Genomic DNA, 268,032 nt, shown 5'->3' on the forward strand with positions numbered 1-268,032 from the left:
TTTATTATTTCCACATAAGCGGCGTGATGTGGTCCCACAGGTACCAGCTGATGTGGTCCCACAGGTACCAGCTGTTTTTTTTTATTATTATTATTCCACATAAGCGGCGTGATGTGGTCCCACAGGTACCAGCTGTTTTTTTGTTTGTTTGTTTTGTTGTTTTATTCCACATAAGCAGCGTGATGTGGTCCCACAGGTACCAGCTGTTTTTTTGTTTGTTTGTTTTGTTGTTGTTGTTGTTTTATTCCACATAAGCGGCGTGATGTGGTCCCACAGGTACCAGCTGGGTTTTTTTTTTATTATTATTATTCCACATAAGCGGCGTGATGTGGTCCCACAGGTACCAGCTGTTTTTTTTTTTTATTATTATTATTCCACATAAGCGGCGTGATGTGGTCCCACAGGTACCAGCTGTTTTTTTGTTTGTTTGTTTTGTTGTTGTTTTATTCCACATAAGCAGCGTGATGTGGTCCCACAGGTACCAGCTGTTTTTTTGTTTGTTTGTTTTGTTGTTGTTGTTTTATTCCACATAAGTAGCGTGATGTGGTCCCACAGGTACCAGCTGTTTTTTTTTTATTGTTATTCCACATAAGTAGCGTGATGTGGTCCCACAGGTACCAGCTGTTTTTTTGTTGTTTTTTATTATTATTCCACATAAGTAGCGTGATGTGGTCCCACAGGTACCAGCTGTTTTTTTATTATTATTATTCCACATAAGTAGCGTGATGTGGTCCCACAGGTACTAGCTGTTTTTTTGTTGTTTTTTATTATTATTCCACCTAAACAGCGTGATGTGGTCCCACAGGTACCAGCTGTTTTTTTTATTATTATTCCACATAAGTAGCGTGATGTCCCACAGGTACTAGCTGTTTTTTGTTGTTGTTGTTGTTGTTTTATTCCACATAAGCGGCATGATGTGGTCCCACAGGTACCAGCTGTTTTTTTGTTGTTGTTGTTGTTTAATTCCACATAAGCGGCGTGATGTGGTCCCACAGGTACTAGCTGTTTTTTGTTGTTGTTTTTTTTTATTCCACATAAGCGGCGTGATGTGGTCCCACAGGTACCAGCTGTTTTTTGTTTTTTTTTCATTCCAGATAAGCGGCGTGATGTGGTCTCACAGGTACCACATGGTTTTTATTTGATTTATCTTTTTATTCCACATAAGCGGCGTGATGTGGTCCCACAGGTACCACCTGGTTTTTATTTCATTTATTTTTTTATTCCACATAAGCGGCGTGATGTGGTCTCACAGGTACCACATGGTTTTTATTTTATTTATTTTTTTATTCCACATAAGCGGCATGATGTGGTCCCACAGGTACCAGCTGTTTTTTTTTTGTTGTTTTTTTATTCCACATAAGTGGCGTGATGTGGTCCCACAGGTACTAGCTGTTTTTTGTTGTTGTTTTTTTATTCCACATAAGCGGCGTGATGTGGTCCCACAGGTACTAGCTGTTTTTTGTTGTTGTTGTTTTATTCCACATAAGCAGCGTGATGTGGTCCCACAGGTACCAGCTGTTTTTTTTTTTTATTATTATTATTCCACATAAGCGGCGTGATGTGGTCCCACAGGTACCAGCTGTTTTTTTTTATTATTATTATTATTCCACATAAGCGGCGTGATGTGGTCCCACAGGTACCAGCTGTTTTTTTTTTTATTATTATTATTCCACATAAGCGGCGTGATGTGGTCCCACAGGTACCAGCTGTTTTTTTGTTTGTTTGTTTTGTTGTTGTTGTTGTTTTATTCCACATAAGCAGCGTGATGTGGTCCCACAGGTACCAGCTGTTTTTTTGTTTGTTTGTTTTGTTGTTGTTGTTTTATTCCACATAAGTAGCGTGATGTGGTCCCACAGGTACCAGCTGTTTTTTTGTTGTTTTTTATTATTATTCCACATAAGTAGCGTGATGTGGTCCCACAGGTACCAGCTGTTTTTTTTTTTATTATTATTATTCCACATAAGTAGCGTGATGTGGTCCCACAGGTACCAGCTGTTTTTTTTATTATTATTATTCCACATAAGTAGCGTGATGTGGTCCCACAGGTACTAGCTGTTTTTTTGTTGTTGTTTTTTATTATTATTCCACATAAACAGCGTGATGTGGTCCCACAGGTACCAGCTGTTTTTTTATTATTATTATTATTCCACATAAGTAGCGTGATGTGGTCCCACAGGTACCAGCTGTTTTTTTTTATTATTATTATTCCACATAAGTAGCGTGATGTGGTCCCACAGGTACTAGCTGTTTTTTTGTTGTTGTTTTTTATTATTATTCCACATAAACCGTGATGTGGTCCCACAGGTACCAGCTGTTTTTTTTTATTATTATTCCACGTAAGTAGCGTGATGTGGTCCCACAGGTACTAGCTGTTTTTTGTTGTTGTTTTTTTATTCCACATAAGCGGCATGATGTGGTCCCACAGGTACCAGCTGTTTTTTTTTTTTTTTTTTTTTATTCCACATAAGCGGCGTGATGTGGTCCCACAGGTACTAGCTGTTTTTTGTTGTTGTTTTTGTTTTTTTTCATTCCACATAAGCGGCGTGATGTGGTCTCACAGGTACCACATGGTTTTTATTTATTTTTTTTTTTATTCCACATAAGCGGCGTGATGTGGTCTCACAGGTACCACATGGTTTTTATTTTATTTATTTTTTTATTCCACATAAGCGGCGTGATGTGGTCTCACAGGTACCAGCTGTTTTTTATTTATTTTTTTTTTTATTCCACATAAGTGGCGTGATGTGGTCTCACAGGCACCACATGGTTTTTATTTTATTTATTTTTTTATTCCACATAAGCGGCGTGATGTGGTCTCACAGGTACCCCCTTCCGTCCATTTTCTTCCACTTTATCCAGAGTCGGAGCTCCTCCCGAGTGACCGAGCTCCTCACCCTATCTCTAAGGGAGCACCCCGCCACCCTGCGGAGGAAACTTATCTCGGCCGCTTGTACTCGCGATCTCGTTCTTTCGGTCATGAGCCAAATCTCATGACCATAGGTGAGGATCGGAACGTAGATCAATGGGAAAATCGAGAGCTTTGAGGTACCACCTGGTTTTTTGTTTGTTTGTTTTTTTATTCCACATAAGCGGCGTGATGTGGTCTCACAGGTACCAGCTGTTTTTTATTTTTTATTTTTTTATTCCACATAAGCGGCGTGATGTGGTCTCACAGGTACCAGCTGTTTTTTATTTTTTTATTCCACATAAGTGGCGTGATGTGGTCTCACAGGCACCACATGGTTTTTATTTTATTTATTTTTTTATTCCACATAAACGGCGTGATGTGGTCTCACAGGTACCCCCTTCCATCCATTTTCTTCCACTTTATCCAGAGTCGGAGCTCCTCCCGAGTGACCGAGCTCCTCACCCTATCTCTAAGGGAGCACCCCGCCACCCTGCGGAGGAAACTTATCTCGGCCGCTTGTACTCGCGATCTCGTTCTTTCGGTCATGAGCCAAATCTCATGACCATAGGTGAGGATCGGAACGTAGATCGATGGGTAAATCGAGAGCTTTGAGGTACCACCTGGTTTTTTGTTTGTTTGTTTTTTTATTCCACATAAGCAGCGTGATGTGGTCCCACAGGTACTAGCTGTTTTTTATTTATTTATTTTTTTATTCCACATAAGCAGCGTGATGTGGTCCCACAGGTACTAGCTGTTTTTTATTTATTTATTTTTTTATTCCACATAAGCAGCGTGATGTGGTCCCACAGGTACTAGCTGGTTTTTATTTCTTCCACATAAGCAGTGCCATGTGCTGCACCTAGCACTGTTCCTGCTCGACAGACGCATGCACGAACTCTCGCACCGGGTTCGTGCATACCTGCCCGTCTGTTCAATGTTTTGTGGTGCGCTAATTTCGAACGTTTTTGCGCTGTTTCGCCGTAATCCACCAGACGTCGACCAAACTTTGCACTATGTGTAAAGGGGCCATTAATATCTGCTAATTCTTTCATTTAAGGCCTGCAACATATAACAGAAAACATTGGAAATTTATTCTCAATATAAATGTTAAATTATCACTTTTACAGCCACTTATCACTTAAAAAAAATGAGGTGGGCTTCATAGATAATTGGCAAAGCTTCTGTGGAAAACCTGGTCTTGTTAGGAGAGACGGCATCCATCCCACTTTGGATGGAGCAGCTCTCATTTCTAGAAATCTGGCTAATTTTCTTAAATCCTCCAAACCGTGACTATCCAGGGTTGGGACCAGGAAGCAGAGTTGTAGTCTTACACACCTCTCTGCAGCTTCTCTCCCCCTGCCATCCCCTCATTACCCCATCCCCGTAGAGACGGTGCCTGCTCCCAGACTACCAATAACCAGCAAAAATCTATTTAAGCATAAAAATTCAAAAAGAAAAAATAATATAGCACCTTCTACTGCACCACAGACTAAAACAGTTAAATGTGGTCTATTAAACATTAGGTCTCTCTCTTCTAAGTCCCTGTTGGTAAATGATATAATAATTGATCAACATATTGATTTATTCTGCCTAACAGAAACCTGGTTACAGCAGGATGAATATGTTAGTTTAAATGAGTCAACACCCCCGAGTCACACTAACTGTCAGAATGCTCGTAGCACGGGCCGGGGCGGTGGATTAGCAGCAATCTTCCATTCCAGCTTATTAATTAATCAAAAACCCAGACAGAGCTTTAATTCATTTGAAAGCTTGTCTCTTAGTCTTGTCCATCCAAATTGGAAGTCCCAAAAACCAGTTTTATTTGTTATTATCTATCGTCCACCTGGTCGTTACTGTGAGTTTCTCTGTGAATTTTCAGACCTTTTGTCTGACTTAGTGCTTAGCTCAGATAAGATAATTATAGTGGGCGATTTTAACATCCACACAGATGCTGAGAATGACAGCCTCAACACTGCATTTAATCTATTATTAGACTCTATTGGCTTTGCTCAAAAGTAAATGAGTCCACCCACCACTTTAATCATATCTTAGATCTTGTTCTGACTTATGGTATGGAAATAGAAGACTTAACAGTATTCCCTGAAAACTCCCTTCTGTCTGATCATTTTTTAATAACATTTACATTTACTCTGATGGACTACCCAGCAGTAGGGAATAAGTTTCATTACACTAGAAGTCTTTCAGAAAGCGCTGTAACTAGGTTTAAGGATATGATTCCTTCTTTATGTTCTCTAATGCCATATAACAACACAGTGCAGAGTAGCTACCTAAACTCTGTAAGGGAGATAGAGTATCTCGTCAATAGTTTTACATCCTCATTGAAGACAACTTTGGATGCTGTAGCTCCTCTGAAAAAGAGAGCTTTAAATCAGAAGTGTCTGACTCCATGGTATAACTCTCAAACTCGTAGCTTAAAGCAGATAACCCGTAAGTTGGAGAGGAAATGGCGTCTCACTAATTTAGAAGATCTTCACTTAGCCTGGAAAAAGAGTCTGTTGCTCTATAAAAAAGCCCTCCGTAAAGCTAGGACATCTTTCTACTCATCACTAATTGAAGAAAATAAGAACAACCCCAGGTTTCTTTTCAGCACTGTAGCCAGGCTGACAAAGAGTCAGAGCTCTATTGAGCTGAGTATTCCATTATCTTTAACTAGTAATGAGTTCATGACTTTCTTTGCTAACAAAATTTTAACTATTAGAGAAAAAATTACTCATAACCATCCCAAAGACGTATCGTTATCTTTGGCTGCTTCAGTGATGCCGGTATTTGGTTAGACTCTTTCTCTCCGATTGTTCTGTCTGAGTTATTTTCATTAGTTACTTCATCCAAACCATCAACATGTTTATTAGACCCCATTCCTACCAGGCTGCTCAAGGAAGCCCTACCATTATTTAATGCTTCGATCTTAAATATGATCAATCTATCTTTGTTAGTTGGCTATGTACCACAGGCTTTTAAGGTGGCAGTAATTAAACCATTACTTAAAAAGCCATCACTTGACCCAGCTATCTTAGCTAATTATAGGCCAATCTCCAACCTTCCTTTTCTCTCAAAAATTCTTGAAAGGGTAGTTGTAAAACAGCTAACTGATCATCTGCAGAGGAATGGTCTATTTGAAGAGTTTCAGTCAGGTTTTAGAATTCATCATAGTACAGAAACAGCATTAGTGAAGGTTACAAATGATCTTCTTATGGCCTCGGACAGTGGACTCATCTCTGTGCTTGTTCTGTTAGACCTCAGTGCTGCTTTTGATACTGTTGACCATAAAATTTTATTACAGAGATTAGAGCATGCCATAGGTATTAAAGGCACTGCGCTGCGGTGGTTTGAATCATATTTGTCTAATAGATTACAATTTGTTCATGTAAATGGGGAATCTTCTTCACAGACTAAAGTTAATTATGGAGTTCCACAAGGTTCTGTGCTAGGACCAATTTTATTCACTTTATATATGCTTCCCTTAGGCAGTATTATTAGACGGTATTGCTTAAATTTTCATTGTTACGCAGATGATACCCAGCTTTATCTATCCATGAAGCCAGAGGACACACACCAATTAGCTAAACTGCAGGATTGTCTTACAGACATAAAGACATGGATGACCTCTAATTTCCTGCTTTTAAACTCAGATAAAACTGAAGTTATTGTTCTTGGCCCCACAAATCTTAGAAACATGGTGTCTAACCAGATCCTTACTCTGGATGGCATTACCCTGACCTCTAGTAATACTGTGAGAATCTTGGAGTCATTTTTGATCAGGATATGTCATTCAAAGCGCATATTAAACAAATATGTAGGACTGCTTTTTTGCATTTACGCAATATCTCTAAAATCAGAAAGGTCTTGTCTCAGAGTGATGCTGAAAAACTAATTCATGCATTTATTTCCTCTAGGCTGGACTATTGTAATTCATTATTATCAGGTTGTCCTAAAAGTTCCCTAAAAAGCCTTCAGTTAATTCAAAATGCTGCAGCTAGAGTGCTGACGGGGACTAGAAGGAGAGAGCATATCTCACCCATATTGGCCTCTCTTCATTGGCTTCCTGTTAATTCTAGAATAGAATTTAAAATTCTTCTTCTTACTTATAAGGTTTTGAATAATCAGGTCCCATCTTATCTTAGGGACCTCGTAGTACCATATCACCCCAATAGAGCGCTTCGCTCTCAGACTGCAGGCTTACTTGTAGTTCCTAGGGTTTGTAAGAGTAGAATGGGAGGCAGAGCCTTCAGCTTTCAGGCTCCTCTCCTGTGGAACCAGCTCCCAATTCAGATCAGGGAGACAGACACCCTCTCTACTTTTAAGATTAGGCTTAAAACTTTCCTTTTTGCTAAAGCTTATAGTTAGGGCTGGATCAGGTGACCCTGAACCATCCCTTAGTTATGCTGCTATAGACGTAGACTGCTGGGGGGTTCCCATGATGCACTGTTTCTTTCTCTTTTTGCTCTGTATGCACCACTCTGCATTTAATCATTAGTGATCGATCTCTGCTCCCCTCCACAGCATGTCTTTTTCCTGGTTCTCTCCCTCAGCCCCAACCAGTCCCAGCAGAAGACTGCCCCTCCCTGAGCCTGGTTCTGCTGGAGGTTTCTTCCTGTTAAAAGGGAGTTTTTCCTTCCCACTGTAGCCAACTGCTTGCTCACAGGGGGTCGTTTTGACCGTTGGGGTTTTACATCATTATTGTATGGCCTTGCCTTACAATATAAAGCGCCTTGGGGCAACTGTTTGTTGTGATTTGGCGCTATATAAAAAAAAAATTGATTGATTGATTGACTTATCTTAAGACAAGTCAGCGGATGAACACATGAACATTTCCAAGTCACTGAATATGTCTTGGAATTCATTTACATCAGTCATTAATAAATGTAAACAGTGTGGTACTGGATGGAAAGTTTGTGTCAAGGAGTAAGTCAGAGTGACCGTGCTGATGAGACTCATGAGGGGAGCCACCAAGACACATTTATGACAGCTGTGGCATAATTATAGGCTTCTGTGGATGTGAGTGGAGAAACATTTGCCTGTTGAAGGTTTGTAAAACAGGCAAACATCAAGTCTAAACTCTGGTTTCCCATGTGCCTTCTGGCAAACTGGAGCTGGAATTTTGTATTTTGTTTTCATCATGGAGCAGTATAAAAAAAGTTGCACTCTACACAGTTTCTCCATTATCTTGGTGGTTTCCCTCACTAGTCATTCTTTTATTTTTTTCCCATCTTTTTTCTGATTTGGCCTTGCAGATTTTCAACCTTTGATGTCTGACTTGGATAAGTTTGGTCAGAAAAGCTTGTTTGTGCAGCAGCAGTTTTGATAAATGTCATGCTGACTGCATGTCTGTGGACACTGATGCCATTTTCTTCTGCAGACTTTAAAACCAGGATGAGTGTAGTTGTCAGCGTCCATGTGTACAGTGTGCAGAAAGCCTTGCTGAAAGACAGCGGCCCCCTCTACAGCGTGGACTATGACGCTGTCAAAGACAACCTGACAGACTGCAGCAGGTTCGTCCGTCTCTTTGTCCTCCCTCTTGTAAAATATGCAGACTGAGAGATTTAGTTTGTTGAACAAAAGAAAACATTTAAAGACGTCAGCGTGAACTTTGTGAACCTGTAATAGATGTCTTTGACTGTGTCACACCACAGTGCACTGAAGCTGGCCCTTAAATTAAAAAGTGCAGGGTGTTTGTAAAGGATGAAGACTTTCTTCTGTTTGTCTCGCTTCTGCAGGTTCAGTGCGATCCGCTGTGCCGGCGCCGTGCCCATGACCTCCATGGAGCTGCAGCAGGCCACACAAACACCACGAGCTGCCACCCCAGAGCCGCAAAATAAAAAACACTGCGTGAACGGAGATGCCAGTCTGACTTCCAAACCTCCCAACAAGCCGCCCAAAGGCATTATGGGAATGTTTGCAAATAAGACCGTAGCTAAGGTCCAGGACACGGACAAAGACAAAAACAGGGAGCAGAAGGAAGACACGGCCGTGGTGGGATTTGTTGTGCCTGCAGGAGTTTTTTTTTTTTTTTAATGGTGTTAGATTTGTTTCTTTCTCTCTGTAGGCAGAACCTCCAAAAAGCAACACATCTGGAAAGTCCAGTCCAGTGATCAACTTCTTTGGATTTCAAACAGCAAGTGAGTAACATTAAGACAGTAACTGACAGTGACATGTGCCTGCGCTTTGAGCCTACTGTTTCTAAACCATCATTGTGAGCACATTTTGGCAGTTTGAGCGTTAAGACTTGGTTTTTGGGTTTGGGACTTTGGAATGCATTATGTCCATGAGTTGTCTTCACGTGGGGATGGGTGGGGTCACTTCCCATAGACCCCCATGTTAAAATGTCTAACATTATAGGAGAAATTAACATGTTTACAGCCTGGTACAAAAACAGTGTTGGTCTCTGTAGATAGCTTAGCCATTCATGACAGCTGTGTGGGGTGAAACTTTATTTATTTTTTAATAACTCAGTTTAAGATATTTTAAGCCATAAAGTTAGGAATAATTAGGGGTGGGGTTGCTTTGAGTGACAGGTAGTCCAAGTATAGGCCACTAGCAATGCTGCTGGCTGTCCTTTGTGCCATTTTATTTCACATACCTAAGATAATTTGGCTTATGGTGCGAATAACTTTGCTAACAGACTAAGATGTCTGTGCTCCAGTATTTCTGTCAAGTGAAATTGTGGTGTTATTTAATGTGTATGTTAGCACAGTTAGCAGGGATTAGCATCTTGGTGGCATTAGCTCCACTTTTATCCCACGGTTACTGAAACAGTAAGCTGGGTATGATTTTTTTTTTTTTTTTTTTATCCCCACATCCATGCCACTCGTCATGAAAGTTAGCCTGTTAGCTTTTGCTTTTTTGGTCACTCTGAGATGAGGATGTGTTCTGGTTTCTTTCATCCAACTCAGGTCACACGTGATCTTGGTTACACTGAACCTCTTTATGCATCTATGAGTTGGCCGGTCCTAGGCGGTGTTAACACTGCCAAGATGGCGACCTTTAGAGCTACACTATTTCAGCTTCAAAGCCACTCTCTAGAAAACGTGCAGGTGACATCACAGAGGGTTTGTCCAGGAGGATACAGTCTGGGGTTCTGGTGGTCTGATAGATATTTTAAAAGGATTTGAGGAATCCGATGGCCTGTGGGAAGACGCTCCTGCAGACTGGGGCACTATATCGCGGTTATGGACTCTGGACCGCTGACACGACTGAATACAGATCTATACAGATGAATACAGAATAGATGGCTTGCCTCTACTGGTGGTTGGCTCTCACTGCGGTATTGTATCACTTCCTGTTCCGGAGCACAGCGGTGTTTTTCTGTATCTGTTAGCTGTTTAATCTGCGCAGTTAGATTGATCTAGTTATCTAGATTACGATTTGTTTCCCAGTGTAATCTTTACGTGCCTTAACTAAAGCACTCCTTCTGCTGAATCACCTCTAAATTATTTACACATTATTCACTTTGCGTGTTTTTAGGAATCCGCTAGCTTAGCGTAGCTACTAGCTCTTAGCCGATTTAGCATGGCGGCTTCTCCTGTCTCTCCCGCACTTTTCTGCTCTGGGTGTGAAATGTTTAGTTATTCCTCGGCCTCCTTTAGCAGTAACGGTACTTGTAATAAGTGTAGCTTATTCGTAGCTTTGGAGGCCAGGCTGGGCGAATTGGAGACTCGGCTCCGCACTGTGGAAAATTCTACAGCTAGCCAAGCCCCTGTAGTCGGTGCGGACCAAGGTAGCTTAGCCGCCGTTAGTTCCCCCCTGGCAGATCCCGAGCAGCCGGGAAAGCAGGCTGACTGGGTGACTGTGAGGAGGAAGCGTAGCCCTAAACAGAAGCCCCGTGTACACCGCCAACCCATTCACATCTCTAACCGTTTTTCCCCACTCGACGACACACCCGCCGAAGATCAAACTCTGGTTATTGGCGACTCTGTTTTGCGAAATGTGAAGTTAGCGACACCAGCAACCATAGTCAATTGTCTTCCGGGGGCCAGAGCAGGCGACATTGAAGGAAATTTGAAACTGCTGGCTAAGGCTAAGCGTAAATTTGGTAAGATTGTAATTCACGTCGGCAGTAATGACACCCGGTTACGCCAATCGGAGGTCACTAAAATTAACATTAAATCGTGTGTAACTTTGCAAAAACAATGTCGGACTCTGTAGTTTTCTCTGGGCCCCTCCCCAATCGGACCGGGAGTGACATGTTTAGCCGCATGTTCTCCTTGAATTGCTGGCTGTCTGAGTGGTGTCCAAAAAATGAGGTGGGCTTCATAGATAATTGGCAAAGCTTCTGGGGAAAACCTGGTCTTGTTAGGAGAGACGGCATCCATCCCACTTTGGATGGAGCAGCTCGCATTTCTAGAAATCTGGCCAATTTTCTTAAATCCTCCAAACCGTGACTATCCAGGGTTGGGACCAGGAAGCAGAGTTGTAGTCTTACACACCTCTCTGCAGCTTCTCTCCCCCTGCCATCCCCTCATTACCCCATCCCCGTAGAGACGGTGCCTGCTCCCAGACTACCAATAACCAGCAAAAATCTATTTAAGCATAAAAATTCAAAAAGAAAAAATAATATAGCACCTTCAACTGCACCACAGACTAAAACAGTTAAATGTGGTCTATTAAACATTAGGTCTCTCTCTTCTAAGTCCCTGTTGGTAAATGATATAATAATTGATCAACATATTGATTTATTCTGCCTTACAGAAACCTGGTTACAGCAGGATGAATATGTTAGTTTAAATGAGTCAACACCCCCGAGTCACACTAACTGTCAGAATGCTCGTAGCACGGGCCGGGGCGGAGGATTAGCAGTAATCTTCCATTCCAGCTTATTAATTAATCAAAAACCCAGACAGAGCTTTAATTCATTTGAAAGCTTGACTCTTAGTCTTGTCCATCCAAATTGGAAGTCCCAAAAAACAGTTTTATTTGTTATTATCTATCGTCCACCTGGTCGTTACTGTGAGTTTCTCTGTGAATTTTCAGACCTTTTGTCTGACTTAGTGCTTAGCTCAGATAAGATAATTATAGTGGGCGATTTTAACATCCACACAGATGCTGAGAATGACAGCCTCAACACTGCATTTAATCTATTATTAGACTCTATTGGCTTTGCTCAAAAAGTAAATGAGTCCACCCACCACTTTAATCATATCTTAGATCTTGTTCTGACTTATGGTATGGAAATAGAAGACTTAACAGTATTCCCTGAAAACTCTCTTCTGTCTGATCATTTCTTAATAACATTTACATTTACTCTGATGGACTACCCAGCAGTGGGGAATAAGTTTCATTACACTAGAAGTCTTTCAGAAAGCGCTGTAACTAGGTTTAAGGATATGATTCCTTCTTTATGTTCTCTAATGCCATATACCAACACAGTGCAGAGTAGCTACCTAAACTCTGTAAGTGAGATAGAGTATCTCGTCAATAGTTTTACATCCTCATTGAAGACAACTTTGGATGCTGTAGCTCCTCTAAAAAAGAGAGCTTTAAATCAGAAGTGCCTGACTCCGTGGTATAACTCACAAACTCGTAGCTTAAAGCAGATAACCCATAAGTTGGAGAGGAAATGGCGTCTCACTAATTTAGAAGATCTTCACTTAGCCTGGAAAAGAGTCTGTTGCTCTATAAAAAAGCCCTCCGTAAAGCTAGGACATCTTTCTACTCATCACTAATTGAATAAAATAAGAACAACCCCAGGTTTCTTTTCAGCACTGTAGCCAGGCTGACAAAGAGTCAGAGCTCTATTGAGCTGAGTATTCCATTAACTTTAACTAGTAATGACGTCATGACTTTCTTTGCTAACAAAATTTTAACTATTAGAGAAAAAATTACTCATAACCATCCCAAAGTCGTATCGTTATCTTTGGCTGCTTTCAGTGATGCCGGTATTTGGTTAGACTCTTTCTCTCCGATTGTTCTGTCTGAGTTATTTTCATTAGTTACTTCATCCAAACCGTCAACATGTTTATTAGACCCCATTCCTACCAGGCTGCTCAAGGAAGCCCTACCATTATTTAATGCTTCGATCTTAAATATGATCAATCTATCTTTGTTAGTTGGCTATGTACCACAGGCTTTTAAGGTGGCAGTAATTAAACCATTACTTAAAAAGCCATCACTTGACCCAGCTATCTTAGCTAATTATAGGCCAATCTCCAACCTTCCTTTTCTCTCAAAAATTCTTGAAAGGGTAGTTGTAAAACAGCTAACTGATCATCTGCAGAGGAATGGTCTATTTGAAGAGTTTCAGTCAGGTTTTAGAATTCATCATAGTACAGAAACAGCATTAGTGAAGGTTACAAATGATCTTCTTATGGCTTCGGACAGTGGACTCATCTCTGTGCTTGTTCTGTTAGACCTCAGTGCTGCTTTTGATACTGTTGACCATAAAATTTTATTACAGAGATTAGAGCATGCCATAGGTATTAAAGGCACTGCACTGCGGTGGTTTGAATCATATTTGTCTAATAGATTACAATTTGTTCATGTAAATGGGGAATCTTCTTCACAGACTAAAGTTAATTATGGAGTTCCACAAGGTTCTGTGCTAGGACCAATTTTATTCACTTTATACATGCTTCCCTTAGGCAGTATTATTAGACGGTATTGCTTATATTTTCATTGTTACGCAGATGATACCCAGCTTTATCTATCCATGAAGCCAGAGGACACACACCAATTAGCTAAACTGCAGGATTGTCTTACAGACATAAAGACATGGATGACCTCTAATTTCCTGCTTTTAAACTCAGATAAAACTGAAGTTATTGTACTTGGCCCCACAAATCTTAGAAACATGGTGTCTAACCAGATCCTTACTCTGGATGGCATTACCCTGACCTCTAGTAATACTGTGAGAAATCTTGGAGTCATTTTTGATCAGGATATGTCATTCAAAGCGCATATTAAACAAATATGTAGGACTGCTTTTTTGCATTTACGCAATATCTCTAAAATCAGAAAGGTCTTGTCTCAGAGTGATGCTGAAAAACTAATTCATGCATTTATTTCCTCTAGGCTGGACTATTGTAATTCATTATTATCAGGTTGTCCTAAAAGTTCCCTAAAAAGCCTTCAGTTAATTCAAAATGCTGCAGCTAGAGTACTGACGGGGACTAGAAGGAGAGAGCATATCTCACCCATATTGGCCTCTCTTCATTGGCTTCCTGTTAATTCTAGAATAGAATTTAAAATTCTTCTTCTTACTTATAAGGTTTTGAATAATCAGGTTCCATCTTATCTTAGGGACCTCGTAGTACCATATCACCCCAATAGAGCGCTTCGCTCTCAGACTGCAGGCTTACTTGTAGTTCCTAGGGTTTGTAAGAGTAGAATGGGAGGCAGAGCCTTCAGCTTTCAGGCTCCTCTCCTGTGGAACCAGCTCCCAATTCAGATCAGGGAGACAGACACCCTCTCTACTTTTAAGATTAGGCTTAAAACTTTCCTTTTTGCTAAAGCTTATAGTTAGGGCTGGATCAGGTGACCCTGAACCATCCCTTAGTTATGCTGCTATAGACGTAGACTGCTGGGGGGTTCCCATGATGCACTGTTTCTTTCTCTTTTTGCTCTGTATGCACCACTCTGCATTTAATCATTAGTGATCGATCTCTGCTCCCCTCCACAGCATGTCTTTTTCCTGGTTCTCTCCCTCAGCCCCAACCAGTCCCAGCAGAAGACTGCCCCTCCCTGAGCCTGGTTCTGCTGGAGGTTTCTTCCTGTTAAAAGGGAGTTTTTCCTTCCCACTGTAGCCAAGTGCTTGCTCACAGGGGGTCGTTTTGACCGTTGGGGTTTTTCTGTAATTATTGTATGGCCTTGCCTTACAATATAAAGCGCCTTGGGGCAACTGTTTGTTGTGATTTGGCGCTATATAAAAAAATTGATTGATTGATTGATTGATCTTAGGAGCGTGACTGCAGACTGAATTTGCTCACAGATTTTCCAGCTTAAGTTCTTCCTCCTTTCTTCAGAGAAACATGAGAAAGCTGTGAAGGTTGAGGAACAAGCCCAGTCATCACCAAACACAACAGAGCAGCAGCTGCAGCCAAGTCCAGAACCTGAAGACGTACAGGAAGTCGCTGCAGAGTTGCCGCCAGAAGACATGAAGAAAGATTGCCAAAGGTGTGTCTTCACGTAAGAGAGATGCTGTCCTCCACTCTTAACTCGGTGGCAGTTAAGTTTCCCCTTGGGGATTAATTATGTTTTTCTAATCTAATATAACTGGAGCCTGACCGATATATCAGTTGGCCGATAATATTGGTCGATAATGAGCCTTCCACAAATATTGGTATCACCATTATTTTTGCAGATGTAAAAACTTTCATTGTGAAGTAAACAGTGTAAAACAGTTTGGCTGTTGGAAATGGTGTCATTAAATAGCTTGTCAGGCAGAGGGCACTTCACTGACATTGTTTACAATGCCATCGTGCATGGCTGGGACCCCCATCACCCCTTGAACACATTAGCAGTGAGACAGAGTCAAAGCAACCAGCTGTCACTCATTTTAAATCAGAGTTGTACAGCCACAAGAGACAAGTGGTCGCTATTCTGCCAATGAGGTGGGGCTAAAACAGACAAGAAGTCTGTTTTATGTCAGTGCTAAGTGATGTGACATAACAACTGCCCATCACAGTGGAGGCAGTGTGATGTTCCTTGGTTGTTGGTAATATTTATAGTTAGCAGCGTGGTGGCTTAAACCCCTGTTACACAGGGACTGGGTCCATTCGGAGGTCCTGGTGTGGTCATGAAATTGTGTTGGAACGCCCCGTGATGCCAAAGATGTGCTCAGCTGCCGGCAGGATCTTACAAGGTCCGCCCAGAATCCTCTCACAAACCGGAATGGTCGGCTTGAAGTATGAAGCTGCACCTGATTTCTGCAAGTCCAGAAGATGCACAAATACCACACAGAGCACTCCATGACCACAGCATAGTGGCCGCAGCAACAGCAGATCATTCACTGATTCAGCAGAGTGACAGGAGTTTGGATGTGAGTTCAGAAAAAAGGGGGGAGCAATATCATTTCGATATCGCAGCCAACAGGCACAGCGATCGAGGCTGTGTGTGATTTATTTATTTATTTTAATATGAATAAATTTTTTATGAAGCGTAAAATAAGTTCCTTGTCAGTTGATGTCGGCGGAGTTCATCAGAACATTTCGTGCATGTTCAAATCTGAGATCAGGTGGAGAGATTTGTCTTATACTTTTCCTGCTGATGATGATGATAATGAGGTGATTGGAGTTGCTGCTGTGTGTGTGTATATATATATATATATTCTGTATAGATCAACAGATATGATTGGTATCATAGATTTTTATTTATTTATTTATTTATTTTGGGGTATTTTCCAGTGTCTGTATTGTATTGGTCTCCAAAAATATTTGTCATTTGAGCGCTACTCATAGCCACTTCCCAAGTTAACATAACAGATGATGCTAACTGTTGAATAAGGAAAAAACAGACATGGTTTGAAGAATGTTTGAATTACTTATTTTTTTCCTTCCTCCTGAAGCAAAACCAAGCGAGCGGAACCTTCTGACAGCGAGGAGGAGAAAATGGAGAAGAAAAAGCGGAGGCGGATTAAGAAACCTGAGCCGGACAGCAGTGATGATGACGATGGTGGGATGATTATTTTATGAGTGGAAAATTAAATTGAACATGTAATTTAAGACTTGAAAGTAGAAAAATTTGAAAGACGTTCTTAAATATGGAAAATTTATATTTGTTAAACTCCTTGCAGTTATTCCAGATTCTCCACGACCGCCGCACACGAGAGAACCGACGCTGTGTCTTAGAAAGGAGGCGGAGTCTGTTTCACATGTAAGCAAACAGCGTGATTAGATATTCAGAAGTATTTGATGGATCAGGTCATGAGACACATCATTTCCTGTTATGAGATGGATTTGAGACTTTAATTGAACCTTCTTTAAAAGTGTCCAGAAAGCGATTGAGTGTTCTGACAGCCCGGAGTTCGTTTTGTGTTTTAGTAACTCTCTTGTTATGGTGTTTAATTTGACAGCAGAGACCTTCTGATGTAAACGTGAGGAAGAGGAGACGCGTGCTGAAGACTCGGACCTTTGTGGATGAAGAAGGATGCATTGGTACGACTGAAACTTTCTGCTGGTGCTAAATTCACAATGAGGAAAGAGAATTTGACAAAATGTGTCTGAAACTTCAAATATGGCCAGACTGCGGTCAGCATTAATCTAACCTGTGGTTGATGCCAACAGCTGCCACACAATGCCAGCTGCTGGCGACACATTTCACAGATGAGATCAAAACGAGAGCCGATGTCATCATTTAGTGAACCAGGCAGTAAGGAGGCGCTTGGTCGGCCTTCTTGTTAAAGGACTTGAATGAAGTTCCACAAAGTAAACAAAGTGATGTGCTCACTGCTTACACCACAAAGTTTAGGGAGGAGGACGTCTGGTCATCATCATCCAGTCCGCTGGCTAATTACCGAACGCTTCAGAATCACAGTAACGAAGGCTGCTGACAGTCTGAAGTGATCACAGTGAGAAGTGTTCAGTCTGAGCACACAAGAATACAGTTATGAAAAATCACTGACCGAGTGTGGAGAGAATTTACAGTCAGTACATTTTCTACTCAGTTCCTTACACAAGATGGTGGATGAAATGTCGCTGCAGTCACACACATACACACTCCCCAATCTCTGAGGTAGACACTGGCTACGCCCTCAACGGGTAGCATCAAGCACAGTCAGCGTGATTGCGTATGCTAACGCTAACTGTTAATGTGTGACTGCATGTGCTAATGCTACTTGTAGTTTGCGGTTTGTTTTGAGAGACAGACTTTCATTTTCAGCTTTAGTCAGAGTAAAGCCTCATAATCTGTCGGGCCTCTGGGGGTTTGATGCACCTTTTCCATTTTTGTCACAGAAGAAAAAGTCCATTTTCCGAAAGCAGCTGTGCTCACAGGGTGCTTAAATAACGCTAATTACAGTAGTGTTCAGAATAATAGTAGTGCTATGTGACTAAAAGATTAATCCAGGTTTTGAGTATATTTCTTATTGTTACATGGGAAACAAGGTACCAGTAGATTCAGTAGATTCTCACAAATCCAACAAGACCAAGCATTCATGATATGCACACTCTTAAGGCTATGAAATTGGGCTATTAGTAAAAAAAAAAAAAAAAAAAAAGTAGAAAAGGGGGTGTTCACAATAATAGTAGCATCTGCTGTTGATGCTACAAACTCAAAACTATTATGTTCAAACTGCTTTTTTTATCAATCCTGTGAGTCACTAAACTAGTATTTAGTTGTATAACCACAGTTTTTCATGATTTCTTCACATCTGCGAGGCATTAATTTTGTTGGTTTGGAACCAAGATTTTGCTGGTTTACTAGTGTGCTTGGGGTCATTGTCTTGTTGAAACACCCATTTCAAGGACATGTCCTCTTCAGCATAAGGCAACATGACCTCTTCAAGTATTTTGACATATCCAAACTGATCCATGATACCTGGTATGTGATATATAGGCCCAACACCATAGTAGGAGAAACATGCCCATATCATGATGCTTGCACCACCATGCTTCACTGTCTTCACTGTGACTTGTGGCTTGAATTCAGAGTTTGGGGGTCATCTCACATATTTGCGGCCCTTGGACCCAAAAAGAACAATTTTACTGTCATCAGTCCACAAAATATTCCTCCATTTCTCTTTAGGCCAGTTGATGTGTTCTTTGGCAAATTGTAACCTCTTCTGCACGTCTTTTATTTAACAGAGGGACTTTGCGGGGGATTCTTGTAAATAAATTAGCTTCACACAGGCGTCTTCTAACTGTCACAGCACTTACAGGTAACTCCAGACTGTCTTTGATCATCCTGGAGCTGATCAGTGGGTGAGCCTTTGCCATTCTGGTTATTCTTCTATCCATTTTGATGGTTGTTTTCCATTTTCTTCCACGCGTCTCTGGTTTTTTTGTCCATTTTAAAGCATTGGAGATCATTGTAGATGAACAGCCTATAATTTTTTGCACCTGTGTATAAGTTTTCCCCTCTCCAATCAACTTTTTAATCAAACTACACTGTTCTTCTGAACAGTGTCCTGAACGTCCCATTTTCCTCAGGCTTTCAAAGAGAAAAGCATGTTCAACAGGTGCTGGCTTCATCCTTAAATAGGGGACACCTGATTCACACCTGTTTGTTCCACAAAATTGACAAACTCACTGACTGAATGCCACACTACTATTATTGTTAACACCCCCTTTTCTACTTTTTTTTTACTAATAGTCCAATTTCATAGCCTTAAGAGTGTGCATATCATGAATGCTTGGTCTTGTTGGATTTGTGAGAATCTACTGAATCTACTGGTACCTTGTTTCCCATGTAACAATAAGAAATATACTCAAAACCTGGATTAATCTTTTTACTCACATAGCACTACTATTACTCTGAACACTACTGTACATCATCTGATTTCCCCAAATTTTAATTGTGTCACTAATAACAGACCTGTGCACTTTATGATTAACTTCCAAACATGTTTTTTGTGGTCACATTAAATTAAAATACAGGAAGTTTACCATCTGCTGCATTCACACAAAGCAAACGGGCTGGAAGAGACGTTAAACGGCATCACAGGCATCCTGTCATCCAGCAGATTATTAAAAATCCACGTTGAACGGGCTGTAATTCTTCAAGGTTTTTTCCAGAGTTCTGGTGATTTAGGTCGTAGGTTGGTGTTATTTCGTTGCTGTTTTGAGCACACGGTGGGTTTTTGTAACTCTCAGTGAGGCTGGCCTGTTGACCCGTGGAATAACAAGAAACCAGCGTAAAGGTTTCCGAGCAAACAGCATTTGTCAAAGGTGAGCAGAAACACCTCTGAGGTTCAACTGGCCACAACGTTTTAATGAGTCCCTAAAAAGTGAATTTATCCTTTAATCTTCTTTGTTGCATCTTGTCAGTCTCACGGTGTCCAGAACAAACAGGATCCATAAATCCTGCAGCTTCTGGACTGTTAAATATTCCATCGTGACTGCTGGTTACGGTGCTTATTTTTTAACTGTAGCTTCTCTTTTGTTTTTATTAGTGACAGAAAAAGGCTACGAGAGCGAATCGTACTCAGAAACAGAAGATGATGTTCCGGTGACCAAACATGCTCCCAAAGACCCTGTTCCAGCGAAAAAACTACAAGCAAGCAGCAAAGAAGACGAGAAGAAAACTCAGAAAAAAACAGCTGCCAACAAAGGAACCAAACAAGCTTCTATTATGGGCTTTTTCCAGAAGAAATAACTGAGGGCAAAAAGCCCAGAAGAGTCGGTGAGGAAGAACAAGCCGACTGATGTTTCTGAAGCTTTTTAACGTGGGGACACGCCCAGTTCAGGCTGATATTTTATTTCACACGGTCATTACCACTGTGGCTCGTGAATCTTTGAAATACTTAATAAATACTGTTGAAATTAAAACATGCTGCCCTGGAGTGCATAAAAAGGAAGTTAAAGTGGAAACAGTCCAGAATCACAAACAGGTGTAAAAAGGAGAAAAGGAAGCCCCGCCCTCTTTATGTCCGAAGCCATAGCCAAGTCAGACATCTTTCCCACAGTCATGTGACTGAGCGTCGCATGTATTGTTTGTGTCAGCCGTCGTGAGGATGTCTTAAACATTGCTGTGTTGCTTGTTGTCCAGATATTTGGAACCATTGACTGAACTCTGTGCGGAACAACGGGATGGGGAAAACCGTTTTCAGTTCCTCTGAGTCTTTTAACTTCTAGTAGTTGAGTAAAATATCTGACACAACGGTACAGCTGGTCGAATCCTCAGTTTCTGTGCTGTGATGGAACCTGAAGCAAATGTGTGAAAATGGGGCGACATATGTATTAGCTATCTGATTTGTGCTAGCTTTACTCAAAGCCACCTACAGGGTCTGCGGGTCCACTGGAGCTGCAGCTGTACCATGTGGTGAAGGCCTCCAGACTTTACCTTCTGTTTGTAACGGGTTTTAAGAGACGCTGACGCTGGACAGAGATTGACTTCACGTAGCAGTGGCAGTCATGAGTCTGAGTCTTCAGTCTTTGACACTGGGGCAGAGCTTCGGGAGGCTCCTGAGGTCCCTGGGCCTTTGCTGAATCAAGGTACACGTTTTTGGTGCTGCTCCTTCCTGTCTTACTGTGGGGTGGTGAGACTTTGATGCTGAACACTGACCAAAGGTGAAAACTGGATGTCCTCGTACAGGTCTCTCCTTTGGTACATCTGGAATGATTTTGTGTGAAACAAGCAGCTACTTTGGGAAATTCAAGTGTGTTTCACCTGCATGTGAGTCAACATCATGTTGTCCATGTGGTGTCTTTCTCTGGACACGGTCCAACACGCAGGTCCCTCAGTGTATCCCAGCGACTGGAGGTCCAGGACATGTCCACGTTTCACCTGTGGCAGAACGAAGGTTAACTTTGTGAGGTGGAAGTGCACCAGCTGTCAGCCCGGGTGGTTGACGTCCAGGACCCAATGCGGTTCCACTGCTGCTCCCAGACGCCACCATAAACATCACATGTATTATGTCACTAAAAAGACGCTGACTCCATCTGAAAACGAGTCCACAGGAAAAGTTTAACCGTGAATATTTCACCATTTTTAATGTGTCGTACGACTTGTACCCCAAACCTTCGTTTAGATTCGTGCAGTAAGTTGATGTGTGTCTGGTGCTGCCAGTGTTCTTCACCAGCCCGGCTAGTTCATGTTACTGAACAGCTCCATTGTCCACATACTTTTATTCTCCTGGTTCTAAAAGTTCCAGCAGACAATGTGGTCTTTGGACTCGCTGTGACAGCCAGACCGCCGGCAGCACCGCGCCCCGCCACAGCCTCCCTCAAAAGACAAGTGGGCCAGTCGAACTGGTATTGGGATTAGCCGAGCACTCCGCCATGAAAAACGATATCCTCCAGTGTTCCAGGGAGTGGTCCGAACACGTGTTCTCCCACGGCTCGGCTGGGTGAGGTCGGACCTCCAGACGCTCACAGCTACACCTCCCTGAGTCACAGTCCGGTTTGGGGACCGTAATGTCTACTTCTTACTAATATTCCACTTCAGTTTCACCCACACTGCTCGACATTAAAACAGCACTGAAGCCATAAAAGTACTTTTTTTTTATCTCCACAAATCCAGTATATACATTTAGATCTAATGCACAGAGTGAACCCCCCCCCCCCGCCAAAAAAAACCCTCATAAAAACTAATAAATACTACAAACTTAAAGTTCAGTCACTGTATGAACATTCCCCAAAGTTTATCTTGGTCACTTTGTGTCATGTTCTTTCCAAATGGTTGGATTTGTTGGTGAAACAGGCCTCCAGCCAAAATGTCTTTCCCTTGTTTGGGGAAGACGATTGTTCCAAACGTCTGAAGGATTTATTATCATTTTTATGGGTTCTGGGTTTTTTTGGGGGGGGGGTCACCCTGTATTTAGTGGCAGTCACCCTGTATTTAGTGGCAGTCTGGTATGATGTGGCTGACGTCACTAACGATGTGTCCTGCCGGTGTTAACCATCGACTGTTGGGTGTTGACACAGAGTGTTGCCATGTGGAGTATCAGAGGCCTGGAAATGGTGATGGTGCAGGTTGACTTCTATCACATTATTTGTCGAGATGACGCAGATCAGATTCTGGTCAGATCTGGTCCTGGCTTGTGGTGGGAGTTCATCCTAATGCAGGTGTGACATCACGATGCCGCTGTTGCAGTCTTGTTTGTACCTGATAATGGCTGACACCCATCTGGCAGCCAAAGCAAAGTTTTCGGATGTGTAGACACTAGACAGCTATATTCTTGAAATTGGACATCCAGGTCAGTGGTCATGTGACCTGGACACCAACACAGCTGCCATATTTGACAAGGTGTATGTGGAGTGAAATATGTATATATGAGTCTAATGTACATATGTGGGGACTTGATGATTGTAAACATCTGAGTATTCCATAGGAGGCCGCTGTGTAGGACTTCACCCACATGTTTGAAGCCCAGCAACACTGATTTTTCTGTTATGTTGTGCAAATTCCTCACTACCTAACTGATCTTGATACTGGTGTTTTATTTTACAATTTACAGTTGCCTTAGAAACCTGCTAACAAATACAAACTCTCCTACGAGGTGAAACCCCATTGTCATACCGTTTCTGTCCGTACAGTTCCAGTTGGGAAACACGGCGGCCAGGACGCACACACGCATCCTCCTGAGCTCCTTGAGGTTTTGTGACTTTTATTAAAGTTTGGTTGCTTGGGGGCTAAAGTCTGAGGATTGAAATCACTTTGTCCATATTATGTATTTTTATTATTATTATGATGATGAAATTTGATGTTTAAGGTTCAGGGCAGTGTCACGGACTGGTGAAGTCTCGGTCCCACCAAATAATAAACCATGAATAATGAGCCACACATCCGCCCTTTTCAGGTTTCAAATCCCGCAAAACCTCGGAGAGGTCGCCGCGCTGCGAGATCTCAGTAACATTGAGAACTGCACTGAGACGCTCTGATCACGCTGCACTTTAACCGCTGCACACGGACACCATTAACATCGCAACATAAAACTATTTTTATATTGTGCCTAAAACTCTTGTGAATATATTCTCTGGGTTTATAGATGTTATTGTGTTTATTTTATGTAAACGTGAGAATCACAGTCTGTCTCTCTGTTATTTTCAATGGGAGCTGCTGTGAGCTACAATCGCTTCCTGATCATGTCGTTCTGGGGGAAAGTGAAGTTTAATGTCTTGATTATTGTTCTTTACAACACTGTTTGTCCTCTTTGTTCCAGACTAATATATATAATATGTCTGAAATTCATTCATTCATTCATCCTCTACCGCTGAAATTCGGTTTGCGTTTATTAAATTCCACGCAGATTAAACGTACCAGACACGGATTATTTGTTATAATTGTTTCAGCAAGTTTTCAGGGTATCATGCAGCAGTCTCTTATTAATGTGATGAAAAGCATAAAAAATACATTTTTGTAGTATAATATTAATTTACAACTGTGGATTCTCTATATGTTGTTTGACTGCAGCGACTCTCTGGCACGTAAGGGATTATGGGATACATGAAAACCCTGGATAGGTGTGTCAGCGATTATTTGAAGAGTGACCCACGTTTTAAGCCATCATGTATCCGCTACTAAGGCGCCTCTATGTGCCTCTCATGTCCCAGGTATCAGCCTCTAGTGAGCCACGACCGACCTTTCATTTGGATTATTTCATGTTGCCTGCTTAGTCCAGCTGGAGATTGTTCCTTAAGTAAGATACAAATCCTATGATTTCTTCAGTCTATATGTTCCGGTGCTCAGAATCTCAGGAGATTGTTTCTCTTTGTCCCTTGAGATACACTTTAAGTTTGTTCTTGAGGCTCAGGCTTGTTCCTATCTTCAAGTTTAGACAAGGTGCACCCCCCAATTTTTTGTCTCTTAAATGATAGATTTTAAGTTTAACTTGATAAAAATTGTTTCTCTCAACATTAGGGGGATTCTGTAACAGCATTAAAAGGAAAACTTTATTTCTCTTTATTAGAAAAATTGATGCCAACATCATATTCCTACAAGAAACACATCCTTGTGATACAGACACCAAATTTTGGAAAAGTCCATGGGGGAGGGGGGGGATCAAATATATTTCTCACATGTTTCTCATCACTCTGCAGGTGTCACAATTCTCTTCAATAAGTTCACAGGAAATACCATTGAACATTTCTGTTCGGCTAACAGCTGATGGATTACTCATGTTTTAAAATTGGACAGCTCTTATTTCATTATTAGTCGTGTGTGGTTCCATTGGGGCAACAGTCTGAAGTAAAACAAATGTTTAGTCAGAGTTATACCGATGTGATCAATATCAATAAATTTTATTTATATAGCGCCAAATCACAACAAACAGTTGCCCCAAGGCGCTTTATATTGTAAGGCAAGGCCATACAATAATTATGTAAAACCCCAACGGTCAAAACGACCCCCTGTGAGCAAGCACTTGGCTACAGTGGGAAGGAAAAACTCCCTTTTAACAGGAAGAAACCTCCAGCAGAACCAGGCTCAGGGAGGGGCAGTCTTCTGCTGGGACTGGTTGGGGCTGAGGGAGAGAACCAGGAAAAAGACATGCTGTGGAGGGGAGCAGAGATCAATAACTAATGATTAAATGCAGAGTGGTGCATACAGAGCAAAAAGAGAAAGAAACACTCAGTGCATCATGGGAACCCCCCAGCAGTCTAAGTCTATAGCAGCATAACTAAGGGATGGTTCAGGGTCACCTGATCCAGCCCTAACTATAAGCTTTAGCAAAAAGGAAAGTTTTAAGCCTAATCTTAAAAGTAGAGAAGGTGTCTGTCTCCCTGATCTGAATTGGGAGCTGGTTCCACAGGAGAGCTTGAAAGCTGAAGGCTCTGCCTCCCATTCTACTCTTACAAACCCTAGGAACTACAAGTAAGCCTGCAGCCTGAGAGCGAAGCGCTCTATTGGGGTGATATGGTACTATGAGGTCCCTAAAATAAGATGGGACCTGATTATTCAAAACCTTAAAAGTAAGAAGAAGAATTTTAAATTCTATTCTAGAATTAACAGGAAGCCAATGAAGAGAGGCCAATATGGGTGAGATATGCTCTCTCCTTCTAGTCCCTGTCAGTACTCTAGCTGCAGCATTTTGAATTAACTGAAGGCTTTTTAGGGAACTTTTAGGACAACCTGATAATAATGAATTACAATAGTCCAGCCTAGAGGAAATAAATGCATGAATTAGTTTTTCAGCATCACTCTGAGACAAGACCTTTCTAATTTTAGAGATATTGCATAAATGCAAAAAAAAAAAAAGCAGTCCTACATATTTGTTTAATATGCGCTTTGAATGACATATCCTGATCAAAAAATGACTCCAAGATTTCTCACAGTATTACTAGAGATCAGGGTAATGCCATCCAGAGTAAGGATCTGGTTAGACACCATGTTTCTAAGATTTGTGGGGCCAAGTACAATAACTTCAGTTTTATCTGAGTTTAAAAGCAGGAAATTAGAGGTCATCCATGTCTTTATGTCTGTAAGACAATCCTGCAGTTTAGCTAATTGGTGTGTGTCCTCTGGCTTCATGGATAGATAAAGCTGGGTATCATCTGCGTAACAATGAAAATTTAAGCAATGCTGTCTAATAATACTGCCTAAGGGAAACATGTATAAAGTGAATAAAATTGGTCCTAGCACAGAACCTTGTGGAACTCCATAATTAACCTTAGTCTGTGAAGAAGATTCCCCATTTACATGAACAAATTGTAATCTATTAGATAAATATGATTCAAACCACCGCAGCGCAGTGCCTTTAATACCTATGGCATGCTCTAATCTCTGTAATAAAATTTTATGGTCAGCAGTATCAAAAGCAGCACTGAGGTCTAACAGGACAAGCACAGAGATGAGTCCACTGTCTGAGGCCATAAGAAGATCATTTGTAACCTTCACTAATGCTGTTTCTGTACTATGATGAATTCTAAAACCTGACTGAAACTCTTCAAATAGACCATTCCTCTGCAGATGATCAGTTAGCTGTTTTACAACTACCCTTTCAAGAATTTTTGAGAGAAAAGGAAGGTTGGAGATTGGCCTATAATTAGCTAAGATAGCTTGGTCAAGTGATGGCTTTTTAAGTAATGGTTTAATTACTGCCACCTTAAAAGCCTGTGGTACATAGCCAACTAATAAAGATAGAATGATCATATTTAAGATCGAAGCATTAAATAATGGTAGGGCTTCCTTGAGCAGCCTGGTAGGAATGGGGTCTAATAAACATGTTGATGGTTTGGATGAAGTAACTAATGAAAATAACTCAGACAGAACAATCGGAGATGGGATGGTTATGAGTAATTTTTTTCTCTAATAAAATTTTATTAGCAAAGAAAGTCATGAAGTCATTACTAGTTAAAGTTAAAGGAATACTCGGCTCAATAGAGCTCTGACTCTTTGTCAGCCTAGCTACAGTGCTGAAAAGAAACCTGGGGTTCTTATTTTCTTCAATTAGTGATGAGTAGTAAGATGTCCTAGCTTTACGGATGGCTTTTTTATAGAGCAACAGACTCTTTTTCCAGGCTAAGTGAAGATCTTATAAATTAGTGAGACGCCATTTCCTCTCCAACTTACGGGTTATCTGCTTTAAGCTGCGAGTTTGTGAGTTATACCACGGAGTCAGGCACTTCTGATTTAAAGCTCTCTTTTTCAGAGGAGCTACAGCATCCAAAGTTGTCTTCAATGAGGATGTAAAAATATTGACGAGATACTCTATCTCACTTACAGAGTTTAGGTAGCTACTCTGCACTGTGTTGGTATATGGCATTAGAGAACATAAAGAAGGAATCATATCCTTAAACCTAGTTACAGCTCTTTCTGAACGACTTCTAGTGTAATGAAACTTATTCCCCACTGCTGGGTAGTCCATCAGAGTAAATGTAAATGTTATTAAGAAATGATCAGACAGAAGGGAGTTTTCAGGGAATACTGTTAAGTCTTCTATTTCCATACCATAAGTCAGAACAAGATCTAAGATATGATTAAAGTGGTGGGTGGACTCATTTACTTTTTGAGCAAAGCCAATAGAGTCTAATAATAGATTAAATGCAGTGTTGAGGCTGTCATTCTCAGCATCTGTGTGGATGTTAAAATCGCCCACTATAATTATCTTATCTGAGCTAAGCACTAAGTCAGACAAAAGGTCTGAAAATTCACAGAGAAACTCACAGTAACGACCAGGAGGACGATAGATAACAACAAATAAAACTGTTTTTTGGGACTTCCAATTTGGATGGACAAGACTAAGAGTCAAGCTTTCAAATGAATTAAAGCTCTGTCTGGGTTTTTGATTAATTAATAAGCTGGAATGGAAGATTGCTGCTAATCCTCCGCCCCGGCCCGTGCTACGAGCATTCTGGCAGTTAGTGTGACTCGGGGGTGTTGACTCATTTAAACTAACATATTCATCCTGCTGTAACCAGGTTTCTGTAAGGCAGACCTAATGTTTAATAGACCACATTTAACTGTTTTAGTCTGTGGTGCAGTTGAAGGTGCTATATTATTTTTTCTTTTTGAATTTTTATGCTTAAATAGATTTTTACTGGTTATTGGTGGTCTGGGAGCAGGCACCGTCTCTACGGGGATGGGGTAATGAGGGGATGGCAGGGGGAGAGAAGCTGCAGAGAGGTGTGTAAGACTACAACTCTGCTTCCTGGTCCCAACCCTGGATAGTCACGGTTTGGAGGATTTAAGAAAATTGGCCAGATTTCTAGAAATGAGAGCTGCTCCATCCAAAGTGGGATGGATGCCGTCTCTCCTAACAAGACCAGGTTTTCCCCAGAAGCTTTGCCAATTATCTATGAAGCCCACCTCATTTTTTGGACACCACTCAGACAGCCAGCAATTCAAGGAGAACATGCGGCTAAACGTGTCACTCCCGGTCTGATTGGGGAGGGGCCCAGAGAAAACTACAGAGTCCGACATTGTTTTTGCAAAGTTACACACCGATTCAATGTTAATTTTAGGGACCTCTGATTGGCGTAACCGGGTGCCATTACTGCCGACGTGAATTACAATCTTACCAAATTTACGCTTAGCCTTAGCCAGCAGTTTCAAATTTCCTTCAATGTCGCCTGCTCTGGCCCCCGGAAGACAATTGACTATGGTTGCTGGTGTCGCTAACTTCACATTTCTCAAAACAGAGTCGCCAATAACCACAGTTTGTTCCTCGGCGGGTGTGTTGCCGAGTGGGGAAAAACGGTTAGAAATGTGAACGGGTTGGTGGTGTACACGGGGCTTCTGTTTAGAACTACGCTTCCTCCTCACAGTCACCCAGTCGGCCTGCTTTCCCGGCTGCTCGGGATCTGCTGGAGGGGAACTAATGGCGGCTAAGCTACCTTGGTCCACACCGACTACAGGGGCCTGGCTAGCTGTAGGATTTTCCAAGGTGTGGAGCCGAGTCTCCAATTCGCCCAGCCTGGCCTCCAAAGCTACGAATAAGCTACACTTATTACAAGTACCATTACTGCTAAAGGAGGCCGAGGAATAACTAAACATTTCACACCCACAGCGGAAAAGTGCGGGAGAGACAGAAGAAGCCGCCATGCTAAACCAGCTAAGAGCTAGTAGCTGCGCTAAGCTAGCGGATTCCTAAAAACACACAAAGTGAATAATGTGTAAATAATTTAGAGGTGATTCAGCAGAGGGAGTGCTTTAGTTAAGGCACGTGAAGATTACACTGTGAAACAAATCTTTATCTAGTTAACTAGATCAATCTAACTGCGCAGATTAAACAGCTAACAGATACAGAAAAACACCTCTGTGCTCCGGAACAGGAAGTGATACAATACCGCAGTGAGAGCCAACCACCAGTAGAGGCAGCCCATAAAGACTTTTTTAAACTCAGATAAAACTGAAGTTATTGTACTTGGCCCCACAAATCTTAGAAACATGGTGTCTAAGCAGATCCTTACTCTGGATGGCATTACCCTGACCTCTAGTAATACTGTGAGAAATCTTGGAGTCATTTTTGATCAGGATATGTCATTCAAAGCGCATATTAAGCAAATATGTAGGACTGCTTTTACATTTGCGCAATATCTCTAAAATTAGAAAGGTCTTGTCTCAGAGTGATGCTGAAAAACTAATTCATGCATTTATTTCCTCTAGGCTGGACTATTGTAATTCATTATTATCAGGTTGTCCTAAAAGTTCCCTGAAAAGCCTTCAGTTAATTCAAAATGCTGCAGCTAGAGTACTGACAGGGACTAGAAGGAGAGAGCATATCTCACCCATATTGACCTCTCTTCATTGTCTCCCTGTTAATTCCAGAATAGAATTTAAAATTCTTCTTCTTACTTATAAGGTTTTGAATAATCAGGTCCCATCTTATCTTAGGGACCTCATAGTACCATATCACCCCAATAGAGTGCTTTGCTCTCAGACTGCAGGCTTACTTGTAGTTCCTAGGGTTTGTAAGAGTAGAATGGGAGGCAGAGCCTTCAGCTTTCAGGCTCCTCTCCTGTCGAACCAGCTCCCAATTCAGATCAGGGAGACAGACACCCTCTCTACTTTTAAGATTAGGCTTAAAACTTTCCTTTTTGCTAAAGCTTATAGTTAGGGCTGGATCAGGTGACCCTGAACCATCCCTTAGTTATGCTGCTATAGACTTAGACTGCTGGGGGGTTCCCATGATGCACTGAGTGTTTCTTTCTCTTTTTGCTCTGTATGCACCACTCTGCATTTAATCATTAGTGATTGATCTCTGCTCCCCTCCACAGCATGTCTTTTTCCTGGTTCTCTCCCTCAGCCCCAACCAGTCCCAGCAGAAGACTGCCCCTCCCTGAGCCTGGTTCTGCTGGAGGTTTCTTCCTATTAAAAGGGAGTTTTTCCTTCCCACTGTCGCCAAGTGCTTGCTCACAGGGGGTCGTTTTGACCGTTGGGGTTTTTCCGTAATTATTGTTTGGCTTTTGCCTTACAATATAAAGCGCCTTGGGGCAGCTGTTTGTTGTGATTTGGCGCTATATAAATAAAATTGATTTGATTTTGATTTAATGGCATCTCCTCTGATTGTAGGGACATGAAGTTTGGGGTTCCTCAGGGATCCGTTTTAGGCCCCCTGCTTTTTTCCTTTTATGTAGCACCTTTTTTGGAATATCCTGCGGCGCTTTGGGATTTCCTTTCATTGCTGTGCTGATTACACTCAATTGTACATGCCAATAACTGCTGGTAATCTCACTCACATAAAATCTTTGGAAGATTGCCTTGCATCAGTAAGAAGTGGGATGTCTAGTAACTTCCTACTTTTAAATTCTGATAAGACTGAAGTTATGGTTCTTGGTCCAGTGAGGTATCGGAATAAATTTGATCAGCTAGCACTTAGCTTAGGTCCGTGTGTTATACATCATACGGATAAAGTGAGGAACCTTGGAGTAATTTTTGATCCTACGTTGTCCTTTGATCTCCACATTAGAGACATTACGAGGACTGCTTTCTTCCATTTGCGAAATATAGCGAAGATTTGTCCCATCCTGTCTATGGCTGATGCTGAGACTTTGATTCATGCATTTGTCTCTTCTAGATTGGACTATTGTAATGATCTATTTTCTGGCTTACCGCAGTCCAGGATTAGGGGTTTTCAACTGGTTCAAAACGCTGCTGCCAGACTCTTGACACAAAGCAGAAAGTTTGACCACATTAAACCCGTTTTGGCGTCCCTGCATTGGCTTCCTGTTCCTGCAAGATCAGATTTTAAAGTACTGTTATTAGTTTATAAAATTGTTCATGGACTTGCACCTCCCTATCTGGCTGACCTGGTAAGCCCCTATGTACCAGCTCGGGCCCTGCGTTCTCAGGGTGCAGGACTTCTGTGTGTTCCCAGGGTGAATAAAAAGTCTGCTGGTCACAGAGCTTTCTCCTACCGTGCCCCAGCTCTGTGGAACGATCTCCCGGCACACATTCGGCAGTCTTACTGTGGAGACTTTTAAGTCACGTTTAAAGACTCATTTGTTTTCTCTGTTTTATCATTAGTGTTATGATGTGTTTTTATTCTTGTATTCTTTTATGGCTGTCTTTCTTTTATGGTCGTTTTTTTTTTATTATTATTGTGTTTTAAATTTTTTAATAGTTTTTTGTGTGAAGCACCTTGAGACGATTTTATCGTGAATTGGCGCTATATAAATTAATAAATTTGAATTTGAATTTGGAGACAGCCTGTTGAAAGCGAATCCCAACATCACTTCCAGACCACTGGAGGATTTGATCGCCACCATGCACTCACTGGCAGTTATTCCAGTCGCCACGTGTCCTGCGCACAGAGCTGCTTCAGCTACGCCAGGAACATGATGAACTATTCCATGCTTTCATTGCCAGAGTGTGAGGAAAGACTGAGACATGTGCTTTCAGTGCAGTATGTGAATGTGGCAAGAATGTAGACTATACCGACCCCATTATCCGTGATGTTTTAATCAATGGCATTTATGACTCATACGTCGTGAGGCACTGGGGATAGCTGACATTCTGACAAAACCAGTGAATGATGTGGTTGCAGTTGTTGAAAACAAAGAAATGGCCCACAATGCTCTCCCATCGTCCACCCTGTCAGCCACAGTGATGCCAGTAACGTTACTTAGTAACGCGTTACTCTAATCTAACCCATTTTTTAGTAACGAGTAATCTAATGCGTTAATCTTTCCAAATCAGTAATCAGATTAATGTTATTTCTCTAAGTCACTGTGCGTTACTATTATTTTTGCATTGTGGGTCGATAACAGCATTAAACTTGGTCCGTGTGCAGGAGGTCGGGGTTCGACTGAACTGCCCACTTTAAGTGAGCAGCTCGTCCTCACCTCTTAAAGCGCGGTGACAATAGCACACCTGCACTGAACTTTACAAAGACATTTTATGCTTTTTTTTTTTCTCCTTTATTTAGAATTCTTAGCTGAGCTGCTCCGTATCTTCTTGTTAAAAACAGCTGATCCTCCGCGACGCGTCAACAACTAACACTATTTTCCACTCAAATGCACCTAAACTCTCTTTCTGAGGACCACATGATGTGAAAACGCAACAAAACTTTCTTACCTGTAAATCTGGTCATGTTTTCTGCATAAATAAATGTTATCCATTCTTTGTGCTCAAACGCCAAAGCAGGGGCGAATCCAGATGGAATGGGGGCGTGGGGGAGAGATGTGCCCCCCCCCCACAACACCCCTAGATTAAAGGCCCAGTTTTGAAGCCTTTTTTTACTACAACTACTAGTACTACTTATAATAATAACAATTTCGACAAGTAAAATGATTAGAGAGAATTTAAATGTTAGAAAAATGTTAGAAAGAATTTAATAGTTACATTTATAAACAATGTAGATTAGAAATTGCAAGTTTTACTGTTACAGTGCTGTCAACAGTTAAATATGAGGTCAAGAAAGAGGTCTTTATTTTACTTTTTCATTGAAGTCAAGAAAGGGTGACTATAAAGTGAGTTTTGGCAAAACAAGTATCATTGTCATGTTGAGGTGGCAGAGGGTTGCTGTTGGTAGCTGGGGAAAGTAACTAAAAAAGTAACTAGTAATCTAACTTAGTTACTTTTACAATTGAGTAATCAGTAAAGTAACTAAGTTACTTTTTCAAGGAGTAATCTAATTGGATTACTTTTTCAAAGTAACTGTGGCAGCACTGGTCAGCCATGTCGTCATTCCAGTGCCTGAAGAAAAGCTCACGGGTGAGCCCAGACCTGGCCCCAACCCCAGCAGACAGTGCTAAACAAGCCTCATGCCCAGACTGTAAAAATACCTTTAAGGTTTTCATGGAGGGATCTCGCGGATGGAACACCAAGCCTCACCATATTTGCATTGACTGCTATAGGGCCCACCAGCAGAAGAAATGTCAACAGCCATCATCTAACAGTCAGCAGGCTGCCATGGAGTGAGAGCTGATCTCCCAGATTTCATCAGTTCAATTTGAGATGAGATTTATACTGGACCATGCACTGACCAAGGTCATGGGCGCCTTTGTCGATGCCATGCTCCGACGATACACAGCAATATTAACAAACCCACGCCCATCAGGCTCGAACACCACATTTTCTCCAGGTGTGAATGGAGGTGAGCCAAGCTGAGAGATCACCCCCATGTGTTTATCACCATCTCGGTTAACAAGTCAGTCATGCCAAGAGACAGCATCATCAGCGGAAGCTTGGATAATGAGGCGAACATACAGTATCTGCCATTGCAGACACTGGCGCACAGTCTGACCTGTGGTCTCTGGAGGAATTCCTTGCCTGCGGATTCTCACGCAATGACCTGCACCTGTCAGTCTCAGCCTGTCGGCTGCCGACCACTCCCCCATAGCCATTGAAGGGGCATTCTTCACTAAGCTTTCAACAGCCCCCAGCGGCGGTGGAGCGATGTCCTGCAGCTCCATGGTGCACGTGAGTAGCTCAGTCCGGGCCATGTACCTCTCTTACGAGACGTTACTCAACCTCAGCCTCTTGTCTACAGACTTCCCTTCAAGTAACAGTGGAGGAGGACCCAGAGACGGGCACAGTCCTGGCACTCTCGACACTCCATACAAGCCCTGGTCTGTCAATGCTACAAGGTCCATCAATAGCGGCTGCAGAGACCCAAAGAATCTGTGTGACACTCAGTGCTCATGTCCCCAGTGCACAGCCCCTCCACCATGCCCTGCTGCATTACTGTTCTCTTGCACCCTGGGTAACAATGGCCGGATGAAAGATTGGCTGCTCGAGAGGTACACCTCATCTACATTCAACACTTGCCCTCACTGAGCCTTGCCTTGCATGGAAGGGCCACCCATTGGACCCAGCGGCCTCACCTAAAGCATGCCATACCGTGGCCACTGTGCCATTGCACTGGCAGCAAAGAGTCTATGATGACCTCCTCTGGGATGAGGCCCTTGGTGTCATTGAACATGTGCCATATGGCGAACCTGTGACATGGTGCCATCGGATGAGTGTCATTTGGAAGCATGATGGCTCAACCCACAGGACCGTGGACCTCTCACCTCTCAACAGGTTCTGCCAATGTAAAACTTTCACCACTGAGTTCCCATTCCACCTTGCACGTCGCATTCCAAAGGACACTTGGAAAAGCATCACAGACGCCTGGAATGGTTACCATCGTGTGCCCCTGCGAGAATCGGATCGCCATCTGACGACCTTTACAACGCCCTTTGACCAATGGCGCTACACCAGGGCACCACAAGATTTCCTATCGTCTGGGGACGGCTGTAACCACTGTTTTGACACTGTAATCTCAGACTATGAGCGCAAAGAATGTTGTGTGGATGACACCATCCACTATGACACAGACCTTGAGCACCACTGGTGGAGGACCATCATCTTCCTGACATGTGTCAGCCAATCAGGCATTGTGTTAAACCCAGACAAGTTTCAGTTTGCTGAAAACTATAGAGTTCCCTGAGATATCTATGGGCCCATCAGAAACTGCATTTTCAGTATTACAAATTAACGAGGATTGCGTTAAAAAAATAGTAAGTAATCTCAAACCATCTAAAGTAAAAGACTTAATTGGATTAGATTCTGATTTTGTCAGAAAGCATAAAGAATCTCTAGTTGGCCCTCTAACACATTTGATTAACCTATCCATTTCTAGAGCGAATGTTCCACAAAAATTAAAACAAGGTCTCATTAGTCCAATTTTTAAAGCTGGAGACCCAAACAAAATATGTAACTATAGACCAATTTCAGTCCTTCCAATTCTGTCAGTGGTGCTTGAAAAAACAGTGGCGAACCAACTTATTATCTGGAAAGTAGTAATATTTTACATCCAAAACAATTTGGGTTTAGGCCTAGATACTCAACAGAAATTGCTACATGCTACCTAACAGACATGATTAAAAAATCTGGATCAGGGAAATGTGGTTGGAGCAGTGTTTTTAGACCTCCGTAAGGCCTTCGACACTGTAAACCACCATGTTCTTCTGCACAAATTAAAGGAGTTAAATTTTTCTCAACAGTCTCTCAGCTGGTTTACATCTTATTTGGAGTCAAGAACACAGCGAGTAAAAATCAATGGCTCTGTATCGCCATCTCAGGAGTATAAAATGGGGATACCACAAGGTTCCATCTTGGGCCCTATTTTATTTTGTCTCTATATGAATGACCTTCCAACCATTTGCACTGAGGCTGAATGCCAGCTGTATGCTGATGACACAGTAATCTATGTCTCAGCAAAAACTCCAGAGAAGGCTGCAGAGCTTCTTAATAGACAAATGACCTGGGATTCTCAGTGGCTGGAGGATAAGTTCTTGTTTCTAAATTGTTCTAAAATGGTGTCTGTGTTTTTCAATAAGGCAAAAGCCCAAAGAAAACTTTAGGATACAAATAAATCAAAAGGAAATTCAAAGAGTAGATGAATTTAAATATTTGGGGGTCGTCTTGGACTCCTATCTTAAATTTGAGAGTCACATAAAGAAAATGACTAAGACAATTAGGACTAACTTGAATTGTTTTCATCTCATAAGATCTTGCTTGTCAATTAGTGCAACCGCATTATTTTTTCATGCAATGATCTTGTCTCATTTTTTATATTGCATCACTGTTTGGGGCCAGGCGAACCAATCCTCTCTAAAAGGTTTGAATTCTCTTTACAAACAAGCCTTAAAAGTGCTTGACCAAAAGCCAATTAGGTGGCACTATTGTAAAATCATAGAAAAGTATAAACTCTTAAGCTTTGAAAATCTTTTGAAGTGTTCGTTTTTGAATTTAGTTTTTAAATGTATTAATGGTCTTGTTCCTGATATTGTAAAAGGAATGAAAAGGCCTCTACTGGTGGTTGGCTCTCACTGCGGTATTGTATCACTTCCTGTTCCGGAGCACAGCGGTGTTTTGCTGTATCTGTTAGCTGTTTAATCTGCGCAGTTAGATTGATCTAGTTACCTAGATAACAATTTGTTTCCCAGTGTAATCTTCACATGCCTTAACTAAAGCACTCCCTCTGCTGAATCACCTCTAAATTATTTACACGTTATTCACTTTGGGTGTTTTTAGGAATCCGCTAGCTTAGCGCAGTTACTAGCTCTTAGCCGGTTTAGCATGGCGGCTTCTCCTGTCTCTCCCGCACTTTTCTGCTCTGGGTGTGAAATGTTTAGTTATTCCTCGGCCTCCTTTAGTAGTAATGGTACTTGTAATAAGTGTAGCTTATTCGTAGCTTTGGAGGCCAGACTGGGCGAATTGGAGACTCGGCTCCGCACCGTAGAAAATTCTACAGCTAGCCAGGCCCCTATAGTCGGTGCGGACCAAGGTAGCTTAGCCGCCGTTAGTTTCCCTCTGGCAGATCCCGAGCAGCCGGGAAAGCAGGCCGACTGGGTGACTGTGAGGAGGAAGCGTAGCCCTAAACAGAAGCCCCATGTACACCGCCAACCCGTTCACATTTCTAACCGTTTTTCCCCACTCGGCGACACACCCGCCGAGGAACAAACTCTGGTTATTGGTGACTCTGTTTTGAGAAATGTGAAGTTAGCGACACCAGCAACCATAGTCAATTGTCTTCCGGGGGCCAGAGCAGGCGACATTGAAGGTCATTTGAAACTGCTGGCTAAGGCTAAGCGTAAATTTGGTAAGATTGTAATTCACGTCGGCAGTAATGACACCCGGTTACGCCAATCGGAGGTCACTAAAATTAACATTGAATCGGTGTGTAACTTTGCAAAAACAATGTCGGACTCTGTAGTTTTCTCTGGGCCCCTCCCCAATCGGACCGGGAGTGACATGTTTAGCCGCATGTTCTCCTTGAATAGCTGGCTGTCTGAGTGGTGTCCAAAAAATGAGGTGGGCTTCATAGATAATTGGCAAAGCTTCTGGGGAAAACCTGGTCTTGTTAGGAGAGACGGCATCCATCCCACTTTGGATGGAGCAGCTCTCATTTCTAGAAATCTGGCCAATTTTCTTAAATCCTCCAAACTGTGACTATCCAGGGTTGGGACCAGGAAGCAGAGTTGTAGTCTTACACACCTCTCTGCAGCTTCTCTCCCCCTGCCATCCCCTCATTACCCCATCCCCATAGAGACGGTGCCTGCTCCCAGACCACCAATAACCAGCAAAAATCTATTTAAGCATAAAAGTTCAAAAAGAAAAAAAATAATATAGCACCTTCAACTGCACCACAGACTAAAACAGTTAAATGTGGTCTATTAAACATTAGGTCTCTCTCTTCTAAGTCCCTGTTAGTAAATGATATAATAATTGATCAACATATTGATTTATTCTGCCTTACAGAAACCTGGTTACAGCAGGATGAATATGTTAGTTTAAATGAGTCAACACCCCGAGTCACACTAACTGCCAGAACACTCGTAGCATGGGCCGAGGCGGAGGATTAGCAGCAATCTTCCATTCCAGCTTATTAATTAATCAAAAACCCAGACAGAGCTTTAATTCATTTGAAAGCTTGACTCTTAGTCTTGTCCATCCAAATTGGAAGTCCCAAAAACCAGTTTTATTTGTTGTTATCTATCGTCCTCCTGGTCGTTACTGTGAGTTTCTCTGTGAATTTTCAGAACTTTTGTCTGACTTAGTGCTTAGCTCAGATAAGATAATTATAGTGGGCAATTTTAACATCCACACAGATGCTGAGAATGACAGCCTCAACACTGCATTTAATCTATTATTAGACTCAATTGGCTTTGCTCAAAATGTAAATGAGTCCACCCACCACTTTAATCATATCTTTGATCTTGTTCTGACTTATGGTATGGAAATAGAAGACTTAACAGTATTCCCTGAAAACTCCCTTCTGTCTGATCATTTCTTAATAACATTTACATTTACTCTGATGGACTACCCAGCAGTGGGGAATAAGTTTCATTACACTAGAAGTCTTTCAGAAAGCGCTGTAACTAGGTTTAAGGATATGATTCCTTCTTTATGTTCTCTAATGCCATATACCAACACAATGCAGAGTAGCTACCTAAACTCTGTAAGTGAGATAGAGTATCTCGTCAATAGTTTTACATCCTCATTGAAGACAACTTTGGATGCTGTAGCTCCTCTGAAAAAGAGAGCTTTAAATCAGAAGTGCCTGACTCCGTGGTATAACTCACAAACTTGTTGTGTGGGCCGCCAGAAGAGGAGGTACTGCTGGCCTGGTGCGGGCTCCAGGCACCAGAGGGCGCAACCGCCTCACAGGAGCAGCCAGGGTGACAGCTGTCACGCATCACCTGCAACAGCTGTTACCAATCAGCAGGGATACATCAGCAGGACGACGTCTCCACCTCTTTGCCGAGATATCGTTCTACCTGGAAGGTAATATTCTCAGCTGACTGCTTGACAGTAACCTTTTGTGATTTTGTGAGTGATAACAGACCTTTTTTCCAACGAGAGGTGGAGGTAGCTTTCCTGCCGTGCGGATTACTGGGTGCAAACGCGCCCACCTTTAATTGTGTTTTTGTTCCTCGCCAGCAGTACCAGGTCCGACACGCGGAGGCAGTGGCCACCTGGGAATTTGGGACTTGGCGGCTCCAGTATTCCCGGGGTCTGGTGGCGGAGGAAATCGTGTGGTTCCGGTTCTGCTTTGGACAGGTGTCTCCTATCTTCGAGCCTGCCACACGACACCTTTGTGAATTGATTCTGATCTATTGTTGTAATCTGTTGTATTTGTTGTGCACATTCACAACAGTAAAGTGTTGTTATTTGACCTACTCCATTGTCCGTTCCTTTGCGCCCCCTGTTGTGGGTCCGTGTACCGACACTTTCCCAACAGGATATCTCGGCCAGCGTCATGGATCCCGAGGGGCGTCAACCGGCTGTTGAACGGCCAATGGAAGAACAGGGCGCACAGGCGTCCGCAGGAGGAATGATCGGTGAGTTGCAGCGGATCCTCACCGCTTTCACGGCTCTGTTGGATTTAATGACCGAGCAGAACGTCCTCCTTAACCGCAGGGTGGAGGCTCTCGCCGCGCAGGTGGAAGCGCGCCCTCAGGGCGCTGCTGCGGCTCTCCCTCCTGTCGACCCTGTGCGTAACAGTGACATTCCACAGGTCGTTCAACGACCCCTCCCACCTTCCCCGGAAGCATACATAAGCCCTCCAGAGCTGTACAGAGGTTGTGTGGAGACGTGCGCGGACTTTCTTATGCAGTGTTCGCTCGTCTTCGCACAACGTCCCGTCATGTACGCGACTGATGCTAGTAAGATAGCTTATGTCATTAATCTGCTTCGCGGCAAGGCACGCGCTTGGGCTACAGCGCTTTGGGAGCAAAATTCACGGCTCCTTCTGATATATGATGGGTTTGTGAGGGAGTTCAGAACAGTGTTCGATCACCCAAATAGAGGAGAGACCGCTTCAGCCGTGCTGCTGTCAGTGAGACAGGGGCGCCGGAGCGCAGCTGTTTATGCAGTCGACTTCCGCATCGCGGCTGCGAGGTCCGGCTGGAATAACTGCCCTCCGCGCCGCCTTCGTAAACGGACTGTCGTTGGTCCTGAAGGAGCTCCTGGTGGCCAAGGACGAACCGCGGGATTTAGACGGGCTTATTGATCTCGTTATACGATTAGACAATCGGTTAGAGGAACACCGTCGGGAGTGAGGCGAAGGACGTGACCGGATACGCGCCGCCCCTCTCCCTTCCGGGTTCGAAAAGGGGCCGCCCTCCCCACGCTCCACAGCCGCAGCGCTTTGTGGGGCAACAGCTCCCCCTGGTGACGTTGTTAGGGAAACGCACAGGGCCAAAATGGGGAGGCTGATCCGTGGAGAGTGTTTTCTCTGCAGCTCAACAGAGCACACACAGAGAGACTGCCCCAAACGGCTGATCCGGAACTCCACCTCCCCGATGGGGGCAGGTTTCTTTTTTGTGGGCAAGAAAGATGGCGGACTTCGTCCATGTATTGATTACAGGGGGCTGAATGAGATTACGGTTCGCAACCGATACCCGTTGCCATTATTAGATTCCGTGTTCACCCCCCTGCATGGAGCCAAAATCTTTACTAAGCTGGATCTTAGAAATGCGTATCACCTGGTTCGGATCCGGAAGGGAGACGAATGGAAGACGGCATTCAACACCCCATTAGGTCACTTTGAGTACCTGGTCATGCCGTTCGGCCTCACAAACGCCCCCCGCGACATTCCAAGCATTGGTTAATGATGTCTTGCGGGATTTCCTGCACCGATTCGTCTTCGTATATCTAGACGATATACTCATCTTTTCTCCGGATCCTGAGACTCATGTCCGGCATGTACGTCAGGTCCTGCAGCGGTTGTTGGAGAACCGGCTGTTTGTGAAGGGCGAGAAGTGTGAGTTTCACCGCACATCTTTGTCCTTCCTGGGGTTTATCATCTCCCCCAACTCCGTCGCTCCTGATCCGGCCAAGGTTGCGGCGGTGAGAGACTGGCCCCAACCCACTAGCCGTAGGAAGCTGCAACAGTTCCTCGGCTTTGCAAATTTCTACAGGAGGTTCATTAAGGGCTACAGTCAGGTAGTTAGCCCCCTGACAGCCCTGACCTCACCAAAAGTCCCCTTCACCTGGTCGGATCGTTGCGATGCCGCGTTCAAGGAGTTGAAACGGCGCTTCTCGTCTGCACCCGTTCTGGTGCAGCCCGATCCTAGTCGCCAGTTAGTGGTTGAAGTGGACGCCTCGGACTCAGGGATAGGAGCCGTGCTTTCCCAGAGCGGGAAGACCGATAAGGTCCTTCACCCGTGTGCCTATTTTTCCCGCAGGTTGACCCCGGCCGAACGGAACTATGACGTCGGCAGTCGAGAACTCCTTGCGGTGAAAGAGGCTCTTGAAGAGTGGAGACATCTGTTGGAGGGAACGTCCGTGCCATTCACGGTTTTCACTGACCACCGGAACCTGGAGTATATCAGGACCGCCAAGCGGCTGAACCCCAGGCAAGCCCGCTGGTCACTGTTCTTCGGCCGTTTTGACTTCCGGATCACCTACCGTCCCGGGACCAAGAACCAGAGATCGGATGCCTTGTCCCGGGTACATGAAGATGAAGTCAAAGCGGAGTTGTCGGATCCACCGGAACCCATCATCCCGGAGTCCACTATCGTGGCCACCCTCACCTGGGACGTAGAGAGAACCGTCCGGGAGGCCCTGGCACGAAGCCCGGACCCCGGAACTGGGCCGAAGAACAAACTATACGTCCCACCAGAAGCTAGGGCTGCAGTCCTGGACTTCTGTCATGGCTCCAAGCTCTCCTGTCATCCAGGGGTGCGAAGAACCGTGGCAGTTGTCCGGCAGAGCTTCTGGTGGGCGTCCCTAGAGGCCGACGTCCGGGATTATATCCAGGCCTGCACCACCTGCGCCAGGGGCAAGGCTGACCATCGCCGGGCATCAGGTTTACTCCAGCCGCTGCCCGTGCCTCATCGCCCCTGGTCCCACATCGGCCTGGATTTTGTCACGGGCCTCCCGCCGTCCCAGGGTAACACCACCATCCTCACGATAGTGGACCGATTCTCCAAGGCGGCCCACTTCGTGGCCCTCCCGAAGCTCCCAACAGCCCAGGAGACAGCGGACCTCCTGGTCCACCACGTCGTCCGGCTGCATGGGATTCCAACAGACATCGTCTCCGATCGCAGTCCCCAGTTCTCCTCGCAAGTCTGGAGGAGCTTCTGCCGGGAACTGGGGGCCACGGTGAGTCTCTCGTCCGGGTACCACCCTCAGACCAACGGGCAAGCAGAACGGGTAAACCAGGAGGTGGAGCAGGCCTTGCGCTGCGTGACTGCCACACACCCGGCGGCCTGGAGTACCCATTTGGCCTGGATCGAGTATGCCCATAACAGCCAGGTGTCTTCAGCCACCGGCCTCTCCCCTTTTGAGGTATGTCTGGGGTATCAGCCCCCGTTGTTTCCGGTGGTTGAGGGAGAGGTCGGTGTGCCCTCGGTCCAGGCCCACCTGCGGAAGTGCCGTCGGGTGTGGCGTGCCGCCCGTTCTGCTTTGCTAAAGGCCCGGACGAGGGCAAAAGCCCATGCAGACCGTCGGCGGACCCCGGCCCCTGCGTATCGGCCTGGGCAGGAGGTGTGGTTATCCACAAAGGACATCCCCCTCCAAGTGGACTCCCCCAAGTTACAGGACCGTTACATCGGCCCATTCAAGATCCTGTAGGTCATCAGTCCAGCCGCAGTGAGGCTTCGGCTGCCGGCCTCACTGCGGATCCATCCTGTGTTTCATGTGTCCCGGATTAAACCTCATCACTCCTCACCCCTCTGTACTCCGGGTCCGGCGCCGCCTCCTGCCCGGATCATCGATGGCGAGCCGGCTTGGACTGTACGCCGGCTTTTGGATGTCCGTAGGATGGGCCGGGGCTTCCAGTATTTGGTGGACTGGGAGGGGTACGGCCCCGAAGAACGCTCCTGGGTGAAGAGGAGCTTCATCCTGGACCCGGCCCTCCTGGCCGATTTCTACCGCCGCCACCCGGACAAGCCTGGTCGGGTGCCAGGAGGCGCCCGTTGAGGGGGGGGTCCTGTTGTGTGGGCCGCCAGAAGAGGAGGTACTGCTGGCCCACCACCAGAGGGCGCCCTGCCTGGAGTGCGGGCTCCAGGCACCAGAGGGCGCAGCCGCCTCACAGGAGCAGCCAGGGTGACAGCTGTCACGCATCACCTGCAACAGCTGTTACCAATCAGCAGGGATACATCAGCAGGACGACGTCTCCACCTCTTTGCCGAGATATCGTTCTACCTGGAAGGTAATATTCTCAGCTGACTGCTTGACAGTAACCTTTTGTGATTTTGTGAGTGATAACAGACCTTTTTTCCAACGAGAGGTGGAGGTAGCTTTCCTGCCGTGCGGATTACTGGGTGCAAACGCGCCCACCTTTAATTGTGTTTTTGTTCCTCGCCAGCAGTACCAGGTCCGACACGCGGAGGCAGTGGCCACCTGGGAATTCGGGACTTGGCGGCTCCAGTATTCCCGGGGTCTGGTGGCGGAGGAAATCGTGTGGTTCCGGTTCTGCTTTGGACAGGTGTCTCCTATCTTCGAGCCTGCCCACACGACACCTTTGTGAATTGATTCTGATCTATTGTTGTAATCTGTTGTATTTGTTGTTTGACCTACTCCATTGTCCGTTCCTTTGCGCCCCCTGTTGTGGGTCCGTGTACCGACACTTTCCCAACAAAACTCGCAGCTTAAAGCAGATAACCCGTAAGTTGGAGAGGAAATGGCGTCTCACTAATTTAGAAGATCTTCACTTAGCCTGGAAAAAGAGTCTGTTGCTCTATAAAAAAGCCCTCCGTAAAGCTAGGACATCTTACTACTCATCACTAATTGAAGAAAATAAGAACAACCCCAGGTTTCTTTTCAGCACTGTAGCCAGGCTGACAAAGAGTCAGAGCTCTATTGAGCCGAGTATTCCTTTAACTTTAACTAGTAATGACTTCATGACTTTCTTTGCTAATAAAATTTTAACTATTAGAGAAAAAATTACTCATAACCATCCCAAAGACGTATCGTTATCTTTGGCTGCTTTCAGTGATGCCGGTATTTGGTTAGACTCTTTCTCTCAGATTGTTATGTCTGAGTTATTTTCATTAGTTACTTCATCCAAACCATCAACATGTCTATTGGACCCCATTCCTACCAGGCTGCTCAAGGAAGCCCTACCATTATTTAATGCTTCAATCTTAAATATGATCAATCTATCTTTATTAGTTGGCTATGTACCACAGGCTTTTAAGGTGGAAGTAATTAAACCATTACTTAAAAAGCCATCACTTGACCCAGCTATCTTAGCTAATTATAGGCCAATCTCCAACCTTCCTTTTCTCTCAAAAATTCTTGAAAGGGTAGTTGTAAAACAGCTAACTGATCTGCAGAGGAATGGTCTATTTGAAGAGTTTCAGTCAGGTTTTAGAATTCATCATAGTACAGAAACAGCATTAGTGAAGGTTACAAATGATCTTCTTATGGCCTCAGACAGTGGACTCATCTCTGTGCTTGTTCTGTTAGACCTCAGTGCTGCTTTTGATACTGTTGACCATAAAATTTTATTACAGAGATTAGAGCATGCCATAGGTATTAAAGGCACTGCGCTGCGGTGGTTTGAATCATATTTATCTAATAGATTACAATTTGTTCATGTAAATGGGGAATCTTCTTCACAGACTAAGGTTAATTATGGAGTTCCACAAGGTTCTGTGCTAGGACCAATTTTATTCACTTTATACATGCTTCCCTTAGGCAGTATTATTAGACGGCATTGCTTAAATTTTCATTGTTACGCAGATGATACCCAGCTTTATCTATCCATGAAGCCAGAAGACACACACCAATTAGCTAAACTGCAGGATTGTCTTATAGACATAAGGACATGGATGACCTCTAATTTCCATGCTTTTATACTCAGATAAAACTGAAGTTATTGTACTTGGCCCCACAAATCTTAGAAACATGGTGTCTAACCAGATCCTTACTCTGGATGGCATTACCCTGACCTCTAGTAATACTGTGAGAAATCTTGGAGTCATTTTTGATCAGGATATGTCATTCAAAGCGCATATTAAACAAATATGTAAGACTGCTTTTTTGCATTTACGCAATATCTCTAAAATTAGAAAGGTCTTGTCTCAGAGTGATGCTGAAAAACTAATTCATGCATTTATTTCCTCTAGGCTGGACTATTGTAATTCATTATTATCAGGTTGTCCTAAAAGTTCGCTGAAAAGCCTTCAGTTAATTCAAAATGCTGCAGCTAGAGTACTGACGGGGACTAGAAGGAGAGAGCATATCTCACCCATATTGGCCTCTCTTCATTGGCTTCCTGTTAATTCTAGAATAGAATTTAAAATTCTTCTTCTTACTTATAAGGTTTTGAATAATCAGGTCCCTTCTTATCTTAGGGACCTCATAGTACCATATCACCCCAATAGAGCGCTTCGCACGCAGACTGCAGGCTTACTTGTAGTTCCTAGGGTTTGTAAGAGTAGAATGGGAGGCAGAGCCTTCAGCTTTCAGGCTCCTCTCCTGTGGAACCAGCTCCCAATTCGGATCAGGGAGACAGACACCCTCTCTACTTTTAAGATTAGGCTTAAAACTTTCCTTTTTGCTAAAGCTTATAGTTAGGGCTGGATCAGGTGACCATGAACCATCCCTTAGTTATGCTGCTATAGACTTAGACTGCTGGGGGGTTCCCATGATGCACTGAGTGTTTCTTTCTCTTTTTGCTCTGTATGCACCACTCTGCATTTAATCATTAGTGATTGATCTCTGCTCCCCTCCACAGCATGTCTTTTTCCTGGTTCTCTCCCTCAGCCCCAACCAGTCCCAGCAGAAGACTGCCCCTCCCTGAGCCTGGTTCTGCTGGAGGTTTCTTCCTGTTAAAAGGGAGTTTTTCCTTCCCACTGTCGTCAAGTGCTTGCTCACAGGGGGTCGTTTTGACCTTTGGGGTTTTTACGTAATTATTGTATGGCCTTGCCTTACAATATAAAGCGCCTTGGGGCAACTGTTTGTTGTGATTTGGCGCTATATAAATAAAATTGAATTGAATTGAATGATTCAAAAATGTCAAACTTGCGGTATCATTACAAGAGGAGCTGTGAGTGGAGACTGTAGACCAGTCCGATGTAAAACAACTTTTGGACAGAATGCGTTTGCAGTTAAAGGTCCACAGATCTGGAACACCATACCTGCCGAACTGAAATTTCTTATAGACCTGAATGATTTTAAGCATAAAATAAGACAATGGCTTAACTTAAATCAAATCTGTAGACATTAGCCATATTTTATAGTGTTTTATTGTATTGTGATATTGCTACTATCATGTGTTGTTTATGATTGTGTAAGTGTCCTTTTTATGTTCTAGGGACCAGGTCTGCGAATTAGCTATTAGCTATATGACCTATGAACATGGCATCGGTTATTGTAGCAATGCTTTTTGTTCTGTCCCTATCAAATAAACAGAATAAAAAAAAAAAAACGGAGCGTTGATTTTGCTGGTTTCAGGGTGTCAGGGTGTCGAACCACTTCCGAAGTACTTGGACACATCTGAGATGTCCCCACCCCAGACTCCATGACATATATCAGGAGCTGGTTCAGCCTTGTCAACCAGGTGGCGAACTGTACTCAGTTACACAACACAATGGCACCATTCAAACCATTTCTCAGCCCACGCTGTAAATTCTCATGGTCGCCCAATCTGGCGTATGCCCTTCAAACATCCAAACAGGTGATAATAGAAGCCATCCGTGAGGGCATGGAGACCTGCCTCTGCCCTGACTGGTCAAGGCATGGTATTGGTTACTTCCTGCTCCAGCAACATTGTAGCTGCACCTTTGGCATACTAGACTGTTGTCCTGGGGGATGGAGGATCACCCTCGCTGGTTCACAACTCCTGTCCTTGACGGAGCAACGCTATGTGGCCATTGAAGGAGAGGCTGTGGCCTGGGGGCTGGAGCAAACACAATACTTCACGCAAGGATGCGACAACCTCATGATGGTCACCGAGCATAGATCATCAGGGACTGTACACTGGATGAGATAACTAACTCATGCCTGTTCAGACTCAAGCAGCGTACCCTCCCATGGCACTTCGACATTGTGCATATGCCTGGCAAGAATAACCATGCTGCTGATGCAACCTCAAGACATCCCTCCCCCTTGGGCACAGCAAATGGCCTCTCACTGGGATCACCTAGCACACCTGACAGCATAGAATGAGCACTTATGGCTTCCATCCATCCATCCATTTTCTTCCGCTTTATCCGGAGTCGGGTCGCGGGGGCAGCAGCTCAAGCAAAGCCGCCCAGACCTCCCGATCCACACACACCTCCTCCAGCTCCTCCGGGGGAACCCCAAGGCGTTCCCAAGCCAGCCGAGAGATGTAGTCCCTCCAGCGTGTCCTGGGTCTTCCCCGGGGCCTCCTCCCAGTGGGACGTGCCCGGAACACCTCTCCAGCGAGGCGTCCAGGGGGCATCCGGAAAAGATGCCCGAGTCACCTCAACTGACTCCTTTCAACGTGGAGGAGCAGCGGCTCGACTCCGAGCTCCTCCCAAGTGACCGAGCTCCTCACCCTATCTTTAAGGGAGCGCCCAGCCACCCTGCAGAGGAAACTCATCTCGGCTGCTTGTACTCGAGATCTCGTTCTTTCAGTCATGAGCCAAATCTCATGACCATAGGTGAGGATCGGAACGTAGATCAATCGGTAAATCGAGAGCTTTGCCCCCCTACTCAGCTCTCTCTTCACCACGACGGTCCGATACAGCGACCGCATCACTGCAGATGCTGCACCGATCTGTCTATCGATCTCACGCTCCATCCGTCCCTCACTTGTGAACAAGACCCCGAGATACTTAAACTCCTCCACTTGAGGCAAGGACACTCCACCGACCTGAAGAGGGCAAAGCACCTTTTTCCGGTCGAGAACCATGGCCTCGGATTTGGAGGTGCTGATTTTCATCCCGGACGCTTCACACTCTGCTGCAAACCACCCCAGTGCACGCTGAAGGTCCTGATTTGACGAAGCCAACAGAACCACATCGTCCGCAAACAGCAGAGACGAGATTCTGTGGTTCCCAAACCAGACCCCTCTACACCCTGGCTGCACCCAGAAATTCTGTCCATAAAAATAATGAACAGAACCGGTGACAAAGGGCAGCCCTGGCGGAGGCCAAGTGCACTGGAAACAGGTTTGACTTACTACTGGCAATGCGAACCAAGCTCCTGCTGTGGTCATACAGGGACCGGATAGCCCTTAGCAAAGGACCCCGGACCCCGTACTCCCGGAGCACTCCCCACAGGGTGCACCGAGGGACACGGTCGAATGCCTTCTCCAGATCCACAAAACACATGTGGACTGGTTGGGCAAACTCCCATGAACCCTCGAGCACCCGATGGAGCGTGTAGAGCTGGTCCAGTGTGCCGCGACCAGGACGAAAACCACACTGCTCCTCTTGAATCCGAGGTTCGACCATCGGTCCAATTCTCCTCTCCAGTACTCTGGAATAGACCTTACCGGGGAGGCTGAGGAGTGTGATCCCCCTATAGTTGGAACACACCCTCCGGTCCCCCTTCTTAAACAGAGGGACCACCACCCCGGTCTGCCAATCCAGAGGCACTGTCCCCGATCGCCACGCGATGTTGCAGAGGCGTGTCAGCCAAGACAGCCCCACAACATCCAGAGACTTAAGGTACTCAGGACGGATTTCATCCACCCCAGGAGCCTTGCCACCAAGGAGCTTTCTAACCACCTCGGTGACTTCGGCCTGGGTAATGGATGAGTCCGCCTCCAAGTCCCCAGTCTCTGCTTCCTCTTCGGAAGACGTGACGATGGGATTGAGGAGATCCTCGAAGTACTCCTTCCACCGCCCGACAACATCCCCAGTCAGGGTCACTTATGGCTTCCATCCATGAAAATAGACAGCACGGGAGATGGTGGCTGATGCATGCCTCACCCATCTTCTGTATCTGATCGAGCATGAGAATAAGGTTGTTGCGAATGACCCTGCCCTAGTGAGCCTGTCGCCAGTCTGTGAGTTCATCTACTCACAAGATGGTGTCCTACTGTATCACAACTGTGTTGTGGTTCCCTCATCACTCCGTGAAATAGTCCTTCAGGATCTCCATGCTGTCCACCAAGGAACTTCGGCAATAGAACAGGGCGTCCGTGCCATAATCTACTGGCCTGGGATGTTGAAGGACATCTGAGCCACCAGGCATGGATGTGCGGACTGTAACCACAATGCACTGTCACAAGCAGCCACACCCCCCCATCCCATCCTCGCCTCCATCCACCCCTTTTGAGGCACTGTTTGCTGACGTCTTTAATTACGGAGGCTGCCACTACCTAGTTGTCGGTGACCGACACTCGGGCTGGGTGGAGGTCCTAAGCTCCGCTGCAGGCACTGACCTGGGGGGGCTCAGCTGCCCTGGTTTGCCACCTTTGCACATTCTTTGCTACCTTTGGCATTCTGGAGGAACTCTTATGTGACGGCGGTCCAGAGTTTGTAGCAAGCCATACAGAGGACTTCCTCCGCTTATGGCACATCAGACATCATGTGTCATCAGTCTAATGGGAGGACAGAGGTTGCTGTGAAGACTGCTAAGTGCCTCCTGATATCCAACACATGGCCCAACTGGCAGTCTTGATTATGACCGTTTTTGTGTGCCATGCTGCAGTTGAGCAACACGCCCGATCCAGACTGCAACCTCTCACCTGCACAGATTATCTTTGGACGCCCCCGAGATTCACTTTGTTTTGTCAACAAGCTAGAGAAATTCTCAAACCCACACATCCGACCGCTCTGGCACCAGGCATGGGCGGCGAAGGAGGATCCCCTTCAAACCCAGATGTCCTGCACCACAGAGTCTTTGAGGGCTCACTCGAGACCACTCCGCCCACTGGCGCTGGGAGAGAGGGTGTTCCTCCAAAATCAGCAAGGCCCATGTCCAGAGACATGGGACAGGTCAGGAGTTGTTGTGGAGTTACTGGTCACGACCAGTATTGGGTTAGGGTGGATGGGTCAGGACGCCTGGTTCAGGCAACCAGCGATTCCTCCGTGGCTACACGCCAGCCACCCGTTATGCCCATCAGCAGCCAGCCACACTGTTGCCACCACCCATGGCCTTTAAACACCTGCCCCTCCCTGCCCACCTGGGCCATTGTTGCTGCAGGAGTTTGCTCCACGAGCAGCGGCTGGACCCTGCAACAAGGCTTTGGACACCCCCCCGTGGTGCCCCCCGAGGAGGCACCATCTGGCCTCAGGCCCCAAGGTGACACCGTTCCTGCAGGAACCACTTCATACAGGTTGGCTCTCACTGCGGTATTGTATCACTTCCTGTTCCGGAGCACAGCGGTGTTTTGCTGTATCTGTTAGCTGTTTAATCTGCGCAGTTAGATTGATCTAGTTATCTAGATTACGATTTGTTTCCCAGTGTAATCTTTACGTGCCTTAACTAAAGCACTCCTCCTGCTGAATCACCTCTAAATTATTTACACATTATTCACTTTGTGTGTTTTTAGGAATCCGCTAGCTTAGCGTAGCTACTAGCTCTTAGCCGATTTAGCATGGCGGCTTCTCCTGTCTCTCCCGCACTTTTCTGCTCTGGGTGTGAAATGTTTAGTTATTCCTCGGCCTCCTTTAGCAGTAACGGTACTTGTAATAAGTGTAGCTTATTCGTAGCTTTGGAAGCCAGGCTGGGCGAATTGGAGACTCGGCTCCGCACCGTGGAAAATTCTACAGCTAGCCAGGCCCCTGTAGTCGGTGCGGACCAAGGTAGCTTAGCCGCCGTTAGTTACCCCCTGGCAGATCCCAAGCAGGCCGACTGGGTGACTGTGAGGAGGAAGCGTAGCCCTAAACAGAAGCCCTGTGTACACCGCCAACCCGTTCACATCTCTAACCGTTTTTCCCCACTCAACGACACACCCGCCGAGGATCAAACTCTGGTTATTGGCGACTCTGTTTTGAGAAATGTGAAGTTAGTGACACCAGCAACCATAGTCAATTGTCTTCCGGGGGCCAGAGCAGACGACATTGAAGGAAATTTGAAACTGCTGGCTAAGGCTAAGCGTAAATTTGGTAAGATTGTAATTCACGTCGGCAGTAATGACACCCGGTTACGCCAATCGGAGGTCACTAAAATTAACATTAAATCGGTGTGTAACTTTGCAAAAACAATGTCGGACTCTGTAGTTTTCTCTGGGCCCCTCCCCAATCGGACCGGGAGTGACATGTTTAGCCGCATGTTCTCCTTGAATTGCTGGCTGTCTGAGTGGTGTCCAAAAAATGAGGTGGGCTTCATAGATAATTGGCAAAGCTTCTGGGGAAAACCTGGTCTTGTTAGGAGAGACGGCATCCATCCCACTTTGGATGGAGCAGCTCTCATTTCTAGAAATCTGGCCAATTTTCTTAAATCCTCCAAACCGTGACTATCCAGGGTTGGGACCAGGAAGCAGAGTTGTAGTCTTACACACCTCTCTGCAGCTTCTCTCCCCCTGCCATCCCCTCATTACCCCATCCCCGTAGAGACGGTGCCTGCTCCCAGACTACCAATAACCAGCAAAAATCTATTTAAGCATAAAAATTCAAAAAGAAAAAATAATATAGCACCTTCAACTGCACCACAGACTAAAACAGTTAAATGTGGTCTATTAAACATTAGGTCTCTCTCTTCTAAGTCCCTGTTGGTAAATGATATAATAATTGATCAACATATTGATTTATTCTGCCTTACAGAAACCTGGTTACAGCAGGATGAATATGTTAGTTTAAATGAGTCAACACCCCCGAGTCACACTAACTGTCAGAATGCTCGTAGCACGGGCCGGGGCTGAGGATTAGCAGCAATCTTCCATTCCAGCTTATTAATTAATCAAAAACCCAGACAGAGCTTTAATTCATTTGAAAGCTTGACTCTTAGTCTTGTCCATCCAAATTGGAAGTCCCAAAACCAGTTTTATTTGTTATTATCTATCGTCCACCTGGTCGTTACTGTGAGTTTCTCTGTGAATTTTCAGACCTTTTGTCTGATTTAGTGCTTAGCTCAGATAAGATAATTATAGTGGGCGATTTTAACATCCACACAGATGCTGAGAATGACAGCCTCAACACTGCATTTAATCTATTATTAGACTCTATTGGCTTTGCTCAAAAAGTAAATGAGTCCACCCACCACTTTAATCATATCTTAGATCTTGTTCTGACTTATGGTATGGAAATAGAAGACTTAACAGTATTCCCTAAAAACTCCCTTCTGTCTGATCATTTCTTAATAACATTTACATTTACTCTGATGGACTACCCAGCAGTGGGGAATAAGTTTCATTACACTAGAAGTCTTTCAGAAAGCGCTGTAACTAGGTTTAAGGATATGATTCCTTCTTTATGTTCTCTAATGCCATATACCAACACAGTGCAGAGTAGCTACCTAAACTCTGTAAGTGAGATAGAGTATCTCGTCAGTAGTTTTACATCCTCATTGAAGACAACTTTGGATGCTGTAGCTCCTCTGAAAAAGAGAGCTTTAAATCAGAAGTGCCTGACTCCGTGGTATAACTCACAAACTCGTAGCTTAAAGCAGATAACCCGTAAGTTGGAGAGGAAATGGCGTCTCACTAATTTAGAAGATCTTCACTTAGCCTGGAAAAAGAGTCTGTTGCTCTATAAAAAAGCCCTCCGTAAAGCTAGGACATCTTTCTACTCATCACTAATTGAAGAAAATAAGAACAACCCCAGGTTTCTTTTCAGCACTGTAGCCAGGCTGACAAAGAGTCAGAGCTCTATTGAGCTGAGTATTCCATTAACTTTAACTAGTAATGACTTCATGACTTACTTCATCCAAACCATCAACATGTTTATTAGACCCCATTCCTACCAGGCTGCTCAAGGAAGCCCTACCATTATTTAATGCTTCGATCTTAAATATGATCAATCTATCTTTGTTAGTTGGCTATGTACCACAGGCTTTTAAGGTGGCAGTAATTAAACCATTACTTAAAAAGCCATCACTTGACCCAGCTATCTTAGCTAATTATAGGCCAATCTCCAACCTTCCTCTTCTCTCAAAAATTCTTGAAAGGGTAGTTGTAAAACAGCTAACTGATCATCTGCAGAGGAATGGTCTATTTGAAGAGTTTCAGTCAGGTTTTAGAATTCATCATAGTACAGAAACAGCATTAGTGAAGGTTACAAATGATCTTCTTATGGCCTCGGACAGTGGACTCATCTCTGTGCTTGTTCTGTTAGACCTCAGTGCTGCTTTTGATACTGTTGACCATAAAATTTTATTACAGAGATTAGAGCATGCCATAGGTATTAAAGGCACTGCGCTGCGGTGGTTTGAATCATATTTGTCTAATAGATTACAATTTGTTCATGTAAATGGGGAATCTTCTTCACAGACTAAAGTTAATTATGGAGTTCCACAAGGTTCTGTGCTAGGACCAATTTTATTCACTTTATACATGCTTCCCTTAGGCAGTATTATTAGACGGTATTGCTTAAATTTTCATTGTTACGCAGATGATACCCAGCTTTATCTATCCATGAAGCCAGAGGACACACACCAATTAGCTAAACTGCAGGATTGTCTTACAGACATAAAGACATGGATGACCTCTAATTTCCTGCTTTTAAACTCAGATAAAACTGAAGTTATTGTACTTGGCCCCACAAATCTTAGAAACATGGTGTCTAACCAGATCCTTACTCTGGATGGCATTACCCTGAGCTCTAGTAATACTGTGAGAAATCTTGGAGTCATTTTTGATCAGGATATGTCATTCAAAGCGCATATTAAACAAATATGTAGGACTGCTTTTTTGCATTTACGCAATATCTCTAAAATCAGAAAGGTCTTGTCTCAGAGTGATGCTGAAAAACTAATTCATGCATTTATTTCCTCTAGGCTGGACTATTGTAATTCATTATTATCAGGTTGTCCTAAAAGTTCCCTAAAAAGCCTTCAGTTAATTCAAAATGCTGCAGCTAGAGTACTGACAGGGACTAGAAGGAGAGAGCATATCTCACCCATATTGGCCTCTCTTCATTGGCTTCCTGTTAATTCTAGAATAGAATTTAAAATTCTTCTTCTTACTTATAAGGTTTTGAATAATCAGGTCCCATCTTATCTTAGGGACCTCATAGTACCATATCACCCCAATAGAGCGCTTTGCTCTCAGACTGCAGGCTTACTTGTAGTTCCTAAGGTTTGTAAGAGTAGAATGGGAGGCAGAGCCTTCAGCTTTCAGGCTCCTCTCCTGTGGAACCAGCTCCCAATTCAGATCAGGGAGACAGACACCCTCTTTACTTTTAAGATTAGGCTTAAAACTTTCCTTTTTGCTAAAAGCTTATAGTTAGGGCTGGATCAGGTGACCCTGAACCATCCCTTAGTTATGCTGCTATAGACGTAGACTGCTGGGGGGTTCCCATGATGCACTGTTTCTTTCTCTTTTTGCTCTGTATGCACCACTCTGCATTTAATCATTAGTGATCGATCTCTGCTCCCCTCCACAGCATGTCTTTTTCCTGGTTCTCTCCCTCAGCCCCAACCAGTCCCAACAGAAGACTGCCCCTCCCTGAGCCTGGTTCTGCTGGAGGTTTCTTCCTGTTAAAAGGGAGTTTTTCCTTCCCACTGTAGCCAAGTGCTTGCTCACAGGGGGTCGTTTTGACCGTTGGGGTTTTACATAATTATTGTATGGCCTTGCCTTACAATATAAAGCGCCTTGGGGCAACTGTTTGTTGTGATTTGGCGCTATATAAAAAAATTGATTGATTGATCCTTTGATCCACCGCCTGACTCACAGATCCTTGTCTACGTTGATGACATTCTGGTCGCAGGAAAAACACAGATTGCATGTGAACGAGCTACTCTTTCGCCTTTGCAACATTTGGCCAAAACAGGAAATAAGATCAAACAATCAAAACTGCAGCTTGTCTCACCACAAGTGAACTATTTGGGTCACACATTGTCTGCAGAGGGAAAACGGTTGCAGGACAGGCGCAAACATGCCATAAAACAGGCTCCCAAACCATTAACGAAGAATCAAATCATGTCTTTTTTGGGTTTATGTAATTATTGCCGTTCATGGATTCCATGCTACGCTGAAAAAAAACAACTCCTACAAGATCTGATTTACTCAACCCCCATGGCAATGACTGATACTATCATTTGGACCAATTTGAACATTTGAAACGAGAACTAATTGATTCCACCGTTCTCTCTCTGCCAGACTATGCTAAACCTTTCACCCTTATGGTGGATTCTTTAAATGGTTTTATGTCTGCCGTTTTACTACAACCACATGGAGGCAAATATAAACCTGTAGGCTCTTATTCAAAGCGGCTAGACCCAGTAGCGCAGCCTTTAACAGCAACTGGCAGTAACAGCAACTGCAGACATTGTTCTATTTCATCCACTAATCTTGAAAGTGCCACATGTAGTTAGCGTTCTGCTACTGCAGTCTAAATTAACCTTTTTGAGCCCAGCCAGACAAATAAGTTACACAGCCACTTTGCTTTCACAACCCCATATCACGATTGAAAGATGTTCTACTTTGAACCCAGCCAGCTTGTTGCCAACAGCTGACTGCGGTGAACCACATGACTGTGTGGCTGAAACCACTCAATTGCAACTTCCCCGACCAGATCTTACTGATGTCCCTCTGCAAGAAGGTGAAACATTTTTTGTTGATGGCTCTTGTTTCAAAGATGTAAAAGGAGAAACAGAAACAGGATATGCTGTCGTGAAATTGCCTGACCACATTGTTGAAGCACGTCAGCTGCTGCTATGGTTACACATGGGCAGTGCCATGTGTCAACAGGAGGGATGGTATCACAAGTAAATCCCGTTTTTTAAACTTTTGGATTCAATGTTTATGCACAAACATACTGCAAGAAATGTTTGATCTGCATAAAAAAACAACCCACAAGGCAACCTGAGACCAAAACGGGGCCATTTTCCTACGCCTCAATACCCATTCCAGGTAGTACACATGGACTTCATTGAGCTGAATCAGACTGGTCCATACAAATACTGCCTGGTTTTGATTGATGCATTCTCCAAATGGGTTGAAATTGTTCCTGCAAAACATGCAGATGCCCTGACAGTTGCAAAGGCACTGTGTAAAGTGATTATTCCTGCATATGGAATACCTGAAAAAATTTACAGCGACAATGGAGCACACTTTGTCAACACCATGATACAACACCTGACACAAACATTGGGCATTCAGTTAAAACATCATTGTGCATATGAAAAAAAATTGATTGATTGATTGATCACCCACAAAGTGCAGGACTCATGGAATGAACTAATCAAATCAAATCAATTTTATTTATATAGCGCCAAATCACAACAAACAGTTGCCCCAAGGCGCTTTATATTGTAAGGCAAGGCCATACAATAATTACGGAAAAACCCCAACGGTCAAAACGACCCCCTGTGAGCAAGCACTTGGCGACAGTGGGAAGGAAAAACTCCCTTTTAACAGGAAGAAACCTCCAGCAGAACCAGGTTCAGGGAGGAGCTATGGGACTATCAAGTCCAGGATCAGGAAAACCATGGCCGAAACAAGACGACCCTGGCCTGAATGTCTGGACCTGGTAAAATTATATATGCACATCACACCCACACAAGGGCCGTCACCTTTTGAGATTTTGCATGGTAGACCTTATTGCCTCCCACTCTTTGGATCAGATTTACAAAAGGCAGATGACGAATTGACCTTAGCAGATTTTATGAAAAAGATACTTCAGGAAAAGGATGTGTTAAAAGCACAGTTACTGCCGACTGATTCTCTGTCTCCACAGGATACCAAAACAGTGAAGCCAGGAGACTACGTGTTTATCAAGGTCATAAAAGGAAAAACTGGTCCAGCCCACGGTGGGAAGGCCCATTCCAAGTATTGCTGACCACACCAACAGCTGTGAAGATCGCTGAGAGACCGTCATGGATACATCTGAGTCACTGTAAGCTGCAGCGTGTGCCTATAACCACAAACGAGTAAAGGGGAAGTCTGACTACAAAGGGGATTCACTGTATAGTGGTGTCTCGTCTCAACGTCAGTGAAGCAGGGAGAGCCTTACTCACTTAGAGTGGCTTATAGGTGACGCTGTGGCCTAGCACCAATGGCTGATCCGCAGAATACGCCCAACCCATGTGCCAGGCGCCATGCCTGTGGGTGAGTCTGGCAGGCAATCTGGTGTGTTGTGATCTTAGCATGTTTTTGTCTACTGGGATACCTACTGTGGCAGACGTGGGAACGACCTCCCCCGTCTGAACTGATCTCGATGAATCAACCCCTGTTCAATCTCTCACCCGAAGAGAAAAATGATACATCGACCACCCTGACGAACAACAACACCCTTACCATACCAACATGTGGTGGCGCTGCGTGAATTACACTTCACATCTGGTGAACCGTACCAACTGTTATGTCTGTACACATATGCCTGTTTCCACCACACATAATGGACTACATGCTACTCCAACATCTCGAGTTAATACTGATTGTTTGATGGGCCTGTCAACCTACCCAGGAAATTATTCTGTACCTCTGAACAAAACCACTGCGTCTCCATTGGTGAGAAAGTACTGTACCGGTTCTGGTATACCTCCTATGTTATCATGGCCCCAGGTGCAGGACCCCTTACTGATAACTGATATAGCGCCTTATCATAGCTTTGATTATTGCGTAATTGCGAATGGCTCAAACCTGCTTGGGTGGCTTACACCTCACTCCTGCAATTTTACTTACACCTTCTGCGACTATGTAAATCGAACAGCAAAAAACGAATGCAACAGAAATAAAACCTGTAAACAGGATAAAACCCAATGGAACAAGGCTCGCCTCGTCAGGGACGCAGACCGTTTCTGGTGTAACACCACCCAGGCCCCCTACATTAAGCGCTGTTACTGTGTAGCCATAGCGCGAACCCAGAAGGGCACTAGAGTCCTCACTGATTACTGTTGGCTATGTGGGACCAACGTTTACGCTCACCTTCCTCTCAATTGGGGTGGAAGATGTGGAATGATTTATTTACATGAACCAGTGATACATATTCCTAAAGACCAATGGTCCGAAGCCACCGTCAAGTTCCGTGAACCACATAATGTTCGCGTTAAATGAGAACTGTCCGATACCAGCCATATTCCTAGTGATAAAAGAATATTCCATCAGGGATGGAGGTCACTATTCAGCATGCTTCCGCATGTTGGGGTCAACCTCGTAGCTCTAGAAGTTGAGTTCACCCGCTGGAAGTTTTTGCAATTCATGAACTCCACACTCGAGATGGCCAACGCAACCACTGAAGAAATTAGTGCCCTGCGACTGATGGTACTACAAAACCATATGGTTCTTGATCAGCTGACCGCACCCTCCAGTGGAGTGTGTGCTTTGGTGGGCACAGCGTGCTGCACTTTTATCCCGGACAACACAGCTGACAGAGGTGCCATCACCCGAGCCCTACAAGAGATGACAGAGGTCCGTGACTCTGTCCAAGCAACAATGTCATTGCCTCGCTGGAGCTTCTGGTTATGGTTTACATCAGGAAGTTGGTGGCAACCTCTACTACGAGCTTTGACCCCTCTATTGATCATTGTTGCAGTTTTTGCACTCTTATTTTGCTGCGTAGTGCCTTGCCTCCATTCCATGATTGTAAAATTAGTCTCCAATGCCTTTGTCCAATGTAATGTCATACAGCGAGACCTCCATCGAGAAACTACCCATTTCCAACCATTGTTGACCGATGATTTTGAGCAGGAACCAGAATATGATGTCCGCCATTCGCCATATGCCGATGCTTGGCCGTATCAACTACCTGATTACGAGGTTGATATTCCTGAGCGTTCTGACACCGCCCTGTAAACAATAAAAGACACCACATAACGATTTAAAATCTTTATTATTGGTTCACTGTCATTTTGTCCTCCTGTTTTTGGTTACTATATTCATCTCCGCATTCATCTATGATGTTACAACTGAAAATGTTCTTAACAAGTGGTTGTGATTAATGTACTGGATGTGGTTGAGATGTAATAAACGATAAACAGGAGGGATATGTTAGATAAAATGTACTGTACAAACATGTTATCATTTATTATCTTTTATTACATCTGCTCATTTATATTGTTCCTTTTGTATCTTAAATTCTGCAAACTGTTTCTCTCAGATATTCCCAGATAGATAGCACAGCCGCTCAAAAGTACAAACAGGAGCCAGGTCAGCCTGTTTGCGGTTTGACATTTAGCAAGCTTCAGCAAAACCACTCACTCTGTACCTAAGATTGGAATGTTTCAGTTGATTGCATACATATCTGCACATGACTAATAGCACATATTGGAACCACACGCCCTGTGGACTCATGTAGCCCCCACCCTTATCTTTGTTTTTTACACACAATAAAAGAGCCTCGCAGAGGATGTCACAGTTGGAGAACTGCACGTAGCTGCCAGCTCTGCTGTGTCTCCCCTTTGCAAAGCTCACAAAAGATATCTCAACTCTCTGTCTGAGTTCTTGTCTCAAGTGTCATTTCTTGTATGTCCAGGCGAGGTCAAACCTGACAGCCGCCCCGACGTCCGCAGCCGGGTCACATGAGGAAGCCACCCAGATGCTACGAACAGGCCATTGGATGCAGGGCTGAGTCCGTTAACCTATTCCAGTTCATAGCTTTCCGGACTGGGGGGATGCAGAGTGTACCTTGTGTATTGCTGCAGGGCATCTTCATCTTGTGCTCCTGAAGTGAGCAAACAAGAAAAAAGAAAGTTCCCTGGAAAGGCTCAGTCTGACGCATGGCACAGCTTGGCACACTGCCAGCAAACTTTGAGTGAAGCTCTCTAGTTGTGCGTGCATGTGTGTGCATGTGCACCCCGCATGCACACTTAGTGGTCCATGCAACGTTATGCAAACACACACACACAGGGTGGTTCCTGTGGACCCCACTATGAATTTCTGTGTTCATAATTTTATACTGAATTAATTTCTGAGGAATCATCAGCGCTGTTTGTAGAACATCACAGGCGACGTGGCTCAAACAGAGACATTTAAATGAGTCTGTTGACTCATGAAAAGCCCCATGATTAAAGTTTTACTCTTGCAGCTCAGTGATGAGTTTCTCCCTGTTGTCCAGCTCATCTCTCAGGCTGCTGATCTGCTTGTGGTGGGCCTCATGGTGAGAGTGGATCTGCTTCTCCACCGCTTCCTGAGCGTAACCGCGCACACGCACACACACACACGGCTGAGTGATGCAGTCTGCAGCATCTTTATGTCCATGTGACAGTAGTCTGTGTCATCTACCTGTTGTCTACATGCGTTTTGGATGCCATTGTGCAGGTGTGGACGAGGTACTCTGGATACGTTCTGACGAGGGATGGGTATCGATAAGATTTTATTGATATCGATACCATTATTGATTCCGCTTATCGATCCAATTCCTTATCGATTGTTGGGGAAAGTGTAGTGACACGGACCCACAACAGGGGGCGCAAATGAACGGTCAATAGATGAGCCAAAAGGTAACAATTTAATGTTGTGAATGTGCACAACGATTATACAGACAATCAGAGAATCTGATAGCAGTCAATACACAAAGGTGACGTGTGGGCAGGCTCGAGGATAGAAGACGTCTGTCCTGAGAAGAGCCGGACCCACACGATTTCCACCGCCACCGAACCTGGTGAATACTGGAGCCGCCAAGTCCCAAATTCCCAGGTGATCACCGTCCCCGACTGTCAGATCTGGTACTGCTGGCGAGGAGCACAAACAGTGAGATGTGGGTGTGTGCACACCCAGTAACAAAAACAGTCAGAAGGTGGAAAGTCACCTCCACCTCTAATCACACACTCGTGCAGCTCCTGTTAAATCACTTATCTGGCTGGAGTGTGAAGCGAAGCCGTCGCTGATCACACTTTACGCCAATCCCACAGATAAGGAAACGCCACAGGAATACGGCTGCAAAGAAGTTCAGATTATTACTCAATGTTTAAGTCAGCAGAGACAATTACCTTCACAGGTAGATGATATCTCGGCAGCGAGGTGGAGATGACGTCCGGCTTTTATGGAGTGGATTGATGAAGTGGAGATGGGTGACAGCTGTCATGAGTTGATGAGTGACAGCTGTCAACCCCGAGAGTACTGATGGGGACCAGAAGGAGAGAGCATATTTCATCCATATTGGCCTCTCTTCAATGGCTCCCTGTTAATTCCAGAATAGAATTTAAAATTCTTCTTCTTACTTATAAGGTTTTGAATAATCAGGTCCCATCTTATCTTAGGGACCTCATAGTACCACATCACCCCAATAGAGCGCTTCGCTCTCAGACTGCAGGCTTACTTGTAGTTCCTAGGGTTTGTAAGAGTAGAATGGGAGGCAGAGCCTTCAGCTTTCAGGCTCCTCTCCTCTGGAACCAGCTCCCAATTTCGATTAGGGAGACAGACACCCTCTCTACTTTTAAGATTAAGCTTAAAACTTTCTTTTTTGAAACAGCTTATAGTTAGGGCTGGATCAGGTGACCCTGAACCATCCCTTAGTTATGTTGCTATTGACTTAGACTGCTGGGGGGTTTCCCATGATGCACCCAGTGTTTCTTTTTATTCACCTCTTTTTGCTCTGTATGCACCACTCTGCTTTTAATCATTAGTGATTGATCTCTGCTCTCTTCCACAGAGTCTGGTTCTGCTGGAGGTTTCTTCCTGTTACAAGGGAATTTTTCTTTCCCACTGTCGCCAAGTGCTTGCTCACAGGGGGTCGTTTTGACCGTTGGGGTTTTTCTGTAATTATTGTATGGCTTTTGCCTTACAATATAAAGCACCTTGGGGCAACTGTTTGTTGTTATTTGGCACTATATAAATAAAATGGATTTGATTTGATGCTTTATAAGCTGATTAAATTGAAATTGAATTGAAACTGAACATTTTATTGTGACATAAAGTAATTAAATGTGAAATTGGTCACTGGATCCTTAAACTCTGGACATAATAAACTCTACATGGTGGATCCTTGATCTCTGGACATAAATAGGAATAAACAAAATCTGCAGTTATTGTCAAAAGCAGTTCCTTTCACATTATTGGCATGAATGTCTGTCCATACGTCTGAGCTGAACTCTTTCAGCTGACTGTGCTGCATGTCAGGATGTAATTTATAAAGAATGCAGGACGTCTCATTTTGGGAGGAAAAAACGTTTTAGTCGATCGTAGTTTATTGTCTGTATTACAACATATGTAAAGAGGTGTCATTTTATTTAACGTGGCAATTTGCTTTGAAGTTATTAATTCCAAGCAGACTCTGTCTCGGCAGAGAGCCGCACAGCGTTTGGAGTTGTGCCAACGGAACGGAGGATGATTCTCGTTTCTTGACTGCAACAAGACAAGAGTCCCAGTTAGTGACTTTAATCCACACTAAAGTGACTCACGATTGACATATTTTAATGGCTTTGAGAGGGGTTAAGAAGCGGACTTGCCGCTTTGGAAGAGCAGCGAATCAAAGAAACAACAAGCCAGTGGATCGAAGCATTGCTTCATTGGTTCACGCTTCAAAGTGGAGTCACGCTGCAGAAATGGTTGATTACAGACCCACTGCAGGGTCTGTAATCAATGTAGAGGAATGATAATTTTCCTGACAAACACCCTCAAAAACAACAGCCGCTCTGAAAGACTGATAAGGGAATCGTTAAGCACAAAGGCTATTGATATCGGTGGATGGAATCATTTCTTAACAATACTCGAAAAGAACTGGTTCTAGATACCCAACCCTAGTTCTTACACAGCTGACCACACCTCTTTTCCTCACGACTGTGTTGGATTATGGCAATATTTGCTGTTGTGTGGGCCGCTGAAGAGGAGGTACTGCTGGCCCACCACCACCAGAGGGCACCCTGCCTGGAGTGCGGGCTCCAGGCACCAGAGGGCGCTGCCATCTCACAGGAGCAGCCGGGGTGACAGCTGTCACCTACGACAGCTGTTACCAATCATCTGATCCGCAGCGGTATATCTGCAAGACGTCATCTCCACTTCTTTGCCGAGATATCGCTCTACCAAGGAGGTAACGTTCTCAGCTGACTGTGTTGACTTTCTAACAGGAATATCTGTTGCTTGTGTGTGTTGGACAGCAGATATTCTGTTTCTTTTTTCGACGAGAGGTGGAGGTGGTCTTCCCACCATACGTGTTGCTGGGTGCACACGCACCCACATCTAACTGTTTTTGTTCCTCGCCAGCAGTACCAGATCCGACAAGCGGAGGCACTGGCCACCTGGGTGTTCGGGACTTGGCGGCTCCAGTATTCCCGGGGTTCGGTGGCAGAGGAAATCGTGTGGTTCCGGTTCTGCTTTGGACGGACGTCTCTTATCTTCGAGCCTGCCCACGTGACACATTTTTTGTGAATTGACTACTTGTCTACAATTGTTATTCGCCGTGTTGGTTGTGCTTCTTCACAACAGTAAAGTGTTGTTATTTGACTTCCTCCATTGTCCGTTCATTTGCGCCCCTGTTGTGGGTCCGTGTTCCTACACTTTCACAACAATTTGCAGTGTCGGGAATGGTTGCTCCACATTCTTGCTGTGTGTGATGGGGGCTTTAGGCTGAAGGTTTTTCACGACTTGTTTACCCTGTTCTATCAATGTTTGTTCAGGATTCATCATCTAAAGAAATAAACACCATCCTTACCAACTTTGCTTGGAAAAATGAGCGCCATTGTCTCAAAAAAGATATTCTCTCAGGGCCCAGAGATAAAGGTGGATTTGAACTTTTGAATGTTTTTTTTATTTATTTTAACAATAATAAAAAAAAAAATGCATGACACTTCATCCCAAATTGTATCTTTAGGAGCATAGGTGGTCTTTCCTTTCTTTTGACGTGCAACTTTGACATCACCAAATTACTGAAAAAGTTGTCTAAGTTTTACCAAAAAGCTCTCTTGGACTAGAAATTGTCAGAATGGGCGGGGGCCTGTCTACCATGGTGGCTGGACCCGCAATGCAAACTCCCGGACTAAGCTTAGGTGTAGGAGAAAACATGGTCTTTATTCCAGGCTCTGGTTCGGCACACGTGATCGAGCAACGGAGCAGAGGTACAATCAGGATCAGGCAAAAACACAGTCATGGTTGAGCAGGGATCAGAGGCACGAGCAAACACAGACATCCAGGACAAGGCAAAAGGCATGGTCAAGGAAAACAGAGCAGAGGTACGATACACGGAGAAGCAAAACTCAGAACTGACAAAGGCGCTGGAACGTGTACGAGACAACAAACTGGCAGTGAACTGTGAGACTGTGATGGTTTAAATGAGCAAACAAATTAGGGTGATGTGAAGCAGGTGCGTGGAAGTCTCTGGAAGGGGGCGTGTCCGGGGAGCCAAAGGTTGTGCAGAGTACAAGATAGTGAAGGAAGGAAAGCACAGAGTGGAGTGAAGTAACAGACGAAGACACGTGAGCTGGAACAAGAGTGGGAGTGAATGAAAACACAAAGCAAAAATAAACAAGGTGGGAAACAAAGACATGGGGCAGGTGCAGGACGTGGAGTGAAAATAAGTAAATGGGCGTGAGACAAGGAACGAAGACATGATGGGAGGTGCGAAGTGGAAACAAATGGCAAAAACAGAACAGAGCAAAATTGGAAATCATGGTCAGAATATCATACAACAGGCACCAAAATCAAACATGAGCAAGAGTACAAAAGCAACTAGAACTGATCAGGAAATCAATACAAAAGCAGAATTAAACAGGAACAGACTAATAAACAGAAATCAAAACCCAATATAAGTATAACAGAAAACAGATGAAAGCTAAATGATAAACAATGAAAACACAAACCGGCTGAACAAAACTAGAACAGAACTGGACAATGGAAAGTAACAAAGTGATAAGAAAAACATAACAGAATAACTCATGATGAAAATAATTACTGACAAATCCAAGCTGAAGTAGACGGAAAACCACAAAAAGGGGAAAAACAAGGGCCCAGCGCCCTGACAGTACCTCCCCCCAAAGCGTCTGTCACTTGACGGATGCAACAAGACAAACCAACACTGGGAGGGCGGTGGGGGAAAGCCCAAGGAGGCGGGAAAACCGAGACCAGGGCAGCACACAGGGGGCCTATAGGGCAGGAGACCCCACGGATGACCAACAATATGGCTGATAATGGCCCAGGAAACCAAAGGGCTGTAAACCGGGCGAAAGGCAGTCATGGGAGGCTGCCCACACGGTGTGACCTGGTGCATTGGTAGATTAGGTGACCGGCGTAAAGCCAGGTCCGGAGAGCGTCCATGAAGCGTATCACAGACCATGATAGAACCAGGGAACTGACTCTTGTGGACAATGATCCCAGAGGAACCACGAGGAATGGGCTTAAAAGGGAACCACCAGGAACCCCACTGGGAGGGAACAAAATGCTTACTGCGGGAGCACACAAAATGAAGAAAACAAAACAACAGAACCCCATAAAACCAGATCCAATCAGCATCCAAAAGCAAACGCCAGATATCTCTTTGAACAAACGAACAAGGGAACCAGTGGCGCAACATACCTGATAGTGGTACAGCAAGTTTGGCAAGAGCATAAAGAAGAACATCCAAGGAGAGTGTAAGCAAGGCAGTAAAGCGTTTCATCCAAAGATAAAAGTCCTGTATCCAAATAAGTCCAGAACCACCAAGAGCAGACAAATCCCGAATCCAAACCTCAAGTTTTAACGAGTGGGGGAACCAGAATTCAAATCTGCACTGATGATGCTTTAATACTTCACATGAGGTGTTTAAGAGAGAATGAAAAGAGAACATATATGGGGCACACTGCAAAATCCACAAACCAAAAAGGTTCAGGCCACAATTGCAACTCAACCACAAAGAAGAAATCCCTCCTGAGAATGGCCTAATTTTGAAAATCCTTCCCTTCACAAAACATAATTGAATTGTCCAGATAAATGCGTGACATGAGTCAAATGGGAAAAACAATCCAGGGACCAAAGGATGGATTCAGATTGGGTGGAGTTAAATCCCACAAAATTACAACCCTTTACCAGGGAGGACCTGAAGAACAAAATTATGCTGCAGCTTATCATTAACCAGATCATAATCATTGACATTAGAAGGTGCTTACCAGAAAACCATCCCAGGGGCTGACATAATGCTTCAAACATATTTCTGGCAGGTTTCCAAGGAAACAGTTTCAGGAGCTGACGTGGTGCGTTGAACAGCTTTCCCACAGATCCAAAAGAAAACCATTTCAGGTTCACAAGTGGCGTTTGTAAAACATTCTTAAATGACTTGCCGGAGAACCATTTTAGGAGAAATTGTGGCTCTTTTAAAAGATTTTTCACAACCACAAAGACATGAACACAGATCAGCATTAACCAGAAATTAAAAGAAATGTCACTGACCGTTCCTTTAAAACGGTCCCAGAGTGTCTTTCTCCAGGTGGACATAGGCGGTGGAGCCGGACGAGGTGGTTCTGGACCGGCGGGTCTGATCAGCGGCGCGCGCATCGCGCCCGCAGGTGCCGTTGCTGCTTGACCTGGCTCGTTCAGCAGCCGCCGAGGGTGGATCTGCAGCGAGACTGGAGTTGGTCACAGGTGGCGATGAAGTGGAGTAGACCGGTAAACACACAGCCGGTGTGACAGAGGCAGCAGTTTCGCATGACGTCACCAGCGGCGCGGCCGCTTCACACGCGGAAGCAGGGTCAGCTGCAGCTGGCAGAGAAGCAGAGCAGGCTGTGGATGGTTTCGATGACGACGTAGTGGATGTAGAGTGCGCTGAGACGTGATCAGCTGATGCCGCTGTGAGCGCAGTGCCGGGTGGCGTAAACGACTCAGGTCTGGGAAGCGCCGCCAGCGTAGCTGTGGCTACACACGCTGAGGCGGAGCAGGCAGGTGCAGCCATGGAGGTGGAGAGTTACCCCAAGGAGGAAGTCGAGGTTGTCTCGGAAGTGATTACCAGTGGTGGCGTGCTCGTTCCCACAGGCTCAACTGGCATCAGCGAGGGCGCAAATGGTCCCAAAGGACGGGTGGGCGTGGCTGCCAGAAAGTGGTCGGCCAAAACGGGAGCTGCGGTGATCGTCGGCGTCGTAATCTCTGAAGGTGGAGCTTGTGATGTCGGCTGAGGAACTCGTTGGTTCCAGGGCTTTGGCACCGGAGTTTCCCGGCGCGGATGCGCTGGCGTATCTGCGTCTGAGGTGAGTGGTTCTGCCGGATTCAGATGAGTGACAACGAAGGTCACCTTGTTCCTCCATGGAGCAGGTTTCGGAGGGATCTGGAGCAAGATTGGTTTCAGTGGCTGCGTTTCTGGAACAGGTGGCAGGAGGTGAGCAGCTGGCTCCTGTGCCGCTGCGCGCAAAGGTGGAGCGAGAGCAGCGTCGGAGAGCGTGATGACACGTGGTTCTTCACAGCAGGTGGCGGTAAGTTCAGACTCAAACAGGAAATCCATGGGGTCCTGGATACAGGGAGAGACCCAGCCCTGCTCAAACTGCAATTTAATGTCCATTAGCTCTGGGAATGTGGTTAACAGCTCAGGCTCGGCTAAAAAGACCTGTTCAAGAGCTGAGAAAATGCACCGTTTGCTCCGCAGGCTGTGGCAGTCCTGATACTCAAAAAATAAGTCTTGTAATTTAAATAAAGATGTAGCCATGTTCTGTAGTGCTAACTGCTCTGATTCTGATTCTTCTTCCTCGTCAATATCAGTCCAGTCTGACTCGTCGTCGTCAGACGGTATGTAGGCCTCCAGATGCTTCATCCATTCTGGAAGCTTCTGTTCACAAAAAACATCATCCAGGCTTAGAAGCTCTGGGAAATAGTCAAATAGCCAAGGATTTGCACTCACAAGCAAGCTTGGTCAAGGTAATCAAACTTTTCTCCTGGAGCGTAACAGTCACGAAAGCAGACAAAAAAAAAAGAGAGATCAGCAAAAATCCTCTTTATCACCTCGATATCTGGGAGCACAGCAACAGAGTCCAAGGCAGGAGTGGAGCTTGCGGGGTCCATGTTCTGGCCAGTTTGTACTGTCAGAACGGGCGAGGGCCCGTCTACCATGGTGGCTGGACCCGCAATGCAAACTCCCGGACTAAGCTTAGGTGTAGGAGAAAACATGGTCTTTATTCCAGGCTCTGGTTCGGTACACATGTGATCGAGCAGAAGAGCAGAGGTACAATCAGGATCAGGCAAAAACGCAGTCATGGTTGAGCAGGGATCAGAGGCACGAGCAAACACAGACATCCGGGACAAGGCAAAAGGCATGGTCAAGGAAAACAGAGCAGAGGTACGATACACGGCGAAGCAAAACTCAGAACTGACAAAGGCGCTGGAATGTGTACCAGACAACAAACTGGCAGTGAACTGTGAGACTGTGATGGTTTAAATAAGGAGCAAACAAATTAGGGTGATGTGAAGCAGGTGCGTGGAAGTCTCTGGAAGGGGGCGTGACCGGGGGAGCCAAAGGTTGTGCAGAGTACAAGATAGTGAAGGAAGGAAAGCACAGAGTGGAGTGAAGTAACAGACAAAGACACATGAGCTGGAACAAGAGTGGGAGTGAATGAAAACACAAAGCAAAAATAAACAAGGTGGGAAACAAAGACATGGGGCAGGTGCAGGACGTGGAGTGAAAATAAGTAACTGGGCATGAGACAAGGAACAAAGACATGATGGGAGGTGCGAAGTGGAAACAAATGGCAAAAACAGAACAGAGCAAAATTGGAAATCATGGTCAGAATATCATACAACAACAGGCACCAAAATCAAACATGAGCAAGAGTACAAAAGCAACTAGAACTGATCAGGAAATCAATACAAAAGCAGAAATAAACAGGAACAGACTAATAAACAGAAATCAAAACCCGATATAAGTATAACAGAAAACAGATGAAAGCTAAATGATAAACAATGAAAACACAAACCGGCTGAACAAAACTAGAACAGAACTGGACAATGGCTAAAGTATGGAAAGTAACAACGTGATAAGAAAAACATAACAGAATAACTCATGATGAAAATAATTACTGACAAATCCAAGCTGAATTAGACGGAAAACCACAAAAAGGGGAAAAACAAGGGCTCAGCGCCCTGACCCGGCCAAATCCCTGACAGAAATGTTGCTGTCATCACAACGTTTCCCCTCATAAGACTATTATTTGACATAAAGTAGAGACTATTGGGAAGAATTGGCTTGATAAAAGTATCATTTTTGTGTGTAATCTCTTCAACAATGATGCTTAGTTATGAATGTTTTCCTATTAAATCTTTCCCGATAACAAGTAAAGAATTTAACTGGGTTGCATAAGCTATGCATCAACGTTTGTGCTTAGTCATGAAAAGTCATAATCAATATGAAGAAGTGATAGGAGTAGAGTCTCAGTTAATGATTAATGGTATTGACATATTGGACCTTAAATGCAAGAATAAACATATTAGGAACATGTTCAGAATCAGATCAGAATCAGAAGAAGTTTATTGCCATTGCCAGTGAACAGGATTCACAGACTAGGAATTTCCTTCGGTACAATGGTGCAACATTAAGAAGAGATAAAATGCTAAGATAAAATATAACATATGTGTCAAAATAAGGTAAAATATAAGATAAAAAAAAGAAATATGAAATGTGAAAGGCTGTGTGCAACAGAAAAACAGAGAAACAGAAAAAACAGTGCAGTGGGAGGAGTGCAATTAAAAACCAAAGTACATTGTCTAAAGTGACCCGTGATAAAATGAGAAAGTGACAGAGTTAAGCTTAAGGTGACTGAGTTATGAGGTGTTCATGAGTCTAACGGCAGAGGGGAAGAAACTGTTCTTATGGCGGGAGGTTCTGGTCCGGATGGACCGTAGCCTCCTGCCCGAGGGGAGTGGTTTGAACAGACCGTGTGCAGGGTGAGAAGGGTCAGCTGTGATCCGACCTGCTCGGCCCTGAGTCCTGGAGACGTGCAGGTCGTGGAGAGATGGAAGACTACAGCCGATCACCTTCTCAGCAGAGGCCACAATGCGCTGCAGTCTGTGTCTGTCCCTGGCTGTGGCCCCGGCGTACCACACCGTGATGGAGGAGCAGAGGATGGACTCGATGATGGCCGTGTAGAACTGCACCATCAGCTGGACAGGCAGCTTGGCCTTCTTCCCTTCTTGATGAGGGAGCTGATGGTTGACTCCCACTTGAGGTCCTGGGTGATGGTGGTGCCGAGGAAGCGGTGACAGACCACAGTGGTGATGGGGCTGTTGGTGAGGGCGAGGGAGGGCGGGGGGGCTGTGGCTTTCCTGAAGTCCACGATCATCTCCACTGTTTTCTGGGCGTTGAGCTCCAAGTTGTTGCTGCTGCACCAGGTCATCAGACGGTCCACCTCCCTCCTGTAGGCAGACTCATCCCCATCCGAAATGAGTCCGATGAGGGTGGTGTCATCCGCAAACTTGATGAGCTTTACAGAGTCGTGGCTGGAGGTGCAGCAGTTAGTGTAGAGGGAGAAGAGCAGAGGGGAAAGGACACAGCCCTGTGGAGATCCTGTGCTGAGAGCCCGAGTGTTCGAGACATTTTTTCCCAGCCTCACACGCTGACTCCGGTCCGTCAGGAAGTCTGTGATCCACCTGCAGGTGGAGTTGGGCATGTGGAGCAGAGAAAGCTTGTCCTGGAGCAAAGCTGGAAGGATGGTGTTGAATGCAGAGCTGAAGTCCACAAACAGGATCCTAGCGTAGGTTCCTGGGGAGTCCAGGTGCTGCAGGATGAAGTGCAGGGCCAGGTTTATGGCGTCATCTACAGACCTGTTGGCTCTGTAGGCAAACTGCAGGGGGTCCAGGAGGGGGTTGGTGATGGACTTCAGGTGGGATAAAGCCAGGCGTTCGAAGGTCTTCATGACTACAGACGTGAGAGCCACAGGCCTGTAGTCATTAAGTCCAGTGACGCGTGGTTTCTTGGGGACTGGAACTATGATTGAGGACTTGAAACAGACTGGAACATGGCATGACTCCAGGAAGGTGTTGAAGATCCCCGTGAAGACTGGGGCCAGCTCATCAGCGCAGTGTCTCAGGGTGGCAGGAGAGACACAGTCTGGGCCCGGGGCCTTACGTGGATTCAGCCTTTTGAAATGTCTCCTCACGTCCTCCTCTTGGACCGAGAGGGCAACAGGGGGAGTGGGGAGGGCAGCAGTGAGAGGGGGGAGGTCCAGAGTGTTTGACTATCCAGTTGTGTGGGGGGTGGGGAGGTGTGAGTCCTTGTCTTCAAAGCGTGAATAGAAGACGTTCAGGTCATTGGCCAGCTTGAGGTCGTCAATAGAACGAGGTGCTTTGGGCTTGTAGTTGGTGATCTCTTTCAACCCCCTCCACACAGAGGCCGAGTCGTTGGCAGAGAACCTTTGCTGCAGACGTGAACTGTACATGGATTTAGCCTTTGCACACCTCCTTGCTAAATCTGTACTTTGCACCTCTATAGCTGTCTCTGTCTCCTTCTCTGAAAGCCACCTCTTTCTGCTGACGGAGCTGCTGGAGTTTAGGTGTGAACCAGGGCTTGTCATTGTTATATCTCACCCTGGTATGCTGTGGGATGATGCTGTCTTCACAGAAATGAATATATCAATCAATCAATTTTTTTATATAGCGCCAAATCACAACAAACAGTCGCCCCAAGGCGCTTTATATTGTAAGGCAAGGCCATACAATAATTATGTAAAACCCCAACGGTCAAAACGACCCCCTGTGAGCAAGCACTTGGCTACAGTGGGAAGGAAAAACTCCCTTTTAACAGGAAGAAACCTCCAGCAGAACCAGGCTCAGGGAGGAGCAGTCTTCTGCTGGGACTGGTTGGGGCTGAGGGAGAGAACCAGGAAAAAGACATGCTGTGGAGGGGAGCGGAGATCGATCACTAATGATTAAATGCAGAGTGGTGCATACAGAGCAAAAAGAGAAAGAAACAGTGCATCATGGGAACCCCCCAGCAGTCTACGTCTATAGCAGCATAACTAAGGGATGGTTCAGGGTCACCTGATCCAGCCCTAACTATAAGCTTTAGCAAAAAGGAAAGTTTTAAGCCTAATCTTAAAAGTAGAGAGGGTGTCTGTCTCCCTGATCTGAATTGGGAGCTGGTTCCACAGGAGAGGAGCCTGAAAGCTGAAGGCTCTGCCTCCCATTCTACTCTTACAAACCCTAGGAACTACAAGTAAGCCTGCAGTCTGAGAGCGAAGCGCTCTATTGGGGTGATATGGTACTACGAGGTCCCTAAGATAAGATGGGACCTGATTATTCAAAACCTTATAAGTAAGAAGAAGAATTTTAAATTCTATTCTAGAATTAACAGGAAGCCAATGAAGAGAGGCCAATATGGGTGAGATATGCTCTCTCCTTCTAGTCCCCGTCAGTACTCTAGCTGCAGCATTTTGAATTAACTGAAGGCTTTTCAGGGAACTTTTAGGACAACCTGATAATAATGAATTACAATAGTCCAGCCTAGAGGAAATAAATGCATGAATTAGTTTTTCAGCATCACTCTGAGACAAGACCTTTCTGATTTTAGAGATATTGCGTAAATGCAAAAAAGCAGTCCTACATATTTGTTTAATATGCGCTTTGAATGACATATCCTGATCAAAAATGACTCCAAGATTTCTCACAGTATTACTAGAGGTCAGGGTAATGCCATCCAGAGTAAGGATCTGCTTAGACACCATGTTTCTAAGATTTGTGGGGCCAAGTACAATAACTTCAGTTTTATCTGAGTTTAAAAGCAGGAAATTAGAGGTCATCCATGTCATAAAACTGTCAATGTCTATAAGGAAGTTTATTAAAGAGAATTAATGTTAAAGAATCCCTTATATATATATATATATATATATATATATATATATATATATATATATATATATATATATATATATATATATATATATATATAATGTTTTGTTTATTTATTTTATTTTATTATTTTATTTTGTTTGTGCCACAAGGAGGGGAAGGAGGAGGTGACGTCATCGGGCTCCACATCCACAGCGGCAGTGGGCGGGGCCGAGCTCATCCACCGGTGTCATGGCTTCCTAACAGGACGGGAAGCGCCTGAGAGGAAAATACTTCGTCAAAACAAAGATTTTTTTGTTCAGAGCCCTGCAAATTAGCGCCTTGAGTTTGGGACAGAGGGGCCCGGCCTCCCTGCTCGTGCCCCGGTTCCGGGATCTGCCGTGTTTCGTGAGTGTGTGTTTGGGTTGGCGGACGGCGGAAGATGGCCGACCCGGCTGAGTGCACCATCAAAGTGATGTGCCGCTTCAGGCCGCTGAACAGCTCCGAGGTGGTCCGAGGCGACAAATACATTCCCAAGTTTCAGGGCGAGGACACGGTTGTTATCTCGGTGAGTTGTTTTCTCGTGGATCTCGTAGAATAGCCCGGCGGAGAGCGTCCGGTTTGCCCGGGAGCTGTGCTAGTTAGCTCCTTAGCATTTTAGCTAACGTCAGTAAACGTTGACCTGTTCGCGGCCCAGATCCACTAAAAAAACACACAGAGTGACATAAATCTCACGCTTTGTGAGGGGGCGATAGTTATCTTAATCAGTTCGGCTGCATTTTCATAAATCCATTATGAATTGTTAATGTGGCCCTGAAATATCCCTCAGCTGCTCTGAGGTCCAACAAAGCAACAAACACGTCGACTGACACCTGTTAAAATACTCTTTAGTCCTCACGTTCATAAAGAGGTATCTCTTAATTATGGGCGTCAGCTAGCTGTGTTTTGACCACAGTTAGCTGACAGATTAGCTGGCCTCGGCTAACTGACTCTTATGTGGACAACACACACATTTAATATTAAAGTAATGTGCTTTTATCAAGTAACTGGTGAACAAAATGGGAACGTCAAAATAACAGCATGTAAAGTTTCTGTGAAGTCTCAGTTGTCCCGGTGGTTTCCATAATAGAGAAGCTTGAATCTTCGACTGGACTGGGTTGCTAGACACAAGGACGTTTCGCTTCAATTCGCAGAAGCTTCCTCAGCTAAAAGACTACCAGAGCAAGAATTTTAGCTGAGGAAGCTTCTGCAGTTTGAAGCGAACCGTCCTTGCGTCAAGCAACCCAGTCCAGTCGAAGATTCAAGCTTCTCTACTATCAGCATGGAAAGAAGTCACACTTGCTTTCCACAATGAACTGTGTGCCACAGCAACCAGTACCAAGGGTAAAACAAAGACAGCATCATGCCATTTCTGTCATTTATTTGTGCACAAAGCAGTGCAAACATGGAGGATTCAGTTCAATTTATTTTCATTTATACAGTGCCAAATAACAAATTTGCCTCAATGTGCTTCACGCATGTAAGGTCTAACCTTACCAACCCCTAGAGCAAGCACACAGACCACAGTGGTAAGGAAAAACTCCTGATGATTTGAGAAAGAAACCTCAAGCAGACCAGACTCAAAGGTACGGACACAGTAGACAATACAAATATTCAGGAAATTTTGGGCGTCCATGCTGGGTTACAGGACGGGAGGCCTGCAGAAGAAGACACCCACTCCCATCTCTGGATGGAGCTGCACCTCGAACACAGAGAAAAAAAAACACAGGCGGCAGAAAGACAACAAAAAAACAGAAGAAATACTAAGGTGATCGCCGGCCACTAGCTCTGTGCTTCGCTAAAAGACCCAGACTTTAGATGAAGTTGAGGCCGCGGCCTGCTGTCTTTACTAATAAGATGAATTTAAAAAGGGTAGAAAGCATAGTGACATACTATGCCAGTAAAAGTGAGTCCCTTCAGCCGCTCCCTTGTTTTGCACTCGGGGTCGCCACAGCAAATCCAAGGTGGATCTGCATGTTGAATTGGCACAGGTTTTATACCAGATGCCCTTCCTGATGCAACTCCACATTACATGGAGAAATGTGGCAGGGGTGGGATTTGAACCCGGAACCTTCTGCACTGAAACCAAGCGCATTAACCACTTGGCTGCCAGTATGCTAGCCATATGAGAGGTAAGATAAGTGCGTCTTAAGTCTGGACTTAAGACTGGTCTCCACAGAATCTGACTGTTTTATTGATGCAGGGAGATCATTCCACAGAACAGGTGCACATTAAATGAAAGCTCTGTGACCCACAGACTTTTTATTCACCCTAGGGACACAAAGTAGTCCTGCACCCTGAGAACGCAGAGCCCGGACCGGTACGTAGGGTTTAATTAGGTCATAGGTTAATAGCAGAATCTTAAAATCTGATCTCACAGTGACAGGAAGCCAGTGAAGAGACACCAAAATGGGTGTAATGTGGTCAAACTTTCTGCTTTCTGGGTGATCTGTTGTTTTAATCAACTGTGAGGGACAGGCAGTGTTAAGGGTCCCAGTAGCTGGAGGGGGCCAAGGAGATGCCCACATTTCACCTGGCTACTGCAGATAGATTAGTACAGTGATTCTCAACCGGGGGTGCCGCGGCACCCTAGGGTGCCGTGATCAATCGTCAGGGGTGCTGTGGGCAGTTATCAAATATCACCATTATTGGGTGTATGTGCTGTAATAGTGTGGCAGATGGTGTAATGCTCTTTTATTCCAGTAGATGGCAGCAAAGCGCGCAGTAGAGTTGAGCCGTGTGCCGACAAGGAGGCGTGATCGCCATTTTAATTCCGGGCAAGTTAGTGATTTGTGTGCATAGAAGTTCACTTAGTTTCGTCAAGAAACAGGTGGAATATGCCGGAAAGCTGCGCATGTTGGCAAAGTCACAAACGGAGGAGCAAGGGAGACAATATTTCCTTCCATAGGTAAGTGGTTTTGGTTATTGTTGTCACTTTGACCGTGATATTTGGATGATAAACAGCTGTATGTCTCCTGCCGTACCTGTGTCGCCCAATGACACGGATCATTAATTTCACTTATGTGTAGTTAATATTTTCCACTGCTAGACCAATGTCTAGTTAAAATTCTTGTCGTTAGTGACTAAAAATTGTTTGACAAGACTGGGGAGTTTTTTTTTTTTTTTTTTACACCTTAAAATAATGAGATTAATGACCCGCGCTGTGCTGCCACACAATCAATCAATCAATCAATTTTTTTATATAGTGCCAAATCACAACAAACAGTTGCCCCAAGGCGCTTTATATTGTAAGGCAAGGCCATACAATAATTATGTAAAACCCCAACGGTCAAAACGACCCCCTGTGAGCAAGCACTTGGCCACAGTGGGAAGGAAAAACTCCCTTTTAACAGGAAGAAACCTCCAGCAGAACCAGGCTCAGGGAGGGGCAGTCTTCTGCTGGGACTGGTTGGGGCTGAGGGAGAGAACCAGGAAAAAGACATGCTGTGGAGGGGAGCAGAGATCGATCACTAATGATTAAATGCAGAGTGGTGCATACAGAGCAAAAAGAGAAAGAAACAGTGCATCATGGGAACCCCCCAGCAGTCTACGTCTATAGCAGCATAACTAAGGGATGGTTCAGGGTCACCTGATCCAGCCCTAACTATAAGCTTTAGCAAAAAGGAAAGTTTTAAGCCTAATCTTAAAAGTAGAGAGGGTGTCTGTCTCCCTGATCTGAATTGGGAGCTGGTTCCACAGGAGAGGAGCCTGAAAGCTGAAGGCTCTGCCTCCCATTCTACTCTTACAAACCCTAGGAACTACAAGTAAGCCTGCAGTCTGAGAGCGAAGCGCTCTATTGGGGTGATATGGTACTACGAGGTCCCTAAGATAAGATGGGACCTGATTATTCAAAACCTTATAAGTAAGAAGAAGAATTTTAAATTCTATTCTAGAATTAACAGGAAGCCAATGAAGAGAGGCCAATATGGGTGAGATATGCTCTCTCCTTCTAGTCCCCGTCAGTACTCTAGCTGCAGCATTTTGAATTAACTGAAGGCTTTTTAGGGAACTTTTAGGACAACCTGATAATAATGAATTACAATAGTCCAGCCTAGAGGAAATAAATGCATGAATCTCTGTGCACACACACCACTGACTTCATGAATGAAACTCGGTCAATAAAGGATAATTGTGTAAAAATATAATATATATAAATGTATTGTAATGGTTTTAGGAGCCGCGCTGCGTTGAACAGCAGCAGCTCAGCCGAGCAGCGTAGCTTATCAGCACAGATCTGTGTAACTTTCAACACTAATATTTGAGAATGTGTGTGTGTCAGAGTAAGTTTAATACTTTCCTGACATAATTTAATGTAATTTAATTTTACTGGCTCGATATCCAGGACAAAATGGCATTTTAACACGTATTTTGCGAGCATTTTTCTGAGTGTGTTCAGTCGCAAATCTCCATTGAAAATGCATTAACATCCGGGTACTTCGTCAATATTTTTCCCGGGTAGGAGACGTCATGTCGCTGTCCATGAAGGGACGTTTTCGTTTAGTGTGCAGCGTTGGGACTGCACTCTCTAGTTCTTATATACGCTCCATGACTATAGTATACTATGTTACGTCATATCTGTAACGCACGTGCTGCTAACGGACCGTGTAGAGACAGTCGAGTTAGTGGTGCGTGACACATGACAGTGGTGTGCCGCAGGATTTTGTAAATATAAAAAGGGTGCCGCGGCTCAAAAAAGGTCGAAAATTACTGGATTAGTAGATAGGTATTTTGGAGATGTGGGAATGGACCCGTTGTCTGTCTGGGTCGTTGCCATCCAGGACCCAAGGTGGTTCCGTGGTGTTGAGGATGCGGCAAAGTGCATGACCTGTGCATGTTCCCATACTTGACTTGTGTCCGAAACAGCTGAAGCACAAAGAAATGTCTTCAGGTAATTAGAATTGGATCTATTTGAACAAGCACTAAAGTTGACTGCGAGTTAGTTTAGTTTAGTGACTAAACTACAGTGGCTCAAATGGGATAATAACCATATTTTGTCCTCTCGTTTTCAGTATCAACAACTGCACTCTGGATACTTGTGCACCTTGAACAGTCTGTCGGTCTTTTGTGGGGGTGACAGATACAAACACATTTGCATGCTCCCTCACACCTGTATTCCATTGAAAGTTTCAGTTCACCTAAGCTGCATGTCTTTGGATGTTGGAGGAAGCCAGAGCACCGGACAGAACCCACACAAACATGGGGAGAACATACAAACTCCACAAAGCAAACCTGGGACCCTCTCACTCTGAGGCAGCAGTGTTGACCGCTAAGCCACCTTGCCTCCCAAATTTAGTTCTATGACATGTTTTATTTTCTTACCTTTTATGTGTAAATACTCGCCAAAGCATTAGCCCCCCGCACAGTTCCCAGCCACACTACAACACAAAGGATCAGTCTGTTGTAATGGTTTGCTTCATAGATCATCACACATTAACACAAAATGTTTAACTGTGAAACACACATAACCCCCATACTGTAAAATGTCATAAAAGGCCTCAATTTTGTGCTTCTGAGCTATTTGTTTTACCCTTTGTCATGATGGTGGCAGCAGGTTGTTGGGAGGTCCCGTGACAGTGATGAAACAGTTTTTGTTCATGGGCTCACATTTTGTCAGTGTTCCTTTGTATGACATTATATTTATGTACTACTCTAAATGTCTTGATATATGATATATGGTATTACTAAAACTGAAAAGAAGATAACAAATAACTGAAAGCAAATAATCTACCTCAGAAACAATATTTACAAAGTCATACGATTCCTAGTGTGCCAGGAGCTTCATATCTTCACATGTCAGAATCAGCCTGTATTCACCAAGTATCTACACAAATACAAGGAATTTGACATGTGGTGTTTGAGCTGCACTCTCTCTGTACGGCATGTATAAATATACACTAAACAATGAATAATTCACAATAAAAATGTGCAAAAAAAAGTATGCAAAGGATAAAGAGACAAACAGATTGAAGTTGTACATGAGGGTATATGAATGAGTGAGTTTTTTTTGGCATGGTAACTTGTTCATCAGTGTGATGGCCTGTGGAAAGAAACTGTTTCTGTGTCTGGTTGTTGTGATGTACAGAGCTCTGTAACGTTGACCTGAGGGGAGGAGTTTAAACAGTGTGTGTCCAGGGTGGGAGGGGTCTGCAGAGGTGTTGCCAGCTGGCTTCCTGGTCCTGGACCTGTATGAGTCCTGGATGGAGGGCAGACTGGCTCTAGTGATTTTTTTGGTTTAAGTCTGTCCTGGGTTTTTCAGGAGTACATGAAGACCCGTATGCCTGCCAAGTCCTGAGATGCAGCATCATGCTATGTTAAAGAAAAAGTAAAAAGTACCCGTAAAAGTAATGCAGAATTTGCCTTCAGATGCTGGATAAATGTAAACAGTAGCTGTTGTGAGATGTGTACATTAGTTTGCACCAAAATTGAAAATGTGTTTCTGTGTATAAGTTGGTATGTTATGTCCCGATCTGCCTTTTAGTTTTTGAGTTAATGTTTGACTCCATATAACCAAATTTGTAAGTTTAGCTGGTTTAGTTTAACCAGTAGGGTTGGTGTATGGACAGATGAATAACATCAGTGTTGCTGCAGCTAGATTGTAGCCCTATTTAATCAAGCCCAACCAGTATGTATTTTCTGGAGTCCAATGCCAATATTAAGGAGTAAAAGTTTTAGTGATATATTTGCCAGATGCTCCAGTCCCCTCTGTGACCTTTAATTGGAGTAAACAGGTATAGTAAACAGATGGATGGATATATCAAATCAAATCAATTTTATTTATATAGCGCCAAATCACAACAAACTGTTGCCCCAAGGCGCTTTATATTGTAAGGCAAAAGCCATACAATAATTACAGAAAAACCCCAACGGTCAAAACGACCCCCTGTGAGCAAGCACTTGGCGACAGTGGGAAGGAAAAACTCCCTTTTAACAGGAAGAAACCTCCAACAGAACTAGGCTCAGGGAGGGGCAGTCTTCTGTTGGGACTGGTTGGGGCTGAGGGGAGAGAATCAGGAAAAAGACATGCTGTGGAGGGGAGCAGAGATCAATCACTAATGATTAAATGCAGAGTGGTGCATACAGAGCAAAAAGAGAAAGAAACACTCAGTGCATCATGGGAACCCCCCAGCAGTCTAAGTCTATAGCAGCATAACTAAGGGATGGTTCAGGGTCACCTGATCCAGCCCTAACTATAAGCTTTAGCAAAAAGGAAAGTTTTAAGCCCTATCTTAAAAGTAGAGAGGGTGTCTGTCTCCCTGATCCGAATTGGGAGCTGGTTCCACAGGAGAGAAGCCTGAAAGCTGAAGGCTCTGCCTCCCATTCTACTCTTACAAACCCTAGGAACTACAAGTAAGCCTGCAATCTGAGAGCGAAGTGCTCTATTGGGGTGATATGGTACTATGAGGTCCCTAAGATAAGATGGGACCTGATTATTCAAAACCTTATAAGTAAGAAGAATTTTAAATTCCATTCTAGAATTAACAGGAAGCCAATGAAGAGAGGCCAATATGGGTGAAATATGCTCTCTCCTTCTAGTCCCCGTCAGTACTCTAGCTGCAGCATTTTGAATTAACTGAAGGCTTTTCAGGGAACTTTTAGGACAACCTGATAATAATGAATTACAATAGTCCAGCCTAGAGGAAATAAATGCATGAATTAGTTTTTCAGCATCACTCTGAGACAAGACCTTTCTAATTTTAGAGATATTGCGCAAATGCAAAAAAGCAGTCCTACATATTTGCTTAATATGCTCACTGAAGGACATATCCTGATCAAAAATGACTCCAAGATTTCTCACAGTATTACTAGAGGTCAGGGTAATGCCATCCAGAGTAAGGATCTGGTTAGACACCATGTTTCTAAGATTTGTGGGGCCAAGTACAATAACTTCAGTTTTATCTGAATTTAATAGCAGGAAATTAGAGGTCATCCATGTCTTTATGTGTGTAAGACAATCCTGCAGTTTAACTAATTGGTGTGTGTCCTCTGGCTTCATGGATAGATAAAGTTGGGTATCATCTGCGTAACAATGAAAATTTAAGCAATGCTTTCTAATAATACTGCCTAAGGCAGTGATTCTCAACCGGGGTCCCGTGATCGATCGTCAGGGGTGCCGTGGGCAATTATCAGATATCACCATTATCAGGTGTATGTGCTGTAATAGTGTGGCAGATGGTGTAATGCTCTTTTATTCCAGTAGATGGCAGCAAAGCGCGCAGTAGCTCTGAGCCGTGTGCCGACAAGGAGGCGTGATCGCCATTTTAAATCCGGGCAAGTTAGTGATTTGTGTGCATAGAAGTTCACTTAGTCTCGTCAAGAAACAGGTGGAATATGCCGGAAAGCTGCGCATGTTGGCAAAGTCACAAACGGAGGAACAAGGGAGACAATATTTCCTTCCATAAGTAAGTGGTTTTGGTTATTGTTGTCACTTTGACCGTGATATTTGGATGATAAACAGCTGTATGTCTCCTGCCGTACCTGTGTCGCCCGATGACACGGATCATTAATTTCACTTATGTCTAGTTGATATTTTCCACTGCTAGACCAATGTCGAGTTAAAATACTTGTCGTTAGTGATTAAAATTGTTCAACAAGATTGGGGATTTTTTTTTATTTACACCTTAAAATAATGAGATTATAATGACCCGCGCTGTGCTGCTCACAGTCAAACCCACACATAGAGATGTGTACCCACACCACTGACTTCATGAATGAAACTCAGTCAATAAAGGATAATTGTGTAAAAATTATATACATACATATATATATATATATATATATATATATATATATATATAAATGTATTGTAATGGTTTTAGGAGCCACGCTGCGTTGAACACAGCAGCAGCTCAGCCGAGCAGCGTAGCTTAACAGCGCAGATCCATGTAACTTTCAACACTAATATTTGTGAATGTGTGTGTGTCAGAGTAAGTTTAATACTTTCCTGACATAATGTAATTTAATTTTACTGGCTCAATAGCCAGGACAAAATGGCATTTTAACATGTATTTTGCAAGCATTTTTCTGAGTGTGTTCAGTCGCGAATCTCCATTGAAAATACATTAACATCCGGGTACTTTGTCAATATTTTTCCCGGTTAGGAGGCGTCATGTGGCTGTCCATGAAGGGACGTTTTCGTTTAGTGTGCAGCATTGGGACTGCACTCTCTAGTTCTCATATACAGCTCCATGACTATAGTATACTATGTTACGTCATATCTGCGCCGCACGTGTTGCTAACGTGCTAACGCACTGTGTAGAGACAGTTGAGTTAGTGGTGCGTGACACGTGACACATGACAGTGGTGTGCCGCAGGATTTTGTAAATATAAAAAGGGTGCCACGGCTCAAAAAAGGTTGAAAATCACTGGCCTAATGGAAGCATGTATAAAGTGAATAAAATTGGTCCTAGCACAGAACCTTGTGGAACTCCATAATTAACCTTAGTCTGTGAAGAAGACTCCCCATTTACATGAACAAATTGTAATCTATTAGATAAATATGATTCAAACCACCGCAGTGCAGTGCCTTTAATACCTATGGCATGCTCTAATCTCTGTAATAAAATTTTATGGTCAACAGTATCAAAAGCAGCACTGAGGTCTAACAGAACAAGCACAGAGATGAGTCCACTGTCTGAGGCCATAAGAAGATCATTTGTAACCTTCACTAATGCTGTTTCTGTACTATGTTGAATTCTAAAACCTGACTGAAACTCTTCAAATAGACCATTCCTCTGCAGATGATCAGTTAGCTGTTTTACAACTACCCTTTTAAGAATTTTTGAGAGAAAATATATCTACCAGTATATACTGTACATAAAAAATGGCAATGTTTCCAAGCATTTTGTTATCAATATCAAACCCTCCTGACTTAGAAATGTAATTGAGGCTGGATTTGTTATTATGTAAACATGAACTTTATTCTAAATAACTACAAATAAAACCACCAAGCATCCTATATATGTCACACTGCCTTCACTTGGATTGTCAGACACTGTCACATCTCTTAGAATTTGCATAAACAGGCTTCTTGTTGATTTTGGCCCTGCCTACCTTGCTGCACAGCAACCATTTTTATCTTGTTGCTATGAAACACCCACTCTAATTGAAAATTAATAGAAGCTGGTTGCTTTGCCTCTCTTGCCTGTCCAAGGGGTGATGGGGGTCCCACCTGTGCTTCACAGCATTGTATACACTGCAGTTGGTGTGCCCTCTGCTGGACAAATTATGTAGTGACGCTATTTCCATCAGCCAAAGTGTTTTTCTGCATTTTTCATTGTTCGAAAAAATAATAGAAAAAATTCTTATGGGCAAAAGTAATGCTGATGTTATGTTTGTGAAAGGCTCATATTGGCCAGCCAGTATATCGATTAGGCTCTACTAATAAACAACATAACATTGTTACAGTATGCATTACATATGTGCTTACAATATTACTCAGCTACAAGCATGTTTACAACTACTTTGCTTAAAAGCCTACAAACTCAAATTTCTGATTGGTTCCTAATTCAAGACCACCTGTGCCTATTCTCCATGCAATGTGGAGTTGTTAGGAAGGGCGTCCCACATAAAACCTCTGCCAAATAGACATGCAGGTCCATATTGGGTCTGCTGTGGTGACCCCAAGTGATAAAGGGAGAAGCTGAAAGAACATATGTTTTGCAAATTCCCATTGATCAAACTGTGTGTTAGCTCAGTTGAAATATCTATTTTATTATAAAGTTAATTTAAAATAATATTGCATTGGTCTGACTAAAATGTATTTGTTCTTATAAATCAACCTGAAAAAATGGGGTTGTCACATATTCATGGTCTAGACTTTGACATATCATGTTTGCGCCTGATAAACAAATACAAACGCAGTGGTAAGAATATTTGCATGAGTTAACATTCCATTCAACAAGACAACAGTGAGGGTGAATGTAAAAAAAAAAACAACTTATTGGTAATTTCAGCTGGACCGTCGGTGTTATTTGGCTGTGCTTAAGGTTCGGGTCAGTCAATGAAACAGTCTGGCAGCTCTCCTGGTACTCTTAGTGTTCCATCTACATTTGTACTGCCTTTGCAGGCTCATGCACGAGGCATGTGCATGAATTGGCCGAGGCAGTCGGGTCAGAGCACAGTCTGGGTATTGCTTATTTTGTTGCAAATTTATTAAAAATAAACCTAATAAATCACATGTTCATAAGTATTCACAGTCTGTCATGAAGCTCAACACTGAGCTCAGGTGTCTCTTGGGCAATTCAACGGTAACGGAATTACAATCTGAGCTAATCTGTCATGGTTAGATGCCATATGTCCACATTTTGCTGCTGTTGTAATTCCGTTACCATAGAATTGACCTCCTGTTTCCACTGATAATCCTTGAGATGTTTCTATGGTTTAGTTGGAGTCCACCTGGAGTAAATTCAGTTGATTGGACATGATTTGGAAAGACACACAACTGTCTACATATAAGGTCCCACAGTTGACAGTCAGAGCACAAACCAAGCATGAAGTCAAAGGAATTGTCTGTAGACCTCTGAGACAGGATTGTCTCGAGGCACAGAGCTGGGGAAGGGGATAGAAACATTTCTGCTGCTTTGAAGGTCAATCAATCAATTTTATTTATATAGCACCAAATCACAACAAACAGTTGCCCCAAGGCGCTTTATATTGTAAGGCAAAGCCATACAATAATTACGTAAAAACCCCAACGGTCAAAACGACCCCCTGTGAGCAAGCACTTGGCGACAGTGGGAAGGAAAAACTCCCTTTTAACAGGAAGAAACCTCCAGCAGAACCAGGCTCAGGGAGGGGCAGTCTTCTGCTGAGACTGGCTCATTGGGACTGGTCCCAATGAGCACAGTGGCCTCCATCATCTGTAAATGGAAGAAGTTCAGATCCACCAGGACTCTTCCTAGAGCTGGACGCACGTCTAAACTGAGCGATCGGGGAGAAGGGCCTTAGTTAGTGACCAAGAACCCGATGGTCACTCTGTCAGAGCTCCAGCATTCCTCTGTGGAGAGAAGAGAACCTTCCAGAAGGACAACCATCTCTGCACCAGTTCACCAATCAGGCCTTTATGGTAGAGTGACCAGACGGAAGCCACTCCTCAGTAAAAGACACATGGCAGCCCACCTGGAGTTTGACAAAAGGTACCTGAAGGACTCTCAGACCAGGACAAACAAAATTCTCTGGTCTGATGAGACAAAGATTGAACTCTTTGGCATCATGTTTGGAGGAACCCAGGCACCATCCCTACAGTGAAGCATGGTGGTGGCAGCATCATGCTGTGGGGATGTTTTTCAGCAGCAGGAACTGGGAGACTAGTCAGGATTGAGGGAACGATGAATGCAGCAATGTATAGAGACATCCTGGATGAAAACCTACTCCAGAGCGCTCTGGACCTCAGACTGGGGTGACGGTTCATCTTTCAGCAGGACAATGACCCTAAACACACAGCCAAGATATCAAAGGAGGAGCTTCAGGACAACTCTGTGAATGTCCTTGAGTGGTCCAGCCAGAGCCCAGACTTGAATCCGACTGAACATCTCTGGAGAGATCTGAAAATGTCTGTGCACTGATGCTCCCCATCCAATCTGATGGAGCTTGAGAGGTGCTGCAAAGAGGAATGGACCAAACTGTCCAAAGATAAGTGCACCAAGCTTGTGGCATCATATTCCAGAAGTCTTCAGGCTGTAATTGCTGCCAAAGGTGCATCAACAAAGTTTTGAGCAACGACGGTGAATACTTATGGATGAGTGGTTTATTCGTTTTTATTTTTAATAAATTGGCAAACAAAAAAAAAACTTTGTTTGTGTTGTGGGTAGAATTTTGAAGGGGAAATGAATTGAATCTATTTTGGAACAAGGCTGTAGCATAACAAAATGTGTAAAAAGTGAAGTGCTGTGAATACTTTACTGATGCACTGTGTGTTTATGTTAATACTGTAGAACAAAACCAACACAAGTTTTTCACCTCAACACGAAACTCCCATGCAAACAGCTCTCCAAAAAGTGCACGTGCTGTGCACTTTATCCATATAATAGCTGCCTGTCTGTAAACGGCTCCTGACGGTAAATCAGCCTCATATTAAATGAAGGGGGAAACACGTACTTCATGTAGTCACCTTCTTAATAGAATTTTGAGTCTTTCCTTTTTGGACAACACTATGTAGCAATGCTTTAATTGACATCAGTGTTGTCTCATGGATGTAATTTCAAATTTGGCATAATTTGTCGGCGGTGACAGTATGTGACGTTATACTCTGCATATGTTGTTGGTGATAACTTAAGCAGGCTGACAAGGGCCATGCTTCAGGGCACCGTGGTGGTGGTACTGTTTCTCAAGGGATTCCTACAACTACAACGTATATAGTAGTGGGGGTGATGAGGGTGGGACAAGTGCTATTTTTTTTTTTTTTTTTAGTTTGATTCAGAGCCTGTTTTTTTTTTCTCTCCTCTAAACTTGTTCTTTTCTATCTTCTTTTGCCTTTAAGTGTTGCCACTATGACATCATAAAGATTTTAGACATACAGTGCACAAAAACCTGTTGACCCAAGTGTAAAACTCCTCCTGTCAGTCAGCCGATGTAATGGCAGCTTGTGGAATGAATTAAGTTAGAGTACAGTGCAACTATTGTTTTGATCTATGTGTAAAACTGGAAAGAAATGGGTGTGGCTATATTGATTTTATGAAAATTTTGTAGACATTGTCTTCTGGCTCAAAAGTAAAGCCAAGTGTGTTGTGTGAGTCTCTGAGGCATGATGTTGCCCTGCCCAGTTCAGAGTCAGTCAGTGTCAGAGTGCCAGCGTGCACTCTGACAGACATGAGTGTTCCACAGCAGAGCCAAGCCTTCTTTACCGGCGTATCTGCTCTGAGAAGCACAACACTTCCAGCGCCCATAAGCAGTAACAGCATATGCTCATGGGTAATCCCCATGTGTTCTCTCTCCTGGTAACCAGCTGATCCACCAGTCAGAGCAGGCAGCCGGCCAGGCACTGGGTGACTTCTCAGGATGGGGTCATCAGTGTGGTGACATGCTTTATTTCACACGATGTAGATTGTACTGGGATCTTTTATTTGTCCTGGAGCTTCAAAAGTAGGCTTATGCACTACTGGCTACAAAGCGGACCTATTACTCTGATTTGGTCAACAAAAACAAGCATAACTCAGAGTTCTTGTTCAACATGGTGGCAACACTCATACATGGACAACCACCTGTAAGTCTTAGCCCCTGCTTTTCTCCCTTTATATAGCACCCCTTGGGCACATAATGCAGTGTTTTGGGATGACCTTTCACTGCTATGCTGATGATACTGTTATACATGCTGATAGCTGCTGTTAATCTCATCCACATAAAATCCTTAGAAGATTGCCTTGCATCAGTCAGAAGCTGGATGTCTAGAAACTTCCTACTTTTAAAATCTGATAAGACTGAAATGATGGTTCTTGGTCCAGTGAGACATCGGCATCAATTTGACCAGCTAACACTTAGACTGGGCTTGTGTGTCATACGTCACACTGACAAAGTGAGGAACCTTGAGGTAATTTTTGATCCATAGTTGTCCTTTTACCTCCACATTAGAGATATTACGAGGACTGCTTTCTTCCACCTGCAAAATATAGCAAAGATTCATCCCACCCTGTCTATGGCTGATGCTGAGACCCTGATTCATGTGTAGGGATGGGTATTGATAAGATTTTATCTATCGATGCCATTATCGATTCTGCTTATCTATCCGTTTCTTTATCGATTCCCTTATCGATACCTCATGAATTTTTTACTAAAAGTAGGCTTTACAGGTTTTCTATGTACTTAATTGAGTCTTAAAGTAAATAAATATGAAATTGGTCACTGTATCCTTGATCTCTGGACATAAATAAAAATAAACAAAACGGTGATTCGCTTTGAAGTTATTAATTCCGACTGGACTCGTTCTAGCGTTACTCGTCAGAGAGCCGCGCAGCGTTTGGAGCTGTGTGAACAGAACGGAGGACGATTCTCATTTCTTTCTTGCAACAAGACAGGAGTCCCAGTTAGTAACTTTAATCTGCACAAAAGTGGCTCATGATTGACATATTCAGGGATGGAAGTGCTGAAAAACAAAAAAAGCTGAAACCCAATTACCCCCCAACACCACCTGCACGAAAATGTTTGAATTCTAGAAGCTCTGAAATGCAATCTGGGACTATTCCAGACAATAAGCTTATTAATTAATTAGCTTATTAAGCTCCAGCTTATTAATTAATCAAAAACCCAGACAGAGCTTTAATTCATTTGAAAGCTTGACTCTGTCTTGTCCATCCAAATTGGAAGTCCATAAACCAGTTTTATTTGTTATCTATCATCCACCTGGTCGTTACTGTGGGTTTCTCTGTGAATTTTCAGACCTTTTGTCTGATAGCTCAGATAAGATAATTATAGTGGGCAATTTTAACATCCACATAGATGCTGAGAATGACAGCCTCAACACGGCATTTAATCTATTATTAGACTCAATTGGCTTTGCTCAAAATGTAAATGAGTCCACCCACCACTTTAACCATACTTTAGATCTTGTTCTGACTTATGGTATGGAAATTGAAGACTTAACAGTATTCCCTGAAAACCCCCTTCTGTCTGATCATTTCTTAATAACATTTACATTTACTTTAATGGACTACCCAGCAGTGGGGAATAAGTTTCATTACAGTAGAAGTCTTTCTGAAAGCGCTGTAACTAGGTTTAAGGATATGATTTCTCTTTTATGTTCTCCAATGCCATATACCAACACAGTGCAGAGTAGCTACCTAAACTCTGAGTGAGATAGATTATCTCGTCTTTTACATCCTCATTGAGCACAACTTTAGATGCTGTAGCTCCTCTGAAAAAGAGAGCCTTAAATCAGAAGTGCCTTACTCCGTGGTATAACCCACAAACACGCAGCTTAAAGCAGATAACCCGTAAGTTGGAGAGGAAATGGCGTCTCACTAATTTAGAAGATCTTCACTTAGCCTGGAAAAAGAGTCTGTTGCTCTATAAAAAAAAAAACCTCCGTAAAGCTAGGACATCTTACTACTCATCACTAATTGAAGAAAATAAGAACAACCCCAGGTTTGTTTTCAGCACTGTAGCCAGGCTGATAGAGTTAGAGCTCTATTGAGCCGAGTATTCCTTTAACTTTAACTAGTAATGACTTCATGACTTTCTTTGCTAATAAAATTTTAACTATTAGAGAAAAAATTACTCATAACCATCCCAAAGACATATCGTTATCTTTGGCTGCTTTTAGTAATGCTGGTATTTGGTTAGACTCTTTCTCTCCGATTGTTCTGAGTTATTTTCATTAGTTACTTCCTCCAAACCATCAACATGTTTATTAGACCCCATTCCCACCAGGCTGCTCAAGGAAGCCCTACCATTAATTAATGCTTTGATCTTAAATATGATCAATCTATCTTTATTAGTTGGCTATGTACCACAGGCTTTTAAGGTGGCAGTAATTAAACCATTACTTAAAAAGCCATCACTTGACCCAGCTATCTTAGCTAATTATAGGCCAATCTCCAACCTTCCAATCAATCAATCAATTTTATTTATATAGCGCCAAATCACAACAAACAGTTGCCCCAAGGCGCTTTATATTGTAAGGCGAGGCCATACAATAATTACGTAAAAACCCCAACGGTCAAAACGACCCCCTGTGAGCAAGCACTTGGCGACAGTGGGAAGGAAAAACTCCCTTTTAACAGGAAGAAACCTCCAGCAGAACCAGGCTCAGGGAGGAGCAGTCTTCTGCTGGGACTGGTTGGGGCTGAGGGAGAGAACCAGGAAAAAGACATGCTGTGGAGGGGAGCAGAGATCAATCACTAATGATTAAATGCAGAGTGGTGCATACAGAGCAAAAGGAGAAAGAAACACTCAGTGCATCATGGGAACCCCCCAGCAGTCTAAGTCTATAGCAGCATAACTTAGGGAATGGATCAGGGTCACCTGATCCAGCCCTAACTATAAGCTTTAGCAAAAAGGAAAGTTTTAAGCCTAATCTTAAAAGTAGAGAGGGTGTCTGTCTACCTGATCTGAATTGGGAGCTTCCTATTCTCTAAAAAATTCTTGAAAGGGTAGTTGTAAAACAGCTAACTGATCATCTGCAGAGGAATGGTCTATTTGAAGAGTTTCAGTCAGGTTTTAGAATTCATCATAGTACAGAAACAGCATTAGTGAAGGTTACAAATGATCTTCTTATGGCCTCAGACAGTGGACTCATCTCTGTGCTTGTCCTGTTAGACCTCAGTGCAGCTTTTGATACTGTTGACCATAAAGTTTTATTACAGAGATTAGAGCATGCCATAGGTATTAAAGGCACTGTGCTGCAGTGGTTTGAATCATATTTATCTAATAGATTACAATTTGTTCATGTAAATGGGGAGTCTTCTTCACAGACTAAGGTTAATTATGGAGTTCCACTAGGTTCTGTGCTAGGACAAATTTTATTCACTTTATACATGCTTCCCTTAGGCAGTATTATTAGAAAGCATTGCTTAAATTTTCATTGTTACGCAGATGATACCCAGCTTTATCTATCCATGAAGCAGACGACACACACCAATTAGTTAAACTGCAGGAATGTCTTACAGACATAAAGACATGGATGACCTCTAATTTCCTGCTTTTAAATTCAGATAAAACTGAAGTTATTGTACTTGGCCCCACAAATCTTAGAAACATGGTGTCTAACCAGATCCTTACTCTGGATGGCATTACCCTGACCTCTAGTAATACTGTGAGAACTCTTGGAGTCATTTTTGTTCAGGATATGTCCTTCAATGCGCATATTAAGCAAATATGTAGGACTGTTTTTTAGCATTTGCGCAGTATCTCTAAAATTAGAAAGGTCTTGTCTCAGAGTGATGCTGAAAAACTAATTCATGCATTTATTTCCTCTAGGCTGGACTATTGTAATTCATTATTATCAGGTTGTCCTAAAAGTTCCCTGAAAAGCCTTCAGTTAATTCAAAATGTTGCAGCTAGAGTCCCGACGGGGACTAGAAGGAGAGAGCATATTTCACCCATATTGGCCTCTTTTCATTGGCTCCCTGTTAATTCTAGAATAGAATTTAAAATTCTTCTTCTTACTTATAAGGTTTTGAATAATCAGGTCCCATCTTATCTTAGGGACCTCATAGTACCATATCACCCCAATAGAGCGCTTCGCTCTCAGACTGCAGGCTTACTTGTAGTTCCTAGGGTTTATACGAGTAGAATGGGAGGCAGAGCCTTCAGCTTTCAGGCTCCTCTCCTGTGGAACCAGCTCCCAATTCGGATCAGGGAGACAGACACCCTCTCTACTTTTAAGATTAGGCTTAAAACTTTCCTTTTGCTAAAGCTTATAGTTAGGGCTGGATCAGGTGACCCTGAACCATCCCTTAGTTATGCTGCTATAGACTTAGACTGCTGGGGGGTTCCCATGATGCACTGAGTGTTTCTTTCTCTTTTTGCTCTGTATGCACCACTCTGCATTTAATCATTAGTGATTGATCTCTGCTCTCTTCCACAGCATGTCTTTTTCCTGGTTCTCTCCCCTCAGCCCCAACCAGTCCCAGCAGAAGACTGCCCCTCCCTGAGCCTGGTTCTGCTGGAGGTTTCTTCTTGTTAAAAGGGAGTTTTTCCTTCCCACTGTCGCCAAGTGCTTGCTCACAGGGGGTCGTTTTGACCGTTGGGGTTTTTCTGTAATTATTGTATGGCTTTTGCTTTACAATATAAAGCGCCTTGGGGCAACTGTTTGTTTTGATTTGGCGCTATATAAATAAAATTGATTTGATTTGAATAAACCGCTGTGAGTGCAGCATCCATTTAGTGAGGAAAAAAAAACAACTTTCCTTATTCAAATTCATTCCAGTAGTATTCTGCTCTTACTAGGATGCAGCAGTTTTCTACAACCCCTGGCAAAAATTATGGAATCACTGGCCTCGGAGGATGTTCATTCAGTTGTTTAATTTTGTAGAAAAAAAGCAGATCACAGACATGACACAAAACTAAAGTCATTTCAAATGGCAACTTTCTGGCTTTAAGAAACACTAAAAAATTGTGGCAGTCAGTAATGGTTACTTTTTTAGACCAAGCAGAGGGAAAAAAATATGGACTCACTCAATTCTGAGGAATAAATTATGGAATCACCCTGTAAATTTTCATCCCCAAAACTAACACCTGCATCAAATCAGATCTGCTCGTTAGTCTGCATCTATAAAGGAGTGATCACACCTTGGAGAGCTGTTCCACCAAGTGGACTGACATAAATCATGGCTCGAACACGAGAGATGTCAATTGAAACAAAGGAGAGGATTATCAAACTCTTAAAAGAGGGTAAATCATCACGCAATGTTGTAAAAGATGTTGGTTGTTCACAGTCAGCTGTGTCTAAACTCTGGACTAAATACAAACAACATGGGAAGGTTGTAAAAGGCAAACATACTGGTAGACCAAGGAAGACATCAAAGTGTCAAGACAGAAACTTAAAGCAATATGTCTCAAAAATCGAAAATGCACAATAAAACAAATGAGGAACGAATGGGAGGAAACTGGAGTCAACGTCTGTGACCGAACTGTAAGAAACCGCCTAAAGGAAATGGGATTTACATACAGAAAAGCTAAACGAAAGCCATCATTAACACCTAAACAGAAAAAAACAAGGTTACAATGGGCTAAGGAAAAGCAATTGTGAACTGTGGATGACTGGATGAAAGTCATATTCAGTGATGAATCTCGAATCTGCATTGGGCAAGGTGATGATGCTGGAACTTTTGTTTGGTGCCGTTCCAATGAGATTTATAAAGATGACTGCCTGAAAAGAACATGTAAATTTCCATAGTCATTGATGATATGGGGCTGGCTGCATGTCAGGTAAAGGCACTGGGGAGATGGCTGTCATTACATCATCAATAAATGCACAAGTTTATATTTTGGACACTTTTCTTATCCCATCAATTGAAAGGATGTTTGGGGATGATGAAATCATTTTTCAAGATGATAATGCATCTTGCCATAGAGCAAAAACTGTGAAAACATTCCTTGCAAAAAGACACATAGGGTCAATGTCATGGCCTGCAAATAGTCTGGATCTTAATCCAATTGAAAATCTTTGGTGGAAGTTGAAGAAAATGGTCCATGACAAGGCTCCAACCTGCAAAGCTGATCTGCCAACAGCAATCAGAGAAAGTTGGAGCCAGATTGATGAAGAGTACTGTTTGTCACTCATTAAGTCCATGCCTCAGAGACTGCAAGCTGTTATAAAAGTCAGAGTTGGAGCCTTCTTTTGTTTTTCATGATTCCATCATTTTTTCCTCAGAATTGAGTGATTCCATATTTTTTTCCCTCTGCTTGGTCTAAAAAAGTAACCGTTACTGACTGCCACAATTTTTTTTTCCTGATTTCTTATAGTGTTTCTTAAAGCCAGAAAGTTGCCATTTGAAATGACTTTAGTTTTGTGTCATGTCTGTGATCTGCTTTTTTTTCTACAAAATTAAACAACTGAATGAACATCCTCCGAGGCCGGTGATTCCATAATTTTTGCCAGGGGTTGTAGTTTGGCAGATAGTTCTGGAGGAAATAGTATCTGAATCTTCGACTGGACTGGGTTGCTTGATGCGAGGACGTTTCGCTTCTGACTCTTGTAGAGAAGAAATCAGAGTCAGACAGAAGTCAGACTTCCAGAGCAAGAATTTTAGCTGAGGAAGCTTCTGCGATTTGAAGCGAAACGTCCTCGCGTCAAGCAACCCAGTCCAGTCGAAGATTCAAGCTTCTCTATTATGGAAACCACCTGGGCAACTGAGAGCCTACACAGAAACATTCTGGAGGAAATCACTGAAGAAATTAACACATTGAAAATATGGTTTGACCGAAACAAACTGTCATTAAACTTAAATAAGACAGGAATGAAGTGGAGGTGTAAGAGTCACTAGGTGTTCACAGGAAACATTTATTTCTGTCTTTATTTATTTATGTTCATTGTTAGTTGCTTTTATATTTTCTGTTGTGCTTCTATTCAGGTTCTTTTTGTCTCTTTCTGTAAAATTCTATATAAGTATATATTGTATATAATAATCATTAGATTATTAATATATAAACAAAAATAAATGTAAAAAATATTACAATTTGAAAACAAATTCACCCGAACGTGATGACAGCTGCAACTGCTTAATGCTAACTTTTAACATTGAAAATCCCATAGACATGCTAACGCGTTAGCATCGCTCCCGTTTTTAAGTTATAAAATGCATCTATCAACTGTTTCAGAAGACCATAACAGGTTGGTTTAACATAAAAAAGGTAAATAATACTCACAGACATATGCTCTTTAGGGTTTTAGCGGGGGAAAATTAAGCGAAAGAAAGAAAGAATAAACGAAGCAATAGTTCGAAGCACTGCTTCAATCTGCAAACCACTGCTTCGATTGGTTCATGGTTCAAAGCAAAGCCGCGCTGCAGAAAAGTTGATTACTGACCCGCAGGGTCTGTAATCAATGTAGAGAAATTATCATTTTCTTGACATTGTGCAAGTTTTATAAGTCCACAGACACTGATCTGTGTGTTACATATACAAATCAGTTTCCTCAGATCCGCGGAACTTCGCGGAGGATAAATGCCACTCAAAGCCTGGCTGTTACGACAGCTGTTATAAAGCGGGACTGGTTGGTTGCTGCGGTAACGCTGTATGGCTCCTGCGAGACACTTAAGCTAAATGTAGCATGTGGACATTGCATACTTTTAGAGCTCTGAAGTTTTTAAAAGAAGAATTTTGCACCATGTCTGTGTCACGGAGCGACATCAGACAAAGGGAAAATGGCGCGAAAGACAGTTTGAAAAGTCTAAGGACAAGAATCTGTGTAATTGTCGCTGGCTTAATGAACACACCTGAAAGATAAATGGGAAAAGCGAATTGTATTCAAAAACACGGAAAGAATTTTGCTCTCTGGAAAATAAACATTGTGCTGTTCAAACAGGATTTTAGACAAGATTATGTGACTTTTCTTTCATTAATCTAGGCTTTGTTTCATTGGAAAAAAAGATTGCGACTTTGAATGGATTTGCATGAATTTACACAAGAATGTAACTGAATTTTTATTAAGGTTGACTTTTTTTCATGTAAAAAATACACTGTGGCTTTGAATGGATTTACAGGAATTTACACAAGAATATATGGCTTTTTTTGCAATAAAGTATGTTGTTAATATTTTACCCTGATTTTCAAAAATCAAACATTTTTCAAAAAAATATGGCTCTCCCTAAGCAATGGCACAATGTCCCTGTGCCAAAGTGTTGGCATTTTGCTGAAATGGCGATGGGATGTGGCTTTCTGTTTTGTTTTCTCCAACTTGTAAAATTTAACCATTTTTAATTTTTGTTTTGTTTGTTTTTAATAAAGGTTGATGGACTGGGTCCCTGCGTGATGTATTTTTTAATCCCTCTCTGCAATTCAGCAGATGCATTGCAGATGGAGGTTGAACATGCAGCCTCACAGTCTGTTTTTTTTAAATTATTATTTTATTTAAGTTACAGTGTTTGTGAAGTGTTGTGTGTTGCCCAAAAAGCAAAAATTAAAAAGTCAAACACTCAGTGTGAGTCTGAGGGAAACAGAAGAAAGAGTGGACTTCTGCTGTTTGTCAGTGTAGCCGGGGACAGAGCTGTGACTCGCCCGGTCTGACAGCCCCTCACACTGGGCAGAGACAGACAGCAGACGGCCGCCGGGTCAATAGTCCCTCCCCACGTAGAGCAGACCGTGTGTTTTTTAAAAATAGACAAACACACTGCTTCGCTTTAAATGCACAGTAAGTCTATTTCACATGATCAGAGTGGACCATCTTTCTTTTAAAAGGCATTATTTTACTCTGTGTCACGTTAGAAAGCGGTAGCTATCGTTGCTAATTTGATTAGCTGTTATGTTCCAGTCTTGTGTTTTTTTTCTGCAGACGTTGCAGCGCCACACACAGGCCTGGCATATGTACTACAATGTTAAACGAAGCTTCGAGGCACAGAATTTGCCTCGAACATTTTTTGTAATCGAATTATTCGAGTTACTCGATTAATCGTTTCAGCCCTACATACAATAATTACAGAAAAAACCCAACGGTCAAAACGACCCCCTATGAGCAAACACTTGGCGACAGTGGGAAGGAAATCTCCCTTTTAACAGGAAGAAACCTCCAGCAGAACCAGGCTCAGGGAGGGGCAGTCTTCTGCTGGGACTGGTTGGGGCTGAGGGGAGAGAATCAGGAAAAAGACATGCTGTGGAAGAGAGCAGAGATCAATCACTAATGATTAAATGCAGAGTGGTGCATACAGAGCAAAAAGAGGTGAATAAAAAGAAACAATCAGTGCATCATGGGAACCCCCCAGCAGTCTAAGTCTATAGCAGCACAACTAAGGGATGGTTCAGGGTCACCTGATCCAGCCCTAACTATAAGCTTTAGCAAAAAGGAAAGTTTTAAGCCTAATCTTAAAAGTAGAGAGGGTGTCTGTCTCCCTGATCCGAATTGGGAGCTGGTTCCACAGGAGAGGAGCCTGAAAGCTGAAGGCTCTGCCTCCCATTCTACTCTTACAAACCCTAGGAACTACAAGTAAGCCTGCATTCTGAGAGCGAAGCGCTCTATTGAGGTGATATGGTACTATGAGGTCCCTAAGATAAGATGGGACCTGATTATTCAAAACCTTATAAGTAAGAAGAAGAATTTTAAATTCTATTCTGGAATTAACAGGGAGCCATTGAAGAGAGGCCAATATGGATGAAATATGCTCTCTCCTTCTAGTCCCCGTCAGTACTCTAGCTGCAGCATTTTGAATTAACTGAAGGCTTTTCAGGGAACGTTTAGGTCAACCTGATAATAATGAATTACAATAGTCCAGCCTAGAAGAAATAAATGCATGAATTAGCTTCACTCTGAGACAAGACCTTTCTAATTTTAGAGATATTGCGCAAATGCAAAAAAGCAGTCCTACATATTTTGTTGTGAAGGTGTCGTAACACGGACCCACAACAGGGGGCGCAAATGAACGGACAATGGATAAGAAAAGGAGTAACAATTTAATGTTGTGAAGGCACACAACGGAATACAGACAGAAAAATAATGGATGCCAATTGTACACAAGAGGACTGTGGGCAGGCTCGAAGATAGGAGACCTCTGGTGATCGAAGAGCCGGGGCCCACACCGCTTCCACCACCAACGGCCTGAAGAACACCGGAGCTGCCAAGTCCTGAGTCCCCAGGTGGTCTCTGTCCTCCGTTGTCGGCCCTGGTACTGCTGGCAGACAAGAAACAGATGACGGTGAGTGTGAGTCCTCACGCCCAGCAACCTTTACACACAATTCCTCCGGGAGGGAAAACCTCCACCTCCAGATACGTTATCACTTGTGCAGCTCCTGTTTGTCCCTCTTCTGGATGGAGTGAGAGACGAAGACCGTCATCCTCTCACTATCCGCCAATCCAATCTCCAACAGACTTCACAGGTGTACGGCTGCACACAGATCACAATTTGAAAAAACACTCAGAAAATACAGCAGAGAAGATTACCTCTAGTGGTAGATGATTTCTTGGCGAGGAGGTGGAGTTATAATCCGCTTCTTATGAGGTGGTTGATGAGAGACAGCTGGTGTGGTTGACAAGTGACAGCTGTCACTTCCAATGGCTCCTGCGCCCTCTCATGCTTGAAGCCCGCACTCCAAGCAGGGCGCCGACTGGTGGTGGTGGGCCAGCAGTACCTCCTCTTCAGCGGCCCACACAACATATTTGCTTAATATGTGCATTGAAGGACACATCCTGATCAAAAATGACTCCAAGATTTCTCACAGTATTACTGGAGGTCAGGGTAATGCCATCCAGAGTAAGGATCTGATTAGACACCATGCTTCCTGTTAAAAGGGAGTTTTTCCTTCCCACTGTAGCCAAGTGCTTGCTCACAGGGGTTTGTTTTGACCGTTGGGGTTTTTCTGTAATTATTGTATGGCTTTGCCTTACAATATAAAGCGCCTTGGGGCAACTGTTTGTTGTGATTTGGTGCTATATAAGTAAAATTGATTTGATTTGATTTTGATTTCTAAGATTTGTGGGGCCAAGTACAATAACTTCAGTTTTATCTGAATTTAAAAGCAGGAAATTAGAGGTCATCCATGTCTTTATGTCTGAAAGACATTCCTGCAGTTTAACTAATTGGTGTGTGACCTCTGGCTTCATGGCTAGATAAAGCTGGGTATCATCTGCGTAACAATAAAAATTTAAGCAATGCTTTCTAATAATACTGCCTAAGGGAAGCATGTATAAAGTGAATAAAATCGGTCCTAGCACAGAACCTTGTGGAACTCCATAATTAACCTTAGTCTGTGAAGAAGATTCCCCATTTACATGAACAAATTGTAATCTATTAGATAAATATGATTCAAACCACCGCAGCGCAGTGCCTTTAATACCTATGGCATGCTCTAATCTCTGTAATAAAACTTTATGGTCAACAGTATCAAAAGCTGCACTGAGGTCTAACAGAACAAGCACAGAGATGAGTCCACTGTCTGAGGCCATAAGAAGATCATTTGTAACCTTGACTAATTCTGTTTCTGTACTATGATGAATTCTAAAACCTGACTGAAACTCTTCAAATAGACCATTCCTCTGCAGATGATCAGTTAGCTGTTTTACAACTACCCTTTCAAGAATTTTTTAGAGAAAAGGAAGGTTGGAGATTGGCCTATAATTAGCTAAGATACCTGGGTCAAGTGATGGCTTTTTAAGTAATGGTTTAATTACTGCTTCCTTAAAAGCCTGTGGTACATAGCCAACTAATGTTGATGGTTTGGAGGAAGTGACTTATGAAAATAACTCAGACAGAACAATCGGAGAGAAAGAGTCTAACCAAATACCAGCATTACTAAAAGCAGCCAAAGATAACGATATGTCTTTGGGATGGTTATGAATAATTTTTTCTCTCATAGTTAAAATTTTATTTTCAAAGAAAGTCATGAAGTCATTACTAGTTAAAGTTAAAGGAATACTTGGCTCAATAGAGCTCTGACTCTTTGTCAGCCTGGCTACAGTGCTGAAAAGAAACCTGGGGTTGTTCTTATTTTCTTCAATTAGTGATGAATAGTAAGATGTCCTAGCTTTACGGAGGGCTTTTTTATAGAGCAACAGACTCTTTTTCCAGGCTAAGTGAAGATCTTCTAAATTAGTGAGACGCCATTTCCTCTCCAGCTTACAGGTTATCTGCTTTAAGCTGCGAGTTTGTGGGTTATACCAGGGAGTCAGGCACTTCTGATTTAAGGCTCTCTTTTTCAGAGGAGCTACAGCATCTAAAATGTGCTCAATGAGGATGTAGAAGACGGGATAATCTATCTCACTCACAGAGGTAGCTACTCTGCACTGTGTTGGTATATGGCATTGAAGAACATAACAAAGAAGGAATCATATCCTTAAACCTAGTTACAGCGCTTTCAGAAAGACTTCTACTGTAATGAAACTTATTTCCCACTGCTGGGTAGTCCATTAAAGTAAATGTAAATGTTAAGAAATGATCAGACAAAAGGGGGTTTTCAGGGAATACTGTTAAGTCTTCAGTTTCTATGCCATATGTCAGAACAAGATCTAAAGTGCAGTTAAAATGGTGGGTGGGCTCATTTACATTTTGAGCGAAGCCAACTGAGTCTAATATTAGATTAAATGCAGTGTTGAGGCTGTCATTCCCGGCATCTATGTGGATGTTAAAATCACCCACTGTAATTATCTTATCTGAGCTAAGCACTAAGTCAGACAAAAGGTCTGAAAAATCACATAGAAACTCACAGTAAGGACCAGGTGGACGATAGATAACAACAAATAAAACTGGTTTTTGGGACTTCCAATTTGGATGGACAAGACTAATAGTCAAGCTTTCAAATGAATTAAAGCTCTGTTTGGGTCTTTGATTAATTAATAAGCTGGAATGGAAGATTGCTGCTAATCCTCCGACCTCGGCCCGTGCTACGAGCATTCTGACAGTTAGTGTGACTCGGGGGTGTTGACTCATTTAAACTAACATATTCATCCTGCTGTAACCAGGTTTCTGTAAGGCAGAATAAATCAATATGTTGATCAATTATTATATCATTTACTAACAGGGACTTAGAAGAGAGAGACCTAATGTTTAATAGACCACATTTAACTGTTTTAGTCTGTGGTGCAGTTGAAGGTGCTATATTAGTTTTTCTTTTTGAATTTTTATGCTTAAATAGATTTTTGCTGGTTATTGGTGGTCTGGGAGTAGCCACCGTCTCTACGGGGATGGGGTATTGGGGGGATGGCAGGGGGAGAGAAGCTGCAGAGGGGTGTGTAAGACTACAACTCTGCTTCCTGGTCCCAACCGTGGATAGTCACGATTTGGAGGGTTTAATAAAATAGGCCAGATTTCTAGAGATGAGAGCTGCTCCATCCAAAGTGGGATGGATGCCGTCTCTCCTAACAAGACCAGGTTTTCCCCAGAAGCTTTGCCAATTATCTATGAAGCCCACCTCATTTTTTGGACACCACTCAGACAGCCAGCAATTTAAGGAGAATATGCGGCTAAACATGTCACTCCCGGTCCGATTGGGGAGGGGCCCAGAGAAAACTACAGAGTCCGACATTGTTTTTGCAAAGTTACACACCGATTCAATATTAATTTTAGTGACCTCCGATTGCCGTAACCGGGTGTCATTACTGCCGACGTGAATTACAATCTTACCAAATTTACGCTTAGCCTTAGCCAACAGTTTCAAATTTCCTTCAGTGTCGCCTGCTCCGGCCCCCGGAAGACAATTGACTATGGTTGCTGGTGTCACTAACTTCACATTTCTCAAAACAGAGTCGCCAATAACCAAGAGTTTGTTCCTCGGCGGGTGTGTCGCCGAGTGAGGAAAAACGGTTAGAAATGTGAACGGGTTGGTGGTGTACAGGGGGCTTCTGTTTAGGACTACGCTTCCTCCTCACAGTCACCCAGGCGGCCTGCTTTCCCGGCTGCTCGGGATCTGTTGGGGGACAGCTAACGGCGGCTAAGCTACCTTGGTCCTCACCAACTCCATGGGCCTGGCTAGCTGTAGAATTTTCCAATGTGTGGAGCCGAGTCTCCAATTCGCCCAGCCTGGCCTCCAAAGCTACGAACAAGCTACACTTATTACAAGTACCATTACTGCTAAAGGAGGCTGAGGAATAACTAAACATTTCACACCCAGCGCAGAAAAGTACGGGAGAGACAGGAGAAGCCGCCATGCTAAACCAGCTAATAGCTAATAGCTGCGCTAAGCTAGCGGATTCCTAAAAACACACAAAGTGAATAATGTGAAAATAATTTAGTGGTGATTCAGCAGAGAGAGTACTTTAGTTAAGGCACGTGAAGATTACACTGTGAAACAAATCGTTATCTAGTTATCTAGATCAATCTAACTGCGCAGATTAAACAGTTAACAGATACAGCAAAACACCGCTGTGCTCCGGAACAGGAAGTGATACAATACCGTAGTGAGAGCCAACCATCAGTAGAGGTCAGAAACCTGGCCTTATATCTGTGGTAATACAGGGATGCACTTATTGCCTTTATCCAAATTTTTAAAAAGTCACTAAAAAACACAAAACATAAATAATGCATGGCCTGTGGTCTTACTGTTTTTCAAATGTGGTGGTGATGGACACATAATGATCCTGACATTTACTTTGTCTTCTATTTCTGTAACTGCAGACTGTGTGAAACCAACATGTTTCATGTTTTGTGAGATCAGCTTTATTTTTATTTATTGTTGTTAATATATACCCATTCCTACATTTGAGGCCTGCAGCATTTTCCAAGAAAAAAGGTTGGGACGGGGCAGTTTATTGTTAATGGAAGAATTAGTTCATAATATTTACAGCCAGTTTTCTTGAGAAATGTCAGAGGATGAATACATGAACATTTCCAACTCACTGAATATTTCTTAGACTTTATTTATATCAATCATTCAGAAATACAAACAGTGTGGTACTTTATAGTAAATCTGTGTCAGGTAGGCAGTTGTCAAAAACTAAATGTCCATGCAGGAAGTTGACAAGTGAGGGAAGCCACCAAGACACAACTCTGGAAGAATGTTTGGCTTCTGTGGGTGTGAGTGGAAAAACTGGGACTATAACAACATTTTTATTTTATCTTCATTTTACATATAGTTCCTACTTTTTTATTTGTGGTTGTTTCTGTTCCATTTCTGAAATTAAAGCGCTACTCTAAGGAAAAGTGTTAACATTTTATTGTGTTTTAAAACTTTTTAGTAGAACAAACACAAAAACCAAACTCTTATAAAGAAGATAAAAATACACAAACATGCAGGAAAAACTGAACAATGCAGACTGATTTGACTCGTGATTTTTGAAAATAATAAGCAGTAACTTACTTTGAAATAAATGAAACTCAGAGCTGCAGCCTGATAATTTTGAAAAATAAAAATCAGCAGCTTGTATTTTTATTCAGACTAGAGTTCATTTCCTCTTTTTTCTCCTCCTCAGTCACTTTTTGTGCTTGAACATTAAACAACTGCATTAAGTCATCTAAAATAAATATCTGTGTAAAATAACAGCCTGTTAAAGTTCAGAGTTCTCAGCTGCTTTATGTGATTTCTGCTTCTGAACATCACTGCAGAGTTTCTCCATATCAGGTTTTTTTTAAACACACGTGTGTATGATTTTTATTCTGTTCATTCATATATTCTCATTTGGAGGAATTTTGACCAATTTATTTCACCTCATAATTGCAGTACAACTGTCACCGACACGTGCACACGGTGTGAACAGGACGTACCGTCAGAACAGTCCAGAGAGAAATAAAGGCAGCGCCACAGTTTAGCTCCCCCCCCCCCCCCCCCCCCCGCTCCCTCCTCGCAGCCAGTCGACTCGCGCACACACACACACACACACACACACACACACAGAGACAGCTGCAGAGTTCGGACCCAGTCTTAATTTTAGACAGCTTTAAGCAAAACCGCCCGCTATTTTTTTCGGCGTCTTTTTCGAAAATTGACCGCTCAAATGACAGCAGGACGGCTCGCTGCCTAAAACCTTGGTTCCTGCGCCCATCTGCTCCCGTGAATTTTTAATCCCGAACCGTCCCAATCACGTGATATGATAAATAGCAAAGTTGACTCCCATCCCGTGGGATTCCCGAAAAAAAAAAAAGTCAGCCTCCACAGTGAACGCACACTCCATACAGTGGTCTTGCGCACACATTGATATCATGTTTTCCGATTGTCCGCTGCGTGGAGAGTGGCGGGATAAACCGAAGACGCTTTCTCACAGGTGCGACACAAGACGTGGTATACAAGGTCTGTCCATAAAGTATCGTACCTTTTTATTTTTTTTTAACTATATGGATTTGATTCATATGTTTTCACGTCAGACATGCTTGAACCCTTGTGCGCATGTGTGAGTTTTTCCATGCCTGTCGGTGACGTCATTCGCCTGTGAGCACGCCTTGGGAAGGAGTGGTCCCACCCCCTCGTCGGATTTTCATTGTCTGGAAATGGCGGAATGAAAAGGACTTTTTTTCCATCAGAATTTTTTCAGAAGCTGTTAGAGACTGGCACCTGGAAACCATTCGAAAAATTTATCTGGCTTTCGGTGAAAATTTTACGGGCTTCACAGAGAATAAGGTCTGTTAGTACAGCTTTAAGGACCCCTTTAAGGACGCTGAGCGCACCACGCTCCGAGCTGCGCCGACGCGGCACAAGCCACTGGACCATTTCTAAACGGATGGTTCTGTGGATACGAGACCGTCGAGTGCTCTTTCTCTGGTTATCACAAGAGCTGGACATCAGCCATTTTCCGGCAGATTTCACTTTTAACAAGAGATTTTGTCATGGAAAGCCGTGCGGAGGCTTCGCGCGTCACGACCGATTCGCTTTGGAAGCGAGACAAAGGAACACCTCCGTGTTGGCGTGTCAGAGGACAAGTTTGGACATGTCCAGCTCTCCACAATTTCACTAATACTTACTGGACTGGTAAGCATTGAAAGCCGAGATAGACATGTAACAGCTTCTGAAAAAATTCTGATGGGAAAAAAACCCCAAATCATTCCGCCATTTCCAGACAATGAAAATCCGACGATGGGGCGGGACCACTCCTTCCACAAGGCGTGCTCACAGGTGAATGACGTCACCGACAGGCGTGGAAAAACTCACGCATGCGCACGAGGGTTCAAGCTTGTCTGACGTGAAAACATATGAATCAAATCCATATAGTTAAAAAATAAAAAATAAAAAGCCACTTGTCCGGTCGGACAATGATTAGAGCACATTGTCCGATCACATTTTACACTTGTCCCGGACAATAGGACAAGCGTTAATGTCGATGCCTGTCGTCATGGTTTGGGTGCACAAGGACATATAGAGAACTCCAGCTGCCCAGCATGGCATCATCTGGAGTTTAAGCACATTAAAAAGGATGCTGAGGGCAAAGCTTTTCCCCATCATGAGGATGACAATTTAGGTCATATCATTTTGAACGAAAGGAAACGTGCGCACGTTTTATTATATTTTGAAGTCTCAATTAAAGGAAAACGTACGCACTTTTTATTATAATTTGAAGTCTCAATTACAGGAAAACGTGTGCACAAATTATGGCTAGAAAAAATATCACTTTAAGTGACCTCTCCCGGGTTCTGTATGTTCGCGTGTGCATGTGAAAAAAAAAAAAACTGTTTGCCGCTACTGTTGCTGCTGCTGCTCTCCCCTCAAACTCTCCCCAGAGAGGAAGAGTCTGACACATCAGAGGAGGAGTTTTAAGGTTGATATAAGACTGACTTTTGGTTGTGCAAGTAACTTTTTTTGGTAGAAGTAATTTTTTGTTACTAGCACCAGTACAGTAGGTAAAAAAAATGTATTTGAACCCCTGTTTTTAAAATGCTTTAGTCTGCGGGTCATAGATCTTTCTCTTATTATGCCCCTGTTCTGTGGAATGATCTCAGTAAAACACTCAGATTCTGTAGAGACTTTCAAGTCCAGACTTAAGATGCACTTATTTTCCCTTTCGTATGACTAGCATACTGGCATAGTATGTTACTCTGCTTTTTACCCTTTTAAATTCATTTTTTTAGGAAATGGTGCGTGCTGCGGCCTCAACGTTACTTTAATTAGTATTTCTTTTCTTTTTGTTGCTTAATGTTGACAAATTATACTGTATTTGTTGTCTTTCTGATGCCTGATTCTGTTTTTTCTCTCTGTTTGAGGTGCGGCTCCATCCAGAGATGGGTGTGGTGTCTGTTTCTGTAACCCTCCTGTCCTGTGCACTGGCAACATTTTCTGTATATTTGTTTTGTGAATTGTTTTGTAATATGTGTCTGTATCATGGCTCAAGCAGAGGGTCACCGCTTTGAGTCTGGTCTGCTTGAGGTTTCTTCCTCAAATCATCAGAGGAAGTTTTTTCTTCCCACTGTCGCCTGTGTTCTTGTTCCGGGGATTGGTAAGGTTAGACCTTACTTGTCTGAACTTGTTTGAACTTACTTGGCCTCTTGTCTGGAACACTGTTAAAGCAACTCAACAGAGACATTAGTTTTAAGGCCCTGTCACACTTTGATGATTTAGCCAGCGTATGCTGGCAGCCCCGTTTCCACCAGGTGGTTCAGGTCGGTACTGCACGGTATGATCAAATCAAATCAATATTTATATAGCGCCAAATCACAACAAACAGTTGCCCCAAGGCGTTTTATATTGTAAGGCAAGGCCATACAATAATTATGGAAAAACCCCAACGGTCAAAACGACCCCCTGTGAGCAAGCACTTGGCGACAGTGGGAAGGAAAAACTCCTTTTTAACAGGAAGAAACCTCCAGCAGAACCAGGCTCAGGGAGGGGCAGTCTTCTGCTGGGACTGGTTGGGGCTGAGGGAGAGAACCAGGAAAAAGACATGCTGTGGAGGGGAGCAGAGATCAATCACTAATGATTAAATGCAGAGTGGTGCATACAGAGCAAAAAGAGAAAGAAACACTCAATGCATCATGGGAACCCCCCAGCAGTCTAAGTCTATAGCAGCATAACTAAGGGATGGTTCAGGGTCACCTGATCCAGGCCTAACTATAAGCTTTAGCAAAAAGGAAAGTTTTAAACCTAAGTCTGTCTCCCTGATCTGAATTGGGAGCTGGTTCCACAGGAGAGGAGCTTGAAAGCTGAAGCCTCTGCCTCCCATTCTACTCTTACAAACCCTAGGAACTACAAGTAAGCCTGCAGTCTGAGAGCGAAGCGCTCTATTGGGGTGATATGGTACTATGAGGTCCCTAAGATAAGATGGGACCTGATTAATCAAAACCTTATAAGTAAGAAGAAGAATTTTAAATTCTATTCTAGAATTAACAGGGAGCCAATGAAGAGAGGCCAATATGGCTGAGATATGCTCTCTCCTTCTAGTCCCTGTCAGTACTCTAGCTGCAGCATTTTGAATTAACTGAAGACTTTTCAGGGAACTTTTAGGACAACCTGATAATAATGAATTGCGCAAGATATTGCGCAAATGCAAAAAAGCAGTCCTACATATTTGTTTAATATGCACATTGAATGACATATCCTGATCAAAAATGACTCAAAGATTTCTCACAGTATTACTAGAGGTCAGGGTAATGCCATCCAGAGTAAGGATCTGGTTAGACACCATGTTTCTAAGATTTGTGGGGCCAAGTACAATAACTTCAGTTTTATCTGAGTTTAAAAGCAGGAAATTAGAGGTCATCCATGTCTTTATGTCTCTAAGACAGTCCTGCAGTTTAGCTAATTGGTGTGTGTCCTCTGGCTTCATGGATAGATAAAGCTGGGTATCATCTGCGTAACAGTGAAAATTTAAGCAATGCCGTCTAATAATACTGCCTAAGGGAAACATGTATAAAGTGAATAAAATTGGTCCTAGCACAGAACCTTGTGGAACTCCATAATTAACCTTAGTCTGTGAAGAAGATTCCCCATTTACATGAACAAATTGTAATCTATTAGATAAATATGATTCAAACCACCGCAGCGCAGTGCCTTTAATACCTATGGCATGCTCTAATCTCTGTAATAAAATTTTATGGTCAACAGTATCAAAAGCAGCACTGAGGTCTAACAGAACAAGCACAGAGATGAGTCCACTGTCCGAGGCCATAAGAAGATCATTTGTAACCTTCACTAATGCTGTTTCTGTACTATGATGAATTCTAAAACCTGACTGAAACTCTTCAAATAGACCATTCCTCTGCAGATGATCAGTTAGCTGTTTTACAACTACCCTTTCAAGAATTTTTGAGAGAAAAGGAAGGTTGGAGATTGGCCTATAATTAGCTAAGATAGCTGGGTCAAGTGATGGCTTTTTAAGTAATGGTTTAATTACTGCCACCTTAAAAGCCTGTGGTACATATCTAACTAATAAAGATAGATTGATCATATTTAAGATCGAGGCATTAATTAATGGTAGGGCTTCCTTGACCAGCCTGGTAGGAATGGGGTCTAATAGACATGTTGATGGTTTGGAGGAAGTGACTAATGAAAGTAACTCAGACAGCACAATCAGAGAGAAAGAGTCTAACCAAATACCAGCATTACTGAAAGAAGCCGAACATAAAGATATGTCTTTGGGATGGTTATGAGTAATTTTTTCTCTAATAGTTAAAATTTTATTAGCAAAGAAAGTCATGAAGTCATTACTAGTTAAAGTTAAAGATATACTCGGTTCAATAGAGCTCTGACTCTTTGTCAGCCTGGCTACAGTGCTGAAAAGAAACCTGGGGTTGTTCTTATTTTCTTCAATTAGTGATGAGTAGTAAGATGTCCTAGCTTTACGGAGGACTTTTTTTATAGAGCAACAGACTCTTTTTCCAGGCTAAGTGAAGATCTTCTAAATTAGTGAGACGCCATTTCCTCTCCAACGTACGGGTTATCTGCTTTAAGCTGCGAGTTTGTGAGTTATACCACGGAGTCAGGCACTTCTGATTTAAGGCTCTCTTTTTCAGAGGAGCTACAGCATCCAAAGTTGTCCTCAATGAGGATATAAAACTATTGACGAGATACTCTATCTCACTTAGAGTTTAGGTAGCTACTCTGCCCTGTGTTGGTATATGGCATTAGAGAACATAAAGAAGGAATCATATCCTTAAACCTAGTTACAGCGCTTTCTGAAAGACTTCTAGTGTAATGAAACTTACTCCCCACTGCTGGGTAGTCCATCAGAGTAAATGTAAATGTTATTAAGAAATGATCAGACAGAAGGGAGTTTTCAGGGAATACTGTTAAGTCTTCAATTTCCATACCATAAGTCAGAACAAGATCTAAGATATGATTAAAGTGGTGGGTGGACTCATTTACATTTTGAGCAAAGCCAATTGAGTCTAATAATAGATTAAATGCAGTGTTGAGGCTGTCATTCTCAGCATCTGTGTGGATGTTAAAATCACCCACTATAATTATCTTATCTGAGCTAAGCACTAAGTCAGACAAAAGGTCTGAAAAATCACAGAGAAACTCACAGTAACGACCAGGTGGACCATAGATAATAACAAATAAAACTGGTTTTTGGGACTTCCAATTTGGATGGACAAGACTAAGAGTCAAGCTTTCAAATGAATTAAAGCTCTGTCTGGGTCTTTGATTAATTAATAAGCTGGAATGGAAGATTGCTGCTAATTCTCCTCCTTGACCCGTGCTTCGATCATTCTAGCAGTTAGTGTGACTCGGGGGTGTTGACTCACTTAAACTAACATATTCATCCTGCTGTAACCAGGTTTCTGCAAGGCAGAATAAATCAATATGTTGATCAATTATTATATCATTTACTAACAGGGACTTAGAAGAGAGAGACCTAATGTTTAATAGACCACATTTAACTGTTTTAGTCTGTGGTGCAGTTGAAGGTGCTATATTATTTTTTCTTTTTGAATTTTTATGCTTAAATAGATTTTTACTGGTTATTGGTGGTCTGGGAGCAGGCACCGTCTCTACGGGGATGGGGTAATGAGGGGATGGCAGGGGGAGAGAAGCTGCAGAGAGCTGTGTAAGACTACAACTCTGCTTCCTGGTCCCAACCCTGGATAGTCACGGGTTGGAGGATTTAAGAAAATTGGCCAGATTTCTAGACATGAGAGCTGCTCCATCCAAAGTGGGATGGATGCCGTCTCTCCTAACAAGACCAGGTTTTCCCCAGAAGCTTTGCCAATTATCTATGAAGCCCACCTCATTTTTTTTTTTGATGTGCAGGGTTTTTATGATGTGCAGGGTTCTCCCCAGACATTTTTTGTACAGTGGTGCTGTTGGCAGTTATCATCCGAGGCGGCACATTTTTGGCATGTTTCCAAAGTATTGAACAGTCAGGTACCTAAGCTCACAGTCGCATCGAAATCATGAGCTCACAACATTGACTGAAACTAAAACGGTTCAAGGTACATTTCTATCATAGATTTGATTCAGGAATGCTCAGGCAGTAATGTCACATGCAGTGATATTACTTAAATACATTTAATAAAATACAGTGCTCATTCAATTAACTCTGTCAGCTATCATTAGTGTTGGGACAGGTTCATCCAGGAGTCTGCAAGACCTCATTTATGGCATTCTTTTGGCTATTAGGGATGTGGCAAGGAAAGGGGTTGAGATCACATGGATGTGGGTTCCAGCACATACGAATCCCAACAAGTGAGAAGGTGGACAGGTTGGCCAAAAAAGTCATGACAAATGAAAGCATGGACATCAGTATCAATCTTTCCAAAGCACAGGGCAAGTGTATTGTTAGGAGGGAAATTAATTTACAGTGTCAAAAATGCCGGGAGCAGGAGACTAAGGGTAGGAATTTATTTTCAACAGCTACCAGAGTGACAGATTGAGTAAATAGTTAAAGAAGAAACCGGTGGAAAAGAAGTCACTATTGCTAGACTGAGAATTGGTCATACTTTTTTGAACAATACTCTCTTCCTCCGAGGAAAGCATCAGGGTGGACTATGTTTGGAATGTCCACAGCCAGAGACAGTGCAGCTTGTCCTCATGTATTGGAGTATATATTCCAGAGAAAGACAAGAGCTGCTCTCGGAATTTAGATGAACAGGCCTGAAAGCAGTTTCTGTACAAAGGATTTTAGACATTAGGGTCAAGTAGGAAGGGGAAATGTTGGCTTTTTAAATACTTGAAAAACACTTGAGTCATCCAGAGGATTTAGTGCTGATATATTGAACTAATGCAGCAGGTGGCAGCAGTGTAACAATGAGGATGCTGGCTGCCGTTGAATGCCATAGAAGAAGAGAGAGGTGCCCTTGATTTTATTCACTGGGACATGCTTTGAGGACGGAGGGCATTTCCGCATTTACAAATTACCATAAATACCACCAAAAAACAAAAAAAAAAATGAAATTACTTAATTTACTCATTCTTGGGTAATTCGTCAGATCCAATGATTGTGCAGCTAATCTCGTTTCCTCAGTGGAGCGTGAGCAAGACAAAAACAAACATGGTGGACTCGCTGAAGTTTAATGACACAGAGACAGGGTTCCCGCGGGGTCTAAAAGTCTTAAAAAGTCTTAAATTCAGAAACTAAAATTTTAGGCCTTTAAATGTCTTAAAAACACCCACATTTTCACCGCAGGTCTAAAATTTAATTTACTCAAGTCTTAAAAAATTACATTCACTCCGTCCATTCCGAGAAGTGTCTGTAGAACAGAAAAATGAAACGCTTTCCAATGCGTCGTGATGTCAGACGCGTCGTTTCGGAAGCGGCAAGGGGGCGGAGATTGCGGCCACGTCACACTCTGGCTGTTTCACAACCTGAAAAAAGTTCAGCGATCGCTATCTTGAATTTACGTCACCTGAACCACAAAAAAGCTTTAAAAAAAACAGCAGTAGAACGATTCTGCCATCACCCTGCTAGGAGAAGCTTTTTTTCAGCTACTTTTCGGAGGGACGTCGACCGAGGGAGGACTGATGACTTGGTGGGATATCGATTGAACCGTGACAGCGGGCCGACCCGCACGGAGAAGCCGGCCTTCAGGCATCATTCCTGGGCAGACCGAGACAGGCAGCCGGCGGGATGGAGCAAACCCCCATAGTCCGAAATCTCCCACTTTTTGGATATAGGCAAAGTCCCAGTTTGCCCAACGGAGTTTACTTCTGCAGCTTTATCGAGGTGAGAATAATGCAAAAATAAAACGTGACGTTTACTGAGCTGCTGTAAAGGTTTAATGATCGGCTAACGTTAGCGTAGCCTTTTAGCACAGTTGAGTGAATGCTTTAATTTCTAAATGGTTCAGTCTTTTTTATTTTTACCAAATAAAGCTACAGCTTTTTTCAGACACCACAAAAGCTCAACTTTAAATAACTTATTTTTTCGAGCTTTTTTTCTGTCATTTCTTTCTCGTTTTTTCCCTTTTTTATATATAAACTGTTTAGTGTTTCTTTATATTTAAAAGAATATTTTTATTTGTCCCAATCAGGAACATTTGCTGTGCAGACAACCAAACTTCCATTGATGAGCTGAACACCACGAAGTCCAGTCGAAAGAAAATGTCTCTGCTTTTCAGCAACACCACCAGAGGTCAAAGCTGCAGAAGAGACCTTGATCTGGTCCAGAGAATTAAGCAGAACACCACCTGCTTCTAAATAAAAGGCTCTTTGAACAGCAACTATTTTAATATTTTTTAAAAAGCTGTTTCATTTTATATTTTAACAATAAATGAACGGATCATTAAAAATGTCTACAAATCAAAGTCAAAAGACATTGCACAGGTAGAAGCTCTCCACTTATTGTGCTCAAATTCTTATTTTAGAAATGACTGTCCTGATAACATTAAAGTTAATTACATATTTTGACGAAATTACAAGTTTAAATGACTATATATATAAAAAAAAAGTTAATCAAGTGGTTTATGTCACAGAAATCCTACTTTACAATCACACTGCAGTCATTGCTAAATTATTTCCTGTTGCATTTATAATAAACATTTGTATTTATGTAGTGTCTTTTTCTGGTTGAAATGAGATATAAATAATCTACCAGACTTTAAAAAATGTACAAGTTTCCATGTTATTTTATTTGTCTAAAAATAAATGTCCAAGGTTCCTTATGTTAAACAAGAAATTATCTAATCTGACATAACAGGTGGTTTTAGTTTACAGATGAAAGGTTTCTAAAGAACCATTTGATTTATTTAGCTATTTTAATTACAAGTGTTCTAGACTTTTTTTTTTAACAGTAATCAGAAATTTTGAGGTAACAACAAAAAAACATTTCCAATGATTTTTCTTCAGAAAACTGCTCTATAAATGAGCAGTCCTGTCACACGTTAATGTTTTGTACAGATCAGTCGTTTCCACCGATCTATTTTGTAGAGATCAGTGATTTCTGAAGAGAGCTGGCTCAAAGATGGCTCAGCTGCTTTCGAAGTCGAATGCTCTGAGAAGAGCACACAAAGACAAAGTCGCTGAAGTGAAAGCCCTTGAGGCTGAGATTAGCGCAAAAGGAGAGGAGCTGAGATATATGGTTGTATAGCGCCTTTTGAAAACGTAACTTTTTTCCGGTTGGTCAATGTTGTTTATCGTATATGTTGTGTATTATCACTCAATCTTGTTTTCTGCTTTCGGTGTACTTTGACATGTTTGAAACCAATACAAAATGACATGGTTTTGAGAATCAAATGTGATTGTCCTTTTTTTGGGGGGGGTCTTGAGGTTGGTTTAAAATGTTTTTCATAATGGTCTAAAAAGGTCTAAAAAAGGTCTAAAATTTAACTTGGTGATTCCTGCAAGAACCCTGCAGAGATGTAAAAAAAATTGACTGTGCTGCCAGAAAAAAGGTAAAACAGAAATTTATGAATATTTGTAGTGGCCCGAGTGAGCCATCATTTCATAAATGTGGGTTAAATTGCAGAAGAACCAGGGACCAAATGGCCATGTCGAGCCCTGTCAAATAAAAAAAAAACATTGCGAGATGACGCCATAGTTTAACGGTGCTGTGATAAGAGTATAATGGTGCAGGGCCGTTATTCCGTTGTCTGGGGAGAACCCTGGATACGTGTTGAAACAGTTAAGTCTGGCTTGGTTTGTGTTTCTACTGGTAGCAGAACCCTTTTGTTTGGCAGGTGGAACATGTAAATATTGACGAGCGCGTAATCGATTGCGCGTATGCTGTTGCGCGGCTTCTCTACATGGAGGCAAAACAGTAATTTAACATAATTGTATTTTATTTTAGTCTTGGTGGGTGATGGGATTTATTTTCATCGCATGCAGAATGCTGAAGAGTCGACTGATGTCTGTGATGAACACTAACGTCAATGAATGAGGCGCTGTGACTCCTTTAACTTTTAAAATAAGTTAATTTTCTTGATGTGGCACAAAGAGTGTCCTCTGGTGTCCTCTGGTTCAAGCTGAAAAATGCACCGACCGCTGACAAAACACAGAGGGACTTCTTTAAAACGTTACGTTTCTTATAAATAACTTGAAAGAAACGCGTGTCAACAATTGCTACAACTTATGGTCCACGTATGCAGGACGTATAGTCATACGCTGGCGTACGTCAAAAATGTTGTGCATGCCCCAAATGTTACGACGTATATCAGCGTGCTCCAACGTGCTCTTAACTTGTATAAAACTTGTGATGTTAGACCTTAATCTGTGTGAAGCCCGTGACACAGCATTGTTGTGATTTGTTACAATACAAATAAATTCAGTTTAATTTATGTGGACATGTAAAGCAAGCAATATTGTGCTCATGGTTGACTAGATGACTATGGGGAGGTGATGGTCTAGTGCAGGGGTGCTCAAGTTCGGTCCTCCAGAGCTACCTTCCTGATACTCTTAGTTGTCTCCCTGCTCCAACACACCTTAATCCAATGAAAGGCTCATTAAAAGCCTGCCAATGAGTCTTTCATTGGATTCAGGTGTGTTGGAGCAGGGAGACAACTAACAGTAAGGTAGCTCTCGAGGACTGAACTTGAGCACCCCTGGTCTAGTGGTTAAAGCATTGGGCTTGAGACCAGAGGGTCCTCGGATAAAAAAAAAACCCCAGCCAGACCGTAAAATCACTAAGGGCCCCTGGGCAAGGTCCTTAACCCCCAAGTTGCTCCCGGTATGTAGTGAGCATCTTGCATAGCATCACCCTGACATCGGTGTGAGTGTGCCTGTGTGAATGGGTGAATGTGAGGCAAGGTTTTTTTTTTTTCTTTCTAATTTTTATTTTGGAACATTGAGAAAATTGCAGGACATACATTGGTGTTCCCTCATGGTCACAGAATTAGAATGTGACCGGTGACCAATTCCATTCCCAACATTTCATTCAATTTTTTCTTTTTTTGTTATTAATAAAACAGAACTTTAAAACACTGGATGCATGACTGACCTCGATAACCTTAGTTAAACTGACAAAAAAAAGAGAAGGAGAATAAAAAACAAAAATAGAAGTACTAATTCTCACTTTTCCAAGTACCTTTTCTTTATATTAACATATCTTGTACGTTCAAAGTTTCTGTATATTGATTTTGGTTTGCCTGAACATAAAATTACCATTTTGAACATAATTCTGAAAATTTACTCATTTGTAATCGGAGTGAAAAAGTCATTCTTTCCATCTGGGATATTTCGTTCACGATTTCTATCCATTTTTCAAGATTTGGTGGTTCAGAGAGGAGCCACTGCCTGGTCACAGCTTTTTTTGCCAGCAGTTATTAAAATTCTATATAAATATACATTGTTTGATTGCATTTCGGTCCTACCCATAATTAAAGATGTAAATTCAAAGGGTATTGTAACCCTGAATATGGATTCCATACTTTTGTGTACATCCTTCCAAAATTGTTTTATTATTGGACAGTCCCAAAATATGGCATCTTGGCATCCACACTGTCTCCAGCACTTAGGTTCCTTCCCATTATAATAAGTTTTTTGCTTTGGAGTGATGAAAAATCTAATTAAGCATTTCCAATTGAATTCTCTCCAAGAGTGTGAATTTGTGCATTTCCACTCTTCATCAGTCATTATAATGGAGCCATCCTTTTCCCATTTCATTTTTACATATTGCATTGAATATGATTTTTTTTTTTATTCATAAACCCTTTATATAATCTAGATATTAGAGCTTTTTTTGATTTGGCACTGTATGAATTTAGTATTTCCTTGAGCACCGGTTCCTGCACATCTAGAGGGAATCTTATTTCTTTATTAATATACTTGCAAGTATCTATAGAAATCTTGTTTTCTCAGGTTATGCCTTTTCACGAGAGTCTGAAAATCCTTTAATATTCCTTTATCTGTTGAAGAGTAGTATGTTGTTATGCCTTTAAGTATCCAGTTGTGAAATCCAGTGTCTGTTTGGTTGGGCTTAAAGTCAGGATCGTATGCACACCATCTCACGATCTTCAAATTATTTTGTAATTTATATTCCTCTTTCTTTTTTGACCAAGATTTTAATGATGACTCCAGCCATGGATTTTCAGCTCCTTTAAGGATTCTTCTTAAGTCTTTGTTCCCTAATATTGCTTGCAGTGGGGGGTCGACAGAACACGAGACTCAATGTCCTTCCATCGAGCTTGATACTCAGGGTTGCACAAATTTAATAAGGGTTTGATTTATGCTAAGTAATAGTCTTTCAAATTAGGTACCGCCATTCCTCCATTCTCTTTAGAAAGTTGTAATGTCTTGAATCTCACTCGTGTTTTTTCCCCAGCCATATGAACCTAGAGATAATTTTTTCCCATTCCACGAACTGCTTTTTAGTAACCTCAACAGGAAGAGCTTGAAAAAGAAAAAGAAATCTTGGCAATATGTTCATCTTTACTGACTCAGTTCTTTGAGTTAGACTCATGAAGAGAACAGCAGACCATCTCTGAATGTCTTGTTTAATTTTTGCAACAAGTTTGTCGTAGTTATGTTTAGCTATAGTCATAATTTCAGTGGGACTTACAACTCGTAAGTATCTTAAATATTTAAGTCCCATTTTAGTTTTAGCTCTTTGCGTAAATTTGTTGGTGGATCGTAATTTAACCCTCTGGGGTTCAAGGGCATTTTTTGGACAGTTCACTCGCCTGGCATAAATGTTTTATTATTGCTGTTAACAGCTCTCCCTGCATCCCACAATCAAGTTTTATGTCTCTTTTTTTCCAGGACAACCTGTGCTTTCAGAATATATATGTTTTTGTTGTGTTTTCTAAGTGTAATAAAGGTTTACAATCAAAAATAGGCACGGAAAAAATAAAGCAAAAAATAATTTTCCACACACATTTATTCAAAACACACAGCAAACTATAATAAACAACTGTTTTGACACTTTATAATGGTAATTTGAGGTCTTGTGTGAAAGACTGTACAACAAAAAGGTTCAAACAATAAACACAAATGCACATTTTGAACAGTATATACAAAATGGTCTATGTGTTTTGTTGTCCATTGATATGGGAAACAGTGCTTTACGCAGAGAAAGCAACAGAGTTATCCATTAACATTCACATGCAAACTAGCGGAGCAATTCTGATAGTTACACACTCTTTGTTTGAGCATGTGAGATTGTCATCAGAGGCTCTCCGTCTGCTCCTGCTTTCACTGATCGCTGTGCGTAATGGCGCAGGGCACACTGACTATGTACTAATAGTATGTACTCATTGGAGCTATTCAAACAGGCCAACTAGTAACATATCACTCCTGAAAACGATCTTTGGCTTTTCACGTGAAGTAAATCTGCCCTACAATTGGATTTTGGAAAACCATGTGACGGTGAATCAATTCCGATTGGAATTCAGAATAATAGTGCTATGTGACTAAAAAGATTAATCCAGGTTTTGAGTATATTTCTTATTGTTACATGTAGGGATGGGTATCAAGAACCGGTTCCTTTCGGGTATCATTAAGAAATGAGTCGATCCACCGACATCAATAAGCTTTTTGCTTAACGATTCTGATATCGGTCCTTCAGAGTGGCCGTTGTTTTGGGGGGTGTTTGTCAGGAAAATGATAATTTCTCTACATTGATCACAGACCCTGCAGCGGGTCTGTAATCAACTTTTCTGCTTCGCGGCTTTGCTTTGAACCTTGAACCAATTGAAGCAGTGGTTCGCAGATTGAAGCAGTGCTTCGATCTATTGCTTCGTTTATTCTTTATTTCGCTTAATTTTCCCCCGCTAAAACCCTATAGAGCATATGTCTGTGAGTATTATTTACCTTTTCTATGTTAAACCGACCTGTTATGGTCTTCTGAAACAGTTGATGTATTTTATAACTTAAAAACGGGAGCGATGCTAACGCGTTAGCATATATATGGCATTTTCAATGTTAAAAGTTAGCATTGAGCAGTTGCAGCTGTCATCACGTTCGGGTGCATTTGTTTTCAAATTATCCATCCATCCATCCATTTTCATCCGCTTTATCCGGAGTCGGGTCGCGGGGACAACAGCTCAAGCAAAGCCGCCCAGACCTCCCGATCCACACACACCTCCCCCAGCTCCTCCGGGGGAACCCCAAGGCGTTCCCAAGCCAGCCGAGAGATGTAGTCCCTCCAGCGTGTCCTTGGTCTTCACCGAGGCCTCCTCCCATTGGGACGTGCCCGGAACACCTCTCCAGCGAGGCGTCCAGGGGCCATCCGGAAAAGATGCCCGAGCCACCTCAACTGACTCCTTTCGATGTGGAGGAGCAGCGGCTCGACTCCAAGCTCCTCCCGAGTGACCGAGCTTCTCACCCTATCTCTAAGGGAGCACCCAGCCACCCTGCGGAGGAAACTCATCTCGGCTGCTTGTACTCGCGATCTCGTTCTTTCGGTCATGAGCCAAATCTCATGACCACCGATCCGTCTATCGATCTCACGCTCCATCCGTCCCTCACTCGTGAACAAGACCTCGAGATACTTACACTCCTCCACTTGAGGCAAGGACACTCCACCGACCTGAAGAGGGCAAAGCACCTTTTTCCATTTGAGAACCATGGCCTCAGATTTGGAGGTGCTGATTTTCATCCTGGATGCTTCACACTCGGCTGCAAACCGCCCCAGTGCACGCTGAAGGTCCTGATTTGACGAAGCCAACAGAACCACATCGTCCGCAAACAGCAGAGACGAGCTTCTGTGGTTCCCAAACCAGACCCCCTCTACACCCTGGCTGCGCCTAGAAATTCTGTCCATAAAAATAATGAACAGAACCGGTGACAAAGGGCAGCCCTGGCGGAGGCCAACGTGCACTGGAAACAGGTTTGACTTACTACCGGCAATGCGAACCAAGCTCCTGCTGCGGTCGTACAGGGACCGGATAGCCCTTAGCAAAGGACCCCGGACCCCGTACTCCCAGAGAACTCCCCACAGGGTGCCCCGAGGGACACAGTCAAACGCCTTCTCCAGATCCACAAAACACATGTGGACTGGTTGGGCGAACTCCCATGAACCCTCGAGCACCCGATGGAGCATGTAGAGCTGGTCCAGTGTGCCGCGACCAGGACGAAAACCACACTGCTCCTCCTGAATCCGAGGTTCGACATTGGTCAAATTCTCCTCTCCAGTACTCTGAAATTGACCTTACCGGGGAGGCTGAGGAGTGTGATCCCCCTGTAGTTGGAACACACCCTCCGGTCCCCCTTCTTAAACAGAGGGACCACCACCCCGGTCTGCCAATCCAGAGGCACTGTCCCCGATCGCCGCGCGATGTTGCTGAGGCGTGTCAGCCAAGAAAGTCCCACAACATCCAGAGACTTAAGGTACTCAGGACGGCTTTCATCCACCCCAGGAGCCTTGCCACCGAGGAGCTTTCTAACCATCTCGGTGATTTCGGCCTGGGTAATGGATGAGTCCGCCTCTGAGTCCCCAGTCTCTGCTTCCTCTTTGGAAGACATGACAATGGGATGAGGAGATCCTCGAAGTACTCCTTCCACCACCCGACAACATCCCCAGTCAGGGTCAACAGCTCCCCACCCGCACCGTAAACAGTGCTGGCAGACAGCTGCTTCCGCCTCCTGAGGCTTCGGACGGTTTGCCAGAATCTCTTCGAGGCCGACCGATAGTCCTCCCCAAACTCCTCCCAGACCCGAGTTTTTGCCTCTGCGACCGCACGGGCTGCGGCACGCTTGGCCTGCCGGTACCTGTCAGCTGCCTCTGGGGTCCCACCTACCAACAAAGATAAGTAGGACTCCTTCAGCTTGACGGCATCCCTTATTTCCAGTGTCCACCACCTGGTTCAGTGATTGCCGTCGCGACAGGCACCAGAGACCTTGCGACCACAGCTACGAGTGGCCACATTGACAATGGAGGTGAAGAACATGGTCCACTCGGACTCCATGTCTCCAACCTCCCCCGTGATCTGGGCGAAGCTCTCCCGGAGGTGGGAGTTGAAGATCTCGCTGACAGAGGGTTCCGCCAGTCGTTCCCAGCAGACCCTCACGATACGTTTAGGCCTGCCAGGTCTGACCGGCTTCCTCCCCTACCAGTGGATCCAACTCACCACCAGGTGGTGATCGGTCAACAGCTCTGCTCCTCTCTTCACTTGAGTGTCCGAGACACGTGGCCGAAGGTCAGATGATACGACTACAAAGTCGATCATTGACCTCCGACTCAGGGTGTCCTGGTGCCACGTGCACTTAAGGACACCCTTGTGCTCGAACATGGTGTTCATGATGGACAAACTGTGACTAGCACAGAAGTCCAACAACTGAACACCACTCGGGTTCAGATCGGGGAGGCCGTGCTTCCCGATTAACCCCCTCCACATCTTACTGTTGCCACCCACGTGGGCGTTGAAATCTCCCAGGAGAACAATGGAGTCCCCAGTCGGAGCGCTATCTAGTACCCCTCCCAGGGACTCCAGGAAGGTCGGGTACTTTGCACTGCCGCTCGGCTCGTAGGCCGAGACAACGGTGAGAGGCCTGTCCCCGACCCGAAGGCGTAGGGACGCGACCCTCTCGTTCCCTGAGTGAACTCCAACACATGACGACTGAGCTGGGGAGCAATAACCAATGCGACCCCAGCTCTCTGCCTCTCCCCATGGGCAACGCCAGAAAAATGAAGCATCCAGGCCCTCTCCAGGAGTTGGATACCAGAGCCCAAGCTGTGCGTGGAGGTGAGCCCGACTATCTCTAGTCGGTATCTCTCAACCTCCCGCACAAGCTCAGGCTCCTTCCCCCCTAGCGAGGTGACATTCCACGTCCCAACAGCCAGGGGCTGTGAGCATGGGCCGGGCCGCCGGGCCACCCGCCCTCGACCACCACCTAATCCTCTCTGCACCCGACCGCCATGGCCCCCTCTGCAGGTGGTGAACCCACTGGAGGGCGGGCCCATGTCGCTCTTTCGGCCTGAACCCAGCCGGGTCCCATGGGCTAGGGTTAGGGTTAGTTTTCAAATTGTAATATTTTTTAAATTTATTTTTGTTTATATATGAATAATCTAATGATTATTATATACAATATATACTTATTATATACAATTTTAGAGAAAGAGACAAAAAGAACCTGAATAGAAACACAACAAAAAATATAAAACCAACTAACAATGAACATACAGAAATAAATACATACATACATACATACAGAAATAAATAAGTGTTTCCTGTGAACACCTAGTGACTCTTACACCTCCATTTCATCCCTGTCTTATTTAAGTTTAATGACAGTTTGTTTCGGTCAACCCATATTTTCAATGTGTTAATTTCTTCAGTGATTTCCTCCAGAACTATCTGCCAAACTCGAAAACTGCTGCATCCTATTAAGAGCAGAATACTACTGGAATGAATTTGAATAAGGAAAGTTGGGTTTTTTTTTCTCACTAAATGGATGCTGCACTCACTGCAGTTTGTCTGGAATAGTCCCAGATTGCATTTCAGAGCTTCTAGAATTCAAACATTTTCGTGCAGGTGGTGTTGGGGGTAATGTTGGGTTTTCAGCTTTTTTTGTTTTTCAGCACTTTCATCCCTGAATATGTCAATAGTGAGTCACTTTTGTGCTGATTAAAGTCACTAACTGGGACTCCTGTCTTGTTGCGAGAAAGAAATGAGAATTGTCCTCCGTTCTGTTCACACAGCTCCAAACACTGCGCGGGTCTCTGCCAAGTCAAGTTAGAATGATCGAGTCCAGTCGGAATTAATAACTTCAAAGTGAAACACCATTTTGTTTATTTTTATTTATGTCCAGAGATCAAGGATATCAATAGGATACCAATTTCATATTTATTTACTTTAAGACTCAATGAAATACATAGAAAACCTGTAAAGCCTACTTTTAGTACAAAATTCACAAGAGGTATTGATAAGGGAATCGATAAGGAATTGGATCGATAAGCAGAATCGATAATGGCATCGATATAGATTAAATTTTATCAATACCCATCCCTAGTTACATGGGAAACAAGGTACCAGTAGATTCTCACAAATCCAACAAGACCAAGCATTCATGATATGTACACTCTTAAGGCTATGAAATTGGGTGATTAGTAAAAAAAAAAAAAAAAAAAGTAGAAAAGGGGGTCTTCATAATAATAGTAGTGTGGCATTCAGTCAGTGAGTTCATCAATTTTGTGTAACAAACAGGTGTGAATCAGGTGTCCCCTATTTAAGGATGAAGCCAGCACCTGTTGAACATGCTTTTCTCTTTGAAAGCCTGAGGAAAATGGGACGTTCAAGACATTGTTTAGAAGAACAGCGTAGTTTGATTAAAAAGTTGATTGGAGAGGGGAAAACGTATACGCAGGTGCAAAAAATTATAGGCTGTTCGTCTACAATTATCTCCAATGCTTTAAAATGGACAAAAAAAACCAGAGACGCGTGGAAGAAAACGGAAAACAACCATCAAAATGGATAGAAGAATAACCAGAATGGCAAAGGCTCACCCATTGATCAGCTCCAGGATGATCAAAGACAGTCTGGAGTTACCTGTAAGTGCTGTGACAGTTAGAAGACGCTTGTGTGAAGCTAATTTATTTGCAAGAATCCCCCGCAAAGTCCCTCTGTTACATAAAAGACGTGCAGAAGAGGTTACAATTTGCCAAAGAACACATCAACTGGCCTAAAGAGACATGGAGGAATATTTTGTGGACTGATGAGAGTAAAATTGTTCTTTTTGGGTCCAAGGGCTGCAGACAGTTTGTGAGATGACCCCCAAACTCTGAATTCAAGCCACAGTTCACAGTGAAGACAGTGAAGCATGGTGGTGCAAGCCATGATATGGGCATGTTTCTCCTACTATGGTGTTGGGCCTATATATCGCATACCAGGTATCATGGATCAGTTTGGATATGTCAAAATACTTGAAGAGGTCATGTTGCCGTAAGAAGAGGACATGCCCTTGAAATGGGTGTTTCAACAAGACAATGACCCCAAGCACACTAGTACACGAGCAAAATCTTGGTTCCAAACCAACAAAATTAATGCCTCACCGATGTGAAGAAATCATGAAAAACTGTGGTTATACAACTAAATACTAGTTTAGTGATTCACAGGATTGATTAAAAAAAAGCAGTTTGAACATAATAGTTTTGAGTTTGTAGCGTCAACAGCAGATGCTACTATTATTGTGATAGCCCAATTTCATAGCCTTAAGAGTGTGATATCATGAATGCTTGGTCTTGTTGGATTTGTGAGAATCTACTGAATCTACTGGTACCTTGTTTCCCATGTAACAATAAGAAATATACTCAAAACCTGGATTAATCTTTTTACTCACATAGCACTACTATTATTCTGAACACTGCTGTAGGTGCATGTCTACTGTGAGAGACATAATCTAAAAAAAAATCCGGAAATCACAATGTATGATTTTTTTTTTTAATAATTTATTTATATGTTACTGCTGCAAATAAGTATTTGATCACCTACCAACCAGCAAGAATTCTGGCTTACACAGACCTGTTAATTTTTCTTTAAGAAGCCCTCTTATTCTGCACTCTTTGCCTGTATTAATTGCACCTGTTTGAACTTGTTACCTGTATAAAAGACACCTGTTCACACACTCAATCAATCACATTCCAACCTGTCCACCATAGCCAAGACGAAAGAGCTGTCTAAGGACACCAGGGACAAAACTAGACCTGCACAAGGCTGGGATGGACTACAGGACCATGGAAATATAGACTGGAATGGACGTGTGCGCCTCAATCTATCAGCGTCACTCAGGACAGGAAGGCGCCATTACTAAGGGTGGAGATGTGCAGACCATCAATAATAAATTGACCGCTTTTTTTGCACTAGCGTCACTATTTCTTAACGGATTTTAATAAATGTAAGCTCTTTCCAATGAAGCTATGCATGTGAGTGGAAAAAAACGTATGTAAAATGCAGAAATTTTGGGAAATTATGACAAACTGTGCTGCTTTAATTGCTCTTTCTAATGAACCTATACATGACTGGGTAGCAAAAAAATGTTTTATGTAAAATGTGGAAATTTGGGGAAATAGTGACAAACTGTGCTGCTTTTCTCTCTCTATTGTCGCTATTTGCTAACAGATTTTAATAAAAGTAGGCTTGTTTTAAAGCCCTTTAATTCTGCTTTCTAATGAACCCATACATGACTGAGTAGAAATAAATGTTTTATGTAAAATGTGGAAATTTGGGGAAAATATGCCATTCTCTTCATTTACTGTGATGGCTTTTTCCTGTCGTCACAATTCTCGATGGATTTTTTATAAATGAAGCCTTGTAAGTTGTATTCAAGCTGATTAAAAGCTCTAACGAACCCATACATGCCTGGATAAAAAAATCCTTATGTATTAAAATTTAAATCTGATGTATGCCTTGCCATTGTGCTCATTTACCTTGCTGCTTTTTCCACTGTAATATTATTGCTAGTCTTTTAATGACAACATATATATGATTTTTACTAACATTTTATTCCAAGTAGATATAAAGCCATTCAGAATTTATGACTTTTGACCCTCAGTCAGGGTAAAAAGTACCTCCTCCATGCCCCAACCACACTGTTAAAATTTAAATGCCTCCTGTGACCACATGTACATATCATATTAAACAACTGCAAGTAAATATAGACATAAATATATTTAAACATTTTCGTTTCCATATTTGTATGCATGTGAATACAGTTTAATGAAAAGAACTTAGACGTCGAGTATAGTCTCAGTATATCGATATTAAATTGCGACATAACTTTAAAATAAACATTTGTTTTGCATAATTACATTAAGGCTATTGTACAGTTCATTTTAGTATTCGAGAATTTGTTTTTGTCTTTGGTGCAGTTGATGGTTAAGCACTGGCTGCCTTTTTTCTCCTCATTTCACTTCTGTTTAACAGGATCAAGGTGCTCTCTCCACCCTTAGTAATGGCCGCCATGCGGCACGCCGCTAGTCACGTGACATCCATTCCAGTCTCTATTTCCATGTACAGGACAACAGGCAAGCAGCTTGGTAGAAGACAACAACTGTTATGATTATTTATTAGAAAGTGGAAGAAACACAAGATGACTGTTAATCTCCCTCGGTCTGGGATTCCATGCAAGATCTCACTTTGTGGGGTAAGGATGATTCTGAGAAAGCTCAGAACTACACAGGAGGACCTGGTCAATGACCTGAAGACAGCTGGGACCACAGTCACAAAGATTACATTAGTAACACATGATGCGGTCATGGTTTAAAATCCTGCAGGGCAGCAAGGTCCCCCTGCTCAAGCCAGCACATGTCCAGGCCGGTTTGAAGTTCACCATTGACCATCTGGATGATCCACAGGAGGCATGGGAGATGGTCATGTGGTCAGATGAGACCAGAATAGAACTTTTTGGAATCAACTCCACTTACCATGTTTAGAGGATGAGAACAACCCCAAGAAAACCATCCCAACCGTGAAGCATGGGGGTGCAAACATCATACTCTGGGGGTGCTCTTCTGCAAAGGGGACAGGACGACTGCACCGTATTGAAGGGAGGATGGATGGGGTCATGTATTGTGAGATTCTGGCAAAGAACCTCCTTCCCTCAGTAAGAGCATTGAAGATGGGTCATGGCTGGGTTTTCAGCATGACAATGACCCCAAACACACAGCCAGGGAAAACCTGGTGAAAAACTACATGAAACGTATGACCTCTCTAATTGAAAACAAAGGCTACTGTACCAAATATTAACATTGATTTTCACAGGTGTTCAAATACTTATTTGGAGCAGTAATATACAAATAAATAAAAAAATCCTACATTGTGATTTCCGGATTTTTTTTTTTTTTTTTTGATTGTCTCTCACAGTGGACATGCACCTAAGATGAAAATTTCAGACCCCTCCATGATTTCTAAGTGGGAGAACTTACAAAATCGCAGGGTGTTCAAATACTTATGTTCCTCACTGTATTAAGGACATCGTTGGCGTATAGTGCCACCTTGTGTATGTCTCCAGAGATGTCTATTCCCATTATTTCATTTGTTTGTCTTATCTGAGCAAGAGGTTCTATGAAAAGGGAGAACAAAAGAGGTGAGAGCCACCTTGCCTCGTCCCACGTTCCAGTTCAAATGAATTTGTTCATTTATCTTGTTCATTTATCTTTGTTCTTTATCATTGTCCATTTATCTTTATCCGAGCAATTGGTTTTGTATATAGTGCTCTAATTGTTTTCATAAAATTACTATGAAAGCCTAATCTCTCTAGTAGTTTATATAAAAAACACCAGCTCACAGAGTCAAAGGCCTTCTCTGCATCAAGGCTGACCAAAGCTGCCTGAATCTTCCTCTTTTTAATGTTGTTCATTATGTGCAGAGTACGCCTTATATTATCATCTTTTTGCCGGGATTGATGTAAATAATTTATAATCAATATTGAGAACAGAAATGGGTCTGAATGAGCTATAATTAAGTGGATCCTTTCCTTTGGAATGACCAGAAATAATTGCTTCTTTCCGTGAAGGTGGCATCTTCCCATCTTTTAGAGCTAAATTTAATATTTTTCGTAGAAATGGTAATATCTCCGTTTTATTTTTTTTTTTTATACCATTCAGCAGGAAAACCGTCCAGACCAGGTGATTTGTTTGCTTTCAGACTTGATATCGCACAGGACAGCTCTCTTTCCGTTATTTCGGCCATAAGTGTTCTATTTTGATTTTCAGACAGAGTAGGTACATTGAGCTGTTTCAAAAAATTGTTTATCTGTTGAACATTTTGCAAATTTGGTTGTGGGTATAAATGCTTATAGTAATTCTGAAAAACAGAATAAATGCAGTCTGTTTACTATTTAGATCGATTGAACAACTCCAAAACGACTACTGGTTTTTAATTAACTGCAAACTGTCTACATAATAAAGTTTCTGTTGCAATAATAACACACACACACACACACGGTGTTCATGAATACTACGTCACTTGGCCCAGTACCTTGAACTGCATTGTATCATTCCTTTTTTCGGGACCTTTAGTCAAACATTATGACTTGCAGGTGGAGTTCTGTCATAATGATGGCAAAATTTTAATTCTCAGCCTTTTTGTACAAATAAACTGCAGAATATTCATACTCATCTTCAATTACTTATCCGGGATCGGGTCATGGGGACAACCGTTCCAGCAGGGGACCACAAACTTCCCTGTCTTGGGCCACATTAAGCAGAGATATAATCTCTCCACCTAGTCCTGGGTCTTCCCAGGGGTCTCCTCCCAGATGGACATGCCTGGAACACCTCCCTAGAGAGGCGTCCAGGTGGCATCCTTACCAGATGCCCAACCCACCTCAGCTGGCTCCTTTCAACGCTAAGGAGCAGCGGCTCTACTTCGAGGTCCCCACCGATGACCGAACTTCTCACCCTGTATCTAAGGGTAAGACATTGAAATTGCAGAATATAAATTAAAAAAATCAATTGTCACTGTTGTAAGAAAGGATTAACTGAATATGTATTTGTACATGATAATTGCAAGTAGATCCACACACTCACACACACTCATCTTCAACCGCTTAGTCCAATTATGGGTCGCAGGGGGCTGGAGCCTATCCCAACAGTCATAGAGCGTGAGGCACGGTAGACCCAGGACAGGATGCCAGTCTGTCACAGGGCCACAAACAGACAAAAAACACATCCACACCCACTCGCACACCTATGGACAATTTAAAGATTCCAATCCATCTAACCCTCATGTCTTTGGATGTGGGAGGAAACCGGACCACCCAGAGGAAACCCACGCAAACAAGGGGGGAACACGCAAACACCACACAGAAAGGCCACAGGCCATGACCTTCTCACTGTCAGGCAACAGTGCTAACCACTAAGCCACCGTGCTGCCGCAAGTAGATCCATACTACACGAAAACAATCAGACAGGCTGAATGTGGAATTGGACAGGTCAGGGTCTGCAGTGTTAATTGTCTCACGGACATGTGGATTTCAGAGTTGGAGAGGCACGATGCAGCTCAGGCCATTTTTCTTGTTTTTTGTTTACTTTTTTCCAATCTTCTCTGTAGAGCTATCACTACAGCTCAGAGTATATGTCACAAACTTTAAATCTTGCTGTCGGCCCTCCCCTCTCCCCCCACTCTTAATGTCCAGTGGTGTAGTCTTTCTAGTGGGTGTACTGTGTGTTTTGCTTGTCACCCCCCCACCCCCCACACACGTGTGCCTACTAGAGCTGCCACAAATGACTTTTGATAGTCGACTAGTCAACAATTATTTTTGCGATTAGTCACCTAGTCTGATCATATGTAAATTGCACCTTATTGCATTTTATCTATTGATACTATTATCAATTCCGCTTATCAATCTCAGGGCTGTGAAAACTCCGATTCCGCGGATTTCATCATGGGGAGGGGGGGTGGGGTGTTAGTGATGTACTCTTTAATCATGAACATCACTGAGTTTTTAAAATGCTTATCGCAAAGCGTTTTCTTTTTTTACGACATTGTGTACCGGACACTGATCTGTGTGTTACAGATACAAATTAGTTTCCTCGGATCCGCGGAGTTTCGCGGAGAAAAAAATGCCACTCAAAGCGTTGCTGTTACGACAGTTGTCGTAAAGCAGGACTGGTTGGTTGCTGCAGCGACGCTGTGTGGCTCCTGCAAATTTTCCTCGGATTTCACAATTTTCATTTCACAGCCCTGCAATCTAATTCCTTATCGAGTCCCTTATTGAAACCTCCTGTGAATTTTCTGTGTACTAAAAGTCGTCTTTACAGGTTTTCTATGTCAACAACATTTTATTGAGTGTTAAAGTAAATAAATATGAAATTGGTCACTGGATCCATGATCTCTGGACTTAGATAGAAAAATCTGTAGTTTTTGTCAAAAGTGTTTCCTTTCAGACAATAACGTCATGGATGTCTCTCCATACGTCTGTGCTGAGCTCAGCTGGCTGCTGGAGTCTGCAGCCGTACAGTCTTGGGCTGCTGCACGTCAGCCAGGACATCTCATTTTGGGAGGAAAAAAATATTCACCTCATTTCAGATTTACATTTTATCACCTCATTTCTGCTTAAAGCTGACTTTAGAATGATTTAAGAGGTTTTATTTTGTCATCTGATGGTTAATAATCACATTATTCCCTTTGATTGGTTTGGGTGTAGAGCGTCGGACTCAGAGAGTCAGACTCAGACATGCTGCTGTGGTACTCTGATTGGGCTGCCGTCTTTTATGATGAAATAATGTTGAATTTTTAGGGTGGACCGTTTGGTCTGCGGCACAGAGTCGGTGTATGTGACGTTGCAAGGCTGGTTTTCCTCCATGAGATGCTTGGGGCTGGGAATAGAGCCTCATTTCTCCTCAAAACAAGTCATTTAACAATTTATAATGACTCCTGAAGTGTAAAGTTAAGACAAAAATATTGCACAGTTCTCATTTAATGTACCCGAGACCAGCATTCTGTAAGCATCTCAAGTGGGTGCTGCAGTCTAAAGCCACCTTGACACATGCACAAGTTTTGTCACCGCACTGCCAGGCAATTTGTTGTGCCAACGTGTGTCTTTAGATGGTATGCTTGAAAAGCCACCTTGACGCTTGCATGAATTTGATCCTGGCACCAGCAAGCAATCTTCTATTCCAGTGAGTAAACTCATCTAGGGCTGAAAGTATTAATTGAGTAACTCGAACAATTCGATTACAAAAAATTTTTTGAGGCAAATTCTGTTTGCAGGAGGGACTCGCACATAGAATGACAAACTCAGACTTTTTTTCAGATCATGTTTTTTTTACTTAAAGGAGCCTTACCCGGAAGGGTGCAGGAAAGAAAAAAAAGAAAAGTGCAAACGTTTCAGTCCCCCTGGACTTTCCTCAGTGCAAACCGGGTGTGACATTGGAGCCATTCTTTTACAGAGTTCATCAGGTATCATCAGTTAGTGGCCAGTCAGCCACATACCAATCACAGACTAAGACCAGTTACAAAAAAACTGATATTTACAAACATTACAAAGCACAATAGATTACAAAAAACAGGACATATCCAACTCTTCATTCATTCCATTTGGATACAGAGTTTTCAAGTAGTAAATATATCTACATTCACATTGAAGTAAACATTTGTCAGTGCTGCCACCTCGTCTGCTTGGAGTAATCAAGTCAGTGCCACAAAAGTCCAAGTTTGCAATTGAATGATTGCCATCAGCAAAATGCCTAGCCACTGCAGATTTGGGATCTTCTCTGTGGATGGCGCTTTTGTGTTCATTAATCCTGCATCGTAACTGTCTGGTGGTTTTACCAACATATTGAATACCACATTTAGTGCACACTAAAAGGTAAACAACATTAGTTGATATACATGTAATAAATTTTCTGATACTATATTCCTTTTTTGTAACAAAGCTAAAAAAACACATTAACTTATTTAGTATTGGAGCAGGCAGCACAATTGCGACATGGAAAAAAAACAGTGGCATTATCCAAATTCTGTGTCTGAAATCTCCGTTTAACGTTGTAGTACATATACCAGGCCTGTGTGTGGCGCTGTAATGTCCCCAGAACAAAATAGAAGACCAGCAGTGCTGCCACAGTTACTTTGAAAAAGTAATCCAATTACTGATTACTCCTTGAAAAAGTAACTTAGTTACTTTACTGATTACTCAGTTGTAAAAGTAACTAAGTTAGATTACTAGTTACTTTTTTAGTTACTTTCCCCAGCTGCCGACAACAGCCCTCTGCCACCTCAACATGACAGTGATACTTGTTTTGCCAAAACTCACTTTATAGTCACCCTTTCTTGACTTCAATGAAACTATATACTTGTTTTATAAAAAGTAAAATAAAGACCTCTTTCTTGACCTCATATTTAACTGTTGACAGCACTGTAACAGTAAAACTTGCAATTTCTAGCCTACATTGTTTATAAATGTAACTATTAAATTCTTTCTAACATTTTTCTAACATTTAAATTCTCTGTAAACATTTTACTTGTCAAAATTGTTATTATTATAAGTAGTATTAGTAGTTGCAGTAAAAAAAGGCTTCAAAACTGGACCTTTAATCTCGGGGTGTTGGGGGGGGGGTACATCCTTGCCCCACGCCCCCATTCCATCTGGATTCGCCCCTGCTTTGGCGTTTGAGCACAAAGAATGGATAACATTTATTTATGCAGAAAACATGACCAGATTTACAGGTAAGAAAGTTTTATTGTGTTTTCACATCATGTGGTCCTCAGAAAGAGAGTTTAGATGCATTTGAGTGGAAAATAGTGTTAGTTGTTCACGCGTCGCGAAGGATCAGCTGTTTTTAGCAGCAGATACGGAGTGGCTCAGCTCAGAATTCTAAATAAAGGAGGAAAAAAGCATAAAATGTCTTTGTAAAGCTCAGTGCAGGTGTGCTATTGTCACCGCGCTTTAAGAGGTGAGGACGAGCTGCTCACTTAAAGTGGGCAGTTCAGTCGAACCCCGACCTCCTGCACACGGACCAAGTTTAATGCTGTTATCGACCCACAATGCAAAAATAATAGTAACGCACAGTGACTTAGAGAAATAACAATCTGATTACTGATTTGGAAAGATTAATGCGTTAGATTACTCGTTACTAAAAAAAATGGGTTAGACTGGCATCACTGAAGACCAGAGCATGCGCATAAGCCGTGTAAAAGCTAATCCATGTAGCAGCAGAAGCTACAGCTTTCCATTGTGACAGAGAGTTAAATAAAGCCTTTTAAGAGAAAGAGGATCCACGCTGATCATCTGAAATAGACTGACTGCACATTTAAAACAAAGCACTGTGTTAGTGTATTTAAAAAAAAAAAACACACGGTTTGGTCCGCTGGCTGCTCTCCGCTCTACATGCACTTCTCAGCCTCGTTCACACCACGCGACGGCGACGACAGGTTGCCATGTGATCCCTATGGAAGGACGTGTTGTGACGCCACACAAGTTCAAGCCACGCAACGCGATGGACGCGAAAGAAGCGCTTTTGAGCGATTGACGAGATATCGCATCACGTCGCCCTCCCCAAGCTGACAAATCTGAACTTTTTGTCTTGTCGCGCCGCAGTGACTAATCAGGGACTGGATATGTAGTGACGCGAAGATGTCTGGAGTTTATACTTGATGTGGACATGTCTTGTGTTTGGCAGCCAGCCTGTGAGCAGGACTTGTGTCCCTTTTGTGTTTTATTTCACAGTTATGACAGAGTATGAGGGGAGAGTGGGCAGCAGCACCACAGTAGCCAGTTTTTTTTTTTTTTCCACATGCTCACGCGAAAGAATCATCTGTGAAGATTATTTTATTAACTACACAGATGTATGATAAAACAAATGGTGACTGGTTTATAACACAATGATGACAGAGTTTGAGGGGAGAGAGAGTGAGGAACCGCAGTGGCAGCAGCAGCTGTTTTTTTGTTTGTTTGTTTTTTTTTTTTTTTTACGTGTGCGTGTGAAGGAATCGTCCATGAAGATAATTTTATTAACTACACAGATGTATGATAAAACAAATGCTGACTGGTTTATAACACAATGATGACAGAGTTTGAGGGGAGAGAGAGTGAGGAACCACAGTGGCAGCCAGTTTTTTTTTTTTTTCTTTGTTTACATGTGCTCGTGCGAACGGGACAGGAGGTACTCAAACTGGGTCCTGGAGAGGCACAGGTACCGCTGAAAGCGGCCGTCATCCAGACACAGCTCCTGCAGCAAATGATGAAACTCCCCAAATTGGGAACGTCTCATGAGGATATTGTGAACCCAGCGACGCCGCCGCTGGCGACCTTTGTCGGCTTTTCACAACAAATACAGCGCAGCAACTCGCTCCATGTGATCAAGGTCCACTATGTTGACTCGATGGCGAATGGAATGGAAGCTCCTCCTATTTATGATGCAGGTGAATTTTCGCAGCGAACGTTTCCGCCCAAGCAGAACGACACACTGGGTGATGGCGGCGTTTCCATCGCCAGGCGAAGGAAGCGAATGTGTGGCGTTGTGTGTGGTGTGAACGCGGCGTAAGTCAATCGTTATTCAAAAACCACCTTTATTTGGATTTCATCAGTGTTTTCATCGAACAGATTTATCAGTGTGGCTTCACAGGCTGTGCTCATGTTCACGTGCAGCCTGACTGACTGAGGATTATGCTGACCGTCTGTGCTTACGGTCCAAGAAAGATCCAAAGCTTGTAAAGATGTGAAAAAATAAATAATTGCCCAGGAAAATAGAAAGGGAAACACTCAATTTGATAATCTGCTTGATGGTGCAGCGACATTGTGCCATTGCTTAGGGAGAGCCTTGGATTATTGATGTTATTTAAAAATGAAAAAGTACTTTTTAATCTGATTAATCAGCAGCCCTAAACTTGTCACACACTGTCGCTTACACTGTGTATAAACTGTGCAATGACACGCATTAACATGCAGTGTTTGCGAATAGGCTGCGCAATGTTCACGCAAGTGGCATGAAATGTATGCGTGCCAGAAATTTTGAACATTTGAAAATTTTCTTTGCGCACAGTTCATGGACAGTTTCCAACAGTTGACTGCAAGTTTAGTCATTGGCACGCTAAATTGTGTGACAGTGCAAGTGTCAAGGCACCTTCACCTTCAACTGTACGGGCCTTATTGAATAGCTTATCAACATCACAGTGAAGTCATCAGGAAGCAGGGGTGTGACCGTGATGAATAGATATTTATATATTTAACTGTAATTACATTCAGTCACAGAGAAATCCCATTTGACACACGTGTACTTAAGGAGGCCAAGAGGAGCTGCAGTGACAGTGAAGACTTTTTTGAAACTAATTCTGTGCTATTGTTTGCCACCACCATCTGGCAGGCTCGATAGCTGCTCTGTGCTGCTGTTCATTGTGGGTTTAATTGGCATGATGTGGCTCAATGTAGTGTAACATCATCATCTTAGGAGCTGCAGGTCCACAGCTCACTGCACTGTAGAGGTCAATCAATCAATCAATTTTATTTATATAGCGCCAAATCACAACAAACAGTTGCCCCAAGGCGCTTTATATTGTAAGGCAAGGCCATACAATAATTACGTAAAAACCCCAACGGTCAAAACGACCCCCTGTGAGCAAGCACTTGGCAACAGTGGGAAGGAAAAACTCCCTTTTAACAGGAAGAAACCTCCAGCAGAACCAGGCTCAGGGAGGGGCAGTCTTCTGCTGGGACTGGTTGGGGCTGAGGGAGAGAACCAGGAAAAAGACATGCTGTGGAGGGGAGCAGAGATCAATCACTAATGATTAAATGCAGAGTGATGCATACAGAGCAAAAAGAGAAAGAAACACTCAGTGCATCATGGGAACCCCCCAGCAGTCTAAGTCTATAGCAGCATAACTAAGGGATGGTTCAGGGTCACCTGATCCAGCCCTAACTCAAAACGACCCCCTGTGAGCAAGCACTTGGCGACAGTGGGAAGGAAAAACTCCCTTTTAAGGAAAGTTTTAAGCCTAATCTTAAAAGTAGAGAGGGTGTCTGTCTCCCTGATCTGAATTGGGAGCTGGTTCCACAGGAGAGGAGCCTGAAAGCTGAAGGCTCTGCCTCCCATTCTACTCTTACAAACCCTAGGAACTACAAGTAAGCCTGCAGTCTGAGAGCGACGCGCTCTATTGGGGTGATATGGTACTATGAGGTCCCTAAGATAAGATGGGACCTGATTATTCAAAACCTTATAAGTAAGAAGAAGAATTTTAAATTCTGTTCTAGAATTAACAGGAAGCCAATGAATATGGGTGAGATATGCTCTCTCCTTCTAGTCCTCGTTAGTACTCTAGCTGCAGCATTTTGAATTAACTGAAGGCTTTTCAGGGAACTTTTAGGACAACCTGATAATAATGAATTACAATAGTCCAGCCTAGAGGAAATAAATGCATGAATTAGTTTTTCAGCATCACTCTGAGACAAGACCTTTCTAATTTTAGAGATATTGCGTAAATGCAAAAAAGCAGTCCTACATATTTGTTTAATATGCGCTTTGAATGACATATCCTGATCAAAAATGACTCCAAGATTTCTCACAGTATTACTAGAGGTCAGGGTAATGCCATCCAGAGTAAGGATCTGGTTAGGGCCAAGTACAATAACTTCAGTTTTATCTGAATTTAAAAGCAGGAAATTAGAGATCATCCATGTCTTTATGTCTGAAAGACATTCCTGCAGTTTAGCTAATTGGTGTGTGTCCTCTGGCTTCATGGATAGATAAAGCTGGGTATCATCTGCGTAACAATGAAAATTTAAGCAATGCCGTCTAATAATACTGCCTAAGGGAAGCATGTATAAAGTGAATAAAATTGGTCCTAGCACAGAACCTTGTGGAACTCCATAATTAACCTTAGTCTGTGAAGAAGATTCCCCATTTACATGAACAAATTGTAATCTATTAGATAAATATGATTCAAACCACCGCAGCGCAGTGCCTTTAATACCTATGGCATGCTCTAATCTCTGTAATAAAATTTTATGGTCAACAGTATCAAAAGCAGCACTGAGGTCTAACAGAACAAGCACAGAGATGAGTCCACTGTCTGAGGCCATAAGAAGATCATTTGTAACCTTCACTAATGCTAAGAGGTGACCGTATGTCAGGAAGGATTAGAAGCCTGAGTGCAATCCAGGGACATTTTTCCTCTGATATAGTTCTCTGAAGCATTCTGGTAATGATAAAGGTGTCGTCTTTCAAAAGCAATGACAGTTTTGTGTTTTAACCTTGAATTTTTCAAGCCTGGTCTCAATGTGTCCACACAAGGTGAGCATATAAATAGAGAACTCCTCAGACACCCAGCCAATTTCAGTGTGTTTTACTCACATTTTGAAGGCATAAATTTTACAACAAAAAGAAAAGGGTAATGGGGAAAATGTTAAAAGCTTGCATAAAATGGAAATGTTTAAAAGGTGCCAGGTGTATTGAAGTGCATAAATAATGCTGCTTTTGGTCTTACTCGTTTTCTTTCTTTAAAGAAGCAGCTACCAATTAAGTTATGCCCCCAATCTGTCAATAAAAAGTTATTTTAAGAGGAGTTAAATTGGTTGTTCATTAAACAGACTTTATTTTCTTTGTCAGGTAGTACTGTTAAATTAAGCTTAAGTGAATTAATGAAATTAAATGATTTTTGTTATCAGATTACTCGATTAATCGGCAGAATAATCGATAGCTGCAGCCCAACACCAGTCAGATGATAAAGATCCACTCAGCCGTTATATAATAACAAATAGAATGAAGTCATCTTCATGTAATATCACATCACGTAATATCTTGGGTTCATATTGTCTGCTATGAAGTAGAAGTCAAATTAAATGTAAGGATGACTTTTTTTTTTTTAAATTGCATTTTCGGTATTATCCCAGCTTCTTATGTTTTTATTTTATTTTTTTTATGTGAATTTTTCTTAATGTAATGGTTCATATGTAATTCACACAACATAAGCATCATTTTTTTACACCAAGATTTTTCCAAGGCCTTGGTCTGACTGGCAACAAAGCCACGTCTGTTTGCTTTAAAATTGACCACACGGATCAGACACAAAATAAATAGTTTTAGAATTAGTTAAAGGCGTTGCTGGAAAGGAAGGTTTTCTTACCCTTGTTGAAAAAGCCCCCAAAATGAATTTGACCACTGGCTTCTCAGAAGTTTGTTTCAAACAACTGTTACAAAGAGATGAAAGCATCCTGTTCTTGGTTCTAACCAGATAACAGGAATGTGCAAATAAGTCAGGAGGTCTCATATATGAGCACTAAGCAGAGAAATCGAGTGTTTTCTTAACCTGCAGTAGTTTTAGTGTTATTCTCAACTTCTTTCTTTGACGAGATGCAAAGCCAGTACATTTTAGCACTGGGCTGACATGCTAAGTCCCTTAATTTTAATTTTATGTGTTGATTCATTCATTTATTTATTTTTAGTCCTGTGAAGACTTAACGTAGACCTGCTTTGAAATAAATGCAGTCAGTTCACCCCACACTTCTTTTACAGGGTGGTCCAAAAAAAGCGCCCTATTTTGTATTTCCTCCCAAATTTGTGTTTTACAACATTTTGCCGTATTTTTCAGGTGGTGTAGACAGCGGGCCTGGGAGATTCTTTTGACACCAGTATGGATCAAGCTGGACAGTATACTAAGCAGCAGCAGATAAAAATCATTGAGGCCTACTTTGCCACAAAATCGGTGCTTCTGACACAAAGACAATGCACGAGAGATTTTGGCAGGAACAAATTACCTGATAGAAGGACGATTGAGCATTTGGTGGCCAAATTTCAGGAGACTGGAAGTGTAGCAAATGCCAATAAAGGTCACAGCGGTCGACCTCCTTCAGCCAGAACTCCCAACAACATTGAGACTTTGCGGGAAAGGCTTGAGGAATCCCTTCGGAAATCAACACGCCGTCTCTCACAAGAAGTTGGCATTTCGAGGTCATCAGTTTTGAGGATCCTCCATGATGACCTTAAGCTCTTTCCTTACAAAATTCAAATCTTGCAAAGGCAAACTGATCACAATAAAGCAGAATGACTAGCATTTGTCAGGATATCAGTCAAAGGATTGAAAACGACCCTGGCTTGTTGGATTTGATTTTCTTCAGCGATGAGGCTCACTGCCACCTGAGAACATATTATCAACTATTAAGGACAGACCACCAAAAATGTTTCAATTTCTGTCAGATTTGAAAGACATACTCTCCCATCATTCTGCTAATGTTTGGTGAAAAAAATTTCAAAATATCTCATCTGAGTAAAAAATGAGATCAAAAAGAAAATAGGGCTTTTTTTTTTTTTTTTTTTTTTTTTTTTTTTTTTTTTTTTTTTTGGACCACCCTGTAAACGAAGATTTCTCTGCTGAATTACAATTTTGGGCTTGCAGATTTACTTTACTGCATTCATAAGGGTCTTATAAATACATATCAGCTATTTCTTTCTGAGATCTGACCACATTTATTTCAAAGCAGGTCTACTTTAAAGAGGTCCAGCCTGTTTAACAGCAGATACATTTTGCTTGGACACAAAATCCTTAATTCTGGTGATGTTTTGAGAGGAATTATTGGAATCGCCTTGAGCTGAAGGTGAACCCTGACTTCGTCTTCAAGGTTTCTGTGTCATTCACACCAAAATGTGTAAGCCTTAATTCTCTCTCTCTCTCTCTCTCTCTGTCTCTCTCTCTCTCTGTCTCTCTCTCTCTCTGTCTCTCTCTCTCTCTGTCTCTCTCCCTGTCTCTGTCTCTCTCCCTGTCTCTGTCTCTCTCCCTGTCTCTGTCTCTCTCCTCTGTCTCTCTCTCTGTCTCTCTCTCTGTCTCTCTCTCTCTCTGTCTCTCTCTCTCTCTGTCTCTCTGTCTCTGTCTCTCTCTCTCCCTGTCTCTCTCTCTCTCTGTCTCTCTCTCTCCCTGTCTCTCTCTCTCCCTGTTTCTCTCTCTCTGTCTCTCTCTCTCTCGTTGTGTTTGTTAATGTTTTCCACCTGAGGGAGGGACTCTCACCTGCACATACAGGTGCTGCCATTGAAACAGGCAGTGACTCATTAAATGTCATGTGGGTATACGTGTGTGTGTGTGTCCCAGGTGGAAGTGGGTGACTTGCTCTTGTGAGCTCTTCTTGGCCACTCCTTCACACTGTCAGACCAAATGAGTGAGACCAGTGAACTGAGACATCACATGTATAAAGACATTGTGCTGTCTCAGCTGAAGCACAGAATTGCTTGGAGCGTCAGTTTTATTACAGTGTGATTGGACTCCTGTAAATCCACCTCTTGATTGTGCTTTGATGTTTTCAGGAGCCCATAAGTATAATAGGCTGTCCTGAATGTTAGATACAGTCATTGGCAAAACCTGGGGCCCTGGAATAGTATTCACCTTATTCAGCCTTTTACAGTCAGTCTTTTGAAATCGGCATTCTTGTGTTTTCCAGGGTAAACCGTACATGTTTGACAGAGTATTTCAGTCAAATACTACACAGGAACAGGTGTACAACGCCTGCGCCCAGAAGATTGTCAAAGGTGAGCTCTCACTTCTTGTTTCATTTCTATAATTGGAGTCCAGACTTCTTCAGAGAAATGTAAAAATAGTGAAATTGAAAAGCGATATTGACAAGCTTGGTTAGGGTTAGTTCTTGGTTCCTTAATGTGTGTGTTGCATCTTGTAGATGTTTTGGAGGGATACAATGGAACCATTTTTGCATACGGACAAACATCATCTGGTAAAACACACACCATGGAGGTAAAGGACTTTTCATTTTAATCCATCATTTCCACATCTCACTCAGGTGTTCCATAAGTCAGAACTGTTAAAAACCCGAGAGCAAGTTGCATAAGTATTTGTATCCGTATTGATGAAAGAAAATCATCCAGGGTTTAAGTGTGTGAGTGTGTGTATTGTCATTATTTGCAATCCTAAAATATTTTATTTTAAGGGACATATACATTGATTATTTTCAAATCCAACTTTGCTCTTGTTCCTGCTTGTGTTCAGGGGAACCTCCATGACACAGACTGCATGGGCATCATCCCCAGGATCGTGCAAGACATCTTTAACTACATCTACTCCATGGATGAAAACTTGGAGTTTCATATCAAAGTATGTAAACTGGGCGGCCTGGTGAGCAACTGTGTACTTCAAACAGTGTGAGACAACTCAGTGACTTAACCCTAATGTAAAGGAATCACCTGGAAGGAACCCTCGCAAACATGGGGACAACATGTAAACTCCACACAGAAAGGACCAGGTTGGAACAGAACCTGGGACCTTCTCACTGTGAGGCACCGCACTGGGACAGAAGCACCGAAGACACACAGAAAAGCAGAACTTGAGTGGAGATGTCTTTTAAGTGTTTACTGGTCCTTGCATTTTCTTAAAATCTGATCCATGTGGCCGAATAGAAACAGAAAGTTGCTTTCTTTGCTTTTTGTTAATTTTTGTATTACAACAACTTAGAGTAGTTGACTGAATGTTTTCTTCAGGCTACTATAAGAGCAATGAGCAAACCAGCTAATTAACATTTTCATTATTTTTTTTTTCCCAGGTTTCCTATTTTGAAATTTACTTAGACAAAATCCGGGACCTTTTGGATGGTAAGTAGCTAGATGTGGGAATGGGCAGGTCACGTTGACCTGCAGTGTTAACGAACATCATAACCAGGCGTGCGCACACATAACTGGTGCACATGCGTGTGAAAATAACATTATAATAAGATCCTGTGCAACAGAAAACACAGAGAGGAAATGCAACAATAGTAGCTTGTAGGAAATGTGTTTCCTTGTTTTCAGCTGTGCAGCATTTATTGTTAGCGTGCAGCAGCGCCTGAGCACATCAGTTATGTACACGCCTGATCATAACTAACTTAACTCCTGGATATTGGCAGTCAAAGTGTAATGCTTTTTTGTTTATTACATTTGTAATGTGAATTATATTTTTGTGTCTTTTTTAACTCTTGTCTGCAGTGTCAAAGACTAATTTGTCAGTTCATGAAGACAAGAACAGAGTGCCCTATGTCAAGGTGAGAGTTATTGTTTCCTCTCGTGTAAACAATGCGGTGAAACGTGTCCAGCGATATAAGCTAACGTCCTGCCGTTCTGTGAAGGGTTGCACTGAAAGATTTGTCTGCAGCCCAGAGGAGGTCATGGATACAATTGATGAAGGCAAATCTAACAGACATGTGGCAGTTACCAGTAAGAGACCATCCTGTCCTCCTCTCTCTCTCTCTCACTCTCTCTCACACACACACACACACACCCCCACACACCGCGTTGTGTTATTGTGTTACATAACTACGTTTTTTCCTCCTTTCAGACATGAATGAGCACAGCTCCAGGAGTCACAGTATTTTCCTGATTAATGTCAAACAGGAAAACACTCAGACAGAGCAGAAACTCAGTGGAAAACTTTACCTGGTGGATCTGGCTGGAAGTGAAAAAGTGAGAAGCGCAGAAAAAATGTAGTTTTATTTCTGGAGAGTATTGAAACGGGTGTTTTTGGTCAACCAATGTTCTTTAACTCCACTGTCATTGTTCAGTGTTAATTTTGGCAGGATTCACATTGTAAAGTGTTTCTTGCTCTCTCTGCTGACCTCCACACAATAACTTGCTGAGGTGTGTGTATGTGTGTGTTTTTTTTTTTTTTTTTAAATAAATCAGGTCAGTAAAACTGGTGCAGAGGGAGCTGTGCTGGATGAAGCCAAGAACATCAACAAGTCCCTGTCTTCCCTCGGGAACGTCATCTCTGCTTTGGCAGAAGGATCGGTCAGTAGCTGTGGAAGAATGCAGCGGGTTCACAGTTCAGTTTGATGTGTGATGGAGGGCTCGAATCGATGTGAAAGCTTTGACAGCTATTTTCAAAACAGTGCACAGTGTCAGTCTGTGTGTGTCTACAGCACATAAAATCATCTGAATTTTACCATTAAGATGTTCTGCATTTGTAGCAGTTGAATTAATACCCATCATGTCTGGACATCGACATTAAGAAGAACATTCATTTCCATGATCGATCGTAGGGTATTTGGGTCGTACTTTACTCATCAGATAGCCTCTTTTGTGGTTTTAACAAATGTTTCACAATGCACAGAACAGACTCTTGTGTCGCGATGTATCACCGAGCCAGTGTAAGGTTGATCTGTAATATTTGTCCAACATCTGTTGCATCCAGGCCTGTGAGCAGTCCATGGAATTCCACAGATTTCGTCATTGGGGGGGTTAGTGCTGGACTCTGTATTTGTGATCGTCACAGTTAGGAAATTTTTTTTGCGACATTATACTTACTATAAATCTGTGGAATTCCACAGAGGACTCGCCTATCTGAAAGCGTGGCTATTACGACAGTTGTCGTAAAGCAGGACTGGTTGGTTGCTATGGCAATGCTGTCGTCTCTGTGTTCTCTGTCTGCTGCTTCTCTTCTGGTCCGCTCTTGTTTATGTTCTGTTCTGTCTTCAATTAAAGACACTGTTCTTAAGCTAAAAGTAGCATTTGGGCATTGCGTACTTTAACAGCTTTTACAGCTGTGTAACGTAGCGACATCGTACAGAGGGAGGGCGGCGAGAAAGACAATGTCAAAACGTTTGATAAGGATGATGGAAACAAGAATTTGTGGAATTGGTGTTGGCTTGAATTTAAAATCGACAATGACACTCTTCATGAACACATCCAGGAAAAGTGTTCTGCATCTTGTGCCATTACTCAGGATGTTGATTTCAAAGTAACTCTAACCAAACCTAAGTCAACCCTAAACTGCTGACAGTTATGGAAAAAGAATGGAAATGCTGTCGTGTTGAGCAGCAGCACAGCACACAGCTCAGTGGTCTTCTGGGAGAAAGAAGACCATGATATTGCTTTCAGTAATATCACCGTGAAAGCCCCATTTTTAACCATGTGCACATCCTTTGTGTAACAAAGTTATCTCCAGCAGATAAAAACTTCCCTCTGAGCCATGTTTCATCTTAGTGGTTTTGTGGCAAATTTACCCTACTCGCTTTGATCGCTGATTGCTTTATTCTTGGGCCCTTTTGCTTAGTAAACAACCTGAGGTGGATCACCACTGATAGATCTGTGATGGTTGAAAACAAATCAGGTGTTGTGCAAGAGCTGTCTCAGTCTAGACGGAGGCAAGTGGCTGTCTGAAGAATCATCGCTCTGTGCTGTAACCTCGCTGCCTGGAACAATGGCTAAGTTATATCTTATCATTTCTAAAGGTGTCCTTTAAAGTCACGCTGAAAGAAGAAGCTGTATCCAGTGCTGTTAATTAGTGTGTGTGTGTGTGTGTGTATACATTCATACATACAGTGTATGTCTTAAAGACAAACTAACAGGTCTGGGAGAGACAGAACTTGCTGGTTGGTAGGTGATCAAATGCTTTTTTTCAGGCAATAAAATAAAAATTAATTATTTAAAAATCATACAATTTTTTTATACGAGGTCTGTGAGAAAAATAACGTACCTTTTTATTTTTTTCAAAAACTATATGGATTTGAATCACGTGATTACATCAGCCAACCTTGAACCCTCGTGCGCATGCGTGAGTTTTTTCACGCCTGTCGGTTACGTCATTCGCCTGTGGGCAGGCTTTGAGTGAGGAGTGGTCCACCCCCCTCATCGGAATTCCTTTGTCTGACTTCTTCCTGAGAGACTGGTGCTTTGCTTTATCAAAATTTTTTCAGAACCTGTGAGGCAAATCGAAGTGGACACCATTCGAGAAATTCAGCTGGTTTTCGGTGAAAATTTTAACGGCTGATGAGAGATTATGGAGTCTTACTGTCGCTTTTAGGACTTCCCACGGAGCGGGACATCGCGCCGCGCTCTGAGGCGCCGTCGTCAGCCTGTTTCGAGCTGAAAACCTCCAAATTTAAGCCTCTGTTGACTCAGGACGTCGTGAGAGAACAGAGAAGTTTCAGAAGAGCTCGGGATCAGCAGTTTATCTGGACATTCCACTGTTAAAGGAGATTTTGTAATGAAAGACGTGCGGACGGATTGGCGCGTCAGCAGGCAGCCGCTCATGGCCCAGCGCCACAGGAAAAACACCTCTGTTGGAAGCCTTAAGGACAAGTTGGAACATGTCCAGCAGTTAAACAATTTCTCAGATACTCACTCTACTGGAAGCCATCAAAAGCCGCCTGGTTTTTACAAATGGTTATCAACACGGAGGTGTTTTTCCTGTGGCGGCGCGCTGCGCTGGCTGCCTCCCGACGTGCCAATCCATCCGCACGTCTTTCAATTTGTCGAATGGTGTCCACTCGGATGTGCCTCACAGTTTTGGAAAAAATTTTGATGAAGCACAGTGCCAGTCTCTCAGCAACTTCTCAGACAGTGAAAATCCGACGGGGGGGCTGGACCACTCCTCCCACAAGGCGTGCTCACAGGTGAATGACGTCACCGATAGGCGTGAAAAAACTCTTGCATGCCCACGAGGGTTCAAGGTTGGCTGATGTAATCACACGTGATTCAAATCCATATGGTTTTTAAAAAAAATAATAAGGTCGGATACTTTTCTAATAGACCTCGTATACAAGGTCTGTGAGAAAAGTATCGGATGCCACAGGAAAAACACCTCCGTTGGAAGCCTTAAGGACAAGTTGGAACATGCCCTGCTGTTAAACAATTTCTCAGATACTCACTCAACTGAAAGCCACCAAAAGCTGCCTGGATTTTACAAATGGTTATCAACACGGAGGTGTTTTTCCTGTGGCAGGTGCGCTGCGCCGGCTGCGAGCCGACGCACCAATCCGTCCGCATGTCTTTCATTAAAAAAATCTCCTTTAACAGTGGAATGTCCGGATAAACTGCTGATCCCAACCTCTTCTGAAAGTTCTCTGTTCTCTCACGATGTCCTGGGTCAACAGAGGCTTAAATTTGGAGGTTTTCAGCTCGAAACAGGCTGACGACGGCGCCTCAGAGCGCAGCGCGACGTCCCGCTCCGTGGGAAGTCCTAAAAGCGACAGTAAGACTCCATAATCTCTCATCAGCCATTAAAATTTTCACAGAAAACCAGCTGAATTTGTCGAATGGTGTCCACTCGGATGTGCCTCACAGTTTTGGAAAAAATTTTGATGAAGCACAGCGCCAGTCTCTCAGCAACTTCTCAGACAATGAAAATCCAACGGGGGGGCTGGACCACTCCTCCCACAAGGCGTGCTCACAGGCAAATGACGTCACCGACAGGCGTGGGAAAACTCACGCATGCGCACGAAGGTTCAAGCTTGGTTGACGTAAAAACATAATCAAATCCATATAGTTTTTTTAAAAAATAAAAAGGTAGGATATTTTTCTAATAGACCTCGTATATATTGATTTTGTCTCTCACAGTTGAAGTGAACGTCCGATAAAACTTACAGACCTCTACATTCTTTGGAGGTGAGAAAACTTGCAAAATTGACAGTGGTTCAAATACTTATTTGTCTCACTGTGTGTGTGTGTGTGTGTGTGTGTGTGTGTGTGTGTGTGTGTGTGTGTGTGTGTATACACACACACACACACGGGTAAACCTCGTTAAACCCGCACAAGTTGACATCTGAAACCACGAGTTAATGAAGTTGACCAAAACAACTTCAAATCAGCTTATCTTGCCATATTGGAATATGTTTGACCATTTGAAGTGTGATTTTTTTTTTTTTTTTTTTTTTTTTTTTTTTTTTTTTTTCTCACCAATCTGGAGTGGGTTCGGGATCTTTTTTTTTCCTCCGCTGGCTGCTGCATGTCAGCGATGAGGTTTTGTCAGTGCGGGCAATTCTGGACGATTCAAAGTTTTTGGATGTGACTCCAGATCCGTACTGCCGGTTCAGATTGGGCCGGAATTTACATATGCACCACACCCGCGGATTACCACCAAATGTGCACATAACCTCTGGAGTGATACATCTGGTGGGTCAGATTTATCACTCCATTGTACATTCTGATAGGGTTAAGTGTGTGACAAGTCCAAATCAGCCCTCCTGTTTAGTCATGAGATAAAAACAAGGATCTGTAATCACCCCAAACACCACAGGCCTGAGGTTGCCATTTCTATTTGGGCTTTGCTGTTTCCATCGAATGAAACACACTGTGCTTAATGGGCCTCCAGCCTGCTTTGTCCATGAAGTTTCTGTGGGAAGATCACCATTCATTATTATTTACATTCCAAAAGGCACTCTGGAACAGTCATGCAAATGTTCGTTTTCAAATAGAAAAGGAATTGACAAATATTGTATACAACATACAAAATTTACCTCATCTCCAGGACACATATGTTCAAAAATCATAAATTTTTAGAATAACTTCTGTTTTTTGCCTTTTTCGGCTTGCAGTGAGTCCTTGCGTTTGTTCCTCTGTGTCCTGTTTGCGGTGTGCTGAGAGGTGGGAGGGGTGGGTCAGACTGCTGTGTGCACTGTAACAGCACAGCAAATAAAGAGCAGAGTTTTACAAACACATTTTTAAACTGTTTTTAAAGTCTGCTCTGAGAGTCTCTGTGAGTGTCCTCTCTGTGGTTAAACTAAAAACAGCTGCAGACCCACGGCGCGTAACAACAAACACTAACCTTTTCCCCAAAACACGCCTAAAATCTCTTTCTGAGGACAACATGATGTAAATTATGCTGATAAAACCTTCTTACCTCTCAATCAGGTTGCGCTTTCCACATAAATACACAAATTCTTGATTCTTCCTGGTCAGACTGCAAACCGGGGGCGCATCCAGATGGAAAGAGGGTGTTGTGGGAGGGGCGTACCCTTCACAACACCCCTTGATTAAAGGTCCACTTTTGAAGAAATTTTTTGTACTGCTACTACTTATAATAATAATAATAATAATAATAATAATAATAAATCATTTTAACAACTAAAATGTTTAAATCTGTACTTGTCTGGACCTACGTTTTACTGTAGTTCTGGACTAACTATCAATAAATATATATATATATATATATATATATATATATAAATAAGTTTAGTTCATTTAACTTTTTGGCATAACTAAAGTAGGATATGAACCAATATCCTTTTTTAATGTAATGTCTAAGCTCAACATTTCTGGTTCTGTTTGGGGTTGCAGCTTTAAAATCAGGTCCGTCAGAAGCCAAAAATGTGAAAATGATTACGGCTCTCATGGTTAGTAATCTGATCAAATTAACATGTAGGTTGTGGTATGGTTAAAGGCAAAGAAAAAGTGAAAATATATAAATCCACACATTAAGCAGAACAACTAAACTGGGGGATCAGGGTCTGAAAATAGTCACCAAAAAAACCCTCCAGAATGCATCCCTGGGCATCAAAAACAACAAATTTTCTGGGTCCTTGAGTGTCCTCCAGACTTCCTGCTGACAAAAGGTTCAGTTTCAGAGTGAGAGAAACTGGCGGTGTGATGACGATGCCGAAATGGGTAAATTTAATCTGTCATATGAAAGAATCGATGTGGATTCTGATGCAGAATTACTCAATGCAGCTGACCAGATGGAGAAATCTGTGTGTCTGCTCACAGAATTTCCAGTTTGGCATGAAGACGCTGTTGCCACGGTAAGCTTCACCGACCAAATTACTGAATAAACTGTGCAAACAGTGGAATTGGATTAGAATGGGAATAACCCTGTTGTGTCTGATGATTTGCGGACGTTCATGCTGGATTACACTCACAACTGTCCGTTTTACTGGCCCCGCTAACGCGTCACAGGTAAAACTCCTTTTTACCGGCTCCGCTAATGTGCCGGTAAAATGCAATTTGCAACTAAAATCCAGCATTAATGTCCGCACGTCATCAGACACTACAGGGTTATTCCTTGAGTAATGTGCAGGTTAAAGTCTTTCTATAATATGATGCTTCGTCAGAAAAGAACAGTAATGGTTAGTGAGTGAAATATAATCTGATCAGCAGGAGAACAATTTGCTCTTTTGTTAACTGTCTCTACCTGGTTTTACCTTAAACTCAGGGTGAACAGATTGATTTGGGCATGAAAAAAATTTAAGATTTGTTTTTTGTTGTTTTGCTTAAATCCCTGCACATCTCACAAGTGCGTTTCAGTTTCTGTGGAAAGATACTAAGACTCCCCTTGTGTCAATTTACATGAAGGCGTGTGCCTTAAAACAGTGAAAATGGATGTCTTGAAAGTGTGGCAAACGTCCTAATTCAAGAAGTAGCATTGCCTCACAGAAACAGTGTTACATGATTGTACATTTAATTTGCAGATATTTTTTGTCTTGTTAGTAAATTGTTGTGTCACATGCAAAATAGTAGTAAAGATATCTGCTGTCACCCACCCTGTTCTTCATCACACAGGTTAGATGTACAGTAAAACTCACCTAAACCGTCATCGTATAAAGTGGGTATTTGCACTCACCGGACAAAAGCAAATGTCCCAATGATTTGTATGATTTTCTATGTAATAAACACCGTATAAAACAGATTTTGTATAATGGATTTTCACCCACATCAAACAATATGTCCCGTCCCATATCTTGCACTTCTGTTTCATGTGGTAATAATGTGTTGCATCACGTAAGCCACAATAAAGACACTTGAGTTTCATAAGCTGCGACTTACACTCCTGAGAAGTGGAACTGAAGCTATTGTGTTGCGTTGTGTTTCCTGGTGAAACCTCAGGCTGTTTGCTGTGGTTTCAGGACAACAGCAGCTTGTTAAGTGTGTATTATCCTCTCCAATGGAACACAATACTCACTCTCTGGCATAGTTTCCACAAACAATCCATACCTGCCTCTAAAGGAAGTGTTTCATGTCTGGCTGGAGAGTTCAGCAGAGTGATTTTGTGATTATATTGGAAATAATCACAAGCTAGAGGGTTCTTTCTTGTTGAAGCAGAATACTTTATGGTCTTGCTTATTTCGCTCATTGAAATTTATCTTATTTGTGTGCCTGCATACTTCAGGGCTACATCCCCTACAGAGACAGCAAGATGACCCGCATCCTGCAGGACTCGCTAGGTGGAAACTGTCGAACCACCATTGTCATCTGCTGCTCGCCTTCCTCCTTTAATGAAGCCGAAACCAAATCCACCCTCATGTTCGGACAAAGGTTAGTAAGCCAGCAGAAGGAAACCTGTCAAAGTCAGACAGCTAAAAAACATCCTACAAATGGTTTTCCTCTGAGCGCAGAGCAAAGACCATCAAGAACACAGTGACTGTGAACATCGAGCTGACAGCAGAGCAGTGGAAGCATAAGTATGAGAGGGAGAAGGAGAAGAATAAGACCCTGAGGAACACCATCACCTGGCTGGAGAACGAGCTCAACCGCTGGAGGAGTGGTGAGACAGTAAATGCACTGCATTTATATAGCGCTTTCCCATCTACATCAGATGCTCAAAGCACTTTACAATAGTGCCTCACATTCACCCTGATATCAGGGTACTGCCATATAAGGCACTCACTACAACCGGGAGCAACTAGGGCATTAAAGACCTTGCCCAAGGGCCCTTAATGATTTTCTGCCCCCATTTTCACACACACACTCACTCAACCGCGTTAGAGAATCTGATATTTTCTGTACCTCCACAGTTCCGCCTGAACAATATGGACACCATGAGAGCGTAAATGAATGCACATGTTCAAAGCAGAGGCGGTGCATTTTCTCTTTGTAGACGTTAACTGCTTTTTGTTTTTCAGTCTGTTGCAGACACGGCTGACTGTAAGCTCCCTTGTTGCCAGTGTAGTGAACATGTAACTTGTTGCTGAATGAAATTTAATGTTTAGTGCAGTGAATTCACGAGTGAAAGATACTTAACAAATAAGCCATGGGTTAAAGTTCTCCGTCACCACGACGATTTCCGTCATTTGGAAAATTTAACAACACATACGCACATGCACGTGGTGTCATGTGTGTTTTGGGGCTGAAATATGATTCTCTCACTGCCAAAGCGACATCCCATTCTGCGCTAATCAAACCAGCAGCAATGTCAGCGTGGATGGCACCGCACCGCAGAGGAAGGGACTGTGTGAATTTTCACTCCTCTCCGCTCTGTTTACTGTTTGCCATGAGCCACGGTCCTTCTCCTCCCTGTCTTCGTGAGAACATTGGCAGACCTTCCCCAAGTAGAGCAGGGTGTGGCTTTGCTTTGAACCAATGAAGCATTGCTTCAATCTGCTGCTTCGCCGATTTTTTTTTTTTTTTTTTTTCGCTTTATCTTAATTTTTCCCCGCTAAAACCCTAAAGAGCATATGTCTGTGAGTAATATTTACCTTTTTTATGTCAAACCGACCTGTTGTGGTCTTCTGAAGCAGTTGATAGATGTATTTTATAACTTAAAAATGGGGCCGATGCTAACGCGTTAGCATGTCTATGACCCCTAATGCTGAACTGCAGTAAATCAGAAAATAGAACATTGCAGTAGTCCAATCTAGAAGAGATAAACACATGGATCAGGGTCTCAGCATCAGTCATAGACAGGATGGGACGAATCTTGATTATATTTTGCAGGTGGAAGAAAGCAGTTCTTGTAAAAGGTTCCTCACTTTGTCAGTGTGATGTATGACACACAAGCCTAGGCTAAGCGTTAACTGGTCAAATTGATGCCGATGTCTCACTGGACCAAGAACCATCATTTCACTCTTATCAGAGTTTAAAAGTAGGGAGTTTCTAGACATCCAACTTCTCACTGATGCAAGGCAATCTTCTAAGGATTTTATGTGAACGAGATTATCAGCAGTTATCGGTGTGTATAATCAATCAATCAATCAATCAATTTTTTTTATATAGCGCCAAATCACAACAAACAGTTGCCCCAAGGCGCTTTATATTGTAAGGCAAGGCCATACAATAATTATGTAAAACCCCAACGGTCAAAACGACCCCCTGTGAGCAAGCACTTGGCTACAGTGGGAAGGAAAAACTCCCTTTTAACAGGAAGAAACCTCCAGCAGAACCAGGCTCAGGGAGGGGCAGTCTTCTGCTGGGACTGGTTGGGGCTGAGGGAGAGAACCAGGAAAAAGACATGCTGTGGAGGGGAGCAGAGATCGATCACTAATGATTAAATGCAGAGTGGTGCATACAGAGCAAAAAGAGAAAGAAACAGTGCATCATGGGAACCCCCCAGCAGTCTACGTCTATAGCAGCATAACTAAGGGATGGTTCAGGGTCACCTGATCCAGCCCTAACTATAAGCTTTAACAAAAAGGAAAGTTTTAAGCCTAATCTTAAAAGTAGAGAGGGTGTCTGTCTCCCTGATCTGAATTGGGAGCTGGTTCCACAGGAGAGGAGCCTGAAAACTGAAGGCTCTGCCTCCCATTCTACTCTTACAAACCCTAGGAACTACAAGTAAGCCTGCAGTCTGAGAGCGAAGCACTCTATTGGGGTGATATGGTACTACGAGGTCCCTAAGATAAGATGGGACCTGATTATTCAAAACCTTATAAGTAAGAAGAATAATTTTAAATTCTATTCTAGAATTAACAGGAAGCCAATGAAGAGAGGCCAATATGGGTAAGATATACTCTCTCCTTCTAGTCCCTGTTAGTACTCTAGCTGCAGCATTTTGAATTAACTGAAGGCTTTTTAGGGAACTTTTAGGACAACCTGATAATAATGAATTACAATAGTCCAGCCTAGAGGAAATAAATGCATGAATTAGTTTTTCAGCATCACTCTGAGACAAGACCTTTCTGATTTTAGAGATATTGCGTAAATGCAAAAAAGCAGTCCTACATATTTGTTTAATATGCGCTTTGAATGACATATCCTGATCAAAAATGACTCCAAGATTTCTCACAGTATTACTAGAGGTCAGGGTAATGCCATCCAGAGTAAGGATCTGGTTAGACACCATGTTTCTAAGATTTGTGGGGCCAAGTACAATAACTTCAGTTTTATCTGAGTTTAAAAGCAGGAAATTAGAGGTCATCCATGTCTTTATGTCTGTAAGACAATCCTGCAGTTTAGCTAATTGGTGTGTCCCCTCTGGCTTCATGGATAGATAAAGCTGGGTATCATCTGCGTAACAATGAAAATTTAAGCAATACCGTCTAATAATACTACCTAAGGGAAGCATGTATAAAGTGAATAAAATTGGTCCTAGCACAGAACCTTGTGGAACTCCATAATTAACTTTAGTCTGTGAAGAAGATTCCCCATTTACATGAACAAATTGTAATCTATTAGACAAATATGATTCAAACCACCGCAGCGCAGTGCCTTTAATACCTATGGCATGCTCTAATCTCTGTAATAAAATTTTATGGTCAACAGTATCAAAAGCAGCACTGAGGTCTAACAGAACAAGCACAGAGATGAGTCCACTGTCCGAGGCCATAAGAAGATCATTTGTAACCTTCACTAATGCTGTTTCTGTACTATGATGAATTCTAAAACCTGACTGAAACTCTTCAAATAGACCATTCCTCTGCAGATGATCAGTTAGCTGTTTTACAACTACCCTTTCAAGAATTTTTGAGAGAAAAGGAAGGTTGGAGATTGGCCTATAATTAGCTAAGATAGGCTGGGTCAAGTGATGGCTTTTTAAGTAATGGTTTAATTACTGCCACCTTAAAAGCCTGTGGTACATAGCCAACTAACAAAGATAGATTGATCATATTTAAGATCGAAGCATTAAATAATGGTAGGGCTTCCTTGAGCAGCCTGGTAGGAATGGGGTCTAATAAACATGTTGATGGTTTGGATGAAGTAACTAATGAAAATAACTCAGACAGAACAATCGGAGAGAAAGAGTCTAACCAAATACCGGCATCACTGAAAGCAGCCAAAGATAACGATACGTCTTTGGGATGGTTATGAGTAATTTTTTCTCTAATAGTTAAAATTTTGTTAGCAAAGAAAGTCATGAAGTCATTACTAGTTAAAGTTAATGGAATACTCAGCTCAATAGAGCTCTGACTCTTTGTCAGCCTGGCTACAGTGCTGAAAAGAAACCTGGGGTTGTTCTTATTTTCTTCAATTAGTGATGAGTAGAAAGATGTCCTAGCTTTACGGAGGGCGTTTTTATAGAGCAACAGACTCTTTTTCCAGGCTAAGTGAAGATCTTCTAAATTAGTGAGACGCCATTTCCTCTCCAACTTACGGGTTATCTGCTTTAAGCTACGAGTTTGTGAGTTATACCACGGAGTCAGGCACTTCTGATTTAAAGCTCTCTTTTTCAGAGGAGCTACAGCATCCAAAGTTGTCTTCAATGTGGATGTAAAACTATTGACGAGATACTCTATCTCACTTACAGAGTTTAGGTAGCTACTCTGCACTGTGTTGGTATATGGCATTAGAGAACATAAAGAAGGAATCATATCCTTAAACCTAGTTACAGCGCTTTCTGAAAGACTTCTAGTGTAATGAAACTTATTCCCCACTGCTGGGTAATCCATCAGAGTAAATGTAAATGTTATTAAGAAATGATCAGACAGAAGGGAGTTTTCAGGGAATACTGTTAAATCTTCAATTTCCATACCATAAGTCAGAACAAGATCTAAGATATGATTAAAGTGGTGGGTGGACTCATTTACTTTTTAAGCAAAGCCAATAGAGTCTAATAATAGATTAAATGCAGTGTTGAGGCTGTCATTCTCAGCATCTGTGTGGATGTTAAAATCGCCCACTATAATTATCTTATCTGAGCTAAGCACTAAGTCAGACAAAAGGTCTGAAAATTCACAGAGAAACTCACAGTAACGACCAGGTGGACGATAGATAATAACAAATAAAACTGGTTTTTGGGACTTCCAATTTGGATGGACAAGACTAAGAGTCAAGCTTTCAAATGAATTAAAGCTCTGTCTGGGTTTTTGATTAATTAATAAGCTGGAATATAAGATTGCTGCTAATCCTCCGCCCCGGCCCGTGCTACGAGCATTCTGACAGTTAGTGTGACTCGGGGGTGTTGACTCATTTAAACTAACATATTCATCCTGCTGTAACCAGGTTTCTGTAAGGCAGAATAAATCAATATGTTGATCAATTATTATATCATTTACCAACAGGGACTTAGAAGAGAGAGACCTAATGTTTAATAGACCACATTTAACTGTTTTAGTCTGTGGTGCAGTTGAAGGTGCTATATTATTTTTTCTTTTTGAATTTTTATGCTTAAATAGATTTTTGCTGGTTATTGGTAGTCTGGGAGCAGGCACCGTCTCTACGGGGATGGGGTAATGAGGGGATGGTAGGGGGAGAGAAGCTGCAGAGAGGTGTGTAAGACTACAACTCTGCTTCCTGGTCCCAACCCTGGATAGTCACGGTTTGGAGGATTTAAGAAGATTGGCCAGATTTCTAGAAATGAGAGCTGCTCCATCCAAAGTGGGATGGATGCCGTCTCTCCTAACAAGACCAGGTTTTCCCCAGAAGCTTTGCCAATTATCTATGAAGCCCACCTCATTTTTTGGACACCACTCAGACAGCCAGCAATTCAAGGAGAACATGCGGCTAAACATGTCACTCCCGGTCTGATTGGGGAGGGGCCCAGAGAAAACTACAGAGTCCGACATTGTTTTTGCAAAGTTACACACCGATTTAATGTTAATTTTAGTGACCTCCGATTGGCGTAACCGGGTGTCATTACTGCCGACGTGAATTACAATCTTACCAAATTTACGCTTAGCCTTAGCCAGCAGTTTCAAATTTCCTTCAATGTCGCCTGCTCTGGCCCCCGGAAGACAATTGACTATGGTTGCTGGTGTCGCTAACTTCACATTTCTCAAAACAGAGTCGCCAATAACCAGAGTTTGATCCTCGGCGGGTGTGTCGTCGAGTGGGGAAAAACGGTTAGAAATGTGAACGGGTTGGTGGTGTACACGGGGCTTCTGTTTAGAACTACGCTTCCTCCTCACAGTCACCCAGTCGGCCTGCTTTCCCGGCTGCTCGGGATCTGCCAGGGGGTAACTAACGGCGGCTAAGCTACCTTGGTCCGCACCGACTACAGGGGCCTGGCTAGCTGTAGAATTTTCCACGGTGCGGAGCCGAGTCTCCAATTCGCCCAGCCTGGCCTCCAAAGCTATGAATAAGCTACACTTATTACAATTACCGTTACTGCTAAAGGAGGCCGAGGAATAACTAAACATTTCACACCCAGAGCAGAAAAGTGCGAGAGAGACAGGAGAAGCCGCCATGCTAAATCGGCTAAGAGCTAGTAGCTACGCTAACCTAGCGGATTCCTAAAAACACGCAAAGTGAATAATGTGTAAATAATTTAGAGGTGATTCAGCAGAAGGAGTGCTTTAGTTAAGGCACGTAAAGATTACACTGGGAAACAAATCGTAATCTAGATAACTAGATCAATCTAACTGCGCAGATTAAACAGCTAACAGATACAGAAAAACACCGCTGTGCTCCGGAACAGGAAGTGATACAATACCGCAGTGACAGCCAACCACCAGTAGAGGCAAGTCTAGTATAACTGAATATCATCAGCATAGCAGTGAAAGGTAATCCCAAAACACCGCAATATGTGCCCAAGGGGTGCTATATAAAGGGAGAAAAGCAGGGGGCCTAAGACGGACCCCTGTGGAACCCCAAATTTCATGTCACTAAGGCCTGGTTCACACGGCAGGATAATTAGATCTTCCCGTTGCAACAATCTTAAGGATGCACCGACAATCGTGATGATGCTAAAAATAATCTTATCAGATATTCCTGCCGTGTGTGGTGTTTTCAGAGCGCTCTGATCTGCTCAGAAGGACATCAGGAGCGCTCCGATAACAAATCGGGGATATTCAACATGTTGGATTGTCTTGGCCTGATATCACAGCGTGTGTTTGTCCTCCGACCACAAACGAGCAGCCAGCTGAATGTGACGTGCAGCCAATCAGAAAGCGAGGTGACGGATGTACAGAGCAGAAAACAAAATCAAAACAGCTTTTCTGACTTACCAGAAAGTCTGGTGGTGGCGCTGTCTCCACTCCTTTAAAGAACGCCTTTTCTTTTTGTATTGTTTTTTTTCCCCCTCTGTTTTAAATAGTCCACAAACTATCTCTGTTTGTTTACTCTGAAGTCACATTTAATCTCGAGAGATTTTGCGAGATTTCCTGTCTGAGCTGGGAATGTTGGTGTGTGAAATCGGTTTGTGTGGTTTTTTCACCGTCTGGCTGAACACCACACACTGTACCACCAAACCTGTTAGATCTATGATTTTTTTTTTTTTTTTTTATCTTCATGTGTGTGGTCTCTCAGGTTTTGGAAACCTAAAGATAATTTAAAATTATGTTTAGGTTTCAGGATAATTTTAAAATCCTGTCGTGTTAATCAGGCTTAAGGTTAGAGGTAGTGTTACTGTACAAAACACAATGAGAATGACTGGTCAAGTGTGACGTCATCCATGCAAGGGCACTCCCAGTAATCCCAAAGTGATTTTTCCAGCCTAATGATTTTCCAGCCTGAAAAGAACCTGATAAAACAAAACAACAGAAAAGATAAAACCAACTAACAATGAACATAAATAAATAAATATAGAAATAAATGTTTCCTGTGAACACCTAGTGACTCTTACACCTCCACTTCATCCCTGTTTTATTTAAGTTTAATGACAATTTGTTTTGGTCAAACCACATCTAAGCTGTGTTTTTACACAAGAAAAAATAAAATGCGGTAAACTGCATATTTGTGACTTTTTTCATGAAAATATCTTATTAAAGATCACATATTACACTTTAGTCAGGCCTTTAAAATACTTTTGTGGACTCTTGCTGTAATATGTTGTCAGTGGTTGAGATAGTTTCTGTAGGCATCTAAAAATACTCATAATCGAGTGAAACCTGATGGAAATCTCTCTAGGTATGTTTTAGACGAGAATATAAGATCACAACTTTGTTACAAGATCAAACAATGTTGTGTGATAAAGGCCTTTTTTTTTTTTTTTTTTTTTACAGTTTTCAAGAACAATAAGAACAGATAGAAAACACTCACACACCCATTAGAAGAAAGAAAAAAAAAAAAAGGAAGGGTGGGCAACAGTGGGATTACATTACGGTCGGAAGCATGCGGTTTTATACAAGTCTTATAGGTTAACCATTTCTTCCGCCTTTGATTAAAAATTGGTACTTGCAGCCTTGAATGGTGAGTAATTCTTTCCATCTCATAAATTTCCTCCATAATCTCTTTCCATTGCGTCAATGTTAAAGTGATGTTTCTCAGCCAGTTCTTTGTGATGGTTTTCTTGCTTGCAATCAGCATCACTTTGTAAAGGTAAATATCTTCTGCCCGTAAAACCTTCTCAGGGGTTAAACCCAAGTACATACTCTGAAAGTCATTAGGAATCTTGTAGCCAAGTATATCCTCCATTTCTTTAGCTATGGATTCCCAAAAAGGTCTGACAATAGGACATGTCCAAAATATATGAGAATGACTGGCACTCATACTACCACAAAGTCTCCAGCACTGTTGAGGAGATTTGAGCTGCTTATTTTTGATGTGTGGTGAGATAAAATATCTTATTATGTTTTTCCAGCTGAATTCTCTCCATTGTCTAGAGGTGGTTGTAGTATGCTGGAAAAGGCAGATAGAATGCCAATCATCCTCTGACAAATTGAGTTGTAATTCAGATTCCCACTTTTTTTTTAATATATATTGAGTCAGTCCCATTGGAGTTTTGCACACATTTGTACAATTTGTAAACAATTTTTGAAGGCAATGTTCTATATGCACCAGTTATCTCAATTAGTTCACTGCTTTCTTGTGAAATATGAGGCCTAATTTCGGAGTTATAAAAATGTCTTAATTGAAAGTATCTAAACAGGTCAGTGTCATCTAGGGCAAATTCCCTTTTTAATTGGGCAAAAGGTTTAAAAACTCTTCCTTTGGTTAGTGTGGTCACGGCTGTGATTCCCCTGTCAATCCACCTTTTAAATGTATAATCCAGTTGGCCACTTCTGAAGTTGGGAGAAAGAGAAGGCCATGTCAATAATTTACAGTCTCCTAATTTGAATTTGTGTATTGTGTCCCACCAAATCTTAATAGAGAATTCAATTGTTTGATTCTTTTCTTTGGGCTGTGGGCTGACTTTGTCACCCAGTCTTGATTGAGGTTTGCATGTGTCATAATTAGTTTCAATGCTTTTCCATTTAGAATAGTATTCTGGAGAACACCAAAAAACAATATATCTTAATTGGGCTGCTAAAAAATATTCTTTAAAATTTGGAAGGGTGCGTCCTCCTTTGTTTTTACCCAGTTGGAGTGTTTTATACCTCACCCTAGGTTTTGCTCCCTTCCAAATAAAACTGCTCACTTGTTTGTCCCATTTTACAAATTGTGTATCCTGTATTTGGATTGGTAAAGAGATGAAAAGATATAATAGACGGGGCAAAACATTCATTTTAATTACCTCAATTCTGGAAATAAAGTCCAAAATTAAGATTGTCCATTTTGTCAGGTCTCTGTATATTACCTCATTTATTTTATCATAGTTAGCCTCAAATAATGTTTTGTTTTCTCTGGTCAGATAAATCCCTAAGTATTTGATTTGTTCTGAGTCCCAATTAAGTTTATATTTTTGTCTGATATGTTCATCTGGTCTGTAATTGATACAGAGAACCTGAGTCTTAGTAATATTTAATTTAAAACCTGATTTTCTTCCATAATCTTTTAAGGTTTTTATCAGGTTGAGAAATGTTTGAGCAGGGCTTCGGAGGTATACTATTATGTCGTCCGCAAAGAGACTTAGTCTTTGCTCTTCTTTGGATACCGTTACTCCTTTCAGTTGGGTTGTTTGTCGTATGTGTTGGGCTAAGGGCTCAATAAACAAGGCAAAGAGAGCAGGGCTTAAACAACAACCCTGTCTAGTGCCTCTAAAAAGCTCAAATCTCTCTGTCAAGTCACCATTTATTTTAATTCTTGCCATTGGTTTATAATATAGGGCTTGTATGCACTTAATGATATTGTTACACAATCCAAATCTTTTCAAGACTGCAAATAAGAATCTCCAACATACTCTGTCAAACGCCTTTTCAGCATCAAGGCTTACTAAGGCTAATGATATATTTTGTTTCTTGGCCTCGTGAATTATGTGCAGGGTACGTCGAATGTTGCCTTGTGTTTGCCTTCCTTTTATAAATCCTGTCTGGTCGTCGTCTATTATGTCAGGAAGGAAAGTCTCTATTCTTCTTGCTGTTATGGAGGTGAATAATTTATAGTCTACATTCAATGTGGAAATTGGGTGATATGACTCACAGTATTCCTTATTTTTCCCTTCTTTTAGTATAACTGATATGACTGTGTCTCTCCATGATGGAGGACATTTTGCATGTTTAAGTGTCCAATTAAATGAGTCTAACATTAAGGGGGTTAAATCGTCTTTAAAAACTTTGTACCATTCGTTGGGGTAACTATCACTCCCTGGAGTTTTATTACTTTTTAACCTACTAATTGCCTTATCCAGTTCTACCTTAGTTATGGGTCTGGATAGTGTCTTATTCTGAGTTGTTCCAATGTTGGGGAGGTGTAATTTAGCCAAGAAATCTTCAGCTTCTTTTCCATCTACTTGATCTGATTGGTCATACAGAGATTTATAATAGGTTTGAAAGATGTTTTTAATTTTTTCTGGTTCACTATTAATTTCTCTAGTATGTGGATCTCGGATCTTGTAGGTCGCATTTCTCATTTGTTGAGATCTTAAACGTTTTGCCAATAATCTTGTCGCTTTCGGGCCTGATTCGTAAAAGGTTTGTTTAATGAATTTTAATTTTCTCCCTATTTCTTCTTTCGCCAGATTTGACAGTTGGTATCTTATATCTTTTAAGCATTTAGCCAAGGCTTCACTTTTGTCGAAGTGTTTTTTTTTTCATATTCCCTCAATTTTTCTTCTAATTTGGTCTGATTAAGCATTTTCATTTTGTTGATATGAGCTGTTCTTGAAATCAAATTGCCTCACATAACTGCTTTGACAGTGTCCCATATTATTATGGGCTCTATTTGGTCATCTTTATCTGCAATGCAATCTTGAATTTCTTTTTTAATTTCTAGTACAACCTTTTCATTACTGAGGATGTTTGTGTTCATCTTCCATAATGTTGTCCTATTTTGATTCTTTAAATGGATAGTTAGATGTATAGAATTATGATCTGCTATATCTGCTACTCCTATTCTGCAGTCTTTAACTCTTTGTCTATCAGTGGTGTTCATTAAAAAAAGTCAATCCCGGAGTGCACCTTATGGGCTGCTGAGTAATGAGTATAGTCTTTGTCTTGGGGGTGAAGATCTCTCCACACGTCTATAAGAGCCGCCTCCTCTATTAACCTTTTAAGATCTTTTGTTCTGTTGTTTTTATATATTTTAGTGCTGGTTGAGTCCTTGGCATGATTTAGGACAGTATTCCAATCCCCTCCACTTATTAGTATACCCTCAGTCTTTGCAGTGATCTTGTCATATAATAATTGAAAAAAATTCCGATCTCCCTCTGGAGGTGCATATACATTAACTAAAGAGACAGTGACATTATCAATCTTTCCTTTGACCATCACATATCTCTCATCTTTATCACAGTCTTCCTCTAGCAATTCAAAATTTACAGAATTAGTTACAAGAGTAATTATTCCTCTTCTTCTGTTATTTTTAGAGGAGCAAAAAAATGAATTTTTGTAGCCCATCTTTTTAAATTTCTCATGTTCTGCTTTTGACAGGTGGGTTTCGTGGAGGAAAATCACCTGAGCTTTGTACCTTCTTATGTTTGTTAATAACCTGCTCCTCTTAATTGCATTACCAAGGCCATTTACATTAATTGAAACTATTTTTAGTTCACTCCCACCACTCATATATGCTGTATATCTTAGTAACAAAACCCACATTAAAACTAAACCTTAGAACAAGAACAACAAGAACATAATTATTTAAACAGAAAAAATAATACTTCTGACTTCCATCTGGTGGATTATGTGTCTGTTCCACCACGACCCCGTTGGAAGGTCCAGAGCTGATCTCCCCAAAGGGGGAGGGCCCTATACAAGGTTTGAGTGACATAAACATCTCCAACCTGAATGTCCAACGTTATAGCGCCATCTTCTGGTGTCTTCTCTCCAATTCCGTAGTTTGAGGGGGCCAAGTTTATATGTTTATCTATTTGGGGAAAATAGCCTCTTATAAATCTCGTTCCTCGTCGTTTCTTTGGAACTCCTTCAGCTTGTCCTTTGCTCTTCGCGCTGCTGCTGACGCATCTTCTTTTGAGCTCTGCCCCACACGCTGCCACCCCTGGAGCTTTTGAAGCCAGAATTGCGCGTCTTCTTTAATTGCGGCAGGAACCTCCACCTCGAACCCGCGTCTCCTCAGCTCGAGCCCGGCTTCTTGCGCCGTGCTGTATGTTCGCACACCGTCGTCCCAGTGGATGCGTATGCTTGTGTACGGAGTTTGAAAGCGTATTCCCCGCTCCTTCAGCGCTTTCTTTACATGCTGGTACTCCTTACGCTTTTGAACCGTCTCCAATGCGTAATCGTGATCAAAAAAAGACACTTGTGCCGTTTGACTGGATTCTCTTTTTCCATGCTTCTTTGAGGATCATTTCTGTAGTGGTGAATTCCTGGAAGTTAACTATAATGGGTCTTGGGAAGGCGCTGGGACGCTTTGCTGGGATGCGGTGCGCACGCTGTATTTTTAGATCCAGGTCTGTTGATAACTGTAGCTCTCGCTTTAGAAAATCTGAGGTAAATTGCACCATTGATTTCGGACGGTGATCCTGATGTTGTTTCTGCAGGATCTCGACTCCAATTCGGTCAGTTTGTCTTGAAGCCGCCTTTGTCGCTTCAAACTCTCGGTCAAAGCTTGGGTCAGATCCAGTGTCACGTCCTCCACGCGCCCCACTCGGGTCTCCGCTTCCTCCGCTCTTTCTGACAGACCTCTCACGTCCTCAGTTATTGAATCGAGTTTGTAATTAATTTTGTATTTTATTGACTGTACAGCCAGCAACACAGCACCCATTGCGCATTTACCGGATTAGAACAGATCAAAATACTACAGAAGACAAAGAATTTTTACTTCACAGTTTGAAGTGAGTTTTTTTAAATTTATTGTTTTAACCCATGAAATAAACTCACCTTTCCTCGTCAGGGGAGAGTGTCCCAGTGGAAGAGCAGTTTGATAAGGAGAAGGCCAATGCTGAGGTGTTAGCCCTGGACAACATCCTCAACGACAAACCGGTGTCCACACCCAACGTGCACGGCGTTCGACTCACCGACGTAGAGAAGGACAAGTGTGAGGCCGAGCTGGCCAAACTCTACAAGCAGCTGGATGATAAGGTGAGCACGGCAGGATGATACAGTCCACACTGGTTTCTACATTCTACAAGATCCATCCATCCATTTTCTTCCGCTTTATCCGGAGTCGGGTCGCGGGGGCAGCAGCTCAAGCTAAGCCGCCCAAACCTCCTGATCCACACACACCTCCCCCAGCTCCTCCGGGGGAACCCCAAGGCGTTCCCAAGCCAACCGAGAGACGTAGTCCCTCCAGTGTGTCCTGGGTCTTCCCCAGGGCCTCCTCCCAATGGAACACCTCTCCAGCGAGGCATCCAGGGAGCATCTGGAAAAGATGCCCGAGCCACCTCAACTGGCTCCTTTCGACGTGGAGGAGCAGTGGCTCGACTCCGAGCTCCTCCCGAGTGACCGAGCTCCTCACCCTATCTCTAAGGGAGCGCCCAGCCACCCTGCGGAGGAAACCCATCTCGGCCGCTTGTACTCGCGATCTCGTTCTTTCGGTCATGAGCCAAATCTCATGACCATAGGTGAGGATCGAAACGTAGATCGATCAGTAAATCGAGAGCTTTGCCCCCCTACTCAGCTCTCTTCACCACGACGGTCTGATACAGAGACCGCATCACTGCAGATGCTGCACTGATCCGTCTGTCGATCTCACGCTCCATCCGTCCCTCACTCGTGAACAAGACCCTGATATACTTAAACTCCTCCACTTGAGGCAAGGACACTCCACCGACCTGAAGAGGGCAAAGCACCTTTTTCCGGTCGAGAACCATGGCCTCGGATTTGGAGGTGCTGATTTTCATCCCGGACGCTTCACACTCTGCTGCAAACCACCCCAGTGCACGCTGAAGGTCCTGATTTGACGAAGCCAACAGAACCACATCACCTGCAAAGAGCAGAGACGAGATTCTGTGGTTCCCAAACCGGACCCCCTCTACACCCTGGCTGCGCCTAGAAATTCTGTCCATAAAGATAATGAACAGAACCGGTGACAAAGGGGAGCCCTGGTGGAGGCCAACGTGCACTGGAAACAGGTTTGACTTACTACCGGCAATGCGAACCAAGCTCCTGCTGCAGTCGTACAGGGACCGGATAGCCCTTAGCAAAGGACCCCGTACTCCCAGAGCACCCACCACAGGGTGCCCCGAGGGACACGGTCGAACGCCTTCTCCAGATCCACAAAGCACATGTGGACTGGTTGGGCAACTCCCATGAACCCTTGAGCACCCGATGGAGCGTGTAGAGCTGGTCCAGTGTGCCGCAACCAGGACGAAAACCACACTGCTCCTCCTGAATCCGAGGTTTGACTATTGGTCGAATTCTCTTCTCCAGTACTCTGGAATAGACCTTACCGGGGAGGCTGAGGATTGTGATCCCCCTATAGTTGGAACACACCTTCCGGTCTCCCTTCTTAAACATAGGGACCACCACCCCGGTCTGCCAATCCAGAGGCACTGTCCCCAACCGCCACGTGATGTTGCAGAGGCGTGTCAGCCAAGACAATCCCACAACATCCAGAGACTTAAGGTACTCAGGACGGATTTCATCCACCCCAGGAGCCTTGCCACCGAGGAGCTTTCTAACCACCTCGGTAACTTCGACCTGGGTAATGGATGAATCTGCCTCTGAGTCCCCAGTCTCTGCTTCCTCTTCGGAAGACGTGATGATGGGATTGAGGAGATCCTCGAAGTATTCCTTCCACCGCCCGACAACATCCCCAGTCAGGGTCAACAGCTCCCCACCCGCACCATAGACACTGCTGGTGGAGAGCTGCGTCTGCCTCCTGAGGCGTCGGACGGTTTGCTAGAATTTCTTTCGAGGCCAACCGATAGTCCTCCTCCATGGCCTCCCCAAACTCCTCCCAGACCCGAGTTTTTGCCTCTGTGACCGCACGGGCTGCGGCACGCTTGGCCTGCCAGTACCTGTCAGCTGCCTCCGGGGTCCCACCTGCCAACAAAGACAAGTAGGACTCCTTCTTCAGCTTGACTGCATCCCTTACTTCCAACGTCCACCACCGGGTTTGGGGATTGCCGCCGCGACAGGCAAAAGAGACCTTGTGACCACAGCTACGAGCGGCCGCATCAACAATGCAGGTGGAGAACACGGTCCACTCGGACTCCATGTCTCCAACCTCCCCTGGGATCTGGGAGAAGCTCTCCCAGAGGTGGGAGTTGAAGACCTCGCTGACAGAGGGTTCCGCCAGTCGTTCCCAGCAGACTCTAACGATACGTTTGGGCCTGCGAGGTCTGACTGGCTTCCTCCCCTCCCAGCCCCTGAGAGGGGCTGAGCTGACAGCTCTGCCCCTCTCTTCACTCGAGTGTCCGAGACACGTAGCCGAAGGTCAAATGATACGACTACAAAGTTGATCATCGACCTCCAGCTCAGGGTGTCCTGGTGCCATGTGCATGGACACCCTTGTGCTCGAACATGGTGTTCGTGATCGACAAACTGTGACTAGCACAGAAGTCCAACAACTGAACACCACTCGGGTTCAGATTGGGGAGGCCGTGCTTCCCGATCACCCCCCTCCAGGTCTCACTGTCGCCGCCCACGTGGGCGTTGAAATCCCCCAGGAAAACAATGGAGTCCCCAGTTGGAGCGCTATCTAGTACCCCTCCCAGGGACTCCCAGAAGGTCGGGTACTCTGCACTGCCGCTCGGCCCGTAAGCCGAGACAACAGTGAGAGACCTGTCCCCGACCAGAAGGTGTAGGGACGCGACCCTCTCGTTCACCGGAGTGAACTCCAACACATGGCGACTGAGCTGGGGAGCAATAAGCAATGCGAACCAAGCTCTCGGCCTCTCCCTGTGGGCAACGCCAGAAAAGTGGAGCGTCCAGCCCGTCTCCATGAGTTGGGTACCAGAGCCCAAGCTGTGCGTGGAGGTGAGCCCGACTATCTCTAGTCAGTATCTCTCAACCTCCCGCACAAGCTCAGGCTCCTTCCCCCCCAGCGAGGTGACATTCCACGTCCCAACAGCCAGGGGCTGTGAGCATGGACCGGGCCGCCGGGACACCCGCCCTCGACCGCCACCCAATCCTCTCTGCATCCGACCCCCATGGCCCCCTCTGCAGGTGGGGAACCCGCAGGAGGGCGGGCCCACGTCGTTCTTTCGGGCTGAGCCCCGCCGGGCCCCGTGGGCTAAGGCCCGACCACCAGGCGCTCGCGCGCAAGCCCCAGCCCCAGGCCTGGCTCCAGGGTGGGGCCTCGGCTCTGCCATACCGGGCCGACGTCTCAGTCCTTGATTTTTTACTGGTCATGGGAGCTTCTGAACTGCCCTTAGTCTGACCCTTCACCTAGGACCTGTTTGCCTTGGGAGACCCTACAAGGGGTACAAAGCCCCCGACAACATAGCTCCTAGGATCATCCGGGTACACAAACTCCCCCACCACGATAAGGTGGCAGCTAGAGGGGGAGGCCGACATTCTACAAGAGTCACAGCCAACTCACAAAAACACCTGAAGCACGTTACACACACACACACAGCTGGGACTACAGTCTACCGAGGCCGACCGTCTCGCTGTGTGTCTGCACCGAGGCCGACCGTCTCGCTGTGTGTCTGCACCGAGGCCGACCGTCTCGCTGTGTGTCTGCACCGACCGTCTGGCTGTGTGTCTGCACCGACCGTCTCGCTGTGTGTCTGCTGTCTGTAGGATGATGAGATCAACCAGCAGAGTCAGCTGGCTGAGAAGCTGAAGCAGCAGATGCTGGACCAGGAGGAGGTGAGTTCTGGTTGTTCAGTGAGTGCACGTTTTTTTTGTTTTACTGATGTTTGAAAAGACTTGTCAAATAGCAGTTTGATTTTGTTGTGTTCTTTTACCTCCCTAAAAGTAAATCTACTAAATCAGAATGTCTGCACAGACATCACCAGCCAAAGGTTTGGACCCTGTGTTTTTATTATATAGCCAGTCTGATGTTTGTCAGAACGCCCACCCCTCCGTATATTTGAATAAAATGTCTGATTTCATCACAAATAAGAAATAACTCACCTGTTTAGTGCCAGACTTTGCCACATCTGTTCCACCTCATGCACAATTGGAACTGTAAACTCTCAAATCCGTGTCAGGGTTATGCAGCTACATCGTCAAAGACAAAGAAGACACGGAACTGAAAAGCACGTGGAAACTCTTTTTGCTATTTGTTGGGGTCACAAAATTTTTTTTTTTTGGCGGGGGGGCGTTTAACCAACAATTAAAAAAGTTGGGGGGGGGGGTTCCAGTGCACGGATACGGTAGTTGTACTTTTCCACATTTTGGTGTAACACTAAAATCAAGTTTGGCAAATTAACCTTACAAAGTGGTGAAGTATATCAGGGCTGTTAAGTCCAGATGGTAATTTGTGTTTTTTTGATGAATTTTAAGTCACTGCCTTCTGCATTTTCTTAATCAACATAACGCAGTTAAGTTAAATATTTAAGACCAGGTGTTTGTTCCATTCGTCTCCCGATGAGTCAAGTGAACAGTGTGACAATTATTAGATGAGTTGATTTTCTGAATAATTGTCTGTTCCAGTCCCATGAATCACAAGCTGTTAAATCAGATGTTTTATTTTCACACACTTCCAGAAGTGTCAGCAGTGCTTCAGTGTATCTGCACATAAAGTGCAAAGAAAAAAAAAATATAATTACTCTGTGAAAAATATAGAAGTCATAACAAAAGAAATGTGGTGGGGGATGACCCTCACTTACCATGTTAATATGGTAATGAGCTGATTAACTGCATCTGCACCTAAAACCAAATAACTCCACTTCTCCTTTTCAGCTTATAGCTTCCTCTCGCCGTGATCACGACAACCTCCAGGTGGAGCTGAACCGGCTTCAGGCAGAGAACGAGGCCTCCAAAGAGGAAGTTAAGGAGGTGCTGCAGGCTCTGGAGGAGCTGGCGGTCAACTATGACCAGAAGAGCCAGGAGGTGGAAGATAAGACCAAGGAGTTTGAGTCCATCAGCGAGGAGCTGAGCCAGAAATCGGTTAGAAACAAATCTGCTTTCTTTTAGCTTCTCCATCATGTGTGGGGTGTGGGAAGATGCACCCTCGGTCCTGTTGTCTTTGTCCTTCGCTATAATTAACTTGTCACAGCGTGCAGGAACCTCAAATGTAAAAGAATTGCTGATGTTTTAGCTAAAAATTGGCTAAATACGCTGCCCCTGTGGGCCCTATCTTGGCTTTCAGTGGTGCACACTCTATAACACACACATACCTTTGGGATGTGTCCAGCTCCACAGGGTTATTTACACGGTGTAACGCTGGGTGCCATGTGCACAAGCGCTGTATGTCTTTACCTAATTAGTCACACTCTGCTTTGGGAATAACTTGAAATAAACCAATTAAGATACAGTGAGGAAAATAAGTATTTGAACACCCTGCAATTTTGCAAGTTCTCCCACTTAGAAATCATGGAGGGGTCTGAAATTTTCATCTTAGGTGCATGTCCACTGTGAGAGACATAATCTAAAAAAAAATCTGGAAATTACAATGTATGATTTTTTTAAATAATTTATTTGTATGTTACTGCTGCAAATAAGTATTTGAACACCTGTGAAAATCAATGTTAATATTTGGTACAGTAGCCTTTGTTTGCAATTACAGAGGTCAGATGTTTCCTGTAGTTTTTCACCAGGTTTTCACACACTGCAGCAGGGATTTTGGTCCACTCCTCCATACAGATCTTCTCTAGATCTTTCAGGTTTGGAGTTTCAACTCCCTCCAAAGATTTTCTATTGAGTTCAGGTCTGGAGACTGGCCAGGCCACTCCAGGACCTTGCAATGCTTCTTAGTTGCCCTGGCTGTTTGTTTGGGGTCATTGTCATGCTGGAAGACCCAGCCATGACCCATCTTCAATGCTCTTACTGAGGGAAGGAGGTTGTCTGCCAAAATCTCGCAATACATGACCCCATCCATCCTCCCTTCAATACGGTGCAGTCGTCATGTCCCCTTTGCAGAAGATCACCCCCAGAGTATGATGTTTTCTTGGGGTTGTTCTCATCCTCTAAACATGGTAAGTGGAGTTGATTCCAAAAAGCTCTATTCTGGTCTCATCTGACCACATGACCTTCTCCCATGCCTCCTCTGGATCATCCAGATGGTCAATGGTGAACTTCAAACGGGCCAGGACATGTGCTGGCTTGAGCAGGGGGACCTTGCTGCCCTGCAGGATTTTAAACCATGACAGCATCATGTGTTACTAATGTAATCTTTGTGACTGTGATCCCAGCTCTCTTCAGGTCATTGACCAGGTCCTCCTGTGTAGTTCTGAGCTTTCTCAGAATCATCCTTACCCCACAAAGTGAGATCTTGCATGGAATCCCAGACCGAGAGAGATTGACAGTCATCTTGTGTTTCTTCCACTTTCTAATAAATAATCATAACAGTTGTTGTCTTCTACCAAGCTGCTTGCCTGTTGTCCTGTAGTTCATCCCAGCCTTGTGCAGGTCTACAGTTTTGTTCCTGGTGTCCTTAGACAGGTCTTTGGTCTTGGCTATGGTGGACAGGTTGGAGTGTGATTGATTGTGTGAACAGGTGTCTTTTATACAGGTAACAAGTTCAAACAGGTGCAATTAATAAGAGTGACTATCAGAATAAGAGGGCTTCTTAAAGAAAAATTAACAGGTCTGTATGAGCTAGAATTGTTGCTTGTTGGTAGGTGTTCAAATACTTATTTGCAGCAGTAACATACAAATAAATTATTAAAAAAAATCATACATTGTGATTTCCAGATATTTTTTTTTTTTTTTTTTTTTTAGATTATGTCATACACACGTACATACATACACGCGCACACATACCTATACACATATACGTATGCAATTAAGTTGTAGTCTGTTGTCCCCTTTAAGACCCGGGATTTATTCAGGACCTCGTGCACTACTGTTTAGAAATCAGACTTGAGAGCTGTTTCCTGATCTAACGCCAGTGTGTCAGAGTGCACTAATGGACTGCAGCCACAAACCCAAAGCAGTAAGGTGACATTTTGCATTTTTAAATTGCTGTTTTAATTCTGTTCTCAGTTCAGTTTCCTTGTATATATTAGCAGAGTGTGCACGTGTCGTGCACCCGCTGAGATTAGGTCAAAATGTTGCACCTTTAAATACCACAAGAACTACGTGCTTGATTTTTACACTCAGTTTTGATGGTTTATGGTGCCATTGCTTCCTTCTGTGACATAATAATAACACACAAGCACCTGATCTTTGCACCAATAAACTTGTGGATGCACACATGAGCACAAGTCAGGGGCTAAAGCTAACTGTGCTAGCTGCAAATTATAGCATAGTGCATAAAGTGCATACATAAAGTGCATAGTGCACCATAAATATTATAAAGGTATTGAGTAGTAAACAGTGCTACATGATGAGTGGAATCCTGCTTCTTTCCTGCAGTCCATCCTGTCGTCCCTGGACTCTGAGCTCCAGAAGCTAAAGGAGATGTCCAACCACCAGAGGAAGAGAGTAACCGAGATGATGTCATCGCTGCTCAAAGACCTGACTGAGATTGGCATCGCCGTCGGCAGCAATGATATCAAAGTATGTTAGCGCAGCGGTCGATGCTACAGCAGCTTTCAGGAAACTAACAGGATTGTTGGAGTCACTTCCCTGGTTAGTTGGTAATCTGTTATCTGGGTGTTTTGCAGAAAGGCCTTGATGCTGGTCTAAAAAGTAATTTGAGCAAATGTGAGAAATCTGTTGATACCCACTGACAAAATTTGAATTTTTTGTCCCATCAGGGGCTTAAGTGCACCATCACAAAGTGTGTATTTAATGGCTCCGCCCCTTTGTGTGGTAGGCAGAAAATGTAGAAATCTTTGAAATAATTGATGTTCAACTTAGTTGCTCTTCCAAACAACTTTATCTTTTTTTAACTTTCTTCTTCTGTTCCTACAGCAGCATGATGGTGGCAGTGGGCTCATTGACGAGGAGTTCACGGTGGCTCGTCTCTACATCAGTAAGATGAAGTCCGAGGTGAAGAGCATGGTGAAACGCTGCAAGCAGCTAGAGAGCACGCAGTCAGAAAGCAACAAGAAGATGGATGAAAATGAGAAGGAGCTGGCTGCCTGCCAGCTACGCATCTCCCAGGTACAGAGGAAACACAAATCAGGCCCGTACACACAGGACACCAAGACCCAGTCCAACACTGACGCGCAAAGTGACTGATGGTCAATCAAACGAACAGTACTAAAATGTTTTGTATGTGCATTGCAGATTGTGTGTATAAAGCCCCTTTCACACAGGGCCCATTTCCAGTTGCTTCCCGTTGCGTCATGACGATGCAGGAATGTCTGTGTCAGGTGCGTGCAGCAGGGGGCAGAGAGGAGGTGAGGACGCAGGCTGCAGGTTCTCTGCACAGAGGAATCAGAGTGCACAGTTTGGCGGGTCACACTTCTTTGTCAGGGCTGGGAACATGAGATCGCAAAGTTCAGAGTCCTTGTGTGTCCCAATAAAAAGAGAGAGGGAGAGAGATAGCGCTCTCTCTCGCTTGCTGCCCTTTTTTCAGTGTCCTGCTGTTTCTGATCACCGGGCACTGCGGCTGTATGGATCATGCAGTCAGTCACACACACGCACAAGCGTGGGTTCGATTACCTGTTCTGATCAGGCACATGCCCACTTCTGATCAGAGGCACGCATAGGTGCTACGTACGTGAATCAGCCACACACACGCGCTTAACCTATTCTCCAGCTGATTCACTCTGGATGAATGCATTCAGTGTTTGGATGCGTTGCAGTGCACACGTGCCCACAAAAGGACTGTCTCGTACATGATTCAGCCATTTGCGATCACACTGGGTTTTCTGTTTCTATATGTCACACCTCTGTGGATCAGAGCTGTTCACATGCAAATGTCCACTGCTGCTGGAACGCTTCTGTAAACTGCCGCCTGGTTTACACAAACCGAGGCACATTTCACTCTGAGAGATCAGAGCAGATGACATGAAATATTATTATGTGGTGTCAGCCCTCAGCAGCTCCTCGACAATGAGGCTGATCGCGCTCCTGCAAAGCCCCCCTACTGCGAACAAATACACAGTGATCAACGATCACCTCCTCAAAACTTTTGAACTGTCGGACGCTGAAAGGACCAGCAGGCTCTACTCTCTGCACGGGCTGGAGGACAGCAAGCCCTCAGAGTTCATGGACTTAATGCTGCAGCTCCTGGGAGGACACCAACTGGACTTTTTGTGCACCAACTCACACCTCAGGTGCACGCAGCGCTGCCCAACACTACGATCACGGACTGCCGTGCGCTAGCGCCGGAAACCGACAAATTCTTCCTGGCCGGCGAGCACCACGGCATGACAGTAGCCACACTCGCCCCATCACACCCAGCAGTAGAAGCCCCACACCACACACCAGCACCGCCCACGGAGGAAGCAGCTGCCTCTCTCCTCCACAGCAACACTCACACCCCAGCTTCTGTTTCTACTGCGCAGCATTCGGAGCCACCGACTCAGTTTCTACAGTGTACAGTTGCACAGTCTTGTGTAGATTTGTATGCAGTAGCTCAGTTTAGCACAGACTTACATGCAGAAGCGCAGAATTGCTTAAAAACGGTGTGCTTTCTGCATCCACTGTTCTATGCAGAAAAAAAATTTAACATGTTTAATTTCTTGCGTCCGCCTCGTGTACCCCTCCGCATACTGTTACGTTGTGGAGCAAAAACGTGGCGTTGAACTGCGTAGAGCCACATAACTGAGCGTAGTAGGTACGCCACAATGCACATCTCTACATTTGCACCAGTGTGAAAGGGGCTTAAGACTCAATAAAATGCTGTTGACATAGACACGCTGTAAGCCTACATTTAGTATACAGAAAATTTACAAGAGGTCTTGATAAGGGAATTGATAAAGATTTGGATCAGTAAGCAGAATCAATAATGGCATCGATATTGATAAAATCTTATCAGTACCCATCCCAAATTGTATCGCACCAAATTGCATTGAATCAGGAACAGGGGTCAGTCATATCGCATTGTATCGTCATGTATTGCTCTGTGTGTCGTGTCGCTGGTAGTGTATCGAATGGTCGTCAGCGATGAGTTTCACACTCCGAGTAAGGATATTACAGTCAATGTAATGAGAAGGATTTGAGTTAATTATGATGGTAGAGTTGACCCAGAGTATTTTTGTGCTAAAACATAGAGATCTGGCTGGGTGACAAAACTCCTCACACCAGTCACATTGTGTAACAGTCAGTCATTTTGAAATGGAATCAGAATTGATGAAATCGAAATCAATCAATCAATCAATTTTTTATATAGCGCCAAATCACAACAAACAGTTGCCCCAAGGCGCTTTATATTGTAAGGCAAGGCCATACAATAATTATGTAAAACCCCAACGGTCAAAACGACCCCCTGTGAGCAAGCACTTGGCTACAGTGGGAAGGAAAAACTCCCTCTTAACAGGAAGAAACCTCCAGCAGAACCAGGCTCAGGGAGGGGCAGTCTTCTGCTGGGACTGGTTGGGGCTGAGGGAGAGAACCAGGAAAAAGACATGCTGTGGAGGGGAGCAGAGATCGATCACTAATGATTAAATGCAGAGTGGTGCATACAGAGCAAAAAGAGAAAGAAACAGTGCATCATGGGAACCCCCCAGCAGTCTACGTCTATAGCAGCATAACTAAGGGATGGTTCAGGGTCAAAAGCATTTTGAAATGGTGACAGGAGCAGGTTAAGAGGTTCATTTCTATTTGAGAGAGAATAATAATAAATAGTGAACTAATCAGGTATATATGGTTCACTTCAGACAGTGTCTATCTTACAAACAGTACATTCAAGATAGAAAATAAATGGTATGAAATCAAGACTTGAGCCATATTTTGTTCCTGTATAAGAGTCAGATACCACTGTGTTTTTAACCAAGAAAAACTGACCAAAGTGCTCTCAGAATGCACCAGACTGCACCATTTTTTTTTCATCGCACAAGCTGTCCACCCACAGTCAGTGCTCAGTCAAAACATTTGCTTGCAGCCATGAATCTGTGTGTGTGTGTGTGTGTGTGTGTGTGTGTGTGTGTGTCCTCCAGCACGAGGCAAAAATCAAGTCACTGAGCGAGTATCTGCAAAACGTGGAGCACAAGAAGAGGCAGCTGGAGGAGAACATGGACTCTCTGAATGAGGAGCTGGTCAAGCTGAGCGCTCAGGGTACGTCGCTAACAGCAGGACGCCGCCGTCGGGTCACTGTAGTTATTGTTGGAAAAAGAGTTTCGGTTATTTCAAATCAAAAACACTGAAGCACTATTTTACAGTTAAACACTGAGTGTCACTTTAAGAACATTTCAGCTGCAAGCTGACAAACCAGCTCAGGAGACTTATTTACCTTCACCTTTAGTTCTCGATGAACCAGTTCTGAACTGCACTTTATACAGACTGAGGTTTTATATTAAACACTCTTTTTCAGTGGTCACACACGCGCACACACACACACCCTTGTCACTGACCACAGGTGTGATTAAAACAAAGATCGATTTCCTGAATGCTGCTGCGTGCAGAATGAGAAGATTTCCAGCTTTTCAATGAGAATATGTTTCTTAGAAACTATGAGTAACGAGTCCGTATTTAGCTTCCAGATGACTCTACAGTGCAGAAAACGGGCGATAGATTATTACAGTTGTCTGAATTTTCTGAAGCTGGGTCCGCCCCTGCTTGTCAGTGTTCTTGGGTACGAGGACAAGACTGATCAGATGGTGGACTGGAACAAGAGCTCGATCTTATTTCATGTGTTTGTTGGGTGTCTGATTGCTGGTGAGGAGGTAACAAACACAAACGAGAATGTGATCCTGTGAGTCAACGAATAAAAAAAAGAAAAAAAATCTGATTGGGGTCACATCAGCCGGTATTTGAAAGTAATCGACATGTTTAGCTTTTTTTTTTCCTTACATAAAATTGATAATCAATAATGAACAACGCGCGAGCGCCTGGTGGTCGGGCCTTAGCCCACGGGGCCTGGCGGGGCTCAGCCCGAAAGAACGACGTGGGCCCGCTCTCCTGTGGGTTCACCACCTGCAGAGGGGGCCATGGGGGTCGGGTGCAGAGAGGATTGGGTGGTGGTCGAGGGCGGGTGGCCCGGCGGCCCGGTCCATGCTCACAGCCCCTGGCTGTTGGGACGTGGAATGTCACCTCGCTGGGGGGGAAGGAGCCTGAGCTTGTGCGGGAGGTTGAGAGATACCGACTAGAGATAGTCGGGCTCACCTCCATGCACAGCTTGGGCTCTGGTACCCAACTCCTGGAGAGCGGCTGGACGCTTCATTTTTCTGGCGTTGCCCACAGGGAGAGGCGGAGAGCTGGGGTTGCATTGCTTATTGCTCCCCAGCTCAGTCGCCATGTGTTGGAGTTGACTCCAGTGAACGAGAGGGTTGCGTCCCTACGCCTTCGGGTCGGGGACAGGTCTCTCACCGTTGTCTCGGCCTACGAGCCGAGTGGCAGTGCAGAGTACCCGACCTTCTTGGAGTCCTTGGGAGGGGTACTAGATAGCGCTCCGACTGGGAACTCCATTGTTCTCCTGGGGGATTTCAATGCCCACGTGGGCGGCGACAGTGAGACCTGGAGGGGGGTGATCGGGAAGCACGGCCTCCCCGATCTGAACCCGAGTGGTGTTCAGTTGTTGGACTTCTGTGCTAGTCAGAGTTTGTCCATCACGAACACCATGTTTGAGCACAAGGGTGTCCATAACTGCACGTGGCACCAGGACACCCTGAGCCGGAGGTCAATGATTGACTTTGTAGTCGTGTCATCTGACCTTCGGCCACGTGTCTCGGACACTCGAGTGAAGAGAGGGGCAGAGCTGTCGACCGATCACCACCTGGTGGTGAGTTGGATCCGCTGGGAGGGGAGGAAGCCGGTCAGACCTGGCAGGCCCAAATGTATCGTGAGGGTCTGCTGGAAATGACTGGCGGAACCCTCTGTCAGCAAGGTCTTCAACTCCCACCTCCAGGAGAGCTCCCAGATCCAGAGGGAGGTTGGAGACATGGAGTCCGAGTGGACCATGTTCTCCACCTCCATTGTCGATGCGGCCGCTCGTAGCTGTGGTCGCAAGGTCTCTGGTGCCTGTCGCGGTGGCAATCCCCGAACCCGGTGGTGGACGCTGGAAGTAAGGGATGCCGTCAACCTGAAGGAGTCCTACTTATCTTTGTTGGTAGGTGGGACCCCGGAGGTAGCTGACAAGTACCGGCAGGCCAAGCGTGCCGCAGCCCATGCGGTCACAGAGGCAAAAACCCGGGTCTGGGAGGAGTTCGGGGAGGCCATGGAGGAGGACTATCGGTCAGCCTTGAAGAGATTCTGGCAAACCGTCCGACGCCTCAGGAGGCCCTGACTGGGGATGTTGTCGGGCGGTGGAAGGAATACTTCGAGGATCTCCTCAGTCCCATCGTCACGTCTTCCGAAGAGGAAGCAGAGACTGGGGACTCAGAGGCGGATTCATCCATTACCCAGGCCGAAGTCACCGAGGTGGTTAGAAAGCTCCTTTGTGGCAAGGTTCCTGGGGTGGATGAAATCCGTCCTGAGTACCTTAAGTCTCTGGATGTTGTGGGACTGTCTTGGTTGACACGCCTCTGCAACATCACGTGGCGATCGGGGACAGTGCCTCTGGATTGGCAGACCGGGGTGGTGTTCCCTCTGTTTAAGAAGGGGGACCAGAGGGTGTGTTCCAACTATAGGGGGATCACACTCCTCAGCCTCCCCAGTAAGGTCTATTCCAGAGTACTGGAGAGGAGAATTCGATCGATAGTCGAACCTCGGATTCAGGAGGACCAGTGTGGTTTTCGTCCTGGTCGCGGCACACTGTACCAGCTCTACATGCTCCATCGGGTGCTCGAGGGTTCATGGGAGTTCGCCCAACCAGTCCACATGTGTTTTGTGGATCTGGAGAAGGTGTTCAACCGTGTCCCTCGGGGCACCCTGTGGGGGGTGCTCCAGGGGTACGGGATCCGGGGTCCTTTGCTAAGGGTTATCCGGTCCCTGTACGACCGCAGCAGCAGCTTGGTTCGCATTGCCGGTAGTAAGTCAAACCTGTTTCCAGTGCACGTTGGCCTCCGCCAGGGCTGCCCTTTGTCACCAGTTCTGTTCATTATTTTTATGGACAGAATTTCTAGGCGCAGCCAGGGTGTAGAGGGGCTCTGGTTTGGGAACCACAGAATCTCATCTCTGCTGTTTGCGGACGATGTGGTTCTGTTGGCTTCATCAAAGTAGGACCTTCAGCGTGTACTGGGGCGGTTTGCAGCCGAGTGTGAAGCGTCCGGGATGAAAATCAGCACCTCCAAATCCGAGGCCATGGTTCTCGACCGGAAAAAGGTGCTTTGCCCTCTTCAGGTCGGTGGAGTGTCCTTGCCTCAAGTGGAGGAGTTTAAGTATCTCGGGGTCTTGTTCACGAGTGAGGGACGGGTGGAGCGTGAGATTGATAGACGGATCGGTGCAGCATCTGCAGTGATGCGGTCGCTGTATCGGACCATCATGGTGAAGAGAGAGTTGAGTAGGGGGGCAAAGCTCTCGATTTACCAATCGATCTACATTCCGATTCTCACCTATGGTCATGATATTTGGCTCATGACCGAAAAAACGAGATCACGAGTACAAGCGGCTGAGATGAGTTTCCTCCGCAGGTGGCTTGGCGCTCCCTTAGAGATAGGGTGAGGAGCTCGGTCACTCGGGAGGTGCTCGGAGTCGAGCCGCTGCTCCTCCATGTCGAATGGAGTCAGTTGAGGTGGCTCAGGCATCTTTTCCGGATGCTCCCTGGACGCCTCACTGGAGAGGTGTTCCGGGCACATCCCATTGGGAGGAGGCCCCGGGGAAGACCCAGGACACGCTGGAGGGACTACATCTCTTGGCTGGCTTGGGAACGCCTTGGGGTTCCCCCGGAGGAGCTGGGGGAGGTGTGTGTGGATCGGGAGGTCTGGGCGGCTTTGCTTGAGCTGCTGCCCCCACGACCCGACTCCGGATAAAGCGGAAGAAAATGGATGGATGGATAATGAACAAATTTGAAGTGCGAGAATCAGACTTAAAACTATAAACCAGTCCAAGTTGACAAATGTTTCTAATTCAGAGGTGCATTTCGTACTCAGGTCATTGGTTCTGTCTTGTGACCGACTCATTATTTTAATTTCCAGAGAAAGTCCATGCTATGGAGAAGGAGAACGAGATCCAGACCGCCAATGAAGTCAAAGTAGGTTCCATGCAGCTGATGGCGGTTTGTCTGCTTGTTGAGAGAATTGTTGATTAAATGTTTCTCCCATGACTTCGTGTGGTGGTTTTTACCATTTATGTTAACTGTCAACACATCTGGTTAAATTCTGCCTCTGAAGCCGGCGGGGAACACTGACTTCTGATTGACACCAAAACCAGCAAGCTTTATTGTGAACCTTTTGTTCCTTTAGTTATCCTTTGATCTAATGTGTGTGTGTGTGTGTGTGTGTGTGTGTGTGTGTGTGTGTGTGTGTGCGCCGTCACGCTCAGGAAGCGGTGGAGAAGCAGATCCACTCTCACCGTGAGGCCCACCACAAGCAGATCAGCAGCCTGAGAGATGAGCTGGACAACAAGGAGAAACTCATCACTGAGCTGCAAGAGTAAGACTTTAATCATAGGGCTTTTCATGAGTCAACAGACTCATTTAAATGTCTCCATTTGAGCCACGTCGCCTGTGATGTTCTACAAACGGTGCTGATGATTCCTCAGAAATTCACTGAGGATAAAATTATGAACACAGAAATTCATGGTGGGGTCCACAGGAACCACCCCATGTGTGACTGAACCGCCCGGTGGGTTTCAGTAAAACATTCCATAAAACGTGAACTCACCATTTGCAGGAAGATAATTACAGGCTGACATCATCTTCTAGAGGAGTTGATGAGACTCTGTTGACCACTATTTGTATTTAATGGCAAAATAATTTCTCCCTGCAATATTTAATTATTGTTCATTTAAAGGAGCTATATCATGCAAAATCAACTTTTTTGAGTTTTGTACCTTCTTACATGGCTAATTCCTCATAAAAAGTACCCCCAAAGTGGTTTTTAGTTTCATTTATGCATGTTTGAGCGATCCTGCTGGATCCAGCTGTCTTAGTCTTAGCCCCGCCCGGGGTAGAGAAAATGAGCCGATTGCCATCGTTGCGTCACAGTGGTTGTGGACACAAACCTCCAGGAAGTTATGGTCTGCCGCTCTGGCACAACAACACACCCACTTTCTCAGCACGAACTCCGCGAACACTTTACACTCCGACGTGCAGTAGAAGCTGCCTTTTCACAAATCTTCTCGAGCTATTGTTTAGCTAACGTCATGTCTCACAGGTGAAAATGTGCCTTTGGTTGTGAAAGCTACAGGACTTTATTTAGCCCCCCCAAAGAAGATTCAACTCGTCAGAAGTGGTTGAAATTCATCTCTGTAAGCCTGAAACAAACCAGTCAACTATCGGTGTGCGACCGTCACTTCACTGATGACTGCCTGGAAAACCTTGGCCAGTACCTAAGTGGATTTACGAATAGATTAACACTTAAAACGGGCGCTGTACCCACAATAAACCCGGATGGACAGACTGGGGCTGTAAGTAAAAAAAACGTTTTCTAATGGTATTGCCACTTATCCTCAACACCTGATAGAATGTACGGCTCCACAATACGGTCATCCATCTTTAGTAAATTGTTGACAAACTGTCGTGGGCGGCGCTAAGCAGCGCGTGCACCGGCTCAGGCACGATGTCATGAAGTGGGCGGCACTCACACTGGGAGAGGGAGGGCTGTAGCCAAACTGAGCGTCTTTCTTCTGAGTATGAAAACGAAAGTCCCAAAACTACTAATATTACAAAACAAATGAGCACTCCATTTTGCCAAAGGCAAGATAATATAATAAATATGCACATAGTTGACTCTTGGGGGGTGAAAAAAGCATGATATAGCTCCTTTAATACGTCTGGAGGAGCCCACTGTCTGACAGATCTTCAACTCACACCTCCATTGCAGCTTTTCTAGCATCCCTGTGGAGGTTGGGAGCATTGAACCAGAAGGGGGGGCAATGTTCAAAGCTTCCATTGCTGAAGCTGCAGTGGTGAGTTGTGGCCTGAAGGTTTTGGATGCCTTAATGTGCGCCAACCCTCAAACACCGTGGTGGACACTAGTGGTCAGAGAAGCCGTCCGACTGAAGGAGTCCTTCCAGGTTATGTTATCTCAGAGGACTCCAGAGGCAGTTGCACGGTACCAACAGGCCTGAAGGGCAGCACCCTCTGCTGTGGGGGAGGCAAACCAGTGGGTGTGGGAGGAGTTCAGAGCAACCATGGAGAAGGACTTTCGGTCGACACCAAGGTGCTTCTGGTGGACCGTGAGGCACCTCACGAGGGGAAAACGGGGAACCATCTAAGCTGTCTACAGTAAGGATGGGACTCTGTTGACCTCAACTGAGGATATAATCCAGTGCTGGAAGGAACACTTTGAGGAACTCCTGCATCAGACTGGAGTGCCCTCTGTAGTAGGGGCAGAGCTGGAAGCTGATGGAGGATTTTCATCATTTTCCCTGGTGGAAGTCACTGAGGTAGTGAAACAACTCCGCAGTGGCAAGACCCCGGGGGTTGATGAGATCCGTCCAGAAATGCTGAAGGCTCTTGGTTTGGAGGGACTGTCTTGGATGAGACGTCTCTTCTACATTGCATTGAGGTCTGGGACAGTGCCTAATCAATCAATCAATCAATCAATTTTTTTTTATATAGCGCCAAATCACAACAAACAGTTGCCCCAAGGCGCTTTATATTGTAAGGCAAGGCCATACAATAATTATGTAAAACCCCAACGGTCAAAACGACCCCCTGTGAGCAAGCACTTGGCTACAGTGGGAAGGAAAAACTCCCTTTTAACAGGAAGAAACCTCCAGCAGAACCAGGCTCAGGGAGGGGCAGTCTTCTGCTGGGACTGGTTGGGGCTGAGGGAGAGAACCGGGAAAAAGACATGCTGTGGAGGGGAGCAGAGATCGATCACTAATGATTAAATGCAGAGTGGTGCATACAGAGCAAAAAGAGAAAGAAACAGTGCATCATGGGAACCCCCCAGCAGTCTACGTCTATAGCAGCATAACTAAGGGATGGTTCAGGGTCACCTGATCCAGCCCTAACTATAAGCTTTAGCAAAAAGGAAAGTTTTAAGCCTAATCTTAAAAGTAGAGAGGGTGTCTGTCTCCCTGATCTGAATTGGGAGCTGGTTCCACAGGAAAGGAGCCTGAAAGCTGAAGGCTCTGCCTCCCATTCTACTCTTACAAACCCTAGGAACTACAAGTAAGCCTGCAGTCTGAGAGCGAAGCGCTCTATTGGGGTGATATGGTACTACAAGGTCCCTAAGATAAGATGGGACCTGATTATTCAAAACCTTATAAGTAAGAAGAAGAATTTTAAATTCTATTCTAGAATTAACAGGAATCCAATGAAGAGAGGCCAATATGGGTGAGATATGCTCTCTCCTTCTAGTCCCCGTCAGTACTCTAGCTGCAGCATTTTGAATTAACTGAAGGCTTTTTAGGGAACTTTTAGGACAACCTGATAATAATGAATTACAATAGTCCAGCCTAGAGGAAATAAATGCATGAATTAGTTTTTCAGCATCACTCTGAGACAAGACCTTTCTGATTTTAGAGATATTGCGTAAATGCAAAAAAGCAGTCCTACATATTTGTTTAATATGCGCTTTGAATGACATATCCTGATCAAAAATGACTCCAAGATTTCTCACAGTATTACTAGAGGTCAGGGTAATGCCATCCAGAGTAAGGATCTGGTTAGACACCATGTTTCTAAGATTTGTGGGGCCAAGTACAATAACTTCAGTTTTATGAGTTTAAAAGCAGGAAATTAGAGGTCATCCATGTCTTTATGTCTGTAAGACAATCCTGCAGTTTAGCTAATTGGTGTGTGTCCTCTGGCTTCATGGATAGATAAAGCTGGGTATCATCTGCGTAACAATGAAAATTTAAGCAATACCGTCTAATAATACTGCCTAAGGGAAGCATGTATAAAGTGAATAAAATTGGTCCTAGCACAGAACCTTGTGGAACTCCATAATTAACTTTAGTCTGTGAAGAAGATTCCCCGTTTACATGAATAAATTGTAATCTATTAGACAAATATGATTCAAACCACCGCAGCGCAGTGCCTTTAATACCTATGGCATGCTCTAATCTCTGTAATAAAATTTTATGGTCAACAGTATCAAAAGCAGCACTGAGGTCTAACAGAACAAGCACAGAGATGAGTCCACTGTCCGAGGCCATAAGAAGATCATTTGTAACCTTCACTAATGCTGTTTCTGTACTATGATGAATTCTAAAACCTGACTGAAACTCTTCAAATAGACCATTCCTCTGCAGATGATCAGTTAGCTGTTTTACAACTACCCTTTCAAGAATTTTTGAGAGAAAAGGAAGGTTGGAGATTGGCCTATAATTAGCTAAGATAGCTGGGTCAAGTGATGGCTTTTTAAGTAATGGTTTAATTACTGCCACCTTAAAAGCCTGTGGTACATAGCCAACTAACAAAGATAGATTGATCATATTTAAGATCGAAGCATTAAATAATGGTAGGGCTTCCTTGAGCAGCCTGGTAGGAATGGGGTCTAATAAACATGTTGATGGTTTGGATGAAGTAACTAATGAAAATAACTCAGACAGAACAATCGGAGAGAAAGAGTCTAACCAAATACCGGCATCACTGAAAGCAGCCAAAGATAACGATATACGTCTTTGGGATGGTTATGAGTAATTTTTTCTCTAATAGTTAAAATTTTGTTAGCAAAGAAAGTCATGAAGTCATTACTAGTTAAAGTTAATGGAATACTCAGCTCAATAGAGCTCTGACTCTTTGTCAGCCTGGCTACAGTGCTGAAAAGAAACCTGGGGTTGTTCTTATTTTCTTCAATTAGTGATGAGTAGAAAGATGTCCTAGCTTACGGAGGGCTTTTTTTTATAGAGCAACAGACTCTTTTTCCAGGCTAAGTGAAGATCTTCTAAATTAGTGAGACGCCATTTCCTCTCCAACTTACGGGTTATCTGCTTTAAGCTACGAGTTTGTGAGTTATACCACGGAGTCAGACACTTCTGATTTAAAGCTCTCTTTTTCAGAGGAGCTACAGCATCCAAAGTTGTCTTCAATGAGGATGTAAAACTATTGACGAGATACTCTATCTCCCTTACAGAGTTTAGGTAGCTACTCTGCACTGTGTTGGTATATGGCATTAGAGAACATAAAGAAGGAATCATATCCTTAAACCTAGTTACAGCGCTTTCTGAAAGACTTCTAGTGTAATGAAACTTATTCCCCACTGCTGGGTAGTCCATCAGAGTAAATGTAAATGTTATTAAGAAATGATCAGACAGAAGGGAGTTTTCAGGGAATACTGTTAAGTCTTCTATTTCCATACCATAAGTCAGAACAAGATCTAAGATATGATTAAAGTGGTGGGTGGACTCATTTACTTTTTGAGCAAAGCCAATAGAGTCTAATAATAGATTAAATGCAGTGTTGAGGCTGTCATTCTCAGCATCTGTGTGGATGTTAAAATCGCCCACTATAATTATCTTATCTGAGCTAAGCACTAAGTCAGACAAAAGGTCTGAAGGTCACAGAGAAACTCACAATAACGACCAGGTGGACGATAGATAATAACAAATAAAACTGGTTTTTGGGACTTCCAATTTGGATGTACAAGACTAAGAGACAAGCTTTCAAATGAATTAAAGCTCTGTCTGGGTTTTTGATTAATTAATAAGCTGGAATGGAAGATTGCTGCTAATCCTCCGCCCCGGCCCGTGCTACGAGCATTCTGACAGTTAGTGTGACTCGGGGGTGTTGACTCATTTAAACTAACATATTCATCCTGCTGTAACCAGGTTTCTGTAAGGCAGAATAAATCAATATGTTGATCAATTATTGAAGGTGCTATATTATTTTTTCTTTTTGAATTTTTATGCTTAAATAGATTTTTGCTGGTTATTGGTGGTCTGGGAGCAGGCACCGTCTCTACGGGGATGGGGTAATGAGGGGATGGCAGGGGGAGAGAAGCTGCAGAGAGGTGTGTAAGACTACAACTCTGCTTCCTGGTCCCAACCCTGGATAGTCACGGTTTGGAGGATTTAAGAAAATTGGCCAGATTTCTAGAAATGAGAGCTGCTCCATCCAAAGTGAGATGGATGCCGTCTCTCCTAACAAGACCAGGTTTTCCCCAGAAGCTTTGCCAATTATCTATGAAGCCCACCTCATTTTTTGGACACCACTCAGACAGCCAGCAATTCAAGGAGAACATGCGGCTAAACATGTCACTCCCGGTCTGATTGGGGAGGGGCCCAGAGAAAACTACAGAGTCCGACATTGTTTTTGCAAAGTTACACACCGATTTAATGTTAATTTTAGTGACCTCCGATTGGCGTAACCGGGTGTCATTACTGCCGACGTGAATTACAATCTTACCAAATTTACGCTTAGCCTTAGCCAGCAGTTTCAAATTTCCTTCAATGTCGCCTGCTCTGGCCCCCGGAAGACAATTGACTATGGTTGCTGGTGTCGCTAACTTCACATTTCTCAAAACAGAGTCGCCAATAACCAGAGTTTGATCCTCGGCGGGTGTGTCGTCGAGCGGGGAAAAACGGTTAGAGATGTGAACGGGTTGGCGGTGTACACGGGGCTTCTGTTTAGGGCTACGCTTCCTCCTCACAGTCACCCAGTCGGCCTGCTTTCCCGGCTGCTCGGGATCTGCCAGGGGGTAACTAACGGTGGCTAAGCTACCTTGGTCCGCACCGACTACAGGGGCCTGGCTAGCTGTAGAATTTTCCACGGTGCGGAGCCGAGTCTCCAATTCACCCAGCCTGGCCTCCAAAGCTACGAATAAGCTACACTTATTACAAGTACCGTTACTGCTAAAGGAGGCCGATGAATAACTAAACATTTCACACCCAGAGCAGAAAAGTGCGGGAGAGACAGGAGAAGCCGCCATGCTAAATCGGCTAAGAGCTAGTAGCTACGCTAACCTAGCGGATTCCTAAAAACACGCAGAGTGAATAATGTGTAAATAATTTAGAGGTGATTCAGCAGAAGGAGTGCTTTAGTTAAGGCACGTAAAGATTACACTGGGAAACAAATCGTAATCTAGATAACTAGATCAATCTAACTGCGCAGATTAAACAGCTAACAGGTACAGAAAAACACCGCTGTGCTCCGGAACAGGAAGTGATACAATGCCGCAGTGAGAGCCAAAGGAGTGGCAAACTGGGGTGGTGGTCCCCCTATTTAAAAAGGGGGACCAGAGAGTGTGTGTCAACTACAGGGGCATCAGACTACTCAGCCTCCCTGGTAAAGTCTACTCCAGAGTGCTGGAAAGGAGAGTTCGGCTGATAGTCGGACCTCTGATTGAAAAGGAACAATGCAGGTTCCATCATAATTGTGGAACAATTAGCTCTTCACTCTCTCAAGGATCCTGGAGGGTGCCTTGGAGTATGCCCGCCCAGTCTACATGTGTTTTGTGGACTTGGAGAAGGTGTATGATCGGGTACCCCGGGAGATACTGTGGGAGGTGCTGTGGAAGTATGGCGTGAGGGGGTCCCTTTTCAGGGCCATCCAATCTCTGTAGTGAGAGCTGTGTTCGGGTGCTCAGCAGTAAGTCAAACTCATTTCTGGTGGAAGGTTGTCCTCCGCCAGGGCTGCGTTTTATCACCAATCCTGTTTGTGATATTCATGGACAGGATATCGAGGTGTAGTCGGGGGGTTTCCGGTTTGGTGGGCTCAGGGTCTCATCACTGCTTTTTGCAGATGATGTGTTCCTGTTGGCTTCATCGGCCTGTGACCTCCAACACTCACTAGATAGGTTCTCAACCGAGTCTGAAGCAGCTGGGATGAGGATCAGCACCTCTAAATCTGAGGCCATGGTTCTCAGCAGGAAACAGATGGATTGCCTACTCCGGGTAGGGAATGAGGTCTTACCCCAAGTGAAGGAGTTCAAGTACCTCGGGGTCTTGTTCACGAGTGAGGGGACGATGGAGTGTGAGATTGTCCAGAGAATCTGTGCAGCAGTGCCGGTGTTGCATTCGCTCTACTATACTGTTGTGACGAAAAGGGAGCTGAGCCAAAAGGTGAAGCTCTCGATCTACTGGTCAATCTTCGTTTCTTCTCTCACCTATGGTCATGAGGGTTGGGTCATAACCCAAAGAACTAGATCACGGGTACAAGCGGCCGAAATAGGCTTCCTCAGGAGGCTGGCTGGTGTCTCCCTTAGAGATAGGGTGAGAAGTTCGGTCATCCGTCGGAAGCTCGGAGTAGAGTCGCTGCTCCTTTGCGTTGAAAGGAGCCAGCTGAGGTGGTTCAGGGTTCTGGTAAGGATGCCTCCTGCGCGCCTCACTAGGGAGGTGTTCCAGGCACATCCATCTGGGAGGAGACCCTGGGGAAGACCCAGGACTAGGTGGAGAGATTATATCTCCACACTGGCCTGGGAACGCCCCGGGATCCCCCAGTCAGAGGTGGTCACTGTGGCATGGGAAAGGGAAGTCTGGGGTCCCCTGCTGGAGCTGTTGCCCCCACGACCCGAACCTGGATAAGCGGTTGAAGATGAGTGAGAACTCTCTAATAAAGTTGTGCCGTTTGTAGACTAGAACATGAACGTGTGTTTGATGCTCACAGAGATGATGCTGAGATCATGTTCAGACAGGACGTGAACATGTAACCATGTTTCTTTGTGTTTCGCAGTCTGAACCAGAAGATCATGCTGGAGCAGGAACGGCTGAGACTTGAACATGAGAAACTCAAATCCACCGACCAGGAGAAGAGCCGCAAACTGCATGAGCTCACGTACGTTTCCTGCTTGATTGATGCTCTTTGGTGGTTATGTTGTTGGACGGCAGTGGGCGTGTCCGTCCTGTACGTCTGAGCAGGGTTTTCAGGACTGGAGAAGTCATTTTAATATGTCATTTATTATATTTATCATTGATTTGCTCTTATGAGGGGGGAGTGGGTTGTAATGTTTTGTTGTTTCAGAACGAAATGGGGCCAATTCCAGCAAAATTAAATTATGGCCTCTGTACTAAAGTGTAGCTTCTTGGCTTTCTGGGAGAACTTTAAATTTTAAAGTCCTTCACTTTAGTTCAGCAGGAGACCCATGGAGGATGTGATTAATTGAGTTTGTGACCCATCAGCTTTGGTTTAGTTATGGCAGAAGGCACATTTTCACACATATCAAATATACATCAAATAACATTTTTCTTTAAAAATGCTGATGCATTTGATGTCATTGGTCCAGGCATTCAAATCATCTTAAATTCCTGCCTTGCTAATGCTTTTGTTCCCACCTGTTTTAAGCATGCGGTAGTTCAGCCTCTGCTTAATAAACATAACCTTGACCCAAAATGTTTAAAAAATTTTAGGCCCATTTCCAAACTACCATTTGTCTCTAAAATTATGGAAAAAGTTGTGTTAACACAGCTGCTTTCCTTTCTCAATTCAGCAGAGATCCTGGAGCCATTTCAATCTGGCTTTAAGGCCCGCCATAGCACTGAGACAGCCTTGTTTAAAAGTAACAAATGACCTGCTGCTCACTCTCGACTCTGGTGACAATGCTATCCTTATCCTGTTGGATTTGAGTGCAGCATTTGACACTGTAGACCACTCAACTTTGCTGACCCGGGTTGGGATTAAGGGTTCTGCATTAAAATGGTTCCACTCATACCTCCAGCAAAGAACCTTTTCTGTGTCTATAGGCCAGTATTCCTCACCCCCTGCCCCTGTGTCTTATGGGGTCCCTCAGGGGTCCATCCTGGGTCCTGTTCTTTTCTGTTTATATATGCTTCCATTGGGGAACATAATCAGAAAATTTAATATTTCATTCCACTTTTATGCCGACGATTCTCAGTTGTATCTTACTCTCAAATCTGGAAATTCTCTGCAGCCTCTCCTGGATTGCCTGAAAGAAATTAAAATCTGGATGGCCAATAACTTCCTCCAGTTAAATGAGGATAAAACTGAGGTCATAATCTTTGGCCCCTAAAATCCATTAACTCCATCTCCAGGAATGTTGGCTCCCTCACTCCATTTGTCAGAATCTATGCAAGAAACTTGGGTGTAATTCTAGACTCCCAACTCAACTTTGACAAACAAATCTCTTCTGTTGTTAAAACTAATTTCTATCAATTAAGAATTATTGCAAAACTCAAATCTGTTCTGTGTTACAGTGACCTGGAAAAAGTTATCCATGCCTTTATAACTTCACGTCTAGACTACTATAACTCCCTTTACTTTGGTCTCCCTCAAACACTGGTGTCACGGCTTCAAATGGTCCAAAATGTTGCTGCTAGGTTGCTCACTAACAGAAAAAAACATGAACATATTTCACCTGTCCTAGCCACATTACACTGGATTCCTGTCCAGTACAGGATCCAATTTAAATTACTGTTAATGGTTTTTAAAGCTCTTCATGGCCTGGCCCCTAACTACATAGTTACTGCCATTCATCCTGCTGTTGCTCCCAGGTCTCTAAGATCTTCCAGTAAAGGTCTCCTTTATGTCCCCCGAACTCGCCTCAAGTTAAAAGGAGACAGAGCTTTTGCAGTCGCTGGTCCCCGACTGTGGAACCATCTGCCTCCTGATATCAGAGATGCCCCATCTATTACTGTTTTTAAATCCAAGCTCAAGACACACCTTTTTACACTATCATTCCCTACTAATTAACCGCTAGCTGGTTATGCCATGTTTTTGTCATGTTAATGATTGTTGTGTTTGTATCTTGCTGCTGATGTTGTAATCAGTTGTTTTGTTTCTTTGTATATTTCCTGCCTATTTACTTATTTATTTTTAACTATGTACACCACTTTGGTCAGTGTAAACTGTGTTTAAAGTAGACCTGCATTGAAATAAATGTGGTCAGATTTCAGAAAGAAATAGCTGATATGTATTTATAAGACCCTTGTGAATGCAGTAAAGTAAATCTGTAAGCCCAAATTTGTAATTCAGCGGAGAAATCGTCGTTTAAAAATGACAAATTTGCAGCTAAAATTTAGCCCTCTGTGAAAACAGTTTGTACAGCCGTATCATTTCCATGACGTCAGGGACAAGACAATGCGCTCCCGCCTTCAGTCCGATCCCGCATTAAAATTGATTTTATCTGTTAGTAATGTTACTTATACACGTCCTGGTTTCAACATCCAAAAGTAAGCTGCAATGAATGTGAGATACAGATCTGTGTGCTCAGATTAGCAACGACATCGACAGCGGGCGCCGTTCTTCCTCTCCCGCTCTCTGCCTCCGCTGCGCTTATTAAGTCTGCGGGCTCGTTAACGAGCTCGTTAACCGCCGACGTGGGCCACTCACACCGCCCGTGTCTGCTTTGCAGCTGGTGTTGTGCCAGATTCAGCGCACAACACCGGCATCACCTCTCTGTCTACTGAATGGAGCTGCAGCACACTTGGCACAAGTCCTGAGATTACGCTCGCTGTTTTAATGCGAAGCGGCCAGTACACCTGTTGCTGCAAGGACAGACTTCTTGCGGCAAAATCCACAGCACCGCACGTCTCGGCAATCAGAGCCCCAGAGCTCCATGGACGCTGAGAGAGGTTTACGAGGTCTATTAGAAAAGTATCCGACCTTATTATTTTTTTTCAAAAACCATATGGATTTGAATCACGTGTGATTACATCAGACATTCTTGAACCCTCGTGGGCATGCAAGAGTTTTTTCACGCCTGTCGGTTACGTCATTCGCCTGTGGGCAGTCTTTGAGTGAGGAGTGGCCCACCCTCTCGTCGTTTTTTTCATTGTTTAGGAATGGCTCAGAGACTGCTGCTTTGTTTGATAAAAAATTTTTCAAAAACTGTAAGGCACAACTGAGTGGACACCATTCTATAAATTCAGCTGGTTTTCGGTAAAAATTTTAACGGCTGATGAGAGATTTTGGTCTGGTAGTGTCGCTGTGAGGACGGCCCACGGCGCCTGATGACGATCTGCGCTTCGAGGTGGCAGTGTCTCGCCGTTTCAAGTTGAAAACTTCCACATTTCAGGCTCTGTTGACCCAGTAAGTCGTCAGAGAACAGAGAACTTTCAGAAGAAGTCGGCATGAGGAGTTAATTCGTACATTCCATTGTTAACGGACATTTTGTAATGAAAGAACGTGCGGGCAGAGTCGCATGTCGGGCTGGACCCGACCGCGGGGGGTTGCGACAGGAAAAACACCTCCGTTGGAAACCTTAACGGACAAGTTGGAACATGCCCAAGCTGTTAAACAATTTCTCAGTTACTCACTTGTTGAAAGCCATCAAAAGCCGCCTGAATTTTACAAATGGTTTTCAACACGGAGGTGTTTTTCCTGTCGCGGCGCACACAGATTCGCCGAGTCGTCATGGAAACGACTCGGCGAATTTGCGCGCACGTCTTTCATTAAAACATGTCCTTAAACAGTGGAATGTCCGCATAAAGTCCTCATGCCGGCCTCTTCTGAATCTTCTCTGTTCTCTCACGACGTCCTGGGTGAATTAAGCCTTAAATTTGGATGTTTTCAGGTCGAAACAGGCCGACGACGGCGCCTGGAAGCGCTGCGCGACGTCCCGCTCCATGGGAAGTCCTTACAGCGACAGAAACACCCCATAATCTCTCATCAGCCGTTAAACTTTTCACCGAAAACCAGCTTAATTTCTCGAATAGTGTCCACTTGGATATTCCTCACAGGTCCAGAAAAAATTTTGATAAAGCAACGCGCGCCGTCTCGAGCAGCGTGTGAAACAAAGGAATTCAGCCGAGAGGGCGGGACCACATCTCACTCGAGGCCTGCCCACAGGGAAATGACGTCACCGACACGCGTAAAAAAACTCACGCATGCGCACGAGGGTTCAAGCATGATTGGTGTAATCGCACGTCATTCAAATCCATATAGTTAAAAAAAAAAGTAAAAGGGTCGGTTTATTATCTAATAGACCTCGTATATCTTTTTAATGACTGGGATTCTTTGCAGGTCTCGCCTCCATATCCCGCGATGGTACCGGAGGCGAAAGACAGTAGATTTTCATTGCGACACCACTCAATCAAACGGGCGTATGAAAAAGTCCCCCAAAATAATTTTCAAGCACAAATAAAAGAAACGTGTACTCACCAAACGTGCCGCAAGACAATATGAAGTTTTAAAAAAGTAGATCCTTCCGTATAAGACAAGAAAAAGATGCAGATGCAAATTGACGTAAATCCACAAATTACAATTGGTGCAATGCATGTCCGTGACGTCTCGGCAGCGTCCATGATGAGAGGGACAATTTGCGGAGGGCTAAATGTTAGCTGTAAATTTGTCATTTTCAAATGAAGATTTCTCTGTTGAATGACAGATCTGGGCTTGCAGATTTACTTTACTACATTCAGAAAGGATCTCATGTGTAAATGTAAGTCATTTTTTGTTCAAAAAATCTGACTGCATTTTTTTTTCAATGCAGGTCTCCTTTAAATGTGCTTTAGAAATAAATTTTACTTACTTATTTACTTTAAGGGACAAACAAATGCAAGCAAAAAAAGATGAAAATAAAAAAAGAACCACCACCACAAAAGTGGAAAAATGCTCATTGTTTTTGTTCCAAAATCATTTGAGATAATAAGGCCCCATTAAAAAAAAAAAAATCCCAAATTTATATTTTGGCAAATTTTATTGACATTGGTACAGCTGGTGTATGTCCACTAGGTTGCGAGTGTGCTTTGACTGAAGTTGGCCGAAGTTTACAGAGCCAGATCCAGAACTTACCTCATGTTGTCATTGACAACCACGGTCGCGAGAACGATTGCCGATAAAGCCAAGAAGCTGAAGCCATGGTACGGGGTGAGCGTGCCCCCCGAGGCCACCATGAGCCATATTTACAGCTAGTGTGCACGTGGTATGCTGCACAATGCAGGTAGCTTGGATGCTAAGTACAACGGTTGCAAAGTGAGGTTTTCCTCATTGATGTCTTCTTTTTTTTTTCCTGGAGATACTTCTGGCATTATGTCCATATATTTGTGGATTTAAGCAAATATTATTGCGGAGCGGTGAGGCTGGTTTAGTCATAGTTTCTAAATGAAGCTTCCGCGCAAAAAAATCCACCCCCGCCTTCATCACTTTATCTGATGTCAATGATGATAAAGTGTTGTTTTTTATGGGGCCTAACTGTGCCACCTGCGAATTAAAATGACTTCTTTATTGAACATTATACGAGTCACAAGTCTCTACTTTTAGGTGATGTCATCAGAAACAGCCATAGTCAGAAAAGGGTTCATTCAGTGTTTTAACAGACGGTGTCTTCAATCCAGGGTGATGCAGGACAGGAGGGAGCAGGCCAGACAGGACCTGAAGGGGTCCTGGAGGAGACCGTGGTGAGTTCCCAAAAGGGACTAAAACACAGAAATAATGTTTGAGCACTTGAGATCCGATCCAGTCCTTAATTGGGGCTCCTTGTTTAAAAACGGTTACTTTTGTTTAAGATACAAATTTTGTAACACGGGACATTAGCACCTTCTAATTAAATCTACGATGGTAATGAAGTGAGTCTGATTGGTCAGTCAGGCTCATACTGATTGGTTTTGTGCTGCTGGGTCAGTATCTGTTTTGGGAGGAGTTGTTGAGATTTGTGCTGCTGTAACCCTCCTTTAGACATTTGATCTTCATTCATGTCTGCTGTGTTATGACTTCAGGCTTTGAGATGCAGACCTTATTTTCTTTGTTCTTTTCTTCTTCTGACCTTTAATTTGTATGTGTCTGTCCATGTGTCTGTCCCCCTTCCAGGCAAAGGAGCTACAGACCCTACACAACCTCAGAAGAACTCTTTGTCCAAGATCTGGCCACCAGAGTCAAAAAGGTGAAACCTATTTGTAGCTGCTGGTTTGATGGGGAGTTGATGGCCTGGTGCAAAATAAAACTTTATCACTGCAGTACATGTATTATGTATTATATAGACCATTGTATTCAGCGTAAAACAAACAGGATGTTGCTTCTTTTAAAGTAGTAACACAAGAAAACACCAGACCGTTAAGAGTCTCTCAAAATCACATGTAGTTTATGTTGCATTTTACCAGCAGTGGAAAAAAATACGCATTAATCAGAGTTGATTTGGTAGTTCTTACTAAAAGAATTCCAAAAAGTATGAAAATATGACTCATTGTCCAGTAAAATATTATAAATTTGAAGTGTTCATGTACGTGGATAAATTTAGGAACAGCTTTACTGTATTTGCCATTGTGACTGTTTTACAGTGACAAGAAGCTGCTGCGCTGTCAGCGAGGCAGCGCCGAAATAGACGAGAGCTCATTTTATACAAACACTGAGGGATGTGACATGGTAACTGCCAGTCCTACTGAAGGAAGCGTGACTGCAACGTGATTGCAAAAAATGTTATTTCTCGTGGGTAAATATACCTGAAAATGCACCAGAATGCATCTGAGGTATCAATTTTTTTCTGGGGAAGAACCCCCAGACCACCCCCAAGGGACTTTGGGCCTTCACTTTTTTTTTTCCCCATGGCTCACTTTTATCACTGATAATAAAGTTCACATTTAAACGGTAGAACATCAAGCATGGCTGCAAAATCTCCGTCTGTATACGGATGTCCGTCAATTTTTATTTTCTGGTTCTGTTTATTCCATCATTTATAATCGCTAACTGAAAAAAAATATTTTATTGCTTCATTTCAACACAAAATGGGAGAGAAGGACGGAATTTGCTTTAAAATGTATTCCATACGGAGGCCGCCATTACAGGAAGCGGTCGTGTGCACAGTGGTGTTCTGGGCACGACTCTGTCACCGCGCTCATTGCTTTCTGAAGGTAAACATGTGAGCAAAACCCCCGGTTATTGGATTTCCATCCAATTTTTTTTTCCATGTTCGTTTATATCGTCGTATAAAACCAACTAACTTAAAAAAAAATATATTTATGGCTTTATTTCGACACGAAACGCTCTCCTATCAACCGGTGTCCCTATGATGAAAATCAAACATCACCCCTCTCTTCTTCTACGACGCGTTTAATGGTACAGCCGGCATCCTTATTGTTGGGCTGCTGCCATCTACTGTATCAGGCCCGTAAGCACCCTAAATCCTCTCATTGAGTACCGTGTCTTTCAAGTATTTAAAAAGGCAACATTTCCTCCTCTCACTGGACTTTACTGCTGAAATACTTCCTACAGAAATTCTTTCAAGCCTTACAATTGATTTCCGTCCATTTTTACACTTTATAGCTTTATTTTGAAATGAAATGCACCTCCTCTCCAAACGTGTGTCCCAGGTGGATGAATCTAACTTACCCCTCTCTTCTTCTATGGCACTTAATGACATCGCACTGCTGCATCGGTCCCATTATAGCAGTACTAAATCCTCTCGATGAGTCCAGTGTCCTTTCAAGTACTTAAAAAGTCAACACTTCCCCCTCTCGACCTTCTGGCTAAATTGCTTTCTACATAAACTTCTTTTAGTACTTACAACTGATTTATTAAGTTTTTACTCTTTAATCGATTCAAAAATGACAAGATATATTTTGTAAAAATAAAATATTTTGAAGTAAAATAAAATGCTAATACTGTAAAAGTGTTCATTGGTGATGATTTTTATCATTTATATTAAACTTGTGGCATTTGAAAGTGCTGGATTGTGGTGACAGTATTTCACAAGACTTTATTTAAAATTCAGTTGGTCTGGTGGGTTCAATCAATCAATCAATTTTTTTTTATTTCGAACTTAGTTGTCAATTCCAGTATCATGGAAGTTCACAATATAAGCAAATCAATGAACAAAGCTTCTTTGTACTCTCTGTACCTCTACACTCATATGAAAAATAAACAAGATCAAAAAGAAGCAAATCAAAAAATGCCAACAAGAACATTCGAAAGGGAGTGAAATCCCACCCCAGTGCACATATCTTCAGTGGTTTCTTAATTGACAGTAAATACAACTGCACTTAATTACAATACCTAAATATAGTTACAATTTCCCCCAAAAAGTGATCTCCAAATTAAATAAAACATTAAAAAGAAAACTCAGCAGTGCCACACAGATAACATGATGCAGAATGCCACCATAGACTTCCTTTTTTTATCTAATAACAGCCATGGACTTGCTGCAGTAGAACTGCAGGTTCAGGTGCTGAAGTATGTAGGTATCGTGGACCTACTCAGTGTGGAGAAGGCTTACGGCCACATGCCATCCATCCGCACACCAAGTCTTTGGAGAGAGGTGAAGATGTACAGGGTTGATGACCAGTACTTGCCAGAAGTGTGGGAGTTTATGATCAAGGAAGTGGGATGCCACTTGAAGGAACTTCATTTGCCCTACATGGCAGAAGAAGAGATAAGCTTCAACAACGGGGAAAAAGACTTTTCATTGGCAATACTTATCATGTCTTTTAGTGTCTTTAAGTGTATTATTTATTTTACCAGGTAATAGCATAAAGGTTTGAATAATTTATTTATTTTGTAAGACACACTTAGGATTTGATTAATTGTGTAGAATGAAAGCAGAAATTATAGTCAGTTAAATTATTGCAGACAGTCATTCCATTTGTGGATGGTAACTTATTACGAACACATACTGTCATACAAAATAGTAAATAAATTTTGATGAAATTAATACACTTTAGTCATTTTTTGCAGTATGATAAGAGTCAAAAAGCACTGTTTTAGGCAAAGGAAAACTGTCCAAATTGCACTCAGAATGCACCAAATTGCACCTTTTTTTTTTTTTTCAAAATTTCCGGGGGGGGGCATGCCCCCAGACTCACGGAAAATGTTCAGTCAAAAAATTTTCAGTTGCTTGCAGCCATGATCAAGTCTCAATTACATGTTTTTGCCATCAGGGTTTGATCATGACATATTAGGAATCATTGCCTTTTTTTGTGTGTGTGTATAGATTAGTAGATATTTTGGTATCGGCCCTTAAAACATCCATATCGGTTGGGCTCTATTTTAAAGTATACTGAAGCATTTAAAATTTAGGCCCCAAAGAGAAGTAAATTTAAGGTTCTGCCTTAAATTCAGAAGTGTTATCATAAATCTCTGCTGTGCTTTTTGTTGTGCAGAGCGCTGAGATGGACTCTGACGACACGGGCGGCAGCGCCGCTCAGAAGCAAAAAATTTCCTTTCTTGAGAACAATCTTGAGCAACTCACCAAGGTTCATAAACAGGTATGAGTTTTCTGTCAGTTCTTAAAGATTCTGTCCTTATTTTGTGTCGTTCTCCCTGTTGAGTTAGTTTCCTTCTCGTTTAGTTTCTGTTCATCAGCGTTTTCTCGCCAAGTCTTGTGATGTAAAACATTTTTGACCTTTCTGCAGCTGGTGCGTGATAATGCAGATCTGCGCTGTGAGCTTCCAAAACTGGAGAAGCGTCTTCGTGCTACGGCTGAGCGGGTCAAGGCCTTGGAGTCTGCACTGAAGGAGGCCAAGGAGAATGCCGCTCGTGATCGCAAGCGCTACCAGCAGGAGGTGGACCGCATCAAGGAAGCTGTCAGGGCCAAGAACATGGCCAGGCGGGGGCATTCAGCCCAGATCGGTAGGTAGAGACGCATCAGATGGGTAACACCTGCTGTCATTTGGGACAGGAAATTCTGGGTCCTAAATGTCTCCTCTCGCTTCCCATCACAGCCAAACCCATCCGGCCCGGACAGCAGCCAGTGGCATCACCCACCCACCCCAACGTCAACCGCCCCGGGGGAGGCTTCTACCAGAACAGCCAGACCGTGTCCATCAGGGGAGGAAGCGGCGGCAAGCAGGACAAGAAGTGAGCGTGTTACTTTATTGTAAACCGGACAAGACTGTAAAATATAAAAGACTCTTTGGTGACATTAAACGACCAGAAGGGTCTCCGTAAGCCGTCTGCTGTCTGACGTACCGAAAATGAAATGTACGTTCAAATAAAGCAGTTTATCTGCATCAGTCTGTCACCACAAAACCAGTTTACAACATTTGTTGATGTTGGTATTCGTGGGCTGTGTTTTAGATGTTTTGGCATTCATGTTTGTTGGCAGAAAAATTATTTTAATTGGTTGTGTTGATTTAGATCAATCACGTCATGGTAAAGCAGTTACATAATGTTGTTGTTCAGTGTAAGCTAAAAGAAATAAACCATTTTTTGTCACCAGTGAACAGACAAAAAGTTATTAGAAGTGTCTGGTAGCATGGACAAGAGCCCTACAGAGGTAAACATGTTCAAAAAAAAAAAGCATCCTTTTTCAAACAACGGATTATGCACTTAGCTGCTTACATTAGCCTCACTGTCATCCACCTTGGTCTCCTCTGAGTCGTTCTGAGTTGATTATCCGTGGTCTAATGGACCATAGTGGATCCATGCGGACCACGTGCCAGGGTCCAGCCTGCGTTTCATCTGCACATTAATAATGTGAAATCCAGGTTTACTGTCACAGCAAATTGTTTTTAAAAGTAACAGCTGTGTAAATGACAGTCCAGAGTTGCAGTGAAATTCAAGTGTGAACGGAGCTGTCGGCCTGTGCACCTGTTTTATTTTAAAATCTTATTTAAACATTGGACACCATTGTCAATTGAAAAAATAACCATGAAAACAGGGAACTTTCACCGACTGACATGAGCAATTATTCTTTTTTCCATTGTTCGTTTTTTTTTACAGTAAAGTGAAATGTTTTTCTTTTTATTTCTTTGCTGATCTGAAAAATAATCTGACATGTGCTTGATAGTTGTGATCTGAAGCATTAGTTTTGGGATCTGTTACACCTGTAGGTGACAGACTTGATTGTACAGTCGTGTGTTGGCAGTTTTAAGCTGTAAACTCTTAACGTGTACACCAAAATCGAGACACTCTCCAGAAGAAGCACAACACAACTGGTGTGAAACGGATGCAGACGTCATTGCAGAGCAATTTACAGGGTGGAAAAAAAAAAACACTCCTTGGTTTCAAATATTTATAATATCAAAAGTTACGTGAATACTTTTTTTTGATATCTACAGTTGCAGGAACTTAAGGTTTTTTTTTCTCTTTTGCAGATTCTTCTTCAAAATTGTACAATTAAGCCCCTTTCACACTGGCGCAACTGTAGAGCTGCATACTGTGGCGTATCGTCTAGTCCCACTTTTAGCAGCTCTACGCCGAGTTTTTTCTCCCTATGCAGCAGTCGGTTGAGGGCTACGCATGTAGGATGGAAGAAATGAAACGTTTAATTTTTTTGGGCTCTCTACGAGCACTGGACGCCGACAATATGCAATTTTAAGCAGGTCTGCACCACACAGCGTTACTGCATGCAAGTCTGTGCAGCACGGCGCTCCTGTACACATCCAAAAACTGAGTGTGTGAATCCAGAGGAATCAGCTGGAGAACAAGATCACACAGCCACAGCTCCTCTGTGTGCTCAGAACAGGGTTAGGGTTAGGGTTATCCAGAAACAACACAACACAAACAGCAGGTCGGTTGCTCTCTCTCGCTTTCTCTTTTTCAGGTCTGATCAACCTGAATAAGCACTGGGACTCTTCAAAATAAAAGCCTTGTTGCTGCGTGTCGGTTCGATCATCAGATGCCCTGATTGATCTCAGATCAGCAGACCTGATCGGAGCAACTGGAGCTTTAAAAGTTTAGAGTCACAGCGCTTCATTCACAGCAGCCTTTAGACTCAGCAGCATCTGTACACAATGAAAATGATCTACCAAGACTAAAAAAACAAGCTAAATAAAATAATGTTAAATGACTCTGTTTGTGATGTGCACCACACCGTGCAGGAGAGAACAGAGCGCACTTCCACAGAGGCAGAAAATAGCAGCTTTGGCTACATACGTGGCAGGAATGAAAGTGTAAAGACCTCCTGATACAGTCCACTGTTTGTTCTGCACAGCCAGCAGGAGGGAACTGAAAAAGAGCTGAATTGGTTTTAAATAGCAGCAAGAGCCACATGTGACTGTGTGCACACATTAAAAAGCAAACACGTTCAGCTGCAAGCAGATCTACGCAACAAACACGGAAAAAGGCTGCGTACGTGTGCATTTCGGGTGTACTTAAACGAAACACAACGCCACAGTACGCAGCTCCATGTTTGTGCCAGTGTGAAAGGGGTTTAACTCGTCACTTTTGATATTATACATAAATATTATAAGTATGTGTTTTTGTGTTGACCCTGTCCCTCACCCCACCTACACCCCCCTGCTGAGGCGAACAAAGCCACAACGAAAGACAATCCAAACCTGGCCTGGGGGAGTGCTCTCTCAGCTACAGGACTGCTTCTCACGGACTGTATGGGATTTATTTTCCAGCCACAACCTGCAGGAGAACACTGACACCGTACTCTCTTACATTAAGAACTGTGTTGACACTGTCACCGTCAACAAAAGGGTCGGGGTTTTTCTGAACCAGAAGCCCTGGATGAACAGCATAGTCCAGTCCCTATTAAAAAGCTGCAACACCGCTTTTAAATCAGAGGACAGGGCCCTGTGCAGCGCAGCCAGGTCTGACCTGAAAAGAGGCATCAGAGAGGCCAAGGCTGCCTACAAGAAAAAGATAGAGGACCACTTCGCTGTAAATGATCCCAGAAGGATGTGGCAGGGAATAAATCATATAACCAACTACAGAAGCAGCAACCCAGGAAATGCCAGGTCTGACACCTCACTGGCAGAGGAGTTGAGCCGCTTCTTTGCCCGCTTCGAAGCAGACAGACCAGCAGCAACTCCACACCCACCACCCTCCAGCACTAGCACGCTAACACTTCAGGAACACGAAGTGAGATGTGTGCTGAAGGCGATGAACCCCAGGAAGGCGGCCGGCCCTGACGGTGTACCTGGAAAGGTACTGAAAGTGTGTGCTGACCAACTGGCTGGAGTCTTCACCTGCATCTTCAGCCTGTCCCTGTCGCAGGTCATCATTCCACACTGCCTCAAATCCTCCACCATCATCCCAGTCCCAAAGAAGTCAGCAGTGGAGAGCATAAATGACTACAGGCCTGTTGCACTTACGCTTGTGGTCATGAAGTGCTTTGAAAGACTGGTCTCTCAGCACATTAGGCCCTGTCTGCCTCCCACTGTGGACCCCCACCAGTTTGCCTACAGGGCAAACCACTCCACAGAGGACGCTATCACCACAGCTCTCCACACCGCGCTGAGCCACCTGGAACACCAGGGGAGCTATGTGAGGATGCTCTTCCTGGACTTCAGCTCAGCTTTCAACCAAATCATCCCAGAGATCCTGGTCCAGAAACTGACACATCTGGGCATCTCCACCCCCACCTGCCAGTGGATCAAGGACTTCCTCACAAACCGCCCACAGTCCGTGAAACTTGGCCCCCACCTTTCCTCCACCATCACACTCAGCACCGGTTCCCCTCAAGGCTGTGTACTGAGCCCCCTCCTGTTCACCCTTTACACATACAACTGCTCTCCGACCCATCCCACAAACACCATCATAAAGTTTGCTGATGATACCACTGTGATTGGGCTCATCTCAGGGGGGATGAGACTGACTACAGAGATGACGTCAATCGACTGACAGTGTGGTGTTCAACTAACAACCTGCTGCTGAACACCACAAAAACAAAATAAATAATCCTGGACTTCAGGAAGAACAGGGCTGACCCAGCCCCGCTCTACATCCAAGGGAACTGTGTGGAAAGGGTCGGCTCCATCAGGTTCCTGGGAGTGCAGCTCTCTGACAGCCTCTCCTGGACTGCCAACACCACAGTGGTCGTGAAGAAAGCCCAGCAGCGACTCCACTTCCTGGGGGTGCTCAGGAGAAACAATCTGGAGGAGAAGCTGCTGGTGTTGTTCTACAGAGCCACCATCGAGAGCATCCTGACGTACTGCATCACAGCGTGCTACGGGGGGTGCTCGGCAGCAGACAGGAGAGCGCTGCAGAGGGTGATCAAAATGGCCCAGGGGATCACTGGCTGCTCTCTGTCCAACCTGGAGGACATTGCCAGCTCTCGCTACCTCAGCAGAGCTGCCAGCATCAGCAAAGACACATCCCACCCCAGCAACCACCTGTTTGACCTACGACCCTCCGGCCGACGGTATAGGTCAATCAAAACTAGGACAGACAGACTCAGGGACAGCTTTCTCCCGAGAGCGATCACTGCACTGAACAATAACAAATCACTCTAATCCGCACCTTCACGTTTCTTGTGCAATATCTGTAAACCATGTGCAATATTCCTGTGCAATATGATTCCACAGTTGTATATAATTCTCATTTTACATACTACTTGGTCCACATTTCATTTTATTTTATTTTACCTTATGTTTATATTAGTTGTACATATACTCTGAATAATTCACTGTTAAATTTCACTATCTTTTATTTGGCTAAAAATTACTCGCACCACAGAAAGCACCTTTTTGGAGTTGCACTCAAATCTTGTTGTAATGGAAATTACATTGACAACTAGGACTGCAAGCAGTCATATACGGGCCCTCGTTCCGCGCAACCACCTGCCCAGGCCAATGGGTGCCCTTGTGACCACATGTGGGCATGTGCATGCAGGGGCAACCACTCATCACACAGTTAAAATTTTAAACAAATCACACAATGCATCAAGGAGTTATGACATGTTGATTGTTCATCCACTAGGGGGCACTCAGTGTACAAACAGAGGGGCTGGGTGTGTTCAGGGGCCAACCGTCATCATACATGTGAAGTTTCAAGTCAATCAGGCAAAGCATGAAGGAGTTATCATGACTTGATGTTCCATGACAAAGGGTCAAAATGGCGGCACCATAGCAGCCACACCCTTCAACATAGAGAAAAGGTTTCGATAACTTTGGGTCAGTATCATCTTTGGATGCTGTCAACCAAATTTGAAGTGCATAGGTCAAAATCCCTAGGAGGAGTTCATTCAAATACAACATGTGGAAATCATTTCAAAATGAGCAGAAAATTCAAAATGGCCGACTTCCTGTTTGGAGTAGACTCATGGTGCAAGAGACTTTTTTGTACGTCTATGCAAGTCACACATGTGTACCAATTTTCATCTCCCTACTCCAAAAAAAAACCCCTATGGGGAGGGGTTTTTGAAAATTTCTAGGGGGCGCTATTTCGCGATTTTTCTGCGACCATGTGCGAGGCCCCCAAAATATCGAATTTTGGATCCGGCCGGACGACTTTGGAAAGTTTGGTGAGTTTTTGAGCATAGGAAGAGGCCGAAATTTCGATTTCAAGAGTGAGAATAATAATAATAATAAATAATAATAATAATAAACAGCGCAATTACAATAGGGTCCTCGTAGGACGTTGCCTACTCGGGCCCTAATAATAACTAGGACTGCAAGCAGTCATATACGGGCCCTCGTTCCGCTCGACCGCCTACCCAGGCCAGTGGGTGCCCTTGTGACCACATGTGGCATGTGCATGCAGGGGCAACCACTCATCACACAGTTAAAATTTTAAACAAATCACACAATGCATCAAGGAGTTATGACATGTTGATTGTTCATCCACTAGGGGGTGCTCGGTGTACAAACAGAGGGGCTGGGTGTGTTCAGGGGCCAACCGTCATCATACATGTGAAGTTTCAAGTCAATCAGGCAAAGCATGAAGGAGTTATCATGACTTGATGTTCTATGGCAAAGGGACAAAATGGCAGCACCATAGCGGCCACACCCTATGGCTTTCGATAACTTTTGGTCAGTATCATCTTTGGATGCTGTCAAAGAAATTTGAAGTGCATTGGACAAAATCCCTAGGAGGAGTTCGTTCAAATACAACGTGGAAATCACGCCAAAATGAGAAGAAAATTCAAAATGGCCGACTTCCTGTTTGGAGTAGACTCATGGTGCAAGAGACTTTTTTGTACGTCTATGCAAGTCAGACGTGTACCAATTTTCATCTCCCTACTCCAAAAAAACCCCTAAGGGGAGGGGTTTTTGAAAATTTCAAGGGGGCGCTATTGAGGCATTTTGCCCCGCCCATAGGCGACGCCCCCATGAATTGTAAGAGGTTGTCATGCTTGACCTGTGTATCAATTTTCATGATGATGTGACAAAATTAAAGCCGTCAAAAGGAAGAACGTAATTTCATGACGAATGGGCAATATTCCGCACGCCGCCACACGGATGCCGTTACTCGTAACTTCACGGCGATCATCGCCTATGTTCACCAATTTGTTCTGCATGTTTTAGAAGCGGAAGGAAGTTGATGGGGTTAAATATGTGACTTCAGTACCTGTTTAAGTATAATGTTCATATGGCGAAGGGTCAAAATGGCAGCACCATAGCGGCCACACCCTTCGACATACAGAAAAGCTTTCGATAACATTTGGTCAGTATCGTCTGTGGGTGATGTGGAAGAAATTTGAAGTGCATTGGACAAAATCCCTAGGAGGAGTTTGTTCAAATACAACATGTGGAAATCACGCCAAAATGAGAAGAAAATTCAAAATGGCCGACTTCTTGTTTGGAGTAGACCAATGGTGCAAGAGATTTTTTTGTATGTCTATGCAAGTCACACATGTGGACCAATTTTCATCTCCCTACTCCAAAAAAAGCCCTATGGGGAGGGGTTTTTGAAAGTTTCAAGGGGGCGCTATTGAGGCATTTTGCCCCGCCCATGGGCGACGCCCCTATGAATTGTAAGAGGTTGTCGTGCTCGACCTGCGTATCAATTTTCATGATGATGTGATAAAATTAAAGCCGTAAAAGGAAGAACGTAATTTCATGGTGAATGGGCAATATTCGGCACGCCGCCACACGGACGCCGTTACTTGTAACTTCACGGCGTTCATCGCCTGCGTTCACCAATTTGTTCTGCATGTTTTAGAAGTGGAATGAAGTTGATTGGGTTAAGTATGTGACATCAGGACCTCTTAAAGTAAAAATAGGATATTTCCCGCCACCACTGGGGGGGGCGCTATGGCGCAGGTGGGAACTTAAGATATGTAGACGTTCAGGGCGGAGCCCTCATCATGTTCAGCAAGTTTGAAGGATCTACGATGAAGTATGTGGGCATGACAGCCGTTCAAAGTGAAATGGCGTGCTCCGAAAAGCTCACCAAAGTTTGACGACCCCTAGCAGCCACGCCTTTTGACTTAATTAGAATCTTTTGATAACTTTTGATCACCAGTGTGTTGTGATGATTTTGACCAAATTTGAAGACAATCGGATGAAGTCCCTAGGACGAGTTCGTTCAAATGTAAGTAGTGGAAATGGCCAAAAATGGCATAAATTTGCTCAAAATCGAAACTTAAAATCAAAATGGCCGACTTAATGTTGATATTTCACCATGACAGTAAGAGACTTTTTCGTGCGTCCTGGCATGTTAAATATGTGTACCAAATTTCGTGAGGCTACGATGAAAAAAGCCCAATGAGGAGGGGGTTTTGAAAATTTCTAGGGGGCGCTATTTCGCGATTTTTCTGCGACCATGTGCGACGCCCCCAAAATATCGAATTTCGGATCCGGCTGGACAACTTTGGAAAGTTTGGTGAGTTTTTGAGCATGGGAAGAGGCCGAAATTTCGTTTCAAAAGTGAGAATAATAATAATAAATAATAATAATAATAATAATAATAAACAGCGCAATTACAATAGGGTCCTTGGAGGACGTTGCCTACTCGGGCCCTAATAAACGCAATTCTGATTCTATGAAGTTGGGTGCTTCCCTCTAGTGGTGTGTTTGAGAACTTTACCAGCTGGCTTTCCTCTCATTGAAACACCTGGAGAAAGTAGCCTGTGGAGTTTTTTTTTTTTTTTTTTTTTGTATCTTATTTTGACCCATGTTATGTTAAATCTTTACTAACAGCTTCCTGTTTCTCTGTCTGCAGCTGAAGAGTGGCGGGACAGAAGGACGACACCACAGAAGAAGCCGATATCAGCGTGCCCCCCCCCCAACAACCTGTCATTCCATTACAGCCAATGAGTTCCTCGTTGTTGCTTCAGAGCAGCAAAGGAGTGTCTGAATTATATATATATATATATATATATATATATATCCCACACACACACACACAGACAGCAGCATTTTATTAATCTCCTTCTGCAGCCCACCACATGCAGTGTGGAGCGTGACCCCGCACACGACTCCAATGTGTCAGTTTTTTGGGTGGGGGGGTTTGCACGGTGTCATCAGCCGCCGTTGTCGTGCACGTCTTTCTGCACTGTGTCCAGCTGAATGTAACCGTCGCAAGATCTGAAAAAAGCAAAGCCAACAACAAAATAAAGACCCTCCTGCTCGAAACCTCTCACCCCGTAGGCTAACCTGTACACGTTCCTGTTATCGGCTCTTAACTTCGCGTTTGAGACGGCTCGATGGCATCGAGCACTACTGTTGTGTCGCTCTTGTTGTACAGATGTAAAATTGGCACTACTGCACACGTGTCCCAGCGGAGGACTGTCCGCTGACTGGGGAACGGATTGAAGGAAGGATTAGAACATAAAATGTGCAGCGGAGTACTGTAGATGTATTTAACAAAATCCCTGTGGAGGCCGAGTGTCTTTATCTTTAAATTAAATCACGCCTATACTCCTTATTCATGACTTTAGAAGAAGGATGTGAAGAATGTGGGGCCGAAGGTCTGGTTAGCTTCCTCCATTAGCATAGACGAGGCTAAGTCGCTACTTGTAGTTTTTGTTTGACTGCCCCTAGTGGCTAATTATGCTCTGTTATTGGACGCTATTTATATCCTTGCACATAAACTGATATTACCCACAATGCTTGTCCTGTCCCTGTCCGGGCTGTCAGTCATCCTGAACGTTTCCTCTTCGCTCAGATATTTGGTGCACAGTGGGAACCGTTTTGTGGGCTCCACCCACCAGGAATTGTTTGGTCCCTGCTGTCATTCACGCAGGACGCCGCATGTCCTCAGATAGATCTGGCACCTGTTGCCATATTTGCCATCGCTGGTTGTAAATTTTCACAAATGTGTTGTTTTTTTTGGGTTTGTCTACTGTTTATGTTTGGTTGCTTTGTTGAATTTTTTGCTGCTGTTGTTTTGTTTATTTGTTTTTGGTGGGGGTGGGGGGTTGTCAGGCTCTGCCACTGATCAGCCAATCAGGAGAGCAGGTTCTGAAATCGATCTGCTGAGTTATTTAAGTAAACGTAATCCAGGTTGGTTGTTGTTTGTTTGTGTTTTTGTATTCAGCCCGTGAAGCCCGAGTGTGTTAGATGTCAAACACTGTCGAAGTTTGTGATCACGCTGTGTGAAAAAACAAGACCGGATCAGAGTTTAACTCACCGAACAGCAAAACAAACAATGTTCAAAAAGACGTCTGTCAAACGTTTAACAAAAATACAGCAAATTCTAATGCTGTGGACATTTTTGATTAATAAACCACTTGAGTGATGAATTTATAAAGTAATTGATAGTTTGTCCAAGTAAGAGGGTGTTTGTCCCCAAACAGGACAGATGTTTATAGGTGACATGAGGTCGTAAATATTCATAGACTGATCAGAAAACAATATTCTAATGTTGATGTGCATGAACTCAGGACGTCGGCTTCAAAATGGTTCATCCCCAAAGATTAACGCGTTCGTCCCCAAACGTAAGAGCGTTCGTCTCATCCCCAAACATTAACACATTCATCCTGTTGTTTTTTAGGGGTGGGGGAAATTGAAGTCTGCACACATTCAGCATCATAACTGAGCATTTTCAGATGGCGGTTTACAGCCTGAAGAGGAACATGGGAGGAGTCGGGCTTCCTGCAGTTAACAGACGGACTAAATGGCGTCTTTATGGGGAATGTTGGACATTTTAAGCACTTCTTCACGATATCTGCACTCAGAAAACACTCCACGTGTGGCTGCTTTGTAAAGACGTCTCCAAAGCCTGTAAACTGTTAGCGGCGAGTCATCGTGCTGTTGATTGAGCTGTGTGACGGTTTATTTTCCGTGTGTCTGATGAGACAAAGTTTGGTTTATTTCCTCTGTGTTGTCTCCTTGATCAGTCAGGACGTAGCAGCATGGATCTCAAAATGTTTGACTTTCAGCCCAAACTGGAAATGAAATGTGGGATTAAAAAATATCAATGAAATTTAAAACTCTGAAGTGTAGGAGGATTTTTTTTCTCTTTTTTTTATTATTATTATTATGTAATAGTTTTTAGAGGAGACTTTTGGGTATCCATCAGTGGACAAAGGTACTGGATCATTCCTGGAAAACGGGCAGGAACAGCAGGGCTCTGATAATGGACGGAGATGGGAAGTTGATCAGATCAGTTTTGGATTGTCTGCATGATGTAAATGTATGTGTGATTAAATAATTATGAGAAACTACCTCCAGCTCTGACGTCTCTCTTTCACCAGAAACTATAAACCGACTTTAGATTGATGGTTTGATTAGTCAACAGGTCAACCAGCATTTCAGTGTGAAGATGACTAAGGGAACTGGGGGGCTGCGAGCCTGCGACTGTTGGAGATGCAAATTTGTGACAAAACACACAAATAGGTAAAAATTCTCAATTGGTATGTTAGTGTATGTCGTCTGAATGTGAGTTAAATATCACACGGGCTTGCTGCAAAAATGTCTGCATGCACATCACGTCTGTGCTGCTGGAATGCAGCACTCACACAAAACTCTTACAAATCACGAGCGCGTTTGTGAACAAGGTGCTCAGGACAGTTGCTGTTATGCTGCTCTTATGTGAAAAGAGGTTGTGGAAACAGACCAGCCACAAGGCACAGCCCTGTAAATAATGACAATAATAAAAAACACACACAGGAATAAAAGTGTGGACAGCACACTCGCCGACTTGCAGAATGCAAGACATTTAACAATGCCCCAATCATATTGAAGCATATATCACAAAAATAACAAAATGCAGGGATTAAAGGTCTCTGTGGCTATGACGGGTTTCCATTAATTTGGCAGCAATTCCAGCCTCAAGTCTTCTTGATTATGATGCCACAGGCTTGGTGCACCTACGTACCTCAGGGACTCTGGCTCAGGTACCTCTAAGACCCATTTAAAAGAGACACACAAAAAGTAAAACAAAAAAAAAGATGACGGGTTGAATCTGCGCCGCCCTCGGGAAGAGGAGATGGGGGGGGGGGGGGGGGGGGGGGGGACATTCTGTGCTTTGGAGTCCAATCACGCACACGCTGACGTGCGCACACAGACACAGAGATCCGCTTCCGCTGGAGTCCAGCACACATATCTGAGTTAAAACACACTTGAGGGGAAAACCTCCGTACCAACAAAACTGAGATGTGGCTGTTTAGTTTTATTTTATTTAAAATTTTTGTGGAGAAGTAGTGCGTAAAAGCAGTGAAACGCATTTTGGATTCAAGGGTGCTGCGTTTGGTTGCTTTACAGTGGCTGGAGGTGGTGACTATTGAAAAGTTATTTTTTGATTTATTTTTTGTTTGTTTTTTCACTTTTCTTTAAATTTGGCACAACTGTGTAGCTACAAATTACTGTTCTGTTTGACAAGAGCTTGGCTGTTTAACAGAAAAGTGTGTGGCTCTTCCAGGAAAAAGAATGGCAACTTTATTTACAGCTGCATCCATCCACCTGTTGCTCACTCGTCCCGTCACCAACACCGACTGCTCCGTCAGAGGTGGATCCAGACTTTTGTCGGGGCTGAGGCCCCCTGCTGGTGTCTCCAGACACCACAGTGGCTTTCTTTTTGTGTTGCTGTTTCACACTCCACTCATTTTGGATTTTTACTTTTACTCAGTACTTTTACCTAAAGTGCGTTTTATATCAGAAATTTACTTTTGATACTTAAATATAGAAAATGTCACATACTTTAAGACTTTTACTAAGTAATATTTTTAATGGAGACTTTAACTTTGACCAAAGTAATTTTGTGGTAAGATACTTGTACTTTCACTCAAATATCACTTTGAGGTACTTTAAACAAGACTGTCCATCTGTCTCTGCACTCATCCCTCTGTCCATCCGTCTCTGCATTCTTCCCTCTGTCCATCCGTCTCTGCACTCATCCCTCTGTCCATCCGTCTCTGCATTCTTCCCTCTGTCCATCCGTCTCTGCACTCATCCCTCTGTCCATCCGTCTCTGCATTCTTCCCTCTGTCCATCCGTCTCTGCACTCATCCCTCTGTCCATCCGTCTCTGCACTCATCCCTCTGTCCATCTGTCTCTGCATTCTTCCCTCTGTCCATCCGTCTCTGCATTCTTCCCTCTGTCCATCTGTCTCTGCACTCATCCCTCTGTCCATCCGTCTCTGCACTCATCCCTCTGTCCATCCGCCTCTGCACTCATCCCTCTGTCCATCCGCCTCTGCATACATCCCATATTTGTTATTATCTATCGTCCACCTGGTCGTTACTGTGAGTTTCTCTGTGAATTTTCAGACCTTTTGTCTGACTTAGTGCTTAGCTCAGATAAGATAATTATAGTGGGCGATTTTAACATCCACACAGATGCTGAGAATGACAGCCTCAACACTGCATTTAATCTATTATTAGACTCTATTGGCTTTGCTCAAAAAGTAAATGTGTCCACCCACCACTTTAATCATATCTTAGATCTTGTTCTGACTTATGGTATGGAAATAGAAGACTTAACAGTATTCCCTGAAAACTCCCTTCTGTCTGATCATTTCTTAATAACATTTACATTTACTCTGATGGACTACCCAGCAGTGGGGAATAAGTTTCATTGCACTAGAAGTCTTTCAGAAAGCTCTGTAACTAGGTTTAAGGATATGATTCCTTCTTTATGTTCTCTAATGCCATATACCAACACAGTGCAGAGTAGCTACCTAAACTCTGTAAGTGAGATAGAGTATCTCGTCAATAGTTTTACATCCTCATTGAAGACAACTTTGGATGCTGTAGCTCCTCTAAAAAAGAGAGCTTTAAATCAGAAGTGCCTGACTCCGTGGTATAACTCACAAACTCGTAGCTTAAAGCAGATAACCCGTAAGTTGGAGAGGAAATGGCGTCTCACTAATTTAGAAGATCTTCACTTAGCCTGGAAAAAGAGTCTGTTGCTCTATAAAAAAGCCCTCCGTAAAGCTAGGACATCTTACTACTCATCACTAATTGAAGAAAATAAGAACAACCCCAGGTTTCTTTTCAGCACTGTAGCCAGGCTGACAAAGAGTCAGAGCTCTATTGAGCTGAGTATTCCATTAACTTTAACTAGTAATGACTTCATGACTTTCTTTGCTAATAAAATTTTAACTATTAGAGAAAAAATTACTCATAACCATCCCAAAGACGTATCGTTATCTTTGGCTGCTTTCAGTGATGCCGGTATTTGGTTAGACTCTTTCTCTCCGATTGTTCTGTCTGAGTTATTTTCATTAGTTACTTCATCCAAACCATCAATATGTCTATTAGACCCCATTCCTACCAGGCTGCTCAAGGAAGCCCTACCATTATTTAATGCTTTGATCTTAAATATGATCAATCTATCTTTATTAGTTGGCTATGTACCACAGGCTTTTAAGGTGGCAGTAATTAAACCATTACTTAAAAAGCCATCACTTGACCCAGCTATCTTAGCTAATTATAGGCCAATCTCCAACCTTCTGTTGTGTGGGCCGCTGAAGAGGAGGTACTGCTGGCCCACCACCACCAGAGGGCGCCCAGCCTGGAGTGCGGGCTCCAGGCACCAGAGGGCGCTGCCGCCTCACAGGAGCAGCCAGGGTGACAGCTGACGCTCATCATCTTTGACAGCTGTCACCATTCATCAGGATCAGTGTTGGTATATCAGCCAGACGACATCTCCACCTCTTTGCCGAGATATCGTTCTACCTTGAAGGTAACGTACCTCAGCTGACTGTGAGACAGTATCCTTTTGTTACTTGAGCGTTGTATTGTGAACTACTTTTCCAACGAGAGGTGGAGGTAGCTTTCCTGCCATACAGATTGCTGGGTGCAAACGCGCCCTCATTTAACTGCTTTTTGTTCCTCGCCAGCAGTACCAGATCCGACACGCGGAGGCAGTGGCCACCTGGGAGTTCGGGACTTGGCGGCTCCAGTATTCCCGGGGTCTGGTGGCGGAGGAAATCGTGTGGTTCCGGTTTTGCTTTGGACAGGTGTCTCCTGTCTTCGAGCCTGCCCACACGACACCTTTGTGATTTGACTCCTGTCTAGTGTTGTAATCTGTTGTATTGGTTGTGCACATTCGCAACAGTAAATTGTTGTTATTTGACCTACTCCATTGTCCGTTCATTTGCGCCCCCTGTTGTGGGTCCGTGTACCTACACTTTCACAACAGGATATCTCGGCCAGCGTCATGGATCCCGAGGGGCGTCAACCGGCTGTTGAACGGCCAATGGAAGAACAGGGCGCACAGGCGTCCGCAGGAGGGGTGATCGGTGAGTTGCAGCGGATCCTCACCGCTTTCACGACTCGGTTGGATTTGATGACCGAGCAGAACGTCCTCCTGAACCGCAGGGTGGAGGCTCTCGCCGCGCAGGTGGAAGCGCGCCCTCCGGGCGCCGCTGCGGCTCTCCCTCCCGTCGACCCTGTGCGTAACAGTGACGTTCCACTGGTCGTTCAACGACCCCTCCCACCTTCCCCGGAAGCATACATAAGCCCCCCAGAGCCGTACGGAGGCTGTGTGGAGACGTGCGCGGATTTCCTTATGCAGTGTTCGCTCGTCTTCGCACAGCGTCCCGTCATGTACGCGACTGATGCTAGCAAAGTAGCTTATGTGATAAATCTGCTTCGTGGTGAGGCACGCGCTTGGGCTACAGCGCTCTGGGAGCAAAATTCACGGCTCCTTCAGACATATGATGGGTTTGTGAGGGAGTTCAGAACAGTGTTCGATCACCCAAATAGAGGAGAGACCGCTTCGGCCGTGCTACTGTCAATGAGACAGGGGCGCCGGAGCGCAGCTGCCTATGCAGTCGACTTCTGCATCGCGGCTGCGAGGTCAGGCTGGAATAGCACTGCCCTCCGCGCCGCCTTTGTAAACGGACTGTCATTGGTTCTAAAGGAGCACCTGGTGGCTAAGGATGAACCGCGGGATTTAGATGGGCTTATCGATCTCGTCATACGATTAGACAATCGGTTGGAAGAACGCCGTCGGGAACGAGACGAAGGGCGTGGCCAGGGCACAGCGCCGTCCCTCTCCCTTCCGGTTCCGATCGCGTTCCGCCCTCCCCACGCTCCACGGCCCCTGTGCCTCGTGTGGTTACAGCTCCCCCTGCTGACGAAGCTATGGACACGAGCAGGGCCACATTTAGAGCACCAAGGAGGCTGGACCGCGGGGCGTGTTTTGTTTGTGGCTCGATAGAGCATCAATTGAGAGACTGCCCCGAGCGGTTAAACACCAACGCCCGCCCCTAGAGACTGGGCTAGGGGTGAGCCGAGACATTCACGTGGGACACACCCACATTGCCACTCGACTCCCAGTTACAATCCTTTATGAGGATTTAACCCTGAAGGCCCCAGCACTGGTGGACACGGGCTCTGAAGGGAATTTGCTAGACAGCAAATGGGCCAGGGAGATAGGGCTCCTTCTGGTGGCGCTTACCTCGCCTGTGCAGGTGCGGGCACTAGATGGCTCCCTACTCCCTCCAATCACTCACAAGACACCACCAGTAACCCTGGTGGTGTCGGGAAATCACCGGGAGGAGATCAAGTTTTTTGTGACTCCGGCCACCTCCCGTATGATTTTAGGGTTCCCCTGGATGTTGAAACACAATCCCCGGATCGATTGGCCGTCCGGGGTAGTGGTGCAGTGGAGCGAAACCTGCCATCGGGTATGTTTAGGTTCCTCGGTTCCTCCCGGTTCCCAGGCCAGGGAGGAGGTCAGAGCCCCGCCCAATCTAGGGACGGTGCCGGTGCAGTACCATGACCTTGCGGAGGTGTTTAGCAAGGATCTGGCGCTCACCCTTCCCCCGCACCGCCCGTATGATTGTGCCATTGATTTGGTCCTAGGCGTTGAGTTCCCGTCCAGTAGGCTGTACAACCTCTCACGACCTGAGCGCGAATCAATGGAGACCTCCATCCGGGACTCTTTGGCTGCCGGGTTGATCCGGAATTCCACCTCCCCGATGGGTGCGGGTTTCTTTTTTGTGGGGAAAAAGGATGGCGGACTACGTCCATGCATCGATTACAGGGGGCTGAACGAAATCACGGTTCGTAACCGATACCCCTTACCCTTTTTGGATTCTGTGTTCACGCCCCTGCATGGAGCCAAGATATTCACCAAGCTTGATCTTAGGAATGCGTATCACCTTATTCGGATCCGGAAGGGAGACGAGTGGAAGACGGCATTTAACACCCCGTTAGGTCACTTTGAGTACCTGGTCATGCCGTTCGGTCTTACAAACGCTCCCGCGACGTTCCAAGCATTAGTTAATGACGTCTTGCGGGACTTCCTGCACCGATTCGTCTTCGTATATCTGGACGATATACTCATCTTTTCTCCGGATCCTGAGACTCATGTCCGGCATGTACGTCAGGTCCTGCAGCGGTTGTTGGAGAACCGGCTGTTTGTGAAGGGCGAGAAGTGCGAGTTTCACCGCACTTCTTTGTCCTTCCTGGGGTTTATCATTTCCCCTAACTCCGTCGCTCCTGATCCGGCCAAGGTTGCGGCGGTGAGAGACTGGCCCCAACCCACTAGCCGTAGGAAGCTGCAACAGTTCCTCGGCTTTGCTAATTTCTACAGGAGGTTTATCAAGGGCTATAGTCAGGTAGCTAGCCCCCTGACAGCCCTGACCTCACCAAAAGTCCCCTTCACCTGGTCGGATCGTTGTGATGCCGCGTTCAAGGAGTTGAAACGGCGCTTCTTGTCTGCACCTGTTCTGGTGCAGCCCTTTCCTAGTCGCCAGTTGGTGGTTGAAGTGGACGCCTCGGACTCAGGGATAGGAGCTGTGCTCTCCCAGAGAGGAAAGACCGATAAGGTCCTTCACCCGTGTGCCTATTTTTCCCGCAGGTTGACCCCGGCCGAACGGAACTATGACGTCAGCAATCGAGAGCTCCTTGCGGTGAAAGAGGCCCTTGAAGAGTGGAGACATCTGTTGGAGGGAACGTCCGTGCCATTCACGGTTTTCACTGACCACCGGAACCTGGAGTATATCAGGACCGCCAAGCGGCTGAACCCCAGGCAAGCCCGCTGGTCACTGTTCTTTCGGCCGTTTGACTTCCGGATCACCTACCGTCCCGGGACCAAAAACCAGAGATCGGATGCCTTGTCCCGGGTACATGAAGACGAAGTCAAAACGGAGTTGTCGGATCCACCGGAACCCATCATCCCGGAGTCCACTATCGTGGCCACCCTCACCTGGGACGTAGAGAGAACCATCCGGGAGGCCCTGGCACGAAGCCCGGACCCCGGAACCGGGCCGAAGAATAGACTTTACGTCCCACCAGAAGCTAGGGCTGCAGTCCTGGACTTCTGTCACGGCTCTAAGCTCTCCTGTCATCCAGGGGTGCGAAGAACCGTGGCAGTTGTCCGGCAGCGCTTCTGGTGGGCGTCCCTGGAGGCCGACGTCCGGGATTATATCCAGGCCTGTACCACCTGTGCCAGGGGCAAGGCCGACCATCGCAAGGTATCGGGATTGCTACAGCCGCTGCCCGTGCCTCATCGCCCCTGGTCTCACATTGGCCTGGATTTTGTCACGGGCCTCCCGCCGTCCCAGGGCAACACCGTCATCCTCACGATAGTGGACCGATTCTCCAAGGCGGCCCACTTCGTGGCCCTCCCGAAGCTCCCAACGGCCCAGGAGACAGCAGACCTCCTGGTCCACCACATCATCCGGCTGCATGGGATCCCAACAGACATCGTCTCCGATCGCGGTCCCCAGTTCTCCTCGCACGTCTGGAGGAGCTTCTGCCGGGAACTGGGGGCCACGGTCAGTCTCTCATCTGGGTATCATCCCCAAACCAACGGGCAAGCAGAACGGGCCAACCAAGAGATGGAGCAGACCCTGCGTTGCGTGACAGCCGCGCACCCGGCGGCCTGGAGTACCCATCTGGCCTGGATCGAGTATGCCCACAACAGCCAAGTGTCGTCAGCCACCGGCCTCTCCCCTTTTGAGGTATGTCTAGGGTATCAGCCCCCGTTGTTTCCGGTGGTTGAGGGAGAGGTCGGTGTGCCCTCGGTCCAGGCCCACCTGCGGAAGTGCCGTCGGGTGTGGCGAGCCGCCCGTTCTGCTTTGCTGAAGGCCCGGATGAGGACAAAGGCCCATGCAGACCGTCGGCGGACCCCGGCCCCTACGTATCGTCCAGGGCAGGAAGTGTGGTTGTCAACCAAGGACATTCCACTCCAAGTGGCCTCACCGAAACTACAGGAACGATACATAGGTCCCTTTAAAATCCTCAAGGTCATCAGTCCCGCCGCAGTGAGGCTTCAGCTTCCGGCCTCACTGCGGATCCATCCTGTGTTTCACGTGTCAAGGATCAAGCCCCATCACACCTCACCCCTCTGTACTCCGGGTCCGGCACCACCTCCTGCCCGGATCATCGATGGCGAGCCGGCTTGGACTGTGCGCCGGCTCTTGGATGTCCGCAGGATGGGCCGGGGCTTCCAGTATTTGGTGGACTGGGAGGGGTATGGACCTGAAGAACGCTCCTGGGTGAAGAGGAGCTTCATCCTGGACCCGGCCCTCCTGGCCGATTTCTACCGCCGCCACCCGGACAAGCCTGGTCGGGCGCCAGGAGGCGCCCGTTGAGGGGGGGGTCCTGTTGTGTGGGCCGCTGAAGAGGAGGTACTGCTGGCCCACCACCACCAGAGGGTGCCCGGCCTGGAGTGCGGGCTCCAGGCACCAGAGGGCGCTGCCGCCTCACAGGAGCAGCCAGGGTGACAGCTGACGCTCATCATCTTTGACAGCTGTCACCATTCATCAGGATCAGTGTTGGTATATCAGCCAGACGACATCTCCACCTCTTTGCTGAGATATCGTTCTACCTTGAAGGTAACGTACCTCAGCTGACTGTGAGACAGTATCCTTTTGTTACTTGAGCGTTGTATTGTGAACTACTTTTCCAACGAGAGGTGGAGGTAGCTTTCCTGCCATACGGATTGCTGGGTGCAAACGCGCCCTCATTTAACTGCTTTTTGTTCCTCGCCAGCAGTACCAGATCCAACACGCGGAGGCAGTGGCCACCTGGGAGTTCGGGACTTGGCGGCTCCAGTATTCCCGGGGTCTGGTGGCGGAGGAAATCGTGTGGTTCCAGTTTTGCTTTGGACAGGTGTCTCCTATCTTCGAGCCTGCCCACACGACACCTTTGTGATTTGACTCCTGTCTAGTGTTGTAATCTGTTGTATTGGTTGTGCACATTCACAACAGTAAATTGTTGTTATTTGACCTACTCCATTGTCCGTTCATTTGCGCCCCCTGTTGTGGGTCCGTGTACCTACACTTTCACAACACCTTCCTTTTCTCTCAAAAATTCTTGAAAGGGTAGTTGTAAAACAGTTAACTGATCATCTGCAGAGGAATGGTCTATTTGAAGAGTTTCAGTCAGGTTTTAGAATTCATCATAGTACAGAAACAGCATTAGTGAAGGTTACAAATGATCTTCTTATGGCCTCAGACAGTGGACTCATCTCTGTGCTTGTTCTGTTAGACCTCAGTGCTGCTTTTGATACTGTTGACCATAAAATTTTATTACAGAGATTAGAGCATGCCATAGGTATTAAAGGCACTGCGCTGCGGTGGTTTGAATCATATTTATCTAATAGATTACAATTTGTTCATGTAAATGGGGAATCTTCTTCACAGACTAAGGTTAATTATGGAGTTCCACAAGGTTCTGTGCTAGGACCAATTTTATTCACTTTATACATGCTTCCCTTAGGCAGTATTATTAGACGACATTGCTTAAATTTTCATTGTTATGCAGATGATACCCAGCTTTATCTATCCATGAAGCCAGAGGACACACACCAATTAGCTAAACTGCAGGATTGTCTTACAGACATAAAGACATGGATGACCTCTAATTTCCTGCTTTTAAACTCAGATAAAACTGAAGTTATTGTACTTGGCCCCACAAATCTTAGAAACATGGTGTCTAACCAGATCCTTACTCTGGATGGCATTACCCTGACCTCTAGTAATACTGTGAGAAATCTTGTCATTTTTGATCAGGATATGTCATTCAAAGCGCATATTAAACAAATATGTAGGACTGCTTTTTTGCATTTACGCAATATCTCTAAAATCAGAAAGGTCTTGTCTCAGAGTGATGCTGAAAAACTAATTCATGCATTTATTTCCTCTAGGCTGGACTATTGTAATTCATTATTATCAGGTTGTCAGGTAGTTCCTAGGGTTTGTAAGAGTAGAATGGGAGGCAGAGCCTTCAGCTTTCAGGCTCCTCTCCTGTGGAACCAGCTCCCAATTCAGATCAGGGAGACAGACAACCTCTCTACTTTTAAGATTAGGCTTAAAACTTTCCTTTTTGCTAAAGCTTATAGTTAGGGCTGGATCAGGTGACCCTGAACCATCCCTTAGTTATGCTGCTATAGACTTAGACTGCTGGGGGGTTCCCATGATGCACTGAGTGTTTCTTTCTCTTTTTGCTCTGTATGCACCACTCTGCATTTAATCATTAGTGACTGATCTCTGCTCCCCTCCACAGCATGTCTTTTTCCTGGTTCTCTCCCTCAGCCCCAACCAGTCCCAGCAGAAGACTGCCCCTCCCTGAGCCTGGTTCTGCTGGAGGTTGCTTCCTGTTAAAAGGGAGTTTTTCCTTCCCACTGTCGCCAAGTGCTTGCTCACAGGGGGTCGTTTTGACCGTTGGGGTTTTTCTGTAATTATTGTATGGCCTTGCCTTACAATATAAAGCGCCTTGGGGCAACTGTTTGTTGTGATTTGGCGCTATATAAATTGATTGACTATTGACTAAGACCTTAAAATCTGATGTGGCAGAAACTGGTAGCCAATGAAGGGATGCCAGAATGGGTGTAATGTGGTCAAACCTTCTACTTTGTGTCAAACGTCTGGCAGCAGCATTCTGTACCAATTGAAGACCCCGAATGCTGGAGAGAAAACAAAGCATTACAATAATCCAGTCGGGAAGAAATAAACGCATGTATCAAAGTGGGGTTTTTTCTGTAATTATTGTATGGCTTTTGCCTTACAATATAAAGCGCGTTGGGGTAGCTGTTTGTTGTGATTTGGCGCTATATAAATAAAATTGATTTGATTTGATCCCTCTGTCCTTCCGTCTCTGCATTCGTCCCTCTGTCCATTCCTTTCTGCACTCATCCCTCTGTCCATCCGTCTCTGCATTAGTAAAATGTAAATGGACTATTCCACCTGAATTGGAAACTCAAAGTGCTTTACACTGATGCCTCACATTCACCCAGTCATGTCGGGGTGCTCACTCCACACAGGGAGCAATATGGGATTAAGGACCTTGCCCAAATCAGTGTTAGTGATTTTCCGGCCTGGCGGGGATTTGAACCAAAGATCCTCTGGTGTTAAGCCCGCTGCTTATCCACTGGACCATCACCTGCCTGCCTGTCCATTGCTCTGTCAGTCTTGCTCTATTGATTGATCAGTCTCTGTCAATCGATCTGTCAGTCTATGTCACTGTTGACCAATCTCTAAATGTCATTATATCTCAGTGAATATGAATTCTTAAAGGCACCTGTTTGCAGCGACTGTTGCAACGTGTAAAGTAAAAACAACAAAGGATGCCCTCAGTTTTATGTTTCTCCAAGAAACCTGTGTGTGTGTGGGGGGGGGGGGGGGGGGGGGTGTTTGTGTGTGTGTGTGTGTGTGTGTGTCCCATCCAACTCATTCTAGTACTTACAGAAACGATGGTTTACTCACAATATTCGTAGCCCCAGTTTCTCTGGAGGTCGAGATTATTCGACACTCATAAAGTTATGCAGGTCCATAAGTATTTGGACTGTGGCGTGTTTTGTAGTTTCTTGCTGTACGCCGCCGGGGTGAGGCTGAAATGATGTTCCTGTGTAGACTTTCATCCCATTTCATCCCACTAGATCATCACTTCTAGGGGAGGTGGTGGTCTAGTGGTTAAGGCTTTGGGGCTTGAGAACAGAAGATCCTCGGTTCAAATCCCAGGCTGACTGGATAATCACTAAGGACCCTTGGGCAAGGTCTTTAATCCCCTAGTTGCTCCCAGTGTGTAGTGAGCACCTTGTATGGCAGCAGCCTGACATCGGGGTGAATGTGAGGCATTATTGTAAAGCGCTTTGAGCGTCTGATGAAGATGGAAAAATGCTATATAAATGCAGTCCATTAAATTACTACACGTGGTCTCTCCACTTTCAGAGACCATTAGTAATTGGACAAACTAAATATGAGACCTGTTTTTAATAAAAATCATCACTTTAACAGCCAGTTTTGATGGAAACATGAACCATTTTCATGTCACTGAATATGCCACTTGGAGTTAATTTACATCACTCATTAAGAGATACAAACAGTTGGGTTCTGAACATGAAATCTGTCTCAAAACAGTAAGTAAGTCCCTTCGGCTGCTCCCTTGTTTGCACTCGGGGTCGCCACAGCAAATCCAAGGTGGATCTGCATGTTGAATTGGCACAAGTTTTACGCCGGATGCCCTTCCTGATGCAACTCCACATTACATGGAGAACGTGGCAGGGGTGGGATTTGAACCCGGAACCTTCTGAACTGAAATCAAGCGCATAAACCACTTGGCCACCACCGACTGTGCAAAAAGGAGACGAGTGAGGGGAGCCACCAAGAAAACATCTGAGCGCATTACAGGCTGACGTGGTTGTGCATCGTGCTTAGTCTGTTGCAGCATCATGATGGACTGGAACACTGAATTTTCATTCAACAGAAAAAACAAACAAAAAACCATCTAGGCTCAAGTGTCTGAGTGACTTCTGGCTTTGTTTGCTAGACGTCATTACTCGGGTGCATCACATAGCGCGTTTGAGGAAACAGCATTCACATGTTCATTCACACTAACAAACTTTAGCATTTTCTCATCAGGTACAAATAGAACCCAAATAATCATCTCTGTGGATTACAACAAATCAGAAACAACGTGCAGCTGCCGCTTAACAACCAAAAAGACAACTTCAACCTTTCAAATCACTCATATTTTAGCAGTTTTACATTCTTTAAAGATGTGATTTATTGGGTCGACGCAGAGGCTTCCGTGATACGTGTCACAGAATTCTAACACAAACCTTTTCAAAGCAAAACTTTTAATGTGCTCAGACATAAATCTGTGACTTTGAAGACATTAAATGAAGCCCCAGAGACATTTGAGCGTAAAAAATAAAGACAAAGTTGGACAATAAGAGCTTTTTCAAACACTTAAATCTGGAATAATAAATCTGAAGACACATCTGTTTGTGTGAAATACAGACATCAGCCCAACTTAAAGTACAATGAAATAAAATGGAATCATTTCCCCCAGAAAGGCTAAAATATAATGAATGAAATAAATGTTAAGTTTATTCATCTACATCTGGAGACAAGAAGGATATAACTCAAAGGATTGCTGATCATGGAAAAGTAGAACTGAGAACATTTAAATACACAGACCACAATGTACTGGACTTGGAGCACGATATAGACCCGGACAATAATTTCTTCTCAAATATCAATGACAGTTGTTGCTATTATACAGATGAACAGTTTAATCGGATCATTAAAACGGATAACAAATTATCAATAATCCATTTCAACAGCAGAAGTCTATATGCAAACTTTAATAACATTAAAGAATATTTAAGTCAGTTTAAAAAAATATTTAACATAATTGCTATATCAGAAACATGGATCAATGAAGATAAAGGAATGGATTTTGAACTGGATGGATATTAATTTAATTGTGTAAACAGAAAAAATAAGAGTGGAGGAGGAGTGGCTGTGTATGTGGATAAGAACATGGATTATAAAATAGTAGACAATATGACAACTGTGATTGATAACTTATTAGAATGTATAACTATTGAAATATGTGAAGAAAAAAGCAAAAATGTATTAGTCAGCTGTATATATAGAGCACCAGGATCTAGTATTGAAACATTCACTGACTGTATGGGAAAAATGTTCTCAAAAACTAATCAAAAAACTGTGTTCATTTGTGGTGACTTAAATATTGATCTGTTCAATCCAAATAAGCATAAAATAACAGATGAATTTATCAGTATAATGTACAGTATGAGTTTATATCCAAAAATCACCAGGCCAAGCAGAATTACATCCCATAGTGCTACCTTAATTGATAATATATTCAGCAATGATATTGAGAATAACACTGAGTGGATTATTAATCAATGACATTAGTGATCATCTACCAGTTTTCATCGTTTATAATAGAAACCATCGGCGGAATCAGCCAGAGGAGAAAATAAAATACAGGCGAGTGCGGACAGAGGAAAACATGAACACACTAAAGAAGGATTTACAGGAGCAAAACTGGGAAAAGGTATACAGTGAAAGTGATGTTGATAGTGCATATGAAACTTTTTTACAAATATTTACATCATTATATGATAAAAATTGTCCAATTAAACAAGACTACAGAAAACAAAAAATCCAAGCTCGACCATGGATGACGAAAGGGTTACGAAATGCATGTAATAAGAAAAATACACTGTATAGAGAATTCATAAAACTAAAGACTAAAGAGGCAGAAAATAGATATAAGAAATACAAAAATAGATTAACTAATATTATACGGGTATGTAGGAAGGCATATTATAGTAACATATTATATAATAACAAAAACAATATTAAAGGAATATGGGATATATTAAATAGCATTATCAAAAATGGTAATAAAAAACAGAGTTACCCTCAGTATTTCATTGATAATAATGTCAAGAAGGAAAATAAGGATGAGGTAGTCAACGGTTTTAATAATTTTTTTGTAAATATTGGACCAAGCTTGGCAGAAAAAATTCCCGATTCCCAACCTGAGGATTGGGATAATAATCTCATAGAAAGAAATCCCTGTTCAATGTTCCTCACAGCAGTGGATGGAAAAGAAATTATAGACATTGTGAATAATTGTAAATATAAAACATCTACCGATTTAAATGAAATTGATATGGTGGTAAAACAGGTCATTGAATGGATTGTAGAACCATTAACATACATCTGTAACTTATCATTTCAAACCGGTAAATTTCCCAATCAAATGAAATAGCTAAGGTTGTGCCGCTGTATAAGACTGGGGATAGACACCACTTCACAAATTATAGACCTGTTTCTTTGCTTCCACAATTTTCCAAATTATTAGAAAAGTTATTCAATAATAGATTAGACAAATTCATAAATAAACATAAATTACTTACTGATAGTCAATATGGATTCAGAGCACATAGTTCAACATCACTTGCATTAATAGAATCAGTTGAGGAGATTACAAACGCCATAGACACAAATTACATTCAGTTGGAATATTTATAGACCTTAAAAAGGCTTTTGATACAATCAATCATGACATATTAATCAATAAACTTGAACAGTATGGGATTAGGGGGTTGGTGTTTGCACTGGGTGAGAAGCTACTTAAGTAACAGAAAACAGTTTGTGAAGTTGGGGGAATATACATCATCATGCTTGGACAATGCTTGTGGCGTCCCACAGGGGTCAGTATTGGGTCCAAAACTGTTTCTAATTTATATAAATGATATTGTCAATGTTTCCAAAATATTAAAATTAGTATTATTTGCAGATGACACAAGCATTTTTTGTTCAGGGAGGGATTTGCAGGAGTTACTGAGGAGGATCAGTATAGAAATGGGAAAATTGAAAATATGGTTTGACAGAAACAAATTATCATTAAACTTAAGTAAAACAAAATACATGTTATTTGGCTATTGTAATACAGACATACAGGTTCAGTTACAAGTCGAGGGGGTAGATATTGAAAGGGTACATGAAAATAAGTTTCTGGGGGTGATAATAGATGCTAAGATAAACTGGAGACTCATATAAAACATATACAAAGTAACTGTCAAGAAGCATTTCAGTTCTAAACAAAGCGAAACATATTCTGGACCACAACTCACTCCGCATTCTTTACTGCTCACTGGTTTTACCATATTTACAGTACTGTGCAGAGGTATGGGGTAATACTTATAAAGGTACAACACAATCACTATCAGTAATGCAGAAAAGAGCTATAAGAATATTCATAATACTGGCTATAGAGATCATACAAATCCACTATTTTTACAATCCAAATTCTTAAAATTCACAGACTTGGTTCATTTTCAAACAGTACAAATTGTGTATAAAGCAATAAACAATTTACTTCCAGCAAATATTAAAAATATGTTGTTTAACAGATCAGGGGATTACAGTCTGAGGGGGAAATTTAATTTAAAGCATCAGTGGGCACGAACAACATTAAAAGGTTTCTGTATTTCTGTCTGTGGGGTGAGGATGTGGAACAGATTGGGAGTGGGGCTCAAGCAATGTCCAAGCATGAACCAGTTCAAACAGCGGTACAAAAATATGTTTTTTTTCTGGGTATAGGGAGGAGGAAGGGTAATGAGGGTTAGGGTGTTTTTGTTGTTTGCTTTGGCTTGTAAATATATAGTATTTTGTATGTAAGTAGGTATGTGTAGGTGTATATTTATGTTTGTGTATATATATGTGTATATATGTATATATATATATATATATATATGTATGTGTATATATCGGTTTAGGTGTGTAGGAATCTATGTGTATATGTGGCAAAGGGTATTACTGGTTGTGGGGAAGAAGGGGTAGGGATAAATAAGCTGATGCTTCACCCTACCCCTTTTCGGACATGTTGGGTACACAGTAGGAACTTTTTTGTTGTTGTCTTTACTGATCTATTTTGTAATTGTTGTTGTATCAAATGTTCGAAATAAACAGTTTTAATTCATTCATTCATTCATTCGTCAGAAATATTCAAACGTTGAAACTGTTCAGGACACGCGAGAAAGTTTTCTCAGATTAGCTCCCTCCTGGTTTATCTGCGCGTCTTCGCCTCAGGGTGGCTGCAGTGTCATTTCAGGAGGCTAAGGGGGCGCTGATTCCCCGTTTGCACCCTCAGCACCTGAGGGCTCAGAGAGTACAACGTAGACAGAGCTCTCACTCTGACTTTAAAAATTTAACTGCTTTCAAAGAAACTATGGCAACACTGACACGCCCCCTCTTTAGTAACATTACAGTGATGATTTAAAAAAACATAAAAATTAATAAAAAAATAAAACATAGGGTAAAAAAATATTTATTCACCGATTCACCATCTTTAAAGAAATAAATAGGATGTCAAAAACATATAATTTAAACAAAACAAAAATAAATCTGATAATCATCACAAAAACATAAGTTCACTGATACATGACAGCAACAACAGTAATATTATTAACAATAATAAAATAAGAATGAAACAAGTCACAATAATGACAAATTGATTTAAAAATGTGACATTCGAATTAACTCAAAAGTTAAACTTTATGTAATGTAAATATGAGCTTTAAATTTATATAGCATCTTAATGATTATTAGCTATGTTATAAATCTCTGCACGAGGAAATGTGAATATTTTGAGAAAATTTAATATCCAACGTTTCTTAGGAAAACTAATCTACCCAATCAAAAATGTAGACGTTCCAAATAATAGAAGACTATGAAATATTTAGGTACAAATCAGGATATACTCGGTAATTATTCCTTTTTTTAAACTGGAATTTTAAGTGAACATTCTTGAAATTGTTAACATGAAATGAATCAGCATCAGACTTGACATGAAAAAAGTACCTTAAAATTATGAGACACTAATATGAATTTATGGTCTTGCTGAGTTGAATTTGCGAATTTGCGTTGAAAAAAATTAAACCGTGAGATAATATTTCATATTTTAAAATCCTGTGAGTTATTTTTTTTTCTCAGTTATCGGTTCTTTTTATTCCATCGGGTTATTTGTCAATTTGTTTCTCTGATTTGTCATTCTTCCGATTGTCAGGATTCGGCTCTTCTGAGCGCCTTTGAAGTTCGTCCGGTGTCCGTCGGTAAAGTGAGGAGAGTGAGTCCTCTTCCTCGGGGACGGTCTCTGCTGTCGGTATCAGTCAAAGTTCCGAGCCGCGGTTTAAGGCGCTTTGACCGGACAGCAGCGGCTTCAAACCCGCTCACCGGAGACCTTTCTGGGAGTTAATCCACCCCTGGAGTGTTTGGGTGTGTTTTTTGCTGCACCGAGCAGAGCAGGTAAGGCGTGAACTTTGACCGTATTTTCCTTTGGGACGTTCAGGAATGTTTAGCCAGGAAGCTAATTAGCTGGCTAACATTAGCCGCAGATTAGCTCCTGGATGCACTTTGTTCATGTTCAGTGTTGAAGAAAAACAGGTATAAATGGCAGGCGAGACTGTAAACGCTTGTTTAGAAAGTGGTCTGAAGTGTTTCCCGGAACGCTTTATAAATGAAGTCGTGGAACTCTAATCCCATGTGGGAATAACAGGTGTCATCAGATTATAAATTAGCATTTAGCTGTGCTGTGGGGATTCTGTCACGTGATACAACAGAGAAATCTATCTGCCGTCGATACACAGAAAAATAATTTCTCATAAATTTAACAATGGATTAAGAAGAAGAACATTTGGATCGAATTTATAAAGTTTGAGAGTTAGACTTTTGTCTTTTTCTCTCAATTTCAGTGTTTTAGCTTCTCATTATTGTTGGACTGAGGTCACTTTAAGAGTCAGAAAAAGGTGATGAACATTTTACCATGATTGAAGAAAAGATCAGAACTACAGTTACGATAATATCTTCATCATCGTCGTCATCTTCAGCCTCTTTTCCAGGTTCGGGTCGCGGGGGCAACAGCTCCAGCAGGGGACCCCAGACTTCCCTTTCCTGTGCCACAGTGACCACCTGTGACTGGGGGATCCCAAGGTGTTCCCTGGCCAATGTGGAGATATAATCTCTCCACCTAGTCCTGGGTCTTCCCCGGGGTCTCCTCTCAGATGGACATGCCTGGAACACCTCCCTTGGGAGGCGCCCAGGAGGCATCTTTACCAGATCCCCGAACCACCTCAGCTGGCTCCTTTCAACGCAAAGGAGCAGCAGCTCTACTTCGAGCTCCCAACGGATGACCGAACTTCTCACCCTTTCTCTAAAAGAGACACCAGCCACTCTCCTGAGGAAGCCTATTTCGGCCGCTTGTACCCGCGATCGAGTTCCTTCAGTCATGACCCAACCCTCATGACCATAGGTCAATCAATCAATCAATTTTTTTTATATAGCGCCAAATCACAACAAACAGTTGCCCCAAGGCACTTTATATTGTAAGGCCATACAATAATTATGTAAAACCCCAACGGTCAAAACGACCCCCTGTGAGCAAGCACTTGGCTACAGTGGGAAGGAAAAACTCCCTTTTAACAGGAAGAAACCTCCAGCAGAACCAGGCTCAGGGAGGGGCAGTCTTCTGCTGGGACTGGTTGGGGCTGAGGGAGAGAACCAGGAAAAAGACATGCTGTGGAGGGGAGCAGAGATCGATCACTAATGATTAAATGCAGAGTGGTGCATACAGAGCAAAAAGAGAAAGAAACAGTGCATCATGGGAACCCCCCAGCAGTCTACGTCTATAGCAGCATAACTGAGGGATGGTTCAGGGTCATCTGATCCAGCCCTAACTATAAGCTTTAGCAAAAAGGAAAGTTTTAAGCCTAATCTTAAAAGTAGAGAGGGTGTCTGTCTCCCTGATCTGAATTGGGAGCTGGTTCCACAGGAGAGGAGCCTGAAAGCTGAAGGCTCTGCCTCCCATTCTACTCTTACAAACCCTAGGAACTACAAGTAAGCCTGCAGTCTGAGAGTGAAGCGCTCTATTGGGGTGATATGGTACTACGAGGTCCCTAAGATAAGATGGGACCTGATTATTCAAAACCTTATAAGTAAGAAGAAGAATTTTAAATTCTATTCTAGAATTAACAGGAAGCCAATGAAGAGAGGCCAATATGGGTGAGATATGCTCTCTCCTTCTAGTCCCCGTCAGTACTCTAGCTGCAGAATTTTGAATTAACTGAAGGCTTTTTAGGGAACTTTTAGGACAACCTGATAATAATGAATTACAATAGTCCAGCCTAGAGGAAATAAATGCATGAATTAGTTTTTCAGCATCACTCTGAGACAAGACCTTTCTGATTTTAGAGATATTGCGTAAATGCAAAAAAGCAGTCCTACATATTTGTTTAATATGCGCTTTGAATGACATATCCTGATCAAAAATGACTCCAAGATTTCTCACAGTATTACTAGAGGTCAGGGTAATGCCATCCAGAGTAAGGATCTGGTTAGACACCATGTTTCTAAGATTTGTGGGGCCAAGTACAATAACTTCAGTTTTATCTGAGTTTAAAAGCAGGAAATTAGAGGTCATCCATGTCTTTATGTCTGTAAGACAATCCTGCAGTTTAGCTAATTGGTGTGTGTCCTCTGGCTTCATGGATAGATAAAGCTGGGTATCATCTGCGTAACAATGAAAATTTAAGCAATACCGTCTAATAATACTGCCTAAGGGAAGCATGTATAAAGTGAATAAAATTGGTCCTAGCACAGAACCTTGTGGAACGCCATAATTAACTTTAGTCTGTGAAGAAGATTCCCCATTTACATGAACAAATTGTAATCTATTAGACAAATATGATTCAAACCACCGCAGCGAGTGGTTTGAATCATCGACCCTGAGCCCACCAAACTGAAAACCCTCCCCCCAACTACACCTCAATATCCCGACCATGAATATCACAAACAGGATTGGTGACAAGGTGCAGCCCTGGTGGAGGCCAACCTCCACCAGAAATGAGTCCAACTTACTGCTGAGCACCCCAACACAGCTCTCACTTTGTGAGAACAGAGATTGGATGGCCCTGAGAAGGGACCCCCTCACTCCATACTCCCACAGTATCTCCCGGGGTACCCGATCATACGCCTTCTACAAGTCAACAAAGCACATGTAGACTGGATGGACATACTGTTCCATGACCAGGACTGAACCCGCATTGTTCCTGTTCAGAGGTACGACTATCGGCCGAACCCTCCTTTCCAGCACCCTGGAGTAGACTTTACCAGGGAGGCTGAGTAGTGTGATGCCCCTGTAGTTGGCACACACTTGCTGGTTCCCACACCCGCTCGGCGCCTCACACCCTGGGTAACTCCAGACAAGAATAAGGGTCAACCCCTATAAAGGAGAGTGGTTCCGGAGTCGAGGCTGTGCGTGGAGGCGAAGCCCACCAGATCTAACTGGTATTGCTCCACGTCCCGCACACGCTCCGGCTCCTTCCCCCACAAAAAGGTGACATTCCATACTCCCACCGCTAGACCCTGCCGCCCGGGTCTGGTCCACCGAGGCCCTTGACTTTCACTGCCACCCAAAGGACAGCGCACCCGACACCAGCGGTTCCCCCTGCGGGTGGTGAGCCCAAAAAGGTGGAGATGGAAGCACCATGTTGACTTTTCAAGCTGTGCCCGACTGGGCTCTGAGGCAAGCTTAGCCACCAGGTGCTCGCCGACGGGCCCTACATCCAGACCTGGCTTCAGATTGGGGCCCGGCCTTCCTCTGGGCTGGGTCACATTTCCTCTGCCTTGTTTAGTCATAGTGTCTTGTGAATCATGCTCAGTCTGGCATCTTGCCTGAGACCAATTTGCCATTGGAGACCCTACCAGGAGCACAAAGGCTCCAGACAACATAGCTCTCAGCTTCATAACGGCACACAGACCCCTCCACCACGATAAGGTGATCATTCCCGGAGAAGACGATCTCACGAGAATATCATGATTGATTTAATCTTGTGATGATTTATTCACGTTTAGCCTATAAAATGTGTAGTCACCTTTAGGAAACGTCCACACGGAAACAGGTTTAAGCATATCCACGTGTTTTGTATCATATTGGCATTTCGTCCCCACAGAAACAGCACTTTCGGTGGCTGAAATGATACTTTTCGAAAACCGGTCCCAGAGTGGGTAAATCTGAGAACTTTTCATCTGGATGAGCAATACGCATCTTATCTGAAACAATGTCATAGCCCCGCCTCCATAACCTCAGCCACTCACAATGAACAACATGTTGCTAGTACAGGGGTCGAATTAGTACGTGCATGTGCTAGTTTGTGCACGTATTATTCGAGCGGTGCACATAATTTTATACTGCACTAGCACTTGTGCAAGTAACTTTATCCAAGTTTTATCAACTATAAGCACCAGTAGAATGAAGCAATAATTAATAAATAAGAAAAAATAAACAATTTCCAGTGTGTTGTCTTCGTCTTCCCTGCGTTTTATGACTCACACATGGAGTGAGTTGCTGTGACGATTCGTTTGCGTGCGCATGTGAAAAAAAAACTGTCTGCTGGTGCTGCTTTTCCCTCAAACTCTGTCATAACCACACCGGGCCCACTTCGAGTTGCTTCCTATGGCATCATGACGACGCAGGAATGTTTGCGTCAGGTGCGTGCAGCAGGGGGGCAGAGAGGAAGTGAGAACGCAGGCTGCAGGTTCTCTGCACAGAGAAGTCAGAGTGCACAGTTTGTCTGCAGACAGACTGTGCACTCTGACTTCTCCTTTGTTCTTGTGCTGAGTTGCAGGTCTGCGCTCTGAGTACTGTTATAGTTTATCTTTCCTCCTTTGACTGCGAGATGCGCGCAAACGAACAGTCAGTGTTGTGTAGATGTCTGGAGTTACAGTTGATGTGGACATGTCCTGTGTCTGGCAATCAGTCTGTGAGCAGGACTTTTATGGATTTTATTTAAACACTTTTGTGAGAGAAGAAGAGCGAGGAGCTGCAGCTCCAATCAGCATTTTTTTCTCTGTGCTCTTTTTTAAGCGTGTAGTTTTACTGCATTGTGTACACAGTATAAAAACAATCCTGTGTGATTTATACTTCAGGAACAATGGAACACAGCAGGAATCATAAATTGGCATCAGGTAACGTTGTCTTGTGAGTGTGTGGCTTCCAGTCATGTTGAGTACCGTCCTGTTGTTCTGACTTGCGGAGTTTTAAGGTTGATATAAGACTGACTTTTGGTTGTGCAAGTAATTTTTTTTGTTACTAGCACCAGTGCAAGTAGGTTAAAAAATGTATTTCGACCCCTGGCTGCAGGAGCTGCAGCAAATAACTAGGGCTGCCACGACTAGTCGATTAGTCACGACTATGTCGACTATTGGAACCGTCGACAACTAATTTATTTGTCCACGAGTCGTTTATTTTATTTAAGTCTTTGTTTTTCTCTCGATTCATAGTTTTACACAGCAAGCCGTCCTGCTGTCATTTGGACGTTCAAATTTTGGGAAAGACAGCCGATTAACACAGTGGCCGCCTAAAATGCGCAGTTCACCGACGGAGCTGTCGGTGTGTGTGTGTGTGTGAGCGAGCGAGCGCACACACACACTGGCTGCAGACTGCGAGCGAGGGAGGGAGTTTCCTGAACGGAGGCACGAGGTGTTAGGTTCTGCTGAGAACCATCAGTGCACTTGAGACAGCGAGCGCGGAGCACAGAGAGAGAATTTTAACCCGAGAGAACATGTTAAAAACAACACACAACAAAACCAAACCGTGGAGCTGCCTTTACTTTTCTTTCCACTTTCTCTACCCGCGCGGTTCTGATGGCGCCGACCTGTTGGCACCATGTGCGCGTCGTATACCGAATTTATGAGATCATGACATGAAATAAATTTTGATTCTGATTTTTGTTATTTTTCAAAGTTATTATAAGCTGCAGCTATATGTTTTATTCATTTCAAAGAGAGTTACCTCTTATTTTATCCTAATTTATTTACACAAACAATATGGGGAGTCAAATCAGCCTGCATTGTTCTGTTCAGTTTATATCAAAGTTTTCCTGCACATGTCCGTGTAGTTTTTTCCTTCTTTATAAGAGTTTGGTGTTTGCATTTGCTCCACAAAGTTTTAAAACACAATAAATGTTCACACTTTTCTTTATAGCCGTTCTGTAATTTCAGAAATGCAACAGAAACAACCACAAATCAGAAAAAGTTGGGACTATATGTAAAATGAAGATGAAAATAAAAATGTTGCACTATTCCCAGTTTCTCCACTCACAGAAGCCAAATGTTCTTGGTGGCTTCCCTCACTTGTCTCCTTCCAGCATGGACATTTAGTTTTTGAGAAACTGCCTACCTGACACAGATTTACTATAAAGTACCACACTGTTTGTATTTCTGAATGATTGATGTAAATGAAGCCTAAGAAATAGTCACTGATTTGGAAATGTTCATGTTTTCATCCCTTGACATTTCTCAGAAAATGCTGTGCAGGCCTTAATTTAGGAAATTACGTATGATCTGACTTGTCGACTAATTGCAAAAATAATCGTTGACTAGTGGACTATCAAAATAGTCGTTTGTGGCAGCCCTACAAATAACTGGAGCTGCAGGAGCTCCAGTTTGAGGACCTCCTCTCCTGTTCACGCGCGCACATATAAACAAAGAAAAGAGGAAAAAAAAAATAAACTGGCTGCCGCTGTGGTTCCTCGCTCTCTCTCCCCTCAAACTCTGTCATAATTGTGTTATAAACCAGTCACCATTAGTTTTATTATACATCTGTGTAGTTAATAAATAAAATCTTCACGGACAATTCGCTCGCACGCGCACGTGAAAAAAAAAAAACAAAACTGTCTGCTGCTGCTGCTGCTCTCCCCTCAAACTCTCCCCAGAGAGGAAGAGTCTGACACATCAGAGGAGGAGTTTTAAGGTTGATATAAGACTGACTTTTGGTTGTGCAAGTAATTTTTTTTGTTACTAGCACCAGTGCAAGTAGGTTAAAAAATGTATTTCGACCCCTGCTGTTAACAGTGTATCATACTTTTTTAAATTATTTTTTTTTCTTCGTGGATCAAATGGTAAATGAGCTGCATTTATATAGCACTTTTCCATCTGCATCAGACATTCAAAGCATTTTACAATAATGCCTCACATTCACCCTGATGTCAGGCTGCTGCCATGCAAGGTACTCACTACTCACCGGGAGCAACTAGAGGATTCAGGACCTTGCCCAAGGGCCGGTAGTTATTTTCCGGTAAGGCTGAGAATTGAACCGAGGATCCTCTGATCTCAAGCCCAATGCTTAACCACAAGACCATCACCTCCCCCATATTCATTAATGGGTTTTATGCTGAAGAGACGACAGGTGTCTGTGGTGAAGAAATGGTGCGCTGTGACGCTAATAAAATTATTGCAGGAGTTAGGGTTAGTTATTTTTTTGATTTTGTTGTTAGGACAAAGCACTGTCATCCTCTGGTTCAGACTGAGAAACAGTTTAATCCTCACACGACCACTCATACAGACTCTGTTTCAAATATTTATTTATTTAGCTCTCTTCCGCAGTGTTCTAGCTGCGGTTAGCGGCAAATTTCTGCCCGGCTCTCTGCTTCAAATTGTCTGTTCGTTGAACACAGATTTTCTGAAAAATTAACTGAATTTTTGCAGAAAATGTGTGCTAAAAAGTTAGCTGCTTCACTGTTCTGCGGTTGTAAAACACCAGCTCAGCGTGCGGCAGAGGAGGAGGAGCTGAACAGAGATTCTGTCTGCTGAAAGGGAAAAAGTCTTCATTAAATCCATTAAAATCCTGACCGTCAATGATAATATTTATTTTACAGTTGAAAGGCTTTGTGTTTACCAAAGGTTTGACCTTTGCGCAGCATTTAAACAGCGAGAGAGAAAGAAAAAGAGCAAGAGATGGAGGGCGAGAGAGAGACAGGCAGACACAGTGCTGTCTTTTCTCTTTAAGTCTATAAAAATAAGGCTATAAAAGTCTATAAAAATAAAAGTACTTAATTCTTTCATTAAAACATCAAATCTAGTCTTTCATCTTAGATACACCTTCTGGCAAATTGTAGCTGAACTTTCAGGTCTCCTTTTAAGAAAATCGTCATATAAAATCAGCAATAATAAATAAATAAATGTGTGTGTGTGTCTCGAAGTAGAAACTGCGATCTGGTAGAATCAGAGATTCCCAGATCCCGGGGGAGGTTGGAGACATGGAGTCCGAGTGGACCATGTTCTCCACCTCCATTGTTGATGCGGCCGCTTGTAGCTGTGGTCGCAAGGTCTGTGGTGCCTGTCATGGCGGCAGTCCCCGAACCACGGTGGTGAACACCGGAAGTAAGGGATGCCGTCAAGCTGAAGAAGGAGTCCTACTTATCTTTGTTGGTAGGCGGGACCCCAGAGGCAGCTGACAGGTACTGGCAGGCCAAGCGTGCCGCAGCCCATGCGGTCGCAGAGGCAAAAACTCAGGTCTGGGAGGAGTTCGGGGAGGCTATGGAGGAGAACTATCGGTCGGCCTCGAAGAGATTCTGGCAAACCGTCTGACGCCTCAAGAGGCGGAAGCAGCTCTCCACCGGCACTGTTTACGGTGCTGGTGTGGAGCTGTTGACCCTGACTGGGGGTGTTGTCGGGCGGTGGAAGGAGTACTTCGAGGATCTCCTCAATCCCATCATCACGTCTTCCGAAGAGGAAGCAGAGACTGGGGACCCAGAGGCGGACTCATCCATTACCCAGGCAGAAGTCAATGAGGTGGTTAGAAAGCTCCTCGGTGTCAAGGCTCCTGGGGTGGATGAAATCCGTCCTGAGTACCTTAAGTCTCTGGATGTTGTGGGACTGTCTTGGCTGACACGTCTCTGCAACATCGCGTGGCGATCGGGGACAGTGCCTCTGGATTGGCAGACCGGGGTGGTGGTCCCTCTGTTTAAGAAGGGGGACCGGAGGGTGTGTTCCAACTATAGGGGGATCACTCCTCAGCCTCCCCGGTAAGGTCTATTCCAGAGTACTGGAGAGGAGAATTCGACCGATGGTCGAACCTCGGATTCAGGAGGAGCACTGTGGTTTTCGTCCTGGTCGCAGCACACTGGAACAGCTCTACACGCTCCATCGGGTGCTCGAGGGTTCATGGGAGTTCGCCCAACCAGTCCACATGTGTTTTGTGGATCTGGAGAAGGCGTTCGACCGTGTCCCTCGGGGCACCCTGTGGGGAGGGGTCCGGGTCCTTTGCTAAGGGCTATCCGGTCCCTGTACGACCGCAGCAGGAGCTTGGTTTGCATTGCCGGTAGTAAGTCAAGCCTGTTTCCATTGCATGTTGGCCTCTGCCAGGGCTGTCCTTTGTCACCGGTTCTGTTCATTATTTTTATGGACAAAATTTCTAGGCGCAGCCAGGGTGTAGAGGGGGTCTGTTTTGGGAACAACAGAATCTCGTCTCTGCTGTTTGCGGACGATGTGGTTCTGTTGGCTTCGTGAAATCAGGACCTTCAGCGTGCACTGGGGTGGTTTGCAGCCGAGTGTGAGGCGTTCGGGATGAAAATCAGCACCTCCAAATCCGAGGCCATGGTTCTCGACCGGAAAAAGGTGCTTTGCCCTCTTCAGGTCGGTGGAGTGTCCTTACCTCAAGTGGAGGAGTTTAAGTATCTCGGGGTCTTGTTCACGAGTGAGGGACGGATGGAGCGTGAGATTGATAGACGGATTGGTGCAGCGTCTGCAGTGATGCCGTCGCTGTATCGGACCGTCGTGGTGAAGAGAGAGCTGAGTAGGGGGGCAAAGCTCTCGATTTACCGATGGATCTACGTTCCGATCCTCACCTATGGTCATGAGATTTGGCTCATGACCGAAAGAACGAGATCGCGAGTACAAGCGGCCGAGATGAGTTTCCTCCGCAGGGTGGCTGGGCGCTCCCTTAGAGATAGGGTGAGGAGCTCAGTCACTCGGGAGGAGCTCGGAGTCGAGCCGATGCTCCTCCACGTCGAAAGGAGTCAGTTGAGGTGGCTCGGGCATCTTTTCCGGATGCCCCCTGGACGCCTCGCTGGAGAGGTGTTCTGGGCACGTCCCATTGGGAGGAGGCCCCAGGGAAGACCCAGGACACGCTGGAAGGATTACATCTCTCGGCTGGCTGGGAAACGCCTTGGGGTTCCCCCCGAGGAGCTGGGGGAGGTGTGTGTGGATCAAGAGGTCTGGGCGGCTTTGCTTGAGCTGCTGCCCCCGAGCAAGCACTTGGAGAAAGTGGGAAGGGAAAAACTCCTTTTTAACAGGAATAAACCTCCAGCAGACACACACACACACATCCATATATATATGTCTGCTGGAGGTTTATTCCTGTTAAAAAGGAGTTTTTCCTTCCCACTGTCTCCAAGTGCTTACTGGTTTTTCTGTAATTATTGTATGGCTTTTGCCTTACAATATAAAGAGCCTTGGGACAACTGTTTGTTGTGATTTGGTGCTATATAAATAAAATTGATTTGATGTGTGTGGGTGTGTGTATGTGTGTATATATAGCTGCTTACACCCCTGCTTAAATGTGTTTATCACCGGCCCCTGTAGTTCGCCGTCACACTGCAGTGATCGGCTGACAAAAGCATACAAGTAAGTTTATAAGGATGTTGTTTGTAATACCTTTGCGATTACATTCACCCCACATTTGTCCCGTTTTAGTTCAACTCAGTTTGATTAACTCAGTTTATGTAGTAAGATCAGATGTATTTCACAACTCTTTTTAAGGATATGTATTTGCTAATTTCACAAAGGTTTAATTCTTGATTGCATTTTTTGAACTTGAAAATTCTCTGTTATAAAGTCAAGAGGTGAGTTTGGCAACTTGGTGAGAAAAACAGACCCAACCAATGACAAGAAGTTGGACTGATGGTCGTCGATACCATACAGTGACTACGTTTACATGCAGCCAATAACCGTTTCATAACCGGAATATTAGCAGTAACCCGTCTGCGCACAGCCATGTAAACACCCGTAAAAACCCGAATATGCTCATATTCCGGTTTTTAAAAACCCAAATAAGACCCCTGGGTTTCTCCTTTTCTAACCCGAAGATCGGGTCATATAAACGCGCATCGGGATATCCCCATAGAAAGGAACGTTATTTTGTGTTCTGTGCATGTCCTATCCGCAAGGAATCTTGGTCTTTTGAGTACAGCAACTACATGTATGCGGCGCGCGCAACCCACCGGACACCACAGAAGCGGAGATGAACAGCGCATTGTGTTCTGCGTCCTTATCAGGTGGGCCGGTCGCTGCACCCGCATCACTGCGATTGCTCTGCCTGCGATGCGCTTACTGAGTCTGCGGGTTCGCTAAATGCCACAGCGGGCCACTCACACCACCCCCTCCTCTCTGCTGCGCGGTGCTGCGCCAAATCTGGCAACAGGTCCAGAGACTGCACTCGCTGTTTTGATGCGGAGGCAGCCCGCAGGAGAGAAAAGTGAGAAAATGTTCATGCCTGTTTGAGAAAAGTGTGTAGTGAGGGGTTTTCCACGAAGCAGGATTACATGAAGCAGGATTTGCATGAACACCAGACCAAATTGAGCAGCGGTGGAAGACGTGCGTCGCTGTTTTGATGGGGATATTCCAAATGATATCACTGACCATGTATACAGGAGTAACTCTGTCTGCTTAAGCATGTAAACGGGTTATTCCTAATGATTCAGAAACCAGAATATTGACCTTAACCTCAATATTAACGGCATGTAAACGTAGTCTGTCTCTCCTCAATGTGCCCCCCCAGTCAGAAAACCATCCATCGTTCCAGGCTCCTTCTGGACCATGTGTGTGACTGTTGACACGAGGCCTGCAGCTATCGAATATTTTTGGAATCGAGTGTTCTCTTAATTATTTTATTGATTAATCAAGTAGTCTGATGATAAATATTTTTGTGTTTTTAAACCATATCAGTAGTGGCAGGGCTCTCCGTAAGCAGTGGCACAATGTTGATGTACCAGCATGCAGAGTTGTAATTTTAGGGTGTTCCCTCTCTCTCTGTTGGCCTAAAATCATCAGCGTTTATTTGTCTGTCTGTTAGCAGGACTACGTAAAAACTACTGAGCAGATTTTGACAAAATTTTCACCACAGATAGATATTAGGCTATGGAACAATCCATTAAATGTTGGAGGTAATCTGGATCCAAATCCGGATTCTGGAACAAGATTTCACTTTATGTTTTGAAGGATGGCCAGCAGGCTGTTCCAGCAATATCAAATATTTTATGTCTATTACCTACAACCCGCGTAGAATGTCTCAAACCTAAACCTACTTCCAGGCATCTTATATATATTACTCTGGAACCACCCCTAAATCCAAGTAGTCCAACTGTCAACCCCACTGTACATTAAATTAAAAATTAAGTTCTCTCTCCCTCTCCCTCCCTCCTTGCTGAACAAACTTGGAACTTTTTCGAAACACGAAGCCTTTCAACTGTAAATTAAGCTGTAAATTTCAAAATGTATCATCAGCGACGCTCATGTGACAAACTCTGAATTACCACTGAAGGATTTTAATGGATATTATTTCCCTTTCAGCTGTCCTCCTCAGCTGTACGCTGCGTTTCACAGCCTCAGGATGTTGAAATGGCTAACTTGTCAGCACACATTTTCAGCAACAATTCAGTTCAATTTTTGAAAAATCCGTGCTCGACGAACAGTCAGTTTGAACCTGAGAGCCAGGCGGAAAATTTGCCGCTGCCCTCGGCTTTGAACACGGAGAGCTCTGTCAAACAGCTCGGCTCCAGAAACCTCCCCCTCCCCTCCTCGCCTCAGCAACAAACAAAGCAGAGAGCAGCATCAGCAGCTGAGAGGTTTCACAATGGCTCCTCTACGGTATCGGAAAACGTTGTGGGTTGGATCAGTATTTTCTGATACGTTCTCAGGGTGCAGGACTACTTTGTGTCCCTAGGGTGAATAAAAAGTCTGCGGGTCACAGAGCTTTCTCTTATCGTGCCTCTGTTCTGTGGAATGATCTCCCTGCGTCAATAAAACAGTCAGATTCTGTGGAGACTTAAGACACGCTTATTTTCCCTTTCGTATGGCTAGCATACTGGCATAGTATAGTTCTACACTTTTCACTCTTTTAATTCATTTTATTAGTAAACGGAGCGTGCCACGGCCTCAACTTCACCTAAATTCTGTGTCTTTCAGTGAAGCTTAGGGCTGATGGCTGGCAATCACCTTAATATTTCCTGTTTTTCTTGGTGTTTAATGCTGACAAATTATACTGTATTTGTTGCCTTTCTGATGCCTGATTCTGTTTTGTTTTTTTTTTTCCTCTCTGTTTGAGGTGCAGCTCCATCCAGAGATGGGTGTGGCGTCTGTTTCTGTAACCCTCCTGTCCTGTTCACAGCAACATTTCCCATGTGTTTGTTTTGCGAATTGTTTTGTAATTTGTGTCTGTATCATGGCCCAAGCAGAGGGTCATCCCTCTGAGTCTGGTCTGCTTGAGGTTTCTTCCTCAGAGGGAGTTTTTTTCTTCCCACTGTTGCCTGTGTTCTTGCTCTGGGGGTTGGTAACGTTAGACCTTGTGTGAAGCGCCCTGAGGCAACTTTGTTGTGATTTGGCGCTATATAAATGAAAATAAACTCATTTGAAATTGAGTTCCAAAGCTCCTGTCAAAAGTAGGAAATCTCAGAAGTGAGTGAAGATTGAACAAGTTAATGCATTAATGTGCCATAAATACTCCCATTGTTCCATTTGAATTGAGACTGAGAATTATTATTTTTGAGTTTTTTTGAATTATCATTTACTACGTACTTTTCTGAACCACAATATGTTTTTGTTTGTTTGTTTATTTATTTTTGATTAAAGGTCGGGAGCACAACACAAGTTGTGTGAAAAGACTGAGGTGGAAGAATTGACCTGACCCACCAAAATGTTTTTTGGGGACATTTTTTTTGATGGGTAAATAGACCGGAAAATGCACCTGAGATCTCAAATGTTTCTGGGGAAGACCCCCTGCCAGGGGCTTCAGGCCTATGGCCCTTGCCAAAGATTCTCATTTTTTTTTTTTGTCTCAGAGTGATGCTGAAAAACTAATTCATGCATTTATTTCCTCTAGGCTGGACTATTGTAATTCATTATTATCAGGTTGTCCTAAAAGTTCCCTAAAAAGCCTTCAGTTAATTCAAAATGCTGCAGCTAGAGTACTGACGGGGACTAGAAGGAGAGAGCATATCTCACCCGTATTGGCCTTCATTGGCTTCCTGTTAATTCTAGAATAGAATTTAAAATTCTTCTTCTTACTTATAAGGTTTTGAATAATCAGGTCCCATCTTATCTTAGGGACCTCGTAGTACCATATCACCCCAATAGAGCGCTTCGCTCTCAGACTGCAGGCTTACTTGTAGTTCCTAGGGTTTGTAAGAGTAGAATGGGAGGCAGAGCCTTCAGCTTTCAGGCTCCTCTCCTGTGGAACCAGCTCCCAATTCAGATCAGGGAGACAGACACCCTCTCTACTTTAAGATTAGGCTTAAAACTTTCCTTTTTGCTAAAGCTTATAGTTAGGGCTGGATCAGGTGACCCTGAACCATCCCTTAGTTATGCTGCTATAGACGTAGACTGCTGGGGGGTTCCCATGATGCACTGTTTCTTTCTCTTTTTGCTCTGTATGCACCACTCTGCATTTAATCATTAGTGATCGATCTCTGCTCCCCTCCACAGCATGTCTTTTTCCTGGTTCTCTCCCTCAGCCCCAACCAGTCCCAGCAGAGGACTGCCCCTCCCTGGGCCTGGTTCTGCTGGGGTTTCTTCCTGTTAAAAGGGAGTTTTTCCTTCCCACTGTAGCCAAGTGCTTGCTCACAGGGGGTCGTTTTTGACCGCTGGGGTTTTACATAATTATTGTATGGCCTTGCCTTACAATATAAAGCGCCTTGGGGCAACTGTTTGTTGTGATTTGGCGCTATATAAAAAAATTGATTGATTGATTGATGGCCCACTTTCATCACTGTTCTAAGTGCAGCATTTTTAAAGAAGGTTCTTGGTGTTTTATGTGGTGCTGCTGGTGCGTTTCTCAGCCTGAACTGAGGGAAGCCACCAACAAGAAGAAAAAGAATGTATTTTAAATGCTGAAAGTCCTTTCTGCAATTATTTTATTAGCGTCACAGTGCTCCATTTATTCGCGATCAGCATTCACCTCAGCATCCATCTCCTCACCTTCACCTTTCTCCTGGCAATGACAATAAATTCCATTAATGATCCACCAAGAACCAAAAAAAGTAAAACAGCGGCATTAATTATGAGCGGTTGAGGTTTGAGAAGCAGGGCTATGACATCATTTCAGAACCGTTCCATATTGCTTATCCACATGTTCTGTATTTATCCACTCTGTGACCCACTTTCAAAACGTAGCGTTTTTGGCCACCATATACAAGACTAGTTGCGAGGGAGCTGCCTTCTCTTTTTCATTTAAATTTGTTTTTATTGTATTTACTGGTTTGGGAGGTCCTATGGACTTGGACTGAAAATACAGTCTATAAACCTGACACACACATAAAAGCTTTTAAATACAGCTGTTATTTTCAGATTTGCTAAAAGGTTTTGTATGTGTATTTAAAGAGGATACAAACTTGACACAAGTAAGAAAAACTTTTACAACTCTGGTATTGAAAAGGCCACAATGGTCAGATATAAAATTTCAGTAGAAAGTAGAGAATGTCAGTGTGGTGAATGTTGACCTTATTTCTGTTTTCGTCATAGCTCTGCCCAGGAAGCCATGATGGTAAATATCTTCTTGAGGTGAGCTCCCTGCCGGTCAGTCAGAGGCGTCATGGCAGATTTGCCTATTGCCCCGGGCCAGGTCTACATCGAGGTGGAATATGACTACGAATACAAGTCCAAAGACCGCCTGATAACCATCCGCCAGGGAGAATGCTACATGCTGGTCAAGAAAGCCAATGAGGACTGGTGGCAGGTGAGGAAGGAGGAGGGCACGAAGGCTTTCTATGTCCCGGCACAGTACGTGAGAGAAGTCCGTAAAGCGCTTATGCCCCCTCCCAAACCTCTCCAGCCCCCTGCTGCAGCCACCAGCAACACACAGCCACAAATGGGGGCAGCAGTCCGGGTCAAACCAAATCATCTGGACCTGGACAGTTCCAGTGAGAACCTTCAGAGGCGTGAATCCAGCTATCGGCACTCTCCCTCCGCGCAGTCTGGCTCCTCTGGCCGTTTCTCACCCCCCAGCCAGACCAGGAACTCCAACCTGCAGCAACCCCCCACCACCCCCAACGAGCACGATCGAGCCCTGGCTAATGTTTTTGTTGAAGGCGGTGGGACGCAACCCATGCAGAGAGGCAGTTCCTCTAGCACTCTGCCCCACACCCAAGCTCGGTCGCCGGAGCTAATTAGAGCGCCACTGGACGTGGACAGCACCCAACTGTGTGACTCTGCCGGCGAAGACAGACGCACCAATGACTCTGAGTCGGGAGATGAGCTGAGCAGCAGTTCGACTGAACATCTGCAGGTAGAGTGAGCACCGTCACTGCCGCTGTGACTGGTTGGAGTGGCTCAGGTTTCTTTGGCTTCCTGGAGAGTATGTAGGCGACCATTCACACTCTGAGAGGGTTGTCCTACCTCGTCCATCTTGCTGTTCCTGTCTTTGGTTGATGTGTAAGACTTCATGTTGGCACAGTAGATTATCAACAAAATGAAGAATATTAAATTCTGCATTAATTATTCTTTCGTTTTTTGACTGTCAGTTATGATTGATGTATAATGAAACGCATCACAAATACAACAGCAACAGCAAAGAGATTTCTGATGTCTGCCAGTCCAGATCTGGATCACCTCCAAAATTCAATGGAGTCTTCCATGGCCTAATATCCATCTGTGGTGAAAATTTGGTGAGAATCTGTGCAGTAGTTTTGACGTAATCCTGCTAACAGACAGACGTACAAATAAATAAAAGCCAATGATTTTGTTACGTCCTTGGTGGGGTAATTAAGCGGCAGACGCCAGCGCAGCTGGTTCTTGATGGAAGCCGGTCATCCTCCCTGTGAGAGAAGTGAGTTGTGTAGTTTGCGTGTTTGCAGCTGATGTCACACTGAGCCGTGCAGCATTCTTTCTCCACGTTGATGTGTAACCACGTCCCCAGTGAAGCATTACAAAGTTTGCTTCATGCAGTTTAGAAAGATGGTTCTGAAGTGCGTAGCAGCTGGATTTACCCGTTAGAGAGAAGAGAAGGCCGGATTGTCATTTCACAGACTTCCAGCTGATGCAGAACAGAGAGAGAAGCCGCGAGCTGCACTTTGACATACAAGTGGAGAACACGAAAAGAACCATGGAAACCTGCAAAAACCAGCCACGTAACACAGTGAAGACTTTGTTGAAGGTAAATACTTTCTCACTTTGCTCACATGCAGATCCCCATGTCTTGATAAAATTTATTAGCAGCAGAAATTTGACATCTGACAGATGAACACTGACATTAGCGGCAAGTATTTTCTGATTTCCAGATATTTGCTGTGAGGTGGTTATGTGTGTTGCCGATGCAGTACTCTCCCAGGGCTGCTGCAACTGCAGAAATGAAACATTTATAGGAATGAGACTCTCTCATGCTTTCAGGGTTTGTTTGGTATGTTTCTTGGGTTCTGCTGCAATGGGTTTGTGTCAGAGGAACAGTTACTGAGCCAGACTAAGACGGGCAGGATCACTTGTGAGTGAGCATCAGCTTTGACATTTTGGCCATGTGGTGTGTTTCTCTGAGCATGATCCAGCATGCAGGTGCCGGAGTACGGACGACATCAGTGCCAGGAGACATCCAAGGGGACACCCGTGTTTCATGTGCTTGCAGCAAATAGATGGTTATTTTGGAGATGTAGCGATGGACCACGTATCTGCTTGGGTGGTTTCCATCCTGGACCCAAGGAGGTTCTGTGGTATTGTGGATGCAGTGAAGCACGGTACCAGCACACACTCCCAGACTTCAGCTGACTTGACTCCACATCCAGAAGTTCCTTAGACTCAGCTGAACATCTACACAAAATATGGGTTATGCTGCAAGCCTGAGCTCCTCAGGTTTTTCCTGATGCCAGCCTTTGTGCGTAGCGTGGAGACGGTCTACTTGCTCAGACGGCACTGGAAGGTGACTGAAGTCGTCCTTTTTTAGTCTTCAAGTACGACAAGCACATGAAGTTTTTGGTGTTGCACAGTACTCACTGGATTCGCTTGGGTAACTCCAGCCGGTAATGTTTGTGTCGCCCGCCCACGGGTTATGTAGTGTAATGTGCAGGTTATCTACTTAGCCAAAAGCAGTACCTGTTTATAGCTGGGAGGACTGGGTAGTGTAGGTGAGGACATCTATGGGTACTGGGAACCAGGTCTACATTGGTCTACATGCTAGTAGCCCAACTCCTATGCAGCTGAGCGACCTAACATACCGCGAAGGACGCCTCGTACTGTTGCTGTTGTTTCTGTACTTTATACCAGTTGTGTGTTAAATCTGTGTCCACGCTGCGTTTGCTTCGTGTTGTTGAGAGGGGTGGCTCTGTACCACCCGATCCTCAGGAACCTCCAAGAAGTGCCTGCACAGTCCTTTTGACAGCAGCCAGAGTGTGGTACACACGTGTCATAAGATTGTCTTCATGATGGAAAGCTTCAGAACAGCAAGAAATGTTTTTTTTTTTTGTTAGTTTTTAATGTGTAACATTTTCCTGTTTCCTTTTGAAAACTTTTCACACCCTTCTGGGGTCAGTCCACATACTCAGAATATCCCTCAGTGGGCAGCGCCGGGCAGCTGACTGGGTCGGTGTTGGTGGCAGGATATTTGACTAGTTTCTCTTGCATTTTGTGTGTGGACTGTAGTTAGTGTATAAGGTGGTGTTTGAAGGAAAGATTGATTGGTGCAAGCGGTCCAATCTCTCCGTCTGGTGCCTTCCTGTCGGTGGGTGTTTGTCCCTACAGGCCGTTCATTCAGCTCTTTCTGATAAGCTGTGCGAGGGCAGCTGCAGAGGACCAGAACTCGTTGCCAGACTCTTATCTCCGGTGTTCAACCTGACACCGGGGTCCACTTTGTCATCAGTTTTCTGATTAGCAGCCACTGCTGTTCCCGTCTCCTCCAGCTGCAGAATTCTCTGTCTGCTCTTTTTATTGTACTCTCTCAAAATACTACCAAAGTTTGTTTGCATTGTAACAACAAGTATTTAACTGCTGAGTGTAAAGTGTCTTTCAGTGTTTTTTGGACACGCATGCTGTCGTGTAGTGTTCACAGGAAGAATTTATGCCTTTCTTTTATGTGTTCTTGCAAATATGTTCTGCTGAAAGCTCTGTCAAAGTGACGTCTCGCTTTTATCGTCACAGTGGTGGTGCTAATGATTCCAGCTGGACTCTGGTCCGTTCCAGAAATTGGGCTGCGGTTTCTTGGTGTTAGCTGCATACGTAGTGGATGGAAAGTAAATGAGCTGTATCTGATACAGAGTCACCAAATGCTTTGCAGTGATGTTTCAGATTTAACCACCATCACTCTGTGCTGCTGTGAAAGAGCTCCACTTGAGATGTTTAGGTTATCTACAACTTTGTCTTTTCAGTAACAGGCTGCAGGCCGCGCGTTACTACAGACTGTCACATCCTCCTCATCACTGACAACAACAACAAAAAGCCCTTTTCAGTTATGCATATTTAATGAGGTTCAAATGAATCATACTCTGATCCGAGCACATGACAATGACAGACTTGTTCTACATTGGAAAGTCCTGCTGTCGCCTGAGTCGCACACCACTGTCCTCACATTTTAATGGACTTCACTGACTAATTATTATTATTAGGGATTCAAGCATCAGTGGTTCAGAGCACCCCATTATAATTTTTCAGGATTTTTCTTCTTTTTCTTACATAAAAGTAGGCCTACCTGTAGCTCAGGGAACAGGAAACCTACAAAAGAGAGAAGTGAACCGTGGTGAAGCGTTGTCTCCCAGCTCATTGCTTAAATGGTAAATTGACTGCATTTACGAGGTCTGTTAGAAAAGTATTGGACCTTTTTATTTTTCCAAAAACCATATGGATTTGAATCACATGTGATTGCATCAGACAAGCTTGAACCTTCGTGCGCATGCGTGAGTTTTTTCACGCCTGTCGGTTGCGTCATTCGCCTGTGAGCAGGCTTTGAGTGAGCACTGGTCCACCCCTCTCGTCATTTTTTATTGCGAATAAATGTCTGAACGATTTGGAGCTTTGCTGCATCAATTTCTTTCCAGAAACTGTGAGAGACCTCCAGGTGGACACCGTTCGGAAAATTAATATGGCTTTCAGGGACGATTTTATGGGGATTATACAGATTAATGAGCGTTACTGCCGCTTTAAGGACGGCGCACAACTGCTGAGAGCGCGGCGTGCTCCCAGCGCCGATCGACATGCTCAGACCCCGCTGAAACAACCAGATCATTTCCAACGTGAAGGCTTTGTTGATCCGGGACCTCATCTGACTTTCACAAAAGGGCAGAAGGCGTGGACATCAGTACTTTTTCGGCACATTCCACCATTACAGGAGTTTTTTTTCATGGAAAGAAAAGCGGAGGGACGCGCCACGGAGCCGTTCATTACGCGGGACAAAACCACCTCGGTGTTGGTCTCACAGGACGGCTTTGAGATGGCTTTCAGATGGATTCCGGTTGCTTTTCAGTCATGTGATTATCCGATTGTGATTGTGCATGAGCTGGACATGCCCCAACATGTCCTGGAAGGCTTCATCATGGCGTTGCTTTGCGCCATGCCGCTCCTCTTTCCATGACAAAAACTCCTGTAACAGTGGAATGTGCCGTTCATTTCTAAACTGGACGCTGTCTTGATCCGGTATGTCGTCTGACTAGCACAGGAATTGTGAAAAGACGTGGACATCAGCACTTTTTCAGCACATTAAGACAGACGTGCGGAGGAGTCACATGGCGCAAAGCAACGGCATGATGAAGCCTTCCAGGACATGTTGGGGCATGACCATAAATCGTAAATCCACTTTTTCATGATATTCTAATTATATGACCAGCACCTGTATGTATGTATGTATGTATGTTTTGGGCTGCATCTAGTTCTGTTAACCTGATATTTCTTTTTCAAATTCTCCCATTTTTTTGCATCCAGCCCCATTGACAGATAATATCAGTCTGTCAGGACGTCAGGTTGTGTGTTACACATGTCTGTGTAGATATTTTCCAACTTCTCCTCATTTTCTGCCTCATTTTCTTATTTGGAGTCGAGTGTGTTCAGGGCTCCCTGTTTGTTTACTAAATACACACACGTGTTACAGACCTGGAAATCCAACAGCAGGGGGCGCTATTTTCCAAAGATTTATGAACATACAAATTAACGTGCTTATCCTTTATCATGATTTTCTCCATTGTGAGATATAAAAGTGTCTGTGCATGTGTGTATGTGCATTATAACGCCTCGGCGTACGAGCAAAGTTACGATATTCTTCAGAACGACAATATACACAACATGCATCCAGCAGCATACACGTTGCTGTCGTTGACAACTGCCTGTAAAGTTTTTGGCAAGTTAAAACTTTCTAAACAGCGTAATTTGTAATGAAAGCCGCTTTCATTTGTGCGGCTCTGATCGCCATGTTTGTTTCTTTGTAAACAGCGGTAAGCTCCTCCTACCCCTCCAAATGGAGTGTGCATCCAGATTCACTCCGTTTGAAGGGGTTTGTAGCCCTCCGCCTCGCTCCAAAAAGAGAATTGAGACACCCTTCTGTCTCTCATGCCCGCACAAAATGGAGGGGAAGGGGTAAGAGGAAAGCCCCTTTCACACCGGGGTTGCTCCCAGTTTCTCCCGGTTGCGTTATGCGTCGTTATGACGACGCCACGTGGAAGCAACCTAGTGGTGAGACGATGCAGCTCGCCACCACAACAGCGCGAGGGGCGCAAACAAAAATTAAACATGTTTAATTTTTTTTGCATCCTGTGCTCGACGCAGAATTAAGTGGTTTCAGCGCAAGTCAGAGCAACAGGACAGTACTCAGCGTGACTGGAAGCCACAGACTCACAAGACAATGTTACCCAATGCCAATTTGATTCCTTCTGTGTTCCATTGTTCACAAAGTATAAATCACGCAGGATTGCTTTTATACCGTGTACTCAATGCAGTAAAAACTACACGCTTAAAAAAAAAAAAAGACCACAGGAAAAAACAATGCTGACTGCAGCTCCTCTCTGTGTGGAGCTGTCTGGTGAAGAGGGGCACTGTGAAGCAGCTTCTTCTCTTACAAATGTGTTTAAATAAAATCAATAAAAGTCCTGCTCACAGACTGATTGCCAGAGACATCCAGTAAAAAGTCCAGACATCTCCAGTCCACTCACGGACTGTTCATTCACGCGCGCATGTTAACATCCATCCATCCATCCATTTTCTTCCGCTTTATCCGGAGTCGGGTCACGGGGGCAGCAGCTCAAGCAAAGCCGCCCAGACCTCCCGATTCACACACACCTCCCCCAGCTCCTCCGGGGGAACCCCAAGGCGTTCCCAAGCCAGCCGAGAGATGTAGTCCCTCCAGCGTGTCCTGGGTCTTCCCCGGGGCCTCCTCCCAATGGGACGTGCCCGGAACACCTCTCCAGCGAGGCATCCAAGCGGCATCCGGAAAAGATGCCAGAGCCACCTCAACTGACTCCATTCGACGTGGAGGAGCAGCGGCTTGACTCCGAGCTCCTCCCGAGTGACCGAGCTCCTCACCCTATCTCTAAGGGAGTGCCCAGCCACCCTGCGGAGGAAACTCATCTCGGCCGCTTGTACTTGCGATCTCGTTCTTTCGGTCATGAGCCAAATCTCATGACCATAGGTCAATAGTCAATCAATTTATATAGCGCCAAATCACAACAAACAGTTGCCCCAAGGTGCTTTATATTGTAAGGCAAAGCCATACAATAATTACGGAAAAAACCCCAACGGTCAAAATGACCCCCTGTGAGCAAGCACTTGGCAACAGTGGGAAGGAAAAACTCCCTTTAACAGGAAGAAACCTCCAGCAGAACCAGGCTCAGGGAGGGGCAGTCTTCTGCTGGGACTGGTTGGGGCTGAGGGAGAGAACCAGGAAAAACACATGCTGTGGAGGGGAGCAGAGATCAATCACTGATTAAATACAGAGTGGTGCATACAGAGCAAAAAGAGAAAGAAACACTCAGTGCATCATGGGAACCCCCCAGCAGTCTAAGTCTATAGCAGCATAACTAAGGGATTGTTCAGGGTCACCTGATCCAGCCCTAACTATAAAGCTTTAGCAAAAAGGAAAGTTTTAAGCCTAATCTTAAAAGTAGAGAGGGTGTCTGTCTCCCTGATCCGAATTGGGAGCTGGTTCCACAGGAGAGGAGCCTGAAAGCTGAAGGCTCTGCCTCCCATTCTACTCTTACAAACCCTAGGAACTACAAGTAAGCCTGCAGTCTGAGAGCGAAGCACTCTATTGGGGTGATATGGTACTATGAGGTCCCTAAGATAAGATAGGACCTGATTATTCAAAACCTTATAAGTAAGAAGGAGAATTTTAAATTCTATTCTAGAATTAACAGGAAGCCAATGAAGAGAGGCCAATATGGGTGAAATATGCTCTCTCCTTCTAGTCCCCGTCAGTACTCTAGCTGCAGCATTTTGAATTAACTGAAGGCTTTTCAGGGAACCTTTAGGACAACCTGATAATAATGAATTACAATAGTCCAGCCTAGAGGAAATAAATGCATGAATTAGTTTTTCAGCATCACTCTGAGACAAGACCTTTCTAATTTTAAGAACAACAGAACCACATCATCCGCAAACAGCAGAGACGAGATTCTGTGGTTCCCAAACCAGCCCCCCTCTACACCCTGGCTGCGCCTAGAAATTCTGTCCATAAAAATACTGAACTGAACCGGTGTCAAAGGGCAGCCCTGGCGGTGGCCAACGTGCACTGGAAACAGGTTTGACTTACTACCGGCAATGCGAACCAAGCTCCTGCTGCGGTCATACAGGGATCGGATAGCCCTTAGCAAAGGACCCCAGACCCCATACTCCTGGAGCACTCCCCACAGGGTGCCCCGAGGGACACGGTTGAACGCCTTCTCCAGATCCACAAAACACATGTGGACTGGTTGGGTGAACTCCCATGAACCATCGAGCATCCGATGGAGCGTGTAGAACTGGTCCAGTGTGCCGCGACCAGGAGAAAACCACACTGCTCCTGCTGAATCCAAGGTTCGACCATCGGTCGAATTCTCCTCTCCAGTACTCTGGAATAGACCTTACCGGGGAGGCTGAGGAGTGTGATCCCCCTATAGTTGGAACACACCCTCCGGTCCCCCTTCTTAAACAGAGGGACCACCACCCCGGTCTGCCAATCCAGAGGCACTGTCCCCGATCGCCACGCGATGTTGCAGAGGCGTGTCATTCAAGACCGTTCCCTCAACATCCAGAGACTTAAGGTACTCAGGACGGATTTCATCCACCCCAGGAGCCTTGCCACCGAGGAGCTTTCTGACCACCTCGGTGACTTCGGCCTGGGTAATGGATGAGTCCGCCTCTGAGTCCCCAGTCTCTGCTTCCTCTTGGAAGACGTGATGATGGGATTGAGGAGATCCTCGAAGTACTCCTTCCACCGCCCGACAACATCCCCAGTCAGGGTCAACAGCTTTCCATCCGCACCGTAAACAGTGCTGGTGGAGAGCTGCTTCCGCCTCCTGAGGCGTCGGACGGTTTGCCAGAATCTCTTCGAGGCTGACCGATAGTCCTCCTCCATAGCCTCCCCGAACTCCTCCCAGACCCGAGTTTTTGCCTCTGTGACTGCACGGGCTGCGGCACGCTTGGCCTGCCGGTACCTGGCAGCTGCCTCTGGGGGTCCCACCTACCAACAAAGATAAGTAGGACTCCTTCTTCAGCTTGACGGCATCCCTTACTTCCGGTGTCCACCACCGAGTTCGGGGATTGCCGCCACGACAGGCACCATAGACCTTGCGACCACAGCTACGAGCGACCACATCGACAATGGAGGTGGAGAACATGGTCCACTTGGACTCCATGTCTCCAACCTCCCCCGGGATCTGGGAGAAGCTCTCCCGGAGGTGGGAGTTGAAGACCTCATTGACAGAGGGTTCCGCCAGTCGTTCCCAGCAGACCCTCAAGATACTTTTGGGCCTGCCAGGTCTGACCGGCTTCCTCCCCTCCCAGCGGATCCAACTCACCACCACGTGGTGATCGGTCGACAGCTCTGCCCCTCTCTTCACTCGAGTGTCCGAGACACGTGGCCGAAGGTCAGATGATACGACTACAAAGTCGATCATCGACCTCCGGCTCAGGGTGTCCTGGTGCCATGTGCACTTATGGACACCCTTGTGCTCCAACATGGTGTTCGTGATGGACAAACTGTGACTAGCACAGAAGTCCAACAACTGAACACCACTCGAGTTCAGATCGGGGAGGCCGTGCTTCCCGATCACCCCCCTCCAGGTCTCACTGTCGCCGCCCACGTGGGCATTGAAATCCCCCAGGAGAACAATGGAGTCCCCAGTCGGAGTACCCCTCCCAGGGACTCCAGGAAGGTCGGGTACTCTCCACTGCTGCTCGGCCCGTAGGCCGAGACAACCATGAGAGACCTGTCCCCGACCCGAAGGCGTAGGGACGCTACCCTCTCGTTCACCGGAGTGAACTCCAACCCATGGCTACTGAGCTGGGGAGCAATAAGCAATGTAACCCCATCTCTCCGCCTCTCCCCGTGGGCAATGCCAGAAAAATGAAGCGTCCAGTCCCTCTCCAGGAGTTGGATACCAGAACCCAAGCTGTGCGTGGAGGTGACTATCTCTAGTCAGTATCTCTCAACCTCCCGCACAAGCTCAGGCTCCTTCCCTCCTAGCGAGGTGACATTCCACGTCCCAACAGCCAGGGTCTTTGAGCATGGACTGGGCCGCCGTGCCACCCGCTCTCGACCGCCACCCAATCCTCTCTGCACCCGACCCCCATGGCCCCCTCTGCAGGTGGTGAACCCACAGGAGGGCGGGCCCACGTTGCTGTTTCGGGCTGAGCCTGGCCGGGCCCCATGGGCTAAGGTCCGACCACCAGGCGCGCGAGCCCCAACCCCAGGCACATGTTAACAATTAACAATTTTTTTTCTTTTAATTAACATTTCACATGTTAACAATTAAAGAAAAAAAAAAACTGTCTTGCTGCAGGCAGTTAGTTCCTTGTTCTCCGCTCAAACTCTCATGTCCTTTTTTGTCCTTTTTTTAACTGTGATAAGTCCTGCTCACAGACTGATTGCCAGAGACAGGACATGTCAACATCAAGTAGAACTCCAGACATCTCCACATTTGCTCACAGACAGTTCGTTCGTGCACGTGCACGCTGCTCAGCACAAGAACAAATATAAACTAGAAGAGAACTCAACTTAATGCATTAATAAATGCATCAGTGGTCAAGTCCTCTAATAACACGATGTGAATCACCAGTAAACGAGAGCCCACACCATTTGTGTTGTCACAGACAGATCAGAACAGTCCACGCCGCAGTGTGTGTAGGGAGGAGAGGCTGTGAACGCTGTGGAGGTAGGTCACTCATTCTCTGTCCATCTGGAACTCTACGGAGTCTGCGGCAGATCAACGAAGCAACTGTTTGTGGTGGATCCTTTTCCTTGGTCTTTGACTCCGTGAGATATTATAAGCTTGGCTGCGTAATGTTGTTTTGGGATCACAACTGGGTGTTTGAAAGCATCACTTGTTGGTGAATGTTGAAGTCTTCCTCAAACCTTGAGATCATCGGTGTCCACAAAAACGTCCAGTTTAAACAGTTTGTTGTGACATGGAAGCTGTTTGTTCACCAGGTTTATTTCCTCTCCGTGTGTTTGACTCTCAGAATCAGAATTCTTTTTGTCATTGTTCATCAGGGGCTCAATGAAATTCAAAAAACAGCTCTAAAAAGAAAAAGCAGTGCAAAAAACAAAACAAAACAAATAATGCAAAGTGCATATAAAAGTTGTAAAAAGACACATAAAAATATGAAGTTATAAAAAGACTGTTACAGTGGGGTTGAGGCATTCAGGGCAACAACAGCTCTTGGAAAGAAGCTGTTTTTCAGTCTGTTTGTTTTACTCCTTATTGTTCTAAAGCGCCTCCCAGAAGGTAAGAGTTCAAATAGGTGGTGACCGGGGTGTGAGGAGTCCCTGACGATGCTGTGGGCTCTCCTGAGGCAGCGGGTGTGGTGAATCTCCTCCAGAGATGGGAGAGTGCAGCCAATCAGTCTCTGGGCGGTGTTAATGACCCGCTGAAGCTGCTTCCTCTCTACTGCAGTGCAGCTAGAGAACCACAGCGAGATGCTGCAGCTCACCACAGACTCCACAGAGCAGCGGTAGAAGGACAGGAGCTCAGGTCTCATATTATTCTTCCTGAGAGTTCTCAGGAAGTAGAGTCTCTGCTGCGCCTTCTTCAGGATCGCTGTTGAGTTAATAGTCCACATCAGATCCTCGCTGATGTAGGTGAGATTATTATCCGTACACCAGACAGTCTTTCAGTCCTTCTGAGATGTGCCCCACCACGGTGGTGTCGTCCGCAAACTTAATGATGGTGTTGCTGAGGTGGGTGGGGATGCAGTCATGGGTGTAGAGGGTGTAGAGCAGGGGGCTCAGCACACAGCCCTGAGGAGAGCCGGTGCTGGTTCTCAGTGATGAGGACAGGTGGTGGCCTACTCTCACCCTCTGGGAGTGGTCTGTCAGAAAGTCCATAATCCAAAAACAGGTGCTGTCGGGGAGACCCATGTCCCTCAGTTTGCTCACCAGCCTGCTCGGGATGATGGTGTTAAAGGCCGAGCTGAAGTCCAGGAAGAGCAGCCTGATGTAGCTCCCCCGCTGCTCCACGTGGGTCAGCATGATGTGCAGAGCAGTGCCGATGGCATCCTCTGTGAACTGGTTGGCTCTGTAAGCAAATTGGTGGGGGTCGAGTGTGGGGGGCAGACGTGAAATGATATTACTCCGTACCAGTTTCTCGAAGCACTTCATGATGATGGGGGTGAGTGCTACTGGCCGGTAGTCATTGAGGCTGGTGATGTTGTTCTGTTTAGGCAGAGGGACAATGGTGGAGGACTTCAAACAGGGTGGGATGGAGCACTGGGAGAGGGACTGGTTGAAGATGATGGTGAAGATCCCCGCCAGTTGGTCTGCACAGTCCCTTAGCACCCTTCCAGTCACACTGTCAGGTCCAGCAGCTTTTCGGGGGTTCACTGCCCTCAGGACTTTCCTCACTTCCTGTGTCTGCACTGTGAAGGTCTGGTCGTTGAGGGATGCAGACTGCGGTGTGGGCCCCGCTGATGGGTCAACCTCGAAGCAGGCGAAGAAGTGGTTAAGCTTCTCCACCAGTGAGGCATCCCCGGAGGTTGTAGTGGTGTTGCTGGACTTGAAGTTGGTGAGGTGCTGGACTCCTTGCCAAACCTGTCGGCTGTTGTTGCTGCTGAAGTCCTCCTCGATCCTCCACCTGTAGTCCGCCTTGGCCTCTCTGATGTCCCTCCTCAGCGCAGCACGAGCACAGCCGTAACGCCCCCTGTCCCCAGCCCTGAAGGCGCTGTTTCTGTCCCTCAGCAGTTCCTTGACATCCTTGTTCATCCAGGGCTTCTGGTTAGGAAACACCCATATGTGCTTGTCCACTGTGACAGTGTTGACACAGTGTTGGATGTAGCCATGTACCGCTGAGGTGAACACCTCCAGGTCCCGGTGGCAGAAAAATGCCCCAGTCCGTGCTTTCAAAACAGTCCTGCAGCTGCTGAGAAGCACCGTCGGGCCAAGTTGTCACAGTCCGGGTTTGGGGGGGTGACCGCTTCCTCAGTGGCGTATATGCCGTGATCAGGAGCAGAGACGTGTTCGGAGGAGCCCAAGTGGGGCAGCTGGGTGGCTCTATGACCATGCTTAATGTTGGAGTAGGCTTTATCCAGAGTCTTACACTCAACAAAAATATAAACGCAACACTTTTGGTTTTGCTCCCATCTTGTACGAGATGAACTCAAAGATCTAAAACTTTTTCCACATACACAATATCACCATTTCCCTCAAATATTGTTCACAAACCAGTCTAAATCTGTGATAGTGAGCACTTCTTATTTGCTGAGATAATCCATCCCACCTCACAGGTGTGCCATATCAAGATGCTGATTAGACACCATGATTAGTGCACAGGTGTGCCTTAGACTGCCCACAATAAAAGGCCACTCTGAAAGGTGCAGTTTTATCACACAGCACAATGCCACAGATGTCACAAGATTTGAGGGCGCGTGCAATTGGCATGCTGACAGCAGGAATGTCACAAATGCTCACATTCGCTGGCATTTGGCATGTTGGAGAGGTGTTCTCTTCACGGATGAATCCCGGTTCACACTATTCAGGGCAGATGGCAGACAGCGTGTGTGGCGTCGTGTGGGTGAGTCGGTTTTCTGATGTCAATGTTTGTGGATCGAGTGGCCCATGGTGGCGGTGGGGTTATGGTATGGGCAGGCATCTGTTATGGACGAAGAACACAGGTGCATTTTATTGATGTCATTTTGAATGCACAGAGATACCGTGACGAGATCCTGAGGCCCATTGTTGTGCCATACATCCAAGAACATCACCTCATGTTGCAGCAGGGTAATGCACGGCCCCATGTTGCAAGGATCTGTACACAATTCTTGGAAGCTGAAAATGTCCCAGTTCTTGCATGGCCGGCATACTCACCGGACATGTCACCCATTGAGCATGTTTGGGATGCTCTGGACCGGCGTATACAACAGCGTGTACCAGTTCTCTGCCAATATCCAGCAACTTCGCACAGCCTTGAGAGGAGTGGACCAACATTCCACAGGCCACATTTGACAACCTGATCAACTCTATGCGAAGGAGATGTGTTGCACTGCATGAGGCAAATGGTGGTCACACCAGATACTGACTGGTATCCCCCCCCCAATAAAACAAAACTGCACCTTTCAGAGTGGCCTTTTATTGTGGGCAGTCTAAGGCACACCTGTGCACTAATCATGGTGTCTAATCTGTTGTGAAAGTGTAGTGACACGGACCCACAACAGGGGGCGCAAATGAACGGTCAATAGATGAGCCAAAAAGTAACAATTTAATGTTGTGAAGGTGCACAACGAATATACAGACAATCTCAGAATATGATTACAGTCAATCCACAAAGATGACGTGTGGGCAGGCTCGAGGATAGAAGACGTCTGTCCTGAGAAGAGCCGGAACCACACGATTTCCGCCGCCACCGAACCTGGTGAATACTGGAGCCGCCAAGTCCCGAATTCCCAGGTGATCACCGTCCCCGACCGTCGGATCTGGTACTGCTGGCGAAGAACAAAGACAGTCAAGTGTGGGGTGTGTGTACACCCCGTAACAACAACGTGGGAATGCCACCTCCCACCTCTAACAATATTCTGCAGAGTACTGCAGTGATTCCTCAGGGGAAAAGAGTGCCGTCCAGCACTCACTCAGCTTCCACAGACAGAGGGACCGGTACTCCTGCAAACACTCACAATATACAGATTATATTGTAAACACCAACGGCTGAGTCTATTACCTCCAAAGAAGTACGATATCTCGGCGATGAGGTGGAGATGACGTCTGGGTTTTATGGAGTGCGATGATGAAGAATGAGTGACAGCTGTCAGGAATTAATGAGTGACAGCTGTCAGGAATTAATGAGTGACAGCTGTCAGGAATTAATGAGTGACAGCTGTCACTCCCGGCTGTGTCCGTGGCGGCAGCGCCCTCTCGTGCCTGAAGCCCGCACTTCAGGCAGGGCGCCCTCTGGTGGTGGGCCAGCAGTACCTCCTCTTCTGGCGGCCCACACAACATAATCAGCATCTTGATATGGCACACCTGTGAGGTGGGATGGATTATCTCAGAAAAGGAGAAGTGCTCACTATCACAGATTTAGACTGGTTTGTGAACAATATTTGAGGGAAATGGTGATATTGTGTATGTGGAAAAAGTTTTAGATCTTTGAGTTCATCTCATACAAAATGGGAGCAAAACCAAAAGTGTTGCGTTTATATTTTTGTTGAGTGTAGTTTCCCTGGTAGCACATTTAATGTGCTGATGGAATTTTGGGAGCACTACTTTCAGTTCAGCATGGTTAAAATCCCCCGCGATCACATGCACTGCTTCTGGGTCATTGTTCTGTTGCCGACAGAGAGCATTGACCAAGTGGCTAAGAGCCGTGCTAGCGTTAGCATCTGGTGGAATATACACAGCAGTTACCAAGACAACTGTAAATTCACAGGGAAGGTGAATTTCTACACGTCACAAATGATCACATGTTCAGCATGTTTGTGTTTACTCACTGTAGCTGGTGCATTTGACTTGATATGTACGACATTAGACGTAGATTGTGGGGGGGTTCCCATGATGCACTGTTTCTTTCTCTTTTTGCTCCGTATGCATCACTCTGCATTTAATCATTAGTGATCGATCTCTGCCCCCTTCAACGGCATGTCTTTTTCCTGGTTTTTTCCCTCAGCCCCAACCAGTCTCAGCAGAAGACTGCCCCTCCCTGAACCTGGTTCTGCTGGAGGTTTCTTCCTGTTAAAAGGGAGTTTTTCCTTCCCACTGTTGCCAAGTGCTTGCTCATAGGGGCTCGTTTTGACCGTTGGGGTTTTTCATAATTATTGTATGGCCTTGCCTTGCAATATGGAGCGCCTTGGGGCAACTGTTTGTTGTGATTTGGCGCTATATAAGAAAAAAGTTGATTGATTGATTGATGTTTAGCTCTTCTTATGAGATGTGCTACAGCTCTGATCACTTTGGACCATGATGAGAACTTACTTAGACGTTCAGCAAGACTCGCAGTGTCTGTGACTTTGGATAACATTGTCTGTACTTATCTGACTTCTGGATCTCCCAGGATCAGGTCCGGCTCAACAGTTTGTGGTGTGAACAGTTCATTTTCCCACAAAAAGGCAGGGTCAGTCAACCAACGAGACTGTTCAACTCATTGACAGTTACTCACCTTGAAGGACTGTCAGCTGGCTTCACTTCTGATGGCACGTAAAACCACTGCTGAGGGCTTGTTTTTGTTTGTTTTGTTTTTAATATTTATTTCATTCATTTAAAAGAAAAACAGAAAAGCAAAAAACAAAAGCACCACAATACCAGAATGAAAAGGAGCAGAAAGAAGAACAAGTCTTATGATTTCTGCCCCTTTTAACAATACAATCTTTCAATATACAGCATCATAGTCAACATTATTTAACAGATTGCATTTCTTTAACTTGTCACATACCACTGACCCATTTCATAATTATGACCATTAATTAATAGATTACATCACTGATAGGTTACATTTAAACTTAAGACACTCCAAACATTATTAAGTTTACTTTTTTTTTTTACTTTCTTGCAGCCCACTGACTTACTTCATAGTTTCATACTTACTTAATACATCTAATTTAATATGTTTTTTAAATAATTTAAGCGACCTTAATTCTTTAATTCTTTATTAAGATTGTTCCATAATTTGACACCATTTACTGCAATACTCCTTTCCTTTACTTTGGTTCTAAATCTTGGTTTTTTAAAGACTTCTATTCCTTTCAATTTATAACTACTTACTCTTTTTTCAAACATATTTTGAATGTTTGTTGGTAAAGTATTTTATTAACTGGTACATCGTTTGTAATATTTTCAAATCGACTAATCATGAAATTTAAGTACCCTATACTTAATAAACAATGGATTAGATGGATCTCTAAAACCACTGTTACTAATCACTTTTAAAGCTCTTTTCTGCAAAATAAATAAAGGTTGTATATAGGTTATATATGTTGATCCCCAGATTTCTACACAGTAAGTTAAATATGGGGACAATCAATGAATTGTACAATGTTAATAAACCATAACTATTTAATGAATATTTTACTTTATGCAAAACAGCAATGGCTTTCGCTATTTTTCCTTTTATGTAATTTATGTGTGACTTCCATGTAAGATCTTCATCAATCATGACTCCTAAAAAATTCATTTCTTTTACCCTTTGTATATCCATTCCATCTATTTGTAATGACACGTTATTTTTTTTGCTCTATCATTAAACAATATGAAATTTGTCTTATTAATATTTAGTGACAATCTGTTTATATCAAACCAATGTTTAACTTTTTCCAACTCTATTTATCACTTGTGCTACTTCCTGTATATCTGATCCAGAGTAAAACAGCGTTGTATCATCAGCAAATAAAATGCTGCCAAGCACATTGGATACATTCACAAAATCATTGATATATTTGCATAGTTGTACTTTGCCTGATGCTTTGGACCCTGTTGGCTCCAAAAGTATGGAAATGACGTGCATCATTGTTTATGCAGCCCAGTACCACCTTTGAGTCAGTCCAGAAATATTCTTTTACATCCTAATACAATTCTTCCTGCAACATGTTGCTGACTGAGACTTAAACTACATCTGCTGTTAGTTCATGTCTGGGGATTGTGGTCAGTTTGGTTGGAGAGACTCGAGCTTTTGCTATTACCAGAGAGCAGTGTGTTTTTAGCTCTTAGATAGCTACATTGTCCATAACCAGTCAAGCTCACACCTGAAAGTGTTGCAACTCGATTTCTTTTGGCTCCTCAAAGCTAACAGGTAGATAACAGCGAGGTATGTTTATCTTTTCTAGATTTGCAAAGTCACCTTGGCTTGAGTGCGCTCGGTAGGGGGTCGTCCCATCCAGTACCATGTTGGCACATTTCTTGGAAGATTCTCCTTTCGTTCGTACATATGGTGCCAAGAATCCAGTTGGGTCATAGATTGATGCCCCAGTGATAGGAGGCCTCTGTGTGTGACTGGCTGCGTGTTGTCCATCTGAAGCAGTCCTTTTCAGTGTTCCACTGGATGCCTAGTGCTCTTTCTTGTGGCGTGTCTTTAAATGTTAAGTCCCTTGTGTTTGTGTTTGCAACACATTCTGATGGAGGGAGGCTTTGCAAAACAGTGTGATCACTAGAAATGAACTTTGGAGACGGAGGTTGCCTTTGCTGCAGAGTTCTCTGGCCTCCTGTGCCAACTGTATTGCTCCTTCCACTGTGTTCGTGCTTGGAACTCCATCGACATGAAAGTCTTTCTCCGTAAACTGTGAACCTATTGGGTGTGAGTGGCAGTTAGGCCTGCAGCTATCGATTATTTTAGTAATCGAGTATTCTATTGATTATTCTGGCAATTAATTAAGTAATGAGATAAAAAGTGCTTTTACCTTTTTAAACGTCGTCAGTAGTGCAGGGTTCTCCCTAAGCAGGGGCACAATGTCACTGCGCCACCACGCAGATTGTCAAATTGAGCGTATCCTGTTTTCTATTCAGCACTCTGAACCCTGCACCCGGACCCCGACACCGGACCGTAAGGACAGGCGGTCAGTGTCATCCTCAGTCATTCAGGCTACACCTGAACATGAGCACAGCGGTGTGATGATTTACCCAAATGGACCCAAACGGACTCCAAATGACTAAATGAAGGACTTTGATTTATTTTTGGAAGCGCGCTCCGTTCTCAAAACAGTACATGAAGCGCTCTCTTTCCCTCCCTCTGTCTCTTTAGAATGCTGAAACAATAACCAGGGGATGTTTAAGTGCGTTTGTGAGTACTGGCAATGTTTGGGGGGGGGCTCTGAACTTAAGATCTGATGTTAGGCGCCGTGACGAGGCAGTAGTGCGTCCTGCTGTACGAGTGCCGTTTAAACTACTGACTGCGACTCACTGGGAGCTGCAATCAGTCTGTTTCAGATGATCAGTGTGGACCCTCTTTCTCTTTAAAGGCTTTATTTTACTCTGTGCGTTCTGTTGGAAAGCTGTAGCTTCTGCTGCTGCATTGATTAGCTCTTACACAGCCTATGCGCATGCTATAGTTAAGGCTGTGTTTCTGGCTAAGCCAGAGAGAAGAAATGGGGTCAAGGAGGCATTCTATGTGAAACAGTTGAAACCCAGCCTAACCGGGGAGGGGGTCTGAGACACGCTTTGTCCACTGTTTACAATGGGATACTCAAGTCAAAGCAGTTTCCGTCTTGTGTTCATGGTAATGAGTCATTCACGTCATCAGGAGAGTCGTCAAGGGAGTTATCAGGAGAGGCGTCCATCCCATCATTAGGATGGACAGCTGCCCTGTCATTAGGAGGGTGCTAACTAGAGCACAATAGGTGTTAATTAGAGCTGTTGTTTAGTCACTAGTCTATAGACGTCTGCCTCTCGGTAGGAGGGGTCTGGTTAGATTTAAAACTACAGCATTTGTGGCTTCTGTTTATTCTTCTCTACAAGAGTCAAGACAGAAGTCAGACTACCAGAGCAAGAATTTTAGCTGAGGAAGCTTCTGCGATTTGAAGCGAAACCTCCTCGCATCAGCGCATTCCAGTCGAAGATTTAAGCTTTTCTTCTATGAAACTGATGAAACATCTTTTCTGTGTCACACATTAAAGCAGTGGGATGTTGCCTGAACCTTAAGAGAATTCCAGTCCGATTGTTTACTAAGTCCGTCCTTTGGGGGAGAGGATCACTGAGACGTGTTCCGTTGTGTTTGGCTGAACAGTCACACAGCTTTGTGGGCTTCTTGGGGTGGTAAATCCCATGGTGGGGGATGTACCTCTGCTCACCTTGTATTCCTTCCTTGTCTCCTCTTTCAGTTATGTCATTCATGTATGCAACATAGTCCTTTTTGTATTTCTCATCCTTGTTGAACTTTTGCTTTAAGTGTTCGAGTCTGATGTCTGCAAGCCTTCTGTTGTTTGGTAAGTGTGGCCTTTGTTGGAATGGAAGAGGAATCTCACAGTGTCCTTGTTTGTTTTTCTTTACTCCTTCCTTGAGTTTGTCCAGAAAAATGAGATCCTCTTGTGAGACCGTTTTGTTGCTTGCCTTTGCATCCTTAAAATCTGACTCAGGAACACTGATCACGTGCACTGGTGTTACTGGAGGCAGTTCTTTACTGTAACTCTGTGGCACACATCTCTGATAGATGGGGCTATTGCTTTGCTGTTTCATTTGTGAGTATGTTGTCATAGTTCAATGTGATCTGGTCCTTTGTGTAAGAGGGCAGAGGGTCATTGTGAACATCTGAGTTATAACCTCTCACACGCTTGTAACTGGTTCGTTACCTCTTTACTAACAAATGTGTTGTCACTTTGTGTGTCTGATAAAGCGTACACTGACTGTTGTTTAGACGGACTCTGGGCAATGGAGACCCACACAGGGACATTCATGGAGGTGCTACCTGATTGTTCCACCTTTGTGATGTTCAGAGCCGTGGCTGCCGTCGTATCAGTTTCTCTGGCTGGAGTCACCTTTGTAGGACTCTGTCTTGCCTTTATGTTTGTTGGCTTTTCTTTTTCTGCATGTACTGTGGCTTGTGTTGTAGAGACTTGGGTTGTAGATCTGTTTGGTTTCATTTCTTTTGCCTGTCTTTTTTCCAGAGATGAGTTGCATGAATGGAGTGCATATGAGGAAGTCACAGGATTACATGCAATTTCTGCCTCAAGTGCTGCAAACTCTGCAAAGTCCTTGATAGCGGGGAAATCTTTACCTTCCATGAGAGCGACTGTGACCTGACTATTCCAACGTGATGCCAGCCATTCTTTGGCCTTTTGCAGTAACTCCAAGCCCTTTACGTGTGGTGATGTTTGCAGATGTGTTGTGAAAAAGTCAGAAAATGTCTGTAAACCTTCTGCATCCTTGGAGTGGATTTTAGGCCACTTTGACAGTTTGTCTCTGAATGTCTTTTGAACAACAAAAGGCTGACCATAGCTTTGGTCAAATGTTTTCCATGCATCTTTGTATGCCTCTTCATCACTGTGATAACATGTGCCCTCAAGACGTTCAAGTGCTTGACCGGTGTTGTACCTTTTTAACAAGTGCAGTTTATCAGCAGGAGATAATAATAATAATAATAATACATTTTATTTGTAATGCACTTTACATTTGACACCAAATCCCAAAGTGCTACAGTATAAAACAGAAGAACACAGAAGACTATAAATCAATGTAAAAGCAATAAAACAGTAACAATAAAATCAAAATAAGAACGATAAAACAGCAGCAGTTATTTAGCTAAAGGCCAGAGTAAAAAGGTAAGTTTTGAGTCCTTTTTTAAAAGCATCCACGGTCTGTGGAGCCCTGAGGTGGTCTGGGAGGGCGTTCCATAGACGGGGAGCAGCCACTGAGAAGGCCCTGTCAACCATGGTCTTGAGCCGTGTCCTGGGCACGGCTAGACAGTGCTGTTGGCCTGACCAGGTCCTAGTGGAAGTGTGTGGTGTGAGCAGTTCAGTGAGGTAAGTGGGGGCCACACCGTGGAGACAGTGATGAGTGTGCAGGAGGACTTTGTATTGAATACGGCAGTGAATGGGGAGCCAGTGGAGGGAGTGAAGAATGCGGGTGATATGCTCGTGCCTGCGCACCCTCATCAGGACCCTGGCAGCGCTGTTTTGGACATACTGGAGCTTTTGAGTGCTCCTGCCAGAGATCCCGATGAGGATTGCATTAACAGTAGTCCAGCCTGGAGGAGACAAAGGCATGGACGAGCTTCTCTGCAGCAGGGAGGGAAAGAGAAGAGCGAAGTTTGGAGATATTACGGAGGTGAAAGAAGGCAATTTTACAGATGGAGGTGACATCATTGTCAAATTTGACCCCCAGGTTTATCACAGAGGGACAGAGGGGAATGTTGTGTCCAAAAAATGAAACAGAGGTGACTGCGGAGGAACGGAGTTGATGGGGGGGTACCAGTTTGGATGGCTTCTCTTTTGGAGCCATTTAGCTGCAGGAAGTTTTGACTCATCCACGCCTTTATTTCCTCCAGGCAGGAGCTGAGGTGGGAGACTGTGACCAAGGGGGGACAAGAAGGAGAGATGGTGAGGTAGAGTTGTGTGTCGTCAGCATAGCAGTGAAAATTAATTCCATGCTTGCTAACGACACGACTGAGGGGAAGCATGTAAATGGTGAAGAGGGTTGGGCTGAGTATGGAGCCCTGGGGGACCCCACAGGTAACAGTGTGGGGTGAGGATCTTACTTCCCCCAGAGCTACGTACTCAGTTCTGTCAGAGAGGTAGGAGTGAAACCAGTGAAGGACAGTGCCAGAGAGACCTGTATAGTACTGGAGACGGTGTAGGAGGACGTGATGGTCTACAGTGTCAAACGCAGCAGAGAGGTCGAGAAGAATGAGGAGGGATGTGGAACCGGAGTCAGAAGCCCTCATCAGGTCATTGGTGACTCTGATGAGGGCTGTTTCTGTACTGTGGGAAGGGCGGAAACCAGATTGGAATTTTTCATAAAGATTATTAGATTTCAGGTGATGATGGAGCTGGGAGGAGACAATTTTTTCTAGAATTTTTGCGAGAAATGGGAGGTTAGATATTGGTCTGTAGTTTGACAGAGGTTTGGGGTCCAGGGTGGGTTTCTTGAGGAGGGGTTTGATAATAGCAATTTTGAGGGTGTTGGGGACATGGCCTGTTTCAAGGGAGGTATTGATTATTTTTGTGATAAGGGGGCTGATGGAGGAGCAGTGAGTTTTGAGCAGAGGTGATGGGAGGGGATCGAGTAGGCAGGTGGATGGTTTGGATCTATGGATGATCTTCTCGACCTCCTGCTGTGCCGCGACAGTGAATTGGGTAAGTATGTTTGTGACTGGTGTTATTGGTAGGTCGAGTGTAGTACTGTCGAGTGGTGAAAATGAGGTACGGATGTTATCTATTTTTGATGTGAAAAATTGCATGAAAAGGTTGCAGTTTATTTCTGTATTGCTGTGGAATGAGGGGATATGAGCATTGAGTATATGATTTATTGTGGAGAATAGTTTTTTGGAGTTACCCGTGTTGTTGTTTATTCTGGTGGAGTTGTATTCTGACCGGGCCTTGGTAAGTGCTTTGGAGTATGTTGTGCAATGTTCTCGGTAGGCCAGCTGATGCACTGTCAGGCCGGATTTTATGTAGGCACGCTCCAGAACACGGCCACCCCTCTTCATTTCTCTCAGCTCCTCTGTGAACCACGGGGCAGAACGGGTGAAATTTACAGTCCGGGTTCTTAATGGAGCAAGAGAGTCCAGGATGGAGGCAAGGTTAGCATTGTAGAAGTCTATTAAGTCGTCAGTTGATGCATGAGGATGGGGGGAAAGAAGCTGAAGCTGTAAGCAGAAGGAAGTGGAGTCCATGTTTTTAATGTTCCTGAAGGTAATTTGTCGGGTCGGTTTGTTGGAGGGATAGGGCACAGAGATGGTGAATGTGACTGCCAGATGGTCAGAGACACCGACGTCATACACTTGTAATCAAGTGACAGGGAGGGAGTCGGTTATTACAAGGTCGAGTGTGTGACCCCCCCCTTTTATGTGTGGGGCAAGTAACATGCTGGTCCAGATTTAAACAGTCCAGGGTTTCTTTAAAATTGGTGGCTAATCGACAGTTATTAGAATCCATGTGGATATTGAAGTCACCAGTAACCAGAATGTTTTTATGGGGTGTGCAGAGTGAGGTAAGTAGATCGTGCATGTCTGATATAAAATTTAGGTGTGGTTTGGGGGGACGATATATAAGGGATATTGTCAGTGGAAATGATTTTTTACAGTTAAAAATCAGGGATTCAAAGGAAGCAAAACAGGGAGCGGTGATAGGGGATAGTTCAAGATTACTGCTGTAGAAGGCGGCTAAGCCCCCTCCTCTGCCAGTTGTAGGGGCTCTCTCCATATAGCGGTACCCTGGGGTTCACGCTTCATTCAGGGATAAATATATCCCTGGCTGCTGCCATGTCTTAATAATCTTAATCAATTTTTTTATATAGCGCCAAATCACAACAAACAGTTGCCCCAAGGCGCTTTATATTGCAAGGCAAGGCCATACAATAATTATGTAAAACCCCAACGGTCAAAACGACCCCCTGTGAGCAAGCACTTGGCTACAGTGGGAAGGAAAAACTCCCTTTTAACAGGAAGAAACCTCCAGCAGAACCAGGCTCAGGGAGGGGCAGTCTTCTGCTGGGACTGGTTGGGGCTGAGGGAGAGAACCAGGAAAAAGACATGCTGTGGAGGGGAGCAGAGATCGATCACTAATGATTAAATGCAGAGTGGTGCATACAGAGCAAAAAGAGAAAGAAACAGTGCATCATGGGAACCCCCAGCAGTCTACGTCTATAGCAGCATAACTAAGGGATGGTTCAGGGTCACCTGATCCAGCCCTAACTATAAGCTTTAGCAAAAAGGAAAGTTTTAAGCCTAATCTTAAAAGTAGAGAGGGTGTCTGTCTCCCTGATCTGAATTGGGAGCTGGTTCCACAGGAGAGGAGCCTGAAAGCTGAAGGCTCTGCCTCCCATTCTACTCTTACAAACCCTAGGAACTACAAGTAAGCCTGCAGTCTGAGAGCGAAGCGCTCTATTGGGGTGATATGGTACTACGAGGTCCCTAAGATAAGATGGGACCTGATTATTCAAACCTTATAAGTAAGAAGAAGAATTTTAAATTCTATTCTAGAATTAACAGGAAGCCAATGAAGAGAGGCCAATATGGGTGAGATATGCTCTCTCCTTCTAGTCCCCGTCAGTACTCTAGCTGCAGCATTTTGAATTAACTGAAGGCTTTTTAGGGAACTTTTAGGACAACCTGATAATAATGAATTACAATAGTCCAGCCTAGAGGAAATAAATGCATGAATTAGTTTTTCAGCATCACTCTGAGACAAGACCTTTCTGATTTTAGAGATATTGCGTAAATGCAAAAAAGCAGTCCTACATATTTGTTTAATATGCGCTTTGAATGACATATCCTGATCAAAAATGACTCCAAGATTTCTCACAGTATTACTAGAGGTCAGGGTAATGCCATCCAGAGTAAGGATCTGGTTAGACACCATGTTTCTAAGATTTGTGGGGCCAAGTACAATAACTTCAGTTTTATCTGAGTTTAAAAGCAGGAAATTAGAGGTCATCCATGTCTTTATGTCTGTAAGACAATCCTGCAGTTTAGCTAATTGGTGTGTGTCCTCTGGCTTCATGGATAGATAAAGCTGGGTATCATCTGCGTAACAATGAAAATTTAAGCAATACCGTCTAATAATACTGCCTAAGGGAAGCATGTATAAAGTGAATAAAATTGGTCCTAGCACAGAACCTTGTGGAACTCCATAATTAACTTTAGTCTGTGAAGAAGATTCCCCATTTACATGAACAATTGTAATCTATTAGACAAATATGATTCAAACCACCGCAGCGCAGTGCCTTTAATACCTATGGCATGCTCTAATCTCTGTAATAAAATTTTATGGTCAACTGTATCAAAAGCAGCACTGAGGTCTAACAGAACAAGCACAGAGATGAGTCCACTGTCCGAGGCCATAAGAAGATCATTTGTAACCTTCACTAATGCTGTTTCTGTACTATGATGAATTCTAAAACCTGACTGAAACTCTTCAAATAGACCATTCCTCTGCAGATGATCAGTTAGCTGTTTGACAACTACCCTTTCAAGAATTTTTGAGAGAAAAGGAAGGTTGGAGATTGGCCTATAATTAGCTAAGATAGCTGGGTCAAGTGATGGCTTTTTAAGTAATGGTTTAATTACTGCCACCTTAAAAGCCTGTGGTACATAGCCAACTAACAAAGATAGATTGATCATATTTAAGATCGAAGCATTAAATAATGGTAGGGCTTCCTTGAGCAGCCTGGTAGGAATGGGGTCTAATAAACATGTTGATGGTTTGGATGAAGTAACTAATGAAATAACTCAGACAGAACAATCAGAGAGAAAGAGTCTAACCAAATACCGGCATCACTGAAAGCAGCCAAAGATAACGATACGTCTTTGGGATGGTTATGAGTAATTTTTTCTCTAATAGTTAAAATTTTGTTAGCAAAGAAAGTCATGAAGTCATTACTAGTTAAAGTTAATGGAATACTCAGCTCAATAGAGCTCTGACTCTTTGTCAGCCTGGCTACAGTGCTGAAAAGAAACCTGGGGTTGTTCTTATTTTCTTCAATTAGTGATGAGTAGAAAGATGTCCTAGCTTTACGGAGGGCTTTTTTTATAGAGCAACAGACTCTTTTTCCAGGCTAAGTGAAGATCTTCTAAATTAGTGAGACGCCATTTCCTCTCCAACTTACGGGTTATCTGCTTTAAGCTACGAGTTTGTGAGTTATACCACGGAGTCAGGCACTTCTGATTTAAAGCTCTCTTTTTTAGAGGAGCTACAGCATCCAAAGTTGTCTTCAATGAGGATGTAAAACTATTGACGAGATACTCTATCTCACTTACAGAGTTTAGGTAGCTACTCTGTTGGTATATGGCATTAGAGAACATAAAGAAGGAATCATATCCTTAAACCTAGTTACAGCGCTTTCTGAAAGACTTCTAGTGTAATGAAACTTATTCCCCACTGCTGGGTAGTCCATCAGAGTAAATGTAAATGTTATTAAGAAATGATCAGACAGAAGGGAGTTTTCAGGGAATACTGTTAAGTCTTCTATTTCCATACCATAAGTCAGAACAAGATCTAAGATATGATTAAAGTGGTGGGTGGACTCATTTACTTTTGAGCAAAGCCAATAGAGTCTAATAATAGATTAAATGCAGTGTTGAGGCTGTCATTCTCAGCATCTGTGTGGATGTTAAAATCGCCCACTATAATTATCTTATCTGAGCTAAGCACTAAGTCAGACAAAAGGTCTGAAAATTCACAGAGAAACTCACAGTAACGACCAGGTGGACGATAGATAATAACAAATAAAACTGGTTTTTGGGACTTCCAATTTGGATGGACAAGACTAAGAGTCAAGCTTTCAAATGAATTAAAGCTCTGTCTGGGTTTTTGATTAATTAATAAGCTGGAATGGAAGATTGCTGCTAATCCTCCGCCCCGGCCCGTGCTACGAGCATTCTGACAGTTAGTGTGACTCGGGGGTGTTGACTCATTTAAACTAACATATTCATCCTGCTGTAACCAGGTTTCTGTAAGGCAGAATAAATCAATATGTTGATCAATTATTATATCATTTACCAACAGGGACTTAGAAGAGAGAGACTTAATGTTTAATAGACCACATTTAACTGTTTTAGTCTGTGGTGCAGTTGAAGGTGCTATATTATTTTTTCTTTTTGAATTTTTATGCTTAAATAGATTTTTGCTGGTTATTGGTAGTCTGGGAGCAGGCACCGTCTCTACGGGGATGGGGTAATGAGGGGATGGCAGGGGGAGAGAAGCTGCAGAGAGGTGTGTAAGACTACAACTTTGCTTCCTGGTCCCAACCCTGGATAGTCACGGTTTGGAGGATTTAAGAAAATTGGCCAGATTTCTAGAAATGAGAGATGTCTCCATCAGAAGGAGCAAATCCAGCCCCTTCTCCGTGATGTGGTCATGAATTAGTCCAGCTTTATTTGACAGTGACTGTATATTTAACTGTTCAACTATGATGGTGGACGTGATGTCTGATTCAGGATCCTGCTTTTTGAGAGGACAGAGTACACTGAGATCCACTCCAGGCTTTCCAGTGCACCGCTCCCTCTCAGCATTTTCAATGCTGAGAGTAGCGGCGCTCGGATGACGTGGCCGGTGACGCGTCAGTTGTGCGCCAGGACGTGATGCAGACCAGAGCGGCAGGATGGAACTGTGGTTACCACATCTGGGCACCACAAACCGGCGTCCGGAGCCCCTGTGGACGTACCGAGGACGACATGGAAGATCTAATTTCTGCAGGGGAGCCTGGTTGCCAATACCGGGAGCTCGGAGCTGCGGCGGCGGAGCTTCAGAGCACAACAGCTGCATGTTGTGCTAGCGGCTAGCCGGGATCTAGATGCGACGCGTGGTCATCAGATGCATACACCCCCGAAAAGAGACGGAAAAGAGGACGACCATCAGGACCACTGCAGCCGCGGGAACAATCCCACACCCGAGGGCGCGCGGAGCAGCAGGCCGGAAACTCACCGGACCCAGCAGCAGGACTGGAAAACTCCACTGGACTCAGCACAGCAACAAGCAGGTAGCAGCAGGAGATCAGCGATAAAAATGGAAAGTGGCAGTAGTCTCTGGTTTGTGGCAGTTTGCTGTGGAATTAGCAGTAGCCACAGCAGAAAAATATTGACCCAGAAAGGACGGATTTGCAGAGAAGCGGCGAACAATCCATGCCAGCGTCCTCTCCCTGAGATGAATGAAGCCTTCTGTTCTGTGTCGGTGATGGGATCTGCTCTGAGCACAATGGGCACTGGCACCAGGATTCTGTTTACAGCTTTAGCCAGCTGGGAAATGTCTGTGGGAGGTGACGGAGTGACAACTTGAAACTGTGGTTGTGGTACAGGATTGTTGACAGGGGCGGGTGCGTATTGTTGCATGAGCGGGTGCTGTGACCCTGCAGAGAGTGCTGGGTTGGTTGTGCAAAGCTTTGGTTGACAGGAGAAGTCAATATGAACTGACTGTCCCATCAACGTTAAGTTCCTTGCCGTAAGTCTCTGATTTGGCACGTGCAGCTTGCTTTTCCTTTTCTGCTTGTAAACGCTCTAGTTCAGACCTTTGTGCAGCCAGTTCCCTCCTGTGTATCTCTTACATTTCTCTTATTTCCCTTTGTTTGATTTCCTCTTGTGTGAAAACTTCTTAGTAGGACTAGCTGTTAAAAAGATCCCAAATAGTCAGCAAATCAATTGCTGGAGGTACCCTCTTAAATGAGAATGGGATCAATGAGCACAAGGTGCCACATCTTCAGTTGTTTGCCGCAGCGTCATTGAGTGTTTCGGCCACTTACAACAAGACACCCTCTGCTGAGGTTGGCCCATCCCAGGCTGATCAGACCCGGGCGTGCAGTGGCCCACGTTGCCTCTTTACGTTTCAGCCATAACCAATAACTGCTCCGTTCTGCTACAGTGGCAAGTTCTTTAATTAACTTCCTTTGGGCCTGCCCTCTGATCCCTACTTCCTTCAAGAACTTTGTAGTAGATCTAGCCACAAAGCCTCTACAACCAACCTCCACAGGCCACACCTTCACACTCCATCCCCGCCCCTCTGCTTCAGCCGCTAAATTGAGATATCGCAGTCGCTTCCTTTCAAATGCCTCCTCGATGGCATCCTCCCTTGGAACCGTCAGCTCAACGATGAAAACACGTCGGCAGGATTTAGACCATAGGACCAAGTCAGGACGCAAGTTGGTCGCCAAAATTTCAAGTGGGAAAGTGAGCCTCTGACTGAGGTCCACTTGCATTTCCCAATCGCGGGCTATATTCAGCAGGCCCGGCTCCGATGATAACTTGCTCCCTCTTTTTTCTCCTTCCCGAATAAAAATCTTGCGTTGGAAGGTAGACTGGGGATTTACGGGCATGGTATTAACAATTACCCTCCTATTCTCGAGTTCAGCAGCCAAGCACTTCAGCACCTGGTTGTGACGCCAAGTGTATCTTCCCTGTGTCAGGCTTGCCTCTCTGAGCTTGTTTTGTAGCTAATTCTGCCACTCCATCACTTCTTTTGTGGGAGATACTTGCTTCAGAGTGGTAACTCGACTAGGGCTGCAGTTATCGATTATTTTAGTAATCGAGTATTCTGTAGATTATTCTGGCGATTAATCGAGTAATCAGATGAGTACTTTTGCATTTTTAAACATCAATAGTCAGGACTCTTCCTAAGCAATGGCACAGTGTCGCTGTGCCAAAGTCTTGACATTTTGCTGAAATGGTGATGTGATGTCTTTGTTTTTTCTCCAACTTGTAAAATTTAACAATTATATATATATATATATATATATATATATATTATACGCGGTCTGTTAGAAAAGTATCCGACCTTTTTATTTTTTCAAAAACCATATGGATTTGAATCATGTGTGATTGCATCAGCCAAGCTTGAACCTTCGTGGTGTGCATGCGTGAGTTTTTTCACGCCTGTCAGTTGCGTCATTCGCCTGTGAGCAGGCTTTGTGTGAGCAGTGGTCCACCCCTCTCGTCGGATTTTTATTGCGAATAAATGTCTGAATGATTTGGAGCTTTGCTGCATCAATTTTTTCCAGAAACTGAGAGAGACCTCCAGGTGGTAACCATTCGGAAAATTCAAATGGCTTTGAGGGACGATTTTATGGGGATTACACAGATTAAGGAGTGCTCCAGCCGGTTTAAAGACCGCACACAGCTGCTGAGAGCTCGCCACGCTCCAAGCGCCGATCGACAGGCTGAAACCCCACTGAAACAACCAGATCATTTCCAACGTGTGTATATATATATAATATATATATATGTGTGTGTATATATATATATATATATATATATATGTGTGTGTATATATATATTATATATATAATATATATATATATATGTGTGTGTATATATATATATATATATATGTGTGTGTGTATATATATATATATATATATATGTGTGTGTGTATATA

General features: G+C 43.9%; 3 protein-coding genes across 4 annotated transcripts; all 3 read left to right on the forward strand.

Annotated features, from left to right (window-relative positions):
* The first annotated feature begins 8,126 nt into the window (after nt 1-8,126).
* On the forward strand, nt 8,127-23,237 carry LOC117522559 (DNA polymerase delta subunit 3-like). 2 transcript variants are annotated; one of them, XM_034183996.1, is made up of 8 exons: nt 8,127-8,418; nt 8,644-8,899; nt 8,973-9,045; nt 14,884-15,034; nt 16,425-16,531; nt 16,653-16,732; nt 16,932-17,013; nt 19,968-23,237. In XM_034183996.1, the coding sequence occupies exons 1-8, from the start codon at nt 8,240-8,242 to the stop codon at nt 20,168-20,170; spliced, it is 1,131 nt and encodes a 376-aa protein (XP_034039887.1). In that variant the 5' UTR covers nt 8,127-8,239; the 3' UTR covers nt 20,171-23,237. The 2 variants fall into 2 exon arrangements, with proteins under 2 accessions (XP_034039887.1, XP_034039888.1); XM_034183997.1 differs by having other exon boundaries at nt 8,130-8,418; nt 16,935-17,013; nt 19,968-23,233.
* Nucleotides 23,238-72,717: 49,480 nt separating this feature from the next.
* LOC117521429 (kinesin-1 heavy chain-like) lies at nt 72,718-204,400 on the forward strand. The gene is given in 28 exon segments (XM_034182724.1): nt 72,718-73,071; nt 137,643-137,730; nt 137,877-137,950; nt 138,203-138,307; nt 138,753-138,801; nt 139,171-139,226; nt 139,311-139,398; nt 139,520-139,644; nt 139,864-139,968; nt 147,062-147,207; nt 147,288-147,436; nt 160,147-160,334; nt 163,944-164,012; nt 165,051-165,257; nt 167,667-167,810; nt 168,168-168,359; nt 171,305-171,422; nt 175,379-175,434; nt 175,725-175,834; nt 183,970-184,071; nt 189,528-189,573; nt 189,576-189,590; nt 190,000-190,035; nt 190,037-190,072; nt 193,281-193,385; nt 193,533-193,749; nt 193,842-193,977; nt 201,958-204,400. Coding segments are annotated over 28 exon segments (2,892 nt in total). The 5' UTR covers nt 72,718-72,945; the 3' UTR covers nt 201,962-204,400.
* A 17,662-nt stretch (nt 204,401-222,062) lies between these two features.
* Nucleotides 222,063-238,264, forward strand: LOC117521807 (rho GTPase-activating protein 12-like). The gene is made up of 2 exons (XM_034183155.1): nt 222,063-222,213; nt 237,478-238,264. The coding sequence occupies exon 2, from the start codon at nt 237,548-237,550 to the stop codon at nt 238,247-238,249; it is 702 nt and encodes a 233-aa protein (XP_034039046.1). The 5' UTR covers nt 222,063-222,213; nt 237,478-237,547; the 3' UTR covers nt 238,250-238,264.
* The last annotated feature ends 29,768 nt before the right edge of the window (nt 238,265-268,032 follow it).

Source organism: Thalassophryne amazonica, chromosome 12, assembly GCF_902500255.1.
Source record: "Thalassophryne amazonica chromosome 12, fThaAma1.1, whole genome shotgun sequence".
NCBI classification, from domain to species: Eukaryota; Metazoa; Chordata; class Actinopteri; order Batrachoidiformes; family Batrachoididae; genus Thalassophryne; species Thalassophryne amazonica.

What these genes read in the sequence shown, in the direction of transcription:
- LOC117522559 (XM_034183996.1), top strand. Translation starts at nt 8,240, where the DNA reads ATGCTGACTGCATGTCTGTGGACACTGATGCCATTTTCTTCTGCAGAC. An exon ending in CTTTGGATTTCAAACAGCAA is followed by an intron (nt 9,046 to 14,883) that starts GTGAGTAACATT and finishes TCCTTTCTTCAG; the next exon opens with AGAAACATGAGAAAGCTGTG. An exon ending in GGATGAAGAAGGATGCATTG is followed by an intron (nt 17,014 to 19,967) that starts GTACGACTGAAA and finishes TGTTTTTATTAG; the next exon opens with TGACAGAAAAAGGCTACGAG.
- LOC117521807 (XM_034183155.1), top strand. Translation starts at nt 237,548, where the DNA reads ATGGCAGATTTGCCTATTGCCCCGGGCCAGGTCTACATCGAGGTGGAA.